The following is a 280,800-nucleotide window of genomic DNA, read 5'->3' as shown; positions in this document are numbered from 1 at the left end:
CGGACGCTTAACAGACTGCGCCCCCCAGGGGCCCCCACCCATCCACTTTTGATGTCAGCCCTGCTAGATGTCACATTTGTGTTGAGAAATTGTGTAAGCAGTGATTTCTAAAATTTGTAAGCATCAGAAGAGGCCTTGTAAAATGCAGATTCCTGGGTGCCACCCACAGAGACTTTAGCACCACGGGTCTGGGGTAGAGCCTGGAGTCTGCATTTCTACCCAGCTCCAGGTTGCTGCAGCTGCGCTCCACAGGCCACACTTTGAGAAGCTCTGGAATGAAGCAGGACAGCTGATTTACAACACCCACCAGGAAACAGGCCTGTGGCCAAGATGGGGTCTCCTGGCCTGGGGGGCTTTGGCAGGCAGGAGAAGGAAGGGGCCCCTCCCAGTCCCAGGATGCCAAGGGAGACATGACATGCACCCCCACCTTCCCCAGATCTTCCCCCCACTCCCTCCCAAACTTGGAACAGCCAGCCTGGGCTCTCTTACAGGCCGTGATAACTTCATTAGGTCCAGAAGATCGCACCTCCCTATAGAGGTCCAGCCTGCACAGAAATCCCAACAAATAGGTGAGATGGGCAGGGGCCAGGTAGGCCAGGCGCCCACCACAGGGCTTCCAGCAGGAGGGAGAACCCTGGAGAGAAGGGCATTAGTCTCCTGGCTTCCCAGGCATACACACATGCATGCAAGCATGCACGCACATGCAAATATACACGTGCAGGGGAGGGAGGCCCAGCCCCCTCCCCCAGACACCGTCCTCACTGAGGGCCCCGCGGCTGACGGTAGCCGAGCCCGAGTTCAGGACTCGGCTCAGGCACTAACCTGCTGCGTGGCCCTTAAAGTCACTTTCCCTCTCTGGGTCTGAGCTTCTCTGCCCGAGGTGGTTGGACTGGCCTTGCCTACGGAGAGAACTGTTATCATGTGAGCCACGAATGTGTTCATTTATTAATTCTTGTGTTCAACAGATGTTTATCGAGCAATTCCTATGAACTTGGATCTGAGCTATGGCACGAGACAAAGGTGGAATGAAGCTGGTGCTTCGTGGAGATGGCCCCGTTCTTCACACCGGGTGTTTCACCTCTTGACACTCATTGTGCCTTCATGACAGACCTGTGAGCTGGGCGTCCTTAACCCCACCTTGCAGATGAGAAAACTAAGGCACAGAGTCGATGGCAGAGCTGGCATTCAGACAGCCAGTGGGCCCACAAACTGCCTCACAGCCCTGAGACCTCTGTCCCTGACCGGGCCTCTGGCTCTCTGCTGGGGTGGGGGTCGTTCCACCTCCAGGACCCTCCCACCCCCACCCTCACTGAGGCCCACCATCCCACAGGGAAGCGGAAAAACCGAAAGCCATGGGAGAGACTGTCCCACCCAGCCCCGGATTTGGGGACTCCAGGCTGAGCCAAAGCTTCTACTACATCTGCCCCCCGGAAGGCAGTTCCAGGCCAGGCGGCTCAGACCCTTTCTTGGCAGTAGGGTCTGAATGCCCGGCGCTCTCAGAGCTCCCATCCCCACTCACCCTGCTCGCCACTTACCCCCAGGGTCCATACACGACCCAAGCAGCACAGCAAGCCCTTACAGCAGGCACTAACACAACCCAGCACCAACAGAACAAAAGAGGAGACAAGTTCTGCTTCTGCGCACTTACCCACAGTTTTGCAATCCAGAAACTAGAAGGAGGCTATTTCAACTTCCAACACACACAGGAAGCTTAGCGTCGCTATGGAAAATAAACTTTATTCTCAGTTGCCATGCAGGGTGGGAGTGAGCACCGTGATCTTTCGAGCGCTTGGGGCCCTGAAGGTCTCGGTCGGCTTTGGCCCCATGCCTCGCCTTCCCACTTTGAAGATGTGCCCAGTCGTTTCCCACGGCCTGGGAGACTCTCCCTCTCCCCTCTGCCTCTCCAGATACACCCATCTGTCGTGGCTCCATTCACCTCCTGCGTCCTCAGGAAGCTACTCGAAGCTCCACTGGGCGCTCCCAGGTCCCGCGGATCCAGTTCCAGCTCCAAGAATCACTGGGCTCTTGGACCTAGCGTCCTGCCTTCGTGTGACTGCTGGGATCCCATGGCATTTGTCAGGTTGTAGAGGAACCCAGCACTACCAGGAATCCTGCAAGGGCCACATCAGGGACAATCTAAGACACCGGTTCTTCCAGAAGCTCTGCGAAGTTAGAAGGCATTGTGTGCCTTATACACTCTCTCTCTTTTGGAAACAAATATACAGAGAGGTTTTCTAGGGGCATCAACAAACTGAATCCAAAGGCAGACGTGAGCACCCAGCTGTCTTCTCTTAGGTGAGTCATTAAAGAGATCTGCAAAACACCCAGAAGTGATGCCCCTCCTGTACTTTTTCATTTCAGAAAGTAGTTATTTTTCATGGAAATATATATGTTAATATGTAATGCTTTGTCCTTGTTCTTCAAGAATAAATATTTTATGATTTCTCGGCTTTAATTTCTAATATGGTAAATATCAATAGATACAACCACATAAACAAAAGCCCTTTCAAGTCTCCAATAATTTTTCATAGTGGAACAGGGCCCTGAGGCCAAGTCTGAGGACGGCTGGGAGAAGGGAACGCGCCCCTTCCCCACAGCTGAACAGACAAGGGGTGGGGTCTGACCATCCAAAGGCACGTGGGGGCGGGGGGGCCTGGCAGGGGCCAAAAGAGGTCCCGGGCTGCGGACCTTGAATTGGGAAGTAGGAAGTAAAATGGGGGCGAGGGAGAGGCCGAGAGGGGATCTGGAGAGAATCCGAGAGGAGACTCCGTGGGATGGCAGCCGCGTCTATGAGGAGCAGGGGCTGGGGGTCCAGAACAGACATACAGAGAGGAAGAAGGGAACTCGGCAGGTGATCTGGAACCGAAAGAAAGAAGCAGAGAGATAGGAAGGAGGCCCGCTTGGGGGGTGATGCCGAACTGCAGCTCCGGGGACCTCTGGACCCTTCTGGGAGGGCTCCTGTCCCCTGTCCCCACACCACACACGGCACAGTCCTGCCCTGCCCGCAGCCTGGGGGCTGGCTCCCTGCAGTCCCCACGAGGTTTCCCTTTTCACTCAGTCCTCCCTTACTTGAGGTCAGCTGGGTGCCTCTGGTCTTTGCCATCCTCCAAGCCCAACCAAAACAGCCGTGAGTTCTGTCCTAGCTCCGGGACCCCGCGCGAGTACGGAGCACCCATCCCCTGGTTGTCAACATGGAGATGCTGTGTCCAGCTCACGCAGCAGGGACTGACGTCAGAACATATGGAGAGGGCCTGGCACGTGTCGTACCCTCAACAGGTGCAGCTAATTTTAGCAGGCTTGCTCCTGCCTCGACGGCTACTGTTATTATTAGTGGTGGTATTAATATCCCAGCAGGAAATGGTCTTCAAGGTCACTGAGCTCCCGATGTTACAGAGGGACAAACAGGAAGGCCAGGAGCAGTCAGAGGCAGAGCTGGAGTCAGAACCCACGTTCGTGTCCCAGGGGGACTGTAAGCTCCCTGGGGGCCGGAGATACACCAGCAGCTTCTATACTCACGGCACGATCCGTTCCTTCTCTCGGCAGTTATTTTTTGGACACGTGTCATGGGCCAGGCCCTGTGCCAGCTGCTGTCTGCCCACAACAGGGCTTGGCCCCAAATTGGTTCAATCGATGTTTGTGGATCAATCCTTGTCCTCTCCCGTCTGGCTGGCCACTGAGAATCTAGGCCAGGCGTGGGGTTTGGAAAGGGCTCCGCGAGCCATCCCCCTGGTCACCAGTAACAAAAACACAGCTGTTACTTTGAGCAGCTCTCGTACCTGCCACCAGCCCCGAGTCCCTCCAGGGTGAGCAAGGCCCCCAGCCCATTCCGCCAGCCAGGGAGGAAACGAGACCCAGAGTGGTTTAGCGCCTGTCTTGGGACACACACAGTCACAGCTGAGAGAGCCAGGGCTGGGAACACAGGCCACTCAGGGGAGGTTTCGGACACCTGAGTGTGACTGGAGGTGGCCACGGAGGGCCCAGGCAAGTGGACATGGGCCAGGACACGTCCGAGAGTGGGGAGCCTGAGAGTGGGGGTCTTGGTGGGTCCAGAAGGGGACCCTCTGCTGGTGTGGCACCCCAGAAACCAAGCTGCTAGAACCGCCATTTCTCCCACCCTCTGCTCAACTGATCAGCTCCAGCATCAATGATTTCAAGTCAAATAGCAGGGCATCTGTGCCAACTGAAGCTTCACTGTCCTGGGAAGGAAGGAAGGAAGGAAGGAAGGAAGGAAGGAAGGAAGGAAGGAAGGGAGGGAGGGAGGGAGGAAGGGAGGGAGGGAGGGTGGGAGGAAGGAAGGGAGGAAGGAAGGGAGGAAGGGAGGGAGGGAGGGAGGGTGGGAGGAAGGAAGGAAGGGAGGAAGGGAGGGAGGGAGGGAGGAAGGAAGGAAGGGAGGAAGGAAGGAAGGGAGGAAGGAAGGAAGGGAGGGAGAAAGGGAGGGAGGAAGGGAGGAAGGAAGGAAGGAAGGAAGGAAGGAAGGAAGGAAGGGAGGAAGGGAGGAAGGAAGGAAGGTGGGGCACAGGAAGTCAAGTCGGGGTGGGGAGGAGTCTGGGTTTGGTGTGGGGGCCCTTCCCTCCCTGTCTTCCTACCCTATACTTCTCAGTCCCAGGTGGAGTCACAGCGCATCTCCCAGCCAGATTCGAGGCTCCCTGAAGGCAGGCCCGGGCTGTCTTGTTCACTGTCGCATCCCTGGCTGGCCCAGAACAGCGCTCAGTAGCTCCGCTGAGCCTATGCCTGCAAAGCCCGATGACGGGAGCCAGAAAACAATGGGGAAACAGAGTCTTGCGTCCAGAAGGGTCTCCATTTCTGTGCACCCTCGTTCCCTGATTTGCTTGGGGTTTTGCAACCCAAAGGAAAGGGGGCAGCAGAAAGGAGAGCCTGGAATGGGGGACCACCCTACAGCTGAGTGGTCAGCAAGACCCGGCGGGGGTGGGGAGGGGTCAAGACCTCACCCCAAAGCAGGAGCTCTGCTGGTGGCTGTGGCAGGGATCCCAGGTGCAGGGTCCCCCAGACGCTCTACTACGGGGCTGAGGCCAAAAGGTTGATCTTCGGTCCCCACTCGAGTCTGAAGCTGATCTGAGCCAGCCTGGCCTAGAGTGGGATCTGGGGGGGGGGGGCAGACCTTCCTCTCTAGGCTACAGGAAGGAGCGATGCCCCCCGGGACCCAGCCTGATGTGCGCCCAGGAGGAAGGATGTGGGGCCAGCACTGCCCAGGGACAGCTCCTAAACAGGCCATGGAGGGAAGAAAGGGACACTTTGCTGCAAGTGTCCCTGGGGGGAGGAGGGAGAAAGCGCTGCCCCTGTTCGGCACCCAGGAGGTCTGAGCCCTGGTCCGGCACTGCCTCCGGCTTCCTGGGTGTCCTTGGCCAAGTTGGTGACCCACCATCTCCACAGTCCCTGAGGGGGCTCTGTCATCAGCTAAGGCGTGCCCCCCCATCACACATGCACACTTGCACACACACACACACACACACACACACACAAGCACTTGCACCCAGCATGGGCTCCATCAAGCGCCCCTGGCCTGCTGGGGAAGGGATGGCGAGGCAGCCCGGGCAGCAGGCCCACAGCAGGGCCCCAAACAAAGGCGGTAGATGGGGTGGGGGGGGTGCATTGGCAGCGCGAGGAATGGGGGAGGGTGGCTCGGGCTGGGGAGGGATGTGGCTCCGAGCCTAACAGGCCACCAGCAGCCGCAGCATCTGCTTTTTCTCACCTCTAAAGGGAATCGATTTGTCTCTGACTGATTTCCCTGACGTCTAGTTTTCTTCTCCGCCCGGCTGTCAGCCCAGCCACCGTGCGGGAGAAGCGGGGGGAAGAGTCCTGGCCGCCTGCCTGCCTGCCTGCCTGTCTCCCCCCACCTGCCCGGACCGCCTCCCCCCTCACCTCACGCCACACGCTGCACTCACACATGCCCAACAAAGAAACCCACATCCACACCACGGCCACCCTCCCAGACACCCGCACTCCCCCCCCCTCCCCGGACAGGCAGACCCGCCACCCGCAATGCAAACACTACCACCCAGACAGACACACACACACACCCCACATTCACACGGCCACACGGACCTCCATCGCCGCCCCCACACACTCACACGCCCGCTCCCTGACCCCCACCGACACTCCCACGCCCCACACGGACACCCCCACGGTCACATTCCCCGACACCCCCAGGCACACGCGTCTCCACGCTCCCATGCCACATCCGCCCTCATGCCACTGTCCCCCGCCTCGGCCCCACCACCCCACCGTCCCCAGCCGCAGCGAGTTCTCGGCTCTTCCGGAGCCCGAGTTCCATGATGTCCCCTCACGCTGCCACCGCTGGTGCTTGGCAGGGACCGGCGGGGAAAAGGTCTTGGGTCCCAGGAGGCGTGGCGGACACGGGTGGTCAGGAGGTGGCTGTGGGTGGCTGAAGGCAAGACCGTGTTCTTTGGCCTGGGCAGGAGCGGCCTGGGCGAGGAGCTGGGTCCTGGCAGGAGCTGAGCCACCGGGCTGGGGGGTTGATGGGGGCTGGGGTGCAAACCCTCAGGATTACCGGGATCAGGCTGGGTTTTCCCGATGACAAGCACATCGACGGGGCTTCCTGGCTCCACGGGACCCTGGCGAATCCACAACCACGACGGCGGGAAACAACATTTTCACAAAACATCTTCCCTTCCACGATCGCGTTGGATTGGATCCTGCAAACACCCATCGGGGTTGGCATTTCTGCCATCTCATGGGTGAGGAAACTGAGGTCTGGATCAGGAATGGGACTGACTCATCCAGAGTCCCACACAGTGAATGAATTTAGACCTCTGACTCGAATGCGGGTCTCCCGATCGCATGGCCAAAACTTCGGACCAAACCAACCGAATCCAGAAAATAATCCACCTGCCCTCAGAAACCTCATACAGGCCAGTGCATGATGGCGCCACTCTCCAGCCTGGGGACCCCGGAGGGAGCCCTTGGCCTGGGCCCTGGCAGGGCACATGCGTGGAGGAGGTGTGTTACACACACATGTGCGCGTGGAAGGTAGGCGGAGGTGGGTGTGATTGTCGAGAAGTAGGCAGGGCGTGCGGGAGCAGGCTCCCTGGGCAGATGTTGGGAGAGGGTGTGTCTGTGTCTAAGTAGGGTGCGGGTAGCTGTATGCGTGTGGGAGGCCATGCGGGGGGACGTGCTACGAGAACACGAGAGGTGCATGTAGGGGGCCTTGTGAGGTCGTGGGGCTGTGCGTATGCATGAGAACAGCACGCCCAAAGATTTACACGTCAGGATGGGCGTGTCGGGGTTTCCCTGCCACCAGAGTGCGTGCCCACCGTGGTGCCCATCCAGAAGACGGTGGGCTCCACTCATGCACCCCACGCGTGTCCCAGCCCCTGCCCCTCCCCTGGGTTTTATCTGGCCAGGAAGCTCTGTTCTCAGTGCCGGCAGCAGATAATTGATTTAATAGAACTGGTTCTTGGCTCGTCAAGGTCTGGCTGGAGATAAGCAGGGGCGGGAGTATCAGCACAGAGTGGGCGCTGAGGATTCAAGAACCACAGACGCCCCCATCCTGAGCCCTCTCCACCCCCCGGACTCTGCTGTCAGTGACCCACACACTCACCACCGTAGCACACGAAAGTCAAAGCCGCCCTGGAGGGCACGGGCTGAGTCAAGGAGCCCCCCTGCCCCAGGGCCTGGCGCAGAAGCAAAGCTGAGTGACGCTTGCTGAGTGAGCTAACTCTGAACCACGCACTCACTCATTCACGCAGCCCTTCATTCCGACACCTGATCTAGCGCCTACCGACTAGACTACCCGGCTGAGGGTAGCTCCTGGGGCCCAAGGGCCAATCAGACACAGGCCCTGCCTTGTAGCCATCACAATCCCTATAGCCTCTGAGGGCCCCCTCCTGGCCAGCTAGGCAGACAGGGAGACAGTAACACCAACCCCAAAGGCTTGGTCACATAAGAAGGAGCCACCAGAGCTCAGACTCGCAGTTATTTGGGGCCAGGGGGTCCCTGGCAGCTGTCAGGAGGCAAGGCATACTTGAGAAGGAATGAACACGACATGCCAGGGGACAACACCGATCGGAATGCCACCACCCACCACTCTCTGTTACGTGTCGGACACAGCGCTGCCATGAAGTTGAGAGTGCCTGTCCCTCTACCTTGTCCAAAGCCCTGGCAGATAAGTCCTCTCACTACCCAAATTAACGACCTTATTTGGAAGACTTGAGAGAAATGAGGGAGGTGGGCAGATGGGGTTTTAGAAAGACGCGGACCCTGCCCTAGAGTCTGACCATTGTCAACAGGGAACGCACAGCCTCTTGCTAGGCTCCTTCCAGGCTGCTGCAAAACTCTCCCAAGACCAGATCTCCAGGATCGCTGGGGCTTTCAGGGAGGAGAGCAAGAGGGCCAAATTGGCGGTGGGGATGGGGGACAGGGTGCCTGCCCTTAACTCGGGTGGAGCAGGGCGGACTCAAGGACCTTGCAGTTGGGGCAGGGGCAGGGACTAGAGCTCCCGGAGTCCAGGGACTACTGGGCTCCTCAGTCCCCCCTTCAAAGAGCAACAATGACCAGGTGCCCACTGGGGAAGGTGCTGTGTCCACTCTGTCAGGCAGCCCTTCCGGAACGTCCCCACCACCGTGGCCTCTCTCAGCATGGCTCACTCCAGGCGGGTGATTTGGAAAACTTTCAGAGGCCAGGGCCAGAGGGACCTCGTTTTACCAGTGGAGAATCTGAAGCCAGCAACAGCAGGTAACAGACTGGCTGCCGGTGACACAGCTGGTCTGCGGCAGCACTGGGATTTGAGTTCAAGTCTAATGCCTGGCCTGACCTAGAGAGTGTGGGGCGAAAGTGAGCCGACGTAGGACGACGTTGAATTTTCCATCCATCCTCCTCCTCTCTCTTCGACCCCTTCTCCGGCTGTCCCCAAGCCCTGTCTCTACTTTCTCTTCCTCCTTTTCCCTTTCTTCTTCCTCCTCGTACCTTATCTTGCTTAAGCGAAGCAATAAAATGCCCCCTGGTTCCAGACTGGAAACATCGGAAGGCTTCCTCCCCATCTGTGGTGGGGGAGAACAATACCCCATCGTGGTCCCTGGAAGCGAGGAGCGCGTTAGGTTACACAGAAAGGAGAAGGAGGGTTGCGGGTTGCGAGGTAAGGTTGTGATTCGGCTCAGCTGGAGGGGGTGATGTTCCTGGACTATATGCAGGTGAACCTGATGGGATCACGGGGGTGCACATGACCAAAGGGGGAGGCAGAAGAGAGAGGCAGGGAGGTGGCAGCAAGGGAGGGACCCCGCGTGATGTTACCGGCTTTGAAGACCGAGTCAAGGAAAGCAGGCAGCCTCTAGAAGCTGGAAAAGCAAAGGACTGGATTCTCCCCTAGAGCCTCCAGAGGGAACGCAGCCCATCCAACACCTTGATTTTAGCCCCATGAGACCCATTTGGGAGTTCCGACCTCCATAACTATAAGCTAATGGACTTGTGTTGTTTTGAGCATGACTTTGGTGGTCACGTGTTACAACAGTAATGGGGACTAATACACTGTCCCATGTCCCCTTCCAGTTGCATGGCACTGTGTCCCCTCTGGCGACAGGGAACTCTCTCCAACCTCAGCCAGCTCTCCCCATTACTAAACCCCTCCTCATGGGATCCAAATTGTTCCCCTGGACTGATTTCCCACGTGCCAGCTCCGTCCCCCTAGGCCACCCAAACAAGCCACTCTCTGCCTTTCTGATGTTCAAAGGCAGTGATTGTGGGATGAATCCTCCTCTGTTCTTTCCTTCTGTTTGCCCAGCATTCCTGGAATTCTTTTCCACTTGCCCCACCAGAAACTCCTCTCAAGGAAATCTTACTCCCTGCTCCTAACTTTCTTCTGAACTCCAGGGCTCTCACTCTTGCCCAGGCCAAATTTCTCAGGAGCATAGACTCAGCCTGCCTACCAAGAAGGCACTGGGGAAGGATGGAAGCCGTGGTTTCTGCTGACTGTGTGGCCTTGGGCAAACCCACACGTTCTCTGGATCTCTGATGTCCCATCTGTACAATGGGATGAAACCCCGTGAGCTCCATGGAGGGTCCTGGGGCAGACGAGGTCTTACCCACCTTGGTTCTTTTGCTAACACAGCTCCCAGGCACCTGCCTTCTCTCTAAGTTGCTTGTCATTAATAGAGGAGGAGAAGGGAAGGGAAGGGAAGGGAAGGGAAGGGGAGAAGAAGGAGAGGGGAGACATACATCCCTACAGAAATTGTATTCGAATGTTTTATTATGTGCTCTGGCTTGGGCAGCACCTTAGTTAATGGCGTGTCAGATGATGGTACAAATTTATAGCTGAAGGTTTACATCACAGACAGCTGGAATGAATGACAATAAATTAATTTAAAGTGCTACCAAAGTGTTCCCCAAAGTATATGTGCTTATGAGCTCTGGGCTAATAATTTATAAATGCATGCCTTTTATAATCCCGGTCTTAAGGCTTGAAAGCAGCTAGTTAAAAAGCAGTCACATGACATAAATTACTTTTATTAATATCACAAGTGCATGATTAGGGTGGCGGAAATGGTGGTCACCTGCCCATGGTTTCTGCAGCCAAGACCCCTTCCTTCATCTTTTTCCTCTCGTTCCAAGGGGCTTGGACCTCAGAGCCTCAGCCTCCATACCCCTCTCCCCAAAACCCTTTCGGCATGCCAGGGTCTGAGCTGATGCCCCCCAATCCCTCACCCCCTCTCCTGGGGTGCAAACCACCCCATGTCCATTACGGGTTCCCTCCTCGGAGGAGTTGTTGTGACATCTACATACTCCTCAGAGAGGAGACAGCAAGGTATCTTTTACGTGCAGACCATCAGCCCATTCACTCAGAGAGACAGACTTTGCTGAGCCTCCGTTGCCTCATCTGTAAGGTGGCTAACACAACACTGACCTCACAGGCCCGTTGAGAGAAGTGATGAAGGCCACACATCAGCAGTCAACAATGCGTCGTCCTTGAGAGTCTCTCTCCGCTACCTATCTCACGATGGGAGGGGCAAATCCAAAGTGGGTGACACAGCCCAGAACCTGGTGGTTGGTGGACCTATTCAGATCTTCTTCATAAAGTATAAGGCAGCCGTACCCTTCTAGAACTCCATTCCAAGCCCTCTTCTCTCTAACGCCGGTCCTCCAACATGTGCTGTGGGCCCCGAGCCCTGCCATTCTCTCGACGGATTCTTCCATTTTTCTCTTCTGGGCTCACCTTCTCCTACATTTCATGAAAGATTGCCCAAATTCTTGTCAGCTCTTCTCATCAAGAGAGGAAGTCTCTGGCTCTACCCCTTTAGTCGGGGCTGACTGTCACTTGCTTGACCTACAGAATGAGGCGGGAGTGAAGCCCTGTCACTTCCAAGTCTGGATTTCAGCCCACGGGGCAGCTTCTGGTTTGGAGCACTTGAAGTACTCTTTCTTGGGATCCAGCTGTTATGCTGTGAGGAGCCCAATCAGGGTGGAAAGGCCACACGGAGAAGAAGCAAGATGTTCCCATTGGCAGCCTCCGCCGAGCTCCCGGTCGCCACGTGAGTGAGCCATCTTGGGGTTCTGGTCAAACCTACGGTGGCGACAGCCCCCGGTGAACCAGCTGAGCCCGGCCAGTCCAAGAGCTGTGAGAGGTAATAACTGGTTGTTTTTTTAGGGCATTGGGTTTGCCGTGGTTTGTTGCTCGGTAATAGGTAACCAGAACCCCTCTCTGCTGTCTGCCTCGTGTCGGCACTTAATGTCCGCAAGCTTCCCTCATCTAAAATCCTCCCTCGATCCCACGCCCCTCAGCATTCCACCCACTGCCCCCTTCACGACCACAGTGCAGGACAGAGAAGTGCATCCGAACTGAATCCCCTTCTGCCCACCCCTCACCAGCCAGTGCTCGGGCCTTTGCTGCTTGCCTTCCTCCAAGAGGGACATCTCTAAGGTCAACAGGGGCTGGCCGTCCTTGGGCCGGGCAGCGTGGCTGACTTGAGCCTGAGAAGCACGCCTGCTGGTGCCCTCCGCCTCCCCTTGCAGCCCCCTCCCCAGAGACTCCTCAGCACGCTGGCTGGTCTGCACCTGATTCCCCAGGACATCTCCTTCCATCTCACTTGTACACCTCTTTCCCTCCTCTTTAAATCCTGGCATTCTTCACGTCTCTGTCTTGGGCCCTGCACCTTCCACAGTCTTCACTCATCCCCCCCCCCCCGCCCCTCCCCGCCCCGTGTCAATGTCCCCAACTCCGTGTCCCTCCGTGTCCTGGCCCAAACACCCAGCTTCCTGCTGGACTTGCCAGACGTGTTGATGCTTTTACGTCAGCAGTTCCGTAGTTGTTCATCATCTCTGCACCACGGCCCGCTCCTTACTTGCTCCTCTTCCAGAGACTGGCGTACCATCTATTCAGGTGCCCAGGTCCCGAATCCGGGAGGTAGTTTTGTTGCGTTCTGCCCCCTCCCCACATAAGAGGAGTCACCAGATCCTCTCAAGTCCCTCTCTAGGCCAGTCTAAAATCTACTCTGCCCATTGCCCCAGCTCAGGTCACCACCTTCCCTGACCTGGGACCCTTACCCCACCACCACTGGTCTTCCAACCTGCACCTATATACCCAGTCCGCTCTCCCCTCTGCAGTAGAGAGACCCGAATCATATCACTTTGCAAGCTGGAAGCTAAACTCATCGATGTGACTTACGGGCGCTCCCCATCTGCCCTGGGACCCACCTCTTCAGCCCCAAACCTGACCACTCCCCGCATTCCCACTAGGCCCCTTCCTCTAAAGTGCCGTGTGCTCACACAGCGCCCTTCACGCTGCTGTTCCTCGGCAGACCCACCCTCCCCTCCCCAAGGGCCAGCAAACATCACCTCCTACGGGCGCTGACTTCCCCGGGAAGCCTTGTTTGCCACCCCCCCCCCACCACCACCACCCTGGAGTGGCTGCCACTGCTGTTGGCCCCACAGCGGGTTGACAAAGCACCTCAGAAATAAAAAGGACCGGACTACGGACACCCACAGCAACGTGGATGAACTTCAAGACCTATATGGGAGGCCAAGAAACCAGACCTCACCCTGGATGATCCCTTTTCTACGATATACTCAAAAAGGCAAAACAATAGAATCAGAAAACACATCAGGACTCCCAAGGCCTGTATGACAAGAGAATGAGTCCAGTGGAAGCAGAGTTGTCTTTTTAAAACTAGCCTCGAATGTTACCAGGCATCCTCTCTGTCGCATTCTATTCATTAGAAGGGAGTTGCTAAAGCTTTGCCCATATTGAATGGGTGGGGAATCGAGTCCACCCTGTGATGGGAAGGATATCAAAGAAGTTGAGGGCATGATTTTAAGCCATCATAGATACTACCATTTGACTGCCAGGCCACCCCCTGTCCACCCAGGAGCCATATGCACTAGCATTCACAGTGTCTGAAGCCAGTGGGGTGCCACGGACACCTGGATGGCCCAAAGAAAATCGCCCCTAATTGCTACTTCTTCTCTGTGTGACCCCGAGTCATTTACCCTCTCTGAGCATCAGTTTCCTGATCTGTACAACAGGCACGGGTACAGTCCCCACCACCTAGTGTTATTGTGAAGATTAAATGAGATGTTGTGTAAAGTGCTTGACAAACACAAAGGCACACGGCAATTCCTAATAACACATGGGGTTTCATGAGCTGGCTGGAGGAGTAAATGAGATGATCCGTGGGAAGATCTGAGAGCAGAACCTGCCTGGCACGTGATGTGAAATAAATGAAATGACATGAAAATAAATCAGTTACATGTTATTGTTATTATAGTTATAACCATAATTAGCCATAACCTCCTCAACACCTCCAGGATAATGTACAAATTCCTACACTGCCATTCAAGGTCCTTTGCAAATACATTCCTGCCAGTCCCCCTGCTCACCTATAATCCTCCCCCTACACACAACACATACACCATCCCACACGTGTCTCAAGCTCACAACTGTCTCCTGTGCAGCCCCTTCTCTGAAGATGTCCTTCTCCACACCTCTTCCTGGTGAACCTCTACTCACCATGGTCATTGGGCTGGGAGTCAATGATGTGCATTTCCAGCCATGACAGAGTAACTGGTAATCCAACCAGCCCTACTACCATAAAGAAAGAAAGAAAGAAAGAAAGAAAGAAAGAAAGAAAGAAAGAAAGAAAGAAAGAAAGGCAACTTAACAAAGAAACACCTATTTTCACATAGAAGCACAGATCAGTGACTCCTGAGAGAAAGGAAACAGAAGAGGTAAGCTTTAGGATTGTCTCTCTTTTCTAACTGGAGATACGTTCCAGACCACTGAACAAAGAGAGAGAGAGAATCCAAGGGGAGCACAGCAGTCTCACTGAGCTGATGAGTCAGAGATTGGAGCACAGGAAGGCCTTGGCTGCTGGAAGTTGTGGGCAGAGTACCAGAGAGGAGGGAGCTAAGCAGAGAAAGCTCTAGAAATCCGCATAGTCTTACAATGAATTATAAGCTGTGTGTGTCTAGGGTGAGACCTGATAGGGCCATGCGAAGACCAACTATCAGAGAAAAAATTACTATCAGGGACCTATGAGTTTGACAACTAGTAGAGCTCACACAGAGCCGGGAGACTTTGGGTTCCAACCGGTCAGAGCAGAGAGGCCTCATTGATTGACTCAACAAAGCTAAAAATGAGCCTCAAAGGAGCAACTTGATCTACAAGTAAACTGACTGCCCGTCAAAACAATATTTTTATGGCTCTTTAAGGCAGACCACAAAATCCAACTACCCTGCGATGAAACTTCACAATGTCCAGCATCCAAACAAAAACTGCTAGACATTCAAGGAAGCAGGAAAATGTAACCCACGATTAGAAGAAAAATAATCCAAAAGAAACAAACCTGGATGACAGAAGTGATGGAATTAGCAAACAAAGACATTAAAGTAGTTATTATAAAAATATTCAAGGATATATATATATATATGTATATAAATACATTGGAAGGAATGTATACATGTATACATGTAGATGTACACATGTATATGTAAATATACATATAATGAAGAGGTAAATGGAAACCACACACACAAAAAGAAATAAACAGAACTTAAGGAGATGAAGAATGCAATCTATGAAGTGAAAATTTCACAGGAAGCAATTGATAACTGATAACAACATGGTTTATGCTGAACACCTCTTCCTTTCTGGCACTCTGGAATGTTGGTATGTGCCAGGCAAAAAGTGCCTACATGAAGCACCACCAATAAAAACCCTGGGCACTGAGTCTCTAATGGGCTTCCCTGGTAGACAACTTTTCACATGTGTCGTCACAACTCATTGTTGCTTCCTGCGTAACCACTGTGAGCAGACTCTTGGAAGCTTATGCCCGGTTTCCTTCACACTTCACATCACGTGTCTTTTCCTTTGCAGTTTTACCTTGTAACTCGTTGTAATAAATCTTAGCAATGAATATCACTTATATGCTGAGTCCTGAAATTCCTCCTAGAAAATCACTGAACCTGGGGGTGGTCTTAGGGACCTCCAACACACCACTGATCACCCAAGGAAGTTTTAAAACAGAAGACTAAATTAAAACCAAAGTAAGTAGAGAAAGGAAATAATACACAGCAAAATTCAATTAACTAGATGATAGACATACTGAAGAAACTCAGTGAAACCAAGTCTTATGCTTTTGGAAAGACCAATAAAAATCAATAGCTAGACTGATTAAGAAAAAAGAAATAAAACATAAATGATCAACATCAGGAATCAAAGTGGGTTCATCACTACAGATCTTACAGATGTTTAAAAGGTAAAAGAATATATTGAGAAACTTTAAGATAATAACTTTGGCAACTTAAATGAAGGGATCAAATTCCTTGAAAAACACAAATCGCCAAAATTCGCAGAGTGAGAAGAAGAAAATAAATAGTTTCATACCTATCATGGAAACTTAATTCATAAAACCTTCCCACCAAGGAAACTCTAGGCCCCTGTGGCTTCATAGAAATTTTTATCAAACATTTAAATATGAAATAATACAAATCCAGCATAAATGCTTTCAAAATATAAGGAGAATGAAACACTTCCCAACTTTTTCACAAGGCCAACGTTACTCTGATATCAACACCAGGCAAAAATATCACAAGGAAAGGACAAACCAATGAAAATTAGAGCAGACTTTTAAAAAAATTTAAAATTTTTTTTTAATGTCTATTTATTTTTGAGACAGAGAGAGACACAGCATGAGCAGGGAAGGGGCAGAGAGAGAGGGAGACACAGAATGTGAAGCAGGCTCCAGGCTCTGAGCTGTCAGCACAGAGCCTGACGCGGGGCTCGAACTCACGAACTGTGAGATCATGACCTGAGCCGAAGTCGGACACTTAACCGACTGAGCCACCCAGGTGCCCCCAAAAAATTTTAAATTGACAGGCTGATTCTAAGATGTACAAAAAAATGAAAAATACCTATAATAACAAAACAATTTTGAAAAAGAACAAATTTTGAATATCAAGCTATGATATTAAGACTTCCTATGCAGGTGCAGTGGTCAATAGAGTAATAGTATTGGTAAAAGGAAAAACAAATAGATCAATGGAACAGAATACAATTTCAAAATAGGCCCACATGCCTGTAATCGATTGATTTGTTTTTTACAAAGGTGACAAGGCTATTCAGTGGCCAAAGGTTTATATTTGTAATAAATAAACAAACAAACAAACAAAAGTGTTAAAACAAATGGATAGCAGACATCCAGTTTCCAGCCTAACATATAAGGAGCTTGAAAGTCATCACTGCCATCCCCCTAACAAGAAAAAAGATAAGCTAAACACCAACTACCCATCTTAGATCCATCAGAATTGAGTTCATGGAGCAAATCATTGTCTCAAAGATTAGAGAGATAGACAGCAAGATACAAAGACTCGCAAGTTTCTGGAGCAGAAAACTCTGTGGGAACCAGTACCAGGTTCCAATGTATTTAGTACATCAGGTTTGGTTTTCGACAAAAATAATTACAAGGCATATTAAAAGGCAAAAAAGAAAGAAAGAAAGAAAGAAAGAAAGAAAGAAAGAAAGAAAGAAAGAAAGAAAGAGAAAGAAAGAAGAAAAAGAAAGAAAGGAAAAAAAGTCAAGTTTGAAGAGACAGAGCAAGCATCAGAACCAGACTGACACATGTCAGGAATATTAGAATTTTCACACCAGGTTGATTAATATAATAAGGACCATGATTAATATAATAAGGGTTCTAGAGTAAAAAGTAAGAACATGAAATAATCAACAGATAATATAAGCAAAGAGATGAAAACTCCAAGAAATAATAAAAAAGAAATGGTAGAAATTAAAAAACACTGTAACAGAAATGAAGAGTATCTCTGATGGGCTCACTGATAGACTGGACACCACTGAGGACAAAATCTCTAATCTTGACAATATCTCAATAGAAACCTCCAAAACTGAAAAGCAAGGAAAAAAATACTGGAAAAAAAACAAGAACAAAATATTCAAGAACTGTAGGACATCTACAAAAAGAGTAATATATCTGTAGTGGGAGTACTAGAAGGAAGGAAGGAAGGAAGGAAGGAAGGAAGGAAGGAAGGAAGGAAGGAAGGAAGGAAAGAAGGAAGGAAGGAAGTTAGCAAGGGAGGGAGGAAGCAAGGGGGGGAGGAAGGAAGGAAGGAAAGAAAAAAAGAAATATTTGAAGTGATAATGATGAAAATTTTCCAAAAATTAATGTCATACACCAAACCACACATTCCAGAAAGTTCAAAGAACACCAAATAAGATATAAAGGGCAAAAAAATTGATTCCTAGAGCTGCACAAAATCAAAAATAAAGAAAAAAATCTTGTGGGGTGCTTGGGTGGCTCAGTCAGTTAAACGCCTGACTCTTGATTTTGGTTCAGATCATGACCTCATGGTTTGTGGGACCAAGCCCCGAGTTTTTCTCCCTCTCCTCTCTCTCTGACTCGCCCCCCTCTAAACAAACAAACAAGCAAACATTTAAAAAGAAAGAATCTTAAAAGAAGCTGAAACTGGGGAGGGGGACCCACCCTTATCTACAAAGGAGCAAGAATAGGAATTATATCAGACTTCTTGGAAGCCATTCAAGCAAGAAGAGAACAGAGTGAAATATTAAACTGTTGAAAGAGTAAAAAAAAAAAAAAAAAAAAAAAATCAGCAACTTACATTTCTTTATCCTGCCAAATTGTCCTTCAAAAACAAGGGAGACAGACTTTCTCAGATAAACAAAAATTCAGGTAATTTGTTGCCAAAAGACCTGCCTTGCAAGAAATATTAAAAGAAGTTCTTCAGAGAAAAGGTAAATTATACAGGTCAGAAACGCAGATCCATATACAGAAAGGAAAAGCACTAGAGAAGAAATAAGTGAAGGTAAAACAGAAACTTTAATTTTTCTTATTCTTAATTTGACCTAACAGAGGACAAGTTGCCCAACATAATAGCAACAATGTAATTGATGATTCCAGTTTATGAGTAGGTGAAATTAATGACAGCAATGATACAAGGAACCGGAGGGATGAATTAAGCATACCTACTTTGCTAATTACAAGGTACTTTCACTACTGTGAAAGCAGTGTAGCATTATTTGGAAATGGAGTCAGATCCATTATAAATGTCTATTGCAAACTCTAGGGCAACCGCTAAAAAAAAGGGGGGTTTTAAAAGAAGGTATAATTGATAGGCTAAGAGAGGAGAGAAAACAAAATCATATAAAATGCTGATTAAAACTACCAAAGGTGGGAAAAGGGTGGAAGGCGAAAACAGGAACAAAGAACAGGGAAACAACAGGAAACAGTAACAAATATGGCATATAAAAACAAATGGGTGGGGTGCCTACTTGGCTCAGTCAGCTAAGAGACCAACTCTTGATTTGGGCTCAGGTCGTGATCTCACGGTTTCATGAGTTTGAGCCCCGCATCGGGCTCTCCATGCTGACCGTGCCCGAAACCTGCTTGGAATTCTCTCTCCGTCTCTCTCCCTCTCTCTCTCACTCTCTCTCTCCCTCCCTCCCTCCCCCACTCATGCTCTCTCTGTCTCTCTCAAAATAAATAAATAAACTTTAAAAAAATGGGTATCCATACGGACTTCAACTCCACCTCATAGCACTTGCAAAAATAAACTCAACTTGGACCATACATCTAAACATAAAAAGCTAAAATTATAAATATCCAGAAGAAAACTTATGAGAAAATCTTTGTAACCCTGTTAGCAAGCAAAGAAGCCTTCAACAAGTCATAAAAAGCACTAACATGCCAGCATAAATCAGCCAAGAAGAACTTTGCCCTCCAAAAAATACCAGTAAGAAAGTGAAAAGGCAAGCCATTGACTATGGGAAAATATTTGTAATACATACATCTGACAGAAAAAAAAAAAAAAAAAAAAAAAAAAAAACCTTGTATCCAGAATTTATAGGAGGGGTTCCTACAGCTCAAGAATAAAACAAACAACCCAGTAAAACTGGGCAAAAGATCCAAATAGACGCTTTACCAAAGAAGATGCATGTGCACAAAAAGATGCCCAAAGTGTGCAACATTGTTAGCCATTACAGAAGTGCAACTGAAAACAGAGATGCTATTACAAGCTCACTAGTACTGCTAAAAGTGAAAAAAAAAAAAACAAAACAAAACTGACAGTGCCGTACGTTGGCGAGGATGTGGGACAAGTAGAATTCTCATGCACTGCTGGGAGCCAAAATAGTGCAAACCCTTTGGAAAAGAGCTTCTTACAAAGTAAAACATACCATACAACCCAGCGGTTCCGTGGCTAAACACTGACCAAAGAGAAATGGAAACGTGTTCACCCCGATTTGTACTTGCGCGCTCACAGCAGCTATAGTCATAAAATTCTACAACTGGAAGCAGCCCAGATATGTATCAGCTGGTGAATGGCTAAACGAACCACAGGATGTCCACTCCTTGGAATACCACTCAGCAATAAAAAGACCAAACTAATGACGAGGTACGGCATGGGGAGATGTACACAAAAGAACACAGACTATTGGGTTCCATTTATAAGAAGTTCTAGAACACACAGAACTAATCTATAGCGATAGAAATCACATCACCGGTTCCCTGTGTGGGAGGCAGGGAGAGGGACTCGCTGCAGAAGAAGTGGGAAGATATTTTGAGGGGTGTTGGAAAGGTGCTTTACCTGGAGTGGGGCAATGTTCATGCCATTGTCTACGTCCGTCAAAACTCACTGAACTGTACAGTTAAAATGTGTGTGTTTTGTAAATTATTCCTCAATAAAATTGACTTTTTTTTTTAACAAAGGAATGGTGGGAAGGAGAAACGGAATGTACTTTGGGGATGAGGAAGGGGTAGAGCCCGGAACCTGCAAGGGCAAGGGATCCTCTGAAGAGTTTGAATGCCAGCCCGTTCCCATTCTCGTGGGTCCCTCCCTGGGGCTGCCTTTCCCTCCTGCCTTAGCAGAGGCCATCCATGGACAGGGCAAGGCCAAGACCATAAAACCCAAAGACCTGACCCTTTCGTGGTTTTTTTCTCTCAGTTCAAGTCAGCGATTATTTATTGAGCACCTACTGTATACCATCGCCTATGTGCCTGGAGATTTACTCACGTTAGTCTCTTACAGACTTGGAAGTCAGACTGCCCGGATTCCAGCCCTGGCTCATAACTGAATAGCTGGCTGATCTTGACCAAGTTCCTCAACTTGCCTCCATTTCCTTCTTTGTAAAGTGGAGACACTAATTGCGTCTCCTCGCAGTTAGCGATTACAGTAGCTGCTGCGTCTGCACGTTTGCATGCACGCGGCACAGTTCCAGGGCTCCAGGACTCCAGGCAGACCACCAGGCTGCAAGCCCTGTCTTCACCTCTCACTGGCTGCGGGGACTGGAGATGGTCATTCAGCCCCTCTGGGCCTCCATTTCCCAGAAGGTAGGCATGATACGGAGCTTCCGTCACAAAGCATTTGAGAATTAAATGAGCTAATAGAAGTAGTAAAGTACTTGGCTCAGCACCTGGCATATTGTAAGTGCTTTAAAAAATGTTGTACTCTTTATAGGAGCATTGCATTTGAGTAAAGGAAACTGCAAGCCCAGAGATGCTGGGCCAGTTGGCCAAGGTCACACAGCAAGTCAGCCAGGACAAGAACCCGGTCTCCTGGCCCATGTGAGAGCGTGTCTAGCAAGGAGGCTGACTGATATTCCTATTTCTTCCCACAACAGCACAAGAGGCCTCCTAGGCCTCCCTTCCCAAGCACAAAGGAGCCAGAGGGAGGCTCAGGGCACCAGGAGCTGGGGCTGACTTCTGTGGCCTGCCGAAGCAGAGCTCAAACTCCTACCTACGGGGGCCCCAGGGAAACCAAGATGGCGCACGTGCTCCCAGAAGCCAGAGCACCGACCCCTCCTGCCCGCAGACATGGGGTGTCCCCCAAACCTTCCAGGCTCCGACCACGTGCCTTGTCCTCCATGATGCTGTCCATGACTGCCTCCCTAGATCCCCAGGCCAGGAAGGGCCACAGAGAGACATGTATAAAAGACTAAAAATAAGACATTCCATTTCACTCCCAGCTCAGACTCAAGACTCATAGCACTGTAATGAGGGCTCCATGGGAGAAAACGCTTCAGGGGGCCTCTAACATGGGGTCAAGCCCTAGAAGTATTCAGGAAATGTTATTTTTCTTAAAAGTCAGAAGGAACATTATTCCCACTTTACCCAGAGGGAAACTGAAGGGCTCGGGGCTGAGAACACACAGCTCATAAATGGAAGAGCTATATAACCTTTCTCATTTCTCCACGCCTGCCAACCTTCTATCTAGGACCTTAATAACTGCAGGATGGGGAAACCGAGGCTCAGAGAGGGCAAGTGACTGTCCAAGGCCACACAGTCACTGGCAGAACCTAGACTTGACTCAGGGACTCCTGACACCACCCTTGACCCCACACACAGAGTCTCAGGCTAAGCCGAAAGACGTCACTCCTCAGGCCCAAGACCTGTGGGGACGAGCCCACGGCAGGTGCAGGCAGGGCTGGGGCCCTGCCTGCTGCCCCTCTGGGATCAAGACACGGCTTCAGGAGGTCCAGAACAGTCTCAGCCACTGAGCAGGGCTATTGCACTCTGGTGAGGAGAACTCCACACTGAGCAGGGGGCCCAGAGGGCTGAGGCAGAAGGAGGGACGGTGGATGGGCCACGAGCAGTGTGGACCAGGCAAAGGGGAGCTTGGTGTCCCCCAGTACAGAACTGGAGTCCTCACTTACTTCCCAGTTGTGGCACTTACCCAAGTGGGGATGATGGTCCCATCAGCACCCCCCCCCCACCAGGTGGGGCTGTCTTTCAGTCGAGGAGGCATAAAAAGGCAAAAAGCTGCAGACATTCGGGTCCCTGGCCCACCCATTCCAAAAAAGATGCCCTTGGACAATCACAAACTCTATGAACCTCAGTTTCCTCATCTGTCCAACGGGGCTAAGAGTACCATGATGCTATACTGACATTTATGGCTGCGGGAAATAAACCTTCTAGATCCGTCTTTCAAGAAACTAAATGCTAACCATCCTACCTCCATCATCATCAGGCTGTCACCCTCAGCCTCAGGAAGGGAGAGGCCACACAACGCCCAGGAATAGGGCAGGGCCTTGGTCCCCAGTCCGTCTGGGCACTGGGGAGACCCTCATGCTCCGAGACCAGGGGCGCCTGACGTCCTATGGTGTCTTGCCGGGCATGAGGCTAGACGGGCTGCATGAGTGGTGTCCCAGGTGTGCCGAGGCCTGTGCAGAAGGCCCCCAGTGTCACCTTACAGCATCCCGTCTGAGACGACTAGATTGATTACTAGACTTGGAGCAGTTTCTGCTACCATCCCAAAACGCCCAGGTAAAGGACTGCAAAAGCCAAGTCGGCTGGGGAATAGCCAGTGTAATATCTGAATATCCTCCTGTACAGAACCCCCTCATCCGGCAGGTGCACAGTAGGTGGGGCCACGAGGCCCATTCTAGGTCTGGCAACTGGGGCTGGGGTAAAAGCCAAACAAAGCCATACAGAAGCTGCCTGCCTCGTGCTGGCCCACCGAAAGGGCTTCCCATCCCCGGCACCTTTATCCTTTGATCCCTACAATCCCACGAGACAGGCACTGCAGGTGCTGTTGGAGAGGCCCAGAGAGGCTAAGAGCCATGGAGAATGTCACACAGCAAAGCAGGGTCCCCGGGAATTCCAGCAAGGACCGCTTCCCTGCCCCCGAGGCCCCGGAGGCCCTGGAGGCCTCTGCCACCAGGAGAGAGGGTGAGGCAGGTGCGTTCCCGGGGTGTCTTGTGGCCAGCCTTGTAGGTGATGTGGGTCCTAACGAGAGCTAACATTAGAACTAATTGGAGAAGTATTTTCATGACAGGGGTGGGCATGTGGGCAGTAAAGGCACCCAGCATTGCAGGAACAGCACAGGGCTGGTGAGGAATAGCGTCCCTCCCCCTGTGCAAGAGACTCCATGCTGGCCAGGAATTAAGGGCAGCAGGGGTGGCAGCCGAGGGCTGCCTCGGAAGCTGGCAGAGGAGAACGTTTGCTCTTGACCAAAGTCCAGAACATCAGCCTCTGGATATGAACAAGGAAGCCTAGGTGTTTGGGCCTCGGTCTGCCTGTCTGGGAAATGGCCATTGTGAGACCCACTATGCTCCTGCCATTCAAGAACCTTCGGGAGAGCGAGATTGCTCCGGTCCGAATGTTTGTGTCCCCCCAGGTTCCTATGTGGAATCTGACCCCTGAGGTGATGGTGTTAGGAGGGGAGGAGGCCCCGAGGGAGGAGCATGGTGGGATTGGTGGCTTACAAAGGAGACCCCCAGACAGCTCCTTCCCCCCGGTGAGGACTCAGACAGAAAGCAGCCAACAGTGAACCAGGAAGCAGGCCCTCACCAGACACCGCATCTGCAGGTACCTTGATCTTGGCCTCACAGCCTCCGGGGTGATGAGAGAGAAATGTTGAAGCCACCTCGATGGTGGTAGTCTGTGACAGCGGCCTGAGCAGGCTGAGACACCCCCCCATCAACAAATTTCAGGAGGAGGGGAACAGTAAAGTTACCTCAAGCGTCCTGGCCTCCTCTGCTACTCTCAGCTGTGGCTTATCCCCAGGGAAACCCAGCACAGGTGGCCGAGGGTGGCTCATCTTTAAGAAAGCCTGTGACACAGAGAGGCGCAGGTCGGGGGAATTATTCACTTTACACACAAGGCGCTTCTTCCACAAAAGGAGACGCCCCCCCCCCCCCCCCCACTGAGCCCCCTGCATTCTGAGCTTCCCTGCCCTGTTCTGGGAGAAGGTAGAGGTGCGGCAGGGAAAGAACAGACCGGCTGTACCAGCTACTGCCCTGCTCTGGGGGGAGTTCTTCACCTGTAAGGTGAGGGGTTGGAGAGAGTTGTCTCAAGGGCTGGGGGGGTGTCAGGAGGCTTGAAGCAAGAGGTAAGAAATCCCGGGGACGGAGGTTGGTGAGAAACAGAAACCACGGCCCTCAAATGGGCCTGGATTACCAGCACTTCTCAGGGACACGGGGGCCACTGGGAAGAGGAGGAAGCCCATTTCACACCTGGATGTTGGGGGGGGCGGCTGGGGTTCAAGACTCCTGCTCCTCCTCCCACGGGGCATGACAGCTGAACATGGGAGAAGGCCAAGGGCAGGGAACCAGTCCTGGGCCACAGTCTGGTGCCTGGCCAGGTGGGATGGTCTGGTCTCCCGTGATTCTTAGAGGGGAGAGGGGGGTAACCTTCTTTTTCTGAAAACGGAGCCAAAGCGCCCCTTCGACAGCCTCCCAGCTTCTACTTCCCCCTTGTAATATTCCTCTACTCTGCTGCCTACGTGATCCTTCTGGAACATGGTCTTAATCATGGCACTCCCTTGCTCCCCCACCTTCAGTATAGCTCCCTATCACCCCAGCCAGCTCCCCAAACTGACAACTGAAACTTTGTGAGGCCCTTGTTAAACAGACAGAGAGACCCCAGCCCGCTGCGTGGCAGCCTTCTGAATCCATCAGGCTCTCTCCGGGATTCCTCCAACCTTCTCGTTTGATAGCAAAGCCATCAGAGAGGCAAAGTGACTTGCCAGAGGTCACACGGCAAGGGGACCCGAAATTCGAATCCAGCCCTGGTGACTTGGATAGAGTTCATTTACTCTCCCCAGAGGGGCCACAAGCCTAGAGCAGGAGTTCCACAAAGCTGTGCCCCTTGGCTGAGGAGAGTCTGGCCCCCGTGCGGGTGGGGAAAATGGCAGTAAGGAAGGAGAAGGTTGAATAGCGGGCTCTGAAGGCAGCACGAGGCTGTGGGCAGAGCCCAGACCACGAGTCCGGAGGCCCCGGGCCCCAGCGGCCTGCTGTGGGAAACGGATAGTAAATCCCTCACCTCGCTGACCTCGCAGGTTCCCGTGGGAGTGAGCAGAGACTGGGCGCTGCCCAGGCTGGAGCTGCACACACACCAGGTGTTTCTTCCACACCCCTTGCCTTTTGCACGGGATCCAGAGGCTCAGGGTCGTGGGCACAGCCTTTGCAGGCCCCAAATCTACCGCCACCGCTCCCCCCGGCTGCAGCCCACAGTGGGGCTTTGCAGGCCCGGCAAACAACCCCTCACCCCCTCACACCAAATGGAAACTTTTTTAAAGCAACAGAAACCAACCTCGGGGCGCTGCTCTGTGCTTGATGCTGGTGGCGGGGAAGGAGCTCCGCTACAGAGGAAAGGGCTCAGGGTGGGGGCGGAGGCCAGGCAGAGGCGGCACCAGGAGGGGAGAAACGGAGATCTGATAAGGGAGTCCTGCTCACCGGGGCCCGGCCCCAGCAGCGGGGGAGGCACCGGGGGCACGGCCCTGCTCAACCCCTGCAATTTGCTGAGCTGGGGGCAGGGTTCTGCGGTGGCCCCCAGTGCGGCCAGGCACGCAGACCACAGGGTTCCAAGGCTCAACGAGCCCTGCACGCCCCTGCTGTTGGCTGTTTCCTGGGTTTCCTGGGGTGTCTGCCCTGCTCTGAGCTCTGGCTCCCACCCCAAGTTGCTCTGAGAGAAGTCGTGGGCCTGGGCATGGGAACCAGCCAGAGGCTCCAAGGTTGGATGGCCCCTTTGTCTAGCTCTGCAGCTGACTCACCCATGGCCTTGGGCCAGTCTCTGGCCCAGTGGGCCTGTGTCCCCCTCACCCAAATAGAGGCACTGACTGTCTCTGGTAATAGCATTAGGACGTGGGGCTGGCCCTGGGAATTGAGAGGCTCCAAAGCACGCACTTGCTGTGTGGCCCGGAGCGAGTGGCTTTATCTGGGGTGACCAAGACTGTCGAGTTTAGCACTGAAAGTCTGCAGCCCAGGAAACGCCTCAGTCCTCAGGAAACCATTGGTCACCCTCTACCCCTCAAGACTGGGGTTTCCCCTGCTGAGACTCTAGCGGTCATTCCCAGCTTCCTGCACAGTGCTTTCCATGCCTGAGAGGGGGCCTGCCCTCCTGGGCAGACTCACGGCCCAACTAGAGAGACCGGGTGTGCACCTGTCCCAGGGAGGCCAGGCAGCCCCTGGGCTAGGCAGGCAGAGTGAGCGGGCCTCAGGAACCCAGAGGGGTGCGGATACCGGGAGACTTGACTTGGCACGGGCCTCACAGGAGGCGCCTGGCAAGCAGAGAGGCTAACCGGGGAGGGCAGGCCGGTGGGGGTAACAGCTGCAGCACGGACCGGGAGGCCAGCCCGTGGAGAAAGCAGTGCACCAGGCCCTGTACTGAGCCCTCAGATAGACGGAGGAGCCAGACTGGCCCTCAAGGGCCCCACAGTGGCATTTCTAAATCTTGCTGTCTGAATTCCCCTGGCCACATCCACTGCCAAGCGATTTGCATCTAAACAAACACATAAAAAAAAAAAAAACCGCAATAGACAACAAAGGTCTGTCTGTTTTGTTTTGTTTTGTTTTTTAAGTGAAGATGGGCTTTTCACAGAAATCAAAAGCCCCCAGGGGGCTCCCCAAGTGGATGTCTACACGTTCCCCCCACACTTCCCTGACTCCCCATGCAGCCTGCCCCAGCGGAGGCAGACCACCCCAGAGAGACCAACCGGAGGCCGAGTGGACAGCCCTGGTCCCCTCCCACGCTCCAGGGCACGGGGCACTGCCACCTGCCAGACACCTTCCCCTCAAAGCATCTCACCAACAGCTTCCGGGGTGGCCTGGGTTGCCAACCCTTCCTAGTTTCTCGTGCCCGAGAGACCTCACACTTCCTAGCTGGGCCAACCTCAACCATTCACTGACCCTCTCTGGGCCTCTGTCGCCTCATCTGCTAACGGAGGGCTCCAAGGCAAGCGAGGGCAGGAAGAGGGGTAGGCCCCGGTATTACCGGCTGCTGGGCTGAAAGCTCCAGTCCAGTCTCATCCAGAACCACCCACCGGAAGGAGGAGAGGGGCCACAGGGGATGAGGGTGAGAAGACTGGAGGGAGATGCTGTCAGTGTCACAGTGGCCACTCCAGCTGGTCTGTGGGCTCAGAGACCACTCTCTCCCCACGCATTTGCTACTCCCTCTTGCTAGGTCAAGTCACATGATTCCTCCCCGCCCCCCGCCACACACGTGCCGTAGGAGTTATACACTCCCTGTACTTGTCCCCCATCCTCCATTCTTAGGGCTTCTGTCCAGAAGATGTTGCCTTAAGCACTAAGCTGACACTTGGATAGGAATGTCTTGCCCAGCATCCCACTGCATAACACAGAGCAAGGAAGGCAACCGGGTCTGACAAGAGGCCTGGGTTCTTTCCACTGCATGCAAAGGGCCCGAAGCCAATAGCCCTGGCAAGAAAGGGGTCTTTGCCAGCCACCAAGGTTTCCGAGCAGGGGAGTGGCACAACTGGGTGGGCCACGGGAAGCTGGACTAAGGGCCCCGTGCCAGCAGACGGCAAACCCAGCCCGGAGGCTCTGATAAGAGCCGGGGTCGGTGGGGGTGGGGGGCGTGCAGGGGAGGAGGTTGGGGGCAAGCGATGCTCAGACTTCAAGCCACCACCCCTCTCAGGCTCTAGGGACGCAGAGGTGGGAAGAGACAGCGCCAGGGAGGAGGGGTCAGGCTGGGGAGGACTACGGCGCTCCACTTTTGGTTCCTGCCATGAGCCGTGCAGCGGGCTCAGCGGGGTCGTCAGCTCACCTCCCCGGACGGCAGCCGAGGAGGACTGCGGCTCCCCCAGCACAACTTGGCCAGTGCAGGGCGAGCCCTGCAGCCCCCGGGGCTGTGCCTGCTCCCCGCCGCACACCAGGCTCCTGTACCCGCTGTCTCTCCAAGCTGATTCCCCATGCCAGATTGATGAACAACGTAATAAAGGGGGCAATCACATTATTCCTGAATGCATTTTAATAAAAATCAAATAAAAGCAATTATGTGAATTTTCAAGAGGATCACCTCTCCTCCTTTCCCCGAGGTAGGAAACAGAATGAATTCAGGAAATCATTAAAATCAGAAACCCGAGCTGTGTGCCACCGCTGCGTTGGCGGCTGCCACACAAAGGCAGCAGGGAAGCCCGGTCCCCAGCGGCAGCGCGGGTGCCTTTCTTTCGCTCTTTGAGTGGAAATTCCACCTATGGGTGAAGAAGGGTAATTAAGGGCCAAGAGAGATGCTTTGAATCCGCACTGCCTTTGCCCCTTCAGTACAAACTTCCCAGCTTCAAAGGGGCCTCGGACTGCCCGAGCGAGAGCTCTCCAACCTGGAAGCTCCAGAGGCCTGCAGAGGGCGGGCGCAGGGCTCAGAGAGGTCCCACCAGCCAACATGGCTCTTCCCTCTGCGGGGGACATGCAGCTCTCAGCCCGGCTTGAGGCCAGGATGCTGGCTCTGGGTGCAGAAGGACCGGGTCCCATGGAGGGGCCATGGGTACTTGCGCCCCACACCTGCATCCTCAAAAGGGACACACGCTTTGTGATGTGCAAGGCCCTTCCCACCTGAGCGGTCATTCTAGCCCCATCTGCCCCTCAGATTGGTATGTCTTTAGGGGCTGGGGATGCTGAGGCTGGAGGGGGGCACACTCAAGGTCACCCAGCTGGTGAAGCAGTGCCTAGACTGGAGCTCGGTTTACCCAGGGCTGTGAGGCAGGCCCACGTGGTCCAGACACAGCACAGCTTTGCCTTGCGTGGCACTTTCAGGAACAAGCATTGACCACCCCAGCTGCCGCTCCCTGGACCCTGGCCTGGCCCACCATCCACACACTGTGAAGGGAGTGTGTTCATCTCGGTACAAGTTCAGGACTGAGCTTCAACAGAGTGAAGCGACCTGCCCACAATCCCACAGCCAGAAGGGAGGAATCTTGGCTCTGCCCAGGGTCATCGGAGTCCAGAGCCAAAGATTCTGATTGCCAAGCCACAGTACCACCCTTATCAGGGGAAAGAGGCATTCACTCAGGACCTCTGGGTTGCATTCAGGTGCTGGGGAAGGAAAGACAGTGACGATCCCTTTCCTTGCCTCCCCCCTTCACAATGGCTATCCCGTGTCACCAGGTCAATGACACTCCAAAAAAGGAGCACCTAATCACCCTTATAATCATCTCTCTCGGCCACCAGGGTCCTGATTCTCAGATGGAGGGCAGCTGGCAGCCACAGGGCCCCTCTTAGGGCAGCCTGAGTTAAAAGAGCAAACTGGAACCACGAGGCAGAAGGCTGGCATCAGGCAACTTCCGTTGCCTCTCTGGGTATGCATGTGTGCGTGTGCCCACATGTGTGTTCGTGTGTGCACATTTGTGTATGTGTGCATACATGCATACATGTGTGTGAATGTGGGGGCAATGAGTGACGGGTCCCCAGTTTGGTGCTGTCCCACACTGTCCCATCTGACTCGGCCCAGAGCTCCCCCCATCCCTGCTGCTGCTAACAGGTGTGGTGCCCTCCCACAGGACGCTCAGGGAATGGCACCCGAAGGTGCAGTTGCCAACAGGGGGAAAGGAGGGTGCTGGGGAGGGTTCTGGGTGGCTCGTCCCTGTGCCAGGTTTCCCTTGGAAGTAAGGGTTTCTGGCGGGCCCTGTAGCATCTGGCACCCAGGACCAAGAATCGGGCACTGGCATCGGGGCTTCTGGTCTCAGCCTCCCACCTGCCCTGCTGTCCTTCTCCGGACTGTGGACCTCAGGGGCCTCAACTGGTAAGTGGAGGCAGCGGCACCTGGCTTTTAGGGCTAGCGCACGGGAGAGCACAGGACCTGCCAGGAAGACGGTGTGTGAATCCTCTGTCACTTTTGTCCCCTCAGGGGGCAGCTGTCCCCCACACCGCTTGACCAACCCCTCTGGTCTCACACACAGCAGGTCCTCCATACGCTGTGAAAAGGGAGTGCCCTGCATGTTCCGCAGGGCCTGTGGACTTGGAACCATGTGCATGCACACACGTGTGTAAGCACACATGTGGACACGGGCGCTCCTGTGGCCCCACCCACATGCTGGCACACCCCCCGACCTGCACACGGGTCTTGTGCACACACATCAACATAGCAGATGGGGAAACAGCAGCCCCTAGCCCTGGGCAGTCTCCTCCCAGACTTGCCTCCCATCCCCCCATCCAGACAGGCCGTGGAGCAAACTGTCTAGGACTTGAGGTCCCGGCCCATGGAGCTCCGTAGGGATGTCCTTGTGCCATCACCCTTACTCTGATTCTATCTTGATCACTCTGGAGGCACTTGCCCTGGTGTGACACCTGGAATCTGGGGACAAAGACTGCCTTGGTAGCTACTATAACATCTGCCCCAGGATAAGGCCTGACGGAAGGGTAGCCGAGGACTCTCGCAGGGTAGAGGAGAGCACACCCAACTTTGCTGGGGGGCACGAGACGGGATTCACAGGGAAGGCCTCCCAACAAATGAAACCTTGGAGCTGAAACTAGGAGCTGGCTTTTGCAAGCAGACCGGATGGAAAGGCATTCCGGGTGAAGGGAACAGCTCATGCAAGACATGGAGGTATGGAGGCCGAAAACTGCCGGAGGCTCCTGCCCTGCTTCTGCAGCTGCACCAGGAAGAAATGCCCTTTACAGAACACTCTCCGGGGAGGGCAAAACAGGGCACCACACTGCAAATGACCGGCAAGCATGGTAACCGGTGCAGAGGGCAGCCCCTGAGGGGGAGGAGCACACGGGCATGCAAGGCACTCCTCAAAGCTCCCCTTTTCCCTTCAAAGAAGGCGCCCCCCACCCCGGGAATGCAGCATGTAATGCAATGTCTCAAAAGCAAGGTTAGCCCAGGATCCCACACATGTGCTACAACCATTTGTTGAGAAGAGGAAGGGAGTCGTGACCCAGCTTCAGGCAGGAGTTCCCTCTGGGACATGTCCCTGACACTCCAGTTTTCGGTATCATGGTCTTGAGTGTTCACTGTAATGTGTTTCCTGCCTTCCAGTCTTTTCTACGTATGAAACAGAATGTAATAAAAGTTTGAATTGTATCCATGCCCAAGTTTACAGGGCTGTTCTGAGGCCGGGTTGGCTGAGATGCCTCTATGCGATTACCTGAGCTTGGGCATCCTCCCATGGGCCCCTGTTCTCCGCGGCAGCATGGAGTCTGGACTCTTGTCCCAGCTCCACTGGGTCCATAGAAGATTCCAGTCATTTCCAGAACAGGACTGGGTGTAGCTAGGGAGGTAGGAGATGAATGCCCAGCCAACTTCCTGTATGGGCTTGGGCACGTCCATTCCCCTCTCTGGGTCTCAATGTCCCCCCTGCACAGTGAGGGACTCTGGCCAGCCTGTCTCCGGGTTTGAACCCAGGCTCTGCGGCTGTAGCACAGCTACCTGGAGACCTTTCCTACCTGTAAAGGGGACCATACAGAGCTGCTGTGAGGGCTCGATGGCACAGGCTTCTTAAGACACAGCCCCTGGCAGGTAGTGAATCCTCCGGAAGTAGTGTTTTTTTTATTTATTTATTTATTTATTTATTTATTTATTTATTTATAATGTTTATTTTTCTTTTTTTTTTTGAAAGACAGAGAGAGACAGAGCATGAGCGGGGAAGGGGCAGAGACAGAGAGACACGCACACACACAAATCTGAAGCAGGCTCTAGGCTCCGAGCTGTCAGCACAGAGCCCAATGTGGGGCTCGAGCTCACAAACTGTGAGATCGTGACCTGAGCCGAGGTCAGATGCTCAACCGACGGAGCCACCCAGGCGCCCCAGGAAGTAGTGGTTTTAAAAAAAAAAAAAAAAAAGTCACCAGAACAAACAAAAACCCTCAGTGGAAACAGGGTGAGATGGGAGGCTGGGAGAGAGCTCTGCTCCAGGTCTGGACTCAGCACTCACTGGCCTGAAGCTTCTGGAGTCCTTCCATCCCGGGGCCTCACTTCTGCTCCCGTGTAAAATGGGAAGCACAGGGCCCCTGGGAGAGGAGAAGGGATGAGAAAGTTGTCGCAAAGGAGAGTGTGTTGTAAAGGCCGGGGTCAGTAACCAGAGCTCTGGTCCCCAGACCCCTCCCTAGGAGAGAAATCCCAACCGGCTGCCTGGGGGGCTATGCCTGGGGGCCTCACCCAGGGCAGCCCTAATCTCAGCACAGGCCCAGCGCCTGCTGCAGCTCCAGTTAGGGGCCTGGGCTGGATCAAAGGCGGAGAGAATTAGCATCACAGAGAGCCCGGGGGAGGGGAGGCCAGGATTAATTTATCTCCTCTTCCTGCTGCTCCCTCTGTAGCCCTTGGGGTTGGGGGGAGGGTAACCGTCCACCCCCAAGCCCCTAGCACACCCCTGAGGCCCAGTTCCTATAGAAGGAGGCAGAGCAGGGCAATGATTTGGGCGGGACCTGCACGGCACACACATTCTGGAGCCGTGGGCTTGAACGGACAAGAATGAAGATGCCTGGGCCAGAGGGCCACCCGCAGAGCCTGGGGGCCAGGGGGCTGCAGCGTGAGTTCACAGATCCCGCCAGGTCATTTTGGGGACACAGGAGTGTATGTACCTCGCATGTGTGTGCGGGGGTGGTGGGAGATCTATGAGCGTGTGAGGGACTCTCACATGTGTGTCTGTCAGGCGGTGTGGCCACTGGGTGCCTGAGTGTGTTATGTGTATCCTTGAGGCCCAAGGGCCACTCATGCCGTGCGTGTGTGTGTGTGTGTGTGTGTGTGTGTGTGTGTCTGCAGCCGGGTAGGCACGATGCCTGCACACGTCTGTGTCTGTGCCTTGACGATGGCGACACTCATGCGGGAGTGTCTGTGTGAGTCTGGGTGACTATGGGGTCCAGTGTGTGGACCTATGGACAGTGTGTCCAGTGTGTGGACAGAGGAGCTGCTCGTGAACTTTGAAATGAGCAGAAAGGAAAAGTGTGAGGGTCCCCCCACAGGGAAACAGCCAGAAGGGGTCCAGACTTCTGTCTCGTAGTCTCTGCTGCCAGGCTCCCCAGGCTCTCTCCGCTCCTTAGGCGTCTCCTCTCCTCCCATGGAGCCGCAGTGGGACCGCCTGGCTCAACCGTCCCGTGCCTCAGTTTCCTCGTTTGAAATGAGTGTACTCACAGCGCAGTTGTGAGGATTAAATTAGTTAATATAACGGAGGCATTGAAAACAGCCCCTGGCACACAATGAACGCTCTTAAAGGATTCACTGGTGCTACCTGGAGGGGCATAGTGGGACTGAACCGGGCCGGCCAGAGGAACGGGGTCAGCCCACAGCCTGCCAGGCACTGTCCTTGCAGAAGCCTACAAGGGAGATTGGCCCGGAGCCAGCAGAGCTGGGCAGCCTTTGGCGATGCCGGGAAAATGGAGCTTGTGCTGTTGGAAGAGTCACGAGGCACAACCTGAGCCAACTTGGCACTCTGGCTGGGCACGTGGAGCTCCTCCCCCATCCCCTTCCGGCTTCCCAGCCAACCCCCCCAAGTCCCTCCCACCACTTCCTACCCCAGGAGCGTCAAGCATGGTCCTACCCCCAGCCCTGTTTCCTCCTCCAACTGGCTCCAAAGGTCCACTCTTCATGCCCATTCTGCAGATGGGGAAACTATGGCTCTGAGACGTCCCCAAGAGGCATAGCTGGATTCAGAAACCTAGGACTTTGAAGACTCAGAATAGCTTGTAACGAAGCAAAATGCTAATCTGACCCCAAGGGCAGCCCACCTGGTTCTCAGCTCTTCAGGGTCTACACTGGCTTTCAGAGCCCCTGAAACGGCTCCCTCAGCTCTTCCGGCATCACAGGCTGGACCACTAACACACCCTTCCCCGTATTCACCTTATCGACTCTACCCATCTACCCAAACGCAGGAGAACATCTAGCCTGACCCCTAAGTGAATCCCTAATACACCTCTTCCACCTCTGCGCTTTTGCTCCTGTGTTCTGCCTTGCTGTCCACACCCACCCAGACCTTCATCTGTCAAGGCCCACTGCAAATGCCACTTCTTCTATGAAGCCTTCTCTGATTGCCCGATTGCCTGTCCGTGGGTGGCCTCTCTCGATCCCTGGCCTCTAGGGACCTGGAGACATTCCTCTCTTTGGCCCTAACTGCTTTACCTGCTGAAAGGTCCTAGACGACAGACCAGGAGCTTCTCTGTCCACACCCACCCTCACCCCACAGGACAGGGCAAGAATGTCCATGGGCTGGGGTGCACGGTGGGCATGCGCGCACACACACACACACACACACACACACACACACACACGCACACACACAGCTCCATAAGCCCCTCCAAGCCCTTCTACCATGGCCATTTCACATAGTGTTCCCCAGCTTAGGCCCCGGAGCTGACTTTCCTACATTCAACTCTCAGCTCTCCACTCACTGTGTGACCTTGGGCTTGGTACCTAACCTTTCTGTGCTTCGGATTGCTCATCTATCACTGGGAAGAATAGTTCTAATGCCACACGGCCGTGGTGAGAATGAAATGAGGTAGCACATGTAAATTCTTAGAACAACACCCTGCACACAGTGATCGCTATATGTTTACCATTGTTGTTAATATTTACGACTGTGACAACCAGGACACAAAGAGGCACTGGACAGAATCTCTGTCCCCCAGAGGATGGGAGTCCCAGATAGGAACAGGAAAGGGGAGTCGCATTTCTAATCTCATGCAATGGTCAAACCACCTTGGAAGTAGTCATCACCGGCCCCACTTTGCAGATAAGGAAACTGAGGCTCCGATAGGTAGTACGAGATTCCCTAGGGCTCACAGCCGTAAGTGGCCAGGTTGGGATTCAGGGCCGGGTCGTGAGGGCTCCAAAGTCCATGCTCTTTCAGCAAGCCCGCTGCCTCTCAGTCTGGCAGCGAGATAAGCCGAGTACACAAATAGCTGTAATCCAAGGTAGAAAGTGGTAAGTGCCAAACAGGGACCGATAAAGGCTCGGGGAGGGCGGGCGCCTGCCTGCCTCGGGAGGGGAAGGGGCGGAGGGCAGGGCAGGCTTTTGAGAGCGGGTGACATCTGAGCACGGCCTCCAAGATGGACAGGCCGAGTGGGAAGACTTTCCGGCCGGAGGGGCCAGTGTGCACGAAGACATGGGTGGCCGCTCCCGCAGTACCTAGCGTGGTGCCTCGTGTGTCACAGAGGCCCAATGAGTATTCGCGGAAGGGAGGGAGGAAAGGCAGAGAGAGAGGGTCAGCATGCCCTGACCCCACTTGGCCTAGGAACTCCCCCTCTCACAGGGAGACAGAAGTCAATTCCTCCTATTCTCTGAAGGGTTTCATGGGGCCAAGGGTCCCCCTTGTCCTAGGACACCCCAGAGAAGTAGCTCAGGACTTTCAGGCTAGAGTTCCTGATACCTAGATGCTTTGCTCCACACCAGGAAGAGCTTTCCAACACGTAAAGCTGGACCGGGCTTCTCTGTGGGGCAGGGCAGCGATGCGTCGGAGCCGATCGCTAAATTTTCAGGCACTCTGCGAGCTGCTTGATGTGAAGTCTGCATCTTGAAAACTGGCCACGGTGTAAGTATTTACACCATGGAAGTCGGCAAATGCCATCCATCAGGTGTTCCCCATTACGGGGAGCCAGACGTTAAACACTTACCCAGCACACCACTGAGCAGTTGTCTGCCACGCACGGGAGCGAGCTCCCCGTCCCCAGAAGGATGCAAGCAGAGACTGTCACCTCCTGAGACGAATGGCACCGAGGGGCTCTGGCTTAGATGACCTCAGAAGCCCCTCTCTGGCCCCGAGAGCCTATGGAAAGTCAGGTTTGAGAAAAAATTAATCCGAGTAATTATTCATGCTAGGAAATCATTAACCAATTGACTCAGAGGCTGGGAGTAGGGCAGGAACCAGAGGAAATGTGTGAAGCGCCACATGTCGATTTCATAGGTAGGAAGCCTTGTCCGACATCACGCAGGGAGCTAGGGGCAACACTGGGACCAGAAGCGCGTCGCCGGGGCTCCTTCCACAGCCTACATGCTGGGCTGGTGGGGACGGGGACATCTTACTGCGCAGTTTGTTTGGGCTCTCTCCTCCAACAGAATATAAGCTCTGTGGCAGCATAGACCACATCTGTTTTGTTCACTGTGGGATCCCCAGGGCCTAGTTTTGTGCCTGGCATGCCGTAGGTATTCGATAAATGTTCGTTGAATGAACCAGTGCGTCTGAGATCCCTTCCTGTGGCAGCATTTGGAGAACTGGGAATATGCCGTCCTCTGAGACCATTACTACGCATGCTTAGCGACATGCAAGGCTGGGGTTCACATACTGATTCTGCCCCTTCTTGTAGGACTTTGGCCAAACCACTGGGCCTCCTGAACCCTCGGTTTTTTTCTCTGCAAAGTGGCTTGTGCCGTCTCTGCCTGCCTCTTGAGGTTGCTGCGGCACTCAGGTAACACATAAAGCGCTCTTTACAAACTCTAAAGTGTTGTACCCGTAGGAGGAAAGGGAATGCTCAGGAAGCTGGCTTTGATGGCCAGGCCAAGCCCAAGGGCTCCCAGTGGACCCTGGAGAGCGGCCAGGCTGCTGCTCTCTTTGGGCTGATGCTTCGGTAATCTGGATCAGACCGGCTCTTTGGGGAGCAGGAGTGGGGGGTGTTGCAAAACGGAACTCAAGTTTCTAAAGGGGCAGGGAGGGGAGGCTGACGTGAAGACAGCCAGGGAGAGTTGGGGGAACCTCTTCCTCCTACGACCAAGTCTCCTGGAGCAGAGGCAGCAGGCAAACCAGTAACTTTAAAAGGCATTTTTCTGTCTGCAGAGCGGTTTATTGCCACCGCACCTCATCCCACCCCCTCCCAACCCCCAAACCCTCAGTGCTGCAAATTGCCTTAACGAGTGAGCTTGGACTGCCACTTGCCAAGTCAGGTGGGGGTGGGGTGGAAAATCCCGGCATATTCTGAAATCAAACCAGTGTTCCAAATGATTCCATAGAGAAAGGATTTCTGCCACTCTCCGAGACAGGCGTCCGAAGCCGCCCCCGCCCCCTTGGTAGAGTAGGGGAGCGAGGAGGGGGGCCCCAGCTCACTCGGGGTTGGGGATGGATGAGGAAGGAAAACAGGGGGTGGCAGTGCCCCACAGCCCTCCCAAGAGGCATCGGATTTTCGCAAAGAGGGTGAGGGCAGCGGGAGACTCAGAGCTGGGGCCAGGGAGGCAGGTGGAGAGGGTGCCCATGGAGGGGACGACACGTCAGCCTGGGCCCCCAGGGGAAAGCAAAATAGAAAGGCCCTGTGTCAGCAGCCAGGCCCCTGGCGGCCGGGCTCTCGGCTCCACTCTGTTCGGCGGGATTCTAGTCGGCACCAGCTGCAGTCAGGAACAATGCCTGGATTTCTTTCTTTCTTCTTCTTTAAAAAAAAAAAAAAATTTAATAGAGGGGAGAGAAGGACTGGAGCCACTCACTGAACAGCTCAGCATCAGGGAGGTGTCTGGGACCGTGTGTCCTTGAAAAACAGCACAGACTCAGGGACCCCACGGCTGGCTATGAGGTGCACGAAGGCACATGAAACTGGGAGCCCGCGGCCCCACCCTGCTGCTGCCTCACACTTGCTGTGTGACCTTGGGTAGGTCCATGCCCCACTCTGGTCTATTACCCCAGCAGAGGCTGCCTTCCAGACCCTGCTCAACGCCAACTCTTCTCCTTCCTCCAGACTTTCAGAGTGGTATTTGATGTGGGCAGTCCTTCCTGATAGCCTGTGAACTCCTGGAGCGCTGGGTCTGGTTCATCCTTATGTGCCCCTTGCCTCTCCCACTGCACTCGACCGCCTGTCAGTCACTCAGACACTATGCTGGGTGATGGGATAGAGCAGTGAGCCATGCTATGGCCTGAAGCTTCAGCCAGGGGTTGGACGGGGGTAGGGAGGGGATGGGTGCACATCAAAATAATTTCCCTGCCTAGCGAGGCGTCGTGCTGGGCAAATACAACTCCCTGTGCCTCAGTTTCCTAATGTGTAGAATGGAGAAGCTACTATCACTAATAAAAATCAGCTCACGGGAAGACGGGAGGAGTTCGTGTGCATGAGATACTCAGTGCCTGGCACACAGTAAGAGCTTACTAAGTAATCACTGATGATAATGATGATGCTGGAGGCAGGGGGGCTGAGGACAGGTAGACAGCACGTCTGCTAGAGTTATCAGGGCAGGCCTCTGAGCTTGTGGCTGTAGATGTGGCCTTGAAGGTTGATAGCGGTGTGTCCTAGGAGCAGGAAGAGCGCGAGGAGGTAAGAGTACGTATAGAATGCTGGCGAGTCTGGAAGCCACCCAGCACGGCTACACGCATGGGTCAGGGCAAGGGGGCGTGGGCCTTGAGGCTCCAAGACTGCTATCCAGGAGAGGAGGGGAGATGTTGAGGTCTGAGATCTTCTCCCACCCCCTCCAGTGCCAGAGAGGAGGGACCCTTCCCTCAGGGTGCAGGAGCATCCCTCGGGATAGCGGTAGGAAGCTTGATCCTCCTCTGGTCGCTAGTTCCAGACCCCCGGCGGTGCTGGACCTCCTAGCTCCCAGATGGCCCTCTGGCAGCACCAGAGGAGAGAAGAGAGCACTGGATCAGGACACCTGGTTCTTGTCCCAGCTCTGATACTTCCCAGCTGTGTGGCCACGGGCAAGCCACCACCTCCTTTCCGGGCTCGGTTTAGTCCCCGGAAAAGGGGCCATTGCGAGGCTCAGAAGATTAAGATGTACCTTGTGAAGCAAAGTGTCAATGTCGTTATACCTATTTACAGTCCTAGACTGGACCGTTCCCTCTGTGTGTGTGTGTGTTTTCCTTTCCCTATCCGGCCAGAGGAGACCCTCTGAGAGCACTCCCCCGAGCAGGGCCCCCCTCAAACCCTAAAGTGTATTGTAGCTTTGTCCAAGGGTCAAAGGCTCAATCAGAGGGAGAAGGGCCATGGGACATCCCCTGTGTCCCATACTCCCTTACTTGATAGCTATGGAAACAGAAGCACAGAGTCTGTGATGTGCTCAAGATACACAAGTCGGGCAGTGGTGGGATGGGAGTGAAGGTGGCCCAGCTTCCAAAGCAGGCTCTCAGTTGACTCCCCAGGGCCTCCCATCAGAAGAAGAGGTTGTTGGCTGAGCTGGGTCTGGAACCATGGACCTCTGCCCCATGGCGGGAACTGAGAAGACAGCCTTCCTGGTGGAAGGGCTTGGGAGAGCCACGGCCAGGATGCTGGGCAGCTGCTGCCTCCAGGTAAAGAGGGGAGTGGGCCATCAGACTGGAATACTGGGAGGAGGCAGCCCAGAGGGATCTGATGTGCTGAAGGGCACATCCACTCTCTGCTGCACCCAACCACCCGCCTCTAGAAACATAGCTGCCTCACAGCTGGGCAGGGACAAAATGCCTCCCGGATCCACCAAGGTGTGACGACTAACTCTATTCCCCGTTACCCCACTACCATGGGAGGGGACCCAGTCATTCCCTGGCAGGTGAGTAGGAGTCCTTACTCCAGCCCAGAGTACTCAGAAGGTCACCTTGTCTGCACCATTGCCCCGTGATGAATGGAGGCAAGTCCCCATTCTCAACCCTGAGGTCCAGTCCCATTCACTGGATAACTGTGAGACCTTAAGCAGGTCACTTAACCTCTCTGAGCCTTTGTCCTCGGTGGGAAATTATGCCTTCTGGCTTGTGGAGAGAATAGGATGAGGCAATATTTCCAAAATGCCTGGCAAACAGTAAGGACTCAACAAATATGACACTTCTCTTGCTCTTTTAGTCCCTGGGCTCTCTTTTGGGGAGTGAAGGGTGAACTGTGGAGACAGAGAAGGCATTCCTGAAGAGGTAGGAAGTTAGCCCCCTGTGTGTCACTCCTTCACTCCCCCAGCCCAGCGAGGGCCCCTGGCCCAGGAGGCTATACTCACTGTACCCTATACAGGTCCTCTGCTCTCCCCAGGACCTAAAGCCTCTTACCACTGCCTTCCTCATGGCTTCTGGCTCCCCACTTCCTAGGCCCAGGCCTAAGCAATGGCCTTCTTTCCTGCTGATGGTTCCCGGAAGGTAAGGCAGTTAACAAAACCTAAGTCTACTCTGAAGATGGGTGTGGGCAGGACCCTGCATTGGTGCCCACAGGCTGGCCTCATGCAGCCCACACCCTCCTGATGGGCACTAAGCTGCCTCTGAAGCCACATAATTTCTGGGCCCTGCATTGGCAGAGTGGGATCTGTCTTCCAGTTCTCAGTGGCTGGGAAGAGAAAGCACTTTCCCCTCTGCTTCACCCCCAGATCTCTAGGCCCACAGAAGCCAGGGCCAGGAAGGTGGAGGCACATCATCCCCAAAGAGGCCTGACCATCACCATGAGACCTTATCCTTGGTTTACAGAAGCCCAGAGAGGGCTAGCAACTTGCCCACGACCACACGGAGCGTCTATGGATGAGGATACAGAGCTGGGCCGAGAGGTCAGCAGGAAACTTTGTTAACGAGAGCCTGAGTTTGAATCCTGAATGACCATGGGCAAGTTACAGGGCAATTTTCTCTGAAGGGGAGAATGGGAATAGCCTCGAATTCAAGGAAGTGTGAGATTCAGTAAGCCAATGCTAAGAGGCCCTCACCACAGAACCCAGCACACAGTAGGCACTAAATAAGTCACAGCTTCTTGCCAGACCCAACAAGGATCCAACCTGCCTTGTTACCTCCCTGAAAGATGAACAGAGACAGCAAGGGCCTGAGTCCCAAAGACTGGGGCCCAGGATCCCCAGGAGGCCGAGGCAGACCAAGGGCCCAGGGGAGATTTCTCAGACTTACTGCCGTCAAGTGTCATGCCTGCCCAGCCAGGAAGAGCTGAAATTACCCTTAGCTCCATGCTACAAAGCGTGGAGCCTGCTTTGTGTGCTGGGCTGCTCTCTGCAGTAGCGTGCTAGTTTTCAGATGTAAAGGAGATGGTGGGGGGGGGGGGTCTTCTGGACAGGAGCTTTTGAACATGAGTGGTCACCCCGCAAGGTTGCCTCCATTCTCCATTTCCTGGAGGTGGTGAGCCCAGATCACTCACTGAGGAATCTGGACAGAAATGTCGGGAGGACAGCATCCTGACCCATCTTGAACCGGTCTAGTTCTTGGCTGAGGCTGGATTCCTGCCCTCCAGGCCCCAAAACCCAGAAACTCTATCCCAGGTTTTGGAGCTGGGGTGGGGGCGGGTAGCTTTCTGCCTGCTGCAATGCTTTAGCTTTCCCAGGGGGAGCAGCTGTGGCTCCAGCCACCACTCAGCAAGCTGAATTACACCTTCCAGCCCTGGGTCAGGCCTCCAGGGGTTTCTAAGGCTACCCCCATGTCCTGAACCTGGGCCACCCAGAGGCTGAGGCGGAGGGGCTCAGGAATGTACTCCCACAGGAATGTTCTGGGACCATGCTTCCCTGGTGTCCTGAGAGGTCTGGAAGGCTTTCATGCCACCCACCTTCCCCAAGGGTGCTCAGCTGCCACCTGAGCAGGGAACAGCAGCATGATAATAGTCCATGTGGCAGGTCGAAAGACTGAGGCCCAGAAAGGAGTGCCCTCCCTTGCACCTAATGGCATACGGAGGCAGAATTTCCGCTGGGAAAATCAAGCAAGTTCCCGGCATCCCCTCCCATGCCCCTGTGGACCTGAGCTCGCATCCTCTGAGCCCTCAGGAATCCAAGCTGAGTTCCCTGGCTGTCAGAGTAGCTAAGCCTTGAGAATGAATTCAGGGCTGGTGAATGTATTTTGCCTCCTTTCCCTCGGTGGTAGAAGGAGTGATCTAGCTGGTCCTGAAGGAGTTCAAGCCGAGGTCAGAGATGCCCACTGGAGGATGTTTTTAAATAGGGTGGGGGGAGGGTACTCTGGCCCGCTCCTTGCACTGGCCCAGGGTCGGCGCTGATCACTGCCCAGGAGGCCTGGACGATCTTTGAGTCTGCGTCGCACGTCCGCGCTCCCAAGCGGGCCTCGTCAATCAGGCAATGGCCCTAGCGGGTCCAGGACGTCTTCCGCTAGTCTCTGTCCTCCGGGGAGACCCCCGCCCGGGCTGCCTCCGGGTGCCCGCCCCCGGCGGTGTCATTGTTCTCTGACGTCACGCCGCGGCCCCGCCCCTCGACCCCCACTCGCCCCCCCCACTCCCTCCCCACCTCCGGCTCCTGGCGCCCGAGACCCTCGCAGCCTGCAAAACCCAGGCCGTGCAGGGCTCCCCCCGCGGCCCGGCCGGGGCTGCGCCCCCTTGCGCTCTCCCCAACTTGCCTTTGTTATTCCAGCTCCCTTCCTCGCCTCGCCTCCGACACCGCGGCGGACTGCAAAACACGGAGCGCGGAGTACCAGCCACACCTGGAATCCGAAACCGGCGCGGGGCCGAAGCCTCCCCCGCCTGTGCTGGGAGGAGAGGCTTGCGTGCGCGCGAGTGTGTGTGTCCAACCCGTGCTGTGCGGGCGCCGATTATGATTTGGGACTGAGGGTGCAGCAAATCACGAGCGGGGGGCGGCTTCTGGGTGTGAAAGGGAGGGGGGAGTAGGGTATGTGTTTGTATATGTACGTGAACGTGAGGATTTAATGCCCAGGGGAATGTTTCCTGTTTATTAGTGTATTAGGGGTTGCACAGCGCTGTATGTGTGTTTGCGGTTGTGTGTCTCTGTAAATGTGCTTGGTATGGCCGTGTATACGAGTACATTTGTGAGGGAAAGTGTACGTGAGTGCGTGTTTGTGTGTGCGCGCGTGTGGAAGCGTGTTTGTAAAGCTGAGTGTAGGCGCGGATGTGTGTGCTGTTTGCGTAGGAGTTTCCGTGTGAGTGGCAATGGACCAGAGCCAAAGTGGGTGCGCACTTAAGTGCTCTCGGGGGTGAGTCCGCAAGGGGAACCCCTCGAGTGGGTGCACTCAACTGCGCCTTGTGAGTGCCATCGCTCTCTGCGGCTCCTGGGGCAGCGCCCAGCCGGGGACTGGGGACTGGACCTGGGTCCCGCCGCCCCCACCCTGCCCAAATGCTCTGGGCCGAGGGGCGCCCCCGACGGGCCTCGAGGAATCCACGGGTCTCTGGACAGCGCAGGGTGACGGGGGCAGCCCGTGTGCACTGGTCCTTCCCAGCCGTCGGGGACACAGCGCTCCAGCCTCCCGCACAACATCGCCCTCGGTGGTGGCGTGTGGTGGGGATTTCCTCTGCTCGCCCCACCAACCAGTCCCCCGGCTTTGGGAACAACACCAAAGCCTCCTCCAGGGGGAAGGCTTTGGCGATCTTGCTGGTGACTCGCTCGCCCCCAAATCGGGTACCTGACAGCGTTCGCGGCCCCAAGTGCACTCTAGCTCGGGGCTTGCGAGCGAAGGGGGGGCACTCCGGTGTGCCGGTGATTTTTGCCCCCTCCTCAATGTGGTCCCGTACTAGCTTCAGCATTTCTCTCCTACTCTAAACTTGCAGGAGCGGGGAGGTGGGGGCGGGCAGGGAGAAGTGGAGGAAGGGGGAGAGAGGAGGAAGGTGAGTGACCGGGTGGTGGTGGGGGGGGGGCAGTGGGGGGGAGGACGTGCGAAGCCCTTCCGACCCACAAAAGGTGAAAGCTTGGAGAGGGCCGGGACCGAGCAGCGGGGAAGAAAGAGCAAAAGAAGGGACAGGAAAGGCGAGGGAGAGAAAGAGGCGAAAAGGAAAGAAGGAGAGTGAGCGGCGAGAGCGCAGAGAGCGCGAGCCGAGCGGAGTCGAGCGCTGGCGGCGGCGGCGGCGGCGGCGGCGGCGGCGGCGGCGCGGCGCGGCGCGGCGCGGCGCTCCGTTCCATCCGTAGTTCCGCGCCTGCTTTTGCCAGCGGCCGGCGGCGCGGGGCCCTTTGGAAATAGAATAGCCAATGTAATCTGACACTTCAACTTGCTCGGCTCCGGGCGAGTTGATTCACTTACTCACCCCCTAACGCCGAGTTCCTTTTCACTGTCTGTGGACATTAAAAAAGCGAGCGGCGGCGGGCGCCCGGGAGAGCAGGCGACCGGGCGGCGGGCGGGCGAGCAGCGACCCGGCGGCCGAGCGAGCGAGCAGCGCCGGCGCAGCGCGGTGACCCCAGCCTCCGTCGGCGCGGAGCAGGAGCTGAAGCGGAGCTGTTCTCGGCGCCCTCGCAGCGCTCTTCCCGGCCGGAGCCGGGCCTGCCCGGCAGCGGCCGCGGCGGCAGCGGCGCGTCCTCCAGCGGCGGCAGCGGCGCTCGCAGCGCCCGGTAAGTTTGGGGCCAGAACAGGGCGCCCGCTGGCCCCGGGCCTTCCTCCCGCTCCCGGTGGACTCTTGGGGTGCGAGCGTGGGGCGCTGGGTGTTGGGGTTTTTTCCCTTTAAGGGTCCGCCGGGACCAGGCAAGCCGGGCGAGCGGCCGGCGGCCAGGCTCCGCCGCGCTCCCCTTGGCGGCCCGGGGCCGAGGCCCAGGCGACCGGCGAACGCCCGGCTGCGCGGAGCCGGCTTGGGCTGCGCGCGGGGGCCGGGGCTCCTCTGGTGTGCGGGGCGTGAGTAAGGTTGTGCGCGCGCGGACCCTGTGCCCGCCTCCTGTCGGTGCGCCTCCAGCCCTCGTTCTGTACACCCAGGCAGGACCGGGATTCGGTCAGGGAGGGAAGGACCGGGATAGGACCACCTCGGTCTCGCACGTCTCGTTTGGGGAGACGCGAAGTTGTGCGCCCGTGTGTACGAGAGCCGCCGGAGACGGCGCTGGATTTCGGGGTGGCAAGCGGTGGTGATGTTAAGTTGTGCATCTGAATTTCCAGGGAAAACACACACTTTTGTAAATGGGAGGCGGAGGCGCGGTTAAGTTGTTTGTGTGTGAATTGCCCGGGGAGACGCGGCGCACGGTACCGGCGGGGAACGCCAAGGGGTGTGTGTGTGTAGGGGCTTCCCGTAGGTCTTTAGAAGCCGGAGGGGCGTTAAGGCCACGGCCTGGACGGGGCTGCCCCAGCCAGGAGGGGAACCCAGAGGGAAAATGTGCGTGTGTGTGCGCGCGCGCTGCAAATACGAAAGTAATTTCTCCGTGTTCTTTCTTCCTCTCCGTCTCCGGCGGCGGCAGCGGCCCCGGGGGAGTGGGAGGCCGGCCGGGGCGGAGGTTGGGGGGCCGGGCCGGGGCTGGAGCTGGGGTGGGGGGCGGGCTCTGGAAGCTTGTTTCACATTCCTGGCGTCTGGGCTGGGGAGAAAACAGTGGGGAGCGCGGCCTCAGCGTCTGGGGCGCGGGCAGCGGGCGCGCGTCGCCCCCTCGCCGGGGACATCTGTCCAGGAAGCCAGGCGGGCGGGGAGAGGGCGCGGTGCGGAGGGCAGGCTCCCCGCCCCGGAGCAGCGGGGGCGCGGGCGAGGGGCGGCCGCCTTCCCGGCCATTGTGCGCCAGCAGATTTTCACGGGAGACTGCCCCGGAGCCGCCGGAGAAGGCCGGGAGTCGGCCTCAGCCCCGGGTTTAAAAGACACTCCAGGAATGTAAACAACCCGGGCAGGAGGGCGGGCTGGCGGGAGCGCGCCGGGGCAGCGGTCCCGGCCCCCCCCCACCCCATCCCTCCCTGGGGGACAACCCGACGGCGGGGCTGCTCAGCGCTTACCCCTTTACCTGCCACAAACTTTTTCCTCCTCTGCCTTCCCTTCCCACCTCGCCCCTCTAGCCGGGCACAGAGCGAGGGCCTCTCCGGAGGCCGGGGCACAGAGCTACTAGCACCCGGTGCCTGATCCTGGAGGGCTGGTGGCCCGGCCCCTGCTTGGGTGTCCCCCCTCCTGCCTGGGAGCGCAAGCTTCCTTGGGCAGCGCCTGAGTAACTGGGGCTCTGAGAGCTGCCTGCCTGCCTGCCTGCCTCCCTCCCTCCCTCCCTCCCGCTGCTCCTTCCCAGCTCTCCCCCTTCTCCTCTCCCCTGACTGCTTTTCCAATGCCTTGACATGAGGGAGGGAGATTTAACTTGGCAGCCCAAACAAATGTTCTCTCAGAGGTCCTCCAAGAAGCTGGCGGCTGGGCTGGCAGGGTGAGGGCACTGCTCGGCCAGCCTTTTCCTCCTCCCTGCTCTGCCATGGCCGTTTGGAGCCCCCTGGGTGGACAGCCCAGGGCATGGGAGAGTGGAGCCCAACCCCGCAGATTTAAGAGGGCAGTGAGAAGCCGCCTGTGGAAGCCCCTGGCTTGGCGCTGGGCAGAAGCTGCAGGGATCTGCCTCCGGGTGCCAAGGGTTTTCTGGAGGCTTTTCTTGAGCAACAGTTTGTCTTCCTGCTGCAACCTGGGAACAGGGCCTGGTAGACCAGAGGGTTAACTAGGGCTGTCTCCTCCTCTCTCGTGGGTGTGAGGACAGGCTGGTTACACAGGGCAGGGCAGGAGGCCAGAGGCTGTTCCCAGAGGTGCCTGCGTTTGCTTATTATTGTTTTTTTGAAGGTAGAGATAAAGAGGCAGGCGCTGTGGTTGGAGAATGAGCAGCTTGGCTGGCGTTGAATTCGGACTTGACTTCCCTGGCGTTGGTACGGTCCCGTGAGTTTAAAAGTTGTTTGTAAGCTATCAGGGAAGTTTAGGACAGGGGGCCAGCCCCTAGCTTTCTCTGTCCTGGCTGCTTTTTGAGGGGATCCAGGGTGGGAGTGTGGTGGGGGGGGGAGCGGGGTGGGAGTACGAATTCCTGGCCCCTTGCTTCCCCTCTGCCTGGCCCTTGTGGTGTGGTTTGTGAATGCCCCATGCCTTGCACTGACCTTTCTGTCGTCAAGTTGAGGATGTTGAAACACCAGCATCAAACAAAAGACACATTGAAAGCCCTATCTGCCACAGAGCACGTGTGACTTTGGGGCCAAGGGAATGCATCTGGAGGGAGATGGTGTTTTCCTCTAAGTTTTATGATTTCGGTTGGGTTTTGTTTCTTTCTCCCAAAAGGACAGAAGCATCTCCTTGTCCCAAGTCACGAGGTTATGAAATGCTGGGTTCACATGTAAATCTCAAAACTTTAGACTTTCGAGAATTGGTGGCAGGCCCTGTAGCTGGGGCGGGGGCTGGGGGGTGGTGCAGAAGCAGGGAGTTTTCAGGAGTTTTTTAAACGGGTTTTGGGTTGGGGTTTGGAGGCACTCAGGGTATGGCTCACAGAGAAGAGTCAGGGGTAAGAAATTGCTGGACTTCTGGGAAGCTTTGATAACTAGCCCCGTCTTTGCAGAGAAGGGTTTCTGGCTTCTTTGTGGGGACAATATGTCCCTTTTTCCTCCCAAGGAAAGAAGGGAGGAGGATCCTTGTTCCTTTCACAGCCAGGAACAAAGTGAAGAAAGGTCCAGAGACTGTGGGGTTTGGCCACAGGACCACAGTTCCTCACACACACACACACACACACACACACACACACACACACCCCTAGCAACAGTTACACATTATCTCCATACCTGGCCCCCAGAGATGTGCCCTCACATAGGACAGGTGTCCACCAGTGACTCATCCTGGAAAAAGTTGCAGAGGGAAGGCTCCCACCGAGCAGAGCTGCACATTTACTGTTTCCCTGATTGACAGAGATGGGGGGTAGTAGATAAGGAAGGAAGGCACTCTGAGGCCTACTGTGTCCTGGGAGTTGTGTCACAAGAGTGCCCATGTGTGAAGCCACGGGTACTGAATTCTCAGGCCTTGGCCAGTGTCCAACACACAGCCGTGACCCTCGCCTCGGGGTGAGGCATTGCTGTAAGAAATTTGGGCATCAACAAGTTAATTTCCGGAAGTTTCTCTGGGCACTCTGTCACGGAACCAGGAAGCAGGGCCTGCCGGGTTGTGACTGGGTCCCCTACGTTTTCATTCATAACTTTGCTCCCGAGGGCTTTTGCCGGGCTCCTATCACCGCCTCATCTTTATGAGGTTCCTTGGGTTTTGTGTGGACAACAAAGGCCGGGCTGCAGTAATTACTCTGGACCCTGCTGCAGCCTTGCCTGGTGGCTTGCTCTGACCTCTCAGCAGGACACAGTGGCCTCTGTCCACGCCCTCTGAGAGGGAAGCTCTTTGTCCCTAGAGCCCCTGACTGTGGGGGGAGGCAGAGCCTGCCTGGGCTGTAAACTCTAGGGGTGATTCTGAGGTTGGGTCTTGCCCTCAGGGAGGATGAAGAGAGGCTGAGAAAGTCAGTCCCAGGCACAGGCTCTGGAGAGAGACCCTAGAAGACCCTTGGTGCGGTCTTCCCAGTGCCTGAGGAGATGGGAGGAAGAGGTGTCAAGAGGCTGGCTGCTTTGGGCCAGTAGCTTCACTGCTGGCACTCAGTCTTCTAATCTGTAAAATGGGTTCAAAGGCAGGAGCGCTCTGATCCCCCTGGGTTGCTATGAGGATGAGACAGATGTGAGCATTAGAGCCCTTGGCATGTGTCTTCTGAAGTCCTGGCAGGCTCTGGGTGCAGAATGGGACACAAAGGTGTTGCATTGGAGGTGCTGGAAGCATTTTCTAGAAGCCGCTTCCCCAGGCCTACTTCCCTGGAAGCTTATTAATCCAGTCTCGGCTTATATACATGCCCCCTGTGACAGGGCGCTTACCACCTCTGGACAGCTGCTGCCTTCAGTGGACAGCTATGTTAATGTGCTCTGCTACATGGCACGCTTTCTGGAAAGCAACCCCTCCTGACCTTCACTTTGGGCTTGAGGTGCTGGGGGTCCTCCAGACCACAGACTCATTCCTTCCTGGAAGATCACAGATTCAGGACCATACTGATGGCGCTGGGGAGTGGGGTCGGGGCAGGGGCCCAGACTGGTGCCACAGACATGTCCTCAGGGTCCCACAGTGTGAGGATTGTGACCTGTGGGGGACCCAGAAATGTGTAAGACGGTTCCTGCTCCTTAGGAGCTTGTAGCCAGTAAGGCCAGGAAGATCAGTCCAAATAAATAATTAACCGCTACCAGCTGGCTGCCTGCCACAGGGCGCATGACAGCAGTAACCACAGCCCCTCGCCTTTGTGTATGGCACTTGGTGGATTTAGAAGCACTCTCCAAATTTACTGAACTCCAACAACAACAGTGGAAGCTGGCTTCTATTTGGAATTGCCGCCACTTAACAGAGACGAAAACCGAGTTGCGGAGAGGTAAAGCGACCTGTAGCTAAGCTGGGACTCAGCCCCGGGCCTCAGAGATGCCTGCACGGCTGCCACCTTCCCAGCCCACCCACCAGGCAGGGACACGGGCGCAGAAGTCAGTGTGACCGCCGCAGAATGGGGCCTAGGGAGCTGAAGTTAAGGAGGAGAAGCCATATATAGGCAGGGTCACGGATGGGCCTACCTGTGTCCACCCCCACCCCTACCGCCCTCCCCCCTTTTGGCAGACGCAGCCCGTGCCCCCAGCGGCTGGGCTCCTTTCCTTTGGCATCGTGTCTTAACAGCCGGAGCTTGCTCTGGACCCCAAACGTTGCCACTTCTGCTGGGGCCCACGTGTCTGTGCGTGGGGCTTCAACCCCATCCCTGGCCCTAGAGCAGGAAGCAGAGATGTTTCCAGGCCCCAGGTCCCTGGGCGGCCCAAGGCTCTTCCCTGGGCTGTGATGGTTTCTATAGATACAGACGTTGACTCAGCCTGCCCCTCCTGTGGCTGAGTCAGTCCCCAGGCTGTGTGGGGTGGCCGCCCTGTGGGGGCTCTTGGGTTCCTTCTACCCCCTGACACGGCCCGCCTGCTGCCCACGCCCCCATGCCTGGTTCTCTGGGGCTCGTGTGCCTGCCGCCCCAGGACGAGGCTGCGGCTGGTGGGGTGCAGAGCAGGGAGCAGCCAGGCAAGCTGAGCTGGCGCCTCCCCAGGAAGCCTGGCCCAGCCTGGCACACCTGTACAGGTAATGACTGTAGCCTGGGAGGGCCCTGGGTCCCGCCTGTCAGGCCCAGCTGCTGGGGTTACTGCAGGATCATGCTGGGGGAGGCCGGGGTGTCTGAGCTAATTAGATTTCTTAGATTTCAATGCTCCCCTAATCCTGTTAGCCTGGCTGTAATTGTAACCACTTGAAGGTTTCAGCCGTGGCAGGCTGTTGAGGACAGACGGTGTGGGGACTCCCCTCTGCCCTAGCCCCAGCCTTAGACAGGCAGCTGGGGACTGGGGACTCCTTTTCCAGTTCTCCAGGGGCGGGGGCCTGGGTGATGGTAGGTGTTAGTTATGCTTTTCTGCAGAATCTCAGCACCACGGAGTATCCGAGCAGGCATGGCCCTGAAGGATCATCTGGCTCAAACCCTTCACTCTATAGATGGGGAAACAGAATTCTGCAGAGGGGCAGGGACCAGCCCGGGGCCTCAATGGCTGGTAGTGGCAGAGTGCCTGGGTCTTGTGGTCTGGCTTTGTGATCTTTGTCCCTGGAGACTTCGGGACAGGTCTGGAATTGTACACGGCTCATGAACCCTCCAGAGAAGTCGATCCCAAAGATAGGGGCTAGGGGGGTTTCACTTGTCCCCAAAGCCTGCTCCCCAGTTGGCATTACCCGCCCCCCAGTTGGGGGGCCATATGGGTCACCTAGTCTGACCATTACCCCCCCAACACACACACACACACACGCACGCACGCACGCACGCATGGGTCTGCATGCCTACATACATATATGCTGCTACCTCTGATGGCCAGGGTTGCTGCTGAGGCCTCAGGCCTGCCTCTCCTAGGGCTCTCAGACATGGGGGCTTTCTCTCTTCCTCCCCTGTCCCAGATTCTTGATCTCTTGGAGGATCCAATTCAATGCAGATTATTGGGTGGGGGGAGCGGTGTTAGAGTACAATCTCTTTGTACTTTCAAAGGCTCTTGCAAAAAAAAAAATTTTTTTTGGTGTCTGGTTTAAATGGAAACTGCACCCCCTCCCTATCCTTTCTCCTGCCCTTCCCCCATTCGCATTACCCACAACTTCATTCGTCCACCCACAGAGGTTGGTGCTTGGGGGGAGTTGGGGGTCGGGGTGGCTATGATGCCTTCAGAACCCCTACCCGGGAGGTTCCCACCAGCAGTCCCATCCTGTCCTCCACTTTGCTCTGAAGCAGCAGGGAGAGGTATCTGAAACCCTCCTGCCGTTCTGGAAGCTCCCTGGCTCTGTGTTTTGCACCCCTGAGCACGTAGTAGAGACCTGAGGGCCCATATGGGTCACCTAGTCTGACCATTCCTTTTCTAGCCCAGGAAACTCAACTGTGGAAAGAAAGAATTGGCCGTATCCAAGGGCAGCAGTGAATTAGTGACACAGCCAGGCCTGGAACCCTGTCTGTCCAGCCCATTAGCTCATTAAACATTTGAGCATCTACTGTTGGCCGGGCACAGCCCCGTGAACCGTGCTTCGGAGCTCATCAATAAATGCTGTTCCATCTTTCATTGGGAAGGGCCCAGATGAGCCTGGGGAGGACAGGGTCCGTTTCTGAGAGCTCTTGGGGTAAGGAATAAGGAAGGGGCTTTTCCATGGGACTCCCAGATCCTACACAGCTGGAAGGGGATGGGCATTAGCATTCCAACCCGGCAGCGTGTTTCTTAAAAGGTAACCGTAGGCTGGTTGTAGCGTAGATTTGAGGGAAATAAAATAGAAAGCCTCTAGGGAGGATGCAAAGTTTCTCCTCTGCCCAAGCCTATTTAGTCCAAGAAGATGAGTGGCTCCCTCCGTCTGTCCCCCCCCCACCCCCCCCCAGCCCTCCTAGTGCTGACTTTTGTCCTTTGAGGGCTAATGGCCTGCTGCCTTGTTCCTGCTAACACTTCCTCTGCAGATGGGGAAGCAGGGAAAGAGCCCTCTCCCTCCACCCTGGGAGTCACCTGCATCGGGCCCTGGTGAGAGCACATGAGGAAGAGCCGGCAGGCTCAGGACAGGGGAGGAAATGCCACGTGCCCCGACCTCACCCTGTCCACAGGCGCTTACCTAAACCCCCACCCTGCTCCTGGGTGGACCTTGGCCAAAGGCCGGGAAAGCTGGCACATAGCTGTGACCAGCCAGCCCTCTGGCTGAGGGACAGATAGGGCAGAGAGACCTCTGGGAAGGGTCCTGAAACCCTTCCTTGGCGTTTTCAAGTGGGGAGGGCTTTTCGAGGGTCTCCGTCCAACCTTCTTATTTGGCAGGTGAGGAGACCCAAAGCCCAGAGAGGTGAAGGGACTGGCCTCAGGTCACACGGCAAGCTGGCTCCCCTACATCAGGGAGGCTGAGTCGTCTGGTAGGGAGGGGTGGCATTTTCTATTGCTGTCATGTTTTGGTGCTCCTGCTGTTGTTTACATCTTTATAAAAATTTCCCAGGGGTGCCCGGGTGGCTCAGTCAGTTAAGCATCCGACTTCCACTCAGGTCATGATCTCGCGGCTCGTGAGTTCGAACCCTGCGTCGGGCTCTGTGCTGACAGCTCAGAGCCTAGAGCCTGCTTCCGATTCTGTGCCTCTCTCTCTCTCTCTCTGCCCCTCCCCTGCTCACTCTCTGTCTCTTTCTCTCTCTTTCTCAAAAATAAACATGAAACAAACAAAAAAACTTCCCAAAGTCTACCAGAAACATCATAATAGCCAGTATTTTCTTGAGCAACTAATTTGTTTTCGGCTCTCCTCAGACTGCCTGCATTTGTTTTTCAGCTATACCCTTTATGGCACCCATGACTGTGGGCAGGTTATGTTTAACTTTTCCAACTTTGGTCTTCATGTCGGCAAAACAGGCTTCTCAATAGTATAAAAGTAACATACTGCCTTCCCCATAGGCTGAGAAGATGGAGTGCACCTGACACATAGTAAGTGCTCAAGAAACAGTAGCCTCGGGGCGCCTGCGTGACTCAGTCTGTTAAGCATCTGACTTCGGCTCAGGTCATGATCTCACTGTCCCAGAGTTTGAGCCCCGCATCAGCTGTGCTGACAGCTCAGAGCCTGGAGCCTGCTTCGTGTTCTGTGTCTCCCTCTCTCTCTGCCCCTCCCCTGCTCACACGCTGTCTCTTTCTCTCTCTCAAAAAGAAATAAACATTTCTTAAAAATTAAAAAAAAACAAACAGTAGCCTCAGTCATTGTCATAACCATGGCTCCCACCACGCCCGGCATAGCTATGAGTGTCGTGTGGCCTCCAACTTACAGACGAGGAGACTCCAGTCAGATGGATGGCTCAATGCCACCCGGTACCTCAGGACCAATCACAGCTGGACCTGGGTCCCAGACTTCCTGACCCTCAACCTCCTGCCATCATCCGCAGTCTCCCCTGTGTAGCAGGAAGAGCTGGCAGGTCATTGCTGGCATTTAATTGAGTACATTTTAATTCAACGTAGCAGGAAGGCCTGGTCCCCTCGCCGGGGCCAGGGTGTGGAGACTTACTAAGATGGAGACTTACGTCTGGGTTCCGACCCGAAAACCTCTCTCTCCTCCCCTGCAAGTGGAGGCTAGTGGTGATGCCACCTCCCTCCAGGTTTCTTGCCGTGTGAAGAGGAGAGCAGGAGAGACTGGGCCTTGTCAATCATGGTAACTGACTGTGGGACCTCAGCCAGTAGCAGACCCCTCTGGGCCTCAGTTTCCCCACCTGAAAATCATGAGCTGGGACCACATCAGCATTCCTCCATGTGGGCTCTCAGGACCCCCAATCCATAAAAGGAAGGACAGCAGGGCACAGCCTCCCTCTCCTGGGACCCTGTCCCCCCTTTTGGCCTCATTCAGCAGGTTCCCAAACTGTAGGACCCTCTTCCCACCTCCCTTTTTTATGCACAATAGGTGTCGAAGCTACCAGTGCCAGTCTTGGGAAATGCCAGGCTGCACGGTCACCTCCCACTCTGGTGTCAATGGCTCGGTCCCCTGGTTGGTTTCCCTGCTGCAGAACTGCCTTCCCAGAGGGGCCGTGCACAGTGGGGAAGTGGGGGAGTCGAGGGCAGCTTCCACGTGGACGGGATCCGGCCCCCATCCCCACCCTGCTTTCTTGGCCCATCCACCTGAGTTCTACCCCTTAAGCCTGCAGCCCTCTGTCACTTTCGCTGGCCTCCTTTTCTTTTATTGTTACCAGACCACAAATGTATGGCTGGGCAGTCCCAAAAGCAAGGCCAGCTTAGCAGAGGCGTGGGACCTCTGCCATGTCCCTAGAGATGGGCCTCAAAGACACGCCGGCTGTTAGGGCAGGAAGAGCCTTGAACTCCGCCCGCGGGGGCCAGGCACCCCCGAACCCGTGTGCGCACCTCTGCAAGGTGCACATATTTTTTGCAAGTGCGCGTATTTTTCTGGAGCGATGGTCCACGGCTTTATTCAGATCCTTAAGTCAGTTTGGACGCCCGAGAGCCGTGTAACAAACAAGGCCTTCATCCAAGGGTCTAAAATAACCCTGGGCCCTGAGTGGAACAGGACCGCTGCATTGTCTTTCCCCACCTGCTGTCCGCAGACCCTTCCATTCCAACTCCTTGGTGTCAACCACCCTAGCCGTGGGGGCATCTGGGCTTCTGACACCTGCTTCCAATCCAGCTTGACATTGTACGGGTGAGGAAACCAAGACCAAGGGAGGGCGGGGGACCCGCCCAAGGTCGCCAACAGGACATAAGACCCGGTACAGGGGCTGGGGTGGCCCCAGGGGACGGCCTCCTGTGCTGTCTGACCTCACTGATGACACCATTTGGTCTTGCCCTCTGTGAGTGCCTCTGTGAGGTGTACCAGGATTTTGGGATTTGTTGTCCCCAGAAAGCTGGGGACTGGGTGAAGGGTGAAAGTGCCCACTGCCCCTGCCACTGCCTCTTCTAGGAAGGCTGGGCAAGACCGGTTTAGGGCATACTTCCTCTGGCTCAGGAGGCCAGGTTCACCCCTGCTGCCTACTTATCCCGCTGTCTTGGGTTAATGTTTTCTCTTCAAGGGCCGTGGGGCTCGCTGGTATTTACGTACGGAGAAGCACTCTATATTTTCAGGGCACCTTGCTGGTATGAATTCTAACCGCTGTTGGTGGGGAGAGGCAGCCCGCGGCCCCGGGGAGGGCTCGAGGCCGAGTTGGTCTCCCATGCAGGCAAGCCCACCGCGTGACCACAGATGAGTCACTCTGCCTCCCTGGCTCACAGCCCTCGTGTCCCTGACTTTCTGGGACCCTGGGGGGTGGCCTCTGTGGCTGGCGGTGAGCACGTCGGGGGACTCCTTGGCCTTCCACCTCCCTACCTGAATTGCTCAGTCCTCCTGAGCTCCGGGACCCCTTCGTGCATCCCATCCTGGAAAAATAGAGGACATCTCAGGTGTGATTTCTTGCCTGGTGTTGGGTGATGGGGCCGTGGCTGAGAAAGGAGCTTCCTCGAAGCTGTGAGTTCAGCACTGATTCATCTTCTGCAGGAGGACAGCTTTCTGATCCTTTCAGCTCAGCCTGGGCTGACGGCATCAGTTTGACATGTGTCCTTCAGCTGCAGGGCTGATCCCTTTAGGCAGAAGGAGCGGAGCCGCTTTGGGGTTTCGAATCCTTGAGGGCCCCAGGATTCTCGGAGCTGTCTGCCTGGTAGCTGGCTGCCCTCCTAGCCGGCTCCCCAGGGGCAGCCGGGCCAGTGCCTCCTTCGCCTCCCCTGACAAGGGCTCCAGACGCTACTATACCTGGTATTCTTGGGGCCTTGCATCCTCAAGACTTCAGGGAGCTTGGCAGCCACCTCGTCTGATAACCTGTCACACGGATGCCACCCCCGCAGCATCCCCACAGAGCACCTTCTGGTGTGGGCTTGCACACCTCCAGGGGCAGGCTGCTCCTTGACTCTCAGCGGCTCCCTTCACCTAGGAAGCTCTATCTTATGTGGAAGGACGCCTCCTCCCAGGACCCAGTGCTCATCTCTGGACCACACAGAATAGGGTCAACTCAGTTCTTGGGAACTCCCTCCCATATGCTACGTCAGAGATCTCGCCTCTCTAGGCTGAGTCCAAGGCTGGAGTGGGCAGAGTGGGCTTCCTGGAAGAGGTAGCCTTCTATTCCCCAGGCCTCCTCATTATCCGTGTCGCTGTTTAAGAGCCTGGGCTGCTTGGAGACCTCAGGCCTGACCTGGAAATGGTCTGACGCAGGTCATGAGACATGGAAATAGGCTGGGGAGGCCCCAGCAGTGGCTTCTTGGGGTCTGAGGGAGAGAAGGTGGCCTGGCAGCAGCTCTTCAAGCAGGGTCAGGCAGGCCACATGATTCCAGAAGCATGTCTATCTTGTAGTCTCTCCTGGCACGCTCGCCTCCCACGGAGCCTGGGAGAGTAGCTGGAGGAGGGGTGGTGGCTATGAGAAAGGCTCCCCTTTCTGCCCCCACCTGCCTTCTTACTGAGTCCCGGTCTGCCCAGCTCTGCTCCCTGCTGCTGTCAGGGAACATTCTGCCTAAGTGTCCTGATGCCCCAGAGACCTGGCGTGGCAGAGGGCCCTGGATTTGGAGTCAGAACTCCCGGCACGGCCTCCTACCGACGGTCTCCCCTGGGGCTGTCCCAAGAGTCAGAGGGGAGGGCCGGCGTTTCGCACGCAGGGAGCGTGATGTTTTGTTACCGTGTGTGGGGACGATAACGTCAGCACAGAAAGGCCCCGGAGATCATCCAGGCCAACCCTCTCATTTGGCTGCTGAGTCTGACCCCAGAGGGGACAGAGGCCTCCCCAAGGTCACAGGGCAAGTTCGTGGCAGAGCTAAAGCAAAGCTCCAGGCGTCCTGCCCATCAGCCAGTGCCTGCCCCTGTCCCTGTCACTTGACAGAAACCCTTGGCTAGAGACACACAGGGGGAGATCCCTCCATGGCTGTGGCATCTGGCTTGCCTGGGACTTACCGTCTTCGTCTCACACAGCTCCTGGGCCTTATGTCTCTGGCCGTGCCCACCAGAACCGCTGGCCCTGGGGGCAAGCAGGTGTTCCCTGGGACCTCCATGAGACAACCGGCTCCCCCAGCCTGGCACCCCTGCCTGGGGCTGCTGCCCTGTAACAGGGCGCTTGCCTTGACTTCCTGCCTCAGACAGGGCTACTTTGCACCCTGCCGGCTGTTACCTTGGGTGGAAATAGAGTCTCCAGAAGCCCACCCGAGACCCCTCACCTAGGTATCTGACCCAGCTGGCTGCAAGATGTCACCCTGGCCTGGGACACATGGCTTGAATATGTGGCTCTAGTTTCAACCTGGTGTGACCCTCCCCCCCCCCCAAACCCCCCATGGCTCTGAAAACCCAAAGACGCCCAGACTGTTGGAACAGGAGGGACCTGGGCAACCAACTTATCTCATCCCCTTCTCATTCCCATTTCTCAGATTAGGGAGGTAAGGCTCAGAGAAGGAAGGAAGCTAGCTGCAAAATCAGCAAGATACTAACTCCTTCCCTGCCCCCGGCCAGCCTGGCCTCCTTCCGTCTCCTGCCTCCCCGAGGCTGAGTCCTGAGGCTGCCCGGGCCAAGAGTGTCTGGAATAGGGACACTGGTGATAGTAACTGCTGCTTTTCCTGCAGGGTGCTTACAGGCCCTTGGGCCAGGCCCTGCCTCCCTGCCAGACCTGGGGAGCCAGTGCACCTGGGAGGGGGGGTGGGGAGGCAGCACATGGTTCCTGCTGGTGGGTTCCTGCCGGCCTGAGAGTAAGGTTTCCTGGCTCCTCTGGAGCCCCCAGCCCCTGGGAGAGCAGAGCCTGGGATCCTTCTGTGCCTCCCCTTGCCCAGCCCCCCAAGAAAGATTACTTATTCATTCATCAAGTTTGTTGAACACCTACTATATGCCAGGCACTGTTCCAGGCCCTGGGGATACCGTGGTGAACTTGACAGAGGCCTTGCTTACATTGTTATAGGTGAGACAGTCAGTGAGTCAACAACTTCATGTATGCTGTCATTCTGAGCTATAAGAAATATTTTGACGAAGAACAAATCAGGATAAGGTGATGTGAGGAAATGGGTGGGGGGATTGGGCTTCTTTAGATGGAGTGATCACGGAAGGCTTCTCTGAAGAGGTCACATTTGAGCAGATGCCTCGGGGAGGCAAGAGAGTGAACCCCATGGACATTTGGGAGAAGGGCATGCCAGACAGCGGGAGAAGCACGTGCAAAGGCCTGGTGGCAGGAGTGTGTTTGGCATGATCTAAGAAAGGCAGTGAGGCCAGTGCAGGTGTATGGTGCGGGAGAAGGTGGAGGATAGGAGAGGAAGTCAACGAGGTGGTCAAGGAGTCGTCACAGGAGGCCTTTTGGAACATGGGAAGGGCTTCTGACTTCATGCTCAGTAATTCGGAAGCCACTGGAGGATTTTAATTAAAGGACCGAGACTATCTGATATGCTCTCTAAGAGGATCCCTCTGGCTAGTGAGCCAAGAATAAACTATAGGGGACAAGGGTGGAAATGAGGAGACCAGCTGGGCGACTTTTACAGTGGCCCAGGTGTGGATGCTGGTGGCTTAGACCAGAGCGGTCAGTGGAGGTAGTGAGACAAGGTCAGGTCCTGGATGTATTTGGAAGGTTGACCAAGGTCATGCCCAGAGGCCCATTGGGAATGCCTGCCCCTCCTCCACAAAGCAGACTGAGTGACTGAGGCTGGACAGCTGGCTGAGGGCTCCAAGTCCTGTGCCTCTAAGTACTTTTCCTTTTATGCTGTCACCTCTCCTGGACCATAAACTACTCCTCCATAAGGAGTCCATTTAACAGGAGGAACAGTAGAGGCGTGGCGAGGTGTTCCGTGCACCCTAGTCGGCCCTGTAATTTCGCCATTCATCATCGGCTCTCCATTCTTTTCCATTCATCTGCTACACTTTTGTGTCCTCTGCTCTGTGCACTGCCACTTTGTAACACGACGTCACCCTCAAGTGCCGTGGCCAGGGCCTGTGTCAGTTCCTCCACCCCCACAATTCTATCTGAAGAACTCCTACGTATCCTTAAGAGCCCAGCTCAAAAGCTGCACCTCTGAACTCCCTTCCCCGACACTCTCGGACCCCGGGGATTTCTTCCTCCACTGAAATTTCTCCTGTTCCTCTCCCTGCTGCACTCGATTGCCTGCGACCAACCGCCATTGGGGCTGGGGCTGTGCTTCCCTTCACACCCCCTCTTTCCGCTCTGTGTCCTCACAGCCTGGCCCGGGGCCGGCACAGAGGAGGGAACAAAAACATTTCAGTGTATTCCTGGAGCAGAGGCTAGTTGCTATGGAGACAAGGAAGTGTTGCAACTTCCCTGACTTTTGAGGTTGGGGTCACAGAGGGCAGCTGTGTTTTGGTCCCATGGGATCAACCCAGGATGACCATTCTAGGGTTCTTATGGACTCAGAGTCACCTCAGGCGGGTCCTTTCCCATCCCTGGGCCTCAGTTTACCCATCAGTAGCACGGGAGCATGGGGGTTGCTTGAATCTCGAAGGCCATTTCTGACGTTCCATATCCCTGTGCCTTCAGTCCTGCCACATAACCACAGGCGGGCCCTTTGGGGCCCCTCTTTGGGCCTCAGTCTCCCCATTTGGTTCACCTCTCTCCTCTAAAAAGTTACCTGCCTGAGTCAGACACTTCCAGAATCCCAGAGTTTCAGCAGCCAGGTGGCCTTTGATAACTAAACCTGGGACTCTTGTGACCTACAGAGGCACAAAGAGGGAAGTCTTGTTTCCAGGGTGGCAGCAGGGGGAGCAGGAAGGTGGGTGGTAGGGGAGAGGCCAGGCCAGCTCACTCCGGTCTGAACCTGTGCAGGCCCCTGGTCTCCTTCCCTCACCTTGAGAGTGGCCAGAGCCAGTGTGCGACAGGTGGGCCTTGGCTTCGGCTGAAAGCTGTGCCCTCCGCATTCTAGTGTGAGCAGAGGGCTGGAGTGGCCCCAGAAGCTGCCCACAGTGGCGGGGTGGAGTGGGTGGGCAGTGCCTTCTTGCCATGTCTCCTCTCTCTCCATTGCTCACCCTGGTAGCATCCCCGCCCCAGCCCCAACACCTGCCTGGCACTTCGGAGTGGTTCAGCCTTCCCCATCAGGCCCAGAAAGGGAGTGACCTGGGATGAGAGGGCCTCTGGGCTCTCTGGACCTGCTTGCTCATCCGTAAAATGGGTGGCGAGTGCTCACCTCCCAAGGGCTGCCAGGAGGGGAGACTGAGGAAGGCAGTTTGTGCCTAATAAAAACACTGGATAGGATTGCCAGCTGGAGGCAGGCACAGGCCTCAGCCAGAGGGACGCCCCTTTGAACATCGTTTTCGGGAAGTGAAAGCCTGAGCCTTTTCAGGATGAGAATCTGGCGCTGCATATGAGAAGTACCCACCCCACCCCACCCCACCCCACCCCTGCGACCGCTGTCCCGTCTCTGGGCAGTTCCCAGTGGTCAGGAACCATGTAGCCGTCAGAATGTGCTTCCCTGTCTACTGGCGTTCCCCGTGCCGTCTGCTGTCGGGCTGAGTAACACCCCCAGGGCAGTCCTGGGCCCTAGAAGGGGCCCTGCTCAGGGCCCGAAGACCCATTTCCCATCTCACCCATGGTCAAGGCCTGCTTCTCTCTGCCCTCGGTTTCTCCGTCTGTGGATTGAAGCTCCTTCTAGCCAAGACACCTTTCAGAAGCCTGTTTGAGCGTTTCTCCCTCCAAAAATAAGCAAGGCTCTCTACATCAGCCCCCCAAGATTGAATATTGTTTATCTCACCTCTGCTCAAAAAGTTCTCACTTTTTTTAAACAGAGGAATTGCCATCTGGCCACATGGCTTTGGACTTCGCTGTGTGGATGGTGGTGCACTGAGTCACCCGGCCCCTCCTTCCCGGCAAGCCTCTGTCTTATCCTTGCCTCCCCCCGGGGGCCTCAGATGTTTCCCTCTGTACTCCGCCAGCCCTCTGTATACTCCCCCACTGGACTGTCCCCTCTGTGAGGGCACTGGCTGGGTCTTAGTCCTATATCCCCAGAGGGCCTGGGGCAGAGAAAGTGTTCCGTAGGGGCTAGGTGGATGATAGAATGGAAATCCTCATCTAGCCAGATAGTTCCAATTTTCTTAGCACAGGGGTCTCACTCTGCTATGTTCACTTGTTGGGAGTTTTGCTCAGTAGAAAGGATCTTTTTTAAAAAAATCATTTTCTAGTAAGCTCTAAGGCCAGGACTGGTTTTATATACTTTTGATGAATCCCCATCTTTCAAAACTGGTGCTTTCTGACTTGTGTTTTTACATTTCCTCTATTTGCCTTGTTTGAACAGCTACTTTTTCTTTTTGGGACTCTGTAGAGTAAATAATTCTGCCTCTCATTTTCTTGAGATTTCTCATGCCAAAGAGGCAGGGAGGGTTAGTAAACATTCCGCTTTGGTTGTTCTTTGCTTTGTTCTGTTTTTTCCTTTGCGTATTAGGTTTTATCCATTTTATCTGCCTGGTCCCCGGGCCTCTGACACCGCATCTTCCCAGTGATTGCTCGGTGGCATTGCATCTGCCGGACCCACCATGTGCAGTAGTGCACGTTGCATACTGCACAACTTAGGGACATGTGTATTGTAGCCCCCCCTCCACTGTACATTTATTAGATAAATTTCTGGTGGATGGTGGTAAAATATTTTGAGGAAGAGGAGCCTTGTTCTCATTCTCATAAAGCCCTGTGAGGATTAAGAGTTGGACTGCCATTGGCCTATTGCCCCTACTGAAGCTTGGGCTCACCCTTGACTCCTCCCAGGACTGCAACCTGTAACACTGGGTTTCCATGCCCTGCCCAGAGCCTGGCCTGTGGGAGTATGTCGCCAGGGAACTGAAGCCTCTAGACTCCACCTTCCAGGTGTTTCTAAAGCTGTCCGTCCTCCCCACCCCCATGGAGCAGGCTTCTCCCTCAGGTATCTACCTCCAGCCTCCCCTTTTCTCTACTTGGCCACAAGTGTGACCTTAATAAAAGGTCCCTATGATCTTGTTACCTTCTCCACGCTACCTGAAACTCCTTCATGGCTCCCTACCACCCGCAGCCTGGCACTCAGGGCCCTATAGTCTCTGGCCCCAGCTGAACTTTCACTTGTGTGTGTGTTGCACATTCTGTCCTCTGCCCTGTCTGCCTTGGGAACTCCTAGGCATCCCGCAAAGCCCTGCTCGGGCCTTGGCTAGCCCTTGTACACCTACCAGATCAAGTGGACCGGTCCCTCACCTTTGCCCTAGTTCCTCTAGCACTGTTTTCTGACCACTGTTGCAGCCCTAACCCGGCAGGACTGTAGCTACTGTCAGGGGACCCCAGCCGGAGGCGTGCTGTGGCTCCCTGACACCCAGCACCACACTTGGCTCTTGCAGACATTCCAGAATGCTTGCTGAATAAGTGAATGAATAGAAGATGGCTACCCTTTACACAGAATTGGTAGGTTTTGTGGGTTTTGGGGTGGGGTGCGGAATGTGTGTGTGTATATATATATGTATATATATATACATATACACACACACACACACACACACACACACACGTATGTATTTGCACTCTAGGAAGGTGCCTTTCAAGTGACTTGCACACCTCGGTTGAGAAAGAATTGAACAATTTCAGCCCCGGAGTCACAGCTGCCCCATTTACATGGTCTGACCCTCGGCCCCTTCTCTTTCCCTCCCCATCTCCAGTTAGAGCCAGAGGAGTAACCAGGCTGGGCCAGGCTCCCAGAAATGTCTCCTGGTCCTGATTGTCTTGTGCCAAACTGCCAGGGTCTAAGGCTGCCCGGGAGTTGGCTGTGCCCACGTTGCTGCCCTACTCAGCTCAGCTTCCTGGGAGGAATAACTCAGCAGCAGCCGCCTGGCCGGGCCGCAGGGCCTCTTGGGCAAGACCCCCTGGGCAGGGCGGGGGGCTGGAGCCTCACATGCACTGCCCACGCACCAGGCGAGTCTGCGGGCAAATGGGCTCCAGCCTACCGTGCTGCTGGGGGAGGGCCGGAGGGAGGGCCACCCTTCTGTTGGGTAAACATGGGTGTTCAGGCCTGCCTAGGCACAGCCCTGTGCTATATCTGTTAGAGGCACAGCACGGCATTTCGCCGAGCTGGGAGTTGCCAGGTGTCAGCCTGAGGGTGACAGAGGAGGACACTTGAGAGTCTCCACAGACCTTGCCCGGGACTCGGCCCCTCCGGTCTTTGTCAGAAGCAGAGGGGAGGCTGCAGGAGGTTTGGGTGCCTCAAGCCGACCTGACTATTGTCCCTCCCATTTTTGAGTTTCTACCTCAATATGGGCAGCTTCCTGGGACCCAAGGAGGGTGGGTGGGCCACAAGCAGGTGAATTTGCTATGCCAGGACTGTGATCAGAGCTTCTATTTGGCTGTCCCCCTGTAGACGCATTTCATCCCACACTCACCTGAGGCAAAGCTCATGTCCTTGGGAACCCCCATGTGCAGCAGGCACGGTTCTTTGGGAGTCTTGAGATTGTCACAACAGTCCTCAGAAGTGGGGGGTGTTAGCCCCATTTTAACAAGGAGGAATCTGGAGCTCAGAGGAGTCTAGCTGCTTTAGGCCCCACAGCTACTAAGGGGAAATCTGGTCTCTTTCCCCCTGCTTATGGCCTCTTTTCAATTTTTCTTTTTCAATCCATGCCTGTTGGTGCAGATGAGAAACCCTACGGGCACGGTTGCCAGCCCTGCCTCTGACTGGAGAGCCTGGCAGGTGCCTGGGCCGGTGCCTCATGGGGGAGGTGGACAGGTAGCCGCAAACCCCTGAGCAGCCGGCAGAGTTCATTGCCTCCAAGGAGGGCACCTACGTGGTCCATGGCTAGAACATCAGCACATTGGATCCCCACCCACCACCCCCCCCCGCGACCCCCCTCATCCCCCCCGTAGCTGAAGCCAGATCCTGCTTCAGCAGAGGAAATATACCCTTGGCACTTGTGTAAACACAGATTGAGGACCATCGACAGAGAAAGAGAGATGCAGCCCCCCTACCCCCCAGGAACCCAGCGCTGTGGGCGGGCGCATTGCTTACTCTCTTTCTCTGAGATGAACTTGGCCGAGGCTTTTTCTTGTCTTTGATTTCCTCTTGGCTAGTTTTGGCCCCATGCTGTTGGAGTCCCCCCCTCCTTCTAGGGGAAGCAGCAGACCCCTCTTCCTGGGGCCTGAAACCTAGGGCCTAGGAACCCTCAAGGACGGCGATGTTGAATCAGACAGAAGCCGGGGGGGTGCGGGGATGGGGGGGGCGGGGCTGGGTCCTTCGGGCATTTGGGGTTGTCAGCTGCGTGCTCCCTGGAGGCGGGATCCTCTGCAGGACTTGTCAGCCAGCGTGTCGCCATCTGTAAATGATGATACCCTCCCCCCAACACCACTGGCTTTGGAGGGCTGCTAATGTCACCTCTTGCAGGCTCCACCTGGAGCACGGAGCCAGCTGGCCCTTTCCAGGACAGGGGCCAGACCTGCCTCCTCCTCTGTCCCTCTCCCACCTTCCTCCTCCCCAGGCTACCTGCTCCCTTTTTACCCCCACACACGTGTCCATGCGTGTGCACATGAGTTCCAGGGTTTGGGGAGGGAGAGGCAGGTTGCAGAGAGACAGGATGAGCCCGAGTGTAATTTTATTTCTGTGGTTCTCCTTTCAAGCTGTCACGGTAAATCTATTTTACTTGTCACTTTGTAAATCATTATGCAGGATTAAGCCTTTTACCAGCTTTTAAGGCTTCTGCAGCCATCGACAACCCACCTCTTCCCCATCCTGCCTTCCGAATGTCCCTCGCTGCTCTGGGCTCTGGCCCCGCTGCTGTTCCTTCGGGCGTACTCTCTTGGCATGACAGGGAGAGCCTGGGGGACAGCACACCTTTCTTCGAGTTTAGCCGCCCCGTTTTACTGACCGGAAAGCAAGCTCAGGAGGGGCAGGGGCGCCCAGGCCCAGTGCCCCGGATGCTCGATTGTTCCCGATGCCCCTTGAAGCGGTACGGGGGGGTAGCTGCTGACAGTAATGGGGGGCACTGCTCTCAGAGGGTATTCCCTCATCGCCCACAGGAGCCTGGCCCCCTCCTCTCTTCGGTGGCTATAGTAAAATGGTTCAACACCTATAGGGGGCTCCAGCTTGGAAGAGGTTGAAGGGAGGCAGAGATGGGATGGGCTACCCACATGTGCTGGGGCCCGAGGAGAGCCTTCTGCCTGCTGTCAGGGTGCAGGGCCAGGAGCACAAGCTGGGGGAGGGGGCAGGCAGGGAGCTGGAGGTGTCCTTCAAGTCCCCCCCCCACACACACACACACACACTGGCACGCAGGATCCCATTTGTTTATTTCTCTGGAGTCCCATGCCCTTCTCCCAGGAAGGCTTCGGGATGCAAGAAGAATGGAACCATCCGCTGAGATGTTCAGAGAGTCGTAGACAGTGGCCAGGGCCTGCTAGGCCAAGAGCCAGCAGCGTGTGCTGGTGCATTTCCTATCGCCCGCCCATCGGAGAGGCCTGCTGAGAAAAAAGAGAAAACAGAAAGGCACCCCCTTGCAAGGCTGACACGCATTTTGGGAGCTGAGGCTTGGGGGGTGCCTCCCGTGAGAGGGACAGGGATGTATGTGCTGGGGGCCATGCTGCCCCATGAGCCCTGCCGGGTTGGGCTCGGCCCTGGTGCTCCCTGCCTCTTCCAGCAGGACAGATTAGCCTTCCCTCCAGGCCAGGGGATTCCTTCTTATTACTCGGGTTCCTGTGTTCCCTCCTGCCTGTGGCTGGTAGAGGCCCCTACCTTAGAGGCCAACATTCACCCAACCTGCTTCCCCCATGCCCCTCCCACACCTCCTTTGTCTTGAAACTTGACAGATTAATCACTCGCTTGGCATCTCAGTCCGGCAGGATGGCTGCTGGAGCATCCCGTTAGGGCAGGTCTCTTTCTTGGCATGGCAAGGACTCCCGAGGGAGAACAGGGACGCTCTTGCAGCCTCCTGATTGCCCCGTCGCAGCCCCCACCGTGCTGGGTCAGCCCCCACCATGCAGACCCTGCTTACTTTCCTGTCTCTAGACTTGAGCTCTTTCTAGAAGGCCAGAGCCCTGTCCCTTGTATCCCATGGCACTGGGAAGGGGGGCGTGGAGCACAGACTTGCGCCTTGCCATCCTTTGAAAGGATGGCCCAGTAAAAATCCGGAGACCTTGACTTTAAAGAGCTGCACAGTCTAAAGTGGAAACCAAGCCTTGGCTATGTGGCAGAATAGGAATGATGCATACCGAAGTACCAGAGAGATGGGCTAAGAAGTTCCAAGGACAACTTGGAACAAGTGAGACATGAGAATGGGTTCGAGTGGTCAGGGAGGGCCCCCCTGGAGGAGGCGGCATTTAAGGGTGGTTTTGAAGATGGAGAGGCTTTAGCTAGAATAAGGGAAGAAGGAGGGGGAGGAAGGACACTTCTGGGAGGCAGAAAGGTGTGAACAAAGGAAGGGAGGTATCCACGCCAGGGGTCTGGGGGAGCTCAGACAGTGCCCCATATCTTCAGGGGAGTAACTGAGGCTGAGTCTCTAGCAACGGCTGGGACCCCAGAGGGAAGGTAGGGTTAGGAGGGGAGGTTCATCCTAGAGGTAGGGGCGGGGAAGCTTTGAGCAGGGAAGGGCAGGGACAGAGCGGCGTTTTAGGAGAAGAATCGGAAGGCAGGGGTCTGCCCAGATTGGAGCAAAAGAAAACCTGAAGCCCTGCTGATCACAGGTGAGCAGAGTCCCTCAGGTGTAGTTCAGGACCCAACAACCGGTGCTGGGTGGGAGGGCCTGGGGGACTGGCTGCTTCTCCAGCTGGGCCCCTCCAGCCGTGAGGAAGAGGTAGTAAAATCAGGGGGGTCTGAAGGTCCAGCACCGGTTCGTCCCGACTGCCCCCTTACTGGGCGACGTGGTCCTGCCTCCGTCCTCAACCTGCCAAATGGGGAGATTTAACACCCCCTGTCCAGCCTTTCTTCCTGGCAGCTGTGAGGAGTACAAGAGGCACAGTGAGCAAAAGGTCTTAGTGAGCTGACATCACCCGTCGGGCTTCATCCCATTCTGGAAAATCGGTGGCAGCAGTGATCTGGGGGCAGCCTGTGCATCTAGGCTTCATTACCAACAAGCTGGGTGTCTTTGGACCAGTCACTCCCCCCCCTGCCGCAGGCCTCCGCTTTCTCCTCCGTAGTTGGGCCCATCGTGGTAATCCCTGCCCCCCTGGGTGCTGAGCGTTGTGGTAAACGCGTGCCACGTACACGGTCGCTGGGGTTCCCTGCCAGGAAACCGAGGCTGGGGCGTCCTTCTGTGGGCGGGGCTCCACACTGCCTGGCGAGCCCGGTTGTCACGACAGCTTCGTGACGCCTCCTTGTAAGCCTCGGAACTTCCACCGAGAGGCTCTGGTGCGTGCCTCCTGGTCTCTGGCGACTTCTAGGTCCGTTTTGAGCTTTCTTGCACTCCCTGCCCACTCCCTGGAGGCCTTCTTAATAGTCTAGTGGTAGCAAGCTCTTATCAGATCCTGGTTATTCCCCAGCAAGCCTCGTACAAGGCATGTGCCTTTAAGCGATGCTCGTGGCTGTTTAGAAATCCCAACACCAGCTGGCAGAAGGGCGGTCAGGTAGCTCGCTTTTCTAGAAGATGGGTGATTTTTTTTTTTTTTTAAGAACAGATTTTGTTTTTCTGAAAGAAGAACCCTTGAGAGGGTAAAGAGACAGGTACCAGAAACAGCACCCCCAAAGCTGTTTGCATATGATGCAGGCAATCGAGGAGTTGAGGGACCAGTGAGTAGGAGAAAGGCTCCTGAGGACTCGCTTTACATGGGGAAAACTGAGGCCCAGACAGTAAAAGGGACCACCTTGAAGCCACCCACCCAGAGTGACTGGGTGGCCGGTCCAAGCTTCAGATGGTAATAATAGTGACGATTATTTCATTCTTCTTCTCCGCCATCACCACCACCACCACATTCAAGAGACTTATTGGGGTCTCAGCACCATGCCAGGCGGTGTATGTGTATCATCTCGTTTAATCTGCCAAAGAACCCAATGAGGAAGGGACTATTTTTATCCCCACTTAACGCACTTGCACAAATGGAGTGGTGCGGGGAGAGATTAAGGCCACAAAGCTGCAATGTGTCAGGGTCTCGAACCTTCTCTCCCACTGCTCTTCCGACCCCCTCGCATGCCCTGGATGCCTCTTTGGGGCCCATCCCGGGGCCAGTCCCCATGAAGCCGCGTGAAGCCATCTTCCTCTTTCTAGGAGGTGTGGGCACGGAGGCCTTTCTGTATGGGGGAGATGAAAGAACCCGTTTGGGATGATTTTTATCAGCTCAGGCAAGCTGGTTTGACTTACAGGAAGGAGCCAATTTGCATTTTGGGAAAGAGCTGAGTGTAAAGGCCACGGTGAGCGCTGGGCGGATTTATAAATCAACGGTCGACCCAAGGCATTGTATGTCCTCAGCCGTACAATGCTGGGCTCACACTGGCACCACGGACCCGTTCTGCACGTCACAGCTGCCCTTTGGACAGAAAGGGCCTGACTGAGTAAGAGGATGCCAGGGAAGCCGTCCTCCGGCCTGGCTTCCCTGGGCACAGGCAGGCCGGGTGAGTTCGGCTGTGGCCGGGGCTGTTTACCGCGGCTGCTACATCGAGTGCCAGGTGCACCGCCCGCTGGCCAGGACGCGTGGCCCAGAAGGCAGTGAGCATCTCCGCTCTCCCCGAAGCTCAGAGGGAGGTGCCAGGGCCAGGTTCTGTGAGTCTGGGTGGTGGTATCGTGGTTGCTGGACAGCCTCCAGAGCTGGCTGCAAACCCTCGTTCTGCCACTTAGCAGTGCTTTTGCTTTCTGGAGCCTTCCATTCCTTGGCCATGAAATGAGTAGGACTTACTTCCCGGGTTATTTTAAGAATTGAGTTAGGTAAGGTTGACTACTGTCGGTGCTCCTAGTTGTCCCCGCCCTGCCATGGGGTAACTAGGTGATTTGGGGCAAGTCCAAGGCCTCCCTGGGCCTCACTTGCTTCTTCGGAAGGTGACGGGGTGGGTGCCGGTCAGGGACCGAGGATCCTCGGGCCGGAGGGGGCTGCTTCCGCCCCACAGAGTCTAGGAACTCCAGCTCCCAGGATCACCAGATTCATATCCTACAAGCTCCCCGCATGGGAACTTGGGCATTCAGCTTCCCGGTCAGCACTCCATCTTCGTGGGTACAAAGCAGGGGTAATGGAGGTTGTTAAGAGGAAGTGTACTAATGTATGGTTAGTACTTAGCGTAGAGCCAGGCACATGGTAAGGGCTCATAAATAAATTATATCTGGAATCTTTATTTCAGGAAAAAAATCTATTTTCGAATCAGAATACTGTCTCTTCAAATATTCGGATTTAATTCCAGATAATACTATATACCCCGAATGACCATAATCCCAGTAGTTACAAGACTACCCCTATCTGTTCACCTTGCGAACTTGCAGAACCTCCACAGTAACCCTCGTTCAAGGCAACCGTGCTCAGACGAACTTAACCAGTTCTTGCCTGGTCATTCAGCCTTTCCAGCCTCCAGCTCACCTCTCTGCCCAGATAAAGATTATCAGTCTTTCTTATCTGACTGCTCTGAGAGCAGACCTGCTGCTTCCCCTGCCTTCGGTTTGCACCTGTCTGTTGCCTTGGGCTTAGAATGTTCCCAACAAATGCCACCGCGTGAGCAAGGGCCCTTGGCCCCCGTTCACCCAGAGACTTCCCCTGGATCCCTGCACCCCCATAGGGATGCCCAGTTATTTCACAGGGTGCAGTGGGTCTTTTCCCTCACTGCTTCCCAGTCTTCACTGTTCTGAGCCTTTAGGGGATCCGTGTCTTGTGGCCCCCGGGGACCCTCGTACCTCAATCCTCATGGTCAGTTTGAACCCCGGCAGACAGTAGCACTAAAGGTGCCAGAGGTGGGTACTATGCATGGCCACTTAGGAAGATGGCCACTCCTGCTGCTGAAACTGACATCTCCTGAGGTCCCTGTGGGACAGGTGGGGCCCCAGACTTCCCACCCCCATTTTGTAGGGAGACGGTTGGGTAGAATTTGGTGCAGTTAGTTACATGCTCTGCTCACGTGGTAAGGCCAGGATTGGAATCCAGTTCCTGGCCTGACCTTAAGCCCTCAGTTCCCCACTTGCCCTGCCTCTGAGGGTTCCTGGAAGAAGCTGAGGGTGAGGACGGGCTGGGAGAGGAGGGGCTGGAGAGGAGTCCTGACGGACAAATGTTTGCCCAAGGAGAGTGTTTCAGAGAACCTCTAGCGTGGAGCTCAGGGGTAGGACGAGGAACATCAACCCTGAAACAACCAGCCATTTTCTCTAGAACTTCTTGATTCAAAATGCTCCTTCAGAGACTGATAGAAACTAGGCCCTCTGCCCCTGACCACCCTCAGACTGAGACACTCATTCCCCACATGGGTAAGGGGGCCTGCCGGGGGTCCTGCCCTGCCAGGCTCTGGGGCTGTGATGGTGACCGGACAGAGAAGATCCTGTCTTCGGGGGGGCCCAAGGAGGAAACAGGCCAACCGATGCCCCCTTTATAATTTATGATAAGCACTGAGAAAGAAACAGTGGGTTGCTGCTTGGAGAATACCAAGGGGTGGGCGTGGGGGCCCTTTAGGCCCTTTAGGCAGGAAGGCCTTTCTGAGAAGAGACATGAGATGATGTGGCCCCGGGGGTGGAGAGAACCTGAGGCAGAGGGGACACCCTGTGCAAAGGCAGGCCCTGAGACTGAAAAGTGCTTCGTGTGTTCTAGAAACTTGATGGGAGTCTCATGTGGCTGGGGCCGAGTGGCCTGGGACAAGGTGGGTCCCACCCACATGGTCCACCTCATCTCGGGTCTCCCACTTGCCCCCAGATAGCCCGCAGACCTGCCAGTCCCTGGTGTGAGCTCCGGCCCGTATCTGCTTGTGGGTTCCACACGGGGCCAGCTTCCTGCCCCAGCCAAGGGGCAGATGACAGGACATCAGTGGTGATTTCTGCCCCCCGCTAGCCACTTCCATCTTTGCAGCATGAATGAGAGGCCTGCTCTGAGCTCTCGGTCTGTCCCCCGGCTTGACTCTTTGGGGGACACCACACATGCCACTCTTCACAACCTGGTATTTCTGCGCCCGTCCTACGGCCGTGGAGGGAGGAGAAGGCAGAGGGCGGGAGGGCTGTCCCCGGTGGTCCCGGAACAAGCCCAGGTTCTCTGGGCCGTGGCCTCGAGAGGTCGGCCGTTGGCCTCGAAACCTTTGTTTCCTTTGGTCCCTGCTTAAAAACTCTGGTAGCAAAGCTGCCTGGAATGGAGTGTGAAGAACTCGAGATAATAATAAAATCAATTGGACTGTTTCCCCAGTAATTCTAGAGACTGATGCATCATTAATGTTGGTAATACAGTGCCTGTCAGATCACAAACTTCTCAATAAATGTGCAGCTGGCAAGCTCTGATAGAAATTGGAGGCAAGCAGAGAATGAGATTTGGGGCCTTTGATATATGGGGTGTCAGCGGTGCGGTGAAGTTTTTATCAATTTCTGTCACTTTGGGCTTTTGTGCTCACTACATATGTGGTCTTCATGGCACCTCTCTGCGGGCTGCCTGGATGTTAACTGCCCTCCCCCTAGTAGCGTGAGAAGAGCTGAAGGAGGGGCCTCGACGTCCAGGGGACCCTCTATGGGGCCTCGTTACCAAGAGCTTCTCAGGCGACGTGAGCCCGTGAAATGGGCAAAACCGGAGGCCTTTGGACCTGCCCATGTGTCACTCAGCCACCCCACGAGCATTTATTGGGATGCTGCATTGGGGGTCTCCAGGAGCGTTGTTTGTTGGGTTTTTTTTAAAGTTTGTTTATTCTAAGAGAATGAGTGCAAGTGGGGGAGGGGCAGAGAGAGAGAGACTGAGAGAGAGAGAATTCCAAGCGGGCTCCACACCACCGTCAGTGCAGAGCCCGAGTCAGGGCTCGAACTCATGAACCTCGAGATCATGAGCTGAGCTGAAATCGGATGCTTAACTGACGGAGCCCCCCAGGCGCCCCTCCAGGAGCTTTGATGGAAGCCTTGGGCTTGGGGAGGGGGGAATGGTCAAGTGGTCATTTCTACCTAAGGGTCAAGGGTCCGAGGGAAAGTGGAAGGAGTAAGTGCCTGCACGGCTCTGGCCGTGCCTGCCCCGTAGACAGTCGAGGAAGGCCTGTTTGAGAGGGGGCATTCACAGGGCCAAAAGCACCGTGTGCCCTGGAGTTTACGGGGGAGCAAGGAGCTAGACGAGGCAAGGCCCCCGGGGTCGGGGAGAGAAGGTAGGAACTCCTTGCAGGCAGCATCACGCAGTAGTCAGTGCATACACTTGGCAGCCAGACGGCTGGGACTGTGTCCCAGCCCCTGTGCTTACCAGCTGGGCAACCCCAGGAAAGTGACTCAACCACTGCGTGCCTCAGTCTCTCCGTCTGCAAACTGGGGGTGTAGTAGCAGAGCCACCTACCCCGGAGGGATCCCGTGAGCATCAGTGAATCGATGCCCGTGCAGATCTCAGAACAGGACCCCGATGCGTTGCGGGCACCTGACCAGCATCGGCATTCCTTTTGCACGGCTGTCTCGGCCGGCTCCAGTAACCTCAGAGCCACACAGAGGAGCTGCGGAAAGGTGAGGTAGGACGTCCACACACAGCTGGTAGGAAGCAGAGCGGGCATTTGAGCCCAGCCGCTGCTGAGGCTGGGGTTGGGCACGGTGGGTCGGGTGCCATGGGACCGGCGCCTTTCAGAGGACTGGGAAGCCAGCACTCCTCGGGGGGGGGGGGGGGGAACCTGAGCACCGGGGCCCTCGCCCTACTGGACAGGGGTCCCTCCCCGGTCTCCCTTTAATGTGTCCCTCCCTCTCGTGGCTTTGCAGAAACTCTAGGATTTACTCACTTGTTTTGCATCTGTGTTTGCTTTGAAAGGAAGGCCAGGTTGCAAGGCCCCCTGGGGCCTCAGGAAAGAGGAAGCAATCTTGTTAGACTGGGGTGTGGAAAAGGCAGGGGGCTTGCACTGCACTTCGAGCAAGGAGAGGTGGCATCTGGGCCCAGCTCTGTCCCAGGCTCCCTCTCTGCCTCTCGGAGCCTCCCTGACCCGTACAGACCCTCCTGGCGCGAATGCTGGTACTTGTTCTAGGTCAGGGAAGGTGGCTGGTCCTGCATTTTGCAGGTGACTTGCCTGGGAAGACTCTCACTCCATACACCCCTCCCCCCTGCCTGCCCACCCTGTGGCTTGGGCTTGGAGGAAGTGTCCCCTTCCGCCCAGAGAAGGCTCAGGCCCCCGTGGGAGTGGGGGCTGGGCGAGGCGCTGAGAAGCTGCAAGGTACCGTCACTGTGGACGCGTTAGAACAAGGAGCAGGTGGCTGTCTCTGCACTGCCTAGAGGGCCTGGTCCCAGAGGCATAGGCGCAAGCATGTGGGCCTTTCCTACCCTGCATGGGTCCCACCGCTACTGCAGGCATGACCTGAACATCACTTTGCCGATCCCCAAAATGGGACTCCTTGATTGGGGATGTGGTGGGCCATGCCCTGTGATGCTCGGAATGCGTCTGCTTTTGAGGGCCAACGATGGACAGGCTCTGGGTGACGGGTTCCAGCCTGTCCCCGGGAGCTCAGAGCCTCACTGGGGGACACAAGACAGGCCAGCATTCCTACAGCAGTGGGACCTAGTGGCTGTGATCATAGCCCAGCTGAGTGGAACAGCTTGGGTCAGCCTGCGAGGGAAGGGCATTCAAGGAGGGCTTCCCACAGGAAGTGAACCTCTGAGCTGTACCCCAAAAGATGAGTCAGTCAATGCTCAGCAGAAAAGGGGTAGCAGGGGGCATCAGTCCTGGGCGGGTGGGAGCCAAGGAGCTCATTGGGGGCCTGATGACGTCCTCAGAGGACCCTAAATGCCATCCACGCCTTAGAGTTTATCTTTAATGCAGGGTCAACAAGAAAAGATTCGGAGGAGAGGAGTGACATAGCCAGATCTGATTTATAGAACAATCACAAGCAGTGGCAGCGTGGACGATGTTCTCACAGGTCCCCTGAGAGCCCTGCCAGCATCCGGGAGAGAAGGCACGAGACCCAGCACTGGCAGGGTCCTGGACACGGGAGCAGGGGTGTGGTAGCGGCATCCGAGGGGAATGAACTCCAAGTGCCGGCGTGGGGGTGCCCTTGGCCGTCAGGGCCTGTGCACTCAGAACCCCGGGGCACTTGTTTAACAGTGCAGATGCCGGCCTCACCCCAGCATGTCTACATACTCACATTTAATAGGCTGGTGGAGCACTGCAGGGCTGATGGGCAGCACAGAGCCTGGGACTCCGAGGGGTCCGGAGACCATAGGACGACAGCTGATAACTGATTGCAGAATCTTGAAGATATACGTGGAGTTATCGCAGGAGTGGACTTGGCTGGAGAGAGGAGACAGAACTGAGCTCATACCTTGAGAGTTAATTCAGCAGTTACAGAGTGCCCTTCCTGTGCGGCTCTGTGTGGCGCAGGGCAGGCCCTTGCCCTTGGGGGAGCTATTGACTATATAATGGAGGGGGGCACAGTGATGGCACGGTGCCAAGCTCACTCTGCTGGAGAAGGAGGCAACTGAATCAGCCCTCTGGAGTGTCCGGGAGATTCTCAGGCCAAGAAGTGGGGGAAGGGCATCAGAGGCAGAGGGAACGGAGCCTGCAAAGGCTCAGAATACCGGCGGGATTTATCAGAGGGGCACAACCCTTCCAGTCAGGCCAGAAGGCATGGACTTTGTTCCCGTCTAGGGGCAACAAGTCAGCCAGGCCTCCCAAGTCAAAGAAGAAAGGCCAGGGGCTGCTAGATCCCGAGAGGCCTGAAGTCCTCAGCCTGGTGGGTATTCGGGGGTCAAGGGGAGGTCGGTGCTTGCCCGCCACCGCCTGCCCAAGGAGGACGACCAGTCAGTGTGCCAGGCCTCTGACAGCCTGCGTGTTTCTCCTTGGCACGGCCACATTCATAGGAGCCGTGAGGTAGAGAAAGCCCTGTTTGTCCAGAGGGAGGGGCCGCCTCTGGGCAGGCGACTGGCGCCTACCCCTCGGTGTTAAAGTCCATCTGGGTGAACCAGGGCAGGGAGGGAGGAGGAGGGTGGCCAGGACGTGAAGACAAGCCGTGGGGCCCCAGGGGTCAGTACTCTTTCTCGCTACGGTCTGCCCCCTGCCCCCCAAGCACTCACACCGAGGATGCACGGTCGGCCCTCCACACTCTAGGAATGAGACGTGAGGAGCAAGATGTCAATTACTGAGTGCCAGCTGCCGCGATACAGAACAGTGGCCGAGGACCAGAGAGGGGAGATGGCCTGCTCCAGGTCACACAGCGAGTTGGACAGCCAGCCGTTTCGCATGGCGCCGTGGCCCTCCAAAGCTCTGACGTGAACTGGCCAGGCACCCACAAGGCTAAGGCTCTGGCCGCCTTCTCTGTACCTCCTGCTTTAGCCACCACTCTAACCCCCCGGGAAGAGGGACAGTTACCTCCCTCCTGAAGGGCTGTCAGCTCGCCCGGGGAGGTACTGCCCGCCCCAAGTGGAAGATGTGCAGCGGGTAACGTGGATTTGGGGAAGTCTTGAACCCCTCCTGACAGGGAGGCAGACATCCCAGCTCTGGAAGTGTGTAAACATAGTTATTTTTAGCCCTGGGAGGGCTGTGGGCACCACAGCGTGACCTGCATTTGGCTCAGCCCCCCTCCTCCTGCCCCACCAGGGAGACAAGGGCTCCTTTGCCCCCCTCTCCCACCAGCAGCCTCAGGGCTGGGCCAGTGGATTCCGGGACGCGCTAAGAGAAGGAGCTGGGTGGGGGATCTCAGCGAGGCTGCCCACGGCCGGGAGCTGAGGCCAAGCCCGGCTCACAAGGGGCAGGATGTGGTTTTCAGAGAGGCGACATTTCAAGTTGCAAGAGAAATATTGGAGCCACACGATTTCATGCTTTTTTCCACGGGCTCTTATTGTCTGATCTTTGTACCTTCCTTGGTCTGGGCACCAGGAGGCCTGGTCCCGAGTGAACATGCTACCGCTTTCACCACTGGGTGCTCCCGGGCATGCGGGGCACGTCTTGGTGTCTCATTTATGCCCTCATCAGTGAGGTGAGTTAATTCCCAACCTGGCTGTGGGGTGGGGTGGGGTGGGGGAGCTGACGAGATCATGGATGCTCACTCACTTGCTCCTTGAAAAAACACTCACTGGGCATCAGTTTTGTGCCAGGCGCTATTCTGGCCACTGACTATAAAGCAGGGAGCCAGCCTGGCAAGGTGCTAACCCTCCTAGACTAATGTCCTCCGGGTGGGGACAAGAGACAAATAACAAATAAGGACACGCGTCAACAGTAATCAGCCCGTGATCCGCACGATGCGGGACTAATACGGAGGTAGTTGTGGAGTGGCTGGGGTGGAGGAGGGGGCGTGTGTTTTAGACCAGGGCTATCAGGAAGGACCCCCTGAGAAACTGAAATAACGCAGAACGGACTGTCCTGAGGGGAGGAGGTGGCGAGAGGGAGCAGCAGGTGCAAAGGCCGTGGGGCAGGAAAACCAGCGGGGGCTGGAAGGCAGCAGTGCCGCAGGAGCGGGCAGTATACTTGCTGAGGTGGACCGGGGCCAGACGCACAGGGTGTGTGGGTCTTGGGGATGCCTGGGAGAGGGCTATAAACAGGAAAAGATTTGCTCCATGGGTGCAAAGAGGAGCAGGAGGGCAGTGAGAGTGGGAGGCCAGAGGGGGGCTGTTGCCCTGGTTCAGGCAAAGGAGCTGGCGAGAGGTGGGCAGGTTGGAGCCCAGGGAGGGAACCGTGGAAGTGGCAGGTGGCTTGGCTGAGGGGGAGCGTCCGAATTAAGGAGCGTCTGGATTTGATGCCTGGGTGGTCGTGGTGGGGGGAGGGGGTGCTGGGGAGAGGGCAGTTGATCCAGAGGGGGCCAGCAAGAGGGTAGAGGAGGAAGAGATGTGGGGGATGGAAGCTGTTGTGGATGCGTGGCATTTGCAATACCTGTCAACGTTCAAGTGCAGAGGGCTGCCCCGGGAGCAGCCGCATGGGAAAGGCCGGGCCCCAGTCTGGCATGGCTCTCCTCCCGGGGGCTCTCTGCCAGCCTCCAGCCAGGCTGTGTGGGCGTTCGCTCCCTCGGGGCCTGGCCTGGGGTCTTGTCCCGGTGCATGATGGACGAGGGCCTTCCGGTTCCCTGACTTCGAAGTGGGTGTGGGGCGGGGAGGGGGCAGTGCCTGCATCCTTGGGGCAGAGGGGCTTGAAGGCTCTGCCCAAAAGGCTGGGCTGGATGGACCGGGAGACGCCCTGCTGGGGGACACTGGAGCACCCTTTGCCATTGGCTGGACCCAAGCCCCGGGTGTCCCTACCAAGCCTTGTTCTCAGCTGGATTGACTTATTGTGAAGTAGCAGTGAGTCCTCGTGTGTCTGAACCAGGATGCCAAGGACAGTGGGAGTTAGCAACACGTTTGGGATTTTTTTTTTTTTTTTTTAAGTAAGCTCTATACCCAACTTGGGGCTTGAACTCATAGCCCCGAGGTTAAGAGTCACATGTTCTACTGACTGAGCCAGCCAGGCACATATCGGATTTTTAACAGCAAACCTGGTTGACCTCCTTTTTGTCATCAGCCAGCTGTGTGACCCTGAATATGTTCCCTCCCTTCTCTGGGCCTCGGAATTCCCACCTGAGACACCAGGATGGAGTGAAAGGTTCTCAGGGTCCTGCAGCTTGAAATGCTGCATTTTGAGTACAGAGGATTGGTATTGAGGGTCATGGTGCAGGTAAAGACTGGGCTGCGGAGGTGCCTTGCAGGGACCTGGGGAGCCAGTGAGGATAGCACAGAAGCCACTTGAAGGATGGTCCCAGGAGGTTCGTCGGACACGCTGGGCTGCCTGCAGAAGGCCAGAGGGACCAGCTTACCATACGAGCAGTTGTGTCCTCACGAAAATCACTAGGAGTTTTAAAGCCTCAGTTTTGCCATCTGCAAAATGGGGTGATAGACGTCGCTGACCTCGGAGGGATGAATAACTACTGAGGTAACGTGAGGAGAGTGACTTTAGAGGCTCGGCTGCTGCTCGTAAAATGTCTTTGGTTTTGGAGGTTGCCTTCTCCCTGTCCGTCTTCAGTTTATAGCCGGAATCCAAATTTCAGGGGAGGGCTCTTTTGCTGCTGGGGCTTCCTCTGACAGCCACAATCCTGGGCCTGGGAGTCCTGCCAAACCTAACTCTGGAGGCAGTGAACCTCACTGTGGCCTTGGGGACTGGCCCACTGGCCTTGGCTTTCTGAGCATTAGCCTTAGGTATTGCCAGCAGAGGCACCTTGGGGCTCCAACCAGAGGTAGTAATGGGCTCTGAAATCACACCAGTTTTGTTTTGTGTTTTATTTCTCAAAGAAGGGATGGGCTTTGATTTCCTATCAACACTGATGTGCTTGTTGTTGTTGTTGTTGTTGTTGTTGTGCGTGTGTGTGTGTGTGTGTGTGTGTGTGTTTTGATGGCTCTGGGTTTTGGAGCTGTGGTGAACGTGCGGAAAATAGCAGATGCTGTATCCATTTGCCACCAAACTGTCTCGAAACGCTATAAATATTTTCTAAAAAGACTAGCTTCCCAAGCCCGATGTGTTAGTTATCTCCTCCCTGAGAAACTGATTCCCGAAAATTAAGACAAATAACCTCTTAAATCACAGTTGTTAACCTCAGGTGTAAAAACCGCTACCACGCCAGCCGCGGGTCAGAGTGACTCCCTCCGCCTAAGTGACTCCAAGTGGCACGGAGCGGATAGTGGCGGCAGGGAGGAAAGAACCTTGCGCTCAGTCAGGAGGTCCGCGTCAGAGGCCTCGCTCTGCTACTCACTGCTGTGTGACCTCGGGCCAGCGGGCTCACCTCTCTGAGCCTCTCACTTCCTCATCTGTGTAACAGAGACACGTTACCTGCCTCCTCTCAGAGCAGGCGAGCATCACCGAAGTGGTTTGTGCTCCTTAGAGGTGCACAAAGGTGACTGTCAGGGGTTCATGCGCTACATCAGTCACGACTGAGAAAAACCTTCCGCGCCACCCCCTCCCCGGCCCCTCCTGATTTTGTATGGAAGGTTATGTTATAAAGTTTTGTTTTGTTTTGTTTTGTTCTGTTTTAAACAAATGTAGTTTAACAAAAACTGAGTTGATCCCCAGAATGGCATCGAACCAACAGCCGTCTAGACGGCAGGGGGGATTGACAAAATCCGGGTGGGTCGACGGCTGGGAAACCTGGGGCCTTCTCCAGCTCCTTCACCTTCGATTCTGGGAAGCTGTCTTCTGACCACGGGACCCTTCCTGACGGAGGAGCCGCGGGAGCCCCTCCCCCAGGGGGCGGGCCCTGCTGGCAGCAGGTAGTAGTTGTTCCACCTACGGGGAGGTCAGATCCCGCAGGTTTTGTTTTCCTCTCCACCTGGGAGGGACAGCCTGGAGTGCTGTTTAGAAAAGCCACGCTGAGGTCGCGTTGGACTCTGAGAGTATGGGGATTGATTGCTAGTGGCTGCTATGGTGTGGGAAGGGAGCTCGGTGACATACCTGCCTTCCTGTCACCCGGGAGCTCCTCCAAGCCTGCGGCTGGCCCCCGTCCGCCGTGCGTCGCCAGCACCGGACATGGTGGTCAGCCGGCGATGGAGCCGGAAGCGCCTGCTGGAACAAAGCAGGTGCTCCTTGAGCAGCCCGTTAGGCAGGGGGCGTCCCCGAACCACACCGTCGGCCAGGAGGGTCAGCGCCCAGCCCTGTGCCGGTGGAGCCCATGTGCTGCTCAGGCCCCCACCCCTCCATGGCTAGCCCAGGGCTGCGTAGGGGGCGGGTGCCCAGGAAGTGTCTTGACAGACCCACGAAGCTGCCAAGGCTTCATATCCCTCATCCGTTGTTCTCGGGGTCCCCACCAGAGCAGGCGTGCAGGCTCCTGGCTTGGAAATGCTGGCTGCCGTGTAGACAGGCATCATGATCGTGCTTTGTCGTCCGCAGTGTGCTCACTCTACCACTGCTTTCCTATCTGGTCAGTAGGATGCCCCCGTTTTACAGATGAGGAAATCGAGGCCCAGAGTTGGCAAGTGACTTGCTTGAGGTCACACAGCTAGTTAATGCAGAGACCTGGCCTGACCCATCACACTCCTCTCCTGGCCATTTTGTCTTCCACACACAAAGAAAGCTCAAAAGACTTTATGCATCCTGATGTTCAAACTAGCTTCCTTCCTTCCTTCCTTCTTCCCTTCCTCCTTCCTTCCTTCCTTCCTCCCTCCCTCCCTTCTTTCCTCCTTCTTCCCTTCCTTCCTTCCTTCCTTTGTTCATTTGGAGCCTTTGGAGCCTAGTAGTTAAGAGTACTGGAGCCAAATGGCCTGCTTTGCATTTCAACCACTTCTTGGCCACGTGACCTTTGGCAAGTTCCTTGACCTCTCTATACCTCAGTTTTCCCTTCTACAAAATGGGCATAAATACAACCCAGGGCTGTTGTGACCATTAACAGCTTAACAGTGCCTGGCTCGGGTGAGGACTCTCAAGGGCCAGCTGGTGGTGTTCGCTCCACCGGGCAGTGCGGGGGCTCCCTTTCCATGCTGGGCACTGAGGAATCGTAGACGTGAGTCGACAAGAGCATCTCACGGTCTGGTGAATGTGAAGTGAGAGGTGGATATGTATAGCAAGAGAGCATTTTAGGTGGATGATCGAGGCCCGGGGTGCGCTGGGCCCCATGGGGTGGTGGGAGGAGGGACAGTGTGCCTCAGTCCCAGTGCATGACGGGGTGTTGAGAAAGGCTTGCCGTCAGAGGGAGGCTATTAGGGGAGGGCTTGTGGAGGGCAGGGAGGGCCTGCCAGGTGGGGGACCTGAGCGTACAGGGCACAGAGGCATGAAATGGTGGCCCCCGGGTCTGGTCCTCGAGCACTGGCTCAGGGGTCTGGCCTGGCCCTGGCAGATCACGGCGTCCAGGATTTCTTTGGACAGAGGGTATCCGCATCCCACCCCCTTGTTAACTTCTGCAGCTGAGGCCTCTGGGCTCTACTCTGGGGGTGTGGTGAGTGTTCAGGAGAAGTGGGAAGGCCAAGGTTGGTTTGTTCCAGTGCTGGGCGGAGAAAATCCTGCCCAAGAACCTTGGCACAAGGTAACTGTCTCTTGCTCATCAGCTGATGAGCCAGCTCCCTGCCGTCTGTCTGTCTGTCTGCCTGCCTGTCTGTCTCCTCTCTGCATCTGTCTGTGCAGTGGAGTATAAACAGCCCCTCTCCAACACACAACCACCGTGGATCTGCTTGGACGCCTGGTGTGAACATCCCAGCCCACCCGGAGACCCATTTATTCTGCCGCTGGGGCATGGGGCCGTTTTAATCATCCTCGCTCTGCCACGAGATACAGATGGTTGTATTATTAATAGTCATAATTAATCAGCCTCCACGGAGGATCTTTTCCCTGGGCGTCAGATCCTTAGGACGAGCAGCCCCACGAGGGCCCGTTCCAGCCTCCACTTTACAGACAGGGAATGTGAGGCCAGGAGAAGGAAGTGACTCACGGGAGGGCAGCTGGGAGTGAGTCCCAGGTCCAGATCCCCCCGACTGCTGCCAGCAGCCCAGTGTTCCTGCTCAGACGTGGACTGTCCACCGCCCCCACCGCCGGCACACCTAGGCGGCTGGGAGAGCAGCCCTCAGCCTAGGGGATGAGGTTAGGAGTCTCTCTAGCTGACAGCAAAGGAAGGAAGGTAGAACGGGGGTGGGGGGTGGGGGGGGGTAGAAGCAGAGAGAGGCAGGGCCTAGTGGGCTAGCAGGAGAGAGATCTGATCCGGGGGTGTGGATGGGGAGCCGAACACCAACTCCCCCTTCCACCCCCTACCCAGACGGTGGGCCTGGGCCTGATGCTGGCCGCTTCCCCCTCTAAGTGCTGTGTCCCAGAGACAGTGATTTAATGCTTGTGGCAGGCGGCTTCCTGATTTACGGGCCTGTTCTGGACGGGCCTGCCTCCGTGAGCACAGTGGCGGCGAGGGGCTTCTCACACGGTCCTGCGGATGGCCGCCTGCCCACCTGCTCCCCTTGCACACTCGTCCTGTCGCCCTCAGATCGATGCCATCCACACTCACACACCCACACGTGCATGCACACACGGCGACCGGCGTGACCGGCTGAGATGCCCTGTCCTGAGACTCTGCCGTGGTAAATGAATGCGGAGAGCGCCCTGGTCCAGAGTCCCGTGGGGAAGTGGGGAGGTGGGCACACGCTCAGAGGCCCTCCGGCCCGTTCTCCATTCCCACAGGGGGAAGCTGGGGGTGGGGAGGGGCGGCACACAGCACCAGGCCCTGGGCCCCCATGTGGTGCACCTGAATCTCCTCTCCCCACCGTGTTCACAGGCTTACACTTACACTGTGCCAGGCCTTGGGAACAGCCCCGTGTCACGGGAGAAGCCCAGTCGGGAGTCAGGCAGATCAGGACACACACCCAGCCTCTGTCGCCAGTGCACAGGAGCGAGCCAGCGTTGCCTAGCCCGTCCTCTGCATCCTCCCCATCTGGAAAGCGGCTTCAGCAGCAGCCACTTCGTGGGGTCAGCGTGAGGGTTAGGGGAGTATAAAGCTGCTGGCCAAGTCCAAGCCCTCCCCCCCTCAAGCCTCAGTTTCCCAGTCTGTGAAGTGGTAATAGTGAGCCTCCCTGGCCATCTCATGGGGCTTTGGGGAGGATCAGGTAAGAAGTGGGCCCCAAGGAGTAGGGGTGCCCGTGACACTTGTTCCGGCTCTGAGCACGCAAGATGAGGGGCTCTGGGCACGCAGGGGCGGGTAGTATGCGGGGGCCTGGGCCACGCGCCTCCGTGTGACTCCCCAGCTGCCACGCGGTAGCCGTGGGACGTCGGCACGCACTTCACCTTCGTCTGAATCTCCGGGAACCCTGCGTTCCTCCTCTTTGAAGCAGGCGTAGTAATGGTGGGTCCCGTAGTGTGCTGGGAGCATCCGGGAGAAATGTGGGTTGTGGAGGACTGGGATGGCCCGCGAAGCTTGACACACAACAGCCGCTCAAGTCCGCGGTGTTTGTTAGTGTTTTTGCCAGCCCGATTGCCACGTACATGGACGCTGAGTTTGGAAACACAGGTGAACGCATAGTGATTGACCTGTTGACATCACATGACAATAGCATCTATGTTTCCAGACTTCGCGTCCGTCAGTTCTCACCCAAGAGTCCAGGCCCTTCGAGAACAGGGCAGCTTAGAGGAGGTGAAGCAGAATCACACCCTGGCCTGCAGGCTGGCCTCTCCTGCCTCCTGGGAGTCAGGGGCCGCCCCCCCCCCCCCCAGCACAGCCACCTGGCTCCCCAGTGGGAGGCCAGCCGACGCCTCTACTCTTGTTTTGACCACACCTCTGCTGGCCCGAGGCCCTGAAAAGGAGGCCCAGAGGAGGACTCGATGCCTCGCTTGAGGTAGGTGGGACCACAGAGCCCTCCAGCAACCCAGGCGCTTTCTTCTGCTGGCTGCAGACTGAGCCCACGTGCAACCCCTAGCACGTGTGGGCTCTCTGATCTGTGCCCTGCCCCATGCCAGCTTCTGGGGTCCAGAAGAGGTGCAGAGTCCCCATCCTGGCAAGGGCTCTGCTGCAGAAAAGAGCCCCTGGTGGCCAGGCCAGGGCTCTAAAGGCTCAGAGATTGTGGGGGCCAAGACGGGTCCAGATGGGCAGGGAAGGGGGGAGGCAGGCCAGGCTGGGGCCAGACCTTGAAGGACAGGGGGGATTTAGCTCTCTGGAAGGGGTGGCGTTCCAGAAAGAGAGAAGTGTGTGGGAAAAGGTTTGGAGTCATTCCTAGGGAAAGGCATGCCCTCTCCCATAAGACATCTGGACTGCTCTGGCCCAGATGGCCTCGGCTCTCAGTGACCAGTGGCTGTGGGGTGAAGCAGATGGCCAGCGAGGGGCGGGGCCCCCCTCAGGCCTGAGCCAGGCGAGGCCAAGTGGCCCACACAAGGCCAGAGCCCGAGACTTTGGCACCAGGCACTCGGAGCTCTCGACTCGAGAGTTAATGATTCATTTGTGGCCAATTTCTGCTGGCCATTGCCTGGAAATTCCCAAGCCTGCCCCTTCCATCGGCTCTGGGAGCTCCAAGAATACGGTCTCATTTACACTTGGCTGAGGACATCTCACCCACTATCCAGGGAATGGCTTTTAAAATTAAAGCAGGAGTGATGCAGGTTAGCCGTTAGGAAGAACTGATTATGGGTGGTAGGCCAAGGGCTGGAGTGGTTGGTTTGTATGCAGTAAAGTTAGAGGCCCCTCTCTAACCTCATGTGCCAAGTGTTCACGGTGCCCCCCCCCCTCCGTCTGGCTCAGAGAGGTGTGAACGGAATCCGGTTTAGTGTAATGTGGAAAGGGGTTGCAACGGTTACCAGGGGGAGGAAATAGAGCTTGACCCAGAGCAGGACTTGGCTAGGTGGAGAAAGCTATAATACATGCAAAGGCCCTGGGGCATGAAAGTCCAAGGGAAGTTGTTCAAGGAGGTTGAGTAGTTGTGGTGTGGCTGGAGTGTGGAGGGTGTGAAAGATGTCTAGAAGCAAGGACTCAACTCACAGGTAAAGGGCTTCGAGGACTTGGGAGGACCTGGCAATGAGAAGTCAGGACTAGTACCTGAGCAGGGAGAGGTGCGTTTGATTTGGGTTTTGGGGGTCATTTAACCGTTCGTGTCTTGATTCTGCCGGTCGGCAAACCTTTCTTGGCACCCTGGTCTGTGTCAGGTCAGGCCCAAGCCCTGCATAGGTCCCTGCACCTGGGGGGAGGTGGGCTAGAGGGAAGGGGTTACGGGTAGTGATCCGGGGGGGTAGGGTTGCCGAGAGGGCCAACGTAGAGACAGGGAGATGGCCGATGACTTTTTTAGACCCACCCGGCCCTGCCACCCCAAGTCTTCAGGTGAGCAAGGCGGGGGTGTTGATGTGACCTTGAGGGACTGTGTGTTCCTTGCAGACTGGACAGAGAGCCTGGAGGTTACCCCTGTGCTGTATGACCACGTGGTCCTACTGAGTCCGAATGCGTATCTGTTGCTTTGCAGATGAGCAAACGGAGGCCCAGAGACGGGAGGGTCAGTGCCGTCCCCCTCTCCTAGTCCCGGCTGGCTGCACACATGTCCCAGCCACCCACCCACCCCCTGCTGATTTAAGGGTGTTTCTCCAAATCAGGCAAGAGAGAGCAGCCTGATCCTGCAGGTTGAAACGTCCGGGGGCTTGGGGAGGAGGCTTCCTTTCTATCTTCAACTTCGCAAGTTTAATTTCTTCTGATTATTTCTTGACAGTCCCAGGCGTTGGTGGTAAACAGCGCTCTCCCCAGAATGTTTCCCTGTGACAGCAGCTTTCTCTGGCGAGGGTGCTATCAACACTTGGCAGGACCTCTTCCCGGCTCCTGAGAAGTGAGAGCTTCTGTCAGGCATTCAAGAATGCGGCTCTCCTGGTGTGCCGGGCCAGCAGGGGCCTTGTCTCTTTGTTCCCCGAGGCCGCCAGTAGCCCAGCCTGGCCTCAGAGCCTCAAATGGCCCCCGGTTGTAGATGGTTCCCAAGAGGAGAGGCGGGGCAGTATCGGGTATCTGCCGGCTCCCCGAGCCCTGGTGCCTGGGTCCTTGGCACAGCTCAGCGGCTGCAGGGAGCTCATCTCCAAAGGGTAGTAGCTCTGCCAGACCCGTCTGTGGCCGGGAGACCAGCAGTGTCCCGGCTCTGTGGCCTCCATGGCCTGCGTCACACTGGCTTAGGTGTCCTGAGTCAGAGGCAGGAAATGGATCTGCGTACGGGGGTGGAGGTGCCGTTGCCCTGGGTAGCTGGGGTGAACCCTAACCTCCTGCCTGTCCACGCTATGGGGGGCCTGGCCTGGGTTTGAACAGTGCCTGGAGGAGAGGCTGCAGTGACAGCCAAGCCCCTAACCCCACATGGCCGGTAACTGCCATTGAGACATGCAGAGCTGTTGACAGGATCAGTGCTCAGACACAGGCCCAGCTAGGCTGCAGTGCCTTTGCTCGTGCTTTCCTGGAATGCCCCTCCCAGACTCGTCCCCTGGACGAGAATTTACCCAAGAATTACTTCTTTGGCCAAGCCTTCCCCTGAAAATCGCCACCCCCACCCCCCCCCCGCCAGCCGAAGCTGTCCCCTGTTCCCGTGAGCCACCCTCTGGACCTCCATCACGGCCCCTAGCACGATGTAGTGCGACCCCCCCTTTCCCTGCAGAGGGCCCCCACATTTACCGGTGTGGGTGCGTCGAGCTTACTGCTGCTCCGTGGTGCCTGACATGTAGTAGGCACTCAGGAAGAGCGGGCTGGATTTAATGAAGGGGTTCCCAAAGGCTGTGTTGGAGTGTCCCTTTGTTAATGATGTGGTAGAGAGAGGAAGAGGGAGTTTGCCAGCAGAGAGGCTGACCTCCCTGTGCCAGGCCCGCCCCGCCTCCCCCCCCCCCTGCACGCAGCCTGGGCCCCCATAATTGCTGGGGGCTGCTGCGGACCCCTCCCCGCCTCCATGCAGCCCAGCGCCTTCCTTGCTGGCAGGAGCCGACTCCCTGGGTTGGCCGTGTGATCACTCTCCAGAAAACACCCCAGTGGAAACTGCATGAATGATTGATAAGAGCTGAGAGCTGTTTAATTTTTTCCCCCTGTTTAATGGCTATCAATAATTTAATACGCTCTCTGTATGTTTTTAAGAAATAGCACCCATTTTGCCGTCTCCGGTTTAGCGGGCTAAATGATTTAAGTGTTGGAAACGGGCTCTGAGGATGGAGGTTGAACGAATCAGAGGAATCTGGAGCCTGGGGGTGGGGGGAGGCGGGTTCAGAGCCACCAGCGGCATCGGTGGCCTGGGTGTGTGTGTGTGTGTGTGTGTGTGTGTGTGTGTGTGAAGGTGGGAGGGAGGGAGGAGGGAGGGGGCGGGTAAAAGCCAGCGCCTCTCTGCTAAGAGCAAGATAATTGCTTTTCCGGGTCTCACCAAGCAGCAGCTGAACAGCTGTCAGCTCGCTGCCCCCCCCTCACCCCAATGCTGAGCTTTTCTGGACGACTCTGGGGGGCCCAGGGGGGCTAGAAAGGAGTTTCAGCTAGGACCACTGTGGGCTCAGAATCCCCCCTCCCCCTGACATCTTTGCCCCCTTCTAAAGCTTTTAAATCATTTTTATTTTAATGATGCAGTTCGGCTGCTGCCAGCCGTGGCTTCCAGATGGGGTGGGGGTGGCACTGGAGTGGGGAGCTCAGAGTCACTAATCTCGGGGCCCAAGGGGACCAGGAAGGTCATCTGCCAGTGCTCCCCGAAACTTTCCAGATGCAAAGGATCACCTGGGAGGACTTGTTCAAAATTTCAATTTCTGGGCTCCATGCCAGAGCCACAGACGTCCATTCTCCAGGGAGAGAGGCCTGGGAAGCTGTGGGTTTACCAAGCAGCCCAGGTGATCCTTATCATCAGAGGAGTTTGGGAAAGAGAGAGTCCAGCTCTAGTTCCGACGCTCACAGCACCCACAGCACCACGTGGCCACTCCCTCTGTTGGCACCCCTCTGGGGACAGTGCACTCATCACTCTGTGAGATCGCACACCCACCTGTGGAAAGTGTGCTCCAGTCCAGAATCCCTTCTGCTGTTAGGCTGGGCCCACTTAGCTGTCCCCGTGTGTGTGTGTGTGTGTGTGTGTGTGTGTGTGTGTGTGTGTGTGTAGTTAACCTCTGCCGCAGGACAGATTCCCTCTCCTAGGCCCTGGTGTCCTGCCCTCTCCCATTCAGGCCATGCCCTGGTTTATCTACGCCTCTCTGCTGGGCAAGGAGCTTCCTGTTGTAGCAAAGCACTCTGGGTATCAGAGAAAACGTCCAGGGTAGCCCGGGCGTGGGGGTGGGGAGGGCTGGGCAGACACCGTCACTGGCACAGTGGGGGCCCGGAGAGAGGCAGAAAGAGACCTGGGCCTCCCAATCGTCTTGGCCTGTCAGGGGCCAGTCCTGCTGTGGAGACAAAGATGTGACTCATCAGAGATCGTCGACTCAGTCAGACCTCTGGATGCCAGTGAGGGAACTGAGGACTCCCCCAAGGTCACATGTCCATGAAGAACAGAGAGCTGCAGAGATGGCGCGGGGGGCCCAGAGAGGGGCATCGAGGATCGAGGCCCTGGTGCTGGGGGTCATCTGAGACCCCAGTCACCCAAGGACCGGGAGCCGGGGCCGAGTGGGGGTTCCTCCTCACCAGGCGCTGAGAGAGACAGGTCAATACCTCCAAGGGTTTCGAGTAGAGCCGATGCCTCATCTGTCTGGCGTTTCAGCACTTCCTCTGCTTTGCCTGGCCGTTTGCATTGTTTCCGCAGAGATGAACCCCCGACTGCACGCCAGGCTTGCTCTTTTATTTTACTCGACAATTAAGAGGGAACGAGCGGTACGCATTTCACAGGTGTTACCGTCGACTGCAAAATGGGGCACCCCCCACCGAGCTCTCCTCCATTCTGTAGACCCTCTCTGTACCCCCAAATTCAGCCTCACCCTCAATCTATGTGGGAGAAGCCTGGGTCCCGGGAGATGCGGGCATACAACCCATCTTGCGATCAGCACTCCCCCAGGGCCCCGTCACCCCCTGAAATCTGCTCTGGTCTTTGCAACGTCACTCTGGGGTGGGGGGAGGTCTGGTCACCTAACCCTGACAGGGCTCCTGCTTGCAGAGCTCTGAGAGCCGGGGAGACAGAGCCAAAGACTTCTCCGTGCTCAGGAAGACTCAGCCCCAGAGAGAGAGCTGTGTGAATCTGGATAGCTGGGCAAAGCCTGGGGCAGTCAGGGAAGGCTTCCAGGAGAAGGTGCCACCTGCCCTCAGGCTTGAATCGTGGAGGGAGGAGGAAAGGCATCCCGGGTGCAGAGGTATGAGGTGGCGCGGTGAGTGTGTGGGGGGGAACATCAGATGAGTAGGGCAGGGGCTGGGCTGGTGAGGTGGGAGGACCAGGGCTGGGCTGGATCTGGTCTGCCCAGGTGGAGGACCCCACAAGGTTTGTGTGTTTTCAGCTTCATCCATGCAGAAGAGTGTGCACATCCTAAGTGTAACTTGACCAATCGTCACGAAACGAACACGGTCATGCAACCACCACACAAATCAAAAAACAGAACATTCCAGACCCCCTAAAATCCCCTGTGTGCCTCCTCCCACTCACTGCTTCCCCTCCAGGGTAATGACTCCGGATTTCCAACAGCATGCTATCTGTTCCCTATTGCTGCCCAACAAACCACCCCAAAACATAGTGGCTTAAAATACACGACCACCATCGATTATGTCTCATAATTCTGTGGTTTGCCTGGGCAGTCCCTCTGAGGAGTCCCTTGGGCTCGCGTGACTCCAGTCACCTGAAGGGCCGGCTGGACTGGAATGGAAGGTTGGTGATGAGCTCAGTCACATCTGGCCGTAGGCGCTGGCTGCTGGCTGGGCGGCCTCCGTACGGGAGACCGGCCTCCGACAGGGCCAAGGCCATAAACTGCGCGCCCCTTAAAGCCCGGCCTCCATAAGTCCTAAAATGTTCCTTTCACTGAATCCTATTGGCCAAAACCAGTCTCAAGTGCAGTCCACATTCAGGGGGTAGAGAATAGACTCTCCCCTCTTGCTAGGAGTTGCTCTGTAAAAGAATGTGCTCCCATATTTAGTCCACCACAAGCACAGAGTAGATTTGCCTGCTCTTGACCTTTCTATAAATGCACCCCTTAAGGGTGTTCTCTAGTGTGTCTGGCTTCTTTTGGTTGTTACGTTTGTAAGATTTCTCTGTATTATCGGACACGGTTGCAGATCATTTGTTCTCATTGCTGTGTGGTGTCCTTTCCATTGTGCCAGTTTATCTCTTCTGTGGTTGATGGCCATTTGGAAAGCTTTGGGGCTTTTTTGGCCATGATGAATCGCACCGCTCCGAACATTCTAGTACACGTCTTCGGGTGCCCACATGCGCACGCGTATGTAGAAATGGAGGGGTGCCTGGGCGGCTCGGTGGGTTAAGTGTCCGACTCTCAGTTTCGGCTCATGTCATGGGTTTCGGCTCACGGTTTCATGGGTTTGAGCCCCACGCCAGGCTCCGCGCCGACAGTGCAGAGCCTGCATGGGATTTTCTGTCTTCCTCCCTCTCTGCCCCTCCCCTACTCGCCCTGTGTCTGTCTCTCTCAAAATAAATAAATAAACTTAAAAAAAAAAAAAAAGATGAAGAAATGGAATTGCTGGATTGCTGATAAGCCACAGGGTGGGAGATACCTCCAAACTGTTTTCCAAGCTGGTCACCAGTGCATGTTCCATCAGGAGTGTTTGGGAAGCCTGCAAAGGCTTTGTGGAGGGGAGTGAGATCTCAGTGGGGCTTTTGGAAAAGTCTCCCCCTGGTTGAAGGTCACTGAGCCTGAGGCTTTCTATAATGTCCCCTCCGGGCCCACCTTGAGCCATAGGCCTCCAGGCTGGGGGACGTAGGGCCATCCGATCAGATGGCCTGCCTGGTCCCCCAACACTCAGGGAAGCTGGGTGCCTGCAGCTGGAGGGGATTGCCATGGCGGTCTCCATCCGTGACAGCTCTGGGCAGTGGGCAAGGCAGTCCCCAGAGAGACTGGGGTCTGCTTCTGGCTTTGGCTCTCTCTTGCTGTGGGACCCTGGGAGGAAACCCTTTCCCCATCAGGGCCTCGGTTTCCACATTCGTGAATCAGCAGAGAAGGGTATCACCATCACCAAGTCTCTTGCCTCTTACCAACCTGAGCCTTGTATTCTAGAATCTAACAGGGGGGAGGGCATCAGGAGGCCCTTGGAGAGCTCAGCGGGCTTCCTGATTTCAAGACACATGTCGGTTGGCCAGTTTTGTTCCTCTTGTTCACCGAACACCTTCACCGCACTGTCCGCCCGTCACTCACTCGTCTGTCCGTCCATCCCTCCAGCGGTCGCTGGCCTTGCGAGCCTCAGAGGATAAACTAGATCTCATTCCTGATGTCCGGGAGCTCTGCCCAGGGAGGAAACGGGCCTCCAGAAAGCCGGAGAAGACCCGGTCAGCCAGACCCCAAGCCCCTGGGTGATGAACAAAGAAAGAAGGGGCAGGTCAGGGAGGGCTCTGTGGAAAGGGCTCAGGAAATTACACAGAATTTGTAAGGAAAGGGCTCACTTCACTTGAGCAGAGTCTCCAAGGCCAGCAGGGCTTTGGAAGACAGAGAGAGGAGTGGAAGAAAGGGCTCTGAGCGGAGCACCAAATTTATCCCAAGGCCGGGGTCCCGGGGTCCCGGGGTCCCAGGGTCCCGGCCGGCTGCAGCACAGTGGTTTGTGTGTGCCAGGGTGCTGGTGCTGTGGCGTGGGGCCGCAGAGGGGCAGCCCCCCACGCCGGGGCTGGGGCCAGGCCTCTAGCACGAAGTCCGGGAGACAGGCCCTTGCCGGGGAGGGGGCGGGCAGCGCCCAGTTTCTGGAACGACTCCGCTTCGGTGCACCAGGTCAGCCGGAGGAGCCCAGGCGGGCAGAGCCTGCCGGTCAGTGAAGCGGGTGGGAGCTGCTGGGAAGGTTAGCTTGAAGCTCACTGTGCCCCCCTGGTCTGTCCCGCAGGACTTGCAGCGCTGTGCCCGGCCACGTCGGACCGCGGGAGCCACAGCCGTCTTCCCTCCTCGGCCTCCTTCCCCTGACGCTCTCAGCAGCCTCGAGTCCTGGCCATCCGCAGAAGCCTTCGCAGGTGAGCGGGCCGGGCTGGCCCCTGCTGCGGCTCACACCAGCCGGCGTGGGTCCTGGGGAGCGGGCGGCCGGGCTGTCACCACTGAGGCACGAGGGGATGGGGCTCACCTCCTAGTTTTCGCTTCTTCCCTGGCCTCCTCCTCTCAGACAGAGCCAGACAGCGGAGGGGGGTTGCGCCCTGGGCTGGGACTTTGAGATTTGGATGTATTCTTTCGCCAAGTCCCACGTAGCCTTAAGCAGGCCCGTGCTTCCGCTGCTGGCGGCCTCGGCCCTCTCATCTATACGTGAGAATAATAATGCTGGGTCTGCTGACATGCTGAGCATTTCACTGTGTGCCAGGCACCATGCTAAGTGCCGTGTAGCTATTAATTCCTTTCATCTGCACACCAACCTGTGAGGCGGGTGCCTGGTATCCTCTCCATTATATAGACAAGAAAACTGAGGCTTGTGGGTCGGGAAGTAACTTGCCCAAGGTCCCATGTCTGGCTGAGCCCCCCGTGGGGTTCACCTTTGGCTCTATATGGCCCCTAATCCTTGGACCATTCTGTCCCTGGCCTTGCCCACCTCTGCTAGCCTCTTCTTGGGGGGCAGGAGCTGAAGCAATCCCGGGGTCTTCAGAAGTGCTAAGTCCTAACCCAACTCGAGGCAAAGGGAGGGGACTTTTACAAGGTAAGTGTGGCTACAGATGTCTGGGGTCGTGACTCATTTGTGGATGTGATGTGACATGGACCAGGCCTGGCCTCTGGGGTCACCAAAGTGACACCTATGGCCCCTTCTAGAGGAGGGGCATGTTGGCTGCGTAGGGTTCTCCCTCTCTTGGCTTCCCTAACTCAGTTTCCCTAGCTTGTATTAAGCACTTAATATATGCCAGGCGTGATGTCAGGCCCCAGGATACAGGGGAAAGGGACTCGTCTCATTCTGCGCTCCGGCGGGGAAGCAGGGAGATCACTGCAGATGTCATGCGAGCCCCGTACCAGCGGAGTGGACAATGTTCAGAGGTTAGAGGGGGGCGTTCTGGGGGAGGTAACTCAACAGTGAGGAGCGTTGTGGGGAGACAGGGACAGGGGATAGGTAGGAGAGCCTGGCAGGATGGGGGATGAGGTTGGCAAGGGGATGGGAAGATTATAAATGGCCACAAATGCCAGGCTGGAGAACTAGATCCCCAGGGCAGTGGGGAGCCATGGAGGGTTCTGAGTCAGGTAGGTACCTAATGAAGGTGGCTGCATTGGAGAGGCCATTGGAAAGACCCTGCTGGAAGCAGGGGGACTAGTGGGACTCTCCCAAGCCACAGCAAGAGGTCAGATGCCTCAAGTAGGGCCAGACCAACGGGCACAGACAAGGAGTGAAAATATAAGACCCCAAGGCAGGGAAGTTGTCAGGATTGCAGTTGGCCAGGGTGGGGGGGTGGAGCATGAGGGTGGGAAAGGTGCCAGGATGTGGGATGGGGGTTAACGATAGAGTGAGCATGGGGAGTCTGGCATCCAGGAAGGCTTCTTGGAGGTGGTGGGCCAGGTATCTCTGAGAGAGCCAAGATTTTCACGAGGAGGAGGATGATTTGAGTGGCATTATAGTTACACATGGGCTTCATGTTCTCATGCAGAAATATTGATACACACAGAAGTCCCAGAAGATTCTCCCCACCCACAGTCATACCCATAACCATGAATGCAAGTGCACACACACTCGTGCACACAGGTGCACACATGCTTACAAACCTGTCCATGCATGCTCAGGGGATACAGCTGTGTGTGCACACCCGTACATGAATGGTCACGCGCACAGATGCACGCAGCAAGGTAGGAGGAGCACTCCCTCGCATGCATGTGTACACAGACATCACTCACGCGTGCTCCAAACATACACGCACGCACACAGATAGACTTGCATGCACATACGTGCTCGCAGACACACGTTCACAAACCGCATGGACTCCCCAGCAGAAAAGCACAAGCTCTCACAGCACACACATGCCCACACACGCTCAGGGATGCCTTCACGTGCACACACAAGGAGGGATGTGTTCCAAGGAGAAGTAGCTATTCAGGGATCGGTAGCTTCTCATCTGTCAAAGCTCCCAGGGCACAGGGAGTTGCGGGTTCTGCCTGGTGCGGGAGGTTAGCCCCTGTGTGGGGAGGAAATCTGGGAAGGACCTCCAGGAGACAGCCAGAAGGTGGGGAAAGATTTGCCAGGTTGCCGTGGAGGGACAGGGTGGACCAAGCGTAGAGCCTGGCTCTTGCAATGTCCCAGAGAAGTGAAAGTTCGTTCACTGGCCCTTCCCTCCTCCCCCAGTAAGCGTCCGTCAGAATTTACTAGAATCGGGACCGGCTGCATGATTTGCCTAGTGCGAAACAAAAACGAGGGGCTCATTGTTCACAAATGATTACGGATTTCAAGACGATGGTGGCAGCACATGAAACCAAGAGTGAGTCCTTCTAAGTGTGGGGCCTCGTGCAGTTGCCCGTGAGGCCAGCCCTGCCCGTAATAGGGGTAGTGGTCATGGGATTAAGCGCCAGGAACTGAGTTTGGATGCTGGCTCCACCAGTAGAGACCTCGGGCGTGTCCCCTGTCACCTGTGGGAGGCTCGTCTGCCAAGGGGAGAGATGTCGAGCTCTTCAGAGCAGTGCCGGCATCCACGTCGTCCCCACAGCCCATGACGGTGGCTTTGGTTAGGGTGGGATTACAGCCCCTCTGACAGGCAGTGCTGTTCAAGGATTCCCTGACCTCTGGCAGCCTAGTTCTTCTGTGCTTGGCCAAACCCAACACGGCAGGGGGCGGTGGGATGGCTGCTCTGTGTTTTATTTGCGAATCTTCTGCCCGGTCATCTTTTGCACACCCGTCTCTGCTTGGCAAACTCACTCCTGTAGGTCAGACGCCACGGGGCCTTCTCTGAGCCCGGCCTCTATCTCCCAACCTTTGCCCTGGGATCCCTCCAGGATTCACCGTGACCTCGTGCACTGTAGACTTCTCTATCGTGTGCAAAGCCCTTGCACACTCCGGCAGGCCACTGAGCAAGCCCTGTAGAGGTCCTGTTCCCGTTTGCTAAACGGGGAACAGAGGCTAGTGCCTGGACCCAGGTCAGGTCCACAACAGGCAGAGGCGCAGACAGTGGTGACAGAGGGAGGTCGCTGGGCTCTTTCGGTATTTTGGAAGACTGGCTTTTCCCCTTGGTCAAGAGCTCCAGCCTCTGGTGGAGCTGGAGGTCTGGCCAGCTAAAGTAGACAAAGCCCCACCCCTCTTCCTCCCCGCGGGTGACTTGGCCCAGTCCCCACAGCAAGGCAGACTGGAGCCAGATAGATGTGGCTCCGGAGCTCGAGCGAGTCCCACATCAGGCAGAGAGGTGAGAGGGTCCCGGCTGGTCTGGGCCATACAGCCTACAAAGGGTGGACACAGAGAAAGGGTTTCTGGCCGGGGGCATGACAGCTGGTCCCACGTGGCCAGCACTCTGTAAAAGGTGCTCTGAACACCCGTGGTGGATGAAGGCAGAGGGCACTGACACGATCAAGGGTACGAACTCTGGGCCTCGGCTTTGGGCCTAGCTCTGCCGCTCCTCTGTGATGCCAGATTAGTGGCTTAACCTCTCTGTGCTCATTTCCTCGGTGTTAACGTAGGGATAAGAATAGGACTTACCTCACTGCGTTGTGAGGAATCCAGGGAACTAAGCCATGTGAATCCTTGCGACGCTGCCTAGAACATGGCTAGCGCTCCACAGCATACGGCTTGATGGTGGGCGAGCAGCTGGAGGACGGTGACAGAGCTGACGCGAGTGCTGTGGACACATGGAGGAGGGTGGTGACATGGTCGGTGTCATTTAAGAAAGGACGTAGGGAGACAGCAGGATGGGGGTTGGGCTGGATTTGAGTTTCATGTGAGGTAATCGCAAACAGTTGTCGATCACACACCTCTGTGGGCAGGGACCTGGGGTGACGGCCACACTCCCTGGCCAGCCCCTTCAGCCCCTGGTTTGTGGCTTCATGCTGCCACCATGCATACCCATCCGCTGTCAGTCAGCAGACTTCCAGGGTTACGTGGTGCAAGACGGGTTCGGGGCTGGCTGCAGAGACCTTGAATGCCAAGCCCAGCTCACAGCGGGCCTGGCCAGGGCCATGCAGAGCTGGCATTCCAGGGTCCCCATGTGGCATGCCTGTCAGTCTTCAGCGCCAGCTGAGAATGCACACCCCACTCTCCTTGCCTGGAATTTGTTGCCTGCAGCCCAGGCCCCTCCACCCCCCCAGCCTCTGCAACCCTGACCCCAGCCTGGAGCTGGAAATAGTTTACAGCCCCCTGATCATTCCTGCCGCCGGTGGGACACTCTCTGGGTCACCAGAGCGGGGCTACTGCCCTGGCAGGCTCTCTGGGCAGGACTTTGGTCAAGCCTCAGCCCTGCTCACACACCTTCTGTGTGACCTTGAAGCAGCTGCTGCCCTTCTCTGAGCAGTTATTTATTGGGAAGTCAAACCAGAGGCCTGGGACAGGTCAGGGGTCACAAACTAATGATCTCAAGGGACTCAGCAACCCAGTGAAGCTGAGGGTATCTTGTTGTACAGATAAGGAAACTCAGAGCACAGAGAGGTTAAGAAGCATACCCAGGGTCACAGAGCTATTGGTACAGAGCTGGGATTCCGCCGAGTCTCATTTGACATTTTATTTGTATTTTCCCCACTCTATCAAACTGTCTCGGATAGGTACTTGCATGTTTCTGAGTGATCTGTTCGCTCTGTCAGCCAGAGTGTGCTAAACATTTACCAGGCTCCCGTACCGTGCTAGGCGTTGGCATCCAAAAGTGAATCTGTGTTTGAGAAGCTGGGTAAGCACAGCCTTGGGCTTGGATGTCACAGAGTCTCCAGTGCAGAGCACGCTTGGAGGGGGCCCTTGATGGGTGAAGGCAGTAGGAAACGGGAGGAGCAGCTCTTCCCTGACACTAGAGGAGGCAGGCCAGGGGACTGCCTGGAGGAGGAGGCTGGATCCTTACACAGAGGAGCGGCAGACTAAGGTCTTCCTGGGGTCTCCGCACAACTTGGCAGGACTCACCCAGTGGGATGTCCAGTTGGAGAGGAAAATTCATTCAGCCACAACTGGAGGCAGATGCTGAGGCAGCCCCTGAGGGCCTCAAAGGCTGGGCCAGAGTTTGACCTTGATCCTGCAGAGAGTGGGGAGCCAAAAGGGCTGTCGAGCAGCAGCTCCTCTGTGAAGGACAGGAAGGGAGGGCAGGCTTTGGCCCACTAAGTGGGGCTCCCAGCTCCACCCAGAGATGGTGACAGCAGGGAGGAACAGGGTTAGGGGCTTGTTTACTCCAGCTAGCTGGACCCCCAGCTTCTCCAGGCCATCTTCAGCACCCCAGGCACCTCTGGGCCTCTCCTGGGCCAGGGGCTGGAGCTCTTTACCAGGAGGAAAATGCTGGAATAGGAAGCTGCCCAGGTGCCACCCTCTGTTGGCACCACCTGCACCCCTCCCTGTGCAGGGCGAACCCTAAGTGATGTGGTAGAGACAGAGAGGCCTGAGACCAGCCCAGGGCCGTACAGCATCACCGTGGCAGGTGCAAGAGGCCAGCAGGCCAGGCAAGAGGCATCTTTCCTGAGGGTGGGAGGGAAGGTCTAGGGCTCCCTCTGGCTCTCCCAGAGTCTGGTGTGAGCCTCTCCAGTTGGGTGTGATCACCCCTGTAGGTCCACAGAGCTACACATGCGCCACAGGGACCCCTGACCTCGGCCACCAACAGGACTCTCTAAGGACGGGCTGGGATTTGGCAAATTACGCCAAGAAGGATTCCTTGGGTGTTACTCACCATGGGCGCTTCTCCCTCCCACTGATGTTTGCTCACCTGGCTCTGTCGGAGCTCTGGAGTTGGTCTCCCTCTGGTCCATAAGCCACACACTTAGGATGAGGACAAGCGCAACCATGCCCTGTGTCCAAGGCCCCCAGCCTCAGTGACCTTGCAGGGAGGGAGCGGACACTGGGCGGGGCAGCCAGGGTGGCATCTGTATTGGAGGGATACCATCCCTGCTTTGGAAACATAGCAGGTGTAGACCCTGGCAGGGCCCACGACCTGCAGTGGTGGTAGTGACCTGGCCATGGGGCGCAGTGTTTCTGGAAAGGCAGGACCAACCCCTGAGGGGCTGAGGGCACAGAGATTGGGGCCTGGGAAGTTCTAGGGGTCTGTGGAGGTTCGTCCAGAGCCGGCACTGAGAACTTGCATGGGGCGCTGGCTCTGTTAAGCCTCTTTTGTATTCCACCTCCTATAATCATGACCTCCTGCCAAGGCTTCTAACCATTAGGGCCTTTCTTATCTGTTTACCAAGAAGTGAGGGCTGGAGATTGCAGGCCCAGATGCCAGGGCAGAGAGAATGCTCTGGAGTCAGGGCCCTATTTGAAAGCCGACAATCTACATGGGGGTGAGAAAGGAACATAGATTCAGGGAACTAGGGACCGCTCCTGTCTCTTGTCCGCCCTTTGCCGAGCCACAGCAGGGTGCCCAGAGGCCTACAGTCTAGGACACTGGATTTGCAGGTATCTAGGAAAAACATCTGGGCTCCAAGGGAGTCTAGGGTCAAAGAGGGCTTCCTGGGGCTCCTGGGTGGCTCAGCCAGTTAAGCGTCTGACTCTTGATTTCAGCTTACGTCCTGTTCTCATGGTTCCTGAGATTGAGCCCCTCATCGGGCTCCATGCTGATAACATGGGGCCATGGGGCCTGCTTGGGATTCTCTCTCTCTCTCTCTCTCTCTCTCTCTCTCTCTCTCTCTCTCTCTCTCTCTTTCTCTGCCCTTCCCTCATGCACACTTTTTCTCTCTCTCTCAAAATAAATAAATGAACATTTAAAAAAAAAAAAAAAGAGGGCTTCCTGGAGGAGGTGGAGCTCCAGCCGGACCCTGAAGAATGAACATGACTATGAACTGAAAGCATTCCAAGCAAAGGGACCAGCTGAGCCAAGGCCCTGAGGCAGGCACTCAGAGTAGGGGTGAGGGGCAGATCAGCGGGCTGGATGGAGGGCACAGACTGGGCAGTGAGGAAGTGAGTTGGACATGCCCCCTAGAGGCCAGATGGCAGAAGGAGGAGGAAGCTTGCACTTTGCTTCTAACTTACTAAATCCCTGAGCAGATTCCTGCCATACTTCCATTCCTCAGTTTCCCTCAGATCTCCCTGGACTTCCAGACACAGCAGGGCAGGGCCTGCCTAGGCTCCCTGGGAGTTGGCGGGCAACTGGGCAAGGGCACTGGTGCTGGACCCAGACCTTCTCTTTGGCTGGGGAGAGCTGACCTCAGACTCCAGGGGCTTGCCAGGAGTCTCCCCCAGCCTGGGAGGAGGGGAGATCGGGCCCTCTGGGGCAGACCCTCCTATGGGCTAAGGGTCTGGCTCCCAGAGTGGACTCTGGAGCTGAGAGTTTGGAGGGTGGGCCTCCCCTGTCCTTCCTATCACCGACTACTGCTTTTCTTCTCTCAGAGAAGGGGGGAAGGGGTGGCCATCCGCAAGGGCATGGGCCAGCTCAGAGCCGGACATAAGGAGGTGATCATTTGAGCCCTGCACGCCCGTGCCAGGCCTATGATGTGTCGCGGGCTCTGTGTGCTGGTGCCCTTCTGAGTTCAGGCCCTCCCTGGAGCCCTGGGCTCAGCCCAGGTTGTGTTTGCTGTCCTTCCACTGACCCACAGCGGCCTTTCTCACCCTCTCCCTATGAGCACGGTGGTAGCCACAGGCTCTTCGACTCCTAATACCCAAGACTGAGCAAATCTCCCCAGCAGTTTGCACAGCGGCCAGCTCAAGCCCCGTCAGCCCGGGCCTGGCCTGGGTTCCCGCTTGGGAAGCCCAGAACTGTCTTCTGCAAGAATACAGCAACCATCCACAGCAGGAAGGGCAAGCCGCCTTCATGCAAAGTCTCTTCATGACCCCGGCTCCTCTCACCCTCGTAAATAATGAAATGGTGGGCTTTGTGGGGGCCCGTTTTGTAGAAACTGCAGTTCTGGAAGAGAAGGTAGGAGACTTGGCCAGGGTCATGCCGCCAAGCCAGAGCTCAAACCCAGGGTCCTAGGCCCCTAGTCAAGCTCCTTTGGGGACAAGCCAGTGTTTCCTGTTCATGCCAGAAGGCAGATGTGCCAGGGCCTAGAGGATGTGGAGGAAGGGAGACCCACCCTGGGGGCCCAGGGGCCCAGGAGCCGAAAACACACAGGGGACTGTCTCTCTTCCTTGCCTCCAGCTACTTTAATTGGCTGGGTCTGCCAGTGTAGTGACATTTACCTGGTGGGGAGGAGGGCCTCCTTCCTCTTGAATCAAGACGCTAAAAATAACTAGGCCCAGCTTCCCGGGGCCCCTGCCCAGCCAGCGCCTGCCTGCCCACCTCAGCGATCTTTTTCCTGGGTGCTGGAAGCTAATTGCTTTGTGAGCACGCGGTTCCTTGCGCTGAGGACTTCCTAGGGGTCGTGGCAGGAATGGCATTGCTCACTCGGCTCCGAAAGACTGAGAGGTCTCTGCAAGGCCTACCTGACCCCCGGGTATTGAAGCAATGGGCCCCTCCCCGAGCCCCTGCACCCACCCCCTTTTTCCCTGGGTGGAGTACCCTGACAGGCTGGCCACCCTACCCCTACGTGTTTAGGCCCCTTTCTAGAGCTGCCAGAGTTTCTCCAGGGTTGCCTGAACTCTAAGGGGAGGGGAGGCTGTGCCCCTCCCCCTCAGAGTTATCTGGTGCCCACCTCAAGTCCTAACACGGACATACAAGTCGTGGCCGCCTGCCTTCCTGCTGCCTGTTCATCCTGTTACGTGAGCAGCCAAGAGGAGCCCAGGCTTTGGAGCTGGACACGTTTAAATCCAGCTGTGCAACCTTCGCAAGTTTCTGAGCCTCTGTATTCTCATCTGTGAAGTGGGCATCATCAGTGATCTGGTTGTGTCGTTGTCAGAATGAAATGAGGTAATTTGCAGAGTGGCAGATGAAGACAGCTGGGCCCGCAGGGCCAGTAGGAGGCCTGAGTACCTCTGGGGGCTTTCCTTTCTCTTCCCTTCCTCTTCCTATGGTATCAGCAGGCCCTAGTAACCTAATAAATTTGGTTGATGTGTTCGGACCGGAGGGGACAGTCTTGATCCAGACTGAGGATCAGGGACTCAGTCTCCCTGGGAGCAGGGGTCCCTTGCCTGTTCCTACGCAGCCCCAGAGCGGCCTGCTAGGCCTGCCCCGCCCGGGTGTTTGTCTACTTCTTGCCCTGGGTCAGTGTAACCAGAATTGTGTTGACACTGGCCTACAGGTCCCTGGCTGTGGGGTCAGCCCCGTGGAAACAGAAGTGGTTCTCTGGGCTCTGTACTTGCCAGCCGTGGGCACCCAGGCCAGTGGCTGAGCTCATCCGTGAGTTCTGCACGTGAAAATGGGGGTAGTAACGGCCCCTGCCCCGTAAGCGCTGTGAGATTAAACTAGCACAGATATACAGTGGGGTGTGGCTCGGGGAGAGCACTCAGGGTGCATTAGCCAGTCCTCATGGTAGTAAGATAGCAGGAGCAGTCGGTGGTAATAACCGTGGCCACCTGCCATTTGTTGAATGGTTAGTTTCGGGTGCTGTGTCAGGTGCTAAGTACTTTACGTACATTATTTAACTTCATCTTCATGACAGCCGTGCACGAGGTGCTCTTATAAGCATCGTGTTCCAGATGAGGAAACCGAGGCACAGAGGGGTCACGTACAATCTGAAAGTGGTAGAACTAAAAACCCGAACTTAGGTTCAGCCCTGCTAGGGTGACCAACAGTTAGGGTTGGCCCGGGACCACCCCGATTTTAGTACCGGGAGTTCCGCATCCCACACACCTCTCCATTGCTGGCACACCAGGACAGCTGACCATGCGAGCCCCATCTAAATCCTAAGCCCTGCCCGCCCCTCTGGACTCCCTCCTTGGTTCTGGGGCTGGCTGGTGCACTCTGGGCTCTGGAGGTCCTGCTCCCGCTGGGCCCCTTCCCCCACCTCACAGATTCCACTTCTAGACTGTCCTCCTTGCCCATCCCCCACAGCTTGGCTGCAGTTCCCCACCCCCACCCCCATCCAGCTTCCTCCTCTCCCCCTCTCCCATCTGCCAGCAGGAGGACTGTGGCTGTGCCCCCACCCCCACCCTGACCAGTCTTCACTCTGCCCATTTGCACTAAGGGCTTTGGCACCTCTGCTCCTGGCTTTCTAGAGATGCTCTGGAGACCTCTTCCTTAAAAGAAGGAAGGCAGAGTGAGCCCCCACCCCCAGCCCTGGCCCAGGCAGCCTGGCGAGATCGCACTGGCCCTCCTTCCGGTGAATTGATGGAGGGCACTGCTGACAAAGGAGAAAGGTCAGCAGGGGGACAGAGCCGAGGTGGTGGCAGCCTGCTGGCCGGCACTGCCCTCCCCCACGTCAGGGCTTTCTAGGGGGCGGGGCCCAGTGCTCCTTGGGGTCTGGTCAATTCCTATTGACTCAGGCAGCCACTGGCTCAGCACGGCTGAACAGCCGGGCCCCCAGAGGACTAGGGGAGACGCCTGGGTCATTCTTGACACCTCCCTCTCCCTCACCCCCACATCCAACAGTCATTTCGACCCCTGACCCATCTCTGGACCTGCGTCCTCCTCACCATCCCCACCTTCTGCTGGCATTCGGGTCTGACCATCTTCTTGCCTCTCAACTACTCAACCCTTCCCGGCCCTCTGCTGCCCTCCCTGGCTTCCCACTGTCACCAGGAATAAAGCCCAAGTTCCAAGGCTGACATTAAGGCCCTCCTTGGGTTCAGTGAGCCTGCCCGGAGCTGCCTTCGCTGAGGACTTCCGTGTGCCTGTACCCTCCCCACCCTCCGACAAGGGCCTCTCCCAGCCCTCTCTCCCTGCTCGGGTGTCTCTCCCTGCAGACATGTCTTTCCAGGGCCTGGCCCACCACTTTCGTCCCCAGGACTCTGTCCTCTGGGGGAGGTTGGAAGAGGTCATCTGTGAGGTAGCAGCACCCTAAGGGCCAAGCCTGCAGCAACAGCCTGTGACCAGGACGCTGGCCTGAGTTGTTGCCCACTCCATGCCTTTCCTCCGACTCCCCCTTAAGCCATCCAGTGTACCTCGTGCCCTGGCTTCCGGAGGGCAGGAGCCACCTGTCTCCCCAGCTCACACAGGGGCTAAGCCCCAATGAGGGCAGGGGGCACAGTGGTTAGCGTGCAGGCTCTGGGACCCGACCCCAGCTCTATTACCTACTAGCTGTTGTGACCTTGGCAGTCACTTAACCTCTCTGAGCCTGAGTGGTACTAATTGTGGGATATGGGTAGTAATAGTCCCTCCTTCGCGGGATGGTGAGAGTCAGTGTAATGGCAGGTGTTGAGTATTTGCAGGGCCCTGGAACATCTTACGGATCAATAAAGTCATCTCTCTTCCTTACCATCAGAGCAGGCAGCTACCCTATTCAGGAGATGGGGGGCCTGCCCTCCAAATGGGCTCCTCCTGGTGATTTGGATGGACCTTCTGCTTCTGCCCCCTCACAGCCCCCTCTTTGCCCTTCATCCTGTCCCAGCACTGCTCCCTTACATCCCCTATGACCCCAGGAAACCCAGACCTCCCTGGCTTTGTGCTGTCACCTGCACACCTGCCTTATCCACCCTGTGTCCACAGTATGCCTTCAGAGCAGGGGCCAGGATTTATTATCGGTTTCCCCCGCGGCCCCTCACAGGTGCCTAGAGCACAGTAGGTGCCTAATAGTTGTTTCCCGGGTTGAACTGATGTTCACCAAGCCAAAGTCACCTCTAAGAACAACACAGCAAGGAGCAGCCGGCCCCTGTGCTCATCTGCAAACTGCCGAGGGGCACTTCTGAGCCGGGGGTGACACTAGGTGAGACGCCTGCCCACCCTAGCGTCCTCGGTGCACTCGGGGGAGGCGGGGAGGGGACTGGGGCGGCGCCACGGTTTGACCACCGTGTTGGAAGGGGTTTCGAAGCCCGTGCCTCGCACCGTCCTCTGAACTGTCTTATTTGCCTGGGTCCCTTCCCCACCCCCACGGTTTTCTGTGAAATTGTGTTATTATATTTAAACAAATCAATTCCACTGCAGAGTTTTCCTGTCCTAATGGTGAGTGTGCGGCACAAATACCATTGATCCCTCACAGCCCTGAAAAACAGTTGATGGATAGCACCCGGGCTGGTCTTTGGAGAGGCACTTAGAGCAGCTGTGTGCAGCCCCCTCCGCTCCCCCACACCCACGCCGCCCCCCCCCCATCACGACCCCACCCCACCCCGAATGTCGAGGTTGTGCAATGAAAGGACACCCCCAGCGCTGCCAGGGGTGGAATGTCAGCACAAGGAGCCGGCCCCTTGTGCTGGTAAAACAATCACAGTGCAGATTTTTATTGATTTTGGCCGAAGGCAGGAGCGAGGCTTACGGAGCAGAGAAGGGGTGCGGTGTGATCTCTGTCTTTCCTTACAAGTTCAGAGCTCTGTCCCGAGTGACGAGTGACGGCAGACAGCAGCTCAGGCACCATCTCCAGACCTTGATGGCGCTGCTTTTTATTAAAGGGGCTGGAGGGCTGGCTGGGCTGGGGGAGTGTGAGGTTCCCCTTGATGAAGTCCTCCGGAAATCCTGCTGTTCAAAGTCACCGCACAGGGCTCTGCCTTGCAGGTCACCGTCACGGGCTTGTTTGAGCTTTTTAATGGCCCCAGGTTCGGGCGGACAGGTATTACTACTCTAGTTTAGAGATGGGCAGCCTGAGTCAAGGGCAGTCACTAGAGCAGGGGAAGGGCTGCTGCCTTCTGCGGCCAGAGGAGCCCCAGGCCCTGAACGCTCCCGTCTCCCGCCTGCACCAGCAATGACAGGAAGTTCCTCTGACTACCAGCCTTTCTGCTGTCCCTTCACCTGTTCCTGGGCTTTCTGTCTGTGGAGCCCAGGTTCTCAGCCGGAAGGGCCTACGTGGTCATCATGCAAGGGTCTCAAATCGGCACTCCACGGCATGCCGCACAAGCCTGTGCACTGGGCCGGGGTAAGGCAGGAGGGAGCAGCAGGGACTGCGGCGAAGGAGAATGCCTGCCTCGCCTAAACCCCTAAGAGCCCAGAGGTTTTAATAACTCCGTGCCCATGAAACTGTATGGGATGGGACTGTGGGCTGAATTTGTCACTGCCCGTCCCCCATTCTAGTACAGGCCTTTGTTTGGGAGACAAGAATGTGTGGCCTGGAGTTGAGAGTGGCTCCTCAAGGTCACAGTGCAAGGCCACAGAGCTAGGATTTGGGTCTGGGAGGAGGTGGGGCCTCTGGCAGTGCGGTCTCCCGTCCCCCTGGGCTTGGTGAGGCCACCCCAGCAGTCAGGGTTAGGGGGCAGGGCAGGGCAGGGGGCTCTGTCCTAGGACAGATAGGCCCCTCACTCAGGAGACCCAAGAGTGGCCCAGTGTGCCTCCCTTCCCTACACTGTCAGAGCACTTATACCCCCACCCCAACCCCCGCAGACCAACCTCCTGTCCCCCGTAATCAGGTTAGCTCCCTGCTCTGTGCTCCCTCAGCTGAGCTGAACCAGCTGCCTCTAATGGCCTGTGGCTCTCCCCCTCTCCCTGGCTCTGGGGGTGGGGGAGGGAAGGTAAGAAATGAACCATGAGTGGGAAGGGGCTACCTTGCTCTCTCCATTCAGACCTTTCCATGGCTCCTAGGATCAAGTCCAAACCCTTAGCCTGGCATCCAGGACCCACTGCCATGAGGCCCTGCTTATCCTCCACACCCCTGATAATGAATGCTCTTTCCTATGGTCATGGGATGCTATGTCCCACCTCCTGGTCTTTGCACGTGCAGGTCCTTTTGCTGCTTCCCACCTTCTCGGAAAACTCCTATGCAACCCTCAAAACCCAGCTCCCATCTCTTCCTCTGGGCTGCCTCCACTCAGGACTCCTGCCTCTGTACTCCCACTGGAGACTCCCCTGGTCTGGAATGTAATCCCCGTGTTTGGGTACTTTATTCTGCATCTGGTGCTGCTGAGTTCCTGGAGGAAAAGGAGAATATTTTAGAAGAATATGCCTCCGGATGCAGTATGGAGAATGCTCAGTGAAGGACTAGGGCCAGAAGAGAAGAAAGAAGTAGGGACCAGGGTTGGAAAAGAGACAGGAGTGCACAGAACAGCTGTTCCCAGCCCATCCACACAGCTCCAACCTACTTCCTGTCAGGGAGGCCATTCCCAGGGACACATGCAGGGCCTGAAATAGACACGTGGGGGCCTTGGTGGTACACTTCCACAGCCCAACACTGAGCGCCAAGCACCCCTCCACTCCTTAGGTGTTGAAACTCCTCTCCTCCCAGGACCCTGCCCTTGCAGCCAAGACCCCCTTCCCCAGCCATGCCCAGGCCTTTTCCCTCCGTTCCTGCTAACTTTGTTTTATAAATAAACGATATAAATAGGCCCCTCTGATTCCTCGGAGTGCGCAACGTTTAAGGACGGGGGCACGGCTGCAGGCATAATTGTACTACCAAATCCATCAGCTGCCTAATTACCATTTATTTTGCATTTATTTCTGCTAATTAAAAAGAGAGAAACTCCTAACAACTTTTACGTAAATACTATATTTGTTCTATGTAAAGATGGGATGCTAATTTGCTGGTGATTAGCTGATTATCTAATTTTGTAGCTGTCACACAGGATGGCCCTGTCCCCCCTTGGCACCCCAGAAGCCACTTGAAGCCCCTGGTCAGGGATGGGACGGATAGGTCCAGGGAGGTCTCCGTAGGTGGTTAGAAGGTCTGGCTGAGGCCCAGAGGCCACCAGGAGCATCACACATCACCAGGGTTCAGAGAGGCTGAGAGGAACCTTTGGCTCATTCACTGTTTCTGTGCAGATGAAGAAACTGAGGCCCAGAGAGGTCTAGCATCCCGCAGGAAAACAGTAGCAGAGACAGACTCCTGACACAGGTGTTTAGGCTCCCCTTCCAGCGCTCATCCCGCTGTATCGGGCTAATGTCGGGAGGAATTTGCAGGGAGATGGCTTTGTCTGCAGCCCAGAACTATCTGCACCAAACTCCAGCCCCAGTAGAGGAAAGATGTCATCTGGTCTGAGCTGATGACCAAACCAGACCTTCTGTGTACCCTTCTGGAAACATACACCTTCTCCCACTTCCCCACCCGGCTCTGGGCTCTGCTCCCACAGGCCCCTGAGCACACCTACAGAGGCTTGCCCCCCAAGTCCAGGCCAGCTTCCCCGGGACCTGCCTCCGCTCACAGTATCGGGCCTTGAGCTCTGTGGGCTACCAGGACCTCTGCGAGTGTCTGAATTTCAGATCTTAAGATTATGTGTTTATTTTCATGGGAATTAGAAAAAATATAGAATTAATATAGCAAACCCGTGATTTCACAGACTGTATTGCTTTGAATGAGAGTAAGTAAAAAGAAAGTGATTTAAATAACAAAACGTAAATAATTTAGAGGGAACACAGATGTGGCTTGAAGTATCTAGTAACTGAAGCTGGGGACATGCTCAGGGAGGGTGTGAGAACACCAGGTCCAGAGGCCAGGCGGGTGAGGCCGGGGTCAGCAGCAGGGACCTGAAGTCAGGGTCGGCCAGTCCCTGGCCTGTGGGCCCCCACTGCCCCGTCTCATGCCCAGGCCAGCAGTGTCCCTGGATCATGCCCTTCTCTCCTAGCCCTGCAGTCTGTAGGAATCAGCCCACCTCAAAGGAATCATTTGTCCTCAGAAGCAGTCTAACGGTGGCCGGAGAGGTCAGGACCAAGGTCAGCATGGCCCACTGGAAATCTCGGAGGCCAGGGACCCAGTCCTGGGTCCCTCTGTACAATGGGAGACGGTTGTCTTTTCCTCCTAGGGCTGCTGAAAGGACTCTGAGGGCCATGTGCAAAGCGCCCCTCAGAAAATCACTCCGCGCAGCTGGTGGTGAGCCCAGTTACCCGCCCAGGGCCTCCCTTGGCCACCCGCCGTCGCCACGGTGTCTATGTGAGGTGACTGCCGCCAGAGATCTCCAGCTCATCTGCCCTTTTATCGCCCGGCACACAATCGGGGGAAGCCTGGAAGGCTAGGGGGTGCGGGCAGATGGAAAACAAAGAGAGAAAACAAAGGCACTGTTCCGAGGAGGCTAAAAGGCAGGGTGCGTCCTCCCTCTCAGCCTGGCCCACCAGCGCCAGGCCTTGACCGTTCCCCAGGCTGCTGGCGACCCGCCCCACCCCTACAGAAACCAGCCTTGGACCTCACATGGGGTCACCACTCACTGCGTGACCCTGGGGAAGCCACAGTTCTCACCATGTCTGTAAAATGAGGGAGTTGGACAGCATGCTGTGTGACCTTCAGCGAACCCCACTCCTCACCCCCCGGCTGAGGGTCTCTTTGGGCGGGCCCAGCCCATCTCTAGGACACCTCCCTAGCCCCTCGAAGTCAAATGGGGTGCCCACTTTTGCCCATAGAGAGGACGGCATCAGAGTAAGGAAGGGGGGGGGGCCTGTTTACCGCCAAGCTCTTGGTGCTGGTATGTAAGGATTTGTGCAGAATGAATGAATGGTTTAATCGGAGGGGGCTTAACTCAAACGTCTTCCCTTGGCCGCCGCTGCTGTCGGAGGCTCTGAGTCAGAGAAAACTCTCCCGGGCCCTCCAGAGCAGTACCAGTGAGCAGCGGTTGAGGGCTGGTAACTGTACCAAGGCCAGGCTATCTGGGTTCACATCCTATCTGTGTGACCCTGGGCTGGTCTCTTAACCTTGCTGTGGCTGTGTCCTCATGTGTGAAAATAGGTATAGTATGAACTTTGCAGGTTGTGGGGAGATTAAATGGGTTAATTCACATGAAGTACTTAGAATGGTACCCGATAAAGGTCCATTAATGTTAGGTATCGTTATCATTGTCAGTTGCATCACTGTTATTGATCAGAGGCAGACTCACCGGGGGAAGTCGTCAAGCTCTAGTCTCCAGGCCCCACCCGGCACCGCCCTGGGGACGGTGGGGGTTTTTCAGGCAGCCGTGGAGTGTTCCAGGTGGGGCAGGGCGGCGAATTTGCTGTCAGGAACATGTCTGTGTGAGCATCTCCCGTAAATGGTTTAGAGGGGCCTGGACTCCTTAGGTTCTAGGAATTTGTTGTTGTTTCTTTTCTCATTTTCAGTATGTATTTGTAGGGGCACCTGGGTGGCTCAGTCGGTTAAGTGTCTGACTTCGGCTCGGGTCATGATCTCAAGGTTCGTGGGTTCGAGCCCCGCATGGGGCTCTGTGCTGACAAACAGCTCGGAGCCTGGGACCTGCTTCAGATTCTGTCTCTTTCTCTCTCTCTCTGCCCCTCCCCTGCTTGTGCTCTGTCTCTCAACAATAAATAAATGTTAATTTTTTTAATAAATAAATATGTATTTGTAATTCTATATACATTTCCGAAGAGAACCCTAAAATAGTATAAGCTCCAGGCCCTGCAAGCCTGGACGCCCTCCCCCACTGCTGCTTATCCCCATTTCCTTTATTGTATTTCTGAGGCCCAGCCCTGTGCTGCTCACCTTGTGACCCCAGCAGGAAGATGGCCCAGGCCTCTGGGCTGAAGGGGGCTAACTTCTCAGCCTGTAGGCTCTCCCCTGAGTACCCCAGACTGCGATCCACACCCCACACCCCACACGCAGGGCTCGAGGGAGCCCTAAGGAGAGCAAGCAGGGAGAATGCGACCCTCGACGAAGGTCTCCTGCAGGAGGCCCCGGATGTGCAGGGCACAGAGCCCTGTGCCTGAGTGCCCCTGTGCTGCAGGCTGGAGCCCTGTCCTCTCTCCTCCCCCCTCTTCCCTCTTCTGCCCCATGTGGGCCCCAGTGGGCAGGCACAAGGGGCGGTTGGGGTCGTGGGAAGCAGGTTGCTGAGTTGGAACAGTTGCCCCTGAGGCTGTCACCAGGGTGGCTGGCTGTATGCCAAGTCCCAGGTTCAGTGCCAGGTGGGGGCCCAGCCTGGTCCCTGCCCCCTGAGAGCTCTCGAGGTAGCTGGAACCACAAGATTCACACCTGGAAGGGCAAAGAGTGGGCAGGGGGAGGTGGTATGAGACCCTGTCACATCAAGAACCGTAGAGAGAGCCCAGGGGTCGTGAAGGCTGGACACTTATGGAGGGCCTCCTGGAGGACGGGCCCTCACTTGGGGAGGCCCCTGGAGACGTGGGTCCTGTGGACCCTGGCCCCTCCACCAGCAGCAGGGCCTCTCGGCCTGGGCTCTGACAGGGACATTTATAACTCACAGCTGTGCGGTCCTGGGCCCAACTGACTGTGGTAAACCGATCAGGCTTCAGGAAGTCAGTCCCGAGGCCACTCCCCACCCCGACCCCACACTCTCCTTCACCTCCTGACACCCACATCCTGTTCTCAGCGGGAGGGGCAGGCACCGGGGTACAGGGCTGGGGGCCCAGTCAGGGTCTCCAACCTTCGGGCAGAGTGGGAAAGGACGGAGGGGGCTCAGTGAGGTCCAAGAACTAGAAGCCAGGGCCTCAGGGTCACCCGGCTCTACCCCTCGAGGCACACCTAGGGACATTCAGGCCCAGAAAGGCCACCCTGGAGCCACAGGAGCTCAGGGGGACATTCTGTGCTTTCAAATCTAACTGGAGAGGCGGTTATGCCCCTATAGCCCCTGCTGACCCACTCTGGCCTGAGGGAGCCTGATGGAAGGGGCAGATGTGAACCAGAGGCCTCAGAGAGTGTTGGGAGAAGACATCTTGGACCCTGGTCCTCGGCGTGGCCTGCAGCCCTCCATGGGGACACCCCATCCCGGGACCAGATTCTTCACAAGACCTTAGTGCTCACCTGGCTAGATTCTCACAGCAGAGTTCACGTTTGGCGAAAGAAATGGTCTTGCCCAGCGCTGGGAAGAAAGGACAGTATTAAGTTCCTAGCCCATCATGACTTTGACCCCCTTGTACCTCCCTTGGCATTATATGCTAGCAGATTCCGGGGCCCTGTTAGCCAACCATCCCTCCCCATGACTCTTTCTCCTTCTGTACAAAGAGAGGGTTGATAAACAACAGTGAGTTTGCCAAAGCTTGGCCCATAGAACTCTGGTAACCTGTGACAAGATCCCGGAATGAGATAGTCCCCGAAAGACCTCCGTTTTTCTTTCATTGGTTTTATATTCATTAAGGTGTATTGGCAATATAGGACTAGCGTATCAAACCACTTATTTCGTGGACAAGGCCAGATTTATTGAAGCTAAAGAAAAAAAGAAAGTGACTTGAAGTAAAGGTAAATACTAAGTCAAAAAAAATATATATATACTAATTAAATCATTGTACAGCTAGGACTCAGCTGGGACCAAGAATCACGAAGGTCAGGGACTGGGCTGGTTTTCTGAAGAGGTACGTGCACAGAAAATGGCTCCAAGTGCCGGTCACAGATCTGGTGAGCAGTTCATAATGAGGAAGGAATTCAGGCAGGGGTCAGAGAGTGGCTTTAGAAGTGGCTGCCGGCCGGCCGTGTGAGATAATTCCCCGGAGCCAGGCACAGCAGAGAGGAGACACTGTGGGGGCCTGTGGCTGGCTAAAAATACCCCAACAGCTTCTCCCTGTCACCCTGCCTGGGGGCCGCACAGGAAGGCCATGGCTTTCTGCTTTTCTCACCAGGAAGAAAAAGACAACAACACGAAAGCCGCCAAGCCCCAGAAGAAACAAAACCTAGATAGGTTTTTTAGTTTTAAAGGCTCCCGCTAGGTGGAGTTGGCCGGCTCGCCCGAGCACCGCGCAGGGTGGGGGAGACAGGGCCCCCGATAAATCAGGCATCCCGGGATGTGCGTAAGTGGCCTGAGAGGCCTCTGAGATTAGCCTGGTTGTGGGGGACCGAGGTGGGAGGGAGTGGACTACTGTCCTTGTCCCTGGCTATTCACACGTGTCCCGTCTCTCTGTACCCAGGACAAGTAGCAAGAGCCTGAGGGTGTCAGACCAATGCTGTGAGGGGTGTGGGGAAGAGAGCCGCTGTCCTTCACTTAGCTGCCAGACCCAGAAAGGTAACGACAGACCCCTGCCGCCTTCCCCTGAAACCTGGCCAGGGGCGTGGTAGCGATATTGGGGGGGGGGGGGTGGTCCCCGAGCTGAGGGTTGTCAGCCTTTCCTCCCAGCCCCTGACCCGGGCTTCTCTGTAACTCCTTGTGTGTGTCCGGCACAAAATGCTTCCGGGCTTCAGTGTGTCCATCTCTGAAATGGGTCACTATTTATTCCAATTCTTGAGGACTCTGTGAATGAATCAGTTGGTCCGGATGGTTATTTGGGCTTAATCTGTCTTAGCAACCTGGTTCACTTTGAACTCCATGGGCATGGCCAGGAGTCCTAGGCCTGGTGGATTGAGCAGTAAGGCCACAGGTCAGCAGGGCCAGACGGGGCTCGAGAAGAGAGGGTTTTCTAAGGCAGAACCAGCCAGACGTGTGAGTCATTGGAAATGTGGCTGTGGACTCCTTTGTGGCAGTATTTGAAACTTCGGAGTGATTTCCCTGGCGGCTCTGGGCAGGAATGGTTATCAGTATTTTTAGACTGCAAAGACCAAGGCACAGGGAAGTGAATGGTCCTTCCGGGGGTCACACAGCAAGGTCTGGTCACCAGCAAAGTGGCTCAGCTTTACCCTGTCTGCCATGATCAGTTTCTGCACTTTGACTTCTGCTGCCCTGCTCTGGCCTGGTCCGTTCACCCTGTAGAAGTCTGGCTGTTGAGCCCAAGCAACCAGCCGTTCTATTGTGTGACCTGGTGGGACCCACCCCTCCATCCGTCCATGCTCTCACCACCCATCCTTACCATTCACTCATCCATCCGTCCGTCTACTCCTCAGCTCGTCCACCTATCCTTCCGGCCATCCATTTAGTCATTAGCTCGCACATCAAACACTCACTGACTCTTATACCAAGCCAGGCCTGAACTGAGGGCTGGGTTTTGAAGGTGTATCCGCTCCAGCCCTGCCCTGAGACGGTGCAGTCGGCAGTGGGGGCAGACACGTGATCCCAGAGCCGGGCCCAGTTCCATAAGTTCAGCGCTCAGGGCTTGTGTAGTATCCTTGATTGCATGGGGAAGGGAAGAGGAGAGGCCATGGGCTGGTTCTGCAGGCAGGCATTCAGGGAAGGCTTCCTGGAGGAAGTGGCATTGCTCATTGATTCACGCCCCAAATGTTCCTTGAGAAAGTCTCCGTGCAGGGAACTGCTTGATGTTCTGGAGACACAGCAGGGAATAAAATGAACAAAACTTCCTTTCCTCATGATGCTTACATTCTCATGAAGAGGCAGGGACAGTAAATACCTAAAACGTGATTTATGATACGTCAGGTGATGCTGAGTTCTAAGAAGGAAAGTTAGCAGAGTAGAGGAACAGTCTGCCGGGTGGGGTAAAGTGGACATCCTTGGACAAAGGATGGTCATGGACAGAGACATAAATGGAAGGAGGGAGGGAAACGGGTGCTTGGCATGTTCAAGACACTAGGAGGGAAGCCATGTGGCTGCAGTGAATGAGGGGCTGGGAAATCAGAGAGAGCCTGGGGGACCCACTCATGCAGGCAGACGAGAGTGGAGCAGGGACGTGGCTGGGACCCACATAGAGAGGGTGACAGCTTGGTCTAGGGGTAGCAGGGGAAGGGATGGGGGGCCATGGGAGTCCGAATGTACTCCAGAGACCTTGCAGACAGGCTTGCCTGTGGACTAGAGGTGCTGGATGAGAGAAGACAGGGACAGTCAAGGAAGGCTCTTGGGTTCAGGAGCCACTGGTAGAACAGAGAGGTCGTTTTCTCAGCCAGGAATGATGGTGGGGGAGGGCTGAAGGAAGCCGAGGAGTGAACTTGGAGATGCCTTTGAGACACCCAAGTGGAAAGCTTGAGTAGGCAGTTGGATATGTGAGTCTGGGAGGCAGAGAGGTCCTGACTGGAGCTAGAAATGTGGGAGCCGATGTGCACAAAAGAGGTTGCGAGCCATGAGGCTGATGAGGTCACCTCGGGACTGAGTGGAAAGAGAGCAGATCAGAGGCCTGAGTCTGAGTCATGGGCATCCAGCCCTTGGAGGGAGGGAAGAGACGATGGAGGCAGTAAGGGAGACAGAGAAGGTGCAGCCAGGTATGTGGGAGAACCGAGAGAGCAGGCTCTTGATGGAAGAGGGGAATGTTGCTGGCAACGCAGGGGAAGGACACCCCAGGCCCAGGGAACAGCTCAGATGCCTCACTCAATGAGCCCTATTTGGAGAGGGGTGGAAGGGAGGGAGGGAGGAGAAACCAGGGGCCCGTGAGCGCCCAGGCTGAGGGTGAGCCCACGTCCCTCCGGGGATCCTCCCTGTCACCTGGGCCGGCACTCTCTGGTCTCAGCTGAGTCCCTTGCCCTGATGTCTGCACACTCTGCACTTTTCTTTTAAGAAGCTTCTACCTGTCCTGACCTCCCACCTCCTCTGTGAGGCTCTTGGGCTCAGGAGACCTCCCCCTTGCCTGGAGCACTTGTCTGAAAACACAGGGCTCAAGGCGGCTGCTCTGAGCTGCCTGCAGGGGAAGGGCACCCAGCAGCTTCCTATTGAATCTCTAAGCACTGCTGGATCCTTTATCTTAAAAGAAACCGTAGAAACTTCCTGGACTATGAGTGTGTGTGTCAGAGCTGCTCGCTCACGCTCACCAGTTAGGGCAGAGGAGCTCTCTGCCTTTGGTGGGCGATTGTGCGTGAGTTTGGGTGGCGGGGGGAGGCATCCACCTTTGTGAGTCTGTGGCACCTTATGCTCAGCTCTCAGCTCACAGCGGAGGGAATGCCCACGTGCTGTCAGGGAAGGCTGCAGAGAGGAGCCACTGCCTGGAGGCAGGACAGTTGCTCAGTGGGGCCTTGGAAGTGTGATGGGAGGGAGAGTGAGCATGTGGCCGGCCCGGGGCCGGGGGTGGTTCCAGGGGCACGGTCCAGCCCACCTGCCTGGGCATACGGCCTCGTATGACTGGGAGGTGGCCGAGGCCCAGGAGACTTCTCCCTGCTCAGAATAGGATGAGACCAGGCAGGGACTTGGGGGCCCCCTCCCGAGTTCCTTGGGGAGATGCCCCTCTGACTCTGCACCGGGGACAGCGGGACCTATGGGAAGCCGCTCTGATGATACACGGCTCTGTGGCAGGAGGCTGCAGGTAATCGAATTAGTGTGCTGGGCGGATGGGACGAGTAATCCTGCGCCTTTAGACTCATTTTTCTTTAAGCCTGTCCCCACCCAGTCTCTCCCTAAATCCTTCCACTGCCTGGGTGATGTCCGGGTGGGAGTGGACTTATCTCCATTGAACAGATGGGTAAACCAGGACCAGAGAGGAAGACGCTTTCGTGATGCCACGGCTAATAAGTTGCAGGGCAGAGCTCTGAACCGAGTCCATCTGAATCCCAAGCCCAGACTCTTAACCTCTGCCCTCCATCATCCCCCCCCCCCCCCGGGCTCTCCTAGAATACCCAGACTTGCAAGGCACCTTCCTGTAAGCCTCCTCTCCAAATTCCTCATTTTTTTTCAGATGAGGAAACGGAAGCCCAGAGAAGGTAAGTTACTTGTCCGAGACCACACAGCAAGCCAAGGGCAGAACCCATAGCAGAATCTTCTCTGACCCCCTGCGTCCACTCAGCCCCGGCCCCCACTAGCAGGTGTAGGGATGCGGCCCTGGACTGGGCCCACTTCCCCTTGGAGCGCCCACAGCCTTCTGTCCTCCCGCAGCCTCTGGCACTCTCTCTAGTTGAAGGCACCAAGTTCCTCATCAGAAGGCTCTATTGTGCCTATTGTTTAAATATAGATTACTAATGAAATGCCTTTTCATTGCCTTCCCAGTGAATAGTTTCCGTGTAAAGTTAATTTGCAGTGTTATGTAAATTCTGTTTAACTTCAATCAAGTTTCTAATTATGTTTTTACCGCAGTAATTCCCATTTGATTTGTCATCTCCTGTTAGGTATTTAATGTTCGGTGGGCGGGGGCGCTTTCTCTGTCTCTCCGTTTTCCAGGGCCCTCTCCCTCCCTGACCCCGGGCTCCCTTTCCGGCTTTCTGCTTCTCCTCCCTGCCATCTTCGTCCCTGCCCCTCGCACCTGGGCTGTTACCCCCCATCCTCTCCTTCCCCTCCCTCCTCCCTTCCCTTCTACCCCTCGCTCTTTCTGGCTGTGTCTTCCCTCTCCCCTCCTCTTCTCTGCCTCCCCCCTGCCTGCTCCCTTTCCCACTGTCGGTTCTCCTGGCCCCCGACCCTGTTTCTCCAACCATTCCTCTTTTGCTCTTCCTCTATTTCTGTGTCTCTCCTGCCTCTCTCCACCCTCCCCCACCCCCGCCAGCTCTCTCTGGCCTCGTTTTTGCCCACGCTCTCCCCTTCACACCCGGTCTTCCCGCTCGTCCCTGCACCCTCAGAAGCTGCCTGGGACAGACAGGGGTGACAGGTAGGGTTGGCTGGGTGTGCATCCCTGGGGAACCCAGGCCTGGCCCTCAGAAACCTTGTCAAGGGCTTTGTAGAGGACGGGCCAGCCCAGCGCTGGGGGCCCGGCCCCGGGAACCCTGGGTTGTGATAAGAACACAGACGCTACAGGCAGGCTCTCTGGGCCCACACCTTACTAACCATGTGACCTTCAGGTTGCTGAGCCCTCATCTGTCACATGGGGTGACAGCATTACCTACCTAGTGGGGTCACTGTGAGAATTCGGTGAAGGACTTAGGAAGAAGGAAGGCAGGACTTAGCCAGGTGGCCTGGCCAGAAGTGGCTTCTATTTGAGAATTCCCAGCCACACCCCTTGTCTCTTTGTAGCCTCTGTGGCGGGTTTCTGTGAGGATGGAGTGCTGGGGGTCAGGTCTGAGGCCGGGGCCGGGGGCTGGTGGCATCCTGGAGCCTGTCTCAGCTCTGCCTGTCAAGAGATGTGACCCCCTTCTCCCTGGGTGGGCCAGTCTCGGGGCTGTGGGGACAGGGCTGCCATTCCCGGGAAGCATCCGAGGCACAGAACCCCCGGAACCAGAAGAGTCCTCAAGACCCTGGCCTACAGGCTTTTCCCGAACAGACCAGAGGCAGAGCTGTTCCTGCTAACTTGGAGTAGACACCCCCTTCTCGCACCCTTTCTCTTCCCTGGATGTCCCCAGGGCTGGGCCATGCGGTCCTGCTTCAGAACCCCAGATGGGAGAGTACAAGGCCTTGATAGGTCTGTCGCTGACTCCCGGGGAGACTCCTCCCTGAGCCTCGGCTCCCCTCCTGCCCCACATCCAAATGCTGGGCTTTGGGATTCTCCCTGGCGGGGCGGCCACAGTTTCCCAGCAGGCAGCTGCCCTCTGGGTGGGGAGGGCGGAAGGAAAACACCACACGGAGGCCGGCAGGCTGGACGCAGGCTCCTCCCCTCCTCCCCCAACTCCGCTCTCTTCCCATCCAGCATGTCCCTGGCGTGTCCAGGAAGCAGAAAGCAAGTGTTTGGAGAACGCATTCTTCTGGGTGAAGAAAGGCAGGCCCAGTCACTTGTCCTTCAGAGACATGGGAACCTGAGCTGACCCAGTCCCTGCCCTGCTGGGCCACATGACCACCTGACCCACTGCGAGTGGTTGTGTGTGTGTGTGTGTGTGTGTGTGTGTGTGTGTCCATCGCTGGTTCAGGAAACCTTAGCCAGTCACGTGGCCGCTTCCCCTGTTTGTCTAAGTAAGCAGTTCAGGCTGGCTATAGCCAGGGGGCTGAGATACGGAGCCAGGGGAGGGGGCCACACTGGCGTGGCTGGGGGACATAAGGATCACCGGGGACAGAGGGCAGCCTCTGGGTTTGGTGTGGGGGGGAATGGCCTGCTTCTGATCTCCTGCCCTCCTTGGGCCTCTCCTACCTCCATCTGTCAAGAAAAAGCATTAGGCTTGCTGACTACAGGAAACCCTCCCAGCCCTGAAACGTCCTCTGACCAGAAAGAGCTCAAAAGGGCCGAGCCCCAGGCTACGCAGAGGGGCTTGTGCATATATACCCACCATCTGTCATATCCCCTGGAGCGAGTTGCTGAGTGCTGGCCCCCCAGCAGGCCTGACTCAGGCCTTCCCGCATGCATCCAGCAGGCCACCGATGAGTTCAACAGACAGGTATTAAGCACCTACTATGTGCCAGGACCTGAGCTGGGCCAGGCCAGGAGTAAGCTTGTCAGAACACAGATCTTCTGGAACTTCTGTGGAACCCCCACACCTGTGAGATATTTTCCTCCCGTTGGATGGGCAGGATCGCCTTTTATTGCAAAGACCTGATGTACCTGTCACGAAGCAGCCGTGTCCCATGCCGCTGCCATTCCAAGAAGGTGGGGCCCCAGCACCAGGCAGGGCACAGCAGGCAAGGTTCAGAGACAGTACGTAGGGCCTCACAGACTGAGCAGCTGGGGTGAGAGTCCCCTGCCTCCAGAGAAGGGGGAGCCAGAGCAGATGTAGGCAGAGTACAGAGGCCCTGAACCCCGGGTACCTTGCAGCCTTCTCGGAGGCCACCTGGCCAGAGAGCCCCAGGAGAAACAGCAGCCCCAGGATCCCCCTGAGCATGGCCTCCCTCGGCCTTCCTCCAGATTTGCCCAGCCAGCACGGCATGCCTTAGCTTTAGAGGACACAGTCCCCTGGGACCTAGAGGAGGAGGGGGGCTGTGGTGGCCTGTGGGAGCCATGCATCTGAGAGCCCACCTGGGTTCATGTATCTGTTTGCCTCCTTCCTCCCTGCTTCTTCTCGTTCTCCTTCTTTTGACAAACACTTCCTGGCGGCCAAGTCTGTGCCAGGCCTGTGTTCCGTAAAAGACGCATCCCTGGCCCCGTGGATGGTCACTACTGCGCAGGCATCAAGCAACGGCCCAGGGCAGACCAAGGGTCCAGGCTAAGCTGATGACCAGGAAGGAGGCAGCCACCGGATCCCCCTCAGGGTGCAGCTGACCCCACAGGTTACCTGGGTTCTGGGCAAGCTTAGGCATACGTTCCCCAGATGGGCTGACGGAGCCCCCCAGGTGCCCAGGATGAGGGGCACAGAGAGCATTGTCAGACCTTGCTTTTGTTGTGATCGGATTTGGGGGTGTTCAACCCAGAAAGGTCTCATGGGCCCATGAGCTCCAGGCCCCTCTGTTATAGCTGGTGCACTCCTATTCAAAAAAGGGAGAGAAGTGGGGTGGCCAGTGGCTGAGCTGGTGACACAGGCCACCCCTCCTGCCACCCACAACTGAACGTGGATCCTGGGCAAGGGTGGCTATAAGGTTACTAGGGCAAGTGTTCCAGAATGCCACCTAGGGCTGTGTGTCCCCGGCCTCAGCTTGCACGCCTCCAAAGTCAGGAAACCTAAAATTGCCCATGGCTGTCTTAGTAACTCTCCCTGGGAACGTGTGGCCTTACTACCCCCAGGCTGGAGGCTGGCTTCTGTCTTCTACCCTGCTCACCTTAGGCCCATGGGCCTTAGACTTCCGGCGTCCTTGACAGAGTACTTTCTGAGCTTCACTCACTCCAGGCAGAGCATCGAGCTGGGCCCCCTCAGGGTCTGTTTGATTGGAACGTGGCTACACTGGGCAGCCAGGGCATGGCCAAAGTTAGCCCCTGCCCCAGGAATCAGACCCATCCCAGCATGGCCCCCAGGGAGGTTCTTAGGCTGCCCGTGGTGCACGCAAGAGACCCGGCTCCCAGCTCTGCTCCTGTCCCCGGGGCGATCTCAGGCAAGACCCAGCCCCAGTCAGGCCCAGACCACCTCCCGTCCATGTTGAGCCATGAGAGGCTGTGGGTCTGCGGCTGGCCAGAAGAGTCTTCTGGACATTCTGGCCTGTTTGCTTTCTGAGGCACCTGTTTGCCCAGCAGCCTCGAGAGAGACCTGGGATGCTGGGGCTCCCAAAGCCTGTGCCCTAGGACCCCAGGAGGAGCAGGGTTGGGGGCTAAAGGCCTTTGTTCAAACCTCTTCCCCCTCACTGGGCCAGGCCACCAGCCTGCATATTCCCACCACGACCCCCACCTGTAGACAGGTGAGTTTCCAGCTCCTGAGACACAGGGGCTGGGTCGGGTTCTCCCAGAGGCCATGGGTGACCCCACAGCCCCTGGGCCAAGCTTCCATCCCACCCAGACTGCTGACACTTATAAGGACTCAGGCATGCAGAGTGAGGAGTGGGATGAAGGGGTCTTACTCCAGGGGCTGTGCTGTGGTTTGACCACATGCTGTTTCCCCATATGTGTGGGGGCTGCTCTGCCTAGCGAGGGGGTCACACATTCTACAGCTGGTGCTATCCTGTCCCTCATCTTTGCCCTCTAGGAAGCTCTGCGTTGAGGCCTCAAATCCATCCTTCTTCAGCTTTCTCCCTTGTCCTCATCCCTTCCTCATGGCTCCTCAGAAGTGACACTGTCCCTCTGCCCAGAGTGGGGGAAGACAATCACTCCAGTCCCCCGGGTGGGGCTGAACCCCACAGCCCCCGCTCAGCTGTGCCTGGAGCTGTGAGCTGCTGGGAAGAAAACCCGCTGCCTTTTGTTAAGTCCTTTTGCTAGGAAACAAGTAGCTGGAGGTCTAGAGGTCAGAGGTCAAAGGCCACCAAACAGGCCAGGCAGCCTGCCCACTCTCGCCCCAGAAAACTCAAGCCTTCTGAGGAGGCCTCCACAGGGCCCCGCCTCTCTCCGGGCCTGGGTGGGGCCAGTGGGACAGGAAGCCAGGGAAGGCCTGGAGGATGGGACTCAGGGTGGTCTGGGCCTGAGCCAGGGATGAAGCAGAGCCCAACCTTGGCCTGGCCCCAGGGCCGCGGCCACACAGGTCACCCACCCGACAGGAAACCCTGCCCGGCACCCCCTTTGTCCCACCCCATGTTTCCCTCGGGTGGCGCTTCTACTGTTTCCCGTGGGGGCTGCGCCAGGAATCATACCCTCTTGAGAAAGGAAGCCGGACTTCGGGCGCTCAGCCTGTCCTGCCTCTGACCTGCCCTGACCCCCTCCTAGAGCCTCCCGCTGATGGACGCTTTGGACCCACGCCCATGCCTCACCCCACACATGCCGATGACTTATCTTCTCCCAGACAGTCAGTCACCTTTAGGGGACTGGGAAGAGAAACCTCATAGTAGGGCCAGGCCCGGGAGCCCAGAGACCAGGGTTTGGGGTCTAGGATCCACCACCAGCTTGCCCGTGCCCTTGGGCAAGTCACTTGACCACTTGGGCCTCGTCCCTGGAAAGAAAAGGGAGACGAAGGAGTTCTGCCCAGCTAAGAGCATCTCGTGAGCTAAAGGATTTGGGGGTAGGTGAATTTCTACCCTATAAAGAGAGCCAGGTTTGGAATCACGTGCCCCAGAGCCTCCTTCATGCATCCCAAACAGCCGTCTCCAGTCCAGCCAGGGCACTTTGTCTATGATGAGCCCCAAGCAGGGAGAGAGACATGGGCGGCAGCTGGTGTCCCCACGGTGGGTGAGGGTGATGATGCTGGTGTGGCCCCTCTCTGGGTCGTTCCACGTCTGGGACCTCAACACAGGGGCAAGGCCGGGCCTCTGCACCCCGGAAGGAACCTGCCTTTCTCTCTCCTCCCAGGAGCCGCGTGAGGGCGCATGCTGGGGTCTCTGCAGTACTCTGCTGTCCTCAGGCCGGCGGGTCTGGTTTGGTTAGCAGGCTAGGGGCCAGGAGCCGGGGAGGGGGTGGTGCCCAGTCTCCTGTCCTCCCCCTCCCTCCTGGTAGGTGCTCTGAGACCTTCGGTTCTCTTTCACTTGTGATGTGGAGCCTAAGGCACAAGGAGGAATGAGATCGTGATAGCACCAGTTCTGAATGCTTCCGCGGTCCTCTGTGGAGGTGCTGCGGGAATACCCTGTGTACGAGAACGCATTTCACCCTCTCTGTGAAGACACGGCTCCTCTCATCCCCATTTCCAGGGGAGAAAACTGAGGCACAGAGAAGCGAATCAGCCTGCCGAGGTGGTTATGCTGGCCTTTGAGCCAGGCAGCTGGCCCCAGAGTCTGTGTCCTCGGCCACTGAGCCGCCCTGCTTCTCTGACCCGTGGCCCCTTCCCCGAGCCAGGCGCCCCCAGCCTACTCCCAGCTCGGTATCAGCAGGGGGTACAACCTGGGGTAACAGCCGCTCCCAAAGGGGCGTAAAGGGAGGGGCGGGATGCCACGCGAGCAGACCCGAGTTGCCATCACATCGGATGGGCTAGCAGAGTCGGGGCCACACCCAGAGCTTGTGGACCAGCTGAGAGCCTGTGAGTAACCAGGAGGACTGCAGGTCCATGCAGCCCAGCCCCTCCCTGCAGGGTGCTGACAGTGGCCTTGGGCACATTGCCTCTCTGAGCCTCAGCGTCTCCACCTGCCAAGTGGGCAGTGTCCGAGCACCGAGTCTAAACTCTGCAGCCCCTCGGTGGGTGTTCATCTCTTCCCCGGTGCATCAGGCCACTGGCACGAGGGACGTGCCTGGCAGTAGGGTTGACGTGGGCAGGGTGCAGAGGTGGGAGACCCAGACATATTTAGGGAAAGGTTACAGCTCGGAGTCAGGCTGCGGCCTTGAACATAGAGCTGAAGAGTTAGAAGTGAGCCTCGTAGACGGTGGGGAGCCATGGGAGGCTCTTGGACAGAGGCGAAGCGCATTGTCGGGGAGAGGAACTGGCAGCAGGGGAGCCTGCTGTGTTCACCCAGGTGTAGGGCTCTGGTTCAAAAGGAGTCATGTGGCTAAGAAGCTTGGCCCAAGTGGGTGGCTCAGCAGGGCCAGTTTTCCTCCTTTCGACTGGGTCCGTGGTCCACAAGGCACTACCGTCCCCGGCTGGAAGTGTGCAGGGCACCGCAGGGAGGGGCAAGGCTCAGCGCTAATGTCTCCTCTGCATGTCCTGCAATCCGTGTCCCCCCTCCTTGGACTGGTCTGGGCTTCCCACCCAGGCCTGGGTGGGGCCCCACTGCTCCTTCCTCCCTCTGTGGCTTTCTGGTGGGGACTCAAGACCGCAGTGGGCCGTGGGGTGTGAGCCAGGGTGGGGACACTGGCGGTGGGTGGAGTCACGGGATGGGTGGCCATGAGTCAGGAATTGTTGGGCCTCTGTGTCATCTGGCTGCGTGCTGTTCTGGCCTCCCTGTGCCTGTCTGCCTCCTCGCTCCCAGTCACAGCTGCGCCTGTGGGCAGCTCTGTGGGGCTGACCGTGCTCTGTTTCCAAGAGCCCAGAGCCAAGGCAGACAAGTCAGGCCACCTGGACTCCAGGTCCCAGGCGCCCCCGACACTCGGGGTGATCTTTAGCACGTCCCCTCCCCTGAGCCACACTTTCCCAGATTGAAGGATGAGGGTGGGGGGCGGGGGGCGGCTGGCCAGGGGTTCTCAGACCCAACGGGCTAACCAGCGCGCAGCATCCGTTGGGGCCAGGCCTGGTCCGGACGCGGCAGGTACCGTGTTCTCTGACCTAAAGTTGTTTTCACATGGCGCCTCCCATCACCGCTCATTCATTCGTCCAGCAGACATTCCAGAGTTTCTGGGGGCCACGGGAGGAAGACACCCGTCAGGGGGCTGGCCTCAGCCTCTCTTTCTAGTCCGTTCAGGGGTCCAGTCCCAGAGGTCAGGTTCTGGCAGCCCCAGGGATTGATGGGCACGTGAGACGTGGCTCCCCCCAAATCCCTTGAAGTTGCTGGGCCGAAGGAGCCCCTCTTTCTGAAGGAGTGCAGGGAGACCCCGGACTGCAGGGCGAAGGAGGTCATCCTAGGCTAATCCTGACGCCTCCGCCGGGAAGCAGCTACGGAGGTCCTCGTGCCTCCTGGCGGGGACCCTGGGACACGCTCTGGGTGTGCTGTGACAGGGAGAGGCTCTGGGGCTCTTCCTCTCGCTTTACAGATGGAAGATGGAGACATCGTGGGATGGGAAGGCACTGGCCCAGGTCAAGGAGGGTAAAAAGGCAAAGGGCCGACTGGAACCTACCTCCCTGTAAGCAGGGCCGGGTGGAGACAGGCAGGCTTCTCCAAGGCAGCTGCATTGGTGAGCATCTTGGGATAGGCCGCAGAGTGCAGCATGATGATGAACGCCCCCTACAACCCCCTCCCTCCCCAGCCTTCCCGGCAGCAACCCTGCAGCCCACCGCTGGACTGCCCTTGACAGGGGGGACTGGCATTCCTACAAACAGCAAGAGCTCCTGTGGCCTGGCTCCTCCAAGGAAGTGAGCCACCCATTCGCCCCAATTAAACCTTCTCCCGCCCAACATTGAGTAAACAGAGGCAGGGGTAGGTACAGGGACTTGGCTAAGGACGTGTGGCCTGCAAACAGCAGAACCAGGATTTCATCTAGGCCTGGGTGACATTGGTGCCCGAGCTCAGACCCACTACCTCCTGCTCGCAAGACCAGTGCTTTCCTTTGTCTGGCATTTGTAAATCTGGGCCTCGGCCACCTCCTCAAACTGGCCTGGCCCCCGTGTGGCCAGAATCCCAGAGGGATGCCTGTGTGAGGAGTGAGACGGCTGGGGGCTAGCCTGGGTCCAGGAGGGGGGGGGGGTCACTGGGAACACTCAGTGCTAGGCAGGGTGCCTGTGCCACTGGAAGCCCCCGTGCCCCTCAGCCTCTCGATCATTCCACCTGCCTCCTCAATGGGGGGAGCACAGGGCTTGGAGTCCAGGCTGCCCGTGGAGCTGCCCAGCCCTGTATGGATCACGGATGAAATGTCAGCTCAGTTAGTCCTCCAGCAGGTGTTTGCCCAGATAAGGAGACTGAGATCTGGGGGACAGGTGACCTTACCTTCTTGGTCCACCTTCAACACCGGAACTGACCTGGGTGCTCGTCTTGGTCTTGGGCCCATCCCTGTTCCTCTTTGGACTTATGTCCCCTCCTGGGTAAGGTGGCAAGCTTAAACTGAGGACTTCCAAGGACTCTTGTGAGAGCCTCCGTCAGGCCCTGTTAATGCTGCAGAGGAATCGGGATTGGGGACTTGCCAGGGGTAGAGAGCAGGGGTATCGCTCCAGAGCTCCATCCAGTGTCCTCAGACGGACAGTGCAGGACCAGGTGGCAGAGGCAGGACACTGAGTCCCTAAGAGGGGCCCGTTGGCAGCAAATTCAATTTAGATCATCAGCAGTGGGATGGGTGGGTGCCAAGGGCCCTGGTTTGGCCAAGCCCAAGTGGGTGCTCCTCCAGGCAAGACCCTAGCCCCTGGCAAGGGAGAGGCTATGCCCACCCCCAAGGGGCTGATGAGAGGGGGGGCATAGAAAGACCATCAGGTGCAGAGCTTACCCCAGGAGCGTGCTCAGCTTTGGCATGCTTTTTCCATTTATATGGAAAGGGACTGGGAGTAGGTCGTCTTCGGGAAGCCCATCTCTGGGGAACAGACCCACTGGCCCTGCTCCTGAGTCAGCCTTAGGAGGGGCCTGTGCCTTTGGCTTTACCTGGGCCTTTGCCCTCCTGCGTGAGAGACTCTGCCCAAAAGGACGATGCCCCAGACCCCCTGTTTTGCTGCCAGGCCGAGGTGGGCACACCTACCAGCACTTCTGTCCTAGAATTATCCAACTTCCGGTGTTTTCGCCCACCTCGTGTTAGATAGTGTGCAGACACCCTTGGGAAAGCATACAGGCTGGCACTTGTTGGCCTTTGACCTTGCCTCCCCTCCCCCCACTCCAACCCTGCTCCTTCTCTTCCTCCTCTGTCAGTAGTTGTTGAAAGAAGGAAATGAATGAATGGATGGATGGATGAATGGAATGAAGGAACAACCCCCAGAAGTCATTTCTCCATTTTCACAAAGGGGAAACCAATTTCAGATGTTATGAGGGTGGAGAGGGCAGTTCTGGGAGCCCCTACCCTTCTCCAACTCCCACTCTTTTGGTCCCCCACGGTGCCAGGGCGCGGCCCCAGGTTTTGCGCTGGGCATCTCCTGTCATCGGGGCTGTCCCCACCTGGAGACATCCATCAGGGCCCCGCAGCAGACTGGCCAGGCCTACGCTTCATTGCTGAGTCCCGGAGGTCAGCCCATGACACTGGTCTGCACCACCAACCCCCCCCCCCCACTTGCCAAGATTCCACACTGGAGAGAGGGAGGCGTAAAGCCCAGGGGCATGGGCTGGGCTTCCCTGGGCCTGGGTGTGGGCAGGTTGTCAGAACAGCTCCAAATACTCTCAGACGAAGTGAAGACAGACAGGATTATTGAACCAAGGTTAGTTCATGATTCTCGGACAGCCCTGCCCAGGAGTTCTGCACCCCCGCCTCCCCCCCTCACCCCAGACAACCACTTACTAGGTCTGCTTTCTTATCTGTTCCTTGAGGCCAGCTGCGGCTACTTCTCTTTGGCGAAAAGACTCAGCATTTCAGTCCCACCCTGGGCACTGGGCCACCTGAGCCTCTGGGCTCAACCCTGCTGTACCTAGAGTAGGTGGACAAGGGTTTCACAGCCAAAGAGATGATCAGGCACCTGGTTTTAATTGTACAAGGAGGAGGAAGGAAACAGCATCAAAGCGTCTGGAGGTTCAGGAATGGGAAAGATCATTTGGGGGACTCTCAGGGAGGGCAGCATGGTGGAGGTGGTCGTTGGGCACTGAAGGAAGGGGTTTCGATGGGCAGAGCTGTTGAAAGTATGACTGGGGTGAGACAGTACCTCTTCCGCCGCTCTGGTCTCTGCTGGGTGCTTCTTGGGCTTTATGGCTCCCTGGTGACAGGACTGTACTGAGGATGGATGGAATGGGGGCAGTGAGGGCTTATGGGGCCGCTGAGGAAGCCCTGGAAGATGGAAGAATTTTCTGCGTGTTTATGGCAAGCTGAGTTTCTCACTCCAAAGGCACAACAGGCATGCGTGTGTGTGTGCTCGCGCGTGTGTTTGGGGGTGGTGATTGGCAGCAGGGGTGAGGCATCTCAGAGGTCGCATGGATGTAACCCCCTGCCCCCCCCCACACACCTACTGGGGTAGTCTAGCCCCTCCCCCAGGGGCCTGCGGGTAGGTCAGTGCCCTGCCCTACAAGATCAGCCTGGGGCCTCTCCTACTGGATGTTTCATCAGAAGCACAATTCAAAGCTGCCTTCTTTCCTCCTGGCCAGCAGGCTTCAACTTCTACCTGGGCCCAGGACCCTCTCCGTCTGGCTCTCCCCCATGGTCTGGATTCCTCTCCCCCAACTGCCCCATTTCCCCCCGCCCCCCGCGTGATGAGGTCAGGGAACATGTATTCCAGGAATGTGGGAGGTGGGGCGCCAGCCTGGTTTGGATAACCATCGCGGTAAATATTTGCCTTGCTCCCAGAGCCGGTACCGGCCGCCAGGGTAGGACGAGGGGCCTGTTCCCAGGGTCATGTAAGGGGATGTTTTCCCGGGTGGATCTCTGAGGTGGGGGAACCCGTGTCTCCCCAGTGAGCCTGGGAACTGGGTCTGAGGCCACCCGCCCTGCGCAGGGCCAAAAACAGGGCCCCTGGCCCACAGGACCAGCAACTGTTTGTCCCATCTGTGAAATGGGGATAAAAACAGCCCAGGTGAGGAAGGTCAGTGCCACGGGAGCCGGTTTAGGTCGGTTCAGCCAGTGGAGCAGGAGGTTAGACCCAGTTTGGGTGCGTCCCATGTGACCACGTTTTGGTCCCAACTTGGCCACTTATGACCTTGAGTAATTTCCCCCTCCTTCAAACTTTTAACAGCCACCATCCCCTGACCTGTTCCTTCCTACGTGGCACCTGTATTGACACGCCCATTTCGCGTTAAGCTGTCACAGCCACCAGGGCCCAAGGAGCACATGTGTTCACGTGATTAGCAGCACGTGACCGGAACCCTGAACTCCGGCTCAGGGATGCCATCGGTACGGCCACCTGCCTACAGACCACACTGGGCTGTCTGACCCCCTCCCCCAGTGGCCTGTGGGTAAGTGAATGCTCTGGCCGATACTGGGCTCTACAAGGTCAGCTCGAAGCCTCGCTGATGGGTGAACAGCTAGAGGGGTCACCAGTTTCTGTTTAGAAAGGAGATGAGGGCTCAGAGAGGCCAAGTGACCTGCTCAAGGTCACCCAGCATTAAAGGGCAAACCAGGGATTGCAATCCAGCTCTGCCCACCCTTGTTCTCGACCTCACCACTGAGGACAAGACCAGGGCTCCAGCCCAGAACGTGGGTTCCGAACCTTCGGCAGTTGTAGAGAACAACCAGTCACTTAGCCACAGGCCTGGAGCCACCGGCACAGAGTCTCCAGGGTGCCCCACATCCTGGATGGCCTGTGGCACAGGCACCTTGGTCCTCCAGCAATCCCGGATTGGTCCTGCGTCTACTCTGGGCCAGCCTCAGCCCCAAGCAGCTAGTCCTGTACCTCCCCTCAGGCCCGGGTCCTCCCAGGGCATCCCTGCAGGAAGAAAGGTTGGGAAGGTGGGTGTGTATGGGAAAAGGTATCTGGGTCCTGGGACACTCCCCACCCCAGAGTGACCTTTGCCATGTCCCAGGCCCAGCCTTGCCACTCTCCAGCTGTGATACCTCTGGCCACGCTATCCTCCCTCAGAACTCGGTTTCCTGCTCTGCAAAATGGGCTCCCGCCCTGCCCTGTCCTGCCCTGCCCTGCCCCTGGGAGCTCCAGACACACAATGAGAATGAAAGCGTGGTTTGACCTGCAGTCTGCAAGCCCCTTTCTGCCCTTCTGGCCTTCATAGTCAGAGGCTGCCTTGGCCAGGCTGTCTCCCCACTGCCCGCCCCTCCGAGGCTCACAGGGAAGTTGATAGCCCCCAGCCTATCTCTGCGCGCTCGCTCTGTGACCTTGGATATATCTCTTCCCCTCTCTGGTCCGTTTGCCCCTCTGCACGGGCCCAACAAAGAGCCTGGGTGGCTGAGGGCCACGGGGCCCGCGCGGAGGCACCGTGAGCTGGAGTACCCGAAGCGGCAGGATGGGCGGGTGTCGTTCCTTGGGGCCTGGACGTTGCTCACTGTGTGAGCGAGGACTTTCCGGCTCTGGCTTCTATCTCAGCTGCCAAAATAATTATTTTCTCTTTGTCAGCGGGTCTGCGGGCCAGCTCGCCTCTGGGAAAGGCCTGAGCTGTGGGTGGTGGGGAGGCAGGAGGCTGATTCCGGTTCTGCCCCAGCCACTGACTTGCTGCGTGTCCCTGGGATGGGGGTGGGCGCTGCCTGTCTTCAGGCCTCAGTTTCCTCCTCTGAAAAATGGGAGAGTCAGAGCCTGTGAATACAAGTGCTGTTTGTGTTCCCACGGCAAGAAGTTTGGGGGCTGCCGGAGCCAAAGGGTCAGGACGCAGAGACGTTGTCTTTCCCTGCTGGGGTGGGGATGTCAGCCCTGGCTTTGGGGGCTTGGGGCCTCGGGGCCTAATGCTCCATAGAGCCCAGCACCAGCCCCTGCAAGGTCATTAATGTCTCAGCTGACATACCTGCCCCTCCGGCCCTCATGTGTGCTACTCCCTATGTTCCCATCCCACAGATGAGAAAACTGAGGCACGGAAGGGTTTAATTAACAAATTTGCGCTAAGCCCCACACTTGGTAAGAGGGCGAAACACAGACTTGAACCAGCCACGGCACCCACTTCTCTCCCACTGCCCAGTGGGGTGGGCCAGGTCTGAGGCCTCCAGCGGCCCCCTGGCATGTGTGAGAGCCCACAACTAATGTGGCCTGCACACTCCCTCTCCCTCTGTTAGCCATGGGGCTCGTCCCGAGAGGCATTCAGCCCGCAGTCCGGCTTCCCATTTCTTAGAGGAGGATGTGCAGGCCTACGGAGCGTGGCAGTTGCCTGGAGCCCCCCGGGGAGGCACCTTCAAAGCTGGGACCCAAACTTGGGGTTCTGTGGCTGGCACCCCACGGCCGGGACTCCAGAGAAGTCCACCTGCCAGGCCCTTGGGTCTGGTCCTCCAGGATCTGTAGGGAGGTGGAACAGAGTAAAAAGCACGGGTGGCCCCTGAGGAGGTGGGCGGGTCGGAACCTCCCCGCCAACTGTGAGGATAATCAACAGTGGGGGACAGGGGACCAGGGTGTCCATGCCTTCTCCCTCCCTCTGACATCTCCACATACCCAGTGCACCCCTGCCTCTCTGCCTGCTGTTCCCTCTGCTATGAGCACCACTCTCTCTGGTCTGGACCCCCAGAACAGCCTACATGCCGGTCTCCCTGCCTCCCAGGGTCCCTCCCAAGCCCTTCTCCCCCAGCAGCCATGGGAATCTTTTCAAACTGGAACTAGGGTTATGTCCCTTGGCTGTTCAGACCCTCCCGTGGCTCTCAGTGATTGGCCATGCCCCTTGACCCCCACTCACCCCACCTCTCCTTCCCTCATCACACCTACCACCCGCCCGCTCTCAAGTCCTTCACTGAAGCAGGCTTTCTTCCCTGTCTTTGAGTCTTCGCATATGCTGGTCCCTCTGCCTGGAATGCTGTTCCATGTATCTTGGCCTGCCTCTCTTCTGGCTCATCCTTTGACTTTACTTCCCCAGGGAGGCTCCCCTGGCCCTTGACTCCATGTTGCGTAGCCCCTGTACTCATTCTTTCTGGCAGATGCCCCTTCTAATTATGTAGCGTTTAACTGTTGGAACCCCCACAGGGACAGGAACCCCCGTCCCATTCACAGCTCAGGATGTTTGTTCAGTGTTTCTTGAGCGAATGAATGAACAACACTGAGTGCTTCTGTCCCCGTATGTCCTTAGATGCTCCTAGAAGGCCTGAGAGAGCTTGTGATCCCATTTGACAGGTGAGGAAACCAAAACCCAGGGAGGCCAGGGGCATATCCACATAGCTGGTAACGGGCAGATGGGGGTGTCAGGGGATTGTTGGTGTCAGGGCACTCCATGATTATGCCCCTCTTCCGCTCAGCCCCTCTGAGTCTCCATCTGTCAAATGGGGATGACTTGGTTTTGCCCAGTAGGTGGGGGTGGGGTAGTGGGGGGGGGGGGAGTGGCAGCCCGATCGGTTCCAGGGCTGCCGCGAGGGGCCCCTCTGACCACCCCTTCCCCTTGCAGCAGGATGGAACTGCAGTGAGGTGCGGGGGCTGAGCACTGCTGACCAGACGTGGGACGCTGGTGGTTCGCGGGTCACTGAGGTAGGTGTGCGGCGGGTGGGGAAGGCTTGGCCCGGGTGCTTGGAGAAGGGGCAGGCACGTCCTGAGTAGCGACTAGGTGTTAGCCCCGGCATACCCAGCCTTTGACTGGGCCTCGGCCCTGGTGGGCGGGACTGGGTGCTGCCCCGCCCCCTGCTTAGACCTCGTCGGCCCCAGAGGCCTCTGGGACCTGGCCTTTCTCCAGAGTGCCTGCCGGGGAAGGGCTGGGGGAGAGCACCCAGGGAGAGGGGCAGGTTTGGGGTCCCCAGCCTTGGCGCAGCACCTGTGTCTGTACCACTCAGCCCGGGATGCGTGGGCCCCGTATGCCAAGCGACATGGCGGCCACGCAGGAAGAGGCCTGGGTGAGCAGAAAGGCCTATTTGCTGAAATGGGCGGTGTGTCTGGCCACCTCCTTGTCTCCCGCAAACACGCTGAGGTGCACGCACGAATCTCTGGGCTCTGGAGTCAAGAGTGACTGCGTTCAAATCCTGGCTCTGCCACCTGTCCACTGTGGCCTTGTGCGGTTTCTCTGTGCCTTGATTTACCTGTCTGTAAAAATGGGATGGGTTCCCAGCACCTGCCCGCACAGGTGCGTGGACACACCTGGCACCAGAGGTGCTCAGGAGGACACGTCAGAGTCACTGTCAAGGATCCTGGGACCCTTCCTTCTTTCCATACACCGCAGCTCCCGCATCCCCTCCTCCCTGAGCGCCCAACAATGCCAGGATGGACACGGACTGGTCATCCAACATAACGAGGAGGTGGGGGCTCCCAGGGAGCTCCCAAGAGCAGCAGGAACCAGAAGGTTCTGAGGCTGAGCCTCCCGGCCCTGCCTCTGGCCTGGACACCAGCGTGTCTCATCACAGAGAGGCATTTTAGGGTTGATCGCACTTGGCCCCGTGCCAGAGGGTGACCTGTGTAATCCCTCTTTTACTCTGTGGTTCCCAACCCAGAGATGAGAGGCCTTCACAAAAGTGCTGACTTGGGCCAGGGCCCTTTGTCCCAAGGCTCTGGGGCCCAGCGGGGGGAGGCAGAATCTTTGCTCTGGCATGAGGCCTTGCCTGATCATGTCCCTGCTGCCCTCAACTCCCCTCCTGAGGCCCCCGTGCTCGTAGGTGCCCAGACACGGGGCCAGGCAAGCCCTGGGATGCTGCACGCTCCAGTCAGGCTCTGGAACCAAGGGGCAGGGCTGCAGAAGGTCCCGGCTCCCTGCCATCGGCTCGTGACCTTGGGCAAGACTTTCACTTTCGTGAGAGTGGGGGCCAGGGTTCTCATCAGAAAACAGGGATAATTATACCAGCCCTGCTGGGAAGGCCGTTACGGCGACGCTCGGAAGCCTGAAATATTTTTAAATGTTAGAGCTTAGTAAGAGTCTACTGTGTACCAGGCACCACGCTCCTTAAATACATATTTCTCCCCGCAGTAATCCCGTGAGGAGGTGTGTTTAGTGCCTCGTCCTTTCTCCAGAGGCTCAAAGTGGTTAAGAAATCCATAGAGCTGTAAGTAGCAGCATGGGGATTTGAACTGTGGAATGAAGCGGCCCATGATGCCTTAGAGACCAGGGGCGGAGCCACAGGCCGGCCTGAGGTGGGTGCTCAGGAAACCGCCTCCCTCTCCGCCTTGTGCTTTGGCCTGGCCCTCCAAGCCCCGCTGCCCTCAGGAACCAGAGGGTGGCCCCTGAAGGCTGGCGACCGCCCCTCCCCAGAGGGCCTGCCGGCAACCCGATAAGGCTAGGGGGACCCACTGCTAATTGTGAGGTAACCTCTGAATTCTCCTTCACGGTGGGTTCTCTTTTCGGATGTGTTTCAAGGTAATTCATTCCCTTTCCAGAAATTGCTAGTGGCGGAGAATTAGGCAGCTGGTAATTAATCATAGGAGCGGCTTGGAGTTTATTTAAAAAAAAAAAAAAAAAAAAAAAAAAGGCAGACTAGAAAGCCTTGATGGAAAAAGAAAAGAAAAGAAAACCACTCCAAGGCAAGGGTGGTAATCAATACCTCAGTGTCCTAGAAACGGCTGGGGGTGGGGTGGCGGACACGCCTCTCCTCCTTTTCTTCCTGGGGCTGACAGATGGTCAGTGCCTGCAGTAGCCTGTGCGAGGCTCTGCCCTTCACCGTCAGCTCCCTGGGCCTCGTTGAGCAAGTCACTGCCTCTCCCCGGACTCAGCTTTGCCACCTGTAAAATGGGCGAAGGGCAGGTGCCAGACTAGAGACGGATATTGTGATGATGCTTGTTCACTGCCACATCCTGGTGCCTGGTCCTATTATAATTTGGAGCGACAGCTGGAGTGAGGGGCCAGCTCTTTCACTCTGCAAGCTAATGTTAAAGGACAGCCTTGCCCAGCAGACTGGCCCAGCAGAGCTCGGGCCCCTCCATGGCAGCCACACCGTCTCCCTGGCATCCTCAAGTTCAGCTTTCCAAGAGTCTGAGCCATCTGGAGATTTTTTTCAGTTGCCCTCTGAGTGGGTAGTGAGCTCCTCATCGCCAAAAGTATGCAAGCTGGGGCCGCACAGGGCAGTCAGGCAGCAGACTGGGTGGGAGGGCGTGCAGAGCATCCCTGAGTTTGAGAGAGAACATGAGGTGCTCCAGGGTGGACGCGGGAGGCTGGACGAGCAGAGAGGGGAGCCCCTGCCCAGAGGTCCCCTGGGGAGGGCTGGAAGAGGCCGCTAAGAGGGGTTGGCCATGGAGGACACCTGTGCTTTGCGCTTTGGTGCCTGTTCCCTCCAGAAGGAAGGAGGTGCGTGCGTGCCTGTCTGTCTCTGGTTCTCTGTGTGCCCGTGCTTCTCTCCTGCCCGGCTCCCCCCGTCTCCTCACAAAGGCACCCCCACTCTGCCTCCTTAGCTCACCCACTTTCTCCCTGTGCCGCGTCCACTGCTCCCCCTTGAGCCCCCTCTGGAATTTCTCTCTGAGCCCCAAGACCTTCTCACTTCCGCTCTCCTTACCCTCAGAGACACTCCTAGCCAGGCGTCCCCGCAGACATCTGCTCTGCGTCTGCTCTGTGTCATCGCCTCTGTCATTGCCAGGACTCAGCAGAACTGAGACCTCCCGGGCTCCCAACCTGCCGCCCTGAGCCTTGTTCTTGCAGCTCTGGTGGCACACGGCTCCCCCCACGCCCACCCTGCTCTTTGGAGGTATCCAAGGCAGTGCCCCGCACTCCCGGCTTCGGAGGCTGTGCGCTCCGTGTGGCCTTGAGCTGGAGCAGACACCATCCCGTCTCCAGGGACCCCCCCGTGCCGACCACTCGGGATGGAGCCCAAACTCCCGGCTGCCCTGTGCTGTCCTGGGCACCTGGGCCTCTGGCTGCAGGCTAAAGCAGGGAAGCGAGAGGGGGCGTGTGTCCACTCACAGGGGCGGTTGGAGCCTGGCATTGCCCTCCAGCGCTAATAAAACTCCTGCTGTAATTAGAAGTGAGGTGTCCGAGAGCTGGCTGCCTGGCGGGAGCCAGTGTGTGCTCATGAATAAATAAGTTGTCCTCTCCCGAGGGGAGAAGGAACCAGAGGGTGGCCTCCCAGAGAACCATGGGCCTGAGGGTCTCAGCGGTCTGTGAAGTAGGCTGCTGTGTTCTGGTGGCTGGACACCTCCATTCACCTGGACGCCTTCTGGAAGCTCCCTCGGCCCCCATCCCTGGCCGTCAGACTCCCTGGGAGCGCCAGCCGCCGTGCACCGGCAGACTCAGCCTGGCACTCGAAGCCACCACCGCCGGCCCCAGCCTCCTTGCAGGGCCGCGTCACACGCTAGCTGTCTGCCAGTGCCCTGGGCTGCAGCTTCCCTGTGCCGCCCCCTCCTCACCTTTATGACACGTCCCCGCCATGGCACCTTTGCTCCTGCCCTTCCTTCTGCCTTGAAAGCCCTCCACCTGCGTTGCTGTGTGGCTGGAAACTTTTGGAGCCTTCCTCCAGCCGTGCTTCCTCTACAGGGTCAGACGTGGCCTCCACACCCCCTGGGCCCCACGCCCTCCGCTTCCCAGAGGCCCTGCTCCTTTCCTCCCTGAACTCTCTCAACTCCGAACCCTCTTTATGCTCCTGTGTTTCTAGACTGCCTGCCCCCTTATCTTCTCTTTTGTCTTGATTGTGTATTGGAAGGATAACCTATTGGCTCCTCTGTACTCTTTTTTCCTCCTGAGTCTTTGACACCTGGTGTGTATTTAATGCCTACACCGCCCGCAGACGCCGGTGTTCAGTGGCCCCGTGGGGTTCCCTCATTTGCAGGTGGGGAAACTGAGGCTGGGAAAGGCAGTCTTGCAGATAAGAGTTGGCAGGGTGAGTGCGTGCCTTCCCTGTAGGCAAGGCTCTGCTACCTTTCTGCAGTTCAAAGTAAGGAACTGGGGCACGGGGCATGGGGCACTGGTCATAAAGGTAAATTGAGGTGGACAGGACCGTGGCTAGTACCTAGGCAACCACACCTTCAAAGAGAGGGGACATGTTGTGAGGGTTCCATTTCCCTCACCGTGGGTTCTGGGGTCCTGGTGCTTCCCCCACCGAATCCCCAAACAGCCCTAGACCGAGGGGACCAACACAGGGTGAGCCACATGGGGATCAGTGCTGCGCCTTATCACTGCACGCACAGCATACAGCCTAGAGCACTGGGGTTCAGGGGGTCCGAGCACCCAGCTCCTCCCAGGAAGAGAGGATGGCCCCTGTCCTCCTGCCGTGCCATCCAGGACGCAGTCTGAACTGCAGAGGCGCCCAAGTGCGTGTCCGTGGAGGATTCCCACACGGTGGGGAGATGCCTGGGGCAGGCAAAGCTCCGAAAGCGGGGAGGGGGAGGAGGGAGTTGTCCCTGCAGATCCTGGCCCCGCCCCCGCTGGCCTGGAGGGACCTCCCAGGGGCACACCAGCAGCAGAAAAGCCCCTCCAGAGCCCTCTGGAGCCAGTTTCCCCCTTTGGGACCTGCAGTCCCCACCGGCTGCACGTTGCTGCCTGCTCCGTTGACAGCTGGTCTCTTGTTTGCCTCTGCCTAGGGATCGTGGCAGGAAGTCTTGGAAGGTCCAGGTGCTGGGCTCATCCTCCCCCCCGCCCCGGGTCCCCCACCACAGGCAGGGCTGGGGCCACAGCCCGAGGAGGACCCCCCTCCCAAGGGCTACCTCCTCCCACCTGCCGAGGGCTGCAGAGCTTATTCGTGCTGAGCTAGCCCCGCGAGACACATCTAGCCCGTCCTTCGGCCCCCTGCACCCATGGCTTTTCCTGGTCTCCACTCCTCCATGCCAGCCACCTTCTGTCTCCCCTGCGGGGCTGGAAACCCCTCAAAGACGGCTCAGGGCAGACTGAACCTTGTCCCCCATCCACCAGGCACGCATGGCTCCTAGTACGCCTATGCTGAACAGGCAGGCACTCACCTGTGTGCCCTTAGTTTTCTTTGGGGACGGCAAGATTTTATCTGGTGTGCCAGTTCTTAAATTTTTTTTTTTTAACATTTATTTATTTTTGAGACAGAGAGAGACAGAGCATGAACGGGGTGGGGTCAGAGAGAGAGGGAGACACAGAATCCGAAACAGGCTCCAGGCTCTGAGCTGTCAGCACAGAGCCCGATGCGGGGCTCGAACTCACGGACCGCGAGATCATGACCTGAGCCGAAGTCGACGCTTCACCGACTGAGCCACCCAGGCGCCCCTGGTGTGCCAGTTCTTAATGCGCCGGGTGGGCTGTGCTAAGCAAGATTCTGAGTCTGTGTGTTTCTCGTGGTGCATGCTTGTTCTTTCAGCCCCCAGCTCCCTGGCCAGCAGGTCCATTTGTCAGGTGTCTCGGTCCTGGGCTGTGGCCAGTGCAGGCGTGGGGAGGAGACGGTGACCTCAGTGTGGTCCCTCAGGTGTCCGTCTACTGAGGCTCCTGGGCAGACTGCCCTGAGAACCTTCCAGAGCCCCTGGGGTTATAGGGACCACATAACTCCCAGAGAGCTGACTGGGGAGCACCGGTCCCATGCCCACCACTCCGGTTAATGCGATCGTGTGAAAGCTTTTTCCTCACATCTGTCTTTCCTGTTAAGTGCTTCTCACCCTTCTTCCGTTCCGGTTTGGGAAGCAGCACATCTTGCCTCACAGCTGTTTGGGACCCTCCGCTGCTTCCCCGAGGCTCTTTGGGGGCCTCTTTAAGAGCCTGTGGGAGCATCTCTGCTTCATAACCCGGGTGGGATGCTCCCGTGCTGCCCCCATCTGGCCCACGCTCTGGTTGGCCGATGGGACAGCCTAGTGTGTGACGGGTCTCACTGGGTGGCCCCTGGTGAGGTCTCTCAGCCCCACCTCCCAACCGCCCTGGGTCACCCTGGCCTGGGGAGCCAGCCCCTTGCACCCCCACCGTCTCTGCTCCCGGCAGATGCCCTCTCAGCCAAGGCTCCCGACCATCCTCCGCCCAGCAGCTCCAGGGTGGCCAAGCACTGAGCCAGGACAACTTTGATGAACGAACACTTGTAAATAACCCAAAACATTTTTCTCTGTGTGTGGAAGAAACACAACAAAAACACCCACATCCCCTGGCCAGCTTCGCCTGTCCCGTCGCAGCTCCAGGAGGGCTGGTCCAGGTCATCCCATGCCTGCCAGGGGCTCCTTCAGCTGCGGCTTGCATACCTCCGCCGCTGGGGAGCTCACCACCTCCCATAAGGGTTTGCTCATGCATGTACACTTCAGTGTGGTAAGGGATGCTTTATGACATGGGGTTAAAGCATGGGTTTCAGGAACAGGTGGTTCTGGGTTCAAGACCTTGCCTTGCCACCTGTCAGCTGGGTGAGTCTGGACAAGTTGCTTCTATCTCTGATACCCTCTGTTAGATCGTAGATGAGGAAAATCTACAAGTGGGGAGAGGCCTGCCTGCCTGCCAGGGGTGCCAGCAGCCCTGTGTGGCACCAGCCTTCTCTGGTAATGGAAGACGGATGCCCTCAGGGAGCTGCCCCCACCCCTCAGCACTGGAACATCTGCTTGAGGTTGGCATCGGGTCTGGCAGCCAGATACCTCCCTCCCCAGGATACCGGCCTCCTGGGTCCTCTCTGGAGCTCTCCAGTGGAAACTTTCAGGATGGCGATTCCACACGGAGACACAGTACTTCCCCAAAGTGCCAACACACACAGATCACCAGGGGCACTTGTTCAAATGCAGATTCTCAGGTGTCTCTCTTGGAGTCCGATTCTGTAGGTCTGGAGTTGGGCCTAGGGTTCTGAATTTTTAACCAATGCCCCACTTAACACCTATGATCATGCCAGTCTGGGACACATGGATGCCTATAAAGGGGAGCTGGCCTAGAGGTTGGGCCCTGGACAGTGTCATGGCCTTCCTGATTGAACTTGGGCAAACCTGTCGCTCTCTGTGGCTGAGTTTTCTCCTGAATTCATCAGGGGTTTTGGCGATCTGTAAGGGCTCTTCCTATTCTTCTAACCCCATGATAATAAGAAGGACATTCCCTGGGGTCCTCTCTGCCAGGACCCCTGAGGCAGACCTCTGGGTTTCAGCTCCATTCCCTCTGGCCACAGAACATTCGGGTCATCAGCCGCTGGCCAGCCCCAGAGCCCCAGGGACAGAGAAGCTGTTCCCTGGACGTGATGTGTCATTTAGTGGTGGTTCCCCTGGGCCTTCCAGGAGGCTTTCAGATCAGCAGGCATCTGCCGAATCCACTCAGATTGGAAATGTCTTCTGCACGCTGAGATAGACCGCTAACTCGGAGCCAGCCGAGGAAGGCAGGATGAAGGGGGGTTATCTGGCTCCTCCGAGGGGCCTCAGAGCTTTACTAGTTAACACACACAGAGGCCTGGAGTGTCAGAACTAGGGGGTGGCCTTGCGGAGCCCCCTCTTTATCGACGGGGAAACTGAGGCCCCAGGAGGAAAATGAGTTGCTAGGTCACCCGGGGAGAAATGGGGAGCAGTACTGGAACCCAGGCTTCTGGGCTTGCAGTCTGGTCTCTGGGCCGTGCCTGCCACCCACCACACCTCCCCTTGGGCCGTCTTTCTGGGATGGATATTCTCCCCCACCCACCACAAGGCCTGAGCCCTAAACCAGCCCTCTGCTGCTCCTGGGAAGAAATGGGGCCATCTCAGGACAGGGACCAAGGGGCTGCCTGCTCCCGAAACACTGGGCCCTTCTTTGATCTGCGCTGTCAGCCTGAATCAACAGCCCCTGCTTAGCTCCCGGTCCCCCACCCCAGCCAGGACAGCCCCCATGGAAAGTTTCCAGGAATATCCACGCTGAGGGCAACATGAGCCAGAATGAAAAGGCTCTCACTCCCTGGCTCCCTCCCATTTTCCACTCGCTGGTGCTCAAGGGAGTTAATAAGCAGAGGTGAAAACACCGGTCCTGTCCTAATGAGACCTTGTTTGAGGCGGCTAGGGCCTGGCAGGTGACAGAGGAGGAATTATTCACCATCTAGGCGTTCACCCGTCCCCCCGCCGCCCCCCCCCCCCCCCGCAACCGGGATGATGTCAGGACCTGGGGCGCAGAGTCTGGGCTGTGCTGTCACTCAGACGAGGGAGCAGGGCTCCTTTGACCACTGGCATCCAGCTTACATAGCCAGCCTTGGGTGTGGGCCGGGGTGGGCGGCTCAATCTCCTCCCTGGGCCAGGAGCCCAGCCGGGCCCTCGGTTCATACCCGGCGCCTGGTACCAGACCCACCTCAAGCCCTTTGCATAAGCCGGTTCCTCCTCCCCACACTCTTCCTCTGTAAGCAGTAAGGCAGCAGTATTTAGTAAGCACCTACTGTTTGCCTGGATCTGTGCTCAGCTCTTGGGGAGATAAGGCAACAGAAGACCCTAGGCCAGCCCTTAGGTTGGCACAGCCTAGGCCAAAGTTCGCTTGCAGGGAAGAGAATTAGTCATACCCAGTGCTCTGGGACCAGGAAGGTGTTGAGATCAAGGAGAAGGAGCTCTTGAGAAGTATGGGATATGGAAGGCTTCCCGGAGGAGGCTGGCTGGAGCAGATTGACACTCAAAGGATTCTGAGGATTTCCAGTGGGGCTGAAGGTGAGGCAGGAAAAGCATAGGCTTAGGTCAGGGTATCGCCCAGACCAGGACCCCGGATAAGCGCCTGCTTGGGCAGGTGAGTGTAGTATACAGTGAGCTTGTGCTTGGGGGTGGTGGGGGGGGGTGGGGGTTGGGGGAGGAGGTGGCTGGGTGATGGCATTTGTGTCCCAGAGCACCGGTGGGAACACACCCGTGGCAAGGAACAGCAGGGAGGCCGCTGGACAGAGCAAGGCTGGGGCTATGCTATTGAAGCAGCCACGGGCTTCAGCCTGGCGCCTCGTAGGCCATGTATCTGCTGAGCGAATGAGCCGTACAGGGGTGACTGTCCTATAATTGTGGTGGGAATGAGCAGTACAGGGCGGGCACTCGGCAAATGCTGATTGAGTGAAGGGTACATGGCACGCACTTGGCCGTCTGACAAGTGAGAACCCAGGTCGCAACAGAGACCAGGAGGCAGGGGTGGGCAGAGCCCAGAGCAGCCCCAGAGTAATTCTTCAGAACCCGGGGTAGGAGATGCCCGCCAGGGGCACATTGTGGCTCCTGACAGAGTGAGGACTCGGCGGGCCAAGTTGCTCAGGGCCCAGCTGCAGTGGGGGCCTCGAGGGGCATGCTTGTACACGCCTTCAGGACACCCCCAAGACAGACCCAGCCGCCCTACAGCCTCTGGGACAGGGAGAAAATGACTACCCATCACACGTGTGTCACTGAAAGGCAGAGGACAGCGGAGCTCCAGGGCCCTTAGTCAGTACTAATAACAAGAGCGATAATAATAACGATGCCGGGGTGTCTGGGTGGCTCAGTGGGTTAAGCGTCCAACCTTGGCTCAGGTCATGTCTCACGAGTTCGAGCCCCGCATCGGGCTCTGTGCTGACAGCCCAGAGCCTGGAGCCTGCTTCGGATTCTGTGTCGCCCTCTCTCTTTGCCCCTCCCCCGCTCATGCTCTGTCTCTCTAACTCTCTCAAGAATAAATAATAAACATTAAAAAAAAAATAAAAGAAATAATAACGATGCCAGCAGGGAGTGCGGCATCTCCCTTGGTCTGAAACCCTTTGAGGTGGGACCAGCATCATCTCCGTGTGATGGGTGAGGAAACTGAGGCAGGAGGTGGTTAGGAAGATAGCCGAAGTCTCCAGGCTGCAAAGCCAGGATGGGAACTCGTGATGTCTGACTGTGACTCTCCCGTGGGGCTCATCCCACCCAGCCCTCACTGCCAACATGCGGAACATCTGTTTTGACCCAAAGAAGGAAGACACAGACTCTGAGGAATCATTTGAAATCGTCCATGATCGCTCTGTACACAGGTCCTTCTGGTCCCTTCCCAGCTTTGTGGGAAGGTGAACACCCAGTGGTTAGAGAATGGGCCCTTCCCCTGAATCGGGCTTTTGTAATGCAAGTAAATTACCTGCGAGCCCTTTGATAATTTAGGTGTTTAAATGGTAATGACTGTGGGGTCAGCCCAGGAGGAGGGGAGGAGGCCGTGAGTCAGATGGGAGATTCAACAGGCACTTAATCTCAGTGCAGTAGGACTTTTCTAAATCTGCCCGTTCTGCACGAAGAACCAACTGACCAGAGACACTGGGCCGCCTCCCCCTGGGGCTGGGCCACGCTGGACGTTCTTGGCTCTGTCAGAGAGGGTTGCGGAGCTTCTGGGGGGTGGCAAGAGCTTGGTGGCTGTGAGTACAGAAGATTGCGAAGGTTCAGGGGACAGCCTGTGTGTCCCAGTTGCCAGCAGATCCCTCAGGCTCCAAGGACAACCTGCTGCTTTTTTAGGGGTTTGGGGAGGGGTCTCCTGGATAGTAATAAGGAAGAATTTTAAGAATAGACCTTGTTCAGCAAACAGAGAGAGAAGTGACTTGCCCAGGGTCATGCAGCCAGGATTTAAGACCGAATCCTTGCTGTTAATCACTGTGATATCGCTGTGTGTGTGTGTGTGTGTGTGTGTGTGTGTGTGCGCGCGCGTGGTTTTGGGTAGTCTTAATGATAGTTGTGTTAATCAGCACCTGCACCGTGTAATTTGTATACATTATCTAATTTAATTTTCCTAAAGCCTATTTTGCAAGTGAGTAAACTGTTGGGCAGAGAAGTTAAGTCATACAGTCATATGGTCACACAGCCCTTGGGCGATGGGGTCAGAACTTGAACCCAGCTCCATGTGACTTTCAAGCCTGAGCCCAACCAGACTCAGGGCACCGAGGACCCGCTCTGGGCGTTGCCAGGGGAGAGCCCCTGCCAACCAGGAAGATCAGAGGTGGCTTCCTGGAGATAGATGGGTTTTGTCTCCGACAGACCAGGTATCTTGAACTTTCAGGTCCCAAGCTGTGTAAGGCCCCATCACCTGACCTCCCAGAGGCTCTTCCTCTTGGTCATAAAAGGAGAAGAAAAAGGCTTCCTTCCTGCGGCCCAGAAGGACCAGGCAGGTGGAGGGTGTGTTACCCACGTTCAGCTGGGCTTGCTGAAGCAGCCAGCATCGCCATGGGTTAGGCCTGCCCAGATCGGGGCCCAGAGCCCTTCCCAAGCATCAACTCGGAGCCTTGCAACCAGGGCGGCTCAGCTTTGGGGGTGGGAGGGGCCAGAGACACACAGCTCCCGCTGGGAGTTGCAGGGAAAGCCCAGGACAAAGTAGATGGAACAGTGTGAGAAGACATAGGGCACAGCCAGCACGCAGTTGTTGGCTGCAGGGAGGGGAGTGGGAGCAGCGGTTTGTAATGAGGTCCAGTGGCTCACACGCTCTTCGGGGGGCAGCGAGGAGCCAGCAAGGACACCGACACAGAAGGACACGGCGCGTCACTTCTCACTGAACTGTCATTGAAATGCAGCTTGTGGGAGCCCAGAGATAGCACGCGGGCAGGTAGTGGCTCTGCTCCCCTGGATGCTGGCAGGAAAGAGGTGCTCATGGCGGGAAGCCCGGCTGTAGCTGCGACGTCCTTCTGCACGTCTGGCCTTTCAAATGCAAGCCTGGTGGGGGCCCGGAATGGGAGAGGTCAATGAGTTCATTCAGAAACGGGGGTGGGGTGGAGAGAGTTACACACAGTGCCCCGGCTAAATGTGAGATTCCAGAGACACAGGGTGGTAGGGGCTGGGGGAAGCTCAGGGGCCAACAGATCCCACCTCCTCTAGCAAGAGGAAACCGAGGCCCAGAGACAGGAAGGGGCTGGTTCAGAGGGGCCCTGGGCTTCCTTGTTTGTGCTCCTGCCCTCCGGCGGGGCTTGCCACCTCCCACTCCGTCTGACCTTCCGCCCCAGCTCTCCCCCTGACCACGAGTGGGGGGCAAGGCTGGAAGGGAGAAGGGTCAGCGTGCGTCGCCTGCAACACCTCGCTGAGCCTTGGAGGGCACAGAGCAAGGGCATTCCTAGCAGGGCATGGAGGGGGGCGGTGCCTCGGGGCCCTGCAGCCTGTCTTTCTCCGTTCCTAGACGCCGACCTTGCAGCACCTGGACAGGGAAGGAGAGCACCCAGAAAAGTCTGCCAGGGCTTTGGAGCTGGTGCGTCTGTGGCATGCTCTGTGTGTCTACCGCAGGGCCCCCTCCGTACCTCTGGCTTGTCTCCCTGTCCTCCCGCAGCGGGCCTCCCAGTCACGCTCATCCGTGCACCCTCTGTGGCTCTTCCCTGCACCCATCTTTGTCTCTCTCCTTCCTTGGCTCTCTTGTGTTTGTCCTGCCCAGGGCAGCTGCACAACTCCAGGGGGCGTCCCATCCACACCTGTTTGCTGTCTCGGGGCCTTTTCCTGACTCTCTCGGTGCTTCCCTGACTTGTGCCCTCTTTCTCGCTGCGTCTCTTGCTGTCTTTTTTCTCAGTCTCTTATTTTCCCTCTCTGGGCATGTCCCTGCATGTGTGTTGTCCCCCCTCCCCAGACGCATGCACACACGGTCTCCGCCCCTCTGTGGGCCGGGCGCAGGTTCCTCCCCACGCCTGAAGGCACAGCTCAGCTCCCCGAAGGCCGGCCAGCAGGAGGGCAGCCCGGAGCTGGAGCCCCGAGCACCCGCCCCCTTGGCAGCCTTGATGTTGTCCTTGCTGAGAAGGTTCTGTGTCCGTGTCTATAGTGGGCCTCCCTGGCCCAGCTCACGGGACTCCTGGGAGCCAGTGCGAGCCTGGCCATCACTCGCCTGGAAGGTGGCTCCCGTTTGGGAACAGGAATGCCCTGGATAGGAAGAAGAAGGGAGGGGACAGTTGGTGAAAAACACAAACAAGCAAGGGATTATGATCCCTGAAAATGTGCCCTTTGTCTAGTGTTGGAATTTGCCCAGAGAGCGAGCAGCGGGGCGCGGGGAGGGCGCCGGGCAGAGGGGCCAGGGTGGGAGCTGCCATGGAGCATTGGGTTGGGGCCGCTGGGTGCGGGCGGGGACGCGTCTCCTCCTCCCCTGGAAACGTCATAAATACGTGGCTGATGAGACGAGCCGCCAGGTCTCTCCAGACCCACCGTGTGAGCAGAGCCTCTTGCCCAACCACCGTCCTCCGTCAGTCATTCAGCAGACGTTTATTTAACACCGCCTGTGTACCAGCGCTCTTCTGAGTGTTTGGGAGACATCAGTGAGCAGGAGACCAGGCCCCTGCCCTCAGGGAAGTGACATTCTAGCAGGGTGAGAAAGAGCAGAGATGTATTGAGCTCCGAGGCCTTCCTGAGCTCCCAGGCCTTCCTGACAGTCCCCTCGCCCATTCGTGTCACAGGGCGGCTGGCTGTCAGCGTGGAGGGCCTCCTGGGTGCCAGGACACAGCCTCCTCCCCGTCAGTGTAGACCAAGGCATTCAGTGCCCACTGGCTGAATGCACACCCCTGCTACAGGCATTTCGCAGTTTACCAGGAATTTCCAGAAGCACCTGGAGAGGGGAGGGACCCGCAGGACCTTTGTGGTGGGAGGCTTGCAGCCAGCCTGGGCTAGGGCAGCTTCAAACAGCAAGGAATAGAGCCGAGAGCAGCCCTGGGATGGGGTGGAGAAGGGAATTTTGCAGCACGGCCCGAGGCCCCCAGCTCCGTGGTTGCCCACGACGTGATCCTGGAGAGGTTCCTAAACCCCGCTGTGCCTCGGTTTCCTCATCTGCAAGATACGAAGGTCAGACAGATCACAGGCTTGTTCTGAGCTCAAATGTGATCACGGTGCCCGCTTGTAGGCGTGTGGTGGCGATCATCGGTCAATACTGTCACAGGGGACAGTCTCCCTTTGCCTGGGGGAGAATCTTCCCCCCGGCAGTTGGGAATCTTCCAGTCTGGTTGGGAATCTTCCAATCTGGTTAGAGGTCATTCTTGCTTCACCATTGGGAAGCCTCTTCCCTCTGTGGGCCTCAGTTTCCCCATCTGTCTATCAAGAGAGTAGGGCTCGCCGACATGGGAGCCAGGAGGCCAGGGATTGCGCCTTGTGCGGTGGGATCACCGGGCACGTCACCTGCTAACAAACCCCCATCAGCCGCCAGGCACCTGCAGCCAGAGTTGTTCCGGAGTAAGGCCACTTGGGGATCCCACGGGGTCCCCTCTGGGGTCCCGGGGCTCCACCGGGCCTGCCAGGGGTTCCCAACTGCAGCCAGGCCTGGAAGTTTTCTCCCCACACAGCCGGCTGGTGGAGCGCCTGGCAAGGACCCGTAAATTGAAAACATGATGTTTCCTGTCAGAGGCCAGCGCGGGGCTGGACTCGGTGTGGCCTTAGAAAGCTGGCCTCGCTCTCAGGAAGCCCTGCTCCCCACAGCACCGCCACAAAAACAGTGGAAAAGTGAAACCTTTTCAAGTCTGTGTTTCTACTGTAAACAGGGGACGAGAGCTGGCCCCTCGCCTCCTGGCGCTGCTCTGCTGTTCCTCCGCCCTGCGCCGGCCTGCCCAGTCTTTGGAGGCACCTCAGCTGCCCCTTCTGCCCCAGACAGCGTCCCTCCAACTCAGAGAAGCCCTGTCCCCCTAATCATGAGGGCTTCCAAGTTGAGTTCAAGCATTAGCCCTCAGTACCCGTCCTGTGAGGTAAGAAAGACGAGGGGAGGAGACACGAGAGCACAGAGAGGGACAGGACTCGCCCGGTCACGCAGCGAAGTGAGGGCGGCTGTGGTCCCCTCCTTCGTGCCTGCGGTGACTTCAGCAGGCCTGCAGGCCATGGCGGGGGGCTCGTCATGGCGGACGAGCGTGTGAGCCTGTGCAGAGCTGCTCCCCCCTGCAGCTAGAGTTCCTTTGACTTTGTCCAAGTCAAGATGGAGAGCCTAAGAATGTCCCTTTCTTCCTTACTGTAAAAGTAATGCACGCTTCTTGTAGAAAGCCTGAAAGTCCCATAAAAGTTGAAAGAAGAAAAATAAAAACTGTCCGTGACCGTCCCCACCACTGGTCATGCTGACCAACATTCTGGTGTATTTCTTTCTGGTGACTTTATGACTTTTTTTTGTTCTTTCTCTTTTGGACTCAACTTATGTCATGAGCAGGTTTCGGGGTCATTCAGTGTTCCTAGAAAATGACTTGGTTTTTCTTTAAATTATTTTATTTTATTTATTTATTTTGAGAGAGACAGAGACAGCATGAGTGGGGGAGGGGCAGCGAGAGAGGGAGAGAGAGAGAATCCCGAGCAGGCTCTGCTTTGTCAGCACGGAGCCCGACATGGGGCCCGAACCCACGAATCTGTGAGGTCATGACCTGAGCCAAAACCAAGAATCAGACGCTTAAGACTGAGCCACCCAGGCGCCCCTAGAAACTGTGATTCTTAATGGTTCCGTGGAAGGACCTGGAACAGGGCCAGGGCCATATCCTCCTTCACAGGTGTGTTTGGTCCCCGGCCTGGGTGTGATGTGGCATCGGTGGGGACACAGTGGAGAGAGGCCCCCAACCCTGGAGTTTATGCTGAAGGCACCCTGGCATGGACCTCGGGGTGGAGAACCCAAGCGGCTCTGATTCGGCATGTGACCTCGGGCCCGTCTGACCTCCCTTCCCATCTGTGAAATGGGCGAATGGGCTTCAGCCAAGTCCTCGTTCGTGGCTAGTCAGCCTGCTACAGAGGCCCTGCTCGCCAGCTGCCTGCAGACAGATTCTTTCCTTTATTCAGTCCAACGCTGAGTCCCTACTGTGTACAGGTATTGGCTCATCAATTTGACAAAAGGCCCCTGTTCCCAGGCCTTTTCTCCCCACCGTTGTGCCTCCCACACTCCTGCCCCTCCTAACCCTCAAACTCCCCAGGCCCCCCTCCTCCCCAACCCCTCACCAGCCATGGGCTGGAGCCGGGCTGGGCGGGGGCGGCAGGGGTCCCAGCAGGAGCTATCTCCGGCCCCTTCCACCCACCGACGTCCTTGGTGGCCCTTAGACAGCTTTATGGAGGACGGATGGAGGCTGTCTCCCTCCTGGCAGGTTTATTTCTTCATTTTTCAAGACTTGCTCTGATTTTTCCACATCGGCTTCCCTGGTACCCCCCACCCCTCCCTCTGAATGCTTCCCCTCCCTCCCCCTCCAATCTGTCAGCCCAGCCAGGAGAGAGGGCCACTGGCCTCCAAGGTGATTGAATTATTGGGGGGGGGGGGGGGAAGACAGGCCAGAGTTTTCCGCGTGAGTGCTTTTGGCTTCCTGCCCTTGGAAAGGGGCTGGAGGAGCGGGTACGGCTGGGGACCGTGGGTGTCCCAGACAGTCCTGCTCTGTCTCCCGTCTGGGCTACAGATGAGCCCTGCCACTGATGGTGCAGGCTAGTCAAAGCCACTGCCCCTGTGCCCAGCCCAGCCCTGCTCAGGCCTCGGTTTTACCTCCAACTGAATGGGCAAGTCTGTAGGAAGGATAGGCGTTAGGGCAGCCTCAGGCACTGACTCACATAGGAGAATCTCTTCCACATCTGCCATCTGTGCTGCGGGACCGGGACCCAGTTTGAAGACACATAAAACATCTACTGTGTGCACCGGGCACATTCACATGCATAACTTCACATCAACCTCCCCTTTGAATAGTAACTCAGAGATAGGTGGCAACAGATAAGAGTTGCTGGCCTTGTTTTCACAGTTGAGAAACATGCCTGATCCAAACTCCCCCTGCTCACCTGTGGACTCCTGGACGACCAGGGCTCTGTCTGGGGCTTTTCAGGTTCTCCGGGGAAAGCAGAAGGCCAGACACTCGAAAGAGACCCAATAAAATGCTTGGTGAACTTCCTTCTACTGAAGGGAGACCAGAGAGGTGAAGTCACTAGCCCAAGGTCACACAGCTAGAGGTGGAGCCCTGCCTTGCCTGTCTCCAAGCCACTTCTCCTGGTCTAGGGGTTGCCAGAGAAGGCTGCCATTCTGGCTGGCATTGTCCAGCCACATGGCTGCTGTGGTGGCCTGAGAGCTTGGGGTTCCAGGTCCCACCCCCTTCCCATGGGTGTCTGTGCCTCTGTTGGTCGGGCGCACGCACACACTCTCTCTCTCCAGGCTGCCTTCCCTCAGAGGAGGGGCCGAGAGGGGAGAGCCCCCTCCCCCGCTCTGCTCCGCACTCCCGCTCATGGAAATGAAAAACACATTGGCTTCATTATCCCGGACTGAATGAGCAGGGTTGCCATGGCGACAGCCATCTCGGGCCGAGAGGGGGCAGGGAAGGGGCTGGCAAGGCCATGGCAAGTGGGGACCGGGCAGCAGGTGAGCAGGTGCACCAGGCGGGCAGGCGGTAGGAACAATTGCTCCTCATGCCTCCCGACCCTGCGCTGGGCCCCTGCCTTTAGATCGCCACCCTGGGACCCAGAGAAGCAGGCAGGCCCCATCCTCTGCTGAGTGGCCTCTGGTCCACCTGTACTACTGGCTGTCCATCTGTCCCCTCCCTGGAGGATTGCTGAGGGTGAAGGTGGGCTCGTGCCTCGCACCGTCCTAGAGGTCGAGAGCGAGATGAAAGCAGCAAGCCCCCTCCCCAGCTGGGACCAGTCCTGGGGCTCCATGCCTCAGGGTGCCAGACTCTGCACACCCCAGGACTCCTGTGTGACCGGTGTCGTGCCAGGGACCCTGTCCTCAAGCATAACCCTCTCCAAAGAGGTTGGATCTTCAAATATCCACCAGGAAAGTCGGGGTGATGGTGGTTGTGGGGATGACAGCAGGGAGTCCTGAGCCAGCATAGTCTATGCCTGTGGAGGCCCCAGGAAGGTATCCGTGACTCCAGGCCTGAGCTGGGCTGTCCCCATGGCCCTGACCCTGATAAGCCAGGCTTATCCCTCCCCGGGGCCTACGTCCCACCTGCCTCATGGCCTGTCACCCCAGGCCTTGAGTCTGAGAACAGCACCCCTAGGTAGGCCCAGGCTGTGCTCAGGCTGCTCCAAGGGAGACTGAATGTACCCCCTTTCTCCTCTGGGCCACCTGGTGGTGCGGGAGCCCAAGCTGGTCCTCTGGATTATTCTCGAGCAAACACTGCTGCCTCTCTTAGAGCAGATTGCCTCTGCCTGTCCCTCCTCACGATCCAGAGATGCCGGGACGGCTGCCGAGGGCCCCTGCCCAGGAGTACTGAGTGCCCACGAGGGACCTTGCCTTCAGGCAACACTGGTCAGAGAAACCCCACACTGACTCCAATTCCCGTTTCACCCTTGCTCCTAACCCTAAATTTAGACTGAGCCTCACCCCCAGTCTTCTGGCCCAGTCCGCCTGGGCACGTTTCCAACTGCGCTCCGTCCAGCTTCTGTTTGGGCTGTTCTGTCCACCTGAATGCCCTTCCTTTGCAGCCTGCACATCGCCAAGTCTAACCTCCTCCTGCTGAGAGAGGGCATGTGACTTGTCCAAGGCCACTGACAGTCAGGGCAGCATGGCCTGGGGTGGGACGTCTGTTCCCCATGGACATGGCTCAGGGGTCCGCATGGCCCTAGATCACGAGCCCAGCAGCTCTAGGGGCTGGGGACAGGTTCCCTGCCACTTCTTAGAGGGGAGGCAGAGAGCACCAACATTTTAGCTCCTTGACAGCTGTTCTCAGTGGGGAGGGGCCCAGGAGGGGTGCTCCGGGGCTGACCCCAGCCTTGCTGACCAGGCCTTAGTAAACGGAGACGGTCCTGGGGCCCCTCCCACAAATGGGCCGCGTGCCTCCCAGGAGACAGGTGGTGAGGAGCCTAGCCCGGCAGATGTGGTTGGGGTGTCCATGGCACCGCTCTAGCCTTGCCTTCCTGCCAAATGGAGGGCGGTGCCGAGGGGAAGGCAGCACAGGCAGGGGAAGCCCCAGCGCCTCCCTGGGGCAGAGGAAACCCAGGGGTTCTCAGCTGCAGGCAGATCCCAGGGGCTCATTCTAAATGCTGGTTCCCCATCCATCCCAGGGAGGCCAGCGCAGAGCCCAGGGATCAGTGTGTTTGCAGCTTCCCAAACCCCAAACCCAAACCATGGGCCATGCTTGACTTGCTGCCTCCAGGCACCTAGCCAGCCTGCCTCAGGGTCCCAGGCCCTGTGCCTTGAGCCTCCGTGCAGAAGTCCCCCCTCCCTGTGCTTCTGGTCCCAGGCTCATGACCCCTTGCTGACCCTCCCTGCGTCATGTCCTACAGAGGGCCAGCCTCCGGCCAGCCCTGGGGCCTTGTGCCTACCCCTTCCCCCTCTTCCCTCTCATCCACGTCCCCCTGCCCCAAGGCCCATAGTGCCCATGACATTTGTCCCCTCCATTGACCTCCCCTGACTCCGGGGCTGTGTGTCCCGGGCCCACCTCCCAGCCACCACCACGGCTACCGCCCAGCTCCCCGCCCTCGGCTGAGGGCAGCCGCTGGGCAAAGCTGTCATTTTCCCTGCCAGGGATTATAGGTTTGGGACTGAGGGAGTCTGAACTGGAGGAGGAGGAGCCGGGACTCTCACCCCAATGCCAACCCCAAGAGACACCTCACGGAAAGGGTGGCCTGGTGCGGAGTGCTCTTTGGGCTGGGACGGGGATTCCTGTAACCAGGGTCACCCCAGCTCTATGTGTGCACGTGTGTGCAGTGTGGATGTCTGTGTGTGCCTGGCCTCTCAAGAGTCACGGGCTCTCTCATACTCATTTAATTTAATCCTCCCACAACTATCATGCAGGCAAACCGAACCCATTTTCCAGATAGAAAAGACACAGCTCAGAAAGGTTGGGGGGGGGGGGAAGGGGGACGGTGGCGCCTGAGTGGCTCAGTCAGTTAAGCGTCTGACTCTTGATTTCAGCTCAGGTCATGATCTCACAGTTGGTGAAATCGAGCCCCACGTTGGGCTGTACATTGGCAGGACGGAGCCTCCTTGGGATCCTCTCCCTCCCTCTCTCGCTGCCCCTCCCCAACTCACGCTCTCTCTCTCTTTCTCTGTGTGTCTTTCTCTCTCAAAATAAATAAATAAACATTGAAGGAAAAAAAAAAAGGTCAGTGGACTAGCCTGGGTCATACAGGAGACTAGAGCCGGGTCCGGAGTAGGTCTGCCTCGCCTTCAGCTGCCCACCTCCCACCGGGTGGCAGCTCCCCCATGCCCTGCCCCCACCCGTCCTCCCGCCCATGGGCAGCAGAACTGACTGGGCCGTCACAGGCCTCCACGAGACCCCAAGTAGCGGGTCCCGTGTGCCGCAGCCACCATGCCGGCTGCTGGGAAGGCTCTGCAAGGCAAGACTGGACGAAGAGAGCACGTGTCCCTTTGCTGCTCAGCCATCAACAGCGCCCCTTCGAGCTGGGCTTGGAGGGATAGCGTGAGCCAGGCCTGGAGTATGGCAGCCCCGGTGCGGGGTGTACAGAAGCTGGAAGCATCTCCTGGCGGTTCACACGCCAGTGGGGTGACCCCAACCGGACCCAACCTGGGCCCCCCGTTGTCCACTCTGGAGGGAAACGGAGTGAGTGCCTGTGTGCCAGGAACAGGGCCCAGGGACCTCCAATGGGCTTTGAAGAGTTGAGGGAACACGATGGGGTGGTTCCCAGCACAGGCTCTGGAATCAGGCTGCCTGTGTTGGGGTCCGAGCCGAAGTCACATAACCTCCCTGAGCCTTGCTTCGGATGAGACAAACCTAAAGCACATCGCATAGAACAATGAGAGGAGCAATCCACGTTCGATAGATGTCTGCTCGGGTCCCCCTTCTTGGTTCTGCAGGTGCTAACGGGCCCTGCTTCTCACCGTCTGACCAGTGACTGCGGTGTGACATGTGATGGGGCCTCCGGGGGTGGGGGGTGGGATAGCTAACCTGTGCCTCCTGGGGCTTCCTACGGGCCAGCATTTCTGATGAGCAGGACTGGGCCACCAGGTCAGCGGCCACTCCCTGGGCTGAGCCGGCCAGCTCTCCTGGACCCATTTCGTGAGTGAGCCAAGGCTGGGGGGAGCCCTGCCTGTTCTTGGGAATTCACGGCATGTCTGCCTGTCACAAGTACCTCGATAGGGAAGATTTGTGGGTGAGATTTGCAATTCTGTTTTCTCTGAGGGTTATAAATCAGCTGCGTGCACACCCTGGCTGCAGCGTGGGCCTGAGGCCACACACACGCGCACTCACACACACGGGCGGAAATGCGGTCCGGGTCCCGCCTGCCGTTCCCCGGGGTGGGAGAAGGCACTCTCCACGGAGCTGAGCTCTAGGAAGGGAAAAACCCAGGTCTCTAACTGCTGCCCAGCCTTATAGGCTCCCAGAACCAACCAGAATAAAGGGGTCAAGGCTGGGAGACAGGATGCCCCAGTGGTTGGAGAAGCCGCACATTATATGAGTTATTAGTGTAAGCGCGAGTCTGCCTGGCTGGGACCAAACCTTGGCCTTATGCCTTTCTAGCCATGTTGCTTACAGAGCTTCAGGCCTCAGTTTGCACGTCAATGAAATGGAGCCAATTATAGCACGTACTTCAAGGGATGGCTGAGGAATAAAATAAATTAACATGTGCAGAATGATTTAAACATCACAAGCATGTGGTACGGGTTCCGCAAGGCTTGGCTTTTCTTCCTCCTCATCATTAGTTAAGAGATATCTGTAGGGGTGCCCGGGTGGCTCAGTCAGTTAAGCGTCTGACTATCGATCTCAGCTCACGTCTTGATCCTATGGTCGTGAGTTGGAGCCCGCGTCAAGCCCCATGTCGAGCCCCGCGCTGAGCATGAAGCCTACTTAAAAATAAGAATAAAGAGAGAGGGATATCTGTCTTTTGGCGTCAGACTAGGGCTTGAATCCCAGTTCTGCTTCTTGCTAACTGTGAAGTTCGGCATGCTACTGAGTACCCAGTCCCTCATCTATAAAAGGGGTTATTACTACCTACTTCGTGGGGCTGTCTGGGCATAAGGGAGATGGAACTTATAAAGGACACGCTATCGGGCCCTCGGGGAACATCTACCGCTGGTTTGGAGCAGGTGGCTCTGCTCCTAGGCCTGTCTTCCTGGGGAACGTTTAGAGGCAGAGGGAGGCTCTGGGGAGGGGAGTAGAGGGGTGAGTTTCGGAACTTCTGTGTCCCTTCCGCCACCAGGGGAGTAAATCTCCAGCCAGAGTCACTCTCCTTCGCCGCCTGGCACCGGGATTGGCAGGTGTGGCTCACAAGCCTGCCTCTCACTGGGTGGCCTTGGACAGGTCACTTGACCCCTGAGTTCCCTCCAGCGAGGAATAACTGTGCCTGCCTCACTGGGCAAGTAGAGGATGAATTAAATGAAATGATGTGTGTGGTGCTCTTAGCCCAGTGCTGGGCGGCCAGATAAGTGCTCTGGGATGCCATGGCAGGGCCTCTCTCCGCCTCCTTTCCTTTCTCCCGCCTGCCCCCAGCTCCCTCCCACACCCAGCCCGCAGACGGCGTCTTCCCAGGCCAGATGTTTAAATATGCCTCCCTGGGAAGATGGGCCCTAAAATCCACGAAGTGCCTGTGGAGCCACTCTAGCAACCCAAGATGGAGGAGGGAGACGAGCTCAGAAATTTGGACCTGCTCTCTTCTGATACAGTTCCCCGGTGCCAGCCACCCCCCCGCTGCAAAGTGTGCTGGACGGGAGGCTCGGCCTTGCTGGGCCATCGGCCGCCCACCCTAGAGCCTTCACTGCGCCCTCAGGGTCCTTGGGTGCCCTCAGACTCAGGCTCATTTCCAGGTTGTTTCTGGCACTTTTTACCTGCTCCGTCGTAAAGCCCTGGAAAGTGGTGATCTGAGGATGAGTGGCTCCTTGCACGACTGGGGGGGGGGGGCGGTGGGGGGAGAGACGGGGACTGGTGCCCACATTTTTGCAGCGCCGACATTTTTGCACCTCTCCCACCCAGCTCACGGCCCAGGCAGGCAGGATGCTGAGGCCTCGGCCGTGGATAATTGCTGGGAGCATCCCAGGCCAAGCCTTGGTCTCCCGGCAGAACTTTGGAGGCTGGACTTCTCTGTTGCCAGGGAAACCAATGTGTTCCCTGGAAAGGAAACCACAGTGCTTTGGCTGTTAAGACACCCCCCTTCCCCCTCCCCAAAACGAGTTCCCTCCAAAACCGATTCCCCCGAAACTGTTGAGTCGGCAGCATGCCGCCTCCTCCCTGAGCCTCTGAAATTATAGAAAATGAAATCTGCCCCTGACCTTGTGCTTTTCACCTCTTTTTTAAACATTCCACTGTAGCACAAGGACATGTTTTGTTTTTTCTTATTTATCTTCCTCCCATGCCAGCTGGGGCTCTCAGTCCTTCTCTCCTCTTGTTGACTGGAGCCAGAAGGGGAAGGACTTCCACATTTTTTTTTTCGTTCAGCTGTCAGCAGAAATAAAACAAGCAGGTTTATATTTGGAAAGCAGAGGGTCTCAGCCACCAGATCGCTATGTCCGGGGTAGGTCATAGCCTTCGTGTCCCCTCTCGGCTTGAAATTTGATCTGCAGATTTGCAGGGGAGGGGTGGGGGGGGGATCGGAATGGGCCTGGCTTTCCTCACATTGACTTTTAAATGCCATTGGAGGGTCAAGGGTGATTCCTCAGTGGCTGACAACTCGGGGCCCAGGCAGAGATGGTTCTTCGAAAAGAACCCCCAGGGACACCTGGGTGGCTCAGTTGGTTGAGAGGCTGACTTCAGCTCAGGTCATGGTCTCACAGTTCGTGAGTTCGAGCCCCGCATTGGGTTCTCTGCTGGCAGTGCAGAGCCTGCTTCAGATTCTCCCCCCCCCCCGCTCTCTCTCAAAGATGAAAAACTGAAAACATTAGACAAGAATCCCCTAGGAAGACCTGAAGCGGTCAGATAGGGGCAGGGTCTGAGGTGCCCACATTTCCTTCCCATCTGTCTTGCCACCGTGTGCCTGGAGGCAGGGAGCTCTCACCCGGCTGCACAGGCGAGGCACCTAGGTCTCAGAGGGTCCTGAGATTGTCTAAGGAGTGGAGTCAGGGCTCACAGCCAGGCCCCAGTGACCCCACGCATCATTTTATTACGAGACAAAGCAAAACAGGAAAAGAGGGAAAGAGAAATGTGGCCAGCGTTCACTTTCAAGAGCCCTGAATGCTCTTGAAGGGAACGTATGTAAAGGGACCTTGGACCAAATCCCAGATACCCCCCTTGCCCCTCTTGGGCCTGGGTCTCCCCCCGCCCGGCACCTCCCCCCCAACAACTGCCTGGGACCTCCTCCCAAGGCCCCTCCCAGGTCTGCCTCAGGGTCAGTGCTATCAGGGCCACTTTGTTTTCATGATCTGAGCCATTAATTTTCCACCTGGAAGTGACTGTCTGTTCCATTAGTAATTTTAAGCAAATTCTGTTCCTGTCCTTGCGCTTCCGAGGCGGGGAACAAACAGGAGCCCGCTGGCTTTTCCACCTTCCTCAGCAGAGGACGGTTTGTGAGGCAGCTTGTGCTCCGGGCCATGTGCCTTTGGAGCCCTGGGCAGTGAGGGTGCAGGTGATGCCGTCCGCGAGAACAGCGTCAAGGGGCCCGAGACCCAGCCCCAGCTCAGGCAGGTGGGGCCCGAGGAGACACTGAGGCCGTCTCCAGTCCCCTGCGGTCCCGTGCTGGATTTTCAACAGGTCTTTCTTGGTGACTCCTGAAACCCTCTGTCAGATCTTGCTATTAGCATGAGGCTCTAAGAGTGTAGAGTAAACTAATGAATTACAGCATGATTACACAGCACATAATTAACTTTGTAATTAATATGCAACTGCCACTTAAGCTAAAACACTGCTTATAGAGACGTACGGCAATAGTAAATCACAGGTCAGAAATAGCACTTTGGAATTTTCAAAAGAATGAGCATAAGCAGGGAATCACTTAAGGCAGCAGGGCGAGTTAATTAAAAAGCAGATGAATTGTGAGCGTCCTACTTCATTTCAGTACCTTCTACCTTAAGAAAGACCCTGAGGCCACCCTTCCCGACTGACTGGCCAGGCCTGGTCCAAAAGGGACTGGGCACGGGGCGCCTGGGTGGCTCAGTCAGTTAAGTGTCCAACTTGGGCTCAGATCATGATATCACGGTTCGTGGGTTCGAGCCCCAGGTCGGGCTCTGTGCTGACAGCTCAGAGCCTGGAGCCTGCTTCGGACTCTGTGTCTCCCTCTCTCTCTGACCCTCCCCCGTTCATGCTCTGTCTCTCTCTGTCTCAAAAATAAATAAATGTAATAAAAAAAGGGGGGAGGGACTGGGATGCGGTTGTATTTCCAAAATAAAGACAGGCCTTCCTTGCCCCATCCTAGCAACCCCCACGGCTTAGCCCTCTGCCAGTCACGCTGGCCCTGCGGGGGGCCAAGCCCCCTGGTCCTTGGGACCTGGCTCCACCCTTCCTCCTCCAGAAAGCTTGTGGGGATGCCCCCAGCCCAGCCCTGAGCCTTCCGTAGTTGGGCCTCCATGGTGGGTGCTGACAGCAGGTGGGTTGGGGAAGCTCGTCTGCCTTCACCTGGATTCTGGGTTTCTAGAATATAGAGATGCCATCTCACTTTTTTTTTAAAATCCTTTCTCCCCCCAGCCTCCTGCCAGAGCATTAAAGCAAGAAAGTGCCTGGGTGCCTGGGTGGCTCAGTCAGATAAGCATCAGGTCATGATCCACCCAGGTCATGATCTCATGTTTGTGAGTTCGAGCCCTGCGTTCGAGCTGTGCTGACAGCTCAGAGCCGGGAGCCTGCTTTGGATTCTGTGTCTCCCTCTCCCGCTGCCCCTCCCCTCCTCATGCTCTGTGTCTCTCTCTCTCTCTCTCTCTCTCTCTCAATCTCAAAATTAAATAAACATAGAAAAAAAAAAAGCAAGAAAATGCCTTAGGAACCACCTCACCCAGCCTCCATTTCACCAAGACAGTCCAAGGGCTGAGTGCTTATGGTCACAGGGTGACGTAGGCCTCGGCCTGGCCGGAACCCCTCCCCTGTATCTGTTCTAGCCCTGCATCAGGCTGGCGAGGCCTTTGAAAATAGTCAGACCCAGGTTCCCATCCCAGCAACCCCACTGCCCTGCTGTGTGACCTTAAGAAAGTTGTATAACCTCTCTGGACCTCAGTTTGCTTATCTGTAAAATCTGAGCAATGATGCCCAACTCCTTGGGTCAGTGTGAGGACTAAGTGAGCTAACCTGCGAAAGGGCCAGGGGCATGGTGAGTGCTCCCTCAATGCTGAGTGCCCTCGGCCACCCTCTGAGGTTTAGGGGTGCTTGGAGAAGTATGTGACATCTCAATCAGCCCCATCCGTCGAGGGCTGAGAAAACAGGCCCAGAGAGGCCAACTGTGTGTCCACAGCACTGCAGGTGTGCTGGCATATGGTTGGGACCCCCCCCCCCCGCCGCCCCAGGCCAGGAGCCCACTGAGGACGGACACCTCTTGTGCACATGTCCCACTCTGGGCTGGGCACAGCCAGTGCAGGCTAGCACAGAGCAGCACCCTGGGGGATGGCTGAACTCAAGGCCTCTTGCAGGGCACCTGGGGCTGGGCCATCTGCAAAGCCCCAGGATGGTGCAGAGGGAGCCTGGCTTAGGGGATGGATGGCTGGGCTTTGAAGCTTGACAGATGTGGGTTGGAATCCCAGCTCTGCCATTTTGTAATCTTGGGTGAGATCCTTCCTCGTTTCCTATCTTAGTTTTCCCATCTATAGGTGGTGCTAATCACTCCTACCTTTGGTTATATTATTATAAAGATAATTCGCATAAAACGCCAAACGTGCTACCTGACACGCTGTAGATACTTAGTGATACCTGTTTTGTTCTCATTATTATTCACAGCTATGAACAGAGGTTTTCCCAGCGGGCTCCCCTCCCCCACAGCCTCAGGGAGTTCTCTGAACTCTGGCCTTCTGGGCCACCTCGGCCTGTGCCCTACCTTTGCAGGTCTTGGCTTGGGTGGGGCGGAGAAGCAACCGGCCTCTGCCTCAGGCAGCTCATGTGACCTTCCAACTCTGGCCTTTGCCCCGGCCTGTGCCAATCTCCTGACCTGGGCCAGCCTTGCTGGGGGCTGGGAGCTGAGCGGGAGCTGGTTGAGTGTATCATGATAACCAGTGGCTTCTGGAAACTGGCCGCGATACTGGATTCAGAATCCAGGGCCCTAGGCTTCAGGGATGGAGGCCTTCATATCTTGACACCGATGCCTGTGGCTTCTCTTCCCACAGACACTTGAGTTTCTGGTTCCCCTTCCTCAGCCTACCAGCCCGCCCAGCCTCCCCTGTGTCCTCCTCCTCCGGGTTCTCTCCCTGCTGTCCGGGCCTCCACCCTACAGCCACTCCCCTTAGGTCGGAATTTCTCAAGGCCAGTTCCCGGGAAACTAGTTCTATGGGGTTTTAAAATGGGTTTAATGAAAGAAAGTGGTTTGCAATCTAGTAACTTTGGGAGAAGTCAAGTTCTTCGAGGCCCCCATGTACAAGAGTGCTTTCGTGATCTGCCGGGGAGGGTAGAATGCACAGCTTTTCTCCAGCTAATGAGACCAGAGCATCCTTTGTTTAGGGAGGATCTCAAGGGCCCTATTTCTGAGAAACAGACCCCAGACCACCTCCTCCCGGGTGGGCAGGGCACTGCCCTCTTTTTGCCAGAACTGGTAGCGTTTCCCCTCTGGTCTCCCTGCCTCCATCACCTGACACTGACTAGCTGGACAGACTTCACGTGGGCATCCAGACTGCTGCCCAGGAGGAACAGAGCCCAGCGCACGTGCTGTCAAGTACTAACCTAATCCGCCTTCCTTCTGGAACTTTCCACCACTGGCCTTTGCCACTAGGACAGATCCCTTCAGCTCCTCGACCTGACCTTCTGATCAGTGGGCAAGGGGATGCCTCAGCCACCCACGTCCTCAGACACCCAGCCTCGAGCCCAGGGCATGGTTCTCAGGGTTGCCTGTGTGAGAGCAAGCCCCGCCCCTACCCCCCATCCAGAGCACAGCCCCTTCTGTTGCAGAAACTGAATTTCTTTTTTTTTTTTTTTTAATATTTATTTATTTTTGAGAGAGAGACACAGAGTGTAAGTGGGGGGCGGGGGGGGGGGGGGGGAGAGAGAGAGGGAGACCCAGAATCCAAAGCAGGCTCCAGGCTCTGAGCTGTCAGCACTGAGCCTGAAGGGGGCTCAAACCCACGAACAGTGAGATCATGACCCGGGGCCAAAGTCAGCCGCTCAACTGACTGAGCCACCCGGGTGCCTCAGAAACTGAATTTCTGCCTAAAAGTTTGCTGCAGCTAGATTGAAAACTAGATATTTTGAGTAAGTTTTGAAACTAGGTTTAAAAAAAAAGGTTGAAGATCTTTAGTATCTAGGGTTGTGGTGTGTGTCCCCCCCCTCCCACCCCCACCTCCACCCCCACCCCCACCCCCAGCAAGTCCCGGCTCCTCGCTGGCCCCGGTTTCCTCCTGCCTGTGATGGAGACGATAAAGCCTACCTGGGCCTGGTACAGACCCAGCACTCATGGGCTCAGGCTGTGCTGAGTGCTTCCCATTCACTAGCTCGGTGAACACAGCAGCCTATGGAAATGGGCACTGTTATCACTGCTCTCGTTTTACCGAGGGGGAGCCTGAGGCACCCGGAGGGCAGTATTTTGCCCCAGGTCACAGAAGCCAGCGAGTGGCAGAGCCAGAATTTGAACCCAGGCCGCCCGGTCACCTTGACCGCTAAGCTGTGCTGCCCGTGTAAGATGAGGTACAACAGGGCCAGGTGAGGTTCTGACGTCCACGCTGAGTACTCCGTGGAGTGCCTTTGCACAGTTAGAGCGCCGGTCAGCATGCGGCTTCGGACCACCTAGGGGGACTTTTGTCTCTTAGCAGACAGCCAGGAAACAAGTTTGCGGGTTGCCTGTGGGATGCCCGCTTTGTGCCTGGAGGGTTCCAGGGATGAGGCCCCTGCTCCCCCGCCTGGGATGCAGGTGGCACAATCCCTGAGCGGCCTCCGAGCAGAAACGCCCTGAGTACAGATGAGGCGACGGGCACCACACCCAGGCGACTCACCCCCTGCTCTACAGGCCTTTGGGAGAAAGGGGGCACTTGTGGGGTCAGGTGCGCCGGCCTCAGCCCAGCCGGGATGCTGAAAATCTCTGCACGGAAACCACAGGTGCTGGCCAGTGGGAGCGGAGCCCCTGCTTCCCGGGGAAGGCCCCTGTTTGAGCCTTCTGCATCCACAGGCCTGGCCCCGGCTCTCTGCAGGGAGTGTCTAGACGTGGTGAGGGGCAGAGAGAGTCGAGTTCAGGGCATCTAGGGCTCCTGAGGCCTGGGTAGGAGCCCTGACCCCACCTCTGACCCAGACTGGGCCTTCAAGGCTCTGCTCCACCGCCTCCCCTACCCCTGCCCTGGGCCTCAGTTTCCTCATCTGTAGATATTAGGATAGGCCTGAGCAGATGCCCAGACCCCTTCTAGATCTAAAACATGAGGACCATTTTGTTTGTTTTTCTGTTTGTTTATTTTTGAGAGAGAGAGAGAGAATGAGCAGAGGAGGGGCAGAGAGAGACGGAGAACCCCAAGCAGGCTCTGCCCAGTCAGCCCAGAGCCCAATGCGGGGCTTGAACTCACGGTCCTAAGTGGTCCTAAGAGGTCCTAAGTAGGTCCTAAGTGGTCCTAAGTGGCTCATCTGGTTCTATCTGGCTCTGCCTTGGCCGTGCCCGTCTGGAGCTCAGGCAGAATATGCCAGGCAGGTAGATTTGGAGCCTTGAGGAGCTGGGGGGAGAGAGGGCAGTGGAGAACACCTCTGTGTCTTCTAGAGCCGGAGCTATAAGAACATCTGCATCGTATTCACAACCTTCTAGAAGGCTCCAGCTGGTGATCAGGGGGTCCTGGCGCCATCTCCAGCTTCATCCCACCCCCTGTCCTCCAGGGGCCCTCAGAGAACCGTTCCCATGCCTCTCTCTTCTCTACCCGATAGCACCTGAGCCTTTGCATTTGCAGGCAAGAGCCTCAAGACAGAGCCAGGTCAAGGCCACTGCATGAGCACCACTGTCCCGGGGAAAGTCTGCGGCCCGGGCCTGGCACCAGGCAGCAACGTGCATGACTCTGTCTCTGCACTGTCCTCGGCTCTCCACGGCAGACAGTCACCTGTCTGCCCTGGCAGTCGGGGCCAGGGAAGGAAGTGTCTAGTTGAGGAAGGCCTGCCACGTTCCCCTGGAGAGCATGATGCGGTAAAACACCACGGGGTTTGTATTCAGACCAGGGTTCGGGTCCTGGCACTTCTCAGTAGCATGACCTGGAGCAAGCCATTGGACCTCTCTGAGCCTCGGTTCCTTCATCTGTAGGACAGTGCGGACAATCGGAACACCACAGTGGGTGTGGAATTCCGAGGCATAAGGTGGGGCAAGAAGAGAATTGAATGGCACATACAGATTCAATACTTGTTTAGAGGCTCTTTGTTTTAGGAAACGAAAAGCAGAGGCAGCGTGGCCTTGGGGATGAGAGAAAACCCAGTGACCTTGTCCAGGATTGAATCTGGTCCTCCTTTGCCTGTTGGGTAGAGAAGCTGTCAGAGAAAGTTTACTATGAGGTCATGGATTTGGAGTGTGATGGGGGGCAGGGGGGGTGGCAGGAGGGTTTGGGCGTCATCACATGCTCCGGAGGGATGAGGCACACCCAAATGCAGCTGGGATTCCCAGCACGGTGCGGGTTGGGACAGGGGGCTGGCACTTTGGTCAGGGCAGTGTTGACACATGTTCTCCCAAGTGAGTTGTCCCTCCCTCTGGATTAACCTTTGGGTTCCAGAACAGGCTGTCCCTCAGGAAGCCCCTACTCTGGCACGCCGAGGGTACATCGTGTTGTCCCATTAACCACCACTGACCACGGGTGTTCCTGTAGACACGGGGGGACGGGGTGCGGTGCTAGGAGATTGGGTCATGGAGAGAAGTGGGTCCACCCTTCCAGGAGCCTCGAGTGCCAAGCCAAAGCACCTGCCCTGTGTGGCCAGGAGGCCGGAGCTTTGTCAAGCCTTGGCAAGGGGGAACTCCCTGAGCTGAGGAGGGACCGACTGGATTTGGAGGAGCTGTGGTCCAAATCAGAACTTCCCTTTCCAGAACACTGTCCCCTTTTTCAGCTCCTCAGCCCAGCGGGGCGGAGGGGGCCGCGCCTTTCTGTTGGACAGCTGAGAAGCCAGGCTCGAGGAGATAACGGGGCCTCCCACAACCTCACAGCCAGGAAGGTCTGGCTCTCAGGTCCCCCCCCCCCTACCCGGGGGGCCTCACCCTGTGCAGGGACCTGCTCCAGCTGCCTGGCCAAGAATGGGAAGCAGCTGGTCCCGGTCAGCTGCCTGGGGCTGCCTCTTCCCTCCCTCTCCCTTTCCCATCTCCTGTCCCTCTGCCCTTCCCCGACTTCCCTGGGCTGGGGCACAAAGTCAGTCTCCTCCGACTGCCTCTGCTTCACCACTCCTCTCTTCCCCTACCAGCAAGCAGTGTGCCTAGTGCATGCTGCAAGGAGTGGAGGGGACACCCGCTGTGTGACCACAGGCAGTTCCTGCCCTCTCTGAGCTTCTACTCCTTCACCGCCTCGACGATGAGGAGGGTGTCAGATTCCATCAGTGCTTCCCTAACCCGAGTCACTTTCATCCCACGTATGCTATGTTTAAAACGTTTCTTTAATCCACGCACGTTGCCGTTGCTTCCCAATGTAACCTTATGCGAAATAATAATACCCACAGACTCAGCAGTGATCATCGTCCTAGTCCAAACACGTCCCTGCAAAAACGGCAGACCACTGGAGATCCTCCTTGTTCCACCAGGGGTCCGCCACTCTTTGGGAAGCGTGGCCCGGGTTCATGGAGCCTCTCCTGGTGCAGAATCCCTGTGATGAGGGCTGGGTCTTGGGGTTTTCAGCTCGTGCTACTCTGGGTCACGTATATGCCAGCAATGGCCATCCATCCGTCTAATGAGCATTGCTGAGCACCTGCTGGGTACCAGGCCCCGGGCTGGGGTCTGGGAATCTGTAACCGGAAAACATCCCAGCTGATGGGGCAGACGGATACAAAGACATTCCACTGGTCTGGTCTGGTACCACCAAGATGATGCGTGACAGGTACACCGGGGGCATACGAATGGAAGTGAGTAGCTATACTGGTAGAAGACAACAAAGACGGTGATTTGATAGATGAAGGGGACCAGGAATTCTGGGCTGAGGGACAGAGGCAAAGACGTGGAGGTGTGATCTTCAGAGCACAGTCCAGGGTACAGGGGGAGGACACAGGACGTGGCTGAAGTAGTGAGGAGGACCTAGACTGACACGCATGTGCGAGGTTGGCGAGTCCCTGCTGAAGCCAGGACCCGTGACACCTGCTCCTGTTGGAGTCTCGAGAGCTGGTGAAGGAGCTGGCTGGGATGGGTCCCCTAGCCCCGCCCCCCCCAGGCTCTCCCTCCAGGCTGTCCCAAACTCGCTGGCCTTGGCGATGTCTGGGAACGCAGCCTCTGCTCTGCAGGCTGTAGGTACAGCTCCCCCCCCCCCAACCCCCGTCCCTGCTGCCAGCACCGCTCGCCCCAGGGGATCTGAGCTGCAGATGTGCATGGTGATTGAATCATTTCTGCACACCACTGCTCACACAGCTCCCCTGGGGACCCCGCCACTTGCCTGTGCAAGCTGTCAGGAGATGTGTGTGCTCAAGTGCATCTGCGCTAGCACTTCAGTGTGTGTGTGTGTGTGTGTGTGTGTGTGCGTGCGCGCCTACACCTGAGTGTGCAAAAAGGGTGCATATGTATGCGAGCGCGCACACACGTCCGCAAATGCGCCTCCCCTGGGTGCCTGTGAGTCAAGGTACCAGTTGACTTGTTTGGCCGCAAAAGTGAAAAATAAAACATCCCGATGTCAGCGTGGCTGATGTTGGCCCACCACCCTCCGGAGCTGCCTCCAGGGCCTCAGCACCCCACATTTCCATGGGGCAGCGAAGAGCACCCCACTCCCTGTTTCCAGGGACGAAAGGGCCAAGGGCCATGGGGCCCCAAGGGCCATGATGTTTTCAGGGAGCCAGCCAGATGGGCTCCAGTCCCACTCTGCCCTTGTCTCCCTTTGTGCCCCCTCTTCCGCCCCCCACCCCACCCCCGTCCTGCCACACGAGGGCCTCCTGCGTCTCTCGGCCCCCTATTTCCAATCAGCCCTCTGTGCTAGGTACCAACCGAGGGGCAACGGGGCCAGCGCCGTGCTAGGTGGTGAGGAGTGGCATAGAAGCCTGGCCCTCCAAGACTTACCTGGGAGTCAGAAGACCACGCCGGCTCACGTGTCACCGGCAGAGAACATATCCGCCGTGTTAAGCCAGGCTGAGCACAGGGTGCAAGGAAGAGTGGGTGGCCGAGGGGGCAGCGTCCCCGGGAACAGGGGCTCTCCCTCCCGGGATTCCTGGGGCTGCCCTGGGACGGGCTTACGTAGTTGTTAACGTCGAACATTCTACACTTGTTGAGATAGAGTTTCCCAACTAGCTGGAGCTCCTGACACAGAAATCCTAAAATGTTCAAGTGGGAGGGGCCCTTAAAGGCTGGCTACCCTTTGTTTTATAGGTAGGAAAACGGAGGCCTGGAGGAAGGAGGCAGAGCAGGGTTCTCCCCCTCCCACCGAGACCCCTCCCCAAGCTGACTCGTTTTGCAACTCCTACAGGCACGTGGCTGTTCAGACCAGGAGGGAGAGGGCTTGGGGCCAGAGGAGGTTGGGGGCTTCACTGCTTGAGCCCACTGCCCGTTCAGAGATAGGCAGGCGGCCGGGGACGGGCTGGGGCTGTGGACGCACCCAGGGCCAGTACACGCCAGGGATCTCTAGTTGGGAGGGAGCCCGGCCACCGAGGGCACTGGAGCTGCAGCCACGGAGGATTTGTAGCTACTTGTAAAGGCTTAAAGGAGCCCAAGCTCTGAGGAGGGAGGCTGCAGCCCAGCGGAGCAACACTCCCACGGCGGAGGGCGACCTCTGCTGGCCACTGAGCACATGGCCACTGCCCCCGCGCTGCCCGTTTGCAGGCAACTCCTTGCAAGGGGCGGGGGAGGGGGGGGTTGGCTAGCAAGTGGATGAGTTTGGACAGATTGGGTAGAAAAAGGGGACATCTCTTTGGGCCCAGACACAGCTCGAGTGGGGACTTCCAGGAGGCTCTGACTCCAGTCTTGGAGGAGTGGGAAAAAACCACATTAACGGATAGAAAGAGTGTTTGACTCTCAGCCCAACGCCTTCCTGGCTGTGTGACCCTGGTCATGTTGCTTCGCCTCTCTGAGCCTTTTAGGATTAAGTAAATTACCAATGCACAGGGTCAGGCCTGGTGCCTAAACATGGTAGGTCCAGGACAAATGGAAGATTCCAGACTGCTCCTCAATGAGCTGCCTCTCATAACTCCTTCGCGTCTCCACACCCAAGACTCTTAACCTTCCACGCCTTCATCCTTTTTCTGTGGGGGCTGGAGCTGCCAGCCCCATCCATTCCTGGGGTCAATAACCCCAATTGTCCATTGATCTCCAATGTCACCTCACCTGTGAGCGTCTCCTTCATCAGCTGGACGTTCTGTTCTATAGATTAAGACACATAGGACATGCGGTTGTCCCCATGATCTTCGCTATCTCTCCTGCTGCCTGCCACCCACCCTGAGTCTCACCAGTGTTCCAGGCCAGGACCGGGGGGCACTCAGCAAGAAGAAAAACCTCTGGGCCCCAAGGTGCCTGCCTAGGTGGGTCTGGGCTCCTGATGCCTGCTTAGAGCTTCCCTGGCTGGGCTGAGTGCCCCTCAGTTTCCAGGAACAACATATCGGTCATTCAATAACCATTTAGCAAGGCCCCACTAGGTCCCTGACCCTACATAAAATACTGTGTGCATCCTGGGAAAAGTCTACCTAGAGACAGAGTCTTGTGAGGCCACCTAATCCCCACTCACCATCCTGCTCTACAAAAGGGGAATCCAAGACCTAGAAAGCCAGAGAAGTCTGCTCGAAACCGCCCCCCCCCCCATTTGGGGGCACTCGGGTGCTCACTGCGGAGGAAGAGGGCCCTAAAGAGAGAGCCCCACAGTGCAGGTTTCTAGCCGTCTGGGCACTTAGCTTCACCAACAGCGCCCCCTGCTGGCAGACTGGGCACCGTGGCTCGTCCCTGGCCCCAGGAGCCCTCTGGGAGTGAGCGCTGGCTGGGGCTCTGTAGGAGTCAACTCAGAAGGAGAAACTCAGCCCCTGCCTGGGGAACCGACAGGAGCAGCAAGGGCAGCAACACTTCTCCCATGACACACACCTGCCACACCGCAGCAGTCTCCAGGGGGGACCCCCAGCCCCTCCCTACTCGGTGCACCAAAGTTTAGGTTCTAATGGGAAAGCCAGGATGCTGGAGCTGGCTGCCACTACTAAAACTTCTGAGCCTCAGTTTCCTCACTTAGAAGGAGCTCAACAAATAGTCGCCTAGTGGGTAAGACAGAGTGACTACTGACTTGACCAAGAGCGCCATGAACATAAAAGAATTATCTTAATCTCTCTGTGGCCGATAGATCTAGCAAGAAGACCCGGCACAGTACAGACAGATATTGAAAAGCATTTACTGGGTGAGTTGGAAGCGTGCCTGGATGGGTACGTGTAGACTGAAGGTGTTGGGATGGATGCGTGGGTAAGTGGATGGATAGACAGATGGGCGGACAGGCATGTAGACGGACAACGATGTATAGCGAAGTTGGCTATCTGGGACTATAAATGTGTGATAGGTGGGGTGGATGGAAGGATGTTGGTGGGCGAGGGTAGAAAAAATAAATGTTGGGCGCTACCCCTACATTTACCTTTTTGTGGGAGAGTTCCAAGGCAGAGTGACCCCAGAAAGCATGTATCAGAAGTACAAATGCCCAAAGGACCCACACACTCCACTCCTAAGAGTATGTTCTCTAGATTAATTCACACGTGGGCGATGTGACCAATACAAAAGGTGACCCTGCAACACTGTTTGCAATAATGAATCTGGAGACGGCTTCAGGCCTCATCACTCGGTCTGCAGTGTGAGCCTTCTGAGCAGAAGGGCCTCGTTTGGGGCCTCAGGCCTTCGAGCAGTGCCTGGCAGGGGTGGACATTCAGAATTTAGTTGGATAAATTTCAGAATTTCGTTGGATTCATTAGTACCTTGGAATACGGTGCAGCCATTAAAAAATGAAAAGTCTCTTTATGTCTTGATGTGGAATAAACTTTGAAATATTATCAAGAGGGAAAAAGCAAGGTCCAAGTAGTGTGTGTAGAACGTTATCGTTTTATGTGTTTCTTAAGGGGTGGCAGGGGACAGTACCCATAGTTCTTTGCTTCTCTAAGATGAGACCCTCAGGAGACTGGTGACACTGGTCCTCCCAGGAAGGCCATCTGGGGGCTGGGGACAGGGTCAGCACTTCACTGGATACCCTCATGGGCTTTGATTTTGGAACCACGCAAATGAGTTGCCTTTTCAAGTACAAATGGAGCGGTAAGAAGTGCTTTGAAGGAACTGTGTAGCAAAGAGCTCCTTGGAAGACAACCAGGCCTTTCTTCCCAAGACTGGGCCTGGACACGCCATGCTGGTCGTTCGCTCAAGCCCAGGGTGCTCGTGCTGGGGGCAGAGAGCCAGGACATGGAAGCAGACAGGCACAGACAGACACAGTTCAGTCTCCTACTAGCCATGGGGACCTGGCAGATCTCGGACCTCAGTTTCCTCATCTGTAAAAGGAGGGTAATTCTAGTCTTACAGAGTGGGCACGAAGAGTAAAGGAGAGAATGCAGGGGCCCAGCCTACCCAAAGTGCCTGGTAAATGGGACCTTTGGTGACACAGCAGGAGATGAGGGGCCTTCTGGGAGGGCAGTGTCACAGGATAGCAGAGGAAACCAAGGGCCATGGACCTCTGTTCAGCACTCTGTGTCTGAACCATGTGTCTGCAATCTGAAATGCCCACTGGGTTACCGAAAGCAAACCCAGAAGCCATGGGCCGACTTCTGCTTTGCCCCAGGGACCTGGACCCCCTGAACAGTGGGTAGACTCTCTCCTCTCTCTCCAGTTCATTCGTTCGTTCTTTCTTTCTTTCTTTCTTTCTTTCTTTTCTTTCTTTTCTTTCTTTTTTCTTTTCTTTCTTTCTTTCTCATTCTCTCTCTCTTTTTTTCTTTCTTTCTTTCTTTTTTTTCTTCTTTCTTCTTTCTCTTTCTCTTCTCTCTCTTTCTTTCTCTCTCTCTCTTTCTTTCTTTCTCTTTCTTTCTCTTTCTTTCTCTGTCTCTGTCTCTCTCTCTACATCTCTGCCTTTGCCATTGTGCCCCCCCCCCCCAGTGGCCTGAGGACCCCAGGGCCTTTCTGAAGGTGACAGGGTTGCCTTCATTTACTCAGCTTCCCCACCCGGAAGGAAGTCACCCTCCTGTTAAAGTTCCCAAGGCCCACAGCCATTCAGGAAGTGAGCCCGGTGACCATGACATTCATGTACCCTGCCCACTGAGCCGTGAGCTGATAGTCGGAGCCCTAGTTCCTGGTATGGGCTCTGACACTGGCCACCTGTGCCACCATGGGTGACTCCCTTCCCCCTCTGAGCCTCAGTTTCCTTGTCTTGAAGAGAGGGGTGGCGCTAATTCCCGCCCTTCTCCTTTCCCAGGAAGGCAAAGGGGGAAATGGAATTGTGGTCCATAGTGTGGAGAACTCTGAAGCATGGGGGGTTGGGGGGGGGGATCCTGGTGCCACGACAGGATGTTGCACTTACGCCACACACGCAGTGAGGGTCACGTGGGAAGATCCCTGAGCATGTGCACGTGCACACAGAGCCACGTCACATAGGCTGAGCCCTGAACTGGGAATCGGAAGGTGGGGTCGCCGTCCCCACCGCCCCCTAACATGCACGCGCATGTGGTAACCTGTGTGCCGAATGTGCAGTTCACGTCGTGTCCCACGTGGCCGTGCCTGCGCAGTGCTCACGTGAGTCATCCCCAGAGATCACCCAGGAGCAACTCCTGCTCCCAGCCCAGGTGGGCTTCCCCGGGGGCTGGGCAGCTGTGGCCGAAGTTCCTCCCTCCGGTGCAGGGCCGGCTGGGACAGAGGCCGCCGCAGCTCAGAAAGGGCCCTGGAACCTGCCGGGAGCCACTGGGGCCGGCACGTCCGCATTGCGGCTGGAGAGCGGCGGTGAGGCCGTCGGGCCCGGCACAACCCCAGTGACACCCGCTCTCCTCTGTCTTCACAGGCTGGACAACGTTCATGGCTCTCGGGTAGAACCCAGTGAAACGGCCAGAATGAATTCTATGGACAGGCACATCCAACAGACCAATGACCGACTACAGTGCATCAAGCAGGTGGGTGTGCGGCCTGGGCTCACTCCTCCTCCCCTGCCCAGCCTGGCCCAGCTGGCGAGGGCAGGGCCGCCAAGGCAGCAGAGCAGGAGAGGTGCTGGCCTGCCCTACGTAGCCGGGCCTCTTGGGCGCTGGGTGGAGGTGACGGCAGGCAAGGGCTCACTGCCTGCGTCTCCCTGACCCCCTCGTGAGAACGTTCCTGGCAGAGATCAGCCTAACTACCGCATCGCACAGCAGGGCTCACCTGCCAGCTCTGCCCTGTCCTGTCCCTTCCCTCCCCTCCCCTTTCTCCCCTTCCCCTCCCTTCACTCTCCTCCCCTCCCTCCACTCCTCCCCTCTCCTCCTCCCTCCTCTCCTTTTCCCTCCCCTCCCTCCCTCTCCTTCCCTTCCCCCCTCCTCCCCCTTCTCCCGTTCCCTCCCCCCTCCCCTCCCCTCCCCTTCCCTTTCCTCCCCTCCCCTCCCTTCCCTTCCCTTCCCCTTCCCTTTGCTTCTCTCTTCTCCCCTCCCCTCCCTCCCCTTCCTTCCCTTTCCCTCCCCTTCCCTTCTCTCTCCTCCCCTTCCCTTCCCTTCCCCTCCCCTCCTCTCTCCTCCCTTCCCCTCCCTTCCTTCCCCTTCCCTCCCCTTCCTTTTCCTCCACTCTCCTCTTCTCCCTTCCTTTCCCTTCCCTTCCCTCCCCTCCCCTCCCTTCTTTTTCCCCTTCCCTCTCCCTCCCCCTCCCCTCTCCCCTCCCCCTCCCTTCCCCTCCCCTTCCTAGCGGCGTGATTTGGAGCCAGTGCCATGCTTTTCTGGGCTCTGCTGTGCCACCTGGGCCGCTGTGAAGATGCAGGGAAGTGCCCTTCTGCTCCAGTGGTTTCCTATAAAGAAACAGAAAAGAGAAGGTTCTGGGGTTGATCATTTTACAGGAAAGGTAACTGAGGCACAGAGAAGAGAAGGGAGTCAGCTGAAGTCACACGGCCCAGCTTCACTTGTGTGAGGCAGGCCTCATCCCTGAGGGCAGCCAGCTCCCCGTCCTGTTGACGATCACACTGCGCTGAGGGGGTGCTCTGCCTGCCAGCCTCCTCTCCGGATTGTTCAGAGTCGGGGCACATTCCAGGTGGGCTCAGAGCCCCCCACCTCCCCCCCCCCCCCCCCCCCGACTTTAAGAAGTCTGGCTGAACCAGGGTTGGTGGGCGCCCCCCAGTGTTGGCCGGGAGTGGCGCACCGCCCTCTGGGCGCAGCCTCCTTGCCGCCCTGAGTGCCTGTGCAGACTCTTAAGTGTTACTTTCCTCCAGGAAGCGCTTTGACATCAAAGAGACCTGGGCCCAAATCCTCACTCCTCCATGTGCCCGCAGTCCCTGGTCTCAGACCTGTCGCTTTGTTCCTCTGAGCCTCAGTTTCCCCACCCGTCACATGGGTCCGGGCTGTCGCATGGTGGCAGGGGCTGTTGTCCTCAGCGTCTCAGGGGCAGGGAAGCAAGCGCTGGGGTGAGCCCTCTGGCTTAGGTGGCTTAGCAGCACACTCAGGTCACCAGCATGGGCCACTGGCCTCAGGACCCCGGGGGGGGGGGGGGCAGAGCTCGCGGCCCCACCCCCCCTCCAGCCTGCCCTCCCTGAGCGCCAGGGCCCGGTGGAGCTGAGGCTGGTCCTTGGGAACGAAAGCGTGTGTCTTCTCGTAAGCATCGAGCACAGCTCTCTCTCGGAAGCCCGGGCAGGGTCTGAGGAGAGGAAATTGAAGAAGACTGGTTACAGATTGAACTCAGCCCAAACAGCTCCCCCAAACGCCAATTACGCCTCTGCTCACAGCCACAGAATAGAAGCCAGACGGTGCCCTCCCTCCAGCCCTGCTCTTACCTCCTCCTGGAGGCTCTGCAGGGCTGTCTCCCGGCTCAGCCTGTGGCCCCACTTCTCCCAGCCCTGAGGGATGGGCCATCAGTGGCCTCCACCCCCAACAGTACAGTCAGGTGCATGAGCCCCTCCTAGCGCCACGCACGGTGCTCCTTCTGACACCTGCTCACACCCTGACCTTTCTCCCGCGCCTGGCTCTGCGTCCCCAGAGATCAGGGTGCCCTTTACCCCTTTGAAGCATGGCACACGGGGCTCAGATTTACCAGCCAGTGAGGCCGAGCCCCCACTCCGCCACTTGCTAGCCACCTAACCCTGCTTAAGCAGCCACTCCACCCTGCTTGGTCTGCAGAATGATGCATCGTGATGGATGCCCAGCCAGTGTATGCCTAGGCAGCCGGAAGGCCAGGGATCTCCTCGGCCGCCCTCCCCCAGCCTGCCCGACCTGCGCATGTGCACACACGGGGCACGCAGAGCTGTGCGCTGGGGCCAGACCCCGACACGTTTGCGAGGGCGAGCGGGCCATCCAGAGGCCTCCCTGGGCCATCCAGAGCTCCCTACACTCCCACAGCCCCCTCCACACCTCCGGTCAGACACGGCTCAGCACTTAACGTCTGTCTGCTCCACAGCTGCCCCAGAGGGCGGCGTGTCTGGCTGAAGACTGTTGATTCTCAGACGTCCTCTAGCCTAATCAGAAGAGAAAAGCAAGCAGGTCTGCGTGCTCTGAGGATGACAGATGTGTTGGCTGTGCCTGGCTCTGGCGGGTGGGTCTGTGGCTCCCAGAGAGGGCCTTGCAGCCTCGGACTCCCCGCCCTGCCTCACTTCTACAGCACAGCAACCCCCCACCCCCACCCCACCCTGGTTCTAGCGTTGCTCACACTCACCATCCCCCAAGCAGCCCGCTGCCCCTCTTTCCTCCGGGCCGCTGGCTCGGCTGCCTTTCCCCCCCTCTCAGCCCCCGGGACGGGAAGAACCAGTGCCCTCTCCACAGCGTGCCCCACTCAGAGGTCACAGGCACATCTGGGCTGCACGTGCAAAGCCACACAAATCAGCGAATTCTTGCACAGCAGCCTCCCCCATCCCGTGGGCCCTTCTGAGCGTCTACACCCTCCATCTCTGAGCCCCACTGCTTCCTGGGCACCCAGCCACCCCACCGACCCTGCTTTCTCCCTTGAGCTAGAGGCCCTGTGGGGCATGTGTCAGGCCTCCCTCCAGGCTAAGTTCCTTGAGGGCAGAGGACGTGTCGTATTCATCACAGTCAGCAGAGCCTAGCACGGTGCCCAGGCTGGGGCAGGGCCCACGAAAGTTGAGGGGAAGCAGGGGAGGGGTGAACTGATGGATGGAGAGGAGAGCTAAGGGAATGAGTGGGTGGGTGGATGGATGGACATAGGGATGGGCAGTTAGGCAGGTGGATATAGATGATGGATGGATAAATGGATGAATGAATGGATGGACGGGAGGTTGGAGAAATTCTGGATGGATAGATAGGTAGGTGAATGAATGATAGATGGGAAATGAATATAGTAGTGAATGGTTGAATGGGTAAGTGGGCAAGGGGATGGATGGATGGATGGATGGATGGATGGATGGAGTGATTCATTTTTGGATGGACGGACAGGTTGTTTGATTCACAGATGAACTGATAAGAAGATGCATTCATCACGTGGTCTGGGTAGTCAATCCAACTTGGTCTAGGCTTTGTTGTCCCCTGCTCCTGCCCCAACAGACTCAGTGGCCAGTGGATATAGCCCAGATCTTCTGAGGAATTGTGGAGACAGGCGGACTTTCTGGTGGGAGGTGAGCTGTTAGAACCCAGTAACAGCCACAGCCAGGGAGGCCTCTGCCATTGATTCACATCTGTGCTGTCATCCACTGACCATCAAAGGCTGGCCACTCCACATGGCGCTAGGGACCTGCTCTGAAGTGGCCAGGTCGCCAACGTACAACACAGATGGACCATCCTTTGGACAGTTAACTGTTCACCAACCATTTCTGCATGGGCCTGGCCTCGTGCCAGTCTTGAGAGTTCCACAGGTGAACAGGGCCCTATTTCTCCTCTCAAGATGCTCATAGGAGAGAAGAAACTGTACCAAGTTCAGAGCAATAGCAGCCTTTACCTGACACCTACTTGGTAATAGGGAGGTCATTATTTAAATCACTCCTAAACTTTGTAGCAATCCTGTAAGCTGTGTGACAGCTTTTTACCAATGTGTGACCCCATTTTACCGATGAGGGGTCTGGGGCTCAGTGACTGAGATAAATAAGTCTGACCCAGGTCACCCGTTCCTGTGCAGTCCAGTGACCTCATAGACGAAACAGGAAACAAAAGCGCAGAGAGGGGAGGGGTCTTGGGCCAAGGCCACAGAGCCACAGAGCAACAGTCACTGAACGGGATGCCCTGTGCCCAGTGAGTTGGGCCCACCAGTGACCACCCAGAGCCCAAGCTGAAGGCCACATGAGCTGGCCGGCACAAAGGTGGAGAAGCTTGGAGGTGGGCTGGCCAAGATACGGACGGCTGCGTGCTCAGGGGCCAGAACAAAACTGGGCCCCTGGGATTGGCCTCAGAGGCCACTTGTGAGCCCAAGAGCCCTGCAGGGTGAGGGTGCTATGGGCAGGCAGCTCTGAGAGCAGCATGTGGTGACTGCTGACCCTGCTAATTGGGTGTGACATCACATAAATAAACGGAATAACTCGGTTAGCAGAGAGAGGCTGCTAGGCAGGGAATTAGCCGATTTGCATGGCTTTCCACTCGGAGCCCAGACGGCCAGGCCACCCGTGGCCTCGGAGGGGGCACGGTTTAAAGAGAGAGCATAGGAGGCGGAGGTGAGGACCCACCCCTGCCCTCTCCAAGGGCCCTTTTCTCCATGTGGAGGTTCCTCCCAGCTCTGCCTGTGCAGAAGGAGCCCGTGTGAGCCAGGGCTGAGAGCTGCACGGAACAGCTGTGTTTCCCGGGGAGACTCCGGGAGGCAGAGTCAGGGCCAAGGGCAGCCCCGCGTGGGAGCACCCCACGCGCCAGGCGCCTCGCCAGGGGCCGCACGAGTCTCATCTTGTCCAGCCCTCCCCGGCCCCGTGACGGAGGGCCTGCTGCTGTTCGCCTGCCCTCTCTCTCTCCTTCGCTGCTCCCTCTCCCTTTTCTCCCCAGAGGCACCTTGTTCTAAGTCATTTCACTCTCTTCCGTCCATTTTTAAATTTTTCTTGCACAGACCACGTTGTAACGATAGTCACAAAACCCTAAGCGAAAGAAACAAAAGTTTCCCGCCGCTAAGCCGTGATCTGTCATCCCCCTTTTACAGAAGGGCCGACGGAGGGAGGTTGGGGAAGGTGAGGGACTGCCCTGGGTCAGCAGCAAGCGGGAGGTGAAGGCAGAGGGAGCCCCCGGCGCCCCGCACTTTCCATTCCTTCCCAATTCTGGGATATGGCCGCTGCTAAGACCCCTCCCTGCTTTGGCTCCAGGGCAGACTTGAGCTGCAGGAGGGAATAGAGTGCCCCCCCCCCACCCCCACCGCAACCTCAGGGGAAGCCACTGTTCCCTGTCTCTCCCAGCACCAAGGCAACAGGGGCCTCAGAAGTTCCCACCAACCCTTTTGCAGCTGGCCTCACCTCCGACCCTTGTGGATACGCCCTAGGTGTCCCTCTGGAGGACCCACAGTCAGTGACACCCATCGCTGGGATCCCAGCTCTGCACCTAACCTGCTGTGCGACCCTGGGCGAGTCACCCACCCGCTGGGCTAAGGCCCAGCCCCTCGGGGCCTGGGGAGACCTGGGCGGGGGTTAGAGAGTGAAGCGCCCACCACCCACCCAGTCGGCCCCGTGGCCTGGGTCCCAAGCAGAATCTAGAGGCCTTGGTGTCAAAATTCAGTCTCTGTTGACTCAGACCCGCTGACCGGGAGGGGCTTGAGCTCAGGCAGGGACCCCTCCCGACAATGCCAGCAGCTTCCGAGCCTAGCCAGACTGGGCCCGGGGAAATCTGGCTTTGGGGAGCTAAGTCACACACACCGGACCCCGGTGTGAGAATAGCCTGGGCGCAGTGTGCTTATAGTTGACTCCCTGGCTGAGTTTGGCCTGGGCGTCTCTTTCTGATCCACCTGACCCCTGCCCTTGGTGGGCCATGGCCGCACTTGCTCTGAAGCCAGAGCTGGTGGACGTCCAGACCTGGGTGGTGATGGTTAGCAGGAGTGGGCTTCACCAAGAAGGAATCTCCAGCGCAAGGCTGCCCTGGCTTAGGGAGAGCCAGTCCCCAACTTGGGGGTCACGGGCTACCCTCCTGAACCCTGCAGAGCTCACCCGCCCCCACTGCCAGCATCCAGGAAACACTTTAATACTATCGTCTTTCTCCAGACCTTGGTTTTCCCATCTTTGCAATGGGGCTACTAACCCCCATCCTGCCAGGGATGAGGTGGGGTGGATGCAAAGGGAAAGCGAGAGAGAGGGAGTTTGGGAAGGTTCCTTATTCCTGGCCCGCCCCAGAGCCACTCCTCCCCAGTGGGGCCTGGGGTCTTCGCCACCCCAGACCTGCACGTTGCCCTGCTGGCCTTGTTCCTGGAGCTTCATGCTGCCTCCTTCCCTCTCCCACAGCACTTACAGAACCCTGCTAACTTCCACAATGCCGCCACGGAGCTGCTGGACTGGTGTGGGGACCCGCGAGCCTTCCAGCGGCCCTTCGAGCAGAGCCTGATGGGCTGTTTGACGGTGAGTCTGCACCCCCTCCCCCACCTGCACCCAGGGCGGATGCCTGGGGACCCGTGTGCCTGTCCAGCTGTCGGAGAGGCCGCAGATAACAGAGGATGAGAGATAGAAAGACAGCAGTGCTGGAGGGCACAGCCCGTCTGTGTGCACCACCCCCCCCCCAACATACAGCCTCCGGGAAACCAGTCTGATGGGGAGACGCGGCTGTCAGAGTAATACGGGCTCCCCACACCTGATGGGAAAGCACAGCGCCTCGCTGGGTTGGAGGGGGTGGGGAAGCTCCAGGTCTGGTGAGGGTAAATGTTCCACCCTCAGCAAAGCAGAATTTCTAGCCATTCTTTAAAAAGAAAAAAAAAAGTTTATTTATTTGTTTTGAGAGAGGGAGAGAGAGAGTGTGCACACACAGGAGGAGGGGCAGAGAGAGAGAGAGAGAGAGAGAGAGAGAGAGACTCCCAAGCGGGCTCCACACTATCAACACAGAGCCTGATGCAGGGCTCGAACTCACAAACCGTGAGATCATGACCTGAGCTGAAACCAAGAGTCAGACTCTTAACCAACTGAACCACCCAGGCGCCCTGAGTCATTCTTTTATCCGGTGGTTCATTCGTCCATTTGGGCAAACGTCTATCAAGCTCTTTTTGTAGTCATCCATTCTTCTACCCATTCATTTAAGCATTTAATGAGCTCCTACTACATCCATCCATCTGTCCAAATAAACATTGATTGAGCCCTCGTTTATCACATATGATCCCCTCTGCGAAGCCTTGCGAAAGCACAGAGTAAGACTTTGCCAAGCGCGATTCCCTCTTTAGCAGGGAGACCGGTGTGGAAAGAGATGGTCGAGAGAATTGTGTACGAGGTGAAGCAGCCCAGAGAAGGGAAGCGTGAACTGCCTGGGAGGTGGGGCAGCTTGTGGAAAACTGGGGCAAGGAGCTGCAGATACCCCTGCGGGTATCTTGGACAGCATGTGCAAAGGCCCAGAGAGACCACAGAACCCAGAGAGCCGAAATTCACTCAGCTTGATAAGGGCCTGGGTTGCAGGCTGGGCAGATGCCAGGCCCAGAACTTGTGGCATGATTTGCCAAGTCTCGGAGCTCACCGGCTGACAGCCATGGGGAAGGAGCTTGCTGCTTGTGAATGACCCCAGCCACATGACGTGCATCCATAAGCTCGAGGGAGCCTTGGGGACCAGCGAGGGCAGCTTCTCAAAAGGCCCTGAGTCGGCTTTTTTTTTTTTTTTAATTTTTTTGAATGTTTATTTATTTTTGAGAGAGAGAGCATGAGCAGGGGAGGGGCAGAGAGAGAGGGAGACACAGAATCCGAAGCAGGCTCCAGGCTTCGAGCCGTCAGCACAGAGCCCGATGCGGGGCTTGAACTCACAAGCCGTGAGATCATGACCTGAGCCAAGGTCGGACGCTCAACCGACTGAGCCACCTAGGCGCCCCAGCCCTGAGTCAGCTTTGAAGGGAACATGGGTAAACAGATTTCTGGAGAGCCCAGCTACCCCAAGTCTTGGAGAGGAGGAGGCAAGGCAGATGCCTGGCCAGGTAGGAATCTTTGGTGAAGTTCAGGGGCACCATGTTCCCTGAAAAGCTCCAGATGGGAGGGAGGCAAAAGGCCCAGCATGGCCCTGGCCTGGAGCAAAAGGAAGAGTGACATTCTCATGGGTCATCGTTATAAAACACCCCTTCTGTGCCTGCCACTGAGCGTGGTCCGCTGCATAGACCTTCTCACTGAATCCTTACATTCCATGAAGCCGGCCCTGCCATTGTCCCCGTTTTATAGAGGAGGAAACTGAGGCTTGCCGTGATGGCTTCCCAAGGTCACACAGCCAGCTAGAAGTGGGTGTGGGATTCAAGGCGAGACCCCTCTGCCTCTAGAGGGAATGCTCCTGGCCAGTGGGGATGCCAGCCGGGGTGGGGGGCGGCTCCTCAGGGCTCCTCCATTTGTCCGAGGCCGATGCTGTCTGGTTTCCTTGGAGCCACCAGGCCAAATCAGGCGCCGCCCAGCCCTCCTCATCCTCCAGCCCGCTGGGCTCCCCTCCCTCTACCAGCTCCCTTAATCCTCTTTGCGGGGATCCTGGTTCAGGCTAAGCCCCACAGGCAGGGACAGATGTTACTAGAGGCCCCCTCATTTCCATCCCAGCTGCCAGCAGCCATAAGTCAAGCAGGAGGTGGGGGACCATGCACAAGGTGTGGCCAGACTGGCCGCCACAATCCCCCAGCACCCCGCCCCGAGCCTGGCCCTGCCTGGGATATAGGGATTCAGAGCTGAATCAGACAATGGCCCCGTGCATGCTGGATGGGCATGGGGTGTGAGGTGACCAGTAGCTGGCCCCGCCCCAGCTCTGCCATTTATTCACTGAACAGACATTCACTGAGGCCTTATGCCGGGCACTGGAGGAGTGCACGAGCACAGCGGACCTCTCTCAAGCAGCGTATGTTCCAGTGAGGGAGGCAGGCACTGAACTCATAAAAGAGTAAATAAGGACATACATCAGTGCCCTGTGAGAGGGGTAGAGTGCTGGCTGGGAAGAGTCTCCTGAGGAGGTGACCCCCAGCCGATACCTGAATGGCAAGAAGGAGTCATCCATGAGAGGGGAGGGTGCTCCGGGCAGAGGGCACTGCTAGTGCAAAGGCCCTGAGGCTTGACTTGTTCAAGGAACAGAAGGAAGTCTCAGATGGCTGGAGCACAGAAGAGGGAGAAGGATACAAGAAAAGGTCAAAAAGGGAAGCAGCAACAAGCCAAGACAGGGCCTGCAGCTGAGGGAGAAGAGCTTGGATATTATTTGAAGGGTGATGGAGGGCCTTGAAGGATCTTAAGCAGGTGAGTGATGGGATATGATTTGGGTGAGGACAGAAGCACTAAGGGGAGCATCCTCGGAGGATAGGCTGGAAGGATTCTGGAGGTCTTCCCGGAGGAGGGAGCCCAGGGAGGAGCCCGTAGGCTCTGACTAGCCAGTGGGGAGGCTGTGGCTTCCTGGGCAGGGGCAGCTGTGTGGACAGAGGCACAGCGCCAGCTCTCCTGGGCCTCCCCTCATCACACGACAGCCTAAGGCACGCACTTGTTCAGTGTGGGCTTTGACCCCCACCTCTCTGGCCTGCTGCCTAGCCAGAAAGGGGCCTTTGGTTCACCTGCCTCAGTTGCAGAGACGGGAGTTTGACTGTCCCTTGGAGCTCAACAGAACCAGCAGCAGGGAAGTGTGGGGAATGGGGAGTCACAGAAGACAGTCTCAGTACCCAAGGCGTTTTCCTGGCTCCTCGGTCCTTATGAAGACCCTGCATGGCAGGCAGGGGAAGGATCACCGCTTCTGTTTTACAAACAAGGCAACTCAGGCGGCGAGGGGACGGCGTCCTACCGTCCCAGGGCCCCGCTGCTGGTCCTCCCGTCCCCCTGCACATCCTCAGCCCCAGCTGTGTCGTGCGGGAGGGACAGGATGGGGGAGGTCAGAGATCCCAGGGGGCCTAAACAGGGCAAAGCTGCTGAGCTCCCCCGCACGCACCCCTCCCCATCCAGTGGCAGGCCGGGCACTCCAGGTTGCCACGATCCCCTGGGTGACCCCTGGGAACAAATTCCTCTGGATCCGGCTTACTTGGAGGACAGAAATTAAAAACCACTTCGCCTCAGGCAGTAAACGGGCGCATCTTTGTCATACTGGGGCTGGGCCCTGGGGTGAAAGCAGCCAGCAGCCCCCTCGCCCCACCCTCCCCTTCAGGCCCTCTGACCCCAGGATGCAGAAGTGCAGGAGCCCTGTGGCCCCTCCCAAGGGACAAGGGGTGTGAGCCGTGGTCACCGCTTCAGACCACGTTTGTCCTAACCGTGCCAGGGGCTCACTTCCTGGCCCTTCCCTTAACATCAGGCCTCTCTGGACTCAGCCATCCTTCCTCCCCGAAGGTAGAACACACCTGATATGCTCTAGGAACAGAAAGAAGGAGGCCAGAGAACAGGAGAGGGGAGACCGGAAGGAGAGGAGGTGGCATGAGGGAAACAGGCGCCAGCTAGCTGAGAGCAGTGCCCTCCCCATCTCTCCAGTGGCAGCCTCCCCTTAGCCTCAGAGAACTCGCTGCTGAAGCCGTCGGGGTATGTCCATAAATAGCATTCATTGAGCTGTGTGCCTAGTCCTGGCTCCCATCCTCTCAAGGAGGGCACTGCACAGGGGAGCCGACTGAGGCCCAGAGAGCTGAGTCACTTGGGTGAGGTAGGACAGCTAGCAGGTGGCGGAACCAGAGCCCCATCCCGTGCCTGACTCCAGAGCAGCAGCGGCAACAGCCACAGACACCTGCCGACCCCTGCACTGAGATGGGGAAGAGGGGCAGAGAGGGAAATGAGGGCTGTGCCCTGAGGGGCTTGTGTTATGACCATGAGACAGAACTGGGACACACGGAACTGTCAGAGCCCCCCAGCACACAACCTTGGCTATAGAGGACGGCCTTTCACTTTTACCGAGGAGAAACCTGAGGCTCAGAGAGGTTAAGTAACCTGCCTTAGGCTGCACAGGATAGGGCGGAGCAGAATTGGAGTGCAGGCCTGGCGTGCCTCCAGTTCCCCCCCGACTCCCTCAGAGGGTGTCAGAATCCAGCCCCACGCCAGGAACAGAAGTCCTTTCCCTAGCATCCCCCAGACAGCTTGTCCTGCTTTGGAGCCAAGAGGCTCACCACTTTTCAAGGCAACACTCTCTCTTTATGGGACTAACGTAACTGGCTGCGGGACCTCAAGCACACGCCCTCTGTCATCTCTGGGCTTCAGTCTCCCTCTCTGTGGCACGAGGGGCTGGACTCCCTGACCCCTAGGTCCCTCTGGGACCCCCGGGTCTCCGTCTCAGGCCTCCCGGAGCTGGCTGGGCCTGGGCAGCCAGCAGAGGGCAGCAGCACCTCTGCGGAGGCCTTTGTGGAGGAGGGGTCTTCCCCTGGCCCCTTCGGGAAGGGTTCCATGCCCCCCGCCCCCCGCCCGCCGAGGTGGGAGCAGGCCTCTGAAACACAACAGGATACACAGCCAAGTCCACCCCCGCCCCGCCCCGTCAGTCAGACCCGCCTCACAGGACTTTCCTGGGGGTCCGCAGGCTGGGCCAGAGGAAGCCAGGGGGTGCACATAAGGCACTCTAGGGCCTCAGGGTCCAGCTTAGCCACGCCTGTGCTGTGCTGCCCTTCAGCAAGGCCCTACCCTCTCTGGGCCTTGGTGAAAGGAGGCTGTTGCCAGTGACCCTTCTGAACGCTGGGGCTCAGGGGATTTGGCGACAAGCTGACCTTCCCAGGCCTGCAGGACAGCCCTTATACCAGCACCAGGCCTCTCTTGCTCAATTTAGCTAGTTTGTTTTTTGGTTTTTTGGTTGGTTTTTGTTGTTGTTGTTGTTTAAACCAGAGCAACAGGATTAGCCAGTATTGGCCAAACAGAGGGACCTTTGCCTTCCTGCCCTCAACACAGGGCCTGAGGGTTCTCCCTGTAGTTATGGCCTTAACCCTTTTGGGGCTGAAAAAGAGGGCCTCTCGTGGAAAGAGCCCAGGCTCCACAGGCTGACTGCCTGGGATTGCATCCTGGCTCTATCGTGGACAAGATTTGAACCCTTTGGTTGTTCTTCACACTCAGTTTCCTCATCTGTGAAACAGAGATAAGAATACCGCCTCCTGGAGCTATCGTCAGAATTTGGCACTTTGCTGCGTACAAAGCTTTTACTTGGCCCCTCTTACCGGGGAGACCATATTCTCATTACACTATTTGCCCTTGTCAACATTTCCCACAAACAGCAGCCTCACTGATGCACTCGTCCAAACAAACTGCTCACTCACATCCACTCCAAGGTTCCACCAAAGAAAAGGGCACCATAGTCAACATCTAAGCTGAAGTGACCCTTCCCGACCCACTGTAGAGAGTGCCTGTCTCCAGACCTGAAATGTTCAACAGGCCACAGAGAATAAGTGGCCTTGGTTTTGCCGAGTGGACGGTGAGCCTAACAGTGAGGATGCCCTGCCCAGAGGTGGCCCAGAGCCTCTGGATCATGGGGTGTGTGTAGGGACAGGAGGTGCGGCAAGAACCACAGTCAGGGGCAAATAGAGCCTGTGGAAAAGAGGCCCGGGGGAACAGAAGGCTTCTGTGTCAGGGACTTCTGTTTGCAGCAGAGAAGCTGAGCAAACATTCAAACCTGAGAAGTCCTTTTTCCTCCTTGCCCTGGGACTTCCCAGGAGGTGGGGGGGGTGCAGGGAGACAGGGCCCCATTCCAAGAGGCTGTGGGTATCCTGGGAAGGGGGAGTCCGCTGGTTCCTCCCTGGTTCACCATGGGCAGTCTGTCCAGGCCTTAAGTGTCCATAGTTTTTAAATGAGAGGGTTGGCCTAGATTAGCTGTTTTCCCAACCTTTTTAGCCCTAGACCCCTTGTAACAAACACTTAAATATAAAGCAGATAATGAAGAGCTATCCCAGTGGTTACAGAGGCTGGGCCAAAACCCATGGCAGCCGGAGGCCCTCTGAGCACCTGCCTCCGGGGCAGGTGGTCTCTAACGGCTTGCTGTCGGTGACGGAGTCTTCTCTTTCTCAAAAGAACGAGCTCCCACATCTGGGAGCACTCCTTTCCCGCTCAGCCATAACCGCCCCAGCTGCTTAGCCTGCACCGACTCCCATCTTCCAAGGTCCTTCCTTCTTAATAAGTAAACCTAATTTTGCTGCTGTTAATGAGGAAGGCGGGCAGGAGGGAGCCGGTCTGGCAATGGCAGGACACCTGGGAACGGGTGAGGAAGGCGCGAAGCCTGATGGGTGTGAGCCTGCAGAGCCATCCGTGGGTCCCCCAGGAGCACCCCATCCCACACTGCCCCCAGGGACTGTCAGCCCTTCTAGCCCCTCACCTGTCCCCCTTCCGACCCGTACTTTGGAGGTTCTCAAGGAGAAAGAAGGGACCTCCGGGCTCCAAATACACAGCCGTTAGCAAGCTTCCATCAACATGCTTATGGGAGCCTCCCATGTGCTGAGCAGGTGCATGGCGCCGGGTACAGACCCCAGGCTGAGCATGAGGGTCCTGCAGCCTGTGGGCTGGGGTCTGAGAGGCTGCAGGTCACCTGGCCCAGAGCGGAGCACTGGGGAGCATAGGCGTGTGCATCTGGAAAAGCCTTAGCAGTCTGTCGAAGCTGAAGCTCCGTGAGCAGCGTGTCCAGTGCTTATCCTCGAGCACAGATCTTGACTCGGGCTGAACCAAAGCTGCTGGGTGAGGGCCATGCCTAGAGTAGTGAGGGCAGTGAGCATCCACGATGGGGGGGGGGGTGCAGGCGCTCAGGGAGGGGATGGGAAGAGGTGCCAAGAGACTTCCCGAGGGCCTGGACTCAGAAGGGAGTTTGGGGAACTGCTGTGGGGGAAGAGAGGCCTGGCCTGCAGCCACCCAAAACACGGTGGTACAGTACCCCCAGCCGCCTTCTGGAATGTGGCCGAATCGAGTCCTTGAAAGCTGTAGGGCCTGGGCTTTGGGGTCAGGCCCACCAGCCGACCGGAAACCCCTGAGGGCAGGGGCCAGGATCCCTGGGCCTGGCACGGAGGAGGTGCTCATCAGTGCTTGCTGAGTGAGCAAGGCACAATCTGAGTCCCAGCTCTGCCTGATCTTGGGGACCGGCCTTAGCCTGCGCACCTCACCTGCCTCACCTGTTAAACGGACACACGTGCCACTCTGGGCTCGGAAGCCGGGCGCCAGCAGGGACTCACTCTGCCCTTCCTCTCCCTCTTGCTCGCAGGTGGTCAGTCGGGTGGCAGCACAGCAAGGGTTCGACCTGGACCTCGGTTACAGACTGCTGGCAGTGTGCGCTGCGAATCGAGACAAGTTCACTCCGAAGTCTGCGGGTAGGTGACCACTGGGGGTTCCACGGACGTCACTGGGCGGTGGGAGTATAACCAGATTCTAACTCAGGGCTGCATGCCACCCCTGTCAGCGGGTGCCTTGGTTCGTCCAGATGTGGCTTGAGCCTCCAGGGACCAGCAGCTTGTCCACCAGGCTGGGCAGCCCATGGCTGAGGCTCCGCCCCTCCTCTCAGGCAGTATGCTTACCTGTGGGGGTGCGTTGGGGCCCGCGAGGGTCCCAAGGCACACCACACCCCAACAGGCTAAAGGGAGACATGCACCATCTCATTTCGTCACCATGATGACCCCTTGGCATAAGCACTGGGATCATCCCCATTTTACAGAGCAGGAAACTGAGGCTCAGAGAAGCTGGAGAGGTTCCTCAGGTCACACAGCTGGAAAGTGGCAGAGCTGGGGCTGAGGCCTACACCTATACTCGAGTCAGCATTCTTGACCCTGACACTCCACCGTATCCATTCAGAACATTTGTACTTAAAACACAACATGAAAGTGAGTCAGTGCATGCAGGGTTCTAAAGCCTGCTCCGCATAGTATTAGCCACTGCAACTTTGTCATTGCTTGGGACCTCCTGCCCCTATATTAAACAGAGGCCACAGAAGGTGCTAGCAGCATTCTGTGCGAGGGCTTTAACCACACCAAAGATACAGTTTTATATCTCCCACCATCATCAGCATCTTGCGTAAGGTTGGGGGTGCTGTGTAAGCTTTAACACCCGACAGAACTGGGACAACCCAGCCCTGTCACTTGCTGAGTGTGTGGCCTCCGAGCCTCAGTTTATCTCCTCGGGAAGGCAGGAATGATGATGAGACTTACCCTGCAGGGGTCGTCGTAAGTTCTAGAAACACGTGTGCATCGACAGACACAGCGTCTAGATGTTGTTAACCTTTTTTATGTTGGAGCAATTCATTGGAAAAGAAAAAAAAATCCATTATTTCCTTTGTATGACAATAAAACAGACGTTTTCTCTGAATTCGTCAATCAGTTCTTTGGAGTATATATAGAAACAGCCTTAACGAAAATGTTTAAAAGACTTCTCACGATGTATTTTCGTAAGTCTGCTCAACCTATCCTCTCTCGGATGCGGGTTCGTGCTCCTCTCCATGTATGTTTGCAGACCGTGCACACGGACGATAGGTCTTTTACAGGGTGTGTGAAATTATGGTTAGCCAGTCGCTACTCTAAGATCCTTGACGTGCCAGCCTGTGCTGGGATATCGCTGTTGTATTGAACTGCTTGCCAGAAAATGGTCTTGGAATCTCATAAGTGACGTCTATTCCTGATGGACTCTGCAGTTTTAATAATAACTCAAGTCAATACAATTTTGACAAGGTAAAAATTGCTCCTTATCCAAGAAACATTTATATCCATATCTCTATGAAGCTCCTGCTCTGTGCGGGCACCTGGCCAGGTATGGGTTCCGACGAGAAACGCAACAGACATGGTCCCACCTCGGGAAACTTACAGTTTAGAGCAGAGGTCAGCAGACTTCCGTGAAGAGCCGGACAGTAAGGAGCTCCGGCCTTGCGGGCTATACAAAAGCAAGTGTAGACAGTATTTAAACAAGTGGGTATGGCTAGTTCCAATAAAACCTCATTTATGAAATCAGGTGGTTGGCTCTGGTTTTCCTGACCCGTTGCCTATGAGAAAAGAAAAAACATCATATAACCACAGGTGTATGTGGGTGGGTATGCATATGCATGTATGTAAATTCCAGCTGAGCTAAATTCCATCAAGGAAAAGTCAGGGATGCTATGAGACCACTCGGGGGTGGGGGGAGGCTTCCCTGGGACCTGAAGATTGAGAAGTGTTGAATAGGTAAAGAAAAAGAGGAAGAGCTTCTTCCCAGGTAAAGGGGACAGCCTGAGGGAAGGTCCTGAGGTAGAAGGAAGCACGGCTTTTTGGCAGAACTAACACAAGGGCAGTGGTTCCAGAGCCCAGAGGCAGGAGTCAGCAGCAGTTAGACACAAGCGTCCTGTCTTGAAGGGTTGTGGTTTTTGTACTAAGAGTGATAAGAACATGGCTAAATTCTCCTTTTGCAAAGATGGCTCCGGCTACCAAGGAAGAACAGATTGCACAGGGGAGGGGGACGGTGTAGATGCAGGGAGCCGGTTGGCAGATTGCTGGGGACATCAGGATGATGGTGGCTGGACCAGGAAGGTTCCACTTCCTGTGGAGTAGAGAGAAGGGGATAAACCCAGAGGGTGTGTAAGTGGCAAAACCAAGTCAAGGATAGCATGGACAGAGGGGTAGGAGGAAAACAAGAGAGTGGGCTGTCCCAGAAGCCCCAGCTGCTCCCTCCTTGGGGAGGAGAGGCCCAGGTCCCTGTGCAGCCCTTCCCTCGGGGGTCTCTCATGGCCCTGCCGGTACGTGCTGGGTGCTCTCTTGTGCTTTGCTGCAATGCTCAGCTTTGTCTGTATTTATGGATGAGGAAATGGAGCTCAGAGAGGTTTGTGACTTACCTGTTGTCCCACAGCTCGTTGGTGATAGAGCTGGGACTTCAACCCGTGGCCTCCTGACTCCAGGCCCAGTCTCTGCCCACTCCGCCACAGCTGACTCTGGACCTAGACTTTGGAGGCCCCTGTGCTCCTGGGCAGGATCTGGGAGGCTACTCCATCTGGGAGAGGCCTTTCCTTTGTTCAAGTCTCTCTAGCGTGGCCCTGCCCTTGCTAAGTGGTATCTTCCAGCCTCGCTTCTCCTGAAACAAGGGCTTTGTTCTGCCCTCTGTTTGCACTCCTGGCTGTGCACAGCTCTTCACAGTGTATTGAGCCTTTTCCCAGGCCCTGTGTCTGCTAAGTCGTATGATATACTGTAGGCCTCTGAGGCGAGGCCTCAGCATATACCCATTCTGCAACTGAGAACACGGAGGCCCGGCAGTCCCTGTAGCTTTGCTACCACTCGAATTCCCTTCTTGGGAGGCAAACCCCCGTCGGCACCGACAGCCATGACTAACCACTCTCACAGCTCACCCCCACCTCCTCGAGAAATGTGGCCCTCAGGACTTGGTTTCCCAGCCATGCCCCTGCTTGGCCCTTCCTCTGGGAAAGCAGGCCACCAGTGTGAGGGCGAAGGCTTCAAGCTGTGGTAGAATGCAGGGTCGGCCAGAGGCAGGGGCAGGACCATGGGAGGGACAGAAGCCATGGGGAGCTGAGCAGTGACTCCGAGTTCCAGGGGCGGTTCCGAAACTGGCCCCCGTCTTCACCGTGTTGCCCACCTCCCAGAGCTGTGGCCTTGCCTGTCAGGATGCCTATGAGGATTAAGCGAGGGCCCCGCCGACACCTGGCACCCCTGTGCCAAATAAATATTACTTTCCAGTCCTCCTTCTCTGCTCCTGTCTGCCTTTTTCCCCCTGACATGGCTCCCTACCTCTCCAAGGCTTTTTTCTGCCCCAGCAAGGTTGTTTCTCACTGCTCCATTTCCCTGAGGTTCCGGGGGCTGCGTGTGACCTGTTGTAATCCCACCTCTGGGTGCAGCACTGAGGGTCTCTGGGGCCTCAGGTGTGGTTGCGGTGGCCACACTGGCCACAGCCAGGCACGCCCAGGCCTCTTCCAGCCGGGCTGCCGCAGTTCTAGAACATGCTCTGTCCATAGAGCTCCGACAGCCAGCCCACGCTACCTCTGGCCCTCCTCCCTCACTCTGTCCAAGCTCCCATTGTGTCTGACCTGCTCTCGCGGTTTTCACCCTCCTAGTCCCTCCCTCCCCTTTCTTTCTGAGGGTCTCTGCCGTCCTGTATCTGTCTCTGCCTCCCTTCCCTGGTGCCCCTCAGACTTTCTCCCTATGTGATGTGTGTGTGTGTATGTCTGTGCATGTCTGTGTATGTATGTGTCTGTGGTAGTGAGCATGTGTGTGTGTGTGTGTGTGTGTCGGGGATATGTGCCTGTGTGGGGTGGTGAGTGTGTCTGTGTGTGTGTGCCTACGTGTGGTGGTGAACGCGGCGGGGGGGGGGGGGGTGTGGGGGCACATGCCTGTGTGCGCGCGTGTGTGTGAGTCAGGGGGGCTGGGTGCCTGTCTGTGTGCACCTCCCCTCTCCCCCCTCCCGCCCCCCTCCCGCCCCATCTCCGTGTCTGTCTCTCTTGTCAGGAGGCCAAGCTGGGGCCGGCCGAGGGCCGGTGGGGATGAGATCATGCCGCGAGGAGCGCTGCTTTGTCAGGAGGGATGGCGGTGCGCTGGGCTGGGCTGGGCTGGGCTGGGCTGTGCGCGCCGGCGTTGCCGGGCTCGGGAGCAGGAGCTGGGGCCCGGGGGCAGCGCCGCACGGCGGGTGCGTGTGCGTGTGCGCGCGTGTGTGGGGGGGGGGAGGGGGAGAGACAGAGACGGAGCGTGAGCGCAGAGCAGACACTGCAGCAAACCGCCAAGTCAGGCGTCTCCACGTGGGCCCCTCAGATACCCAGCCCCCAGCTCTTTGTTCTGGTGCAGCCTTTAGCCTGTGCGCTCGCACGCCGGAGCACGCGCACGCGGGCACGACGGCCCGGAGCCTCCTCGGGGGGAAGGTCCTGGGGCGGTGGGGGGGGGCTCCCCGCCCCTCCTCTGCCTCCGTGCGGAAGGTCACCTGCCTCGTGCCTCCCCTCGGCCCCCCGAGAGGCCGCAGCGGCCCCCCTGCCCCCACCCACCGCCGCGTGCCAGCCCTCAGCAACTTGGCAGGCGGCGCGGAAATGTCAGCCTCCTCGGGCGGCACCGAGCGGGCCCACGCCTGCTGGCTGTGTCGGCACCGAGCAGCAGGCGGTCGCCATGTCTCAAGGTCCCCGAGAGCCCTCTGCGTGCCTCGGCCGCTGTCCCCGGCCTCAATGACTCTGTGTCCCCTCAGCTGACCCCAGAACCCAAGGGAAGGGGGGGGGAAGCCAGGGCCCAGAGAATGGAGGGGGACCTGCCCCTGCCTGCGGTGCCCTCTGCCTGGCCTCACGCCCCTCCTGTCGCCCCGCAGAGGGTGGGTGATGGCTCTGGGCTCTTGTCTGGGAGATGAGAGGCTCTAAGCTGCTGGCAGAGGGGAAACCCACAGAGAACAGCAGGTATGGGCGTCCTGGGAGAGGTGACCAAAAGGCTTTGGAGAAAAGACCCGAGAACTCAGCAGAGGGCCAGAAGAGGCTGCCCCTGACAACTCCCAGGAAGAGGCCAGCCTTCCTTAGGGACAGCAGAGGGCGGTTGCCAATCACCCGCCTGTGGGCTGGATGTGGCCCGCAGACTTCTGAGCTCCGATGTTTGGTGGTTTTTAAAAATGCTTATTAGTTGCCAACATTTGCTCTTGGGGAGATTGTACCATCAAGTCAAATGCCTGTCTTCCTTTGAATGGGAACCTTGGGCCCACAACCCACGACAGTCGGGGTGGTGGCTGACCCCCCAGATGGGTTCTGTGTTTCCCCCATTGTCTTATGCCCAAAGCATTTCCCAAATTTGGAAACCCACCGGACCCTGTGGACATGTGTGTTTCTGACCTCTGTTCTAAGCACACCCTCACACCCCAACACAGCAGCCTGAGCCCGGGTCCTGGCGTGGAGACCCAAGCAGAGGGGGTGTCGACAAACACCCACTTGGTCCCACTTCTCTGATGTGCTGACAGCCCCCAGAGGAGACATTCGTGGGAAGGGGACTGAGACATGCCCCGGGCCCCCAGCCAGCCTGAAAGGTGAAGAATCAGGAAGGTTGGCAGTCTGTGGTCCATGCGGGAGGGGCTCGGTCCTTCTCTGGAGCTCTCAATCCCAAGAGACCTTCTGTAGCGACTTGTATAGCAGCCCTGGGACTCAGACACAGACCCCGACCAGGGGGTCCCAGCCATGGCACGCCGTACCCCCATCACAGGGTTGGGATGGGACAGGCATCAGAGGCCAGCCAGGTCATTTCACCACTTGTATCCAGGACTCTTAAGCAGGAGAAGGATGCTCGTAAACTATTTCCCTCTGTCTTTGAAAACAATCCTTCTTGCTCCCACCTGGCTGAATGGGGGCTCTCAGACCTCCTGGGGGTGGGGACATTCCTGGTCTCTCTTAGAGGCTCTGCTTCTGTCTCTACCTTCACACCTCCCCCAGGACCTGTCTCCACCCCCCTCTGCCTCTGCCCACCCCAGAGCACGCAGCCACCTTCCCATCACCGTCACCAGGGAGGACAAATGGCCTCATTCAGGGACACCCTGCCAGATCTGTCTCTCTAAGACAAAGCTGTGCGCAGCTCTGCGTGAAAAATGGCTCGCGGCCGCCCAGTGAGCAGGCGGGATTGGTGGGTGCAAATTGCAGGGGATTTGTTAACGCTTGCCGGCTTCCCCAGAAACAGCAGGGCAGGCGGGCCCTTGCCCTTGAAATGCCAGGCTGCCAGGCTGGGCGCCTTGTCAAGGCTGGGGACAGACTTCCTCCTGGACACCAGCCCCACCCCCACATCTGAGCTCAGCAGAGCTGGGGTGTGGGGGAGGGATTTGGCTTCCTTCCTCCTGCACTCCAGGGCAGGTCCCGCTCAGGAAAGGGCTCTGGATTTCATCACCAGGCCCCTGGGAACCGACTCATGGTCAGCCCTGTTTAATGGATGAAACCTGTTCACAAGGCTCGCTCACCTCCTGCTGATTCACTGCCGTAGGAGAGGCCACTGGGGCCCTTATCAGCGTGTCCACTTTATAGAGGAGGAAACGAAGGCTCTGACAGGGGAGAAACAGACCCAGGCCGTATGACTTGTGCTGGAAGCAGGGATCGAACCTCCAGATGGTCAGATCTGGAGCACAGGGAGCTGTCCCCCTTCCGAGTGACCCTGAGGGAGCAGGTGGGGTAGGTCGTCCTGGGCCAGTGGCCCCTGGCTCTCCTCCCCTCCCCCAGCTCCCTGAGGGCTGGGGCCTGGGATCGGGTGGCCTCACTCTGCTCTTGGAGAAAGAGAACAGTGGGGAGGAGTCCACGTGACAGAGTTTGTGGACACAGCGTTCCCAGGCTAAGGAATGGGGGGGGAGGGGTAGCACGATGGTCCCTGGGGTGTCCCGAGTGAACAGTGAGGAGCGGGGCAGTGCCATGGAAGAATGGGAGAGGACAGATTTGGAAACAGCTCCAATGCCCCGGAAAAGAGATCTGGGTATTTCGATGGCCACTCCACGGTCATTAAAAACCAGGTCTCCTAAGAATTACTATGTGGAAATGCTTGTGGATAGAACATTAATTTTTAGAAGGGTAACACAAAATGGTAAGTTCAGTGTGACCTCAGCCAGGTGCACGGGAAACAGAAAACAGAAAAGAAGATACCAAAATGTCAACTTATAAATAATGGATCTGTCTGGAGGGGTGGGGAGGGGCGGGTGACACTTGATTTCCCACATTTTCTGCGGGGAGCACAGATTTCTGTTTGGAAGGAGAAGCAGCGATGGGCATTGTTGGTTCCTTTGGCGTTTGGCTGGCGTTGGCAGGGGTGGAGCGAGATGAGAGTGCCCTTGTCTCCAGGCTGGCTCAGCAGTTTTCCCAGCGCAGCCCTCTCTGGTTCCCCAGGAGCCCCGGGGGGCAGGCCTCTGCTTGTCTGTCGGGAGGCTATTCTTCCTGTCTCCCTCTCTTCTGCGGGATTAGCTCATTGCTGGCTCCCCGACCGAGCCTGGGTGTGCAAGGACACAGCTGCCTGAGGCCCAGCTGGTGCTGATCTGCTTAACAGGCCTGTCCAGCATGAGAGGGGGGCAGAAGGCTGAGGGCATCAACTCATGCAGGGCGGGGAGGCGGAGGGGGCGGAGTAGGGGGTTGGGGGCAAGGACCCTGACAGGCAGCGTACGGAGCCCTCTCAGGAGGGGGCTGCTTCTACCTGGACCCTCACGGCCCCAGTCCAGAGCCCCAGCTGGGACTGCACACCCTCAGGCCACATGACTGGGGCAGGGGTCTGGGAGGGGAAGGGAGGGATGGATGAGGCTCCTCCAAGGGGAAGGCAAGGCTGCCGGAGGTGCCTCAACCAAATGATGTGTGTCTGAGTTTGGGTTCTCCCTGATGCAAACTGCAAATCGAACATTCTGGCTCAAAAGGTTTATTGAAGAGAATCCCAGAAAACACCGGTGGAGAAGCAGGGGAGGAGAGGGAGGGGAAGGAGTTCAGTGACAAGGTGTCGTGAAGCACGGTTCCTGCTGTGACCACCTGCCAGGGAGCTCTGGGAGACAGGAGAATGCGCCCCTCAGCCTGAGAGGCAAGGACGAGAAAGTATTTACTCTGCCTCCGGCAGCCATTATTGGTGGAGGGCTGCGTGGGGTCAGGGTCAGGGGACACCCTCCAGCCCTCACCGTGGCGATGACGCCCGGCAGAGTCGGGGCACACAGTAAGCAGAGGGTGTGTGACGAGGCACCCACAGGGCCGGAGCAGGGCACTTTCCCCCTTTCCGTCGTTTGCATCCCGTCCGCCGCATCCCTGCCATATTCCAGTCTTGTTCCTAAGACAGTCGCATCCCTCGTATGGTTGCTTACTTATTTTGACGTCAAGTTGGAGATGGCAAGAGGAAACTTTACATCTCCTGTGCCGCCCTAACTGGCAGACTGGCCTTCCTCCTCGCCACATTCAGAAACTAACTGTCAAAATCAGGACGACAGAGCCCCTGCCCCTGGTCTGGGTGGAGCCACAGGTGTCCTGTCCATAGCTACAGCCTGGGCCAGCTCTCTGCCAGTTAAAAAGACAGGCGGGGGTTTAGGAAATTGGGAGTCCCTTCCTTGTAATAGCAACACCCCAAAAGTGGGAAGAGATCTGACGTGGTAGGTGGTTTTCTCATTGGGTCCCGTGACCACCTAAGGCATCGCAGAGGCCACATGTCCTAGTCCACACCTGAGGGTGCTCCTGTCGAAGAGGATAGTCCTGCTGCCCGAGGCCACAGGGGGCCTGGGCACGCCCCCCCCCCCACCTCTGGGCCCCTCCCAAGTCCGTTTCTTCCATAGTCCAAAGAGTTCTCATCTTTTCTCTACCTTCGTGACTACAGGATGAATGATGGGAGCCGTGGGCATGAGAACACGTCTCGAAAGAAAAAATACTAAACTGGAATCTTCAGGGCAGGGAATGATTATCATCTTGTCCAGTCCCACTCTGTGCCAAGCACGGGGGCTACACACATATATAAATGCACCACACAAAGTCTCTGCTCTCGAGATTTGAAATCAATGAATGCTCCCATTCTGTGGGTGAGAAATGACAGTAATCCTACACACAAACACAGCCCTTTACACAGCCTCCCTTGTCCAGCCCCGTGAGATCCTCAGGGCGGGCTTATCCCCATTTAAAGAGGAGGGGACTGCAGCTCTGAGGGGGTGGCGGGGGGAGGTGGCCTCAGCAGGAGAAGTGGGAGCAGTGCTCTGGCCAGCGCATCCCTGCTTCTCTGCGTGTGCCCCCCGAGGGGTGGGCACAGCCTCTTGGGAGATGCAGGAACACAGTTACCGCCCTCCAGGCACCAAGGCTGTCACCCCACAGCCACATGCCGCCCCAGCCCAAAGGCACGTTCGGGACAGAGATCCTGCCAAAACAACCCCCGCTGCCCCAGGGTGCCCCGAGGATGCCATGGCTGCCCGAGAAGTTAATAAAGCCATCGGCAGCAATTAATTCTGCAGAGGAAAGAGCCAGGTAAGAGGATTAAGGAAGCCAGAGCTTTAGTTTTAAGATGGAGCTTAGCATTCCCACTAACAGAGGAGGGATTTCAAGGGATCCGCGGGCGTGAGAGTGAAATGGAGCGGGAGCTTGGCAGAAAGCAGGCGAGGTGGTGATGGTGGTAGTGGGACTTCTGAAGCAAGCTTTGCCAGCCACAGCCTTATAAATACCTTCTGTTAGACAGACAGACAGGTGGGAATTAACAATGGTGCCGGTGCCGGGACTGTCTGCCTTGCCTTTTTAGATTTACAGGGCAGGGCATCTGGAGTGGCCAAAAAACTCTGATTTACAGCCCCTTTCAGTCACGATGATGGCCAGCACATGGTCAGCATCTTCCTGGTACCGGAGCCCTCGCTGTGTGTAGCAGCCGCGAACCCACTCACCCCACATGATGATCCCAGACCCACGTCTACCCATTTTACAGATGAGGAAACCCGGGCTGGGGGAGATTGTGTAATGTGATCAAGGCCCTTTGGCTCAAAAGAGCCAGAATTGTGGCTCAAACAAGAATATCTGATCCTGAAGCCACAGGCTGCCCCGTACTCTCTATGAACAGGTTGAAATGAAATCATGTTAATGACTCACAAGAACATGTCAAGATCACCTGAATTGCTTGCAGGGAGAGGTATTAAGTATATGACAATGATCTGTCCTTGTCGGTAGGTTGAGCACCCTCCTATCTTTGAGCTTATTCAACACTCAGAGTCCCATGGATGGTGAGTGGCAGAGAACCCAGCACACAGTCAGCATTCGGTACCTGTCAGCTGTTTTAATCGAAATGTCCTGGTCAGCCCCGATTTCAAATATTGTTCCCAAAAACCATTCCCAGGGAGGAGTAGTGACTAAAAGCATGGACTCCAGAGCAACCTGCCTGGATGTGAGTCCCACCCAGCCTTCCCATTCACCAGCTCTGTGACCTGGGAAGAAGTCACTTGACTGCTCTATGCCATGGTTGCCTCAGTTGATGATAATAATGCCTCCGTCGTAGGCATTAAGTGAGCGACCATCCGTACAGTGCTCAGAACAGGACCTGGTATACCGCGTGTTAGCAATTTTATTCCAACATGGTGGCATTCAGATGGTCTTAGGAGGCCTCTTCTACCTGGAGGTAAACGCAAAAGCCTGTGCCTGACGCTGTGTCTGGAGAATACAGAACCTGTATGTGTAGAGAGGGCCGAGGTAAATGCAAACCATACCCACCTCTGAAGGGGTAAGAGGTGAGTAGGGTGACAGTTCCTTCCTGAGGCTCCAGGAGAGGTTCACGTGGGGTCAAGAGCATGTCTTCCTTCCCCCCAGGGAGAGGAAGCTGAGCCCCAGAGGGGAAGGCAGGCTGATTGCAGGAGTGGAGCGTAGAGGGCTGGCTGAGGGAGGCCAGTCACTACCAGCACAGCTTGGTCTGTACCTTGGGCTGGGGATGTTTGAGAGCCTCTTTTTTCCCAGCAGCCCCTCCCAAAATTCTCTCAAGAGAGAAAGCAACCTTTAGAGTACTGTTTGTTGAGTGTCTGCTTCATGCCAGCCACTGTGCTGGGTATGTTATGAAGATCCGCACTGATCCTCTCAAGGACCCAACCCATTTTGTAGACTGGAAACCTGAGGCACAAAGAGATGTCTCCACTTGCCCAAAGTCACCTAAATCTTTTCTAACAAAGCGAGGGACATTAGATAGGTGGCTCTAAGTGGATGGATGTTTGATTCGTTGAGACTGAAGAGACGAAGGAAAGAAGCAAGAGAAAGGGAGGAAGGGTGGACCAGGGCCCTGCCGCAACTCCAAGTACTTGCCCCTCTACCCTTCCCTGGTCATGCCTTTTCTCTCGGGATCGGGTTCTTTGTGAGTGACCCCTTGGCTGGTCCCCAGGGCCTATCTGGCAAGCAAACTCAGGGAGGAAGTTCTTGGCCAACAGACCCTGCCCTCCTGCCCCTCATCAGCTGGCCAGGTAAGCGTGCACAGCAGAGCTAGGGCTCAGGAGAGGCCAGACCTTAAAAACTGTGAGTCTTGGCCTTGTAAGCCCCTAGGTCTCCTTGCCTCCACATTTTCAGCCACCCTCAAGTCAGGGCCAGCTAGCTGCTGGGATAGGACAGGTCTCAGGACATGCAGAACCGAGATCTGGACACCAGAGTAGGGGCGGCATGGGGCAGGGGTTTAAGCTTAGGCATCAGGATCAGGCTGACCGAGGCTCAGCCCAGCTCCATCACTCCCATGCCACATGGGACCCCCCTGCCCTGGCCACATCTCCTGAAATGTTCAGCACAAACTACTTAACACAAGCCGGCATCTCAGAAGGGCTCTGTACATAATCATTCAGATTGAGTCTCGCATTGCAGCACAGGCTCCGAACCCTGCTTGCTATGTGACTTTACGCAAATCGCTTCACTTCTCCAAGCCTGGGGTCCAGCAGATCTAGAATCCGGGTCTCCTGGCTGGAGCGGCAGCAGTTCTGTTTCCATGGCAACCCAGCTGCCTCTCGGGGGACCATCTGGATCACATCACCCTGGCAAGGTGCTGCCCAGGCAACCAGGTGTTTGTGTCTTGCAGTGGGAGACTCTGCAAGGTGGTAATTCCCACCTCACTGGGGACAAGGTAGTGGCCGGGCAGTGGCTGGAAGGAAGCATGGGCACCTTGGCCAGACCTGCCGCCCTCGCTCTTCCTGCATCCAGAGAGGAACGCACCTCAGAGCTCGGAAACTCTGGCCAATGACTTTCCTTGAAGAGCTGTTAACAGTTGCTTCTTTATATTCCTGGGTACATTTTCTGGCTTGTTGAGGCTGGCCAGGTGGGAAACACTGCCTGGGGCTGGACTCCTGTAGGGAATTCCAAAGGACCCAGTCTCACCTGTTCTGGCAGGAAACAGAAGTTATTGGGAGGGAGGAGTGAAATTAGGAGTCCGCCTTTCAAACAGGCACATAATTATGACAACAGAAACTCAGTGCAAAGGATAAAACGAAATTCACCCCTTCAACAAAGGGCATGGGCCCCTATTATATGCAGACTGTGTGATTAGCACTTGAGTAACCCTGGAAATTGTACCCTCGAGGAGTTTACAGACCCTCCATGCTCAGGAAAAAGACAAGGTCAATAGACCCGCATCAGCAGAGGGTGAAGCTGCGATGGGGGGATGTGGAACCCACTGGGGCCAGCCACTTCCGGCAGGCAGGCAGGCAGCTCCCAACCCAGATGGGATCGGACGGTTCAGAGATAGACTGTGCTCTGCCATCGCTTCACGTAGCTGAGCACCTTGGCTCTTAAAACAGCCTATGAGGAGGCATTCTGTCCTCTTTTCCAGTTGGGAAAACTGAGGCTCAGACTGTGAAATTCATGCCCAGGGTCACACAGATGGGCAGTGGCTGGGAAGAGATCAGAACTGGGGCTCCCTGCCTCCTCAGAGCACCCTTTGGGGAGGCTTCATTTCCCGGATGCCTGAGGCCTCCCTCTAAGCTGAGCAAAACAGTCCTCTGCCTCTGTCCTTTCTCCCCCTCTTCCCCTCTCTCCCTCTCCCTTTGTCTCCCCCACCTCCCTTCCACTTCCCTCCCTCCCTCCTTTCTCCCACTCTCCCTGTCTTTCTCCCCTCTCCTTTCCTCCCTGTCCCTCCCTCTCCCTCTCTCCTTCATTTCCTTTGTCTCCCCTTTCCCCTTGGGACCGCAGCTCCAAGCGCCACTGGGCCCAAGAGCTGCAGCTCAGCCCCGCCCAGATGTCACCAGCAACGTTTGCTTGTAGGCCCCAGGCTCACCATCCACAGGTGCACCCCCCCAGGTCCTGCCCCAGCCCAGCCCTATGCTGCGCCCCCAGACACGTCCGCTGCTGTGTAGGGTTGCCCCCCCTCCTACGTACCCTCCGCCAAGGAAGTGACATAATTGCCTGTATTCCCATTTCCTCCAGGCTCCCCACTCTCAGATGTGTGCCCCAGATGTTTAGACTCACTTCCTCCCAATTAAGCGTCTGCTGGGAGGCCGGGAGGCAAGGAGGCAAGGGGCTGCGTGTATGCATGCGAAAGGGCTTGGAAGGGAGAAAATGGAACCCGTCCCCCCACCCCGGGGACAGATGGGAACTGGCCTGCTGTTGGGGTCCATGGGGAAGCCAAGCGGCTGGGAAGTGCGGCCAGATGCCCCTGTGGTTGGCCGCCAGCCCAGCCGCTGTGGAAGCACCAGCCCCTTGGCCCCTTGTCAGTCTCCAGGGGAAGATCCTCTCGTGCCCAGCCCCTGGGGACAGGCCTCCCTTGTCTGGTTCTTCTCCTCCCTCATAAGAAAAAGAAAGAGGAGGAGAAAGGTACTGGCCCCTGTAAAGCTCAGGGAGTGGGCAGGTGACCCCACAGATCGGGTCTGTTTCCCCTGAGGCACTTGTGCCCTTTGTTTGGCCAAGGCTGGGCTTCAGGGTCTGGTCCTAGGCCTCCTCCTTGTGCGGAAAAGGCTGCCTCGGCTCCATATCACACTCACATGTCCACACAGCCAGGAGTCGTACAAAAAGCATTGGCATCCAGATGCACGATACAGAGTGGGTCTGGGGACCAGAGAACCCAGCGCCCCCAGTGGGGCAGCTGCTGCATGGGGGACCGCCTGAGGCCATGTGAGACACAAGCCCAGAACCGCAGCCTTCTCCAGTCCTGTGAGAAATCTCCTGAGGTTTTTAATATGGAGCCACCCCTTATTGAAGACACAGTGCTGGCCAGTCTGGCTGTGACTGACGGCTGGCTCTCGGGTGGCCAGTGGAGGCATGGGACTTAAATCGTTGGGGACCAGGACTGGGACAGATGGACCCATGACTCGTGGGAGGGGAAAGGGTCAGTCTGCAGAGTTTGTGGGACTGGATCACCTTCTCTGAGTACAGAAAGAGGGCACAGGCCATGTCAGCAGGGAAGGGTGCTTCTGAGGAGCTCCTGAGTGGGGCTGGGGGTGAGAAGACGGGCCACGGTGAGGCATAGAAATCACCCATGTGGTTAAGTATCCAACATGGAGGTAGGCCACCCTGGGCTTACGTCCTGCTCTCCTTGCTTTCAAGCTGGGTCACTTTAGGTAACTGGCATGACCTCTCTGAGCCTCAGCTGTGGCGTCAGGACACGGAGCTAACCATATACCTCCCTGCTAGAGTCGTTTGTGTTGAGGTGTTGAGGATTAGAGGGGACGATGCGGGGGAAGCTGTGCCTGCGTGTAGTGAAAACCCTGTATCCGTTTGCCATCTCCCAGTAACAGACGAAACAGGTGGGTGGATAGGATAAGCACCCTTCCCACCCAAAACTCAGCCATGAGAGGAGGAAAGCTGGGTCAGGGAGGAGGACACTGTAAGTTGGACAGGAAAGGAGAAGCAGGCAGACAGTGCCCTTTTGGAGAACAGGAGGTATGCAATAATAAGGAATAGGTGTAGTTAAGTGTCTGTGTTTCGTTACTATTACTCCCACAACAGCTCCTATCACTGCTAATACTACCATTATCGATAATCCCATGCCAAACCTCTAATGCTATCATTTTCTCCTCCTAACCAACTAAAGAGTTCACTTGTACTGAGTCCTTACATGTTCCAGACACGGAACAAAACACTGCACACGCATTCTCTCGCCTCCACAAAAATATCGGGAGGAAACTGAGACTCAGAGTTGCTAATGACTTGCTCAAGGCCATGTAGCCAGCAAGCGATGGGGCTGGAATTTGGACTCAGGCAGTCCCACTCCAGACCTGCACCTTTGGGTTCCGGGGCAGATGCCTTCCAGAAGGAGGAGGAAGGACGCTTGACAAGCGCAGGGTCCCGGATGAATGGAGGCCTGGCGTGTCTCTGGAGTGGGGTTGCCTTGCGAATGAGCCCAGTGGGAGATGCCTTTGTGGAAAAGTCTAATAACCTGTCTCTTGCCTTGTTTCACAAAACCTGAAATCCAACTGCTTTCCTTTGGATCTGAGCACTTGTCCTCTGTAGATTAGCCTTGTTCATTCTCTCTGTCATTTGAGGACCACGGTGAGAGGCGTTGAGGCCGGGTCCCACACTCGAGCAGGCCTGGCTTCCAGTTCCGGCTCTGTTTGCAAGCTGGGTGGCCCTAGGCCTGTCCCTTCACTACAAGGCCTCACCGAGTGTCCTGTCCTTCCATCCCGGAGGGTGCGTCTGCCCCGTAGGAATCAGTGAAGCTCCCCTGTGACTCAGGGACACCTGGCACAGCCCCAGGTGCAATACTTTTTACAGGTGAGACCCTACCCCCCCGCCGCCACCCCCCACCATTCCAAAGACCCAGGCCAGTGATGGCAGGAAACCGACACACTATGTCTGGAAAAGACCTGGAATTTAGAGATTTTTCAGCCATTCATTCAGCAAATATTTATTGAGTACCGCAGCATCCCAGGCCCTGTGCTGGATGCCTGGATACCGTGCAAGTGAGGCGGATGTGGTCCCTGCCCTCTGGGAACTCAAGGCTTGGTAGAGAGGACAGACTTGGAATAAACACCCCCCAGTGATGATGTCACTGTGATCAGTTCTACAGAGAACAGCTTAGAGGCTTTCTTGAGGAAATGACCCTAGCGATAAGGACTTCGAAGATCTTCCCAGAGAGGAGGGCAGAGAAGGGCGTTTCAGACAGAGGGAACAGCATTTGTGAAGGCCCCGGGTTCCGAAGGAATGTGGGTTCACATCCCCTCTCTACTTTTTCGGATTTGGTGTTCCCTGCACGAGATGCTTCTGAGCCTCAGTTTCTCACCTGTTGAATGGGAACAATGCCACCTGCCTCCCAGGGTTCCGAGCAACTGAGAGATTAAGGAAAATGAAGGTGCTGGTGTCTAACACGGCTTCCCTGAATGCCTAAGGAATCCGGAGGCTGCCACTTGGCTCCTGGTTTCCAACTACCCCCCGACACCCGAGGCCTCTGTCAGTACTGGTTGTTCCTCAGCGCAATTAGGTAATTAGGCCAAATTCAATTACACACCACACTCCCAGGTCTGTCTGGGGCCCGAGGGAGGCGTGGGCTCCCCTTGCTGAGGGGGAGCAGTGGAAACACTGGCTTGGTTCCCAGGACTGTACCTTCCTGCCATGTATCCCAGAATATTGCCTACATCCCAAATGGGGAAACTGAGTCAGGGGAGAGGCAGTGCTGTTTGGCCTCAAACCATAGCACCCCCAAGGCTGAGATCCCTGCGCTGACTTCTTTTCCCGCCTTGAGCACCCCAACTCAGGCTGCTGGCCCGTGGCTTTCCCCGCCTTTCAGATTCATCAGGGATCCAGGCTCCTCATCCCCCTGGACCGGCTCCCAGATTGGTGGGAGGGTAGGGTTCAGCTTCTCTGTCACTCCCGGATTTGTGGCAGTTTCCCCGCCCAGCTACAGGCTGGCACCCAGTCATTGCGCAACACTTTGTTTGGCATGTGGGTTTTTGCAGTGAGCATGTGGGTTTTTGCAGTGAGCCTGCCTACCTCCAGTAAAGCTGGGCAAGCCAGGGTTTATAAATGCCTGTAAGAGACTTGCTGCAGGCATCTCGACAAGAGCAGCCCAGGTTGAGGGTAACAAAAGGGCCTTCCCAGAGACCGTGCATGAGACTTCCAGGGCTTTGAATATCAGTCTAGGAAGCTCTAACTTGAACCTGATCCTGGCAACGCTGGAGAGCCAGGGAAGGTTTTAGGTAAGGTAGCGACGTGGTCAGATTTGCCTTTTATTATACCTTAGCAGGTAGAGGAGGGACCAAGGGGCCAGAGGCAGAGAAAGCAATGTGGATGCTATTCTGGGTGTCCAGAAAAGAGACTGCTGGGGTGGCATGGTGCCATGTGTAGAGAGAAAGGGACAGATGGTGACTCTCTGGCAATGCCTTTTGCCCACGGCCAGCCCCTGGCCACCCACAGCCGGGCCTCGGAAGCTCCACTGGTGACATGAAGTTGTGTTATCCTTGATTCTGGAGTTATTGGTTCTCAAGACTGTGCACAGCAGCTTTTGGGGTGAAAAGTCTTAACTTTAGATTGATTCATTTAATTCTAAAAAGAAAGTGGTTTATGGGGTTCTTTTCCCAGTCCCAAAAATAATACACACCCTTTATAAATACTTAAGGCATACGGGAAATTATAACAAAAGTATAGCCGAAATCCCGCCAACATAGGGTAACACCTTGGTGAATAGCTGTCATTCAACAGATACTTGTTGAACACCTACTATGTGCCAGGTACAGAGCCACCAGGGATACAGCAGTGACCAAAATAGACAAAATCCCTGCCCTCGTGGAGCTCATAGTCTACCAAAAAGGATACGTTTACAGGTCCAGGGCACATAGATTTATAAGAATGGACTTAGTGGGCTCACCACCTTGGGACTGGCTTGCCGCGAGAGGATTATGTGTGCTGTAGCCATCTTGTCCTTTATAGGTGGTCCGTGGGGGTCAGCTCAATTGTGACAGTTCTTTTAGGGGCCTTCCGTTCAGATTTAGGGAGACCGGTGCCCCTAATCTGCACTAGATGTCCACACTCGATGGGGAAACGGTCGTGACCTGCTCTTGGTCACACAGCAATGCCCCAGCCTCTTTCCCAGGCAGCATCTTTCGGTTGGGGACTTGGCCTCCGGTGGAGGGGTGTGCTGTTCTCACCTGCCAAGCTCAGCTCTACAGATCCCGATTTCAACATCAGGCCTCCCACTCATTGCCCTGCCTTGGCGGCCACTTTGGATTTTCCTCAGACAGACATTCCTATGTGGCCTGTCTGCTCACGTCCAACTGCTCCCCCACCCCGGGCCGCCAGAGCGGGGGGACACCTGGGACCACACTGGGGAGCAAACAAAGCCGCCAGATTCCCTGGGCTGCTGCGGGCTGGCAGCAAGGGGCTAGAAGGGGGTAGGTGCCGCTGAGAGGGTCCTCTCACTCAGGACTGTCAGGAGGAGGGAAGGAGCCCACCAGGAGATGAAGGGTTCCCCGGTGAACTCTAATGGGCCTGGAAGGTTCATAGGGCTGCTCTGTTGCTGCCCCAAACACACTGAGGTGCTTGGGCATGCTTCTCTCCTCTTAACCTATGAGAGCACCCCAAGGCAGAAAAGGCCACAGAAGTCATAGCCTACCAGTCTGAGCTCCCCTCTGCATTTCCGCCTCCTTAGCTCACACACCTCAGGTGACAGGGTGGTCACCAACCCCCCCGGGCAGCCCCGACTGTCCATCGTTTGAGCCCAAATTGAATGCCTCCACCCACCTTCCTGATGTGTGTGACCCACTGTGGATGAGAAAAGGAGCCGAGAGGTCCAGAGTCTGGCCTCTAGCCTGTCTGTGAGGAGAGGGAGGACAGAGTGGGGCGGACCCTCCATATCCGAATCCCGTCGGCTCATAAAAAGAGGCAGCTGATGGACAGGAGCCCTTTAGAACAGCAGGCCCTCGTATCCGTGTAGCACTCCACGTTTGGAGAACAAGTTCTTAACTCTACACTTGGTGGGAACACAGCATTGGGAGACACGGCTTGGGGCTCTGGAACAAGCCAGAAGTCGTAGGCTGGTCCTGGCTCTCCCACCGACTTGCTGTGTGATTGGAGAAAGGCCAGGCCCCTCTCTGAGCTTCGGTTTCCTCATTTGAAGTGAGGCTAGGGGGCTCTTCACTCCAATGCTACATGAGTTCATGATCCCCAGTGGTCAAGAAGAGACTCTGTAGGGAAAAGGGTTGGTGGTAACAGGCCATGCAGGCTGGAGTGGCGGGGGGCGGGGGGGGTGCATAGTGGCGTCAGCAGTTGCTGGGGCAGCCTGCATTCGGCTCCACCGGCCCCCCCGCCCCCCAGCCTTGGGCCAGAATGTGTGCGTTGCCTTAACTCTTTCTCTGTCTGAGCCTCATTTCTGCTCAGAGAAAAACGGAGGGCATCCTCCCGGGGCCTGCTTGAGCCTTTGTCTGGGGTGTGTCGGAAGTGGAATTCAGCTGCCCCGGGCCCAGACAGGGAGGTATGCTGCACAGGCAGACAGACAGACAGCTCCAGCAGGAAGGGAAATTGCCTTTGCAACTGCAGGGAGCTTATGTCAGTCCAACCCGGGGGCCTTCCGGAAGCCCCCTGTCAAAGCTGTGTCCTGGGAGAGGCAATAAAACCCCAGGACTGCTGAGGCACGGACATTCGAGCTGCCTTGGCCGTCCCTTGCCTTCAAAGGCGACTCCAGAAATCAATGGAAGGAGATTCATTAGAGGCCTGGGTGGCGAGCTCCCCACCACCTCCGGCAGCCCCTTTGTTTAGCTGGCCTGAGCTTCCTGTCTGAACAGGCTGCCTCCGCTGGCCCGTGCTCTCTCAGACAGTGGGTCGGGGGCCCCATCTCTGGGCCAGGCAGGCCGGGGGAACGGGGCACCACAGACCCTCCTGTTCACTCATTCATTCCTTGACTCACTAATTCGTTCAGGCATTGGGTTCTTGTTTCATTCATACAGCAGAGATCCCGCATCTGCCTGGCATCCTTTAGAGCCTGTCAACGCAACAGGTACAAAACAGACAAAAGTCACTGTTGACATGGAGCTCGCCTTCTAGTCAGGAGACAGCGTTCACAAGAGAAATAAGCAGTCATAAATGCTGAGGAGAGAGCTAAGTCAGGAAAGAGTGGGAGGAAGTGTGGGGTGAGGCTGCCGTTTGGGGCAGCGTGGCTGAGGAAGGCTCCCCGAGAAGGGGTCACCGGAGTGCAGGAGGCCTGTGGGAGGTGGGAGGGATGAGAACCCGGCTACCTGGAGAAGACCACGGCTGGCGCACCTCTGAGGGTGCATCTGGGCCACTTGGGGCCAGAATGGCAGTGAGGCTGGCTGGGGCAGAGTAAACCAAAGGCAGACTAAAAGGAAATGAGGTCAGCGAGGTGATGGGGACCGGGTCACGCGGGGCCTTGTGGGTAATAATAATGGCTTTGGGACATTATGCTGACTGAGCCAGAGCCACTGCAGGAAGGGATTTGAGGAGAGGAGGGATGCACTGTGACTCCAGCTTTAACAGCATCTCACCAGGGGTATTGTTTCGCTAGGGATGCCATCACTGACGTACTGCCACCAATTAGGCGGCTTGAGCTACAGAACTGCACTGTCGCATGAGTACTGGGGGCCAGAAGCCTGGGATGTGAGACCAAGGTGTCGTGTCGGCAGGGCCACGCTCCTCGGAAGACACTAGGGAAGGATCTGTTCCAGGCCTCTCTCTCCCAGCTCGTGGCACCATGACGCCATTGTCACTAGGCCTGCTTCCCCCGTGCATGTCTGTCTCCGTGCCCAGATTTCTGCTTTTTAAGCGGACGCCAGTCATATGGGAGTACGGCCCACCCCAGTGACCTCATCTTAACTTGATCATCTGCAAAGGCCTGTTTCCAAATAAGGTCATATACACAGGTACTGGAGAACAGGACTTCACACTCTTTGTGGGGGACACAGTTTAACCCAAACCATCCCAGCACAGCCTGTCCACCTCTCCAGAATGATCACCCTTATCTCCTTTGGGCCCCTGAGGACCTGGAGTTAGGTGGTTTCACTTCCGTTGTACAAAGGAGGAGGTACAGGCCGAGGAAGCCTAGGTGACTTGTCCAGGGCCACCAGCTCGTCAGCCCTTTTTTCCTGAGCCTCAGCCTCCAAATCCAGGCACATCCCCTCCCTCCAACAGCTCCTCAGCTAGCAGGGACATGGCCAGTTCCCTCCCAGCTGCCTGCCCCACCTGCCAGCCTCTCTGTCCCAGTGGCACCTGCAGGCCAGCCTCAGGCAGGGGAGAGTGCACCTGCCCAGCTGAACAGTTAAAGGGAAGACAGCTCTTGAAGACTGAAGCCACCAGAGTACCCATTTTGTGCCTGGCTCCTGGGTTCGCACCCACCTCCTCCCTCCTTCAGCCTGACAGGGGGCTTTCCTGGGTCCCCAATAACCTTGCAATCACAGGGCTTCTCAGAGGTGCTGAGTGGAGGTGTGGGGCAGGGGGGTAGCTTTGTTTTCTGAATGAAATGATGATAAGATTTGGGCAGAAGCCAAATGCAGACTTCTGGGAATGCAGTCTGAGTATGGGATGAGGGCCCTGCTGGGGGAGAAATCCAGGAAGGGGCGTGGGGTGCTGTGATAGGACGTTCTGAGCCAGGGAGCTCTCGTTCCCCACCATGTCCCCAGTCCCCCTCAGGTGGAGCCAGGGCAACGAAAATGTCAGGTGGATGCTTTCAATTGCACAGAAGGTAAATAGGAAAAAGAAACACAAAATATTTTGGTGTATGTAATGTGGTATGCTGGAAAAAATGTAAAACAAGGGTCGGGGGACATAGCTATCATCACTTCAGCTCGCTGCATGACCTCGGTGGTCCCTCTCCTCTGGACCTTTGAGTCCCATCTTAGCAATATAGTATGATGGTCCAGTGCAGACCTTACAATCAGATTGCCAAGTAGTTTAAATCCTTCTGGCAAGTTGTCCAAACCTCTCTGTGCCTCGATGTTATTCCCTGTAGACTGGGAATGATAATCACAGCTCGCCAGAGAGGGTAAGGATCACATGTTGATACTTGGAAAGTGTCTGGAAGCGTGCCTGGCCAAGGGCAGCCCCTCAGTCACTGTGAGTCCTGTATGATTAGGAAACAGGAGAGGCCTGGATCCAGCCTGGGGGTCCCAGCTCTGTTTCCCAAGTAGGAGTGCACCCTCCTGCTGCCCCCATGCGTGGGTAGGGTTCTGAGGCCTGACAGAGACACCTCCATTGGCTGGGTGCTCCTGGACCTCATCACTGCCTTTCCTCTTCAAGAGCGTACACATAGAATTGAGGGGATTGCCCAGGGCGAAGGGAGAAGGGAAAAGGGACGGAGGGAACAGCATTATCAAAAGCCATAGGAGTTCCTGTCCTGGCCCCCTCGGAGATGGGCAGGAGAAGCCCCAGGAGAAGGTCTCCGGAGACAAAGCCCCTGAGTTGACCCCTGCCCCCACTGCAGTAGCTTGAGCCTTCCTGGACCCGCCACGCTGGCAGTGAGACAGATACTCCCAGGACCAGTGACCCCTCCCCCCGCCCCGCACCCAGTGCATTCCTTTATTGAATGTACTCTGGACCCTGCACTTCCTTCGTGGGTCCTGGGAGGGACCCAGTTGTATGAAAATGGATAAGCCAGGAAGCTCCCAGGACCAATGCTCATGCCTGTCACACTCATGTGGAGATCGGCCCAGAGCCTCCCTGTCTCTTTCATTCTCCTTCCGAGTGCTCCAGCCTGCCTGGGTGACATTTGTGAGTCATTGGGATCCTTGCTGAGACCTGCTGAATCAGCAAGCCCTGCTTGAGAAAGACCCAGCTCTTCAGAACTGAAGGCCCAGAAGAGCCACCCCTTGGGTTCATTGTTATGCCTCTCCTCAGCCCCAGTCAGAGCAAGCTTGGCTTTTGTCTGTCCCCAGGTCTCCCAAACAAAGCCTGGCACGGTGGCGACCCAGCCCTGAGCCTGGAAGCCCTGGGCGGAGCCACTTTCGACCCCTGGGTGATCTACATCCTAGGTGGCTTTGCTCTTTTCCCCTCACTGGCCTGGGCTGGGATGGGATCCAGGAGGCCCAGCCCTCTGCAGGTTAGCAGGGGAGCCCTGGACGAGGCTTGTCCTGCACCCCCAGGCTCAACTGTGGTCCCCTCCCCCCATGGACCCGCAGAAGTGGGTTCCGCATGAGAGGTTCCCCCGGCTGGGTGAAGAATCCTCCCGCCCGCGCCCTCCGGAATGAGCCGCTGCTGCCTTCCTGGCTGCAGCAATGTGATTTATTGGCGGCTCTTCCTCGCTGGGGCCCATGGCAGGAGGAGTTCAAACACCCGCAAGAAAAGCCACCCGCTATTGATCCCCACATCAGGCTTCCCGAGCCCTCGCAGGCATTCATCAAGGAGCCCGAGCGCCGGGGCCACAGCTCTCCCTTTCTTCCTCCTTTCTTCTGCCTCCCAAGTCATTCCCCCACCCCGGGCTGTGCCCCCCTCGCCGAGGTCACTCGGAGAGCTGGCCGAGAGACTGCCCTGCCGGCAGAGGTGGAGGGTGGCTTTGTCTGCAGCCCTTTCCTGCAGATCCTTATCGAGGCTTGCGCCCGGAGGGCGGAGCAGGCCACTTCGGGCTCCGTCCAGGCTTTCGAGCAAATCTTTGGAAGTTGGAGAAATGGAGTTGGAAGGAGAAGTGAGTAGAAGCCCTTCTGGGGCAGGAACTGGTTCGAGTACCCGTATTTCTGTAGACTTGGGGCTTGTAGTATTCATAAGAGCTCGCTAACCTAGTGGGCCCTGGGGGGCTTGAATAGGGCCCCGCAAGCCTTGAAATTAGCATGTGAAAACCCTAGCTGCCACCGGGAGGACTTGTGGGCAGGCTGGTGAATGGATACTTAAAAACAATTTGTTTTTCTAATTACGTAAATCTGCTGGTGAACAGTATTTACTTTTTTTTTTTTTTTTTTTTTTACCTGGGGAAAGTGAAAAATGGTTGGTCCCAGGCATGTGGAATTTAAATAGGCATGTTAATACTTTTCTCCCACTCCAACCTTGCAGGACTGGGAGGCTGGGGAGGTGGGTCGGTGGGGTGTCTTGATGGTTTTCCAGGCAGTGATGCCAGGTCTGTGTCCCTCTGGTGTAAACTTCAGGGCAGTCCAGATTATGGCTCAACCTACAGGAAGTGGTTTTTCTGAACTCGGCGCCTGGGGGCTGGCTCCATGGTACCAACTCACACAAGGCATTTCAAGAATGAACCTGGAAGTTCCAAACATTTAGGTCTTTGGTAGCTCCGAAGGCACTAAAAATCAGACTGGTACTGTGAACTATCATTGCACAGAATTTCTGGAAGGGGAGGATCCAGGAGAAGTGTATTCTGGTTATCTGAGGTCTTGGCTATTTGAATTCTGGATAATCTGACATTATGTTAAAACCAGATTAATGTTAGAACCCTGGTTTGGGGGGTTATCCATCTCAGTGTTTTCTTCTGAAAACTAGGTCAAGTTGTCAGGCCCCATCTGTTTCTGGGTGTCAGTGGCTGGGCACTGGACTTTGGAGAACATTTTCTAGGGGATCTGCAGTGGGGACTGGGCCAGCCAAAGTGAGAAAGATAGGAGAGTCTTTATAGGGCCACAGGGCTCTTCCCTCTTGGGATCCCAAACCCCTATGGGGCTGCTTACGTGGGCGGGGCCCCAATGAATGTCTCACTGAATGATTGTCCCCCAAAGAAACCATTCTAACCCAGAATAAGGAAGACTCCTTAGAGGAGGTGAGATTGAGCAGAGCCTGGAATCTGTGCTGAGTGGAGGAGACCCTCTTTCCCTGGCTACTCCTGGGGTTGGCCCTGCAGGAAGGGGATGCCAATTAATCTCTTTTGCAGGAAGCCAGTTCTTGTCCAAAAGGCAGCAAGTTATGAAGTATGAATTAATCCATTTAACCAGCTCCTCGGAGGGAAAGCCCATGACAACTGCATTTCCAAATGCCATCCCCGAAAGTGATATTTCAAGTGGCAGTGGGTGGGATTAGAGCCTGCTAACGATTTATGTCAAACAAGGAGCAAGAACATAATTTCTAGATAAGTGATTTGTCTCAGCCACTTCCAGGGCGAGCAGGAGGACAGACAGTAAGGTTTAGGGGCCAGCCAGAGGCTCAGCCTGAAAAAGGAGGGGCGTATCTGAGAATGAAGTCTCCAGAAGCAACAAAGGCTAGTGGACCTGGTCAGTTCCCAGTCATGTCTCAGAGAGCAGTGAACAGCAGACAACATAGAGGAGATTTTCAAGACAGTTGGTGGGACCCCACTTACCTTCCTTGTCGTTCGAGTTAGCTAGATCACCAAGAAATATACACTGGCTGGTGGGTAGGGCTGGGGGAGGGGGCTATAACACGTTTCTCCCAAGGGGGTGATGGTAATGCGAAGAGGGAGGGGCGTAGAGCCCTTTGGGCAAGAGAGGGGGTGGGCTTCCAGCGGTGTCTCAGGGGCGGAGGGGTGGAGAGGGAGCAAGCTCAGCTCAGCGCCAGGAGCCCTTGCGAAAGACAGGCTGGAAGGAAGAGGCCTCGGCCACCACAGGATGCAGTGTCAGGAAGGCAGTAGCTCCCGGGGCGGGGCAGGGCCCAGCCGCGCACCGCAGCCGCCCCCGGCTTCCCTACAGCCGCTGGCCCAGGGCACAGGAACTCCCCTAAGTCGGGGAGGTCGAGCGTTATGTGAGCCAGCTCACCCTGCCCCCGGCTCCGCGCTCGGGGAATCCCGAAGGTAGCAGGGGCCTCTGTGCCAGGTTGGATGCCAGGTCGCCTGCTTTCTCCGCCCCCTAACCGGTTCCGAAAATCCTTCAAACCGAGGTCGCAATCCGGTTGACCCAGTCCCGCCCCGCCCCTCCCCTTCCCCCACCCCCACCCCCACCCCGGCCAAGACCGCCTCCAGGCCAGCTCCCTCCTCCGCCCCCACAGCCCCCCCCCGGGACCCTCATTAGCATGACCACTCGGGAGGATTCGCAGGGGGGCCGTGGGGGGCGGGAGACACCCCCAAGTCAACCACCGCCAGCGCCTTCTCGGCGGCCCCCTCGGGCGACAGCGCTCCGGGAAACCCACTCTCACAAGTGTTGCTTCCAATTAATTGCCCAGGCGGCAGGGGGTGGGGGGAGGGGACCCTGGTCGCCGCCCCCGCCCGGAGGCTGGAGCGCCGCTCGTCGGGTCGTGCGTTCGCTCGGCGGCGGCGTGCACCAGCACCACCCCTGCGTGCAAGTTTGAAATGTGAGCTGCCTCCGATTCATACTCGCTCGCGCTCCCTCGCAGCAAAGTGGCTGGGCCGACGGTCTGCGCGCGCGAGTGAGTGCGGGCGGCGGGCTGGGGGGCGGGGGTGCGGACGGCGAGGCTCTTGGGGCGGGGAGGGCGCGCGCGAGCCGGGGCTCCCTGGAGACGCCGAGGCAGGTCTGCTAGCCTTTCATCTTCCTCGCGCGCTCCTCCTCCTCCCTCCCCTCCCCCCGCCGCGGCGCGCCCGGCCTCCCCGGAGCCCCCAGCCCCACGCGGGCGCACGCAGGGTGGGTGGTCGCGCCGGCGGGGTCCCGGCGCGCAGCGCAGGGCGCGGGCCGTGGGAAGTTTCGCTGGCGCGCCCCGTGCGCCCCCGCCCCCCGCGCGCCCCCGGCCCATCCCCGTCCCCGGAGGGCTGTCGCTTGCGCCCGGGCGCGCGGCTGGCTGCCTCCTCGGCGGCGGCGGCCCCATTAGCGGAGCCTCCGCCTGTGATTGGCTTCGCCCGGGAAGCTGGAGACGGGCGATGAATAATTGATGTGTGCGGTGCGGTAGCCGGACGGCGGCGGCGGTGGCGGGCAGCAGCGAGCGGGAGCGCGGGAGCCGGAGCGCCCTCGGAGCGGGCAGCGCGGAGCGAGCGGGCGCCGGAGCCGCCCGGGCCCCCGCGCCGCCGCCGCCGCCGCCCGGGCGCGGAGCGGGGATGCAGGCGGCGCCCGCTGCCTGCGCGCAGCCTTTGTTCGGCGCCGGCTGAACCCTGCCCGGAGACGCTCGCCGCGGCCGCTCACGGCCGGGCCCCAGCCCCCCGCGGGCGCCAGGGTGGGACCGCGGCCGACGCAACTTCTAGGTGAGTGCGGGGCTGGAGGGGTCGGCGCCGGGGCGCCCGCGGGCCGGGCCGGGCTCCCTCCGGGCGCGGGGGTGAGTGTGCGTGCCTGTGTGTGACAGAGGAGGGCCGGTGCATTGTGGGTAGCGCCGTGTGCTGCATGGTGTCAGCCCGAGGCTTGGCCGCGAGAGTGGCACAGGCGTGCACCGGGCCCGTTTTGTGCGCCCACAGAAGGGGCCCTCGTTTTTTCTCGGGGCCCGGGGCCAGGGTGCTCCCCCGTACTCTTCTCGAAGGTGAAGTGTTGGCTCTCTAGCAGACATCTTACAAGGCTCCGTCCTCAATCGGTTCCTTTTGCAAAAATAAGGATGGGCCAGGAAGCCTTCCGGGGAGGCAGTGGCCGAGGGTCTTTAACTTCAAGCTGCTCCTTTGTCAGCTTTGCAGCCCTAATGTTGAAAGAGCCCAGAGACCCCCACAGGCGCTGGTGATGCCACCATTGCGGCAGGGCGCCCTTCGGAGAGCTGATGGGTGCGGAACGGGGACTTCTGACAAGTGTTTGCTGGGAAGCCTGCTGGAGGAGAGGGTTTGCACTGGCCGGCAGGAAGGCGCCTTTTCCGTGGCTGCCTGACACCAGGCTGTGAGGATCTTGTTTAAGGCCTTGGAGAGAGGGGTTCTCAGAAGACTGCTGGGGCTAACTGGTTGTTTCCTGGTCCTGAGCACATGGTTTTGTTGTTGGGGTCTTTCTAGCCTTGGTGCCCAAGCCACTAGATGGGTCCCAGTTCCCGGGTCCAGCTGAAAGCCAGCTCCGGGGAGACTGGGAGAGTTCAGAGCTGTGACTTTACTTGCCCTAACCCTTTGCACCAGTGGAGGGAGGCGGCACCTCCTCAGATGGACTTCAGGTAACTGTCATTCTCAGGGTGGGGGGGGGGGGTCCAGGTACCCTGCCCTTGACCATCAGGCCAGACTGCCAGGTGGGCACTGGGCATGGCTGGTGGCTCCTCCAGCAGGAAGATTTTGAGAGGCAGCTGGCAATGAGTTAATGGCCCATCCTTGAGAGTGGGTGCAATCTGGGCCAGAAATCCTGCTGGGGAGTGAGAGTGGGCAAGGTGGTGCCCCCCTGAATTCCAGGGTGGCCCTGATGGTGTATAGGGTCCCAGTTCTGGGGCAGGATGCTCCTTTCCCATCCACTACAGAGCAAAAGGTTCTGTCACATGGCAGAGGCTAGGGGGTGGGGCTGTGAGCCTGGGGGTCCACGTGGCTACTCATAAGCCTGTTCCCCTTTTTTGTGTATTAGCTGAGCAGTGACTACCCCCCCCCCAACTAGCGGGATTCAAGTCCCCTCCTGAGCTATTTTTACCCTGAACTTCCTTAGTGAGAAACCACCAAACAGCGATGCTTTGGTGAGAATCTGGGTCTGAACCGGAAGCAGCAGCCTGCACTGAGTTTGACTTGCTTCACAACGCTGTCTCCTCTCCCCTGCACAGCCTCCCAACCCCTCCACCTCGCTCTCTTGCCTCTCGGTTCTCACCACAGCCTGTGCACTCAGAAACTTAGGAGACCCAGCTTCAGATGGGAGAACATGTGTGAAACCCTGAGACCACCCGGCAGGGGACCGAGGAAGCCAGTCTTAGCTCCCCCTGGAAGGAGGCCTTGACCGTGAGCCCCTTAAAGGCAGGGGTCATAGTGGCCCTTGTCACAGTGTAACCCAGCGCCCACCACAGCGCCCGGCAGGTGGGAGACCCTCGGTGATGGCTGAGTGCATGAGCAGAAAGCGAATGGGGTGCTGCTTTCTCTGCTAGGGTGGGGAGGGGACAAAGCGGTTAAAGAGCACTTCTGGATTTAAGTTAGTGTTGGCTGAACACGAAGCAACGAGGCCCTGCTCCGGTCCCCGGGAACTCTCAAATGAGTCCCCATTCTGGTGTCAGCCAGTCAGACTGAGAGAGGTGCCCCCGCAGATACTCAGCTACAGTCCTGCCTGGGAGTTTCCTGGTGGCTCTTTCTGGGTCACATCCCAGGGAGTGAGGATGGCAGAGTGTATCTAGAACTGATAGCCACCAGCCCCGGGGGCGGGGGGGGGGGGGAGGAGGGGGCTGTTTATAAATTTCAGTGAATTAAAAGCAAAAGTTCAGCTTTCTCCTTTGTAACAGCCGCATTTCAAGTGCTCAACAGCCACACGTGGCTGGGCAGATTGTGGAACATTTCCACCATGGCAGAAAGTGCCATTGGCCGGCACCGGCCTAAAGGGATGGAGACGGTAAAGCAGAGGTGAGGGCCTGATCCAGGGCCCGCAGGTGCGAGTCTGTTCAATAAAGCCACCTTCTGTCTTCTTAGCACTTTATTTCCTGACCGCTTCCCTGTGAGGGGAGCATGGGCTAGCCAGGTACTCCCATTTCGTGCGGGAGAAAGCTGAGGTTCAGTCTGGCCCAAGGTCACCCAGCCAGTGGCATGCGCCCCTCCCCTACGAGTGCTCTGCCACCCAGCAGAGGTCAGCCAGGGGGCAAGGGTGGGCAGCGGTCCCAAGAGCAGCGTTAGACCTCCCTGAGGAGCGTCGTGGTGCCTGGTAGGCGTCAGTCTTTGTGAAGTCATCCATCGATCGGGCGGGAGAGCCAGCTCAGCCTCGGGTCCCCAGGAACAGAGAGTTCTGTGCTGGCAGAGCTGGGAGAGGGAGAGAGAGACTCTGGGTGAGGGAGGTGTTTACCTTGATCGATGCAGCTTTGGTCCCCAGGGAGAGGCTGGCTCTTCTCTGCAGGGAAGGACCCCGGCAGTGGGCCCGTGGCCAGGTTCGTTAGCACCACCCCAGAGAGAGAGGTGTGCAGACCCCAGCCCAAGGGGAAGAATCGGCTGGGGACATATGGCTGGCCCAAGATACCCTTTGCTCCCACCCTGCCAGGGCCTGCTGCCCCTCGTGCCATGGGGCATTCGTTTGGCGCACTTGGCCTCACTTCCCCCCAGAAGCCTCAGCTGCAGGAGGAAACTCTCCCAGGGCCTGGCAGGGAGGCAGCAGCCTCATGGGGGAGCCTGCTCAGGGAAAAACAAGCCCCTGCCCTCCAAGCACGCCCAGCTGGCTTCTCAGGGAGCTCCCAGGCTGCTAACCACAGGCAGGGAAGGACAGTCAGCCCACTGCCCAGGCCGGTGCAGGGACTCCCTGCTTCAAGGTTACACGGCAGGTGAGCCTGAATGGAGTTAATGCCCTCTCCTCTCATGGTCCACTGCAAATCCCAGTCTGTCATTTTGAACTTGAGGTTTCTATAAGATTTAATTGTGCCTTGCTTCAGTTTCCTGTTCCAGCCCTGAGATGAGGTCATTTTGTCTCTGGCTTAAGCCCTATGTCCTGAGGTCCCCACCTCACCCCAGCATCAAGCCTTACTGCAGCCTCCAGCTCTTAAATGGCCCTGAGCTGACGGAAGGACAAGGTCTGAAAAGGGGGGTGGCTCTCCGCCAGGGACCTCCACACACCCGGAAGGGGGTCTTCAAGGCCCTTCTAGGGGGCCTTAAGAGATGAGGGGACCTTGGCCACACGCCCAAGTTCCCAGTCTCCTTGAATGAGGGAGGGTGGTGTTCAAGGCCCCTGTGCCTTTCCCCGGGGTCAGGGTGGGCCGCCCTGGGAACGCCCACAGCACTCTTGCTCCCCAGAGTCTGACGTGCTGTGTGTTCTTCAAAACAGACTGACAGGGCCAGGCCCTCACCCCACTGCCCAGAGAATTAGGCTGGGTTGCCAGGCAGTCCCCAAGCAGATGAGAAAGTGGGCCCTTTTCTTCCCTTTCAGTAGCCCAGGCCTTGGCACTGACCTCTGCTTGGAGCCAGCTCTAGGGCCTTCTCTGAGCCCCTGTGACCCCTGCCAGGTCCTCCTACTGTCCCCATCCACCTGTGGGTAAGGCCTGGCCTTGTGAGTGCCCCACTCCCGGCAGTAGTGGGTGCTCCGTGCGTGTTTGGTGAATGAACAGGGGCTTTCGCCAGGATGCCCACGTTCCTGGAGGCCACGGCTCCCTCTTGGGAGAGTCAGTAGTTCCGAGGTAGGGCCCAGCCTCTGTGATTTGGCTTTGGTTTTGTAAAGTTCCTCCAGATAATTGTGATACTGTTCATGGAAACGTGGCTTCCAGGGCCCAGTCCTCAAATGATAATATCTGTGATCTGGTACCAAATTGGGGTGCGACCTTTGGCCAGTCACTTCCCTTCTGGAAACCTCTGTTTTCATCTCTGTACCGAGAACAGTGCTCGCTGTCTCATCTCTAAGAGGTAAACTCCACTCTGGGAGGCTCGTGCTAGAGGGGGCTGGTGTGCGTGCTGGGGGAGATATTAAGGTGCAGCAAGGCAAGGAGAGTTGAATGAACACAGGCCCGTGACTCGTACCGTAAGAGCTGTGGAAGGAAGAGGGGGAAATGGTGAATTTGGGGCTGGAGTAGCCAGAAACTCCCCCCAGGCAGGACTTGATTTTGGAAATGGGAGAATTTGGGTCTTGGGCGCAAAGGGCAGGGAATCTTAGGCAGGAGGGTAGAACGACCACGCAAAGGTTTGGAAACCAGGAGGGGTGTGGCACCCTCGGGGAAGGGAGGGTGTCCCTCCAGACGAAGCACCAGAGGTGAGCATGGGAAGTGGAGCTGTTGCTGAAGCTCCGTGGGGAGCACAGATTTTATCCTGGGGGCAATGGGAAGGTTTTGGATCCACACATGCCCCTGGGACTCCCAGGGCTTCCAGGAGCAGGGATGCTGCTGAGCCGCAGGCAGGAATCCACGCGGGGAAGTGGGGAGCAGCGCGAGGCCTCAGTGCGAGGTCACAGTTCTGCTGCAGGAATATCCCTGCCTCTGCTGACGCAATGGAAAGTCTCCTTGTTGCAGGGTTCCTGTTTTGTGGTTGCCCATGGTGGGGGGCGAGGGCAGCCAGCTCTTCTTCTGAGGAGCTCCGGGAACTTGGGGGAACTTGTCCAGACCTCCCCTCAGCGCCCTCAGCTCTGTCCTGGAAAAAGGGGAGATGTGTTTGTGTCTCTAGTCCCCTGGGGGTTACAGCCAGGCCCCAGAGGTTTTAAATCAATGTGGGCAGTTCCCTGGGACTAGAGGAGACGGGTGACAGGGGATAGCCTCTGGGCTTGCCGAATTTGATCTCATATCATGTCCGTGGTCTCCTCGGTCAGAGCCTGAGGCAGCTAGAGATTTATAGACACCCTCTCCACCTCCCAAGAGTGTAATCAGGTTGGCAGATTCACAGTGTGCACAGAAGACATAACAGGGTCTGGTTCAGCTCCTACGTGGGGGAAGGTGGACTCTGAAAACTTGGCGGGGGGAGGCAGGGGGGCGGGAAGCCCGTGGAGGCCTTCTTTCTATCTCCTCTCCATCCCGTGGCTTCTAGGCCCGGCTCAAGTGTCACCCACCCAGGAGGCCTTCCCTGGTCTCCCACCCCCAGCCTACCTGTAGGCATGGGACCCTGTCCCCTGGCAGCCCTTTTCACCCTTTGGATGTCCTGGACCCATAACCTTACGCCAGCCCGTTTTATGGGGTCGCTTGCCCACCCAAGTGTCCGCCCCACTAGGTTGTGAGTTGTTGCAGGACAGAACATCCATGACTTCTGTCAGGGCTGGGTGCTTGATAAATGTCTCTTAAATGAGCAGCCCAGGGCGTAACTGGGTCACAGCAAAGGCAGTCACCCAGGAAGAGATGGAGAGGCCTGAGTTCCTGGCCCAGCTCTGGCTGTTCCCAAGTTGACCGCGTGACCTGCCAGAGCCCTTGTCCTTTTTGGGGAACCCACCTGTAGGAAGACCACTGGACTTGCTGTGCTGTGTTATATGTGGCTATTTAGATGCATTTTAGCAAAATTAAGTGGAAATGGATTTTCAGTTCCTCAGTCACACTCGACGCATTTTGGGTTCTCAGTAGCCCCGTGGGGTTAGTGGCCCCCGTGTCGGACAGGGTAGTGGTGGGACTTTTCCATCGTCACAGCTCTGTTGGACAGAGCTGCACCTGGGAGTCTCACAGGGCCTTGTAGCTCTGCCATCACGGTGCTGTGGGGAGGCGGGGTCCCGCCGAGGCCTGCCTCCCTGTCAGCAGCCCCAGTGACTGCTCCTACCCTGCCTCCCCTTGCTCAGGACCCTGGACTTCCCCACCCCACCCCACCCCCCCACCCCCGTCTTTTCTATGAACCATGGGGGTCCCAAAGGACCTCCCTTGCCCCGTCCCCACCGGGGGTGTTAAAATGAGGCATCCTTCCAAAGACAGTGTCGGGGAGTAATTATGAAACCCACATCTGTCATTTGCTGGGTGGCTTTGGGCAAGTCGCTTAACTCCTCTAAGCCTGTTTCCTGGTCAGCAAATAAGGCTGCCCGTACTTGCCTCTGCCTGGCAGGGCTGCAGTGGGGAGTAGATGGGATGGGGTGGAAGGCATTTAGCTCGATGTCTGGCACATAATAATCGCTCAGGAAGTGGCAGTTTTCATTACTGTTGGGTTGACTTCATTCCCTCACGCTGTACGTTTAGCTCCTAAGCCAGCTGGGCTTTTGGTTTCTCCTGAGTTCCTGAGTCTGAGAGGCTGGGTTCTTGTCCCAGCTCCTCCTCAGGCCTCAGTGTCCTTGTCCGTGAGATGCCCCTCCCACCGTGAGGTCCCCCTCCCACCAGAGAGACCTTGCTCTGCAATTGGCTGGTCCCTGCTCCTGCGTGACCACTGTAGCAGGAGATCTTGAGAAGGCCGGTGGGGTGGGGGGGTCGGGAGTGTGTGAGTGTACCTGCCATTTGTCTGTCCCCATGGAAAGCTGTGGCGCTGTCCCCTGCTGGCAGCCTTCAGAAGGTCCCCATGTGTCCTAGCTCCGCAGGAAGTGTGCATGGGCCAGCACCCGCACCCACTTTTCATTTCCCTCTTGGGGAAGGCGCTGTAAACCCCTGCCTTGGACTCCTAAAGCCTTCTGGATGACATGCACAAAAACCTCTCCCTTTTGAGGTCCACGGACCGTTTGCTGGGGTCTGTGAGCCCCAAGTTGTGTGGGGTGTGTTTTCTGGGCAGAGGGTCCCATGAGCTATGCCATGTTGATGTGGCTCTTGGGGTCACAGCGGCCCTGGAGAAGGTAAGGCTTGTGGGTCCAGGCCTGGCTTCCAGGGTTTCAGAGGGCTTCAGGAAAGACACTCAGTGAAAGGAAGCTGGGAGGAGGTCCCAGGAACTTGTGTACTTGGTGTGGGGCTCTGGGCAGCAGAACAGCACTCAGGCCCAGCCTTGGGAAGTGAGTGAGGCAGCAACAAATTCAGGGGACAGATGGTGTGTGGGTGCAGGGACAACCGGGGTGGAGGGGGGGAACCAGGGGCTTCCTGGGGGTTGTCTCCATGGGGAGAGGTGGAGGAGGTGAGGGCTAGGCATTCATAGAGAGGGTTCCACAGCATGGGGGTGGTCGTGGGGTGGTGGTGGGGGGGTGGTCAGGTGCAAGGGGTATGGCCCTCCTATGGCTTTACCTATTGTGGGCTCGAAGCCCTCAAGTTCTCAGAGGTCCCCCCTCCTGCGCCTTGCCTACCAGCATCTCCCCCACCCCCTCTTCTGTCCCTTCCACACACTGGGACTAGAAGGGACATGCTCTAATCCTCTCTGAGCCTCAGTTTTCTCATCTGGGAAATAGAATAGTACCCATCTCATAGGATTGTAGGAGGATCAAAGAGTATATTCCAGCTACAGCTTTAAACACAGTGCTAGGACCCAGTCAGGCCTGAGTGAACATTAGCTATCCTTGCTGCCCAGTCATGGGTGTCCTTGCATTTGTGCAAGGCCCGTTTCTCTAGGGACACATCCTCCTGCTTCGCTGCCTCGTAACCCTCCACCACAGCCCAAGCCTCTCAGAACGCTCCCCCGACCTCCACCCACCCATGCACCTGCGTGGGGGCCCTTTTCCTGCAGCACAAGCCCCGAACTGGTGAACATGCAGTTGCCCACCTCCCCCGTGAGCCCAAGAAATCCTGGAGCCAACCCCCCCCCCCCCGCACTGGCTCCCCACTGGGGCCTCCCAGAGCTCTTGGCCAGGAGCTCAGGACTCCCTCAGCATTTGCTGAGAGAAGCTTGTGGCTTCTCTGCAGGGCTTTGGGACAGCTTGTGTAACCCTGTGGTGTGTGTGCTTTTCACTTGCCAGCAACAGGCCCCTGAAAGCTCTCGGGCCTTTCCAAGCACCTTTCTCGGGCACCTCCTGGAGGTGCCCTGGAGGGAGCCTAAGCAGGAACCGTCCTAGGGGCTCAGGGCAGTGGCCCTCGAAGCAGAGAACACCCTCCCCCCAACCTCACTGGACCCAGGGTGGCCTTTACCCCTGGGTCTCCACTTCTGTGCCCCCTCCCCACCATATGGTGGCACCAGGGAGGGGGGTGCCCAGAGGTCTGCATCGGGCTAGGAGAAGGGGCAGGGGCCAAGCATTTGCTTCTCTTTGTGAGCACAGGCTCCAACTCCTTCTGTCCGTGCCACTTTGACCCTTGAAACAAGGAGGGATCCTCCACCCTCCCTGTGCCCCTGCCCGAAGGTACTCTGAGTAGTGGGCAGCCCTGGTGGGGTGGGCCTGCTCCTGCCGGGGAGCAGGGAGCATCGCTGCGCGGTCAGGTCACCCTCCTTACCCTGCACTGCCTCACTGCGAGCCAGGCTCCCACAGCCCGTGCCCGCCCCCGCCCCCCCAGAATTAAGCCTCCCCAGCATCAGGCCTGTCAGGGGCTGATAATCCTGTCAGCTTTGCATGGAGTTGTACCTTCTCCAAGAAAGGCGTTTGATGACCTGGATAAGCTCTTTGTCCTCAGGTTACAGTCTCTTCCATGGAGATTTCTTCCCAGGTTGTGGCTTCCTGATTGCTCCCTCCGTTCTCCCAGGAGCGTGGGGTGCCCCCCGCAGTGCTTTTGGGCTCCTGCCCAGAAGGAACCCAGCCTCTGGCCAGTCCTGGCCTGGGCTGGCTTCCCAGGACACCTCCCTGGTCTTAGATACCTGTTACCTGCAGCCTTATTGGCCTCCACCCGGGTGATCTGAGCTTGACATTTCTCTGCCACTTGAGCTGCCTCCTCCCTAAAATGGGGGCACCCTCCCCTCACAGGCCTGTTGTAACAGGAGCTATAGAGTGCATGCAGGCTGCTGAGGGCACGGGATGCATGCCCTCCGTGCCTGTATGCTTACTAATATGCTCGCCTGTGACCCTCTCCCAGTTCACTGCACGATAATTACAGCACTCAGCACGGCCCCGCGTTTGTGCGGGAATATTGGATTTCTTCAAGTTCATGGCTGGAGCTCATTCGAGTTTTTATGATCCACATCCAAATGGGCAAAAAAGTACACACTAATATGTTTTGAATGAATGAATAAATAAATGAAGGGTTGGCTCTGGGTGGGGAATGCGGAAAGAACAACAACAACAACAACAAAAACAACTAGTCCTTGCCCTCTACGAGCCTAAAGTCCCTTAATGACCTAATGAAAATAGAGCCAGGAGGCACTGGTGTGCAGGGCCGTATGTGTGCCTGGGCATGAGACGAGGGTGAGCCTCACTGTGTGTGGGGGGGGGGGGGGGGGGGGGGGGGCGTGCTGGAGAACAGAAGTATGTGATAGAATGTTTGAAAACCTCTGTGGGTTTTGCATTTGTGTGCAGGTACCTCGTACCCATGCAGTTGAACGTGGTTGTGGACATGCGGGGGACATTTATAAGTTGAATGGTTGTTGGATGAATATATTACAGCAGTGCTCTTGTGGGTTTGCATAGATTTGTGAGCACAGGGGTGTTGGGAGTGTGTCTGTGCTGCAGGAACCGGGTGGTGTGTGTGACATGTTCTCGTCCCTGTGGGGCACACAGGTGTCCACATCAGCCCTCTCGCCATGCAGGCCGGTGCAAGGGAGAGGCAGGGCCGGGCTGTGTGTGGCCAGCCCCTCGTCTTACCAGTTGTGTGACCTCAGGCAAGTACTGAGGCTCTGTGACCCCTCAGCCTCCGCATCTAGAAACGGGGATGACGATAGCAGCGACCTTGAGATTGCTGGGAGCACCCACTGGGTCCATGTGCCTGGCACAAGGACACGCTTCATAAATATCCGTTGTTATCGTTATGCTAGGGTAGGAGGATGGTTCTCGACTCCACTGGGTCCCACAAGTAGAAGGTGTCCCAAGATAAAGGCAGTCAGTGTGTCTGGCCCTGTGCTGTCCCTTCCCCAGTGCAGGCATGCCCCTGGCCCTCTCAAACTGGAAGACAGACTTGGAGCTCTGAGAGAGGGGCTCACCCCGAGGCCTGGATGTTTCTAGGGATATTCTTCCCCCTGAGAGATGGCCAAGGGCATACAGCCCAGTGGCCTTCTCTGTGCATCACTCCAGGGACTAGGGGAGGGCCTGGGAAGGCTTGCTGGAGCTGACCCCAGAAGGCCTGTGTCGTCCTCAGGAAGAGGACTCTGGACCCTCCCAGCCCTCAGGAAAGGGTGTTCCATGGCTTCCCGGGGAAATGAGCCCTGACTATCCACAGCTTCCTTTCTGCCTGTTTCAGGGATGGCAGAGGAATTCTGTGAATGCTGTCAGAGCTACTTGGAGAGAGAGAGAGAGAGATTTGCAGATTGTTGGGATATCAGAGCTCTGTAGAGTCATATACTGCTGTGTTCCACCCCTCACGAGAAGTCACTTGCCTCTCAGGGCCCCCACTTTCCCCATCTGAAAAATGGGGCCATTAATTCCTGTCCTCCTTAGCACTAGGGTTGACCAACCCAGGGCAGTCTGGGTCTCTGTGACCTCACAGCCCTGTCCCCTGACCACAGACACCTACGCAGGGAGCGGCTCCCACTCGAGCTGGTCCCAGCCTTCTGCAAGCCTCAGCATCCTGTTGCCAGTTCTGTTAGCTCCCCTTTAAGGGGTTGGTGTGGGGAGAGGAAACACCCTGGATTGGTGGCCTTACCTTAAACTTCCCACCCAAGGACCTGACTTCAGGGTGCTAAATAAACAGAAGCCAGGGGTCATTGGCTGCCCCCATGCCCCCAGATTTGAGGTTACAAGTTGGAGCAGGGAGTACAGATATCAGATGTTTCCAGAGCTCGTCAGAGTCTAAAAATGTGCTTCTACCCAGGTGGTACCTTCTCTCCCCTGGGAGGGGAGCAACCGTCATTACCAACCCTGGGCAGATAGGGAGACTGAGGGTAGGAGTCAGGCTAGAGTTGAGGCTCTCTGGTCTTTTACCTCAGTGCCCACCAGTGACAGCGCCTAAGGGGGTGTGGGGTCCAGACCGTAGGATGGGAACCTTGGTTACGGTAGCCTGAGCAGAGAAAGGATGAGACAATGACCCCAAAAGAGGGCCACCTGCCGGACGTGGAACCTGCCCGGGTGGACACGCGGGCCCGTGCGCGCATGCACACGGCCACGCACACAGATACTCCCCACCCTTGGGGGATCCCTCTCCATCTAGACAACTCGACTGTAGTTTCAATTTTCGTTTTAGCCAACTTTGTTTTTAATGTTGAACAACTATCCCTTGTTTGTATATACTTCAGCGGCAAAGTCCCTGGGGGAGAAGCAGTCTGTTTTCTTAGGCGGAATCCTGGAAGTCCAATTAGGGAGTGATCGTTCCACTTCTAAGGTTTTCCAGCGGCTGCCTGGCATACCCTACGGAGCCCCTAATTAGGCAGCCAGGGCGCCCCGGTTCAGGGCCCAGCCCGGCTGGGGGTGGCCCGTTTGACGGCCAGGCCGGGGCAAGTTCAGAGCCCGAACGCAGGCCGAGGAGGGCCTGCAGGGGACAGGACACGGCCCTCTCCTCCATTCGAGGAGGGCTGATCCTCCTACTTGCCATCCACAGCCTTGACTGCCTGTAAGGGCGACATGCGGGACATGACAGCAGAGGCGGCCGCTCGGGGTTTAAGGAAAGCCACACCGGTAGGTCAGGGTGGCCTTCAAGCCCACGCCGAAGCTGGGTACCATGGGGCCCAGGAGAGGAGGATTCACTCGGGTGGGGAAGGGCTTCCCTGGCGAGGTGAACTGTGAAGTGAGGAGGGCGGTTAGACAGGTACAAGGGGGCAGGCAGTGCGAGGAGAGCTGACAGGGAAGCAAACACCTGATATTTTCACCGTGGTCGTGCTTTTCAGTACGTTGCCCCATGGTCTCCATGCACTTTGGCTGGGGAAGAAGGGCATGTGGTTGAAAAAAACACACGCCTTGTAGCCAAGCGCGGCCTGCAACCTACAGGTTTGTCTGAGCTGCTGCAGCTGGTGCCTGCTCGCTCCCTGTGGCTCTTGGCCTCCAGCCTGGGCTGGCTCAGTCCTGTGGTGCCATGGAGTGCCCGTGGCCGCCCTGGGGGGCGTTGCCTCTCCCCTGGCCCGGGCCTGTTCCCTACAGCCTCTGGGAGGTTCGGATTTCTGCCCACCAGGTGGGCAGCTCCCCCTGTTCCCCACAGCAGTGGCTCAGCTCACAACACTGCCCTGCTCCTGCCACCTGAGCCCCCCAGGTGCCATCTGCCACCCTGTTTCCAGGCAGCAGGTAGGTGGCCTTGGGGCAGGGGCTAGGGGAAGGCAGGCAGATCCCAGATGGGGCAGGCAGGGTGCCCCAACCCTGAGGGGCAGGTAGTGTGAGGCCAGCCAGCTGGCACCTGGGCTGTCCCACCTCTCCGGGACTGGGCGAGAGCAAGTCTGGTGAAGTGTTGGGCGTGCGTAGCACGGGGATTTTTTAGTACCTCTGTCTTGGGGTCTCTGCGTGTATGAGCGGTGGAGTCTGTGGGCATCTGTGTATCTGAGTATCCGACCATGTCTGTCCCAAGCCTGGTCATTCCCTGGGCTTCCCTGCTTGCCTCCCTGTGTCTCTCCACCTGCATCTTCCACATCTCTTGCTGTCTCTGCATCTCTGTGTCCCCGCCTGTCTCTGTCTCAGTTCTGAGCCGATGAGGGCTCCTTTGCCGTCAGAGCTACCTCCCCCCCCCCACTCTGGGTTGCTCTGCTTAATTTCATTTTCCCGGGGCTCCAACTCACAGAAATAAACCCTCCCTTCCCACCCCTGCACTTTTTTGATTTAACAAGCCTGCTGGAAAACAATAGTGATTTCCGCATCGATCATAAACAGAAGTGATTACCATACAATTACAGCCTGAACCATCAGCCTCGATGCAATCACTGAGCCGCATTGTAAATCGGAAGACAATTGCCTGCAGAATTACCCCCAAATTGGTTTAAGTGGCAACAAAAGAGTGTTGGCATTTTGGCATTGTGGAGAGGGGTGGGGGGAGGACTGGTGGTCCTGGCAGCAGAAGGTCCCCATTGGGGAACTCTTGGGGTGTCTCCCTTGCCTTTGAGCAGGTGGCTTACTAGGGAGGGCTGCCTGCCACCTTCCCCCACCTCATTCTTTGTCCTGCAATTACTGCTCCTTGCCCGTCTTGGCACAGTTTGTTACAAATTCATTTATACTAATGTGTGAGTGGCTAAGTGTATACCATCAACTGGGACAGCGGAGAAGGGTGACTCTGGGGGGAGGGGCTGTTCCAAGAGGCCTCCTCAGCTCCCCTGCTATGGCCTGCTCCCCACTCCCATCTCCTATATGGTTCTTCCAGGCCACCCCATCTCTCTGGACTCTTCTGGTCTGGCTCCCACCTCACAGCCTTCCCTTCTCATCTCCCAGTCCGATGGGCATCTCCCACCAGGAACCTCCTACATTCCATCCAGGGCAGCCTGTTCCCTCCTACAGCTGCAGTGTGTCCCCTGCATCCTACCCAGCTGCCCAGGCCAGCCTGCTCCTGGAAGAGCCTGCTGGCCACCACCGCAGCAAATTTGAGGAGAGGCTCACAAGGTGGGCCTCCACTGACCGGTGCCTGTCCCTTTCCAGCCTCTGGTTCTATGAGAAGTTCACTGCCAGCTGGACATCTCTTGGATGTCTGAAGACTGCTCCAAAGCTCTGGCTGTTTCTGCAGGGGGCCTGTCTTCTCCCGGGGAAGCGATTTCTCTCTAGGGTCAGACTGTTCTGAAATTATTGGGAAAGCCCTCGCCCCTCCCCCGCCTGGCACACTTAGATTCTATCAGATTTGTCCATTTCCAGGTTACAAATGCGTTTGCATGTTCCTTCTGATCCTCACAGAGGGGGTTGCGTGGGCTTGGGATTTTATTCTTGTTTTTGATAAAGAAAGGAGCCCCCGAGGGTGATGCGGCCTCTGCCAGGTCACGCAGCCAGTTAGTGAGGGATGGGGGTCTTCGGGCCCCTGTTGGAGTGCTCCGTCCTAGGTGCTGTCTCTCCAGCCTTCCCAGCCCCGCACACAGGCTGAGGGGCTCAGCTGGCCTCTGACTTGCCCTGAGACATCAGGTGGTACCGATCACTGGAACAGGTCCCAGTGAGAGAGCACTTGTGGGGTGCTGCACCTGCTTGTTAGCGCCTCTCGCCCCCACTGCAGCCCTGGAAGGGGACGCAACTCACCCAGGGCCCTTAGGTGCCTGGTGCCAGAAGCTGGTTCCCGCACCGCTGCCAGCCTTCCGGCCTGTGCTGACTGGCATCCTGTAAAGCGGGAGGAAGCCTGATGTCCCTGATCTTTCTTGCTTCCTGGTCCCGGTGCCACCGAGGCTCCATGCCTGGTTGCCCTGGTCACTCTGCAAAAGCCTCAGGACGGGACCCCATCTAGATGTGGTATATTTAGAACCACGAATTCTGTTGGCTGCCTCAGCTCTGCCCCGTGCTAGGCGGGGCCTCGGGGCCACCGTGGGCTTGGCCGAGTGACTCTGGGGCGCCTCCCTGCCCGGCACCCACCTCCTCAGCTCTGGCACTGAGAAGAGACCGATGGCATCCGCAGACTGGTGGTGGTTGGGGGAGAGGCTGCTACCCCCTGCCTGCCCCGCTGACCTGCCCTCGCAGGCCCCACCCCGAGCCTCTGCTCCCTCCCGTGCACCACCTGGGTAGCCTGCCCCTTTCCAGACTCCGGTTTTATGAGATGTCTGCGGCCAGCCGGACGTCTAAAGACTGGATTCCTAAGTTCCAGCGTCCCTTGGGAAAACAGGGGTTCGAGACCATAAAGACCTGGACCTGAGTCCTGCCCTTGCCACTTTATGGTCTGTAAATCTGCTTTTTTTTTCAAGTGGGAGCGTACCCACCCCGCTGGACTAGGAAATGACAGAGGCGACCCTGTTATCAGTTCAGGGTCTTCAGGTAACAGCTGCTGTGATCCTCGGCCTCCGAATCGCGTCCTCCCTTCGAGAAGGAAGGGGCCTGGCCTTCGGGGAGCACTCATCCCGTGCAGAGCTTTGCACTGGCCATTTTAAGGCTGTCTGGTACCATTGTATTTGCGATGTCTGGCACCGGAGCCAGAGCCCCGTGTGGCTGTTTACGTTTCATGCAGTAGAAAGAGTTAAATACAGTTGAGCACACTCACTCCTCACCGTGGCCACGTTTCCAGCGCTCGGTCGTCGCACGGGGCCTGCGGCTGCAGTGTGGGCAGTACGGATACAGGACACGTCCGTCACCGCGGAAGTTCTTCCGGACGGTGCTGCACTGTGTTGTCACCCCACTTCACAGGTGCAAAGCTGAGGACCAGATCAGTGGCACGACACACCCGGAGTCCCGGATGGAGGAGAGGGAACTGGGGGCAAAGCTGGGCCCTCCTTATGCCAGCTCAGAGACGTGCCCTGTCATGAGCCCTCCGTGAGCTCCTTATTGGCAAGGACTGTGTCTGCTTGTACCCCATGCCCAGCCTGAGGCCGGCCCCAGGGTGGGCATTTGGGACAGTGTCTGCTGAGTGGGTGGTGGAATGAACAACGGAGTGAGCACCGCCTGCTGAAACTTGGGGGCGCACTTACCTCCCCTCCTGCAGGAGGCACAGAGCCAGCTGCTGAGGAGTGATGGATGGCCCCTCTCCAGAGATAAATGTGGCAGTCAAGGTAATCGGATTGTGTGTGACGGTCTAATTTGTAGGCGAGGGTAGGAAGCGCCCAGCCATGCCTTGCCCCAGCCGCCCATATTAGTTTAATCAAATGCCCAGTATCTAAATGACTGGGCCCCAGTGATGGATGATCTGAGCTTTGTTAAATGCTGTTGCCCTGTCAAACCAAACTTCCCAAGGCCCCGCCAGGCTCCTGGGCTCTTTAATTTGTTTTTTCTTGCTTGGTTATCTCTGCATGGGGCAGAGAAGGGGGGCTGGGGTTCTTCTGTCTGTCTTAAGTCTCTGGTTTTTCAGAAAGAAGGAGGAAGAGGCCAGAGCTGGGGGAGGAGGGAGGTGGGGGTCACTTTGCGCCTCTTCTGAGAAGCTCCCTGGGTCGCCGCAGACAGTCTTGGGGAGCCCTACTCCCCAGAGCCCTTGCACCTGGGCCTCACAATGCGCTGTGTGTCTCCTGTATCTTCTAGACTCTCCCACCACCCCGAGCTTTTTCATTCTCTTAATGGGAATTTTGGTATAGCAGAAGTTCTTTGCTCTCATGTTGGATAATTTATCAACTTTCCCTTATGGCTAGTGCTTGCAGTCTTCTTTGAGAATCTTCCTCAATCCCAAGGTCATGGAGCTATTCTCCTATATCATCTTCTAGACCATGCGTTGTTTTGCCTTTTTCGGGGTGGGGCGGGGGGGTCTGTCATGTGAAGTAAAGGTCAGGTTTCCACTCTGGTCATTCTGTGCTCTGAGCATCTCCTGTGTGCCCCAGACCAGGCTGGATCTTTGGAGAGACAAGAGATAGAAAAGGCTCCATCCTGTCTTCCGGGAGTGACGGTCTCTTTGAGCTGCAACATGTGTTCTTAAGAAGGCTGAGAATAGCACATAGATCATGCCACCCTTTGTATCAGGGTGGGGTCTGCCCACTAGTGCTGTGTCCACACCCAGCTCTTCCATTCATGTTGCTACCCGTGTGCTGGGCATTGTTCTAGGCACTGAGGATGTGGCAGTGAACGTAGTACATAGAAACCCCTGCTTAGGGGGGCGCCTGGTGGCTCCGTCGGGTAAGTGTCCTTGTGCAGCTCAGGTCATGATCTCACAGTTTGTGAGTTTGAGGCCGGCGTCGGGCTCTGTGCTGACAGCTCAGAGCCCGGAGCCTGCTTCGGAGTCTGTGTCTCCTCTCTCTGCCCCTCCCCCACTCGCACTCTGTCTTTCTCTCTCTGTCTCTCAAATAAAGCGTTAAAAAAAGAAAGAAAAAGGAAGGAAGGAAGGAAGGAAGGAAGGAAGGAAGGAAGGAAAGAGAGAGAGAGAGAGAGGAAGGAAGGAAGGAAGGAAGGAAGGAAGGAAGGAAGGAAGGAAGGAAAAAGAGAGAGAGAGAGAGAGAAAGAAAGGAAGGAAGGAAGGAACCCCTGCCTAGGACGAGCTTTTGCTCTGGTTCAGGGAGTGGGGCATCAGGATAAAAATTAATAGCTGTGGAGAAGGATCGCTCAAGGGAGGGAAACAGAGGGAATCTGGTGGCAGGGGAGATATTACAATCTATAAACTGGAAAGGGTCGGGAGAGCCCTCACCGAGTGAGGACAACTGGGTGAGGGGATGAACCGTGTGGATATCTGGGGTGAGAACCTTCCAGCCAGACGTAGCAAAGGCCATGACGTATGTAAATGACAAAATAGCTCTGGAAATAAAGCCTAAAGCTTCTGCCATGATTCACCCTGATCGAGATGAGCTGGGCAACAAGACTGGGGTCGGAGGAGGCTGGTTTTGGTTCGTGCCCTTTTCCTGCTTCTGCATGTTTTTAATCACAGGCACACATTACTTCTTCAAAGTAACGTTTGGGAAGTTAAGAAGGGAGGGTGGTGAGGTGTAACAGGTGGAACCGTCAGATGTCATGGAAGAATCAGGCGTTTGGAGGCCAGCATATGTGGGCCCCAATCCCTCTTCGCGTCTCTGTCGGAACTGTTAGCTTCACAAGGAGAATGGATTTGTCTGTTGTGTGCGTAGAAAGTAAGCGTGTTAATTAAAAATGGACAGTCCCGTTCTGCAGGTTGTTCTGGCTGATTGTCCTTGGACAGATTCCTTAACCTCTCTGCGTGCCAGTTTCCTCCTGGAAAATGGGGGTAGTGATCCTGACATCACAGGACTGTCGGGAAAATGAACGGAGAGAAGGGATGTGTCGAGTTTCTGCCTGGCTCGCAGTTGACCTTCACGAGGGCATGTCCCGGCATGGCCTGGCTGTCTTCAGGACAGAGGCGGGGAGGACAGCCTGGTCCTCAGATCCTCCAGGGGTTTGAGATCCCAGGAAGGCCCTGCACTGCAGCTCCCTCAGGGGCAGCTGGTTTTGCTCCGGACGCCCAGGCTGATGGCCGTCCAGACCCTGAGGCCCTGCTCGGTGGTCAGTTATGTGACCAGCAGGCCCTTGAGAAGCCTCCTCAGGATCCAGCTGGCCCAACTAGAAGGTGCCTGCTGGGCTGGGACCAGCCGGTCATCTGGCTCCGACGCCCCTCCCTGCCCCGGTGTTTCCTTCTCTCTGGGTGCTGTGTTAATTTTTCATGGCTTCCATCGGAGGCAGAAGGCAGAGAGCCGTTTCCTGCAGGGAGAGAGCAAGTGCTGGGGTGGGGAGGAGGGAGGCAGAGCTGCATGGTGATTAAACACTGCAGAGGCCTAAACAAATGACGGCTCCCTCCCCCAGCTGCTCTGGAAGAGAAACAGGGAGCCAGGCCTGAATGAAGGTGGCCCAGGCTGCTGTCTGCACCCCCCCCCCGGCCACCTGCCTTACCTGGGGCTGCCTCCTGAGAGCTACAGCCATGCTGAGCCCTGCAGGACCTCACTCAGTGCTCCCAGCCACTCCGGGAGGCAGGTACCAGGGCAGAGAGGGCTCAGGACCATACAGCTAACACACTAGCAAGTTCTGGGGAGACTACAGTAGTTACCTCACAGGGTGTAGGCTTGCGTGAGACAGTGTGTGCAAAGGGCTCAGAACAGGGCCTGGCCTGAGTCCAGTTCTCCAACCACAGGAGCCACTGTCAGGGTTGCCCTGTTAACACCTTCAGAGTGTGTGGGTGAGATTGTTTTACCTGCAGGTGAAGAAAGAGGTGCACACACCGGCCAGGACCTTGCCCAAGACCACACAGCCCACAGCTAGTAGATAAAACCTGGACTCACCCACTTTGGACTCCCTACCCAGTGTTCTTTCTCCTATACCCGGGGCCAGGAAGAGAGGCCAGGGTCAGACCGCCAGGGCCTTGAACGTAACAATCAGGGAAGTCAGCCGACAGTGTTAGAGATCATGTGCCAAGCACACAGTTCCCCTTGACCTGAGAGCCTGTGTGCCTTCTGAACCCAAGGAGGGAAAGGGAGGAATTTTTCCTCCTTTCTCCAATCACGCAGCAAATGGCAATTGAGCTCCCCCCTTGGTCCAGAGCAGTGGTTCTCCAAAGCGGGGTTCTCAGACCAGCAGCATCAGCATCACCTCGGAACTGGCTAGAGATGCAAATTCTTGGGTTCCTTCCCACCCCCGCTGAATCAGACACCCCACTGGGGGCCAGCACTCTGTGTTTCAACAAGCCTTCCAGATGATTCTGATGCACAGGCAAAATTGGAACCCCCCTGGCCTGGAGACCCAGGTGGTTCAGTCCTGCCCCGGGACCTCACCATCCAGGACACCGATTCACGCAGACATCACCCAGATGTGTTACTCTCTAAGAAACAGGTGCAGCCAGGAAGTACTGTATGTCAATGGAATTCTTATAAATGATTATTTTCATTGCAACAAGGCAGCTGGATATTTAAAGAAACCTCGCAGAGAATCATTTCATCTCATAAAGGAGCTTCTGCAAAGAGAAAACTCCTCTCCCATTTCCTGCCCACCGCCCCTCCCCCGTGTTCTATAAATTCAGTCTCTAAGTCATCTTTTCTTCGAGTGGTGTCCACCTATCCATAACTAAAACAAGTCGACAATATGAGATAGTCGCCAAACTGCACCGGAAAGCAGTGCTAAACTGCTAGTCCGGAAGCCCCGGAACTAAACCGGGAAGTTTAGGGAAGCACAGTGGGACCGTTCTGGTGTTTCAGGCAGCCAGGTTACCCACTGCCAACCCCCGCTAGGCACCTGGAGACATGGCAACAGCCAGCCATGGGTGGCTACCGGGGTCCCATCAAATATCCACACTCAGGGCTTCTCAGGAAAGAAGCGATCCACTAGAAAGCCAAGGCAGAAACATGAAATGTGCGGGCGGTGGGCTGCTCTTGCCGGGTGCGTGGATAAGAGAAAAGAACCCTGCAACACGGTTTTGGGTAGAGAACACACTGGAAGGCTGTCATCTCCCACAGCGTGGGGCCAGGTCACCTGCCCCCGAGCTAAAACACGGGCCTGATTTGCAGAGTGCCTGGCACCAGAGCAGGAATTCTGTCCCCACCCTTAACCCACTTGTTGTGCCGCCCAAGCCTTTGTATCGTTTAGTCTTCCCTTCGCGAGCCCAGGCTGGGGAGGAAGGAAGCATCGTCTGCCTCTCTTGTACCATGAACCTGAGACTGTTGCTGGTTAAGGAGGTCCCTGAGCCAGGGGAGGCGGAGAAGGATTGGGGGTGGTCCAAATACTTGGAGGCAAAAGAGCTGGGGCTCTGGCCAGCGGGTCTTTTCTCAACTTGCTCTTCTCAAAGAGCAGTGATTGACCTAAAGTCAATTCTCAGTAGTCAAGTACCTGGATCACCAGGCAAAGCGCCACCCGCACCAAGTCTCTCTCTTGTCCTTGTCCCCATGGCACACACACCCTCAGTCACTCTGGGGCCGGGATGCTTTCCAGGTGGTTCCTTTATAGAAACAAAGGCGCCCTGGGATCAGCACCTTTCCCAAGGCCTGGTCTCGAGACCCCAGGACGGTCTACTCTGGCTTCGTGAGCCTAGGCTAGGTGAAAGGGAACCTCCATTTGAGGGTCTTGGGGTTTGCTGTCGGCTCCAGCTCCCATGAGGGCCAAGAGCCTGGGTTTGGCCACCGGGGCCAGAGCTAATGATGGGAGTGCACAGCCAGGCCTCTCACCCCCACCACCCAGACTCACGGCCCCCTTGCCTTCCTTGAAGATGGACAAGCATGATGGTTAGACTTGGCTTCTGGTCGAGCCTGGGAAGGGCCTGGCTCCACTCCGACCTCTCCTTATGCTAGGGGCGGGAGGAAGGAGGACATAGACCCACTGCCAAGTACTGAGCTAGGAAGCCTCAGCAAAGTCAGCTACCCAGGGAAGAACCGGATTCCTGTCACTGCCCCCGCCCCCCCATTACCTGAGAGTGAGTGTTCAGGCCCCAGGAGAAACTATACATACAGGACAGAAACCGGCTCTCCGGGTGGCACCTGCTGCAATGAGGGGCATACAGCTTCCATGGCTCCTGGGGGCACACTGTGTGCCCATGTGGCCCAGGTCTGGTCTTGCAGACCCAGTGGGCGTGCCATGCCAGGGCCAACAGTATGGGGAGAGCTCTCCTCCATCTTGCTTGGGTGGCACCTTGGAGCAAAATGGAGCTAGGGAGACTTCTTGACTCTCAGGACCCTCCTCCCAGTGGATATTCTGGTCAATCCTTGAGTGGCCAAAGGACCTGTCCTTTTGGAACCCATGTCCCTCCAGGATGGGGGGGGGACAGATGCACAGAGGCCACCTGGCTTCAGTCTGTTGTGGGGTGTCTGGGGTCATCCCCTCCCCAGCATGCTTGCTTTGCTATTAATGCTGTAGAATTTTCAGCTGAGGTGGTCTAGACCCCTACCCTTACCCTGTTAGCAGCAGATGTCCCTGGGGTAAGAGGAGAAACTCCTGCCTTGGTCCTAGCCTGTCACATGCTCAGGTGTGCCCTGAGCCAGGTTCCCCAGCTTCTCTGTGCCTGCCCTTCATCTCTATGATGGGGGCTGTGGCCACTCCACGACCAGGTAGCTTATGAGGGTCCACAGCCAGCTCACACGCCCCTCGCAGGGGCACAGGACACAGTGATGGCTCCCTGCCAGCTGGTCTTAGCGACAGCAGCAGTTTGGCCCATGGCCTCTGCCCAGGCCCATCCCGCAGGCTGGCAGGACCGAGGGGCACCACTAAGGAAAAGGGGGCATTCTCTTTCTGATGAAAATGGCCCCTTGAGCTTGTTTCGGTTGTCTTTTCAACTGAACCAGTTATCCTGTAAGGCTCTAGGTGGTGGAGTGAAGTAGGCAGGGAATTTTCCAGGCTGGGATTTTCCTAAAGCCCACGGACAGGCTCAACCTGTCTGACATCTCCTCTGGGGTCTGAGGACCTGCCCAGCAGGATGAAGGACAGCCAAACCGGTTTGGGTTGGGAATCATCCCTACAGCTCAGGCTCTGAGGTCCCCTGGAGTTCAGTTCCCAGGGTGAGTTCACATGCCTTGAACCTCCTAGCTCCTGCCAACCTAGACAACCCAAGGGGAGAGGGGTGGGAGCATGTGTAGAGCCTTCTGGGAGGAAGGACACAGCCCAGAGGCCCTCTCTGGCCACGCAAGGACCCGAGATGGCAGGACACTGAGCACAAGGATGCAGGTAGGGCCGGGCAAGGCAGGCCAGGAGCCTCCGTGCTCATCCGGGGCCAGCCACACCGCCAGCCTGGTCCGTCCTCCCCACGTGTGGGGCCTGAGAGTGTGCGCAGATACAAAGGGCAGGCAGACAAGGAGAGGGGCAGGGTCACTGGCGGCCAGAGGGCCAGCAGATGATTCCTCCTTGTCTTGACTTTCCTACCCCCACAGTGATGGCAGGTGACAGAGCAGGGAGCAGAGTGTGGGACTGATCTAGAAAAACCAGCAGTTGAAACTGAGGACAGCGTGCTCCTGCCGGTGGTGGTAGTACAATGATACAGCTGTTTTTGCAGGAGAGTAAGATTTTCTCACAAGGAAAGTACCTCTTGTTTTATGGTCCAGGGGTCAGCTGTCAGGGCCAACCAAAGTCCAGCCCACAACCCCCCAGGAACGATGTTTTCTGTAACCAGAGGGAAGTCCTACCCCCTCCCCAACCCCCATTACCCCCGGGTCCTGCTCTCAGACCTCAGCACTCCCACTCCCTGCTCTGGGCTCCTGGATTTATTAAATGGGGTACCTGGGCAAGGTGAGATCTCTGGAGCCCTTTCCTTCTATAACTCGGGGAGGGAAGCGTCCAGGCCAGACATGAGGACAGGTAGCTCATCCCACAATCCCACAGCACCTGCAGGATTAAGAAGGGTGGAGGCTGCCCTCAGCCCTGAGAGATGTGACCCCCTTATGAGACCAGGGCTGATTCGTGGAGCCACAGACCTCAGAGAGCACAGCACCTACCCCCCTCTCACATATGGCCCTGAGACAGGAGGAAGTTGCCAGAGGTCACACAGGAAGTTGGTGCAGACCGTGGGACAAGAAGCTGGGATGGCACCGACTCACGGGATGAGAGGTGGGCAGGAGGCACAGAGCTGCCTCCTGGGGACGTGCCTGTTCTCAGATCTGTGACACCACAGACGCAGGGAGATGAAAGAGAAGCCATCCTGGACCAGCCCCCGGGTCACTATTGTGTTTGAATCACCTGCTCTTGGGCCTCCGTTTCTGCTTCCTAAAATACGGACCGCTCATCCTTGGCGGCCCCCGCTGGGGGTTTGTGAGGCTCAGTGAGGCAGGGGGCGCCGGGCAGGCGAGCAAAGGGCTGTCTCTGCATGCTCGTGATCCCATCAGACCCTCCCTGTCCATGCTGGGGCGACGTCACCCCATTTCAGAGGCATGCACGTGGACCCCAGGCCGGCCCACTGGGTCAGTGGCCACATTAGGGCAGACGCTGGGTCTCCTGAGCCCAAGCAGCCACTGACCCCGGCTCTGCCTGTCTGTGGTCATGTGCATCCTGTGCTGTTTTTTGGGAGGAGATGACCTTGGAGAACTGGCAGGGAGGGGCCCTTTTTCCATCTCCAGGGGACCCGACAGAAGTGGGCCCACAGAGGAGGACAGGCAGAAGAACAATTCCACGGACAGCTTGGGGGTCATGGGTCAGAGCAAGAATCCTGCCCTTGGCTCCTGTCACTCATCCCACTCCTGCTAGATACGCAGAGGCATGTGGACTGAGGAGGGGCCGAGGGTCTGCCCGGGCCTCCCAGCTAACCACCCCTCGTGTGGGGCCAGAGGAGAGGCCCTTTGTCAGCTGCTCTGTCAGCCCGGTTAGAGAGGGGGGCTGCAAAGTCAGTCCCCACTCCCAGGCGCTCTCGGGGAAGGAAACTGCCCAAACTGGCCACCTGCACCGCGTGGCCCGAGAGCAGGGCTGGAAGTGAGCAGCTTCTGGACTCAGATATGTGGGGGGCCTATCGTCTCACCCGCTTCAGAGAGTCTGGCAGGGAAGACGGGCATAGCTGGGTACTAGGGGACAGCGCTGCCTTCCCAGGGAGCACCCAGCATGAAAGAGGTGCTACAAGCTCGGGCCCGTGGTATATAAGCATTTTTGTGACGCTCTTACAGATGAGTGAAAGAAACTGTGTTTTATTTGAGCAACAGCATGTAGATCGGGACACAGGGCACCCTCTCTATCCTTAAAGGAGCCACGTGCTCAGTAACAACACAAACGGTTCATTTGCCTATAGTCCTTTGTATATGCCTGGCACTGTACTAGCATTTGATGTACATTAGCTGGTTTAATCCTCCCGACAGCTTAGGGGATAGGTAATATTTACTATCCCCATTTTACTAAAGGGAAGACCAAAGCACAGAGAGGCTAAGTAGCTCACCCCAGGTCACGCAGCTGCCAAGTGGCTGAGCTGGGATTTGAACCCGAGCTGGCTGGCTCCAGCGTGTGTTCTCCACTACTCTGCCTTCTGGAGGCAGGAGGTAGTCAGCGTTCTACAGCAAAGACTTGCCATTTCTTACGTGTGGTTTAGAGCTTGGGCCCTTCCTTCATCCTGGGACTCCTCACACCAGGCCTGTGAACAGAGGTTCCTCTTCTTGACTTCCCACTTTATAGATGACAGGGAGAGACCAGTCCCCGCTTGACATCCTCTCCTCCTGGCCCCTCACTACTCCTTTTCCCTGCTCGGCTCTGGAGAGTGGGATCCTGGTCTCCGGACACAGGCAGAAGTCCCCGTGGTCTCTTACTCCCAAGCTTCCCTGGGCAGTGGTCCCAAGGCCCCATGGGTGGGGGAAGAAAGGAAGGTCAGAAGCTGGGAAGGCATGGCCTGGAGGCTGGAGGGGGAAAGAGCATGGCCAGGGAGCCCTGGGCGAGGTGCTCCGGGATCCCCTGTGAGATGGCCACTGTCCACATGAACAGCAGTGTCAACCCAAGAGCAGAGAGAACCCAGGGCGGCAGCCAGCCTCCCAAGGGATAGGAACTGAGGTTGTTTCTGTAATCTGCTTACCTTTCCTACTCCATTTTGGCGTGGCCTGCCAGTGGGTGTGCGTGTCACAAAACAGGTGTCAATTGACTCAGTTACAGGTGTTATTTGATGACAGCGCCAATCTCTAGACCCGTCCGGATAGGATTCCTTTCGGGGCTGATGTTCCTGAGGCCAGGTCCCAGCCCCTGGGGAATGGGGAGCTGCTGACAGGTTTAAAAGCCACAGGGTGGCCCCCGATTATCTGGCTCTCGGATGCAGCAAGTGCAGTCTGTCCGTCCCTCCCGCCTTGCCTGTATTAGGTTATCAGCTGCGATTCTCTTCAGTGCATTGGTTGTGTTGGTGCATAGCCTGTGCCAAGGGCCGTGCTGGGTGTCAGGGTTGCAGAAGCGAACCCCTCGGCTCCCATCATGGCCCGTGGGTTGCTGTGACAACACAAAAGCGCACCTTCCCCCGGATAGCCCGGCTCTCTGACTCATTTCCGCATCCATTGAACATCTCCCATCCCTACCAAGCAGCGTACAGCCTCCGGGGACACAGACTGGAGAGAGGTGATCAGAATACATTTGTGGAAAAATTCCTCTGGCTGCCTTGCATAGTGTGGGTTGGCAGGAGGCAGGTTTGGAGACGGAGATAAATGATGGGCCGGGCTTGTCGTAATTCAGGGGCGAAGGGACAAGGCCTGCAGAAGGTGATTGCAAGAGGCAAGAAGCAAAGGGGACACACTGCAGAGATGATCAGGCTGCACTGGTCTCTGTGGGGGGCAGAGGCGGGGATGTCTCCCTGAGGTGGCTTGAGGTGCTCCCGGGGAATTTGGGTGGATCGGGGAACAGGACCTCAGATGCGGGGTGGGGAGCTGGGAGGAGCCCAGCGTGGAGGCCCATACTTGCTCCCAACTCACCAGGAAGGGCCCTCCAGCTGCCCAGGCCAGACTTTCCCGCTCCTGCTCCCACTTCAGAGGGTCCTGATGGCACGGTCCTGATGGCAGTGAGCTGATGGCACGGAAACATTTGAGAGTGGGTCCTTAATATTCCCCGTTGAGCAGTGAACTCCACTGGCGTGCTCCCAAGGGATCTTTGTGCCTCGCCCTGCAAGAATCTTCCTCACCCCCTTCCCCAGGGGGTGGCCACAGCCTCCTGGGCACCTCTGAGTCCTGCCCCAAGCCTGGGTGTCAGAAGCCCCTCCTTTCTCCCTTCTTCCCTCTCCTCCTCCCTCCCCCCTTCTGTCTCTCTCTCTCTCTGTTCCTCTGTCTCTCTCAAACATACACACACACACACACACATACACACCCAGAGTTCCTCTGTTCTCCAGCAGCCTTTTAGTCGCTAAGATGCTCTTTGATACTTAATATGCCTTTGTTTCATTTTGCATGTAGCTTCCCCAGGCTGCAGTGCATTTGATAATTGTCTGGCTTGGCCCTTACATCCAGGTCTCTATACCTTCCCCCTGACGCCCCCCCTCCCCATCCATGGCTGCTCCCATCCCTTCCCAGTCTGCACACCTTCCCCAGAATGAGCAGCCCAGGCCTCTCACTGTCTGAACGTCCCCTGCTCGCCTCCATAAAGAACAAATGCCTTGTTTCCTGTGGCCACTTGGCTGCCTCTGGTGCCTGGCTGCTTTTCAAGCTGGAGTGCAGCCTGGCAAGGGACAGGCAACCCTTCTCCTGTGCCCGGGTGAGCTCGATCACCCCTTTGATGCTCTAACTCCCCGACCCCAGCCTCTGCCTCTCCTCCACCCGCACCGGCTCATTGTCTCCTGGTTCCTGGGCTTGTCTGGAGAATGCAGCTTCACCCACACCCCCCTCCCCACACCTGGAACCCAGGCAATTCCCAAATCCTGCCGCGCAACCTCTTCCCACCCCCACCCCGCCATCTCTCTGGTGAGACCAGCCCGTCCCACTAGTCCATCTGGCCAGCCCCTCCTGCGTGTCCCCTCTGCCAGCAGCCTCAGGGACAGAGACATTCAGGTCCTGTCACTGCCCCCAAGGAGGACACATCTGAGACAAGCCAGGACTAACATGCCCTGGGCGCCACTCCCGACCTGCCCTCACTTTTGTATCTGGTTTCCTTTTGCTTGTCCCTCAAGCACCCTGTGGTGGCTGCAGGGTTCCGGAATAGCCAGGAAGATCTTGGGGAGCAAATGTCGGCCATTTTCCCACCCTACCCTCCTAGATGTGCATCCTGTGTCCTGCTGATGCTCAGACCTGGAGTTCATTTCCGTTTCTCTTTCAGAAGAGTGCATGCTGCTTTAGCCATAGCATCTTCTGGCACAGGGGTCCCTAGACACATCTACCGCATCCCAGTAATAGAAGGTGCCCCCCATTGTCATGCACACCAATATTTATGCCCCACTAGGAAGGAAGTCCTACCACTAATCACAGCACAATATGACATCGACTGTAAGACACATGCTGTGGCAGATGGCCCTAGTTTAGGTCCATAGCAGGTCTGGAGTGGGAATCCGGTGTCCCTGTGGCTCCCTGGGTAAGTTGCGGAGAGACGAGTGCAGGCAGTGGGACCGAGAACTCAGCTGTCATGTCCTCCTCTGGCTGGAGTCCCCTCTCCTGTCCACTGACCCTCAGGGCTGCTGCTTCCCCTGTGGTGTGGCCATCAGGAACTTGGCTGCTGAAGACTAGGGCTTAAGATAGGGCCAGGTGAGGTGTCCGAGTCTGGGTGTTGGGTTGCTCTGGACCCCAAGGAACCCCTCAGATGGCTGCTGTTGGGCTAGGGGTCCCGTGGTGGATCCCAGGGAAGCCCAAATTCCTCCCTTTCAGGGCTAAAGGCACCTTTCCAGTGGCTGAAGCAAAGGCAGAGCCGCCTCTAAAGGAGGACTTGATTTTTGCATCCTGTGTCTCCGGCGGAGCAGGGCACATGATATTGTCTTCACTTTGCCCCTTGGCACCCACCTCAGCGGCTCAGGAGGGAGGCAGGAGGAAGGGGCCACTCCACAGAGCCTGCAGCCAGCTGGGCATCATCTGCTCCAGGGCCTGGGACTTACAGATGCCCTGCAGCCACCCCAGCCCCTGTGCACTTCTGGAACCGCATTCTTCTTTGGTTCATTTGACTGTTGTATGGCCCCAAGTGGCCGGAGACACCGAGGCCCCCATCCTGTTGGTCACTCATCTACCAGTGGGTCAGTGATGCCCGTTGTCGTCGTCGCAAACACGTGGATAGTACCTACTAGGGCCTGATGGTAACTCAGCTCATCCTTACAACTACCCTATGAGGTGGGGAGTAGAATACCATCACCCCATTTTAGAGATGGGAAAACTGAGGCACAGGAAGATTAGGCAACTTGCTCGAGGTGTCACGTAGGTGGTAGAGACTGAGCTGGGATCAGGTTTCATGGACTGGTTCCAAAGTCAGTGCCTCACCAGCTCCCCCAGGGCTATGTGGTGGGTGTGGGATGCAGGGGGCTGCTGTTCTGGGACTACTGTGGGTTACAGGGTTCCTTTGTTCCCTTGCCCACCCTCCCTCCCTTTCTGGCTTCTGCTCGGACAGCCCTGTAGTTGGTTGGCAATGCTAATCGTAGCTCACATCCATTCTCTGAGGCAGGCAGCCCCCGTTAAGCCCATTTCACAGATCGGGAAACTGGGTCTCCAAGCCACGAAGCAGCCTGTGTGAAATCTCACGGTGGCAGGACATGAGCCAAGTACTGTCACCTGTGGGACTACAGGGCCAGGGCACCTAGCCCCCACTTCCCGTGGCCTGCCTACCATTGTCCCTGCCCTCTCTTGGGGCAGTGGGGGCACTGGTGCCCATTGGGGCTGCCTTGACACCTCCTGGAGGGGGCTGGGATGGCCTCCTCCCATTCGCAAGGCGCTTTCCTGCCAGTGGGAACAGGGAGCATCTGCAGACCCTCACCTGCTCTCCAGAGACCACACACGGTGCCTTCTGGGCCTCCATGCTTATTACACCAGACACTGTTTTCAGCATTTTGTAGGGGTTAGTGTCATTTACATGTCACAACAGCCCTCCAAGGAGTGAGCATTGCCATTAATGCCTACTTAACAGGTAAAGAAACTGAGGCCCAGAGAGCTCGTATGATTTGCCCAAGGTCATGTAGCTCTAAGGGGTGGAACCCAGACTGTCCGGGTGAGTGGTCCTCCCAGGACCGGCCAGAGGGCTGGCCGCGGTGGCTGTCTACACAGTAGGAGGGGCCCCTGAGATGTGGAAGGCTGGTATCCCCTCCCGAAACCCTTCCCATTGCGGGCACCCTCATGCACTCTGCACCACACCTTCCGGTCCCTCCCACCCCATCCGGGGACTCTTCGTGCCTGGCATCCCTCCCGAGTCCCAGAGCCTGTGCTCAGTGGTCCCTTTTCCTTTCCCACCACAGAGAGTGCCCAGAGCAGAGACACAGGGCCAGAGAGACGCGCAGGCGGGGCTGGCCCATCAGAGCACACGCACTCAGCTCGGCCCAGATGCACGCACACGGGCAGTGCACATCCAAACACACCCCACCCTGCTGGGCTGTCTCTCTGTCCCTGTGTGATCCCCTACCTGCCTCTGTCCGTCAGTCCTCCAGGGTTTCTGACGGTGCCCAGACTCCCTCTTTGGCTGCACATTCCCACACGTCGTCATGAACCGGCATTTGCCCCAGAACAGCTTGCGTTGGCTTGCACCATGAGAGAGCACGCACTGTGCCCGTGCAGCCGCCACCATGCGTCTGCCAGTGTGGCCTCTGTGCTCACCGGCTGCTCGGGCCGAGGGGGTGAAGGGTGCTGCCTCCCTCGCTCCCTGCCCTTTGCCTCCTGATTGTAGGAACGTGGCTGTCCTGGCATCTGTGTGATACCGTGACTGCCTAATGCACATGTCACATCTGCTCACAGCGTTCCAGACTCTTCACAGCCAGGCTCTGCTATGCCACCGGCTCCCTTTTATTCCCGTAACGGAAAACCACTCCACAAGACAAGGGCTGTCCTTGAGCAAGCAGGGGGGTGGCCCGTGACATTGCAGGAGAGCTCCTGCGTGGCGTGGTGCCCCCCGGGAAGGGTGAGGGCTGGGAGGCGCGGCCACGGGCAGCGGGCAGCACCATCTGTGGCCATCCTTTGTGCTGGCAGCCGAGCAGTCCCTCCGTCGCTGCGATCCGGCAGGCCTCGTGCTTGGCGTGCAAATGAGTTTCCAGATGCCCAGTGCCCGCCCCCTCCCCCCCACCACACACACACACAAGAAGCAGTAACTAGGGGCTTAGGAGAAGAATGGAGCAATCTGGAAATTCATTTCTGTTTGTTCCAACCTCTCTGAATAGGCTGCCTACCCCTCCAGCTGCGGCAGATGTGTGCTGAATGCCCGCTTTAGGGGCGCTTTGCCCTGGTTCTGGGCAGACACACGCCAGGGTAGGGGCCTCCCTGTGCAGGTGGTGGCAAGATGAGCCTCACAAAGAGGGCCAGGACATATCTCTTAAGACCTAGCTGCCCCCCCCCCAGCAGCCCCTCCTGGAGGCAGAAACAGGTGCTCTCCTGGCCGAGGGCACAGGCTGCTTTTCAGCCCACACTTTCCTCCTTGACCGGATGTCTTCGGGCCCTGCACCAGCAGAGCAGACAAACCCAGCAAGCCGGGAGGGCCCGTCACCACCCCGCCCCGTTCCCTGCAAGAACCGCTGCCCTTCTCTTGTCCTTGAGCCCCCAGCAGGTCCCTGGTAACCGGTGGACCTTGCTCCCGGGCAGCCTCAGCAGGACGGCATGGGCAGGGTTCTCCGGCTGGTCCTAGTGGCTGGCCCCTGGCCCCTGCCCACCTGGGGAGGAGCGGGAAAGAACCCCTAGCCCCCCACTACTGATCAAGCTTACGCGGGCCACGAGAAGGGGCAGAGTGTGACATGACTTCAGGGGGTCCCTGGCCCTGCCTTTCGGGTTTTCGGGCTAATGGGGCTCTCTCCCCAGGGTCTGGGCAGTTTGAAGCGACAGCCCTGTGCAGCCCCTCCAGGCAGGGCTTTGTGCCTCAAGGTTTCCCGCCCCCAGTGCCACTTGAACGGGGCAACGGGCATGATTTGCACGTGGCCTGAGGGGTTCCTCACGGAACTGGCGGGGCTGGAGACCACAGCCACTTGGTGTCTGCCTCCTGAAGGGTTTCATCCGCTCCCCCACATTTTGGTTCAGGCTTGGGCTTCCCCACTGGGGTGTGGGGCAGGGGACACACCATCTGTGCCTCTGCCCGTCTAGGCGTGGTTACTGTGAGCGAGGGACTTCACCCACCTGAGCTCAGTCTGCTCATCAGTAGAATGGGGATAACAGCTGGCATTCTGGATCATGCAGGGCAAATTTGAACAGAAGGGCACGGAAGCATGTTGTACAGCATCTAGATGGGAGAGCCTGGAAATGAGGGAGCGGGCTCTGCACCCAGCCAAGTGGCTGAGCTGAGCCGTCCTGGTTCCGAAGGCTGACTACTTCCGTAGCCATCAGACAGACCAGTCCGGCTGAAGTACTCATGGCAGGAGGGGGCCAGGGTGTGGTCACCTTTTTTTGCTCCCACGCAATCGTCTCAGCAGTTTTCCCGTCTACCCCTCACCACAGCCCTGGGAGGAAGGCAGGGCAGGAGTCGTTATCCCTCTTCCTCTGCAAGCAAACGGAGGCCCAGAGAGGGTCTCCGAACTCCGTGGGTTCACACGGCAAGGGGGTGACAGCCCGGCCTTCTGGACTCCCTCGTGCTCTTTGGAAGGCCTGGCCAGACAGACTGAGCCTAAGCTGCTTTTGGCCCCTGGTGGTTACCTCAGGCCGGTGGAAGATGATTCCCCAGCACCCCGTTAACTTCAGCTGCTTTTCTCTCGGTGTTTAATGTCTCTAAGCCTGGGCGTGGAGGGTCCTCCTGTGCTTCTGCCCTTGCTGCCCCCTCACACGCTCTAGCTTAGCCCCCACCCGTGGGCCGCCCTCTGCCCTGGAAATCCTTCCTTCTCCAAAGCGTGGGTGCCCAGCACACAGGGGCCAGCCGCTGGGCTGACTGGAAGGATGGGCACTTCTGCGGGGAGTTCTTCCGGGGAGGACCCTGCAGGCACTCCTGGGATCCTCACTAGGCTCCAGGAAGGCTCTGGATGCCTTGTGAAGTTTGTCCCGCCTGGGAGAAGCCATGTCGGGCTGCTTGTCCAGAGGCTTCGCTGAGAAGTCTGGGGGTGGGCCGGCAGGCCCTTCCTAAGCTCGCCCCACACAGGGTCTGTGCCTGGCTTCCTCCCTTGCTTCGGGGGTGTGACCCCTGACATCCCCTCCGTCATGTCCGGTCTCTCCTCTTTGCCGCCTCTGGGCTTGTCCTTCTCAAAGTGGTAGCCATTGAAATGCGCCCCCCTCTGCTGCCCTCCTCCGGCATCAGGAGCCTTTTAGCCCTTCCTTCGGAGTGTTAGTCCCGCTGTACAGGTGAGGAGGCTTAGTGGCTCTCCCAGTGTCACACGAAGGTGGGAGCACCCAGTGTGGGCCTGCGACGGGGGTGTGGGCGTGGCAGGAGGAGGTGGCCGCAGGGCCCGCTGACCATCCTGTCCTTCCTTGTAGCCCTGCTGTCCTCCTGGTGCGAGGAGCTCGGCCGCCTGCTGCTTCTCCGACATCAGAAGAGCCGCCAGAGCGACGCCCCCGGGAAACTCCCCATGCAGCCTCCCCTCAACTCCATGAGCTCCATGAAACCCACTCTGTCGCACAGGTGAGTGGGCACGTGCCTCCAGGGGTGGGCGCTGGGCAGCCAGCCCTCAGGCCCCGACGTGCCCTTGGAAGAGCCCCTCAGGTGGCAGGACTGGGGTGGGGGCCTCTGAGCAGCCGTGAGGATATTCCCTGTTTTCTCAAATGCCGCTGTTCTTTAAATCCGTGTGGGTGAGCGCCGTTTCTCCAGGGTGACAACGGAGGCTGCAAGCGCTGGTCTTACCCAGCCTGACTGCTTTGTCCCTTCAGTGGAGGGCCGTCTCTTCTTGAGGTTCTAGACTCTGGGCTGAAAGGTAACCATCCTGAGCCCAGGGTCTTCCCCCTTTTCCTGAGCGAGGTGTTGGGCAAACCCGGAGACACCCAGGGCCCAGAAGGGGCTCGAGAACGTCACAGAGCTGATGGTCCCACCGGCAGATGGATGGGGCCAGAGCCAGTCCAGGCCGACCACGCAGGAACCGAGTGAGGCTGGGCTGTTAGCACAGGGGTGGGGCCACCAGAAGCGCAGGGACACAGGTGGGAACGGCGTGGCGGAGGCCATCAGGCACTGAGGAACTGGCCGGTCCGCCCTGCACCGGCCTCAAAAGGAGCGTGGGCTCAGGCCCAGCAAGTTCTGTGGCTAAGTATTCCGCAGGTCCCTTGCTGAGCTGGGCACGCTCTCGCCCAGTGCTCTACCGGCTGAGCGACAGACCCGCCATGCTGTCTGTCTGCTTTTCCTCTGCGGGTCCTTCCAACGAGCGCATTTCGGGGTGAGGTGCATTTGCAGTCAGAGCTAGGCTCCCGTTCGTGACCCAGCCCGACCGAGGCACCCGCGGCCCAGAGCACCCCGCAGGAGACCTGGCTCACACCGTTGAGGTGCTGCCACAGACGCAGGCACTGGCCACACTCCACAAATTGAATTGGAGACTGTTGATTCTCAGAGCCACAGGGGAGCTCCTTAGGTCCAGCACTCTGCCCAGACAGGATGGCCCCAACACATGGTTCCCTGCCTCTGCCAGAAGCACTTTATAGGATGGCAAGCCCGTCACCACTGCCTCACCGCACCCTCAGCCCGACCTGTGACCACTCAGACTCAGGACAGCCCCCCTTCTGTGCGTGTTTCCTGGTGGGTGGTACCGTGTTGGCATTTGGGCCAGGGCATTTTTTCATGGTGCGGGACTTTGCAGGGCATTTAATATCGCGGTCCCTGCCCACTCGGTTCTTCTACTGCCCCCTCTCCCGCCCCCATGGTGCTAAAGTACCTTCACACAGTCTTGGGGGTGAGGGTATCACCTGTGGCTAAGAAGCACCGCTCTAGAGAGACAAAACCCACCTTTGGCCGCCTTCCTCCCCTCACCCTGGCTCAGCGAAAAGCCACAGGTCTTGTCCGTCTGAGCGGCTGCCAGCCGCTGTGCACTAGCTGGGGCTGAATGCAGCCTAAACTACCCAGCTCGCATTTACCCTTCTTTCAGTCTGTTCCCACTCTGCCCCGCCAGACTCATCCTGCCTCTTGTTGCCTCACACGTCCTGTCCTTCCAGCCTGTCCCCCTCCAATTGGGCCAGGGCCCTGCAGCCCCGCTTAGAGGCCTGCCTCAGACCTGCTTGGCCATGACCCTTCAGGCCACGGGGCGCCATGGATCTGGACCCCGGCCAGGCCTTTGCCAGGCTGTTGCTGAGCTGAGCTGCCGGCATGAGAATGTCCCGTCCTGGAGTTCACCAGATGAGGGATGTCTGTGCGCCAGGGGCTACATCTCGCTAGTTGGGGAAGTAAGACCAGTGAGGCAACTTGGGAACTGCCAGATCCAGGCAGGGTTAGGGTTCGGTGACAGGTCGGCCTGGCCTTGGGGTTCCAAAGGAGGAAAATGGCTGTCAGGAGGCTGCCCAGACGACATGGGCCTTGGTCTTCAAGGGTTTGATCTGAGAGCTGGGCAGGTGCCTTCTAGGAGTTTGAACTGGCTTTCCCTCAGTGGGCCGAAGAGCCACTGGCTGGTACCCAGTGCCCTGCCACCTGTACCACCACTGGTTCAGCTCTCTGTATGTGCTCAGGAATGACAGAGAATGCAAAACAGCAGCCTCTCAGAGATGGGAGAGCCCTGTGCCCTGGAAGGTTTCACGGAGAAGTGATGGATGACCAGCTGCTTCCGTGGAATGTGGCCTCCTTAACATAGCACATTCTGGACGACACCTCCCACCCTGAACGTCAGCACTAGAAGGGAAAGTGGGCCCAGAGCAGGACAGTGACTTGCCCATGAACACACCGCATTGAACCACACACAGTGCTCTGCCCTTCCCTCTGCTGCTGGCCGTTCAAGATCAGTGAGGTGCTGTCTGGTTGTTCACCCAACCCTGATCCAGACCTTGCCCTATTCCCCATTCTGTAGCAGGGCAGCTAAGACCAGAAAGAAGTGTCATCAGTTGAACAAGGACCGGTCCACATCCCTGCAGACGCAGGGCTGAGGCCGAGATCACATTGTGAGCCAGTGATTTGAGTCTGGTTGGTCTCTACTCGTAGCTTCATGAATTTCCTGGGAAATTCCCATGAGGGGCATCACCTTTTAAGTCCTCATGTAATTTCCCAAACCAGAAGGAAAGAAAGTTGAAGAGAAAGTCAAGTATTTTCACAGAAAGGAAACTTTTCTGGCCACCCTCCTCCACAAGTGTATTGAGTGACGTGGGGACAGAAGCCCTTCTTGCCTTATAATTAAGGAGACCCTAACCCAGGTGAGCCTGAGGACCCTGTGATGTCCAGGATTTGGTGTTTGAGATGTGTGGCTGTTTGAAAACTCAGGGGTCCTTGTCTGTAGGCTCTGAGGACAAGTAAATAAAAGGGTGAGGGAGGCTTGGAAGCCTGAAGCCCCAGGCTCTCTCTGGGGAACTGTGTGACTGTCGCATGGTCACAGCCATTTACATTTTTGTTTTAATGTTTGTTTATTTTTGACGTGGGAGAGGGGCAGAGAGAGAAGGAGACACAGAACCCAAAGCAGGCTCCAGGCTCCGAGCTGTCAGCACAGAGCCTGACGTAGAACTCAGACCCACAAACCGTGAGATCATGACCTGAGCTGAAGTCAGACGCTTGACCGACTGAGCCAGCCAGGCGCCCCGTCGTGGACATTTAGAGGAAAGGTTACATGGAGGTTGGTGCCACAGCACCAGGCTGGGAGTTGGGGCCCGTGACCCCTCGAGCCGATAGGCACACGGTGGCACTCGTTGCCACGCAGGCCCCAGGCATCAGAAAGGGCCAGCCGACGGCAGCCCTGTGGCAGTTGCTGAGGGTGACAGTGTCAGGAGGAATGTCGACTGCCCGCACGTTTGGGGAGGGCTTTGTGGTCTGTGGAGCAGTCAATGGGCCGTCTTAGAGTCTGGTCCTGATGAGCGAGCTGTAGGTAGGTGTGTGCTCTCCACTTTACAGGGATGTGCAGAGCTTCGGGCGGGAGAAGGAGGGCCGGGAAAGGCCAGCCCAGGGCGGCACGGGGCCTCGGGCCCACGGTCCTGCAGCTGGACCCCTTCACAGTCCCCGCAGCGGCCCGGACTTGTTGCCGGCAGACGTTTCTGCCTTCTTCTTGCTCATGAGTGGTTAAAAAAGCCATTTGTGATTAGCACATTGTCCATATGCAAATCAGTGCTGCAAAAGTAATTAAAAGCCTAATACGTCTTGTTTACACTCTTCGTTTAATTACAGCCAGAGCCCACTAGAGCTGGGGAACACTCCGGAATCAAGGGGTGCTGCCCTTCCAGGAGAAGGGTTTGCGGCCCCCCCAGAAGAGAGGTGCCTGGGTGCGGCCCCGGTGCTCCCCTCGGTGCGGCAGGTTGGGGCACAGGCCCTGAGCCAGGCTGAGGGAGGCGAGCTGCTGCCCTGGTGTCTTCCAGCTGGGGAACTTTGGGCAGCTCTGTAACCTCTCTGTGCCTCAGTTTCCTCATCTGTAGCACTAGAATAACAGCAGTGCAAGACTTGGAACGTGCTTGCCGCCGGGCCTGGCACACAAGATGTCCCACGGGCCAGTCATTATTCCCCCAGCCCTCCGCTTGGTGCCAGAAGACTCTGGCGCTCTCACTCTTGTCAGCTGACGAAGAAGGGGTCATTCAGAGCTGACCCCTGGTGTTCTCCTTTCCTTGGTCACATCACACTACCTTCACCGCCTTCATTGTTAGCTGCTTTTGTGTAGCCGTACCCAAAGCTTAGAGGGTAACAGGCCCTTCTTGCCCCCAGAAAATTAAAAAAAGACAGAGAAAGCGAGGAAGAAAGCAAGGAAAGAAAGAAAGAAACAAACAAACAAACAAAGAAAGAAAGAAAGAGAAAGAGAGAGAGAGAAAGAAAAAGAAAGAAAGAAAGAAAGAAAGAAAGAAAGAGAAAGAAAGAAAGAAAGAGAAAGAAGAAAGAAAAAAGAAAAAGAAAAAGAAAGAAATGAAAGGGGGATTGAAGGACCCATAAATCCTGCTCCATCGGTTCCAGATTGCTAAGATACAGGATCTTTTCCTTTCCTCCTTCCTATTGATAAAATTTAAAACCCTGTAATATGCAGTTAGCGACGCATTTCCCTCTATGTTTCACCGCAGGGAGGAAAGGAAGCGGCCCGAGTCGTTGTGATGATAGAGAGCAGTGTTAATGGTCCCCCTAAATTAAAGAGGGTGGGAGCTTCAGCTCCTCACTGGCTTGGTGTTTCATTAATGGTAACTCTACAGCCTTGCATGGAGACGGGACCAATATAGCCAGATCAGGGAAATTAATTAGGGTCTGACAATACCCTTAATAGGAATTCGTTATTTCTCCCAAATAAAGTGGCTGTTAGAAATGCAAGGGAAGAAATAACTCAGCCCTGCCCTCCTCTTCCCTCCATGAATGTCTGTGTAGACACTGCCACAGGAGGTACCCGGGAGCCAGGAATCATCACTCCCTCTTGCTGGGCTTTACTCATTTTCTCACATTTAGCAAACATCAGTCAGTGCCCATGGAGCTGCCAAACAGACATGTAAATCGTCTACTATAACTGCAGCGTGAAAAGCTCTTTCATGTGACAAAAAGAGCTGAGGGAATAGAGGAAAACGTCCTTGCTTCTGCTTAAGAGAATCACAAAAGGGAGTCTCCAGGCTGGGCTTTGAAGTATAGGTAGGAGTTCACTAGAAACAGGAAGGCAGAGGGACACTGAAGCAAAGCCCCAGAGGCTCAGAAAACGAACAGGAATGATGATAACACTCCCTCTCATCGATAGCATTTCTGCAGAACTTCTAAGCACTATCATTGTATCAGCAAGTAAACATGGGTGCCTACCTACGTGCAGTCAGGCTGGAGAAACAGAGAGGAGAGCGTATGTACAATTTAGCAGGGACTCTGTGCCAGGCACTGTGCCGAACTTGTATTCGTATGTTTCATCTTAGGAGAGCGTTCGTCCCATTTTACAGATGAGGAAGTTGAGCTGACTTAAGTTCAAGTTGATACAAATTGTCGGTGGCAGAACCCAGGTTTGACCCTATAAAGAGTCTAGGTTTAGAGCCCAGAAACTTAGACTCTGTACCACAGGGCCTCCCTCTGCCATTTGAGTATTAGCCTCAGAAATGTTTGGTTGGAGTCCCTGAATATCTGCCAGGATACTTGGTGCGGGCCAAAGCTAATGATTTGATGGATAGAGTGTTTTTTCCTGGGTCACTGTTTGGGTTTTCTCTGCAGCCTGTCTCTCAGACCAAACTTTACAGGCCCTCTGTCCCTTCATGCTGGGCAGCTTCCCTGAGAACCCTCAGGAAGCTGTGCCCCTTGGAATTCTCAGGGACCGCGAGATGTCCCTCATAGCGTGTGCTGCGCTCACGTTATCACCATCTTCCAGCAGGGAGGCGCCATCTTCCCCGATCCTTAGCTCCCCGAGACAGTGGGGCGTGGTCAGACCCATCTGGCAGTCTTGCCCTTGACAAACTCTGGGACCCTGTGAGCCTCAGCTCCTAAGAGATGCATCTGTCGAGCCCACGTTAAAGGGAATGTGTTCTCGGGTGAAAGCCCCTTCACACAGTTCCTTGCTTCTAGAAGCCACGCGATAAATCGTAACAACGACAGCAACAGCCAGCAGTTTTAGGTGCCTGCGTTATGCCAGATGTGGCCATTGTGCCTTAGACGTGTGAGCTCGTGTAATCCTCATGACAGCCTTCTGAGAGAAGTACTAGTATCCCCATTTTACAGACGAGGACACTGAGGCATAAAGAGAGTAAGGAGCTGCTTCATTAGCCCTTCTCTGTCCCTCTCCCCAGAGGGCAGGACCTCTCACTTCCTGGGTGCCAGTGCCCGTGGGGTCACAAACGCACTGTGAGTGGTCAGCAATCGAAATTAAGGAATGGACGCCGTTTTCCCTTCTCAGGCATCCCTCTGAGGAGAGTGTGGAGAGGTGGGCTTTCTCTCTGGTTAGCAAAGGCTTTCTGAGCCCTGTAGGTTTGAAGACATCATGCCAGGCACAGGTAGCCTAACTCAGGACTCCTGGGGCAGAAGGAAAAAGGCAGGAGGGCTCTCATTTGGGCCCCCCACTCGGGCCCTAGGAATGCGAAGAACAAGTAGAGCTCAGGCCAGCGGATGTGGCAAGGGCTTCCTGAAAGAGGTGGCCTTTGGAAGAGGAGCCTGGGAAGGACGAGTGGCATTTTTTTCAGGGTGAGGATACAGCATCCCAGACCGGGAAGAGGCACAGAGATGGGAAAGCGCCTGTCCCCGTATTAGGGAGCTTTTAGCAGGCAGAGCCCTGCTGAGATTCCAAGTGGCTTCTGGGACTGCTGTCTCTCTGGGTGGATTGGATTCTTAGGGCAGTTTTGGCTGGGCTAGACTGCAGCTGGGGGGAGCTGTGGCATGAAACCAGGCCGTGCTGGATTGAGGGCGCACAGAAGGAGGCAGGATTCCTAACAGTGGGATTCTCTTAGCTCCAGGGGCCCTGGCCTCCCTTTGAATTGCAACCAGGTATGGGTAAGAGGAGAGAGTGGTTCCCGACCTGGGCTGAACTTATCTGCAGGTTAAATAGTATTTGCCGGAGGAAGGAAGAGTCTCAGAACTACACAGCCCTACACAGGCCTTCTAGGCCTCTTCTTCATCACCCTGGGCCCCCTCCCACACTGGAAGGGCCCAGGAACCTGGCTTGTCCTTGCTCCTTGGGCACAGGGAGCCGGAGCCGGGCAGCCCCCCTGGCGGTGGTGTCTGAGTCCGGGCAGAGGCGTCGGCAGGGCTGACTGCCATGGGCCTGTGGGGGCGAGAGCCTTCACTGCGACAGCAGGAGCCGTCTCCCCAGGAGATGAGTCACAGCCGTGTTGGTGCGGCTGCCACTTCTGCTTCTGCAGCAGGTGCGAGTGGGGGCGAGCAAGTCCCCGAGACCGCCCCTCCATGCGTGTGCCTGTCTCTTCCCCCGCGTGTGCACAGCAGCATGTCAGCGGGGCTCATGTGCACACACACATACGTGTCCCCCTCTGCACGCGTGCGCTCCTGGTATGTGCCTGGGTTCTGGGGTGAACCTTGCAGCCGGGCGGTGGGATGCCCAGTTTGGGAACGATGGTTCCAGTCGCTTCTCACCGGCTTTGGGGTGGAGGGGACGAAACAGGAAGGAGCTGGTTTCCGCCCACAAGGCCCACCCACGGAGCTGCAGGGCAGTTGGGAGCCTGTTTGTGGGCCTGTGCAGTATCCTGGTGAGCCGGGGCCTCCCCACCCGAGGCGGTGAGACAGCAGCTGCCGGCTCCCCGCCCAGGCTTCAGGCGGGGCCCTGCCGGGCTACAGGGGCTCCCAGAGGGCTTTGCTTCCCGAGCCTGCCGAGTGCGTGCTCAAAGGACACGAACCTCGGGCAGAATGGGCCATCAGCCTGGAGGGTTGATGGCAGCTTGTGGGGCAGGCGGACTGGGGAGAGAAGACAGACTCACCCTTGTGTTCTGTTAAGCTGATGGGAGTCCCGTGTTCAATCCTGCACACCTAGAATGAGCCTCACAGGACAGCTGGTGTCTAGGGGTCTCCTCTCCGTTGTTTAAAACTGTCGCCTGCAGGGCCTCCCTTCGAGACTGTGGTGTGCCAGGCCCGCGACCAGATGGTACCCCAGCCCTCTGTGACTTGTGCCAGAGAGGTGGGTCTAGCCCAACTGTGCTAACGAGCAGGCTCGTTGCTTACTTGCCTGTGCTGCTGCGCCCCCCCCCCCCCCCCGAGCTCTCTGGGCACCCAGGTCCCCATCGGCCATCCCAGATGCAGAGTTTGAGGTGTCTGTCACCTTTGGCCTATGCATCCCGGCCTCACCCCCCATCATCAAACATGATGCAGACACGATGCTCCCGGCAGGAGCAGGGAGAAGGCAGGAGGGCTGGTTCCCGAGGACATTTCCTCCCCTTCAGGTTCTTGGCCCGCTGTTTGCCCCTGGAAATCACGAGTAATGCTCCAGCCTGTGTCCCTTTCTAGTTGAGAAAGCCTTTTTGTCTGCGTTCGTCTCTCTGAGCCACATCAGACTGACACGACCGAGGCCTGTGTTGCTCAATCTTCCTTGACTGAGACCCAGAGTAAAAGCACGTATTAACGGCTGTGACCCAGGACGCACTCATACGTGTATATAAAATCAAGATGTTAAGTTCAGGGAATAATATGTATTCTGACCACGTGTTCATGCTTAACTACTTTCTGTTTTATTCCCTCTTTTTTCCCCTCATGCTGGTTTGATGTCTTGAGCCGCTCGGGTTTCATGACCTACAGCTTAAAAACTCTTGAGAGGAGAGTGGGGGAGTACCATTCTTAGGCCCATTTTACAAAGGAGGGGACTGAGTGCAGACAGGCGGGAGGAGCTTGTCCCCTGAGCCAGGGAGGGACAGGACTTGTATCCAGGGTACCCCGCCCCCCCAAAAAAAAGCCAGGAGAGGAGGAAAAGGGAGCGGTAGGATTTCTCTGAGACCAGGAGGTCGGGGCAGGCCACTCCAGTGAGGTGATTTCTGAGCAGAGATAGGAAGGAAGCCAGGGGCTGGCCGGGCAAGAGGGTGTGAGGCCGGGGAAGAGCAAGCCTGGGCAGACGGTGCCGTGGTCCTGCCCTCCAGTCCGACCGCCCCCGAAGGGCCCCGCGTGCCTTGACTGTGTTGACTGCCGAGGGCTCGGCCTGGCAAGAAACAGGCGTGAGACTCAGACCCCCAGCTCCTCTCTGGCTGCTTGTCATGCAGGACTGCGGCTCCTTCCTATAAGTCCTGACCTCTGGGCTGGCTCCCAGCACCCCCAGGGCCTGCTAAGCTGGGGTAGAAGCTCTCCAGGAGTGAGTGAGAGCTTTTGCCTCCTGCCGACTTCCTGTGACGAAGGCACGAGCCCAGCAGAGGCACGAGGCGCTTTCTACCACGCCACCCTCCTCCAGGCCTCCTTCCCCCATCCTGGTACCCAGCAGCGCTGCCCGGCAGGCCTCACTGCTGCCCGTCGGGGTGCTGTGCGGGGCCACTAAAGCAGATGTGGGTGCTCTGTTTCTCTGCGCCTTCTGGGGCCGTGTCTGGGATGTTCTCCTGGTGAGAGGTGCCAGAGTCCAAGCGGAACAGGCTCCAGAGGAGAGACAGCTCCGGCTCAGCACTCATAAAGGCTGGGCCTCGGGCATGTTCTCGATGCTGTAACTCCAACAGCCCTCTCCCTCTCCCTGGAGTCACTCTTTGCAGCAACTAACAGGAAGCCATTATTGAGCACTTACTGTGTATAGGGCAGGGTGTTGGGCCTAAGGTTAAGTCCTTGCTTCTGGTGTTTAGGGGCTTCCCGGGAGATGTCACCAAACACAGTGGGTACTTCTGGGCCTAGCGACGAGACTGGGGAGACGTGGGTACGCCTGCTCCAGGAGAGCTGGGAGCCAAGCTGGGAGGCAGGATATGCTGATGAGCTGACAGGGTAAATCGCTCTGAAGTGTGTGAGTTTGGACTTTGCCTTGTAAACACTGAGAGCCAAGGAAGGTCTTTGATCACGCAGAGTGTCTTGGGGGTTGGAGGGAGATTAGCTTGGCAGGGATGTGCAGGAGAGACTGGGGTTGGGAGCAGGGGAGGAAGCATGGCAGGCAGGCCTGTACCTGTGATGCAGAGTCAGGAAGGAGACTGACGTAAGGAAACTCCTGCCAAAGTCCAGATCCGCAGGGCTGTGTGGCCAACCTGCTCTGAAGGGTCGGGAGGAAGGGGGAAGAGGTGAAATTCAAGACTGGGGCCCTTCCGGCCTTTTCTGAGAAGGGACCGGGAAGTTCCAAGGGGAAGCGGGTGTGGGGGAACCAGAGCTTTCTGGAGGGACCACTTCATGTCAGAGCGTGGTTGGAGGAGGAGCTCAGGTTGGGCCTGCGGCTCTCTCTTCTTCCTCGCAGCGCGGCCTGTGGACTTCGGTGGCCTAAGGTGAGACAGACAGCCATGGGGGTGTCCCCAGCGATGCGGGGAGAGGTGGTTGCTTGGCATGGTCCGTCACCGTGCGATGTCACCTGTTCGGCGTCGGACAGCCTGTCAGGGCTGAGGGTTCTAGAGCTGGCTGAGACGGGGGTCACCTGGGCTGGGCTGGGCTGGGAGCTGCGGAGCGTGGTGGAGTGGCGGGGCCCTCCTGTGTACGCAGCCCCTGAGAGAACCCCCCTCTGTCTCCCTCTGCAGTGATGGGTCGTTCCCCTATGACTCTGTCCCTTGGCAGCAGAACACCAACCAGCCTCCCGGCTCCCTCTCCGTGGTCACCACGGTTTGGGGAGTGACCAACACATCCCAGAGCCAGGTAAGAGCCTTTCCTGCCCCCAGCCCCGGCCCCTCCCAGGCAGGACCATCCCCTGAGCCCCGGGGCCTTTGGGTCCCCGTCCCGTGCCAGCCCTCCTGGCTCTCCCGGGCTCTGCCTGGCTGGAAAGACCGGCTCTCAGGGCACACTCAGCTGTGGGCACGCCTCTACCCTCCACACCTGCCTCAGGAAGGTGGCAGCTGGCCCCTACACACCGTCCCCGGTCTGGGGCCCTTCCTGGGGAATGAGTCTCATCTGACGGAGAGCCAGTTCTTCCCCAGCCCACGTTTACTTTGGTTGGATAAATGGGAGAACTTCCTGGCTGTTACTGGCCTCAGGGCCCCAGTGTCTGGGGTCTTTGACACTGGGTAACCTGTGTTAGATTTTAGCAAAATGGTGAGCTTTCAGCTTGTGACAAACCCCTCCCCACACGCCTGGCCAAACCTGCCTCCTGCTCTCGCCCCTTCCTCTTTCCTCCACTCCTTCCTCTCCCGCCTGCCCAGCCTCTGCCATGGCCATGCGGAAGGCTCCGGGCTGTTTGCCGCCTGGGAGGGCACCACTGGGCCTCCCTGCAGTCTCGGGGCACAGGGGTCCCTCGGCCAGCATCCCGCCACCCTCCGGAGCTGGCAGATGGGCTCTCTTCGCCCTCACGGAGCAGCATCCCAAGGCCTCTGTGTGGCCCGACCCTCCGGGCATCCAGGACCCTTGGCAGGGGGAGGGCTGAGAAGTCCAGTGCCTTCCACCTGGCACCAGGGGCAGGACCAGCCCTGCCTCACTCGATCACAGGCTGAGGCTCTCCTCTTCTGTGCTGCCTGCTTCCGGGCTGCATTACCCCTTCGAAGCATTCATATGCTCTGGGAACAATTCATGCCTCCACTTTTCTCCTCCTTTCTCTCTGTTCTCCCCCTTTCACCATCGCAACCCCCCCCCCCATGTCTCCTTCTTCCTCCCCATGCCGCCTGGGGTACCGCTTGAGTGACAACCACTCTCTGCCCACAGGTCCTCGGGAACCCTATGGCCAATGCCAACAACCCCATGAATCCAGGCGGCAACCCTATGGCATCGGGCATGACCACCAGCAACCCCGGCCTCAACTCCCCCCAGTTTGCTGGGCAGCAGCAACAGTTCTCGGCCAAGGCCGGGCCCGCTCAGCCCTACATCCAGCAGAGCATGTACGGCCGGCCCAACTACCCCGGCAGCGGAGGCTTCGGGGCCAGGTGAGCAGTCTTCCACCCAGGAGGAAGATTCCAGTTTAAATGCCAGCACCGTGCTTCCTGGCACATCATTCCCCATTTTGAGGCTGATCTGTGGGTCAGACACTACAGCAGCTGCCGTCAGGCCCGTGGTGATGGGACCGTGTGCTCGGGCCTCAGAGTGGCCCTTGTGCCTGGTGTCTGTATATGCTGGGACCCACGGAGAGGGCGGCCCCAGCAGCGGGGGCAGAGCTGCTCCACGCAGGTCAGGCAGGTCACCTCCCTGCCGGTTGTGGAGGCAGAGATGCATAAGGTCAAGAATCACCAGGGTCAAGAGGAAGGGAGGAAGGGGCACAGAACCCCAGGAAGATGCTGCAAGGATGTGGGGGCGGGCAGAGGCAGCCCATTCCTCCTCGGCAGTCCCGTACTGTCCAAGACCACCTCTCGGGCTTCACCCCTCTCCACGGCCCTCTAGCGGCCGCGAGAGTCCGCGCCGCCCAGCACCCGACACGGGCGGCTTGCTGGTCACCAAGTGACACGAAGGGGGCTGCCAGCCCACAGGAGGCCCCGCGCCCCTTTGGGTTCTGAGTCTAAACACCTCCGCTGTCTCTGAGCTGGGGGCGGGAGGGCTGGGAATGATCCCTCTTCTCCCTCCCAGCCCAGGGCTTACCGCGGTTCATCTGTAGATTCAGGAGGTATCTAAGTCTTCCCTTCTTCTCGCTTGCAGCTACCCCGGGGGTCCTAACGCCCCCGCAGGCATGGGCATCCCTCCGCACACCAGGCCGCCCGCTGACTTCACTCAGCCGGCGGCTGCTGCCGCGGCAGCTGCAGTGGCGGCGGCGGCGGCCACAGCCACGGCCACGGCCACGGCCACTGTGGCAGCCTTGCAGGAGACGCAGAACAAGGATATAAACCAGTACGGACCGGTAAGGGCCCCGCCAGTCCCAGTCGAGCCTCGGCCCACTCAGCAAGGCAGGCAGCCCCGGGGAGTCAGGCCTGGGGTGTCAGTGCCCTGGGTTCTGGGAAAGCTGATGGGGTCGGGGTGTGTTTGGGCTTTCTTGGAGGCACGTGGAAAGGTGTGTGTCAGGACGTGGGTGTGGCGGGGGAGGGGGAGTTTGTGTTTGTTCCGCGTGGGTTTGTGGCTCGTGCGTGTCTGAGAATGGGGAAGGAGGTTCCTCAGTGCCCTCTGGGCTGCTGCTCGCCAAAGAGTGGACTCCATGTCTAAAATGTCTTGTCACCAGTCTGTCCCCGTGGTGGCCTCTGAAGACCATATACTCCTTGTCATCCCATCTGGGGGTTGAGCCCTGGTCCCAGTTCTGCTCCCCTGACCTTCAGGACGGGTGGCATGTGAGGCGAGGGGGTTCCCCGCAGGAGTGCAGGACAGGGGACAGGAGGTGGGGACCGTAGGATGGGCACAGCTGGGACTGCCTCAGACTGCCGATGGAGGGTGTGCCTCCATTGGCCAAGGGCGGGGCCAGGGCTTCCAGGAAAGGGGCTCCTGCCTCCATCCTCATCCCCCCCCCCCCATCCTTCCACGCCCCTCCCCACCTCTGCACCTTCTTCCCGTTCCCTGCCTGCCTCCCTGGAAATGCTGCCTGCTCTCTGGAGTGACTGCGCCCCCACCCCATAACACCCTTGGGCTGCATCTTTCCCGTGTGGCCTGCAGAGGGCAGCGGTGAGCCCAGGAGGCCAGAGATTCCCTTGGGGCCTGGTCACCAGCTGCAGCCACACAGGAAAGTGCCCCCCAACCCAGAGCCTCCCACCTCCCCCACCCTTCCCTCCCTGCACTTTCAATGCATGTGGCATTTTATTCTTTTTTTTTTTCTTCTTCTCCCGTTGAAGGTCTGTTCCTCTTTCCAGATGGGTCCCACCCAGGCGTATAACAGCCAATTCATGAACCAGCCCGGGCCGCGGGGGCCTGCCTCCATGGGGGGCAGCATGAACCCCGCAAGCATGGCGGCTGGCATGACACCCTCGGGGATGAGCGGCCCTCCCATGGGGATGAACCAGCCCCGGCCGCCCGGCATCAGCCCCTTTGGCACCCATGGGCAGCGGATGCCCCAGCAGACCTACCCGGGGCCCCGGCCCCAGTCCCTGCCTATTCAAAGCATAAAGAGGCCATACCCGGGAGAGGTGAGTGTGACAGCAGGCAGGTGGCGTTCATGGTGGGAGCTGGGGGCGGGGAGGGGGAGGGGGGAAACCTGGGGCTTGAAAACACAGGGACTGTGGGCAGTACTTTGGAAAGGGTACGAACTGACCTGGACAAAACCTGGACCAAAAGGCCAAGCCTAAGGACTGAGGAATCGGGCTCCAGGCTTTAAGACCAGCTCTGCCATTTCCCAGCTGGAAGTCCTTGATCAAGCTGTGTCCCTTCTTGAGTCTTGGTTTTTCACCTATAAAAGATGGTGACGGTCCAGCCCACCTCCTGGGGCTGCTTGGAAGATTTGAATGAGGGGCTGTACCCAGGGCGCTTGGCCCCAGGCGGGTACGGACAGCTGCAGCTGCCGACTGGCTACTGGGTGACTTGAGTAAGGAGCGAAACCTCCTCGAGTCCACATTCCTCACATCCGCATGAGGGCTTCTCACTTCCAAGAGCAAGAGAGGAGACAAAACCCTGTACATATCTAATGCCTGTGCATGTCGGAGAAGTGATTGGAAGGCAGACAGCCTGCTTCTTAGGGCTCTTCTCCATCAACTGTCAGCTGCTCTTTCGGGAGGAACATTGCCTAATTGGCTGCCCAGCCAGCTCGGCCAAGGGGGCGGTGAAGATTTAGGGAAGTAAAACCCACACCTGTCCTCTGGGAACCGAGACCTCAGCAGGAAAGAGAAGGTCTAAGCAAGAACCCATAAGGCAGTGATGCACGGTGGGGTGTATGGAATTCAGCTTGAGGTCAGAGAAGGAGGACTTCCTGGAGGGGGTGTCATAGGGCCTTCCGTGAGCAACAGGAAAAGAAGTTGGCAGCAAGTGACCTATCTGGGTAAGGATTTAGCTCAGGAGCAAAAGACACAGGGCCCCTAGAATCCTAGCCCAGCGCCCACGCTCCTCAGGGAGCCTGCCTCGATTCCTTACCTAGGCGAGGCTCCCTGCTGAGCAATTTCCCGGCAACTGTCTGCTTGCTGCCTGTTCTCAGACCCGCTTCCCCCTGCTTGTCTCAGAACTGTGGCCTTCAGCTCAGGCTTGCAAGTGGGTTTAGAGTCCAACCTTAAGTTCCTCAAAGGTCTCTGTGATTCCCTCAGTATTCACCCTGGCTCGGGCTTGGCCATGGTTGGAGGCGTCCTGAATCCAGTTAAGGGAGAGGTCAGGGACCTCCTCAAACACCCAGACACTCCTGGGTGGACACGGGTGCAGGGAGGTACCAGCCAGAGAAGGACCGTGGCTGTCAAGGCCCTGGCTGTCCTTGTGCTGGGGGCTCAAGCCGCTGGCGTCTGTCTCCCACATACAGCCCCCCACATGAGCTCTGGGCCCTCTCTCGCCCCTTCTGTGCTCACACTCCCAGTGTCCCTGCTGGCTGGGCTAGAGATGCATGTGCAGACCCAGACTCAGCGCTGCGGGCCCCCAAGGAGGTGATGGCAGGAAAGGAGATCGGGAAAGGAATTCCCAGTCGTTGCTCTGACATCCGTCTGTGCCTGCCCCTGTGCTGCGCTGCCCAGGGCCCACCAGAGGCCTTCATTTATGTTTACTAAATCATCCTCTTCGTAGAATGCTGATGCTCCCCTGCTACAAAACGCCCTGGCTCCGGGCTGTGACGCCGGGTAGTCACGTGGCCTGACGCTGCCTGGGAAGGCAGGCCTTCCCTCGCAGCGGCGTGCTTCTAGAACCTTTGAGCTGTTGGCACGTTGGGCCGGGAGCAGGTGCCAGACTGCCCCGTGCCACACAGGACTCCTCCTCTGCAGTCTGGTGGGAAGGCCCCAGCCCCCACCTGCATTCCTCCTCTGGTGACGTGACAGGAACCCCACTGTCACACAGAGCGGCCACCGTATCGCAGCAGCGTGAGTGGCAGATTCCCTGACTGGCGTGGACACCTCCCTCCTCCGCCGCTTACCTTCAGATCCTGCTTTCATTTGTTGAGCGAGGATTTATGGAGGGCCCACTGTCTACCAGATTCCGGGACACAGCTGGGACCTCTGAGCCTGGAGGCAAGAGAGACAGTTACTAAACCAGGAGCTTCAACAGACAAGGGAGAGGGAACCAGCGACTCCACAGGACGTGATGACCTGGAGTGTCTGGGCGGCAGGTGGCCCCTGAGGGTCACTTAATCTTACAGAGGGGGAAGGCAGCTACGAGGTGGACATAGCGTGTCATGTGTCACGTTGTAGATCTCCGAGGACAGTGGTCCTGCCCCTCCCTGGAGCTGTCTTCTCTCTCAGTCGCCTGTCTTGAGAAGGGTTGTCTGGAACCTCCACAAGGCGGCTTCTCCCCACCCCTGCAACATGGCCCAGAACGGAGTGGCTGTGCGTTCTCTTCAGTGCGGGCTCTGGGGACGGTGCCTCCCAGATTCAGCCTCAGATTGCAGGGGTCGAGGGAGTCCCCTCTCTGGAAGCACATCCTGTTGTCTGCCTTGCCCCGTCACGTACCAAGTACTAGGAGAGGCACAAAGGGGGCTTTGGAATAGGGCCCCCTCACAATGGCAGGAATGAGAGGCTCTGAAAGTGCCCTCGGTTCGGGGAGCAGGGTACTTGGAGAAGACATCTTCACGGTGAGGGGGCCTCCAGCCGCACAGCCAGAACCTAGTGTCTCAGAGCAGCAAGGGCCTCAGACATCATCTGGTTCAGCCTCCTCTCTCCGGGTGGGGGAGGGGGCAGTTTGCCAGTGGGAAACAGCAAGGACAGAGGTGAGGTGGCCGTCTGGTGAGTAGCTTGGCCCCACGACACTGACACACCTTCTCCTCTCCTTTGCCGCCACAGCCCAACTATGGAAACCAGCAATATGGACCAAACAGCCAGTTCCCCACCCAGCCAGGCCAGTACCCTACCCCCAACCCCCCACGGCCGCTCACCTCTCCCAACTACCCCGGGCAAAGGATGCCCAGCCAGCCGAGCACGGGGCAGTACCCACCCCCCACGGTCAACATGGGGCAGTATTACAAGGTGAGTTCCACCACCCCACAGGCCCCTTCCTCCCTCCCCACCTCCCATCCCCACCCCCACCCATGTCCTCTTGGCTCTGTGTTCCCCTGAGGCACCAGGGGGCAGGCAGGGACTTCCAGGATGTGTCATCTTGTCCTCAGAGCCATGCGTGCAGCGACCAAAATGTCCGTTCCTGTTCTCACGGGTTCAGACAAGGGTTTTCTCCTCTCCTTTCACTATTTATAGCACACGAGATAATAATTTAAAAAATGCATTTTTTTAAAGGAAAAAGCGTCCACCTAGATAATATTAGTTCTAAACCTTGTTTCGCTACACGCACATGGGCATCAGCCTGTTCTGAGACTGTTACTAAGGCTGTAATTTTGAATCTGTTTCTTTCACTTGACGTGAAATCACAAGCGTGTCACTTATTGCTACAAAGTCTCCATGGTTTTTATTCTTTTAAGGATGTTTAACATTCTGCGGATACATAACCACACCCTATCTTACTGTTCACTTTTTATTGGATATTTGGGTTGTTTCTGATTTTTCACTTTGGAAGTAACAGTATCACAGATATTTTCAGGTACATAGCTTTTTCCTCCCTCTTTTTTTTTTTTTTATTGTTTATTTATTTTGAGAGAGAGGGAGGGAACAGAAGCAGGGCACAGAGAGAAGGAGCCAGAGAATCCCAAGCAGGCTCCGCGCTATCAGCTCAGAGCCCAAACGGGGGCTTGAACTCAACTGTGAGGTCACGACGTGAGCCAAGATCAAGAGCCGGACGCTTAACCGACTGAGCCACCCAAATGTCCCTCGCTTTTTCCTTCTTTGGGATTATTGTAAAATACATCTCAGGAGTGAAGCCTGCTCTAGAAACACTTTTACGTATATTTGGCGAGAATTCATGCTCACTTACATGACCACCTTCGCTGCTCCAGCTTTAACACACTAGGTGTTTCTGGTTTTTTTGTAAACTCATGCTGTATCACTAGCTATGGAAAGAGAGAGGAAATGCTGTCCCCGCAGGTGACCTGCTCCACCCCTGTCCCGCTCTGCACCCCAGCACTGGATGGGCCTCACCAGCATCCCCTGTATGGTACCGCTGGCCAATTTTCACATCAGGAAAGAAAGCAGGCTTCTGGTAGCTTTTCTGCCTTCCATGTTCATCACGTTGTTTATCTTGTTTTAACAGCCAGAGCAATTTAATGGACAAAACAACACCTTCTCGGGAAGCAGCTACAGTAACTACAGCCAGGGGAATGTCAATAGGGTATGTTCCAGTTTTCATCCTAGCTCTAAGCCCCGTGCACCTGTGTGTCTAAGGGGCCATGCCGTCCCCGGGCCCATGGATCAGGGTGCATTCCCGGGTCGTCAGCTCTGGGACACAGTAATGCCCAGACGGAATCCACAGGTCCAGGCAGGTGGGCCAGGGATGCATAAGGCCTGGGACCAGAAGGGTGAGGGGCTCCTGGGGTGCCGATTGCCCAGGATGCTACAGGCCCAACTCCATCTGGGGACCCCCTGAGCTGGGGGGGTTGGAGGGTATGGCCTAGAGTCATTATGTAGGCAACCAGAGACCTGGGCTTCACCCTAGCTCTCCTCTCCTCCTGAGATTGCATTAGACTAGTCCCCCCTACCCTGAGTCTGTGTCCCTGTTTGTCAAGTGGGCAGGGGACCCTGCACCTGCCTGGCACTGCAGTGCCGTGACCCAAGTGAAGGGTGGGAAGGCCCTTCCTAGGCCCACCTGTCTTCCAATTGAGACAGAGGCCTTAGTGCTGACCAGGATAGACGTGTGTCCTGAGGGGTGGGGGAGGGCTCTCTTCCCTTGAGGGACCAGGAACCATAGTCCCAGGACTGTGGGGTGGGTGGGGTGTATGTCCACAGACATAGTCCCTCCTATCCCCGTGACCCCATAACCTATGTGTGGTTTCTCTTTCCCCCCAGCCTCCTAGGCCGGTTCCTGTGGCAAATTACCCCCACTCACCTGTTCCAGGGAACCCCACGCCCCCCATGACCCCCGGGAGCAGCATCCCCCCGTACCTGTCCCCCAGCCAAGACGTTAAACCACCCTTCCCGCCTGACATCAAGCCAAATATGAGCGCTCTGCCACCACCCCCAGGTGAGTGCCCCACCTCCTCCCTCTGTCTGGCCAGCCCCACCTCCTCCCTCTGTCTGGCCAGCCCCACCTCCTCCCTCTGTCTGGCCAGCCCCGCCTCTTCCCTCTGTCTGGCCGGCTCCATCCAGGGCCCTGCAGTGGGCCAGGAGCCAGGGGGCTTGGAAGTTGGACTGCCTGTGGGGGCTGGCTGTGTGGCAAGGGCAGGAGGGCTTGAAAGCAGATAAGCCCCACCCAGAAGGGAAATTGGGGTAGGGCTGTGCTGCCAACAGTCCTCATCACCTTCCTGAGCAGCTGGAGGCTGGAAGGAAAAGCGGCTCCCAGCTGTGGAGAGGGGCTGGGCGGAGAAGCCTGGCGCTTCCAGAGTGGGGAGTAGGTGGGCATAAGAGGGGAAGTAGAGCCAGGGTGAGTGGGACACGGGACGCAGGGGTGGTCAGGATAGGGTCGGGTGGACTGACAGAAGCAACAGGCTCCCTGGTGTGCACGCGGGCAAAGAGCCCAGCTTCTGTGGCCCTGTTTACACACACGCCTGTGTGGCCCCGTGAGCGTGCAGTTAAGGGTGCGTGTTGCATGGGCGAGCGAGCTCCACCCACAGCCCTGGAGCCCATGCTTCTGTGTGCTCGTGCGGCCACAGGCGCGGGGCTCATCCAGCTCCTTCCCCACCCAGCCAACCACAATGACGAGCTGCGGCTCACGTTCCCTGTGCGGGACGGCGTGGTGCTGGAGCCCTTCCGCCTGGAGCACAACCTGGCTGTCAGCAACCACGTCTTTCACCTGCGGCCCACAGTCCACCAGACCCTGATGTGGAGGTGAGTGTCATGGCGGGGGGCACAGGCTCAAGCCGGGGGAAGGAAGCCCCCGGTGGTGACCTCCCTAGCCCAGGCATTGCCGTGAACAGATCATAGCAGCATCTGCCTGCCACCTTCACCCGTTCAGCATCATTGATTGGGCCCTGCTCTCTGCAAGGTTTGGGGGATGTCACAGGCCTCGGCAGGTATGGTGGCCTAAGAGCAGGGAAGCAGCTGTCACTCACCCTGGTCCTGAGAGACTGATCGGGGACGACCTCCCAGAGGAAAAGGTGGCTAGCTCAGACCCAAAGGCCAATAAGGCAGTATTCAATGCAGAGGCCCTGAGTTGGCAAGAGGAACTTGAACACGGTTTGCTGTGGCTAGAGCGGGGACACAGAGGGATGGGGCTGGCTTGGGCGGGACCAGCAAGTCTGACAGGTTGCGAGGGGCTGGCCGCCGAGACAGGCAGCTGCTCAGACGTCCAGACACACTCGAGTACAAGGTCTGGAGGTAGCTGGCCAGGCCAGGCCCTGTGTTCTGTGCCTTCCACACATGACGTCGCTACCTGGATCTTGTCAGTGGGCAATGCTTGTGCCGTTGGCAGTGAGACCAGAGAAGCTGATTAGCTTGCAGGGCTTCTCACAGCAAGCAGCAGAGCTGGGACTCAGACCCAGTTCTCTTGAATGCCGGGACCCACTGGTGTCTCCACCCTCGGCCCTTCCTCCTCAGGCAGGACTCACACTTGCAACCTCTAGCTGCCCGGTGAGCACCTAAAAGGCACGAGACGGGTCTGCCCTGGGCACATACGTGCGCACGCACAGCTCACTCGATGCCTTGACCACACTGAGCCGGCTGACCTGGGTGCTGCTCCCAACTGGAGTCTGGTTTGGACATAATCAGTCCCCTAGCTGGTCTTGTCACATTACTGTCTGTCCGTTTCTTTCCTCTGTCTCCATCCTTGGGGCACAGGATAGAGGGGCTACGGGGAGCAGTCAGGAGGAGACCAGCAGAGCTGTGGGGTGTGGCTGGAGTGAACACTGCAGGGGACTCTGGGCTGTGGCGGTGGGTTTGGACTGGGGATGTGGGCATCCAAAGTGGGAGAGGAGAGCCCGGGGAGGTGAAGGCGGTGGTGCCAGCGGAGGACGCGTGGCCCTGAGGGACTCGGGCTGTGGCGAGGTGGCCAGGCGTCACCGAGGCCCCGGGCAGAGCCAGCTGAGCCTCACCGCACCCCCTCAGGTCCGACCTGGAGCTGCAGTTCAAGTGCTACCACCACGAGGACCGGCAGATGAACACCAACTGGCCGGCCTCGGTGCAGGTCAGCGTGAACGCCACGCCCCTCACCATCGAGCGCGGGGACAACAAGACCTCCCACAAGCCCCTGCACCTCAAGCACGTGTGCCAGCCGGGCCGCAACACCATCCAGATCACCGTCACGGCCTGCTGCTGCGTGAGTGTGCGGGTGGGGCTGGCGTGGGGGGCTGAGTCCCCCTCTGGCCTGCAGCCTTGACTGCGGGTCTCTGTCCTCATCCCCGCAGCCACGGCAGTGGTCTTGCAGAAACACGTCTTCACAGACGTTGCCCCAGGGCTGTGGAACAACTGTGTGTGTCCCCCCGATCCGTGACCTGCTCTGGATCCACATCTGAGCCACACGCCTGTCCTCCCAGAGATCCGGGCCTGGCACACGGGGCTTGCCCAGGGACCTGTGGGGAAATAGATTGCCTGCCTGTCCTGCTCTGCTGGCCGCGGTGGGGGACATACGGGAAGGAAAATGACTGATCCTGCCCTTATGAGCAGAGAGACAGAAGTCACAGGATGGGGAATGCCGTCAGAATGAGGAACCTGTAGGGGCTTATGGGGGTGTGCAGTCCTGGAAGGCTTCCTGGAGGAGTGAAGACAGGGGTGACCCCCTCTGGCAGGAAAGGTGGAGAACACATGATACGGAGCCGTGCCAGGCAAGGTTAGGAAGTGAGGCCCACTCCAGTCCTCATGCCTGGTGTCCCATAACTCAGGCCAGGAGGTTTTCAACATCAGAGTCAGCCTAGAGCCCAGGTAACGGTCCCCCAAGTGGTGACCGTTGCCTGGGTCCCCAGGCTCACAAGTCCCAGGACACATCCTGGGCCTCAGGAGACCCTCTTCTAGAGTGGCATCACTGTGGATCATGGGCCCTTTCCTGTGCTTGGCCTCCAGGGGCCTCTGGGCACAAGTGGGGCCGGCCATGGGGGCCTTGGGGCCTTGGGGTGGGGACTGAGTACGCTTTTCCTCGGCAGTCCCACCTCTTCGTGCTGCAGCTGGTCCACCGGCCCTCCGTGCGCTCCGTGCTGCAAGGCCTCCTCAAGAAACGCCTCCTGCCCGCGGAGCACTGTATCACGAAAAGTGAGTGCGGGGGCACAGGGAATGAGAACCGGGACCGGCCTTTGGCTCCATGCACACACCCCGGGGCCCGAGCGTTCCTTGGCACCAGTCCCCACCGCCCCCCCAGCTCATGTCCCTCCTTCTGGAGCCGTGGGGGTGATCAGATGAGCATGGGCTGTGAGGCCCGCCTCACATGGAAGAGCTGGCTCGCAGCACAGGATGTGAGGCAAATTAAAACCACACACCGTGGTGTAGACAGGCCAGGCAAGCTTCCTGGAGGAGGTGATCACCTAGAAGATCACTTCTAGGAACTGGACAAAGGGGATCTTCACCCAGGGGTGGATTCTGGACCGGCCTCCCCACCTCAACAGCTCATGTATAAACTAGAGACAGGGTCTTGGCTCAGAGTCCCCTCCTTTGGAGGAGGCACCCAGGTGATGACTCGGGGGCAATATGCAGGGCGGTGCACCGCTGCCTCTCCGCTCGACTTGCTTCTCCACATCACCTCCTGAGCCCTCCGTCCCCGCCCGGCGCTTGTCCGTTCCCATCTCCACCCTTGTAGAAGTGAGCACGGGAGCGCCTGAAGGGCTCTCCACTGACCCAGAAAGTCAGTGGGAAGGGCCAGACCGTGTTTCTGTAAGTGCCGTAGAAAGTCCCCCGTGCTGGAGAAGGCGGGGTCTGTTCCTCAGAGACTGGGGAGCTGACGCGGCTGCTCCAGGGACACACGCGTTCCACACGTCGCACGTGGGGGCTGCCGTCCCAGAGAGCTGGGTGGCCCAGGGCACCCGGCGGGCCGAGCTCCCCTGTGACCAGGCCTGGGTGCGCTAGTTATTCCCAGGACCTCCCAGTGTCCGGGGGGCGGTGGAGAAGCAGGGTGTGTTTTAGCCACACGAGGGAGTGTGATGTGTGCAGGGTGGCCCCGTCCTCCTCAGCCACCTGTGCCTCCTGCCCCACAGTCAAGCGGAATTTCAGCAGCGTGGCTGCCTCGTCAGGCAACACGACCCTCAACGGAGAGGATGGCGTGGAGCAGACAGCCATCAAGGTGTCTCTGAAGTGCCCCATCACATTCCGGCGCATCCAGCTGCCTGCTCGAGGTCACGACTGCAAGCACGTCCAGGTGAGTGGTCCTGGCAGGTGCAGCTCGAGCGGGAGCAGGATGGCTGGCGTCTGGCTGGGATGGTGAGGGGCAGGTGGGGGCGGGAGGGCTGGCAGCAGGGCCTGCTTCTGGTCCCCAGAGGACTCGGCGGCCATCAGCAGCCGGTTGTATTCACTCCCTCCGGCCTCCGGCCATCCTTTGAGCGAGCATCTTCTCTGCATGCTCAGGGCTAGGTTCCCAGGGGGCCCCAGAACCGATTTGGACAGTCCCAGTCCTGACAGATGTCAGAAGCCAGGTGCAAGTCCTGCACATACGGCCACAGCTGGCCTGGAGCCCCAGGGCAGGGACACCTCTGCCTGATCGCTGCTGTGTCCTGGGGCCTGGCCCCAAGCAGGTGTTCAGGAAGTGGCCGTGGAGTGAGTGACTGTCGTGGCCTGGGTTGCTCTAATAGAGCACTGTGCAAATGTGGGCAGCCTGGATGGGTGGGATGCCCTGGGTGGGGGCTGCTCAGGAAGAAGTCCCAGAAGAGGGGGAGCGGCCATTCCTGCAGAGGCTGGGGGGCCAAGCCAGGTGAAGCCTCGGCCCCTCCCTCCACACAGCAGGTCTGGAGGGCTTCATGGTAGGGCAGGAGCTTCCCTCAGGGAGAACGCTGTGGGCACCAACACGTACTGATGAACTCTACTGGATGTGTTCTCGGAGCCGGGGCTGGGCTGACGGGGAGGCCAGGCCGTCATGGGTCAGGGTCTGTGGAGACACGCTGTTGGGTGATCCAGGAAGCCTTCTGAGAGGACACAGGCGAGGGGCCATCGGGCACCTCACAGGCGAGGTGGTGTGAGAAGTGAGCCATGCAGGGACTCAACGTGGCCGGCTAGCCATGTGAGCAGGGGAAAGGCCTCATGATCGCCGGCCCCCACAACCCAGCCCCCGTCTCCCCGCCCCCCACTGCCTCCCTGCTGGGAGATCTTCACAAGGGTCCCAGAGACGGTGGCACTTGCACCTACACGTCCTCTCATCTGTCTGTCTGTCTGTCTGTCTGTCTCCCGGCCTCTGCAGTGCTTTGACCTGGAGTCGTACCTGCAGCTGAATTGTGAGAGAGGGACCTGGCGGTGTCCTGTGTGCAAGTGAGTAACACCTACCCCGGCGGGACCTTCCTCACTGGCCTCCATCTGGGCCTGCCGTCTGGGGTCTAGCCACCTCCTCCTGCCCTAGGAGCCAAACAGAGAACCCAGACACGGCGGAGGAGCTCGGCGCACAGGGGCCGCGTGCAGTCTTCTTGTGTCAAGTTGTCACAAGGCCGTGCTCTCCTGTCACTGCCTCCAGTAGTAACCCGTGGCAGAAGCAGAGTCTTTGACCTGGTGGGAAGGGGTGCGCTATGCGCTAGTCTCTAGGCTCCAAGAGCAAAGGCCAAGCCCCCTTCTCTTTTTTTCTAGTAAAACGGCTCTGCTTGAGGGCCTGGAGGTGGATCAGTACATGTGGGGCATCCTGAACGCCATCCAACAGTAAGTGGGCACCCCCCCAGCTCGGGGCACATGGAGGGGGCGGGGGAATGCCCGCCTGGATTGGAGGAGGCGAGACGGGGACATTCCTGATACCCCACCCTGTCCCCAGCTGCAGACCATTCGCCAACCCAAGCTCTCACCTCTGTGACTCTACCTCAGGAACTTTTCTATCTGGGGGCGAATGAACTTTCTAGAAAGGACTAAGCTCAGCCAGAACAAGACAGTGCCCCGGACAGCCACTTCCTGGGCGGCAGGCCTTGGGGCCGGCTGTCCTGTGTCCAGCCACTTGCTTTTCCTCACCTCACCCTCCCCATCTCTCAAACAGATGTAAAAATCCCTCACACCCCTGTCATATGGCAGAGTGTGGCAAGGATGGGGACAGGGGCCTAGGCAGGGACAGTTCAGTGTCTGCCTGGGCTGGAAGCCCTTGTATCCCAGGCCTGGTACCGCGTGACCTCAGCTCTGCCCCCTTGCTCCCCACCAGCTCCGAGTTTGAAGAGGTCACCATCGACCCCACGTGCAGCTGGCGGCCAGTCCCCATCAAGTCAGACCTGCACATTAAAGATGACCCAGATGGCATCCCCTCCAAGCGGTTCAAGACCATGAGTCCCAGCCAGATGATCATGCCCAACGTCATGGAAATGATCGCAGCCCTGGGCCCTGGCCCATCCCCCTACCCACTCCCGCCTCCACCGGGGGGCGCCAACTCCAACGATTACAGCAACCAAGGTGGGTGACGTTGGATGAGGTGGGAGAGTGAGTCCCAGCAGGGGTACAAGGTCTCTGGGCTCACGTGACAGGTGCAGGGGGGATTGTGGTGTGAAGAGGTAGAGGCAACATACACCCCAAAACACAACCCACGTCACTGGACTTGGGGGTATGGTGGCCCATTCAATGCCATCGTGTCTCCTTCACCACCCGGTTCCGTCCAGCCCTATGGGTCAGCACCCTGCTGAGAAGTGGGCTCTGCCTCCTGGAGTCCAGGGGACAGCTCCTTGCCTTCTTTGGAACCTGCTTTGCTGGGGGCACTAACAGAACACTCCCACTTGGAGTTCTTGGCCCTTCCCCCAGCCCTTCCGTGTTTCTCTGTGAGATCTGTATTGTCCCGGTCCCTGAAATGCTCCCATCCTTCCAGGCACAGAGTTCCAGGGGTCTCTGGCCACCAAATTCACCATACCTGCCCTCTCACTCTCCCTGCTGTCCAGACCAAGCTATGCTGTACTGCCCTGGGTTCCTAGAAAGTACCCAGCCCCCTTAAACACTGGCAATGGCAGCTCCCTGCAGGATCCAGGCTCCTGGATGATTAGAGGCCTGGAGAGGTTAACCCACATAGCAGGATCCCACAGCCTTCCAGTATGCTGGTCCTCTGACCCTTCTCCATGGCCATGTTGGGGAAGGAGCAAGGGCCAGGGAGGCCAGGCAGCTGGCTTCTAATGGTGTCACCTCGAGGCTGGTGCAGCTCTCTTTGTGGACTTGAAATTGTGATCTCCCACTCTGGGCTGCGGTCTTCCCACTGAAGGGGTGCAGCCACGTGGGGGGCAGTGAGGAAACAGGTCTTGGGGTCTAGCGCAGCAGATCCTGAGGAAGGCTCAGACTGGGGCATCATCTTCCCCTGCCCTCAGGAGCCTGGCCTACCTCTTGCTCACACTCTGTTCCGGCTCGTAACTGTAAAACAGCTCAGGTCCTGGGGTGCTGAGGCCCACCAGAGGAGGCTGTATTGCTGCTCCGTCTAAGGCCACAGGAGCCAGGACAGGAGTCACATCTTAACTTACATACTCCGTGTCCCCCCACTCCCCCCACCCCGTGGCTGCCTTCCCTCTGGGTGACACTGCCCCGGTGCCATCTTGTTTTCTCCCCAGGCAACAACTACCAGGGCCATGGCAACTTTGACTTCCCCCACGGAAACCCTGGCGGGACGTCCATGAACGACTTCATGCACGGGCCGCCCCAGCTCTCCCACCCCCCGGACATGCCCAACAACATGGCCGCCCTCGAGAAACCCCTCAGTCACCCCATGCAGGAAACTGTGAGTACCTCTTCATCGTCCTGACCTCCCTACCTCCCCCTTCACCCCCGTCCTCCGCGTGGGGCGGCTGGGAGCAGAGGGCTCCCCCAAGGACCTTTCTGATGTTTGCCTAGCTCCCTCCCAGGCAAAGGGGAAGACTGCCAATTGGGTCTGGGGGCTCAGAAGGAAGTGAGAGGCCTGACCGAGGCTGAGTCGGTGTCCTTGGACTTGGCCAAGGACGTTGGTTTCACCTAGGACGTTGGATTCTCAGATGGGGGAAGCTGCAGGCTCCTGTCTGCACACACACTGCACGTACACACGCCCACTTCCCACACATGCCCACCACACCCCCACACACACCACCGCCACCAGCCTCTCTCCCTGACACGCACACTCAGATGCTGACCTACCGTAGCCCCAGCTGTCTAGAATTTTGTCTCACACCTAGGCACCTGCTCCCCAGGGGTCTGAGTCTTCTGCATATCGCCACCGCCTGCTCAGCCTCAGAATATTCACGCCCCGTCCCGTGTCACCTATTAACACACCCAACAGTGGTAAGAGGCCTGGCCACCCCAGGTCCTCTTCCAGTGAGTACTGCGTGGCTCTGTTTGACTTAGCACACATTTCCTGAGCCTTTGCTCCGGGCCAGGTTTTGTACCTGCTGTGAGCAAGACAGACACAGGCCTTGTGCCCACGGAGCGAAGGTTCTGGCAGCGCTCGGATGGAGACAGCACGGTTGGGGTGCTTGGGGAAACCGGGGCCTGAGGGCTGAAGTCAGGCCTCAGTCGTTCTGTCTGTCCCTGGTCTCTCCCCTCAGGAGGAGGGGCAGTCGCAGAGGGCCTGGCAGTGGGGTTGGGCGGGCCTGCACCGGAAGGCCAGGCTGCAGGCCCCCCATCTTCCCCCATGTGGCCTGGGAGGAAGGGCCTTGGGATCGCACTGTGATCCACACGGGGTTGGCTCTGCCAGAAGCTGTCCCGTCCCGAGCCACCCGATTCTCAGCAAGAGTGGCTGTTAACCGGAAGGCTTCTGGGAGAGGGACACTGCAGCATCTTTCCTACGGAACTCCAGAATGCCAAGTCAGACATAGCTGCTGTCACGGGGCTTCAGCCACACTTTCGCAAGTTCCTTTCTGCCTCGTGGAGCTTCTGACTTCTGGGGGCCTCTCTCCCAGCTCCCCCCCGTTTCCTCAGCAGTCCATGCCCAGGAGTCACCCAGATCACACCCCACACACGCTCACCTGTCACACACAGAGGTCCCAGCACTGGACAATGGCAGCAGGATGTCGCTTACTTTCTGAGCCCTGCCACCTGGGGTCTTTTCAGAGGGCCCTAAGCCTGTGAGTTGACTTCACAGCCTGCCCCCCCACCACCACCCCCGCCGCCCAGGGGTGCTCCCTAGATATGCACCGTCCTTCCCTATTTCTGGGCTTTCGCTAGACGGCGACCCAGAAGTACAGCTGCGAAGAGGGATAGTACAGTCACGGATAAACTGCCCCGCGCCAGGGCAGCCTGGCCCTGGCTGAGCACCAGCTGGATGCCCACGTGCGCGGACACTGGCAGAGAGGCTCCCGTCAGGTGCTGGGTCACTGAAGGACTCTTCCTTGCAGGAGAGGTGACAGGTGTATCAGCAGGTCTCAGAGCATCCCTCTGGGCCTGAGGGGGACAGCCGTTGTCAGCAGATCTAGAGACTGTCTGCCTGGGCTGGGCTGGGCTGCTCCAGGAGTGTGGAGCCACTCCCTGCCCCCCAGAATGGGCACTGTGGGGCACCCACGGTCATGGGTGGGAGTCACAAGCTGGCCTCTTACTGACAGTCATGGTGGCCATCCTTCCAGCCTCTCCTGGTCCTTCCCGCCTCGTGTGCATCCCCCCCACACCGTCCCACAGTCGTACAGTCAGTCCCGGGATGGAAGGGGCCCTGTGCTGCGTGGGGCTGGCTGGACTGAGCAGAGGCTCCCAGCAAGGCCTGGGAGCAGCTTTAGGAGAAACAGGAAGAGGTACTAGGGTCTGGAGATCAGGCTGCTGTTTCGAAACCCACGAAGGAAAAACGAAATGTGTGCATGGCTTGGAAGATGGGGTGGGTAGGAAGGTATACAAAGACCAAGGAGACATTTGCTCACCGGCAGCCTGGTGGGTCAGGCTCCCCTTGGCTAGCATCGTGTGAGTGCGGTTGGGGGACCTGCTGGGGCACTGGCCGTGGGCTGAGAGTGTGGACTTGTGCTCCAAGATCTGAGCTCTGAAGGGAGGCTGTTTGGGATAGCACCCAGACCAGCAGGGAAGTTTCGATGTCATACACCATAAGGCCCCCTGCCCGGCCACAGCCCTGGTGTTTCAGTCCACGTGCACACAGGAGAGCACGGGCCTGTAGTGGATCTGTTAGAGAAGCACTTCCTGCCTCACCGGGGCACCCCCTCTGTGAGCCCTAGCGCCCAGCGAGGCACAGAGGTGCCTGCCTTCCTCGGCACCCGGGGACGCGGCCTACAGCTGCCTAGGTGGGTGGCCAACAGGAAGGGTCCGGCAATGCGGAGAAGCCCTGCTCTGCCCCTTTGACTCGGGGCTCAATTCTGCCCTACCCTGGGCAGCGGGCAGGGCTGGTCCCAAGGGGCCAGCCGCTGCCACCTCGGGCCCTTGGAAGGTGCCTCTGTGTCCAGCATCGCCCCCCCCCCCCCGCCAGGGCCCGTTGTGGGACGCAGACCCCTTCCTGAGCTGCACGCCTGCCCATGCTGTCTGTCCGTGTCTGCTCTCCGCTGCCCCTGGCCCTCGGGGGGCAGCGGGCAGGGGTGGGGGGAAGGGGTGTGCCGTACCACGCTGCCAGCGTCACCCTCCCCGCCTCCCCACTCCTTGGAAACATGCCCATTTGCTTCTCCATTCTGCCCTTCCTGTTCATTGTGGTGATGGTGTCCGGGCTACAGAGGCAGAGGGGCTTGCGAGGGGCCTGGACCATGCTCTCAGTGTCTGCTTGTCCCAGAGCTCCAGGCCACCTCCCTCCCGGCCCCCACATGGCCTCACAGGCCCTGGCCCCGCCTCCCTCTCCACAGCCTCCCTGACTGGCAGCCTCGGGGGAGGACTTTTTTTGTTTGTTTCTCTGCAAAACGACAACAACAACAAAAAGCATTGAGCTTTGTAAGGGGGTGGCTTTGTTTTGGGGGTTTGTTATTTTCCTGGTTTTGTTTGGTTTTCATTTCTCCAGGCATCTCGTTGCTGTACCTCGTCACCTCACATTTCTTTTCTCCTGCTCTCTCCTCCTCCACAGATGCCACACGCTGGCAGTTCTGACCAGCCCCATCCCTCCATACAACAAGGTTTGCACGTCCCACACCCCAGCAGCCAGTCAGGGCCTCCATTACATCACAGTGGGGCTCCTCCTCCTCCTTCCCAGCCTCCCCGGCAACCGCCACAGGCCGCTCCCAGCAACCATCCACACAGCGACCTGACCTTTAACCCCTCCTCAGCCTTAGAGGGTCAGGCCGGAGCACAGGGAGCATCCGACATGCCGGAGCCTTCGCTGGATGTAAGTTGGGGTCACCACCGGCCTGGGGCTAGGCCTGGCGCTGGGACCTGCCCGAGAGCAGGGGTGGGTGTCGAGGGCTCAAGGCCCAGGGTGGAGGAGGTGCAGCTATGAGGGGGTGGGTGGGTGGTGGGTGGGCCTAGCCAGCCTGCCTCCCCTGGCTCCAGAACCAGGAAACCCCACAGTGGGGAAGCCTCACCAAGGGTCCCAGCATCCCTCCCCCGCCCCCTTCCCCACCTTGCCGGCACCTGCCCTTCGGTCCCCTCGGCCACAGTCCTGCAGCCCCTCCCTGCCCCACCCCACCTTCCCCCACAGGCCCTCACAGAGTCCCTCTGGGCCAGGGTCCTGGAGGAAGCACAGGAAGGCCCCCTGCCCTTCTTCCTTCCGACCCCCTCCCCGCCCCCACCCCCACATCAAGCTTGCCATCTCAGTGTTTGCCACACTCTCTGGCCTGAGGCAGGGGAAGGGCTGGAGTGACAGGGTCCCTCTGTCTGTCTCGCTGGTATGTGTCTGTGTCCAGTTTCCTGTCCGTGTGTTGTCCACGCCCTGTGTTGCCGCTTTGCTCCATCGCTCACTCAGAGAGGCCCCGGTGAGGGGTGACAGTAGGACCAGCCTCGGGTCGTGCCAGGACTACTGGGGCAGAAGTGGGTGGCTGAGATTCAGGGGTCTCCCACCTTGAGGCCCGACCGGTCTGGAAAGCGGGGTGGGAGGAGCCCTCGAGTGATGGGGGCCGGGTAGCCGGCTAGGGTGGGCCGGGAAGGGACACGTGGCACTTGCCCCTCCCATCCCACGCCTCTAGGCTCTAGATTCCCAGAGAGGAGGCCTGCTCTGCCCTCTCCACGCCTCAGCCCCTCTGTGGCCACCCTCTGCCCCGGCAGGCAGCGGCAGTCTTTATGGTGAATGGGGTTTCCTCGGCTGTGCGGCCATCTAGGGTTCTCCCCCAGCTCTCCTCCCCAGACCCGTCCAGTGAGGGTGCTCTTAGGTTCATGAGGTTCCCCGGAGTGACAAAAGGAGTCCGAGGACCTCACAGTAGAGGGTAGGGAGAGTCTGCAGCCACAGCCCAGGGGCCGCAGGGAAGGATGGTTCCGTGCCGCCCTCTGGTCATAGGCTCACCAGGGAGCAGTGAGCTCCTGGGGGGAGGTCCAGGGTGCCGAGAGCTACAGGGACCACCGGCCTTACGTGCAAAGTCATGTGGTTTCTACTGGGAGGCCTTCGTGACCCAGGCTTCCTCTTGGCAGGGTCTTGGGGCCAGAGGAAGCCCGGAATCAAGAGAAAGCCCCCTGACCTGCCACGAGCCTTCCCGGCTGGCGGGCCGAGGGCCTGTCTCCCCCACACTGGAAATAAGCGCGGGTGTGCCCCAGGCTAGCCCAGTGGCCTGGGCGCGTTTGAGGCCAGCCAGCACGGTTAGTGTCCCCTGTCCCGCCAGGACCCCGGGAAGCAGGTAGAGAAGCACGCACCCCGGCAGTCCTTGGGGGCACCCCTGCAGTCCTCACCCTGGGCCAGCCCAGCCCCTCAGCTGACACCTCATCTGGGCTTCTGTACTTCTTTTCCAGCTCCTTCCAGAACTCACAAATCCCGATGAGCTCCTCTCGTACCTGGATCCCCCCGACCTGCCGAGCAATAGTAACGATGACCTCCTGTCTCTCTTTGAGAACAACTGAAGCCCACCCCTCCACTGGGGCCATCCCCCCCCACTCTGCCTCCTTCCCCGTCTGTCCCACACACACTTTACCACTGGGAGCCCATGCCCTCAGACCGCCCCTGCTGCGGCCTTCTCAGAGCGGAGGGGCGGGAGGGTGCACTGTGAAGGCTGTGTGGGTCTGGTGCCCGTGCCCAGAGCAGGCCCTGAAGATGAGCCTCGAGGTGGGGAACCGGCCCGGCGAGAGGGCACACGCTGACAAAGCCTTCCTGGTCCCTCTGTGTGTGCTGATTCCAAACGACCCTCCAGTGCCCCCCGAGGTTCTTCCGGTTTCTAAACTGTAACCCTGCCTCCCTGCTTCCTGGCCCAGAGCCTCCTTCAAGTGACTGAGCCTGAGAGAAGGCGCCCCGAGACCCAGGCAGGCCCCGAGCCTTGGAGGAGCAGTGACGGTTGGCAGCAGTGAGAATGGCCCACCCACCACCACCACCACCACCACCACCACCACAGAAAAGCACAAACCTCTGGGAAAGAGAACTCTCTCAGGGGCCAAGGTCGTCGCTTTGACCCCTGACCTCTAAGCCAAGATACCCTGTAAACACTCTCTCTCAGAAAGCAGAGAAAAAAAGGACAAGATTCTGTGTTCGAGAGAGGGTGTGCCATTCCTGCTTGGGGACCGGTGGGAAAGGGGGTCAGGGCCTCCTCAGAGCCAGGACAGTGCAGCTGGCCCCATGACCTCTGGACTCAGTCCGGGGCCCGGCCTCGGGGAGCAGAGGGAGAGAGTCCCCAGCCAAAATTACTGTGCCCTTAGTTGGGGGGCAGGGGGATGCCGCCAGCCGGAGTCCGATAGGAACGGCAACTTACAACTTTGCTCCGAGCCACTCCCTGTTTTTCAATGACGATTAAGCTACGGAGTCATCTGAGAAAGGGGACGGTAGACTTGGACGGCAAGCAACCCATTTCTCTCCACGCGTCCTGTTTCCTCCCTCCTGCCCCCCACCCACGTCTCCCAGACTGTTACGGGGGACACCTGCTTCCCTCTGTCCCACTTCTGCTGTGTCCGCCCCGACAGCCGGGTGGGCCGGTGGAGGGGCGGGGGAGGCTCAGGCGCCTGTGCGGGCATGGCGCAGGCACCTCTCCGGCCCCCCCCGTCCCGGCTGTCCCTGTGCTCAAGGCTGCCCCAGCTGCACCCCAGTCCGTCACCACACGTGCCGGGATGTGCCCGCCAGCGTCACGTGGTGTCTCTGTGCCGCACTTGGCTGCCGGCCTCTCCTTCCCTCTGTGTCCCCCTGCCCTGCAAAGCTGCCCACACTCCTGCTCACCGGAGCAGAAGCAGCCTCTGGTCTTTCCCTCCACTGCCTCGCTCCATCCGGCTTACTGCTCTCGGAGTCTCCCGGGTAGCTTGTGGGGCGTCCGTTTCGTCTGGGGGTCCTCTGTCCCCCTAAGCCGCATGGCCTGTGATGCTGCTGGGCCGTCACTTGGGTCACGTCTGTGAATTCGTTGCGCCCCTCCCTGCTGCTGCCTGGGGTCTCCTGCTTCCCGTCCACTGTCCGTGTTCTCGAGCTCCGTCTCCCCCTGTGGCGGGTGGTCCCCAGCACTCCTCTGGATTTGACCGGAACGGTGGCCCCAGCTGTTGATTTCCAGTCACTGTACCAGACAGCCGGCACAAGGTTTTCTGTAGGAAAGCTGCCATTGTCCCCGCCCCCTTTTCCTTTGTCCCGTTGTCGAGGTTTTTTCAAACAGCGTGGTGTTCAGTATGCAAATCAATTATTTTGAGAATTGCTTTTGTAAATATCTTTGTGAATATTTTAGTATTGTCTTTGATAATATTCAACATTTTCATGACCTGGTTATAGCCTTTGCTGGTGTTTTTAAAATACCTTGACTCAACAACGAGACCGAGTCCTTTTTTTTAAAAAACGACAAACAAAAACAAAAAAGCAACCAGGGCTATTTGTACAGATGAAGGGACAAAGTACGTGGGTGGCTGTGCCGTGAGTTCGAGCAGGCCGCCCACTGTTCAGAGCCATCCCCAGTCAGCTGGTGGGGACGAGACGATGCCAGGTAGCACGCGGCCGTCCTTGCCCAGTGGCCGATAGCCCTGGCAGGTGGCCACGCTCCTGTGTTCGGCCATCTGGGAATGTTCTGCCCCAGACAGACTTACAAATGCCTTCCTTACAAGTTCCTGCTTCCTGCTGTGGCTACTTTTTCCCAGAAAGGCCTGGGGTCCATTCTGGTTCTTATCGGGTGTCCCTGCTCTGCTCACCAACCTACCCACAGCTTTCTAGTACAGAGGGTCGCTCTGCTCCCCACAGCCCGGGCTCTGGGCACCTCCCTCAACCACCTCTGAGGAAGCCAGGGCTCGGCACCCGAGGCAGGTTTCCTGGGGCCCCTCCCAAGCGAACCTCCACCAGCAAGTTGGACAAAGAGCTTTCCCGAACCGTGGTGCCTGAAGCCCGTGCTCTGGGAACGTCCTCTCCCGGAGTGATTTTGGAGCCAGGCCAGGGGGGTGAGGGAGGCAGAAAGGTGCCCGGGGCCGGAGAGAGCCCCGGTTGGTGACAGATTCGGGTGACGACAGCCTCCCCAAGCAAGGGCGCTTCTGAACTCCGGTGGGGGGGGAATGCTTCCCTCATCCTTTTGGACGACTACTTGGAGCCATAAGTAACCTCAGCAAAAACGAGGCCTCAGCAAGCCACTTCTCTGTGACAAGCATCCACCCAGGCCGTAGACACGTTTCTGCTGCCACTCCACAAGACGGACAGGGCGCCAGCGGGCAGGCGGGAAGGCCCCAGTACAGGCAATCACCCCATCTCCTTGGTTCGAAGCTTTACCCGTGTATCATGTTCCCTGTAGCCATTTTATTTTTGAAGACACTTCTAATCCTTTCTCCCTAATGAAAGCCCTAACCACCACCCCCCCCCACACCCCCACCCCAGAGAGCTACACGTCTGCTCCCTCGACCTGACCATCTAGACAGGATGACGTCAGCAGCAGCGACTCAAGGGACGTGTGTACATATGTAAATGAGAAATAGAGACACGTTAACAGATGCATTCATTTCCCTTGGAATGTGTATTGTTTTTATTTTACGGAACAAAACAAAACAAACAAACAAAAAAAAAAGGCTTGAAACTCCATCTTAACGTGAAAAAAACTAGATCCTGTTAGCGTTTGTGAGGTCTCTCTCCACCTTTGTCTTATGTAATATACTCTGCCCCTGTGTGGAAAGGCATTTTTGTTCTGTTTTGTTTTTTATTTTACCTCCATGTACTATTTAGCTTCCGGTGTACTGGTCCTGCCACCTGTGTATTTTTAGGGTGCTATGGAAATAATGAAAAGAAATGGGGATTTCAGACGAAAATTGTAACCAAATTCATACTTTGTATAATTTTTGATATCATGATTGCAGGTGATTCACATGTCCACACATAAACACACCCACAGCGCAGCCTGAAGTAACCCCCACAGACATTGTCATCGTCTTTGTACATCTCTGTACAATGCAACCATTTCAAACTTTAAACTGGTCAGAAACCTAATTGTGATTTCTAGTCTTGCAAAGCTGTATGTAGTTAGATGATGTGACAACCTCTAATATTTATCTAATAAATATGTATTCAGATGAAACCTGTATATTAGGTGTTCATGTGGTTATTTTGTATTTAAAGATCAAATTATTTGACTATTGCTAGACATTTCTATACTCTGTTGTAACACTGAGGTATCTCATTTGCCCATGTTAATTGTTTTCTAAATAAATTGACAAAAAACGAAGGTTTGGCGAATTAGCTATTTTGTGAACTTTAAGGAGCGGTTTGGGGGTTTGTTTCTGCTTCTAAACCACCACCCCTGCCTGATCACCTGGCAAAACCAAAACAGAACAGAAACAGTAAGCAAGCGAGCAAGCAGGCAGGTGGTTTGGTGTTGATCTGGAGGAGCCCCTACCTCGGGTGTCCCTGGAGGAGACACTGGCGTGGCCAGGTGAGCATGTTCAGAGCCCAGAGCCTTCTTCCGGCAGGACCCTGATCTGCGACAGGCCCCGCTCCTGACAGTGGGACAACCAGGTGGGGAGGGGACCCTGAGCAGGGCCAGGCCCCGTACGGGCTGCTGGGGACTCAGGGAACGTGTGCGATGCTGGCCGGGGCTCTGAGAGCAAGCCCCTTGCGGGTTTTCCGGCTTTACAGACCGGGAACCTCTTCGTGCCAAGCTCCAGAGGGTGCTGTGCAAAAGCAGCCAGAATGAAGAGCTGGACCACTGACTCAGCCACTCTCCTCGTGGGCTATCCCTCTCACCGTCTCCCTCTGGCCACCCTACTCCCCAGCACCACTGCCCCCGACCCTTGTAAGGGGACCTTGGGTTTTCTCTTCTCTGTGACTGCGCTTTACGTGGGGTTCTAGAACTACCTACCTGGGCCACTGTCCTAACTATCCTCAAAGAAAGAAGTGGGGGCTAGCAGGCTCCCCAAAATATATCCCCTGGAGTGTGTGTGGAAATGTGTGTTAGGAGAGTGTGCAGGTCCCCTGAGTGTGTGTGTGTGTCGGGGGGGCGGGATATGCAGGGGGGAATATGGGTGCTTCTGGGGCTTCTCCAGGGTGGCCAGTTTCTCTTTTCAGTGGGAGATGGAAGGGGAGGGGGGAAGGAAAAACTTACATTAAAAATGGAATCCTGGGTGGCGCCGACTTCAGCTCAGGTCGCGATCTCGCCATCTGTGAGTTCGAGCCCCGCGTCGGGCTCTGTGCTGACGGCTCAGAGCCTGGAGCCTGCTTCAGATTCTGTCTCCGTCTCTCTCTGCCCCTCCCCTGCTCACGCTCTGTCTCTGAAAAATGAATGAACCTTAAAAAAATTTTTTAAAAAATGGAATCCTGTTGGGGCGCCAGGGTGGCTCAGTCGGTTAAGTGTCCGACTTCGTGTCCACCTGGGTCATGATCTCACGGTTCGTGAGTTCGAGCCCTGCATCGGGCTCTGTGCTGACAGTGCGGAGCCTGCTTGGGATTCTCTCTCTCCCTCTCTCTCTGCCCCTCCCTGCTTGCATTCTCTCTCTCTCTCTCAAAATAAATAAGTAAACTTAAAAAAACAAAATGGAATCCTGGTCACTGCTAAGCCGCAGGCACTGACTGCCTTCTGCCAGCATCACGAGAGCCGGAAGCATTTTCTCTGAGAGCAGACACCCCGGTGGGTAGCATGAGTGAGAAGGGCCCACCCCAGCCTCCCGTCGACTCTAGGGCAGTGCTTCCCCACAAGTGGAGGGACCTATGAATGCCCAGTTGGGCTGTGACCAGCATTTAGATGAGGACTAAGCAGAACACCAAGAGCACTTTGTAGGGTTACAGAGCAAGGGCGGAGATTGATCATGAAACATGCGTTGCAGTTTGTGTGTGTGTGTGTGTGTGTGTGTGTGTGCTGAATCATGATGTGAAATTAATTCTTACTTGTGGGCTGTGGTTGAAAACAAAAAGTTTGAATGCCATGGCCTTGAAGGCAGGAAGTGGGCAGGGGGTGGGGAGGGAGAGGCAGGGCAGTATGCTCCTCTAACTTTACATAAAAAGCAAACCGTCCAGGCATTCCAGCTGCAGAGCCTGAAACCCGTAGTGCAGTTAAACATAGGCCTGGGGGGCCCTGGCCAGGCTGCGTGGAAGCCTGCCCGCCCCGCCCCGCTAGATTCCCCGGGGACTGGCCTAGACTAAGAAGTCCACGGGAAAAGCCCGAGGAGGGCCTGGCTCAGGGCTGCGTGCAGGTCGCAGCCCCCGGGTGTGGGGCCACACATCACATCCTCCAGCTCCTGCGTCATCTTGGGTTTCTGTTCCTTGAAACCCACCCCTCAAAGCCCCACCCTGAATCCGATGACTGTCCCTCCACATAAGGCCATAGGGTGCTGTTGGGGAAAGTCACTCAGTCCCACAGGTCGATGCCAGGACAAAGCAGTGTCTCTAGTCTCACCGAGACCTCAGAACATGGTCTCCTCCCCCGCCCCCGTCCACCCACGTCCCTGTACTCCAGCCACCTGCTCAACCACGCCCAACCCACTCTAAGCAAATTACCCAACTATCACCCAGACCCCCCACCTGCTCCCCCACCCACAACCCTACCTCCATCCTCCCCCGGGCTTATCTTCTTCTGTCCAGGCCCAGAGGATGTGGCGTCCTTTCTCCATTCAGGGCCAGCCCCTCCCCCAGCCCCTGACACCCCTACCTCCTTCTCTTCTGGGTGGGACTTCATCAGTTGGCCCTGTACCTTCTGTACCTGTACCTTCCTGTATCTTCCCCGAGTGTGGAGCTTTGGGCCCTAGGGTTGTGAGGTCTAACAGCCCGCATCCCCACCCTTTGCTGGCCACCCCTCCCCATTCCTTCTCATGCGGACTCCTGGGCCGAGGAAACTGCCCACGCTCACCGTCTTTCCTTGCTCGCTCGCCATCCTCGACGCCCTACGGCACACATCTCAAAAGTTCCCTGAAACTTCTCTAGCAAGCTCACCTGTGACCTCTTGGTTGCTAGAGCCCCTGCTGCTCTTGGAGATCGGCCCTCACGACTGCATTTGATAGTTGCCATCCTCCCTGGAGACTCTTCTCTTGGATCCCGTGACAACACCCCGCGTTGGGTCTTCAGCTGTCCTTGAGTGCTTCTGACCATGCCTTTTCTGTCGTCTTCATGGGTCCCTGCAGTAACTAGGTGCTGTGGAGCTCCTGCCAGCTCTGTATCTGGCACCCATCCCTCCACTGCTAAGGGCGTTGACTGCCTGCAGTTCACAACTTCTCTTCACCAGGGAATTGCCCTCAGCAGACGGGACCTCCTTGCCTGGGAGGTTACCCACTCCCCCACTCCCACACACACCCCTGCCAGGAAGCCCGCAGCAAAGACTGAGTGCTAACAGCACAGCCTCTTTGCTGCGGTGTGGTTCGTGT

General features: G+C 57.3%; 1 protein-coding gene across 10 annotated transcripts; it reads left to right on the top strand.

Moving 5' to 3' along the window:
* Positions 1 to 75,374: 75,374 nt before the first annotated feature.
* ZMIZ1 (zinc finger MIZ-type containing 1) lies at positions 75,375 to 277,676 on the top strand. Of its 10 annotated transcripts, none has more exons than XM_030335186.2 (25): positions 75,376 to 75,646; positions 90,998 to 91,121; positions 129,716 to 129,792; positions 167,960 to 168,068; positions 174,461 to 174,574; positions 182,277 to 182,382; positions 241,861 to 242,005; positions 252,538 to 252,652; positions 253,649 to 253,866; positions 254,570 to 254,768; positions 255,685 to 255,975; positions 258,748 to 258,930; positions 260,102 to 260,179; positions 260,854 to 261,028; positions 261,690 to 261,831; positions 263,047 to 263,257; positions 264,078 to 264,183; positions 265,119 to 265,279; positions 266,312 to 266,379; positions 266,689 to 266,757; positions 267,242 to 267,486; positions 268,617 to 268,783; positions 272,012 to 272,269; positions 273,505 to 273,669; positions 273,820 to 277,676. In XM_030335186.2, exons 4-25 carry the CDS (start codon positions 168,009 to 168,011, stop codon positions 273,925 to 273,927), a joined length of 3,384 nt encoding a protein of 1,127 aa, XP_030191046.1. In that variant the 5' UTR covers positions 75,376 to 75,646; positions 90,998 to 91,121; positions 129,716 to 129,792; positions 167,960 to 168,008; the 3' UTR covers positions 273,928 to 277,676. The 10 variants fall into 10 exon arrangements, with proteins under 10 accessions (XP_032451101.1, XP_030191046.1, XP_030191048.1 ...); XM_030335188.2 differs by having other exon boundaries at positions 129,713 to 129,792; positions 255,703 to 255,975; XM_030335184.1 differs by having other exon boundaries at positions 129,713 to 129,792.
* Positions 277,677 to 280,800: the final 3,124 nt, after the last annotated feature.

This window comes from Lynx canadensis, chromosome D2, assembly GCF_007474595.2.
Source record: "Lynx canadensis isolate LIC74 chromosome D2, mLynCan4.pri.v2, whole genome shotgun sequence".
Classification (NCBI taxonomy): domain Eukaryota; kingdom Metazoa; phylum Chordata; class Mammalia; order Carnivora; family Felidae; genus Lynx; species Lynx canadensis.
This window is presented reverse-complemented; position numbering and strand designations above follow the sequence as displayed.

Bases quoted from the DNA above. Each gene is read 5' to 3' on its own strand.
- ZMIZ1 (XM_032595210.1), top strand. From the start codon at position 168,009: ATGAATTCTATGGACAGGCACATCCAACAGACCAATGACCGACTACAG. The intron at 168,069-174,460 runs GTGGGTGTGCGG...CCTCTCCCACAG, and splicing joins GACTACAGTGCATCAAGCAG to CACTTACAGAACCCTGCTAA. The intron at 255,976-258,747 runs GTGAGTGTGACA...TTGCCGCCACAG, and splicing joins AGAGGCCATACCCGGGAGAG to CCCAACTATGGAAACCAGCA.